Below are 288,358 nucleotides of genomic sequence, written 5' to 3'. Positions count from 1 at the left end.
CTCGTACCCGTGAGAAAAAAATCGCAAAAAAATCTGTTTCGAATGCCATGATTTTGCGGAGTCATTTTTTTAAGGGAGGGTACTGTGGATTTTCGAGGAAAAAAAATTTCAAGCTAAAAGGAAACCATTAGGTGCCTTTTATAGAGAATCTGATTTCGAATGAGAAAAAGTCAACCGCAACCGCGTAACTCGTACCCGTGAGAAAAAAATCGCAAAAATCTGTTTCGAATGCCATGATTTTTCGGAGTCATTTTTCCAAGGGAGGGTACTGTGGATTTTCGAGAAAAAAAATTTCAAGCTAAAAGGAAACCATTAGGTGCATTTTATAGAGAATCTGATTTCGAATAAGAAAAAGTCAACCGCAACCGCGTAACTCGTACCCGTCAGAAAAAAATCGAAAAAATCTGTTTCGAATGCCATGAATTTTTCGGAGTCATTTTTCCAAGGGAGGGTACTGTGGATTTTCGAGAAAAAAAAATTTCAAGCTAAAAGGAAACCATTAGGTGCATTTTATAGAGAATCTGATTTCGAATAAGAAAAAGTCAACCGCAACCGCGTAACTCGTACCCGTCAGAAAAAAATCGAAAAAATCTGTTTCGAATGCCATGATTTTTCGGAGTCATTTTTCCAAGGGAGGGTACTGTGGATTTTCGAGAAAAAAAAATTTCAAGCTAAAAGGAAACCATTAGGTGCATTTTATAGAGAATCTGATTTCGAATAAGAAAAAGTCAGCCGCAACCACGTAACTCGTACCCGTGAGAAAAAAATCGCAAAAAAATCTGTTTCGAATGCCATGATTTTGCGGAGTCATTTTTTTAAGGGAGGGTACTGTGGATTTTCGAGGAAAAAAAATTTCAAGCTAAAAGGAAACCATTAGGTGCCTTTTATAGAGAATCTGATTTCGAATGAGAAAAAGTCAACCGCAACCGCGTAACTCGTACCCGTGAGAAAAAAATCGCAAAAATCTGTTTCGAATGCCATGATTTTTCGGAGTCATTTTTCCAAGGGAGGGTACTGTGGATTTTCGAGAAAAAAAATTTCAAGCTAAAAGGAAACCATTAGGTGCATTTTATAGAGAATCTGATTTCGAATAAGAAAAAGTCAACCGCAACCGCGTAACTCGTACCCGTGAGAAAAAAATCGAAAAAATCTGTTTCGAATGCCATGATTTTTCGGAGTCATTTTTCCAAGGGAGGGTACTGTGGATTTTCGAGAAAAAAAAATTTCAAGCTAAAAAGAAACCATTTGGTGCATTTTATAGAGAATCTGATTTCGAATAAGAAAAAGTCAACCGCAACCGCGTAACTCGTACCCGTCAGAAAAAAATCGAAAAAATCTGTTTCGAATGCCATGATTTTTCGGAGTCATTTTTCCAAGGGAGGGTACTGTGGATTTTCGAGAAAAAAAAATTTCAAGCTAAAAGGAAACCATTAGGTGCATTTTATAGAGAATCTGATTTCGAATAAGAAAAAGTCAACCGCAACCGCGTAACTCGTACCGTACCCGTCAGAAAAAAATCGAAAAAATCTGTTTCGAATGCCATGATTTTTCGGAGTCATTTTTCCAAGGGAGGGTACTGTGGATTTTCGAGAAAAAAAATTTCAAGCTAAAAGGAAGCCATTAGGTGCATTTTATAGAGAATCTGATTTCGAATAAGAAAAAGTCAACCACAACCGCGTAACTCGTACCCGTGAGAAAAAAATCGAAAAAATCTGTTTCGAATGCCATGATTTTTCGGAGTCATTTTTCCAAGGGAGGGTACTGTGGATTTTCGAGAAAAAAAAATTTCAAGCTAAAAGGAAACCATTAGGTGCATTTTATAGAGAATCTGATTTGGAATAAGAAAAAGTCAACCGCAACCGCGTAACTCGTACCCGTCAGAAAAAAATCGAAAAAATCTGTTTCGAATGCCATGATTTTTCGGAGTCATTTTTCCAAGGGAGGGTACTGTGGATTTTCGAGAAAAAAAAATTTCAAGCTAAAAGGAAACCATTAGGTGCATTTTATAGAGAATCTGATTTCGAATAAGAAAAAGTCAACCGCAACCGCGTAACTCGTACCGTACCCGTCAGAAAAAAATCGAAAAAATCTGTTTCGAATGCCATGATTTTTCGGAGTCATTTTTCCAAGGGAGGGTACTGTGGATTTTCGAGAAAAAAAAATTTCAAGCTAAAAGGTCCATTAGGTGCATTTTATAGAGAATCTGATTTCGAATAAGAAAAAGTCAACCGCAACCGCGTAACTCGTACCCGTGAGAAAAAAATCGAAAAAATCTGTTTCGAATGCCATGATTTTTCGGAGTCATTTTTCCAAGTGAGGGTACTGTGGATTTTCGAGAAAAAAAAATTTCAAGCTAAAAGGAAACCATTAGGTGCATTTTATAGAGAATCTGATTTCGAATAAGAAAAAGTCAACCGCAACCGCGTAACTCGTACCCGTCAGAAAAAAATCGAAAAAATCTGTTTCGAATGCCATGATTTTTCGGAGTCATTTTTCCAAGGGAGGGTACTGTGGATTTTCGAGAAAAAAAAATTTCAAGCTAAAAGGAAACCATTAGGTGCATTTTATAGAGAATCTGATTTCGAATAAGAAAAAGTCAACCGCAACCGCGTAACTCGTACCCGTCAGAAAAAAATCGAAAAAATCTGTTTCGAATGCCATGATTTTTCGGAGTCATTTTTCCAAGGGAGGGTACTGTGGATTTTTGAGAAAAAAAAATTTCAAGCTAAAAGGAAACCATTAGGTGCATTTTATAGAGAATCTGATTTCGAATAAGAAAAAGTCAACCGCAACCGCGTAACTCGTACCGGTCAGAGAAAAATCGAAAAAAATCTGTTTCGAATGCCATGATTTTTCGGAGTCATTTTTCCAAGGGAGGGTACTGTGGATTTTCGAGAAAAAAAAATTTCAAGCTAAAAGGAAACCATTAGGTGCATTTTATAGAGAATCTGATTTCGAATAAGAAAAAGTCAACCGCAACCGCGTAACTCGTACCCGTCAGAAAAAAATCGAAAAAATCTGTTTCGAATGCCATGATTTTTCGGAGTCATTTTTCCAAGGGAGGGTACTGTGGATTTTCGAGAAAAAAAAATTTCAAGCTAAAAGGAAACCATTAGGTGCATTTTATAGAGAATCTGATTTCGAATAAGAAAAAGTCAACCGCAACCGCGTAACTCGTACCCGTCAGAAAAAAATCGAAAAAATCTGTTTCGAATGCCATGATTTTTCGGAGTCATTTTTCCAAGGGAGGGTACTGTGGATTTTTGAGAAAAAAAAATTTCAAGCTAAAAGGAAACCATTAGGTGCATTTTATAGAGAATCTGATTTCGAATAAGAAAAAGTCAACCGCAACCGCGTAACTCGTACCGGTCAGAGAAAAATCGAAAAAAATCTGTTTCGAATGCCATGATTTTTCGGAGTCATTTTTCCAAGGGAGGGTACTGTGGATTTTCGAGAAAAAAAAATTTCAAGCTAAAAGGAAACCCCATTAGGTGCATTTTATAGAGAATCTGATTTCGAATAAGAAAAAGTCAACCGCAACCGCGTAACTCGTACCCGTCAGAAAAAAATCGAAAAAATCTGTTTCGAATGCCATGATTTTTCGGAGTCATTTTTCCAAGGGAGGGTACTGTGGATTTTCGAGAAAAAAAAATTTCAAGCTAAAAGGAAACCATTAGGTGCATTTTATAGAGAATCTGATTTCGAATAAGAAAAAGTCAACCGCAACCGCGTAACTCGTACCCGTCAGAAAAAAAATCGAAAAAATCTGTTTCGAATGCCATGATTTTTTGGAGTCATTTTTCCAAGGGAGGGTACTGTGGATTTTCGAGAAAAAAAAATTTCAAGCTAAAAGGAAACCATTAGGTGCATTTTATAGAGAATCTGATTTCGAATAAGAAAAAGTCAACCGCAACCGCGTAACTCGTACCCGTCAGAAAAAAATCGAAAAAATCTGTTTCGAATGCCATGATTTTTCGGAGTCATTTTTCCAAGGGAGGGTACTGTGGATTTTCGAGAAGAAAAAATTTCAAGCTAAAAGGAAACCATTAGGTGCATTTTATAGAGAATCTGATTTCGAATAAGAAAAAGTCAACCGCAACCGCGTAACTCGTACCCGTGAGAAAAAAATCGAAAAAATCTGTTTCGAATGCCATGATTTTTCGGAGTCATTTTTCCAAGGGAGGGTACTGTGGATTTTCGAGAAAAAAAAATTTCAAGCTAAAAGGTCCATTAGGTGCATTTTATAGAGAATCTGATTTCGAATAAGAAAAAGTCAACCGCAACCGCGTAACTCGTACCCGTGAGAAAAAAATCGAAAAAATCTGTTTCGAATGCCATGATTTTTCGGAGTCATTTTTCCAAGTGAGGGTACTGTGGATTTTCGAGAAAAAAAAATTTCAAGCTAAAAGGAAACCATTAGGTGCATTTTATAGAGAATCTGATTTCGAATAAGAAAAAGTCAACCGCAACCGCGTAACTCGTACCCGTCAGAAAAAAATCGAAAAAATCTGTTTCGAATGCCATGATTTTTCGGAGTCATTTTTCCAAGGGAGGGTACTGTGGATTTTCGAGAAAAAAAAATTTCAAGCTAAAAGGAAACCATTAGGTGCATTTTATAGAGAATCTGATTTCGAATAAGAAAAAGTCAACCGCAACCGCGTAACTCGTACCCGTCAGAAAAAAATCGAAAAAATCTTTTTCGAATGCCATGATTTTTCGGAGTCATTTTTCCAAGGGAGGGTACTGTGGATTTTTGAGAAAAAAAAATTTCAAGCTAAAAGGAAACCATTAGGTGCATTTTATAGAGAATCTGATTTCGAATAAGAAAAAGTCAACCGCAACCGCGTAACTCGTACCGGTCAGAGAAAAATCGAAAAAAATCTGTTTCGAATGCCATGATTTTTCGGAGTCATTTTTCCAAGGGAGGGTACTGTGGATTTTCGAGAAAAAAAAATTTCAAGCTAAAAGGAAACCATTAGGTGCATTTTATAGAGAATCTGATTTCGAATAAGAAAAAGTCAACCGCAACCGCGTAACTCGTACCCGTCAGAAAAAAATCGAAAAAATCTGTTTCGAATGCCATGATTTTTCGGAGTCATTTTTCCAAGGGAGGGTACTGTGGATTTTCGAGAAAAAAAAATTTCAAGCTAAAAGGAAACCATTAGGTGCATTTTATAGAGAATCTGATTTCGAATAAGAAAAAGTCAACCGCAACCGCGTAACTCGTACCCGTGAGAAAAAAATCGAAAAAATCGGTTTCGAATGCCATGATTTTTCGGAGTCATTTTTCCAAGGGAGGGTACTGTGGATTTTCGAGAAAAAAAAATTTCAAGCTAAAAGGAAACCATTAGGTGCATTTTATAGAGAATCTGATTTCGAATAAGAAAAAGTCAACCGCAACCGCGTAACTCGTACCCGTCAGAAAAAAATCGAAAAAATCTGTTTCGAATGCCATGATTTTTCGGAGTCATTTTTCCAAGGGAGGGTACTGTGGATTTTCGAGAAAAAAAAATTTCAAGCTAAAAGGAAACCATTAGGTGCATTTTATAGAGAATCTGATTTCGAATAAGAAAAAGTCAACCGCAACCGCGTAACTCGTACCCGTGAGAAAAAAATCGAAAAAATCTGTTTCGAATGCCATGATTTTTCGGAGTCATTTTTCCAATTAAGGGTACTGTGGATTTTCGAGAAAAAAAAATTTCAAGCTAAAAGGAAACCATTAGGTGCATTTTATAGAGAATCTGATTTCGAATAAGAAAAAGTCAACCGCAACCGCGTAACTCGTACCCGTCAGAAAAAAATCGAAAAAATCTGTTTCGAATGCCATGATTTTTCGGAGTCATTTTTCCAAGGGAGGGTACTGTGGATTTTCGAGAAAAAAAAATTTCAAGCTAAAAGGAAACCATTAGGTGCATTTTATAGAGAATCTGATTTCGAATAAGAAAAAGTCAACCGCAACCGCGTAACTCGTACCCGTGAGAAAAAAATCGAAAAAATCTGTTTCGAATGCCATGATTTTTCGGAGTCATTTTTCCAAGGAAGGGTACTGTGGATTTTCGAGAAAAAAAAATTTCAAGCTAAAAGGAAACCATTAGGTGCATTTTATAGAGAATCTGATTTCGAATAAGAAAAAGTCAACCGCAACCGCGTAACTCGTACCCGTGAGAAAAAAATCGAAAAAATCTGTTTCGAATGCCATGATTTTTCGGAGTCATTTTTCCAAGGAAGGGTACTGTGGATTTTCGAGAAAAAAAAATTTCAAGCTAAAAGGAAACCATTAGGTGCATTTTATAGAGAATCTGATTTCGAATAAGAAAAAGTCAACCGCAACCGCGTAACTCGTACCCGTCAGAAAAAAATCGAAAAAATCTGTTTCGAATGCCATGAATTTTTCGGAGTCATTTTTCCAAGGGAGGGTACTGTGGATTTTCGAGAATAAAAAAATTTCAAGCTAAAAGGAAACCATTAGGTGCATTTTATAGAGAATCTGATTTCGAATAAGAAAAAGTCAACCGCAACCGCGTAACTCGTACCCGTCAGAAAAAAATCGAAAAAATCTGTTTCGAATGCCATGATTTTTCGGAGTCATTTTTCCAAGGGAGGGTACTGTGGATTTTCGAGAAAAAAAAATTTCAAGCTAAAAGGAAACCATTAGGTGCATTTTATAGAGAATCTGATTTCGAATAAGAAAAAGTCAACCGCAACCGCGTAACTCGTACCCGTGAGAAAAAAATCGAAAAAATCTGTTTCGAATGCCATGATTTTTCGGAGTCATTTTTCCAAGGAAGGGTACTGTGGATTTTCGAGAAAAAAAAATTTCAAGCTAAAAGGAAACCATTAGGTGCATTTTATAGAGAATCTGATTTCGAATAAGAAAAAGTCAACCGCAACCGCGTAACTCGTACCCGTCAGAAAAAAATCGAAAAAATCTGTTTCGAATGCCTTGAATTTTTCGGAGTCATTTTTCCAAGGGAGGGTACTGTGGATTTTCGAGAAAAAAAAATTTCAAGCTAAAAGGAAACCATTAGGTGCATTTTATAGAGAATCTGATTTCGAATAAGAAAAAGTCAACCGCAACCGCGTAACTCGTACCCGTCAGAAAAAAATCGAAAAAAATCTGTTTCGAATGCCATGATTTTTCGGAGTCATTTTTCCAAGGAAGGGTACTGTGGATTTTCGAGAAAAAAAAATTTCAAGCTAAAAGGAAACCATTAGGTGCATTTTATAGAGAATCTGATTTCGAATAAGAAAAAGTCAACCGCAACCGCGTAACTCGTACCCGTGAGAAAAAAATCGAAAAAATCTGTTTCGAATGCCATGATTTTTCGGAGTCATTTTTCCAAGGAAGGGTACTGTGGATTTTCGAGAAAAAAAAATTTCAAGCTAAAAGGAAACCATTAGGTGCATTTTATAGAGAATCTGATTTCGAATAAGAAAAAGTCAACCGCAACCGCGTAACTCGTACCCGTCAGAAAAAAATCGAAAAAATCTGTTTCGAATGCCATGAATTTTTCGGAGTCATTTTTCCAAGGGAGGGTACTGTGGATTTTCGAGAATAAAAAAATTTCAAGCTAAAAGGAAACCATTAGGTGCATTTTATAGAGAATCTGATTTCGAATAAGAAAAAGTCAACCGCAACCGCGTAACTCGTACCCGTCAGAAAAAAATCGAAAAAATCTGTTTCGAATGCCATGATTTTTCGGAGTCATTTTTCCAAGGGAGGGTACTGTGGATTTTCGAGAAAAAAAAATTTCAAGCTAAAAGGAAACCATTAGGTGCATTTTATAGAGAATCTGATTTCGAATAAGAAAAAGTCAACCGCAACCGCGTAACTCGTACCCGTGAGAAAAAAATCGAAAAAATCTGTTTCGAATGCCATGATTTTTCGGAGTCATTTTTCCAAGGAAGGGTACTGTGGATTTTCGAGAAAAAAAAATTTCAAGCTAAAAGGAAACCATTAGGTGCATTTTATAGAGAATCTGATTTCGAATAAGAAAAAGTCAACCGCAACCGCGTAACTCGTACCCGTCAGAAAAAAATCGAAAAAATCTGTTTCGAATGCCTTGAATTTTTCGGAGTCATTTTTCCAAGGGAGGGTACTGTGGATTTTCGAGAAAAAAAAATTTCAAGCTAAAAGGAAACCATTAGGTGCATTTTATAGAGAATCTGATTTCGAATAAGAAAAAGTCAACCGCAACCGCGTAACTCGTACCCGTCAGAAAAAAATCGAAAAAAATCTGTTTCGAATGCCATGATTTTTCGGAGTCATTTTTCCAAGGGAGGGTACTGTGGATTTTCGAGAAAAAAAAATTTCAAGCTAAAAGGAAACCATTAGGTGCATTTTATAGAGAATCTGATTTCGAATAAGAAAAAGTCAACCGCAACCGCGTAACTCGTACCCGTCAGAAAAAAATCGAAAAAATCTGTTTCGAATGCCATGATTTTTCGGAGTCATTTTTCCAAGGGAGGGTACTGTGGATTTTCGAGAAAAAAAAATTTCAAGCTAAAAGGAAACCATTAGGTGCATTTTATAGAGAATCTGATTTCGAATAAGAAAAAGTCAACCGCAACCGCGTAACTCGTACCCGTGAGAAAAAAATCGAAAAAATCTGTTTCGAATGCCATGATTTTTCGGAGTCATTTTTCCAAGGGAGGGTACTGTGGATTTTCGAGAAAAAAAAATTTCAAGCTAAAAGGTCCATTAGGTGCATTTTATAGAGAATCTGATTTCGAATAAGAAAAAGTCAACCGCAACCGCGTAACTCGTACCCGTGAGAAAAAAATCGAAAAAATCTGTTTCGAATGCCATGATTTTTCGGAGTCATTTTTCCAAGTGAGGGTACTGTGGATTTTCGAGAAAAAAAAATTTCAAGCTAAAAGGAAACCATTAGGTGCATTTTATAGAGAATCTGATTTCGAATAAGAAAAAGTCAACCGCAACCGCGTAACTCGTACCCGTCAGAAAAAAATCGAAAAAATCTGTTTCGAATGCCATGATTTTTCGGAGTCATTTTTCCAAGGGAGGGTACTGTGGATTTTCGAGAAAAAAAAATTTCAAGCTAAAAGGAAACCATTAGGTGCATTTTATAGAGAATCTGATTTCGAATAAGAAAAAGTCAACCGCAACCGCGTAACTCGTACCCGTCAGAAAAAAATCGAAAAAATCTGTTTCGAATGCCATGATTTTTCGGAGTCATTTTTCCAAGGGAGGGTACTGTGGATTTTTGAGAAAAAAAAATTTCAAGCTAAAAGGAAACCATTAGGTGCATTTTATAGAGAATCTGATTTCGAATAAGAAAAAGTCAACCGCAACCGCGTAACTCGTACCGGTCAGAGAAAAATCGAAAAAAATCTGTTTCGAATGCCATGATTTTTCGGAGTCATTTTTCCAAGGGAGGGTACTGTGGATTTTCGAGAAAAAAAAATTTCAAGCTAAAAGGAAACCATTAGGTGCATTTTATAGAGAATCTGATTTCGAATAAGAAAAAGTCAACCGCAACCGCGTAACTCGTACCCGTCAGAAAAAAATCGAAAAAATCTGTTTCGAATGCCATGATTTTTCGGAGTCATTTTTCCAAGGGAGGGTACTGTGGATTTTCGAGAAAAAAAAATTTCAAGCTAAAAGGAAACCATTAGGTGCATTTTATAGAGAATCTGATTTCGAATAAGAAAAAGTCAACCGCAACCGCGTAACTCGTACCCGTCAGAAAAAAAATCGAAAAAATCTGTTTCGAATGCCATGATTTTTCGGAGTCATTTTTCCAAGGGAGGGTACTGTGGATTTTCGAGAAAAAAAAATTTCAAGCTAAAAGGAAACCATTAGGTGCATTTTATAGAGAATCTGATTTCGAATAAGAAAAAGTCAACCGCAACCGCGTAACTCGTACCCGTGAGAAAAAAATCGAAAAAATCGGTTTCGAATGCCATGATTTTTCGGAGTCATTTTTCCAAGGGAGGGTACTGTGGATTTTCGAGAAAAAAAAATTTCAAGCTAAAAGGAAACCATTAGGTGCATTTTATAGAGAATCTGATTTCGAATAAGAAAAAGTCAACCGCAACCGCGTAACTCGTACCCGTCAGAAAAAAATCGAAAAAATCTGTTTCGAATGCCATGATTTTTCGGAGTCATTTTTCCAAGGGAGGGTACTGTGGATTTTCGACAAAAAAAAATTTCAAGCTAAAAGGAAACCATTAGGTGCATTTTATAGAGAATCTGATTTCGAATAAGAAAAAGTCAACCGCAACCGCGTAACTCGTACCCGTCAGAAAAAAATCGAAAAAATCTGTTTCGAATGCCATGATTTTTCGGAGTCATTTTTCCAAGGGAGGGTACTGTGGATTTTTGAGAAAAAAAAATTTCAAGCTAAAAGGAAACCATTAGGTGTATTTTATAGAGAATCTGATTTCGAATAAGAAAAAGTCAACCGCAACCGCGTAACTCGTACCCGTCAGAAAAAAATCGAAAAAATCTGTTTCGAATGCCATGATTTTTCGGAGTCATTTTTCCAAGGGAGGGTACTGTGGATTTTCGAGAAAAAAAAATTTCAAGCTAAAAGGAAACCATTAGGTGCATTTTATAGAGAATCTGATTTCGAATAAGAAAAAGTCAACCGCAACCGCGTAACTCGTACCCGTCAGAAAAAAATCGAAAAAATCTGTTTCGAATGCCATGATTTTTCGGAGTCATTTTTCCAAGGGAGGGTACTGTGGATTTTCGAGAAAAAAAAATTTCAAGCTAAAAGGAAACCATTAGGTGCATTTTATAGAGAATCTGATTTCGAATAAGAAAAAGTCAACCGCAACCGCGTAACTCGTACCCGTCAGAAAAAAATCGAAAAAATCTGTTTCGAATGCCATGATTTTTCGGAGTCATTTTTCCAAGGGAGGGTACTGTGGATTTTCGAGAAAAAAAAATTTCAAGCTAAAAGGAAACCATTAGGTGCATTTTATAGAGAATCTGATTTCGAATAAGAAAAAGTCAACCGCAACCGCGTAACTCGTACCCGTGAGAAAAAAATCGAAAAAATCGGTTTCGAATGCCATGATTTTTCGGAGTCATTTTTCCAAGGGAGGGTACTGTGGATTTTCGAGAAAAAAAAATTTCAAGCTAAAAGGAAACCATTAGGTGCATTTTATAGAGAATCTGATTTCGAATAAGAAAAAGTCAACCGCAACCGCGTAACTCGTACCCGTCAGAAAAAAATCGAAAAAATCTGTTTCGAATGCCATGATTTTTCGGAGTCATTTTTCCAAGGGAGGGTACTGTGGATTTTCGAGAAAAAAAAATTTCAAGCTAAAAGGAAACCATTAGGTGCATTTTATAGAGAATCTGATTTCGAATAAGAAAAAGTCAACCGCAACCGCGTAACTCGTACCCGTGAGAAAAAAATCGAAAAAATCTGTTTCGAATGCCATGATTTTTCGGAGTCATTTTTCCAAGGAAGGGTACTGTGGATTTTCGAGAAAAAAAAATTTCAAGCTAAAAGGAAACCATTAGGTGCATTTTATAGAGAATCTGATTTCGAATAAGAAAAAGTCAACCGCAACCGCGTAACTCGTACCCGTCAGAAAAAAATCGAAAAAATCTGTTTCGAATGCCATGATTTTTCGGAGTCATTTTTCCAAGGGAGGGTACTGTGGATTTTCGAGAAAAAAAAATTTCAAGCTAAAAGGAAACCATTAGGTGCATTTTATAGAGAATCTGATTTCGAATAAGAAAAAGTCAACCGCAACCGCGTAACTCGTACCCGTGAGAAAAAAATCGAAAAAATCTGTTTCGAATGCCATGATTTTTCGGAGTCATTTTTCCAAGGAAGGGTACTGTGGATTTTCGAGAAAAAAAAATTTCAAGCTAAAAGGAAACCATTAGGTGCATTTTATAGAGAATCTGATTTCGAATAAGAAAAAGTCAACCGCAACCGCGTAACTCGTACCCGTCAGAAAAAAATCGAAAAAATCTGTTTCGAATGCCATGAATTTTTCGGAGTCATTTTTCCAAGGGAGGGTACTGTGGATTTTCGAGAAAAAAAAATTTCAAGCTAAAAGGAAACCATTAGGTGCATTTTATAGAGAATCTGATTTCGAATAAGAAAAAGTCAACCGCAACCGCGTAACTCGTACCCGTCAGAAAAAAATCGAAAAAAATCTGTTTCGAATGCCATGATTTTTCGGAGTCATTTTTCCAAGGGAGGGTACTGTGGATTTTCGAGAAAAAAAAATTTCAAGCTAAAAGGAAACCATTAGGTGCATTTTATAGAGAATCTGATTTCGAATAAGAAAAAGTCAACCGCAACCGCGTAACTCGTACCCGTGAGAAAAAAATCGAAAAAATCTGTTTCGAATGCCATGATTTTTCGGAGTCATTTTTCCAAGGGAGGGTACTGTGGATTTTCGAGAAAAAATAATTTCAAGCTAAAAGGAAACCATTAGGTGCATTTTATAGAGAATCTGATTTCGAATAAGAAAAAGTCAACCGCAACCGCGTAACTCGTACCCGTGAGAAAAAAATCGAAAAAATCTGTTTCGAATGCCATGATTTTTCGGAGTCATTTTTCCAAGGGAGGGTACTGTGGATTTTCGAGAAAAAATAATTTCAAGCTAAAAGGAAACCATTAGGTGCATTTTATAGAGAATCTGATTTCGAATAAGAAAAAGTCAACCGCAACCGCGTAACTCGTACCTGTCAGAAAAAAATCGAGAAAAATCTGTTTCGAATGCCATGATTTTTCGGAGTCATTTTTCCAAGGGAGGGTACTGTGGATTTTCGAGAAAAAAAAATTTCAAGCTAAAAGGAAACCATTAGGTGCATTTTATAGAGAATCTGATTTCGAATAAGAAAAAGTCAACCGCAACCGCGTAACTCGTACCCGTCAGAAAAAAATCGAAAAAAATCTGTTTCGAATGCCATGATTTTTCGGAGTCATTTTTCCAAGGGAGGGTACTGTGGATTTTCGAGAAAAAAAAATTTCAAGCTAAAAGGAAACCATTAGGTGCATTTTATAGAGAATCTGATTTCGAATAAGAAAAAGTCAACCGCAACCGCGTAACTCGTACCTGTCAGAAAAAAATCGAGAAAAATCTGTTTCGAATGCCATGATTTTTCGGAGTCATTTTTCCAAGGGAGGGTACTGTGGATTTTCGAGAAAAAAAAATTTCAAGCTAAAAGGAAACCATTAGGTGCATTTTATAGAGAATCTGATTTCGAATAAGAAAAAGTCAACCGCAACCGCGTAACTCGTACCCGTCAGAAAAAAATCGAGAAAAATCTGTTTCGAATGCCATGATTTTTCGGAGTCATTTTTCCAAGGGAGGGTACTGTGGATTTTCGAGAAAAAAAAATTTCAAGCTAAAAGGAAACCATTAGGTGCATTTTATAGAGAATCTGATTTCGAATAAGAAAAAGTCAACCGCAACCGCGTAACTCGTACCCGTCAGAAAAAAATCGAAAAAAATCTGTTTCGAATGCCATGATTTTTTGGAGTCATTTTTCCAAGGGAGGGTACTGTGGATTTTCGAGAAAAAAAAATTTCAAGCTAAAAGGAAACCATTAGGTGCATTTTATAGAGAATCTGATTTCGAATAAGAAAAAGTCAACCGCAACCGCGTAACTCGTACCCGTGAGAAAAAAATCGAAAAAATCTGTTTCGAATGCCATGATTTTTCGGAGTCATTTTTCCAAGGGAGGGTACTGTGGATTTTCGAGAAAAAATAATTTCAAGCTAAAAGGAAACCATTAGGTGCATTTTATAGAGAATCTGATTTCGAATAAGAAAAAGTCAACCGCAACCGCGTAACTCGTACCTGTGAGAAAAAAATCGAGAAAAATCTGTTTCGAATGCCATGATTTTTCGGAGTCATTTTTCCAAGGGAGGGTACTGTGGATTTTCGAGAAAAAAAAATTTCAAGCTAAAAGGAAACCATTAGGTGCATTTTATAGAGAATCTGATTTCGAATAAGAAAAAGTCAACCGCAACCGCGTAACTCGTACCCGTCAGAAAAAAATCGAAAAAAATCTGTTTCGAATGCCATGATTTTTCGGAGTCATTTTTCCAAGGGAGGGTACTGTGGATTTTCGAGAAAAAAAAATTTCAAGCTAAAAGGAAACCATTAGGTGCATTTTATAGAGAATCTGATTTCGAATAAGAAAAAGTCAACCGCAACCGCGTAACTCGTACCTGTCAGAAAAAAATCGAGAAAAATCTGTTTCGAATGCCATGATTTTTCGGAGTCATTTTTCCAAGGGAGGGTACTGTGGATTTTCGAGAAAAAAAAATTTCAAGCTAAAAGGAAACCATTAGGTGCATTTTATAGAGAATCTGATTTCGAATAAGAAAAAGTCAACCGCAACCGCGTAACTCGTACCCGTGAGAAAAAAATCGAAAAAATCTGTTTCGAATGCCATGATTTTTCGGAGTCATTTTTCCAAGGGAGGGTACTGTGGATTTTCGAGAAAAAATAATTTCAAGCTAAAAGGAAACCATTAGGTGCATTTTATAGAGAATCTGATTTCGAATAAGAAAAAGTCAACCGCAACCGCGTAACTCGTACCCGTCAGAAAAAAATCGAGAAAAATCTGTTTCGAATGCCATGATTTTTCGGAGTCATTTTTCCAAGGGAGGGTACTGTGGATTTTCGAGAAAAAAAAATTTCAAGCTAAAAGGAAACCATTAGGTGCATTTTATAGAGAATCTGATTTCGAATAAGAAAAAGTCAACCGCAACCGCGTAACTCGTACCCGTCAGAAAAAAATCGAAAAAAATCTGTTTCGAATGCCATGATTTTTTGGAGTCATTTTTCCAAGGGAGGGTACTGTGGATTTTCGAGAAAAAAAAATTTCAAGCTAAAAGGAAACCATTAGGTGCATTTTATAGAGAATCTGATTTCGAATAAGAAAAAGTCAACCGCAACCGCGTAACTCGTACCCGTGAGAAAAAAATCGAAAAAATCTGTTTCGAATGCCATGATTTTTCGGAGTCATTTTTCCAAGGGAGGGTACTGTGGATTTTCGAGAAAAAATAATTTCAAGCTAAAAGGAAACCATTAGGTGCATTTTATAGAGAATCTGATTTCGAATAAGAAAAAGTCAACCGCAACCGCGTAACTCGTACCCGTGAGAAAAAAATCGAAAAAATCTGTTTCGAATGCCATGATTTTTCGGAGTCATTTTTCCAAGGGAGGGTACTGTGGATTTTCGAGAAAAAAAAATTTCAAGCTAAAAGGAAACCATTAGGTGCATTTTATAGAGAATCTGATTTCGAATAAGAAAAAGTCAACCGCAACCGCGTAACTCGTACCTGTCAGAAAAAAATCGAGAAAAATCTGTTTCGAATGCCATGATTTTTCGGAGTCATTTTTCCAAGGGAGGGTACTGTGGATTTTCGAGAAAAAAAAATTTCAAGCTAAAAGGAAACCATTAGGTGCATTTTATAGAGAATCTGATTTCGAATAAGAAAAAGTCAACCGCAACCGCGTAACTCGTACCCGTCAGAAAAAAATCGAAAAAAATCTGTTTCGAATGCCATGATTTTTCGGAGTCATTTTTCCAAGGGAGGGTACTGTGGATTTTCGAGAAAAAAAAATTTCAAGCTAAAAGGAAACCATTAGGTGCATTTTATAGAGAATCTGATTTCGAATAAGAAAAAGTCAACCGCAACCGCGTAACTCGTACCTGTCAGAAAAAAATCGAGAAAAATCTGTTTCGAATGCCATGATTTTTCGGAGTCATTTTTCCAAGGGAGGGTACTGTGGATTTTCGAGAAAAAAAAATTTCAAGCTAAAAGGAAACCATTAGGTGCATTTTATAGAGAATCTGATTTCGAATAAGAAAAAGTCAACCGCAACCGCGTAACTCGTACCCGTGAGAAAAAAATCGAAAAAATCTGTTTCGAATGCCATGATTTTTCGGAGTCATTTTTCCAAGGGAGGGTACTGTGGATTTTCGAGAAAAAATAATTTCAAGCTAAATGGAAACCATTAGGTGCATTTTATAGAGAATCTGATTTCGAATAAGAAAAAGTCAACCGCAACCGCGTAACTCGTACCCGTCAGAAAAAAATCGAAAAAATCTGTTTCGAATGCCATGATTTTTCGGAGTCATTTTTCCAAGGGAGGGTACTGTGGATTTTCGAGAAAAAAAAATTTCAAGCTAAAAGGTCCATTAGGTGCATTTTATAGAGAATCTGATTTCGAATAAGAAAAAGTCAACCGCAACCGCGTAACTCGTACCCGTCAGAAAAAAATCGAGAAAAATCTGTTTCGAATGCCATGATTTTTCGGAGTCATTTTTCCAAGGGAGGGTACTGTGGATTTTCGAGAAAAAAAAATTTCAAGCTAAAAGGAAACCATTAGGTGCATTTTATAGAGAATCTGATTTCGAATAAGAAAAAGTCAACCGCAACCGCGTAACTCGTACCCGTCAGAAAAAAATCGAAAAAAATCTGTTTCGAATGCCATGATTTTTCGGAGTCATTTTTCCAAGGGAGGGTACTGTGGATTTTCGAGAAAAAAAAATTTCAAGCTAAAAGGTCCATTAGGTGCATTTTATAGAGAATCTGATTTCGAATAAGAAAAAGTCAACCGCAACCGCGTAACTCGTACCTGTCAGAAAAAAATCGAGAAAAATCTGTTTCGAATGCCATGATTTTTCGGAGTCATTTTTCCAAGGGAGGGTACTGTGGATTTTCGAGAAAAAAAAATTTCAAGCTAAAAGGAAACCATTAGGTGCATTTTATAGAGAATCTGATTTCGAATAAGAAAAAGTCAACCCCAACCGCGTAACTCGTACCCGTCAGAAAAAAATCGAAAAAAATCTGTTTCGAATGCCATGATTTTTCGGAGTCATTTTTCCAAGGGAGGGTACTGTGGATTTTCGAGAAAAAATAATTTCAAGCTAAAAGGAAACCATTAGGTGCATTTTATAGAGAATCTGATTTCGAATAAGAAAAAGTCAACCGCAACCGCGTAACTCGTACCTGTCAGAAAAAAATCGAGAAAAATCTGTTTCGAATGCCATGATTTTTCGGAGTCATTTTTCCAAGGGAGGGTACTGTGGATTTTCGAGAAAAAAAAATTTCAAGCTAAAAGGAAACCATTAGGTGCATTTTATAGAGAATCTGATTTCGAATAAGAAAAAGTCAACCGCAACCGCGTAACTCGTACCCGTGAGAAAAAAATCGAAAAAATCTGTTTCGAATGCCATGATTTTTCGGAGTCATTTTTCCAAGGGAGGGTACTGTGGATTTTCGATAAAAAAAAATTTCAAGCTAAAAGGAAACCATTAGGTGCATTTTATAGAGAATCTGATTTCGAATAAGAAAAAGTCAACCGCAACCGCGTAACTCGTACCTGTCAGAAAAAAATCGAGAAAAATCTGTTTCGAATGCCATGATTTTTCGGAGTCATTTTTCCAAGGGAGGGTACTGTGGATTTTCGAGAAAAAAAAATTTCAAGCTAAAAGGAAACCATTAGGTGCATTTTATAGAGAATCTGATTTCGAATAAGAAAAAGTCAACCGCAACCGCGTAACTCGTACCCGTCAGAAAAAAATCGAGAAAAATCTGTTTCGAATGCCATGATTTTTCGGAGTCATTTTTCCAAGGGAGGGTACTGTGGATTTTCGAGAAAAAAAAATTTCAAGCTAAAAGGAAACCATTAGGTGCATTTTATAGAGAATCTGATTTCGAATAAGAAAAAGTCAACCGCAACCGCGTAACTCGTACCTGTCAGAAAAAAATCGAAAAAAATCTGTTTCGAATGCCATGATTTTTCGGAGTCATTTTTCCAAGGGAGGGTACTGTGGATTTTCGAGAAAAAAAAATTTCAAGCTAAAAGGTCCATTAGGTGCATTTTATAGAGAATCTGATTTCGAATAAGAAAAAGTCAACCGCAACCGCGTAACTCGTACCTGTCAGAAAAAAATCGAGAAAAATCTGTTTCGAATGCCATGATTTTTCGGAGTCATTTTTCCAAGGGAGGGTACTGTGGATTTTCGAGAAAAAAAAATTTCAAGCTAAAAGGAAACCATTAGGTGCATTTTATAGAGAATCTGATTTCGAATAAGAAAAAGTCAACCGCAACCGCGTAACTCGTACCCGTCAGAAAAAAATCGAAAAAAATCTGTTTCGAATGCCATGATTTTTCGGAGTCATTTTTCCAAGGGAGGGTACTGTGGATTTTCGAGAAAAAAAAATTTCAAGCTAAAAGGAAACCATTAGGTGCATTTTATAGAGAATCTGATTTCGAATAAGAAAAAGTCAACCGCAACCGCGTAACTCGTACCTGTCAGAAAAAAATCGAGAAAAATCTGTTTCGAATGCCATGATTTTTCGGAGTCATTTTTCCAAGGGAGGGTACTGTGGATTTTCGAGAAAAAAAAATTTCAAGCTAAAAGGAAACCATTAGGTGCATTTTATAGAGAATCTGATTTCGAATAAGAAAAAGTCAACCGCAACCGCGTAACTCGTACCCGTGAGAAAAAAATCGAAAAAATCTGTTTCGAATGCCATGATTTTTCGGAGTCATTTTTCCAAGGGAGGGTACTGTGGATTTTCGAGAAAAAATAATTTCAAGCTAAAAGGAAACCATTAGGTGCATTTTATAGAGAATCTGATTTCGAATAAGAAAAAGTCAACCGCAACCGCGTAACTCGTACCCGTGAGAAAAAAATCGAAAAAATCTGTTTCGAATGCCATGATTTTTCGGAGTCATTTTTCCAAGGGAGGGTACTGTGGATTTTCGAGAAAAAATAATTTCAAGCTAAAAGGAAACCATTAGGTGCATTTTATAGAGAATCTGATTTCGAATAAGAAAAAGTCAACCGCAACCGCGTAACTCGTACCTGTCAGAAAAAAATCGAGAAAAATCTGTTTCGAATGCCATGATTTTTCGGAGTCATTTTTCCAAGGGAGGGTACTGTGGATTTTCGAGAAAAAAAAATTTCAAGCTAAAAGGAAACCATTAGGTGCATTTTATAGAGAATCTGATTTCGAATAAGAAAAAGTCAACCGCAACCGCGTAACTCGTACCCGTCAGAAAAAAATCGAAAAAAATCTGTTTCGAATGCCATGATTTTTCGGAGTCATTTTTCCAAGGGAGGGTACTGTGGATTTTCGAGAAAAAAAAATTTCAAGCTAAAAGGAAACCATTAGGTGCATTTTATAGAGAATCTGATTTCGAATAAGAAAAAGTCAACCGCAACCGCGTAACTCGTACCTGTCAGAAAAAAATCGAAAAAATCTGTTTCGAATGCCATGATTTTTCGGAGTCATTTTTCCAAGGGAGGGTACTGTGGATTTTCGAGAAAAAATAATTTCAAGCTAAAAGGAAACCATTAGGTGCATTTTATAGAGAATCTGATTTCGAATAAGAAAAAGTCAACCGCAACCGCGTAACTCGTACCCGTCAGAAAAAAATCGAAAAAATCTGTTTCGAATGCCATGATTTTTCGGAGTCATTTTTCCAAGGGAGGGTACTGTGGATTTTCGAGAAAAAAAAATTTCAAGCTAAAAGGTCCATTAGGTGCATTTTATAGAGAATCTGATTTCGAATAAGAAAAAGTCAACCGCAACCGCGTAACTCGTACCCGTCAGAAAAAAATCGAGAAAAATCTGTTTCGAATGCCATGATTTTTCGGAGTCATTTTTCCAAGGGAGGGTACTGTGGATTTTCGAGAAAAAAAAATTTCAAGCTAAAAGGAAACCATTAGGTGCATTTTATAGAGAATCTGATTTCGAATAAGAAAAAGTCAACCGCAACCGCGTAACTCGTACCCGTCAGAAAAAAATCGAAAAAAATCTGTTTCGAATGCCATGATTTTTCGGAGTCATTTTTCCAAGGGAGGGTACTGTGGATTTTCGAGAAAAAAAAATTTCAAGCTAAAAGGTCCATTAGGTGCATTTTATAGAGAATCTGATTTCGAATAAGAAAAAGTCAACCGCAACCGCGTAACTCGTACCTGTCAGAAAAAAATCGAGAAAAATCTGTTTCGAATGCCATGATTTTTCGGAGTCATTTTTCCAAGGGAGGGTACTGTGGATTTTTGAGAAAAAAAAATTTCAAGCTAAAAGGAAACCATTAGGTGCATTTTATAGAGAATCTGATTTCGAATAAGAAAAAGTCAACCGCAACCGCGTAACTCGTACCCGTCAGAAAAAAATCGAAAAAAATCTGTTTCGAATGCCATGATTTTTCGGAGTCATTTTTCCAAGGGAGGGTACTGTGGATTTTCGAGAAAAAAAAATTTCAAGCTAAAAGGAAACCATTAGGTGCATTTTATAGAGAATCTGATTTCGAATAAGGAAAAGTCAACCGCAACCGCGTAACTCGTACCTGTCAGAAAAAAATCGAGAAAAATCTGTTTCGAATGCCATGATTTTTCGGAGTCATTTTTCCAAGGGAGGGTACTGTGGATTTTCGAGAAAAAAAAATTTCAAGCTAAAAGGAAACCATTAGGTGCATTTTATAGAGAATCTGATTTCGAATAAGAAAAAGTCAACCGCAACCGCGTAACTCGTACCCGTGAGAAAAAAATCGAAAAAATCTGTTTCGAATGCCATGATTTTTCGGAGTCATTTTTCCAAGGGAGGGTACTGTGGATTTTCGAGAAAAAATAATTTCAAGCTAAAAGGAAACCATTAGGTGCATTTTATAGAGAATCTGATTTCGAATAAGAAAAAGTCAACCGCAACCGCGTAACTCGTACCTGTCAGAAAAAAATCGAGAAAAATCTGTTTCGAATGCCATGATTTTTCGGAGTCATTTTTCCAAGGGAGGGTACTGTGGATTTTCGAGAAAAAAAAATTTCAAGCTAAAAGGAAACCATTAGGTGCATTTTATAGAGAATCTGATTTCGAATAAGAAAAAGTCAACCGCAACCGCGTAACTCGTACCCGTCAGAAAAAAATCGAGAAAAATCTGTTTCGAATGCCATGATTTTTCGGAGTCATTTTTCCAAGGGAGGGTACTGTGGATTTTCGAGAAAAAAAAATTTCAAGCTAAAAGGAAACCATTAGGTGCATTTTATAGAGAATCTGATTTCGAATAAGAAAAAGTCAACCGCAACCGCGTAACTCGTACCTGTCAGAAAAAAATCGAAAAAAATCTGTTTCGAATGCCATGATTTTTCGGAGTCATTTTTCCAAGGGAGGGTACTGTGGATTTTCGAGAAAAAAAAATTTCAAGCTAAAAGGTCCATTAGGTGCATTTTATAGAGAATCTGATTTCGAATAAGAAAAAGTCAACCGCAACCGCGTAACTCGTACCTGTCAGAAAAAAATCGAGAAAAATCTGTTTCGAATGCCATGATTTTTCGGAGTCATTTTTCCAAGGGAGGGTACTGTGGATTTTCGAGAAAAAAAAATTTCAAGCTAAAAGGAAACCATTAGGTGCATTTTATAGAGAATCTGATTTCGAATAAGAAAAAGTCAACCGCAACCGCGTAACTCGTACCCGTCAGAAAAAAATCGAAAAAAATCTGTTTCGAATGCCATGATTTTTCGGAGTCATTTTTCCAAGGGAGGGTACTGTGGATTTTCGAGAAAAAAAAATTTCAAGCTAAAAGGAAACCATTAGGTGCATTTTATAGAGAATCTGATTTCGAATAAGAAAAAGTCAACCGCAACCGCGTAACTCGTACCTGTCAGAAAAAAATCGAGAAAAATCTGTTTCGAATGCCATGATTTTTCGGAGTCATTTTTCCAAGGGAGGGTACTGTGGATTTTCGAGAAAAAAAAATTTCAAGCTAAAAGGAAACCATTAGGTGCATTTTATAGAGAATCTGATTTCGAATAAGAAAAAGTCAACCGCAACCGCGTAACTCGTACCCGTGAGAAAAAAATCGAAAAAATCTGTTTCGAATGCCATGATTTTTCGGAGTCATTTTTCCAAGGGAGGGTACTGTGGATTTTCGAGAAAAAATAATTTCAAGCTAAAAGGAAACCATTAGGTGCATTTTATAGAGAATCTGATTTCGAATAAGAAAAAGTCAACCGCAACCGCGTAACTCGTACCCGTGAGAAAAAAATCGAAAAAATCTGTTTCGAATGCCATGATTTTTCGGAGTCATTTTTCCAAGGGAGGGTACTGTGGATTTTCGAGAAAAAATAATTTCAAGCTAAAAGGAAACCATTAGGTGCATTTTATAGAGAATCTGATTTCGAATAAGAAAAAGTCAACCGCAACCGCGTAACTCGTACCTGTCAGAAAAAAATCGAGAAAAATCTGTTTCGAATGCCATGATTTTTCGGAGTCATTTTTCCAAGGGAGGGTACTGTGGATTTTCGAGAAAAAAAAATTTCAAGCTAAAAGGAAACCATTAGGTGCATTTTATAGAGAATCTGATTTCGAATAAGAAAAAGTCAACCGCAACCGCGTAACTCGTACCCGTCAGAAAAAAATCGAAAAAAATCTGTTTCGAATGCCATGATTTTTCGGAGTCATTTTTCCAAGGGAGGGTACTGTGGATTTTCGAGAAAAAAAAATTTCAAGCTAAAAGGAAACCATTAGGTGCATTTTATAGAGAATCTGATTTCGAATAAGAAAAAGTCAACCGCAACCGCGTAACTCGTACCTGTCAGAAAAAAATCGAAAAAATCTGTTTCGAATGCCATGATTTTTCGGAGTCATTTTTCCAAGGGAGGGTACTGTGGATTTTCGAGAAAAAATAATTTCAAGCTAAAAGGAAACCATTAGGTGCATTTTATAGAGAATCTGATTTCGAATAAGAAAAAGTCAACCGCAACCGCGTAACTCGTACCCGTCAGAAAAAAATCGAAAAAATCTGTTTCGAATGCCATGATTTTTCGGAGTCATTTTTCCAAGGGAGGGTACTGTGGATTTTCGAGAAAAAATAATTTCAAGCTAAAAGGAAACCATTAGGTGCATTTTATAGAGAATCTGATTTCGAATAAGAAAAAGTCAACCGCAACCGCGTAACTCGTACCTGTCAGAAAAAAATCGAGAAAAATCTGTTTCGAATGCCATGATTTTTCGGAGTCATTTTTCCAAGGGAGGGTACTGTGGATTTTCGAGAAAAAAAAATTTCAAGCTAAAAGGAAACCATTAGGTGCATTTTATAGAGAATCTGATTTCGAATAAGAAAAAGTCAACCGCAACCGCGTAACTCGTACCCGTCAGAAAAAAATCGAAAAAAATCTGTTTCGAATGCCATGATTTTTCGGAGTCATTTTTCCAAGGGAGGGTACTGTGGATTTTCGAGAAAAAAAAATTTCAAGCTAAAAGGAAACCATTAGGTGCATTTTATAGAGAATCTGATTTCGAATAAGAAAAAGTCAACCGCAACCGCGTAACTCGTACCTGTCAGAAAAAAATCGAAAAAATCTGTTTCGAATGCCATGATTTTTCGGAGTCATTTTTCCAAGGGAGGGTACTGTGGATTTTCGAGAAAAAATAATTTCAAGCTAAAAGGAAACCATTAGGTGCATTTTATAGAGAATCTGATTTCGAATAAGAAAAAGTCAACCGCAACCGCGTAACTCGTACCCGTCAGAAAAAAATCGAAAAAATCTGTTTCGAATGCCATGATTTTTCGGAGTCATTTTTCCAAGGGAGGGTACTGTGGATTTTCGAGAAAAAAAAATTTCAAGCTAAAAGGTCCATTAGGTGCATTTTATAGAGAATCTGATTTCGAATAAGAAAAAGTCAACCGCAACCGCGTAACTCGTACCCGTCAGAAAAAAATCGAGAAAAATCTGTTTCGAATGCCATGATTTTTCGGAGTCATTTTTCCAAGGGAGGGTACTGTGGATTTTCGAGAAAAAAAAATTTCAAGCTAAAAGGAAACCATTAGGTGCATTTTATAGAGAATCTGATTTCGAATAAGAAAAAGTCAACCGCAACCGCGTAACTCGTACCCGTCAGAAAAAAATCGAAAAAAATCTGTTTCGAATGCCATGATTTTTCGGAGTCATTTTTCCAAGGGAGGGTACTGTGGATTTTCGAGAAAAAAAAATTTCAAGCTAAAAGGTCCATTAGGTGCATTTTATAGAGAATCTGATTTCGAATAAGAAAAAGTCAACCGCAACCGCGTAACTCGTACCTGTCAGAAAAAAATCGAGAAAAATCTGTTTCGAATGCCATGATTTTTCGGAGTCATTTTTCCAAGGGAGGGTACTGTGGATTTTTGAGAAAAAAAAATTTCAAGCTAAAAGGAAACCATTAGGTGCATTTTATAGAGAATCTGATTTCGAATAAGAAAAAGTCAACCGCAACCGCGTAACTCGTACCCGTCAGAAAAAAATCGAAAAAAATCTGTTTCGAATGCCATGATTTTTCGGAGTCATTTTTCCAAGGGAGGGTACTGTGGATTTTCGAGAAAAAAAAATTTCAAGCTAAAAGGAAACCATTAGGTGCATTTTATAGAGAATCTGATTTCGAATAAGGAAAAGTCAACCGCAACCGCGTAACTCGTACCTGTCAGAAAAAAATCGAGAAAAATCTGTTTCGAATGCCATGATTTTTCGGAGTCATTTTTCCAAGGGAGGGTACTGTGGATTTTCGAGAAAAAAAAATTTCAAGCTAAAAGGAAACCATTAGGTGCATTTTATAGAGAATCTGATTTCGAATAAGAAAAAGTCAACCGCAACCGCGTAACTCGTACCCGTGAGAAAAAAATCGAAAAAATCTGTTTCGAATGCCATGATTTTTCGGAGTCATTTTTCCAAGGGAGGGTACTGTGGATTTTCGAGAAAAAATAATTTCAAGCTAAAAGGAAACCATTAGGTGCATTTTATAGAGAATCTGATTTCGAATAAGAAAAAGTCAACCGCAACCGCGTAACTCGTACCTGTCAGAAAAAAATCGAGAAAAATCTGTTTCGAATGCCATGATTTTTCGGAGTCATTTTTCCAAGGGAGGGTACTGTGGATTTTCGAGAAAAAAAAATTTCAAGCTAAAAGGAAACCATTAGGTGCATTTTATAGAGAATCTGATTTCGAATAAGAAAAAGTCAACCGCAACCGCGTAACTCGTACCCGTCAGAAAAAAATCGAAAAAAATCTGTTTCGAATGCCATGATTTTTCGGAGTCATTTTTCCAAGGGAGGGTACTGTGGATTTTCGAGAAAAAAAAATTTCAAGCTAAAAGGAAACCATTAGGTGCATTTTATAGAGAATCTGATTTCGAATAAGAAAAAGTCAACCGCAACCGCGTAACTCGTACCTGTCAGAAAAAAATCGAAAAAAATCTGTTTCGAATGCCATGATTTTTCGGAGTCATTTTTCCAAGGGAGGGTACTGTGGATTTTCGAGAAAAAAAAATTTCAAGCTAAAAGGTCCATTAGGTGCATTTTATAGAGAATCTGATTTCGAATAAGAAAAAGTCAACCGCAACCGCGTAACTCGTACCTGTCAGAAAAAAATCGAGAAAAATCTGTTTCGAATGCCATGATTTTTCGGAGTCATTTTTCCAAGGGAGGGTACTGTGGATTTTCGAGAAAAAAAAATTTCAAGCTAAAAGGAAACCATTAGGTGCATTTTATAGAGAATCTGATTTCGAATAAGAAAAAGTCAACCGCAACCGCGTAACTCGTACCCGTCAGAAAAAAATCGAAAAAAATCTGTTTCGAATGCCATGATTTTTCGGAGTCATTTTTCCAAGGGAGGGTACTGTGGATTTTCGAGAAAAAAAAATTTCAAGCTAAAAGGAAACCATTAGGTGCATTTTATAGAGAATCTGATTTCGAATAAGAAAAAGTCAACCGCAACCGCGTAACTCGTACCTGTCAGAAAAAAATCGAGAAAAATCTGTTTCGAATGCCATGATTTTTCGGAGTCATTTTTCCAAGGGAGGGTACTGTGGATTTTCGAGAAAAAAAAATTTCAAGCTAAAAGGAAACCATTAGGTGCATTTTATAGAGAATCTGATTTCGAATAAGAAAAAGTCAACCGCAACCGCGTAACTCGTACCCGTGAGAAAAAAATCGAAAAAATCTGTTTCGAATGCCATGATTTTTCGGAGTCATTTTTCCAAGGGAGGGTACTGTGGATTTTCGAGAAAAAAAAATTTCAAGCTAAAAGGAAACCATTAGGTGCATTTTATAGAGAATCTGATTTCGAATAAGAAAAAGTCAACCGCAACCGCGTAACTCGTACCCGTGAGAAAAAAATCGAAAAAATCGGTTTCGAATGCCATGATTTTTCGGAGTCATTTTTCCAAGGGAGGGTACTGTGGATTTTCGAGAAAAAAAAATTTCAAGCTAAAAGGAAACCATTAGGTGCATTTTATAGAGAATCTGATTTCGAATAAGAAAAAGTCAACCGCAACCGCGTAACTCGTACCCGTCAGAAAAAAATCGAAAAAATCTGTTTCGAATGCCATGATTTTTCGGAGTCATTTTTCCAAGGGAGGGTACTGTGGATTTTCGAGAAAAAATAATTTCAAGCTAAAAGGAAACCATTAGGTGCATTTTATAGAGAATCTGATTTCGAATAAGAAAAAGTCAACCGCAACCGCGTAACTCGTACCCGTCAGAAAAAAATCGAAAAAAATCTGTTTCGAATGCCATGATTTTTCGGAGTCATTTTTTCAAGGGAGGGTACTGCGGATTTTCGAGAAAAAATAATTTCAAGCTAAAAGGAAACCATTAGGTGCATTTTATAGAGAATCTGATTTCGAATAAGAAAAAGTCAACCGCAACCGCGTAACTCGTACCTGTCAGAAAAAAATCGAAAAAAATCTGTTTCGAATGCCATGATTTTTCGGAGTCATTTTTCCAAGGGAGGGTACTGTGGATTTTCGAGAAAAAAAAATTTCAAGCTAAAAGGAAACCATTAGGTGCATTTTATAGAGAATCTGATTTCGAATAAGAAAAAGTCAACCGCAACCGCGTAACTCGTACCCGTGAGAAAAAAATCGAAAAAATCTGTTTCGAATGCCATGATTTTTCGGAGTCATTTTTCCAAGGGAGGGTACTGTGGATTTTCGAGAAAAAATAATTTCAAGCTAAAAGGAAACCATTAGGTGCATTTTATAGAGAATCTGATTTCGAATAAGAAAAAGTCAACCGCAACCGCGTAACTCGTGCCTGTCAGAAAAAAATCGAGAAAAATCTGTTTCGAATGCCATGATTTTTCGGAGTCATTTTTCCAAGGGAGGGTACTGTGGATTTTCGAGAAAAAAAAATTTCAAGCTAAAAGGAAACCATTAGGTGCATTTTATAGAGAATCTGATTTCGAATAAGAAAAAGTCAACCGCAACCGCGTAACTCGTACCCGTCAGAAAAAAATCGAAAAAAATCTGTTTCGAATGCCATGATTTTTCGGAGTCATTTTTCCAAGGGAGGGTACTGTGGATTTTCGAGAAAAAAAAATTTCAAGCTAAAAGGAAACCATTAGGTGCATTTTATAGAGAATCTGATTTCGAATAAGAAAAAGTCAACCGCAACCGCGTAACTCGTACCTGTCAGAAAAAAATCGAAAAAAATCTGTTTCGAATGCCATGATTTTTCGGAGTCATTTTTCCAAGGGAGGGTACTGTGGATTTTCGAGAAAAAAAAATTTCAAGCTAAAAGGTCCATTAGGTGCATTTTATAGAGAATCTGATTTCGAATAAGAAAAAGTCAACCGCAACCGCGTAACTCGTACCTGTCAGAAAAAAATCGAGAAAAATCTGTTTCGAATGCCATGATTTTTCGGAGTCATTTTTCCAAGGGAGGGTACTGTGGATTTTCGAGAAAAAAAAATTTCAAGCTAAAAGGAAACCATTAGGTGCATTTTATAGAGAATCTGATTTCGAATAAGAAAAAGTCAACCGCAACCGCGTAACTCGTACCCGTCAGAAAAAAATCGAAAAAAATCTGTTTCGAATGCCATGATTTTTCGGAGTCATTTTTCCAAGGGAGGGTACTGTGGATTTTCGAGAAAAAAAAATTTCAAGCTAAAAGGAAACCATTAGGTGCATTTTATAGAGAATCTGATTTCGAATAAGAAAAAGTCAACCGCAACCGCGTAACTCGTACCTGTCAGAAAAAAATCGAGAAAAATCTGTTTCGAATGCCATGATTTTTCGGAGTCATTTTTCCAAGGGAGGGTACTGTGGATTTTCGAGAAAAAAAAATTTCAAGCTAAAAGGAAACCATTAGGTGCATTTTATAGAGAATCTGATTTCGAATAAGAAAAAGTCAACCGCAACCGCGTAACTCGTACCCGTGAGAAAAAAATCGAAAAAATCTGTTTCGAATGCCATGATTTTTCGGAGTCATTTTTCCAAGGGAGGGTACTGTGGATTTTCGAGAAAAAAAAATTTCAAGCTAAAAGGAAACCATTAGGTGCATTTTATAGAGAATCTGATTTCGAATAAGAAAAAGTCAACCGCAACCGCGTAACTCGTACCCGTGAGAAAAAAATCGAAAAAATCGGTTTCGAATGCCATGATTTTTCGGAGTCATTTTTCCAAGGGAGGGTACTGTGGATTTTCGAGAAAAAAAAATTTCAAGCTAAAAGGAAACCATTAGGTGCATTTTATAGAGAATCTGATTTCGAATAAGAAAAAGTCAACCGCAACCGCGTAACTCGTACCCGTCAGAAAAAAATCGAAAAAATCTGTTTCGAATGCCATGATTTTTCGGAGTCATTTTTCCAAGGGAGGGTACTGTGGATTTTCGAGAAAAAATAATTTCAAGCTAAAAGGAAACCATTAGGTGCATTTTATAGAGAATCTGATTTCGAATAAGAAAAAGTCAACCGCAACCGCGTAACTCGTACCTGTCAGAAAAAAATCGAGAAAAATCTGTTTCGAATGCCATGATTTTTCGGAGTCATTTTTCCAAGGGAGGGTACTGTGGATTTTCGAGAAAAAAAAATTTCAAGCTAAAAGGAAACCATTAGGTGCATTTTATAGAGAATCTGATTTCGAATAAGAAAAAGTCAACCGCAACCGCGTAACTCGTACCCGTCAGAAAAAAATCGAAAAAAATCTGTTTCGAATGCCATGATTTTTCGGAGTCATTTTTCCAAGGGAGGGTACTGTGGATTTTCGAGAAAAAAAAATTTCAAGCTAAAAGGAAACCATTAGGTGCATTTTATAGAGAATCTGATTTCGAATAAGAAAAAGTCAACCGCAACCGCGTAACTCGTACCTGTCAGAAAAAAATCGAAAAAAATCTGTTTCGAATGCCATGATTTTTCGGAGTCATTTTTCCAAGGGAGGGTACTGTGGATTTTCGAGAAAAAAAAATTTCAAGCTAAAAGGTCCATTAGGTGCATTTTATAGAGAATCTGATTTCGAATAAGAAAAAGTCAACCGCAACCGCGTAACTCGTACCTGTCAGAAAAAAATCGAGAAAAATCTGTTTCGAATGCCATGATTTTTCGGAGTCATTTTTCCAAGGGAGGGTACTGTGGATTTTCGAGAAAAAAAAATTTCAAGCTAAAAGGAAACCATTAGGTGCATTTTATAGAGAATCTGATTTCGAATAAGAAAAAGTCAACCGCAACCGCGTAACTCGTACCCGTCAGAAAAAAATCGAAAAAAATCTGTTTCGAATGCCATGATTTTTCGGAGTCATTTTTCCAAGGGAGGGTACTGTGGATTTTCGAGAAAAAAAAATTTCAAGCTAAAAGGAAACCATTAGGTGCATTTTATAGAGAATCTGATTTCGAATAAGAAAAAGTCAACCGCAACCGCGTAACTCGTACCTGTCAGAAAAAAATCGAGAAAAATCTGTTTCGAATGCCATGATTTTTCGGAGTCATTTTTCCAAGGGAGGGTACTGTGGATTTTCGAGAAAAAAAAATTTCAAGCTAAAAGGAAACCATTAGGTGCATTTTATAGAGAATCTGATTTCGAATAAGAAAAAGTCAACCGCAACCGCGTAACTCGTACCCGTGAGAAAAAAATCGAAAAAATCTGTTTCGAATGCCATGATTTTTCGGAGTCATTTTTCCAAGGGAGGGTACTGTGGATTTTCGAGAAAAAAAAATTTCAAGCTAAAAGGAAACCATTAGGTGCATTTTATAGAGAATCTGATTTCGAATAAGAAAAAGTCAACCGCAACCGCGTAACTCGTACCCGTCAGAAAAAAATCGAAAAAATCTGTTTCGAATGCCATGATTTTTCGGAGTCATTTTTCCAAGGGAGGGTACTGTGGATTTTCGAGAAAAAAAAATTTCAAGCTAAAAGGAAACCATTAGGTGCATTTTATAGAGAATCTGATTTCGAATAAGAAAAAGTCAACCGCAACCGCGTAACTCGTACCCGTGAGAAAAAAATCGAAAAAATCGGTTTCGAATGCCATGATTTTTCGGAGTCATTTTTCCAAGGGAGGGTACTGTGGATTTTCGAGAAAAAAAAATTTCAAGCTAAAAGGAAACCATTAGGTGCATTTTATAGAGAATCTGATTTCGAATAAGAAAAAGTCAACCGCAACCGCGTAACTCGTACCCGTCAGAAAAAAATCGAAAAAATCTGTTTCGAATGCCATGATTTTTCGGAGTCATTTTTCCAAGGGAGGGTACTGTGGATTTTCGAGAAAAAAAAATTTCAAGCTAAAAGGAAACCATTAGGTGCATTTTATAGAGAATCTGATTTCGAATAAGAAAAAGTCAACCGCAACCGCGTAACTCGTACCCGTGAGAAAAAAATCGAAAAAATCTGTTTCGAATGCCATGATTTTTCGGAGTCATTTTTCCAAGGAAGGGTACTGTGGATTTTCGAGAAAAAAAAATTTCAAGCTAAAAGGAAACCATTAGGTGCATTTTATAGAGAATCTGATTTCGAATAAGAAAAAGTCAACCGCAACCGCGTAACTCGTACCCGTCAGAAAAAAATCGAAAAAATCTGTTTCGAATGCCATGATTTTTCGGAGTCATTTTTCCAAGGGAGGGTACTGTGGATTTTCGAGAAAAAAAATTTCAAGCTAAAAGGAAACCATTAGGTGCATTTTATAGAGAATCTGATTTCGAATAAGAAAAAGTCAACCGCAACCGCGTAACTCGTACCCGTGAGAAAAAAATCGAAAAAATCTGTTTCGAATGCCATGATTTTTCGGAGTCATTTTTCCAAGGAAGGGTACTGTGGATTTTCGAGAAAAAAAAATTTCAAGCTAAAAGGAAACCATTAGGTGCATTTTATAGAGAATCTGATTTCGAATAAGAAAAAGTCAACCGCAACCGCGTAACTCGTACCCGTCAGAAAAAAATCGAAAAAATCTGTTTCGAATGCCATGAATTTTTCGGAGTCATTTTTCCAAGGGAGGGTACTGTGGATTTTCGAGAAAAAAAAATTTCAAGCTAAAAGGAAACCATTAGGTGCATTTTATAGAGAATCTGATTTCGAATAAGAAAAAGTCAACCGCAACCGCGTAACTCGTACCCGTCAGAAAAAAATCGAAAAAAATCTGTTTCGAATGCCATGATTTTTCGGAGTCATTTTTCCAAGGGAGGGTACTGTGGATTTTCGAGAAAAAAAAATTTCAAGCTAAAAGGAAACCATTAGGTGCATTTTATAGAGAATCTGATTTCGAATAAGAAAAAGTCAACCGCAACCGCGTAACTCGTACCCGTGAGAAAAAAATCGAAAAAATCTGTTTCGAATGCCATGATTTTTCGGAGTCATTTTTCCAAGGGAGGGTACTGTGGATTTTCGAGAAAAAATAATTTCAAGCTAAAAGGAAACCATTAGGTGCATTTTATAGAGAATCTGATTTCGAATAAGAAAAAGTCAACCGCAACCGCGTAACTCGTACCCGTGAGAAAAAAATCGAAAAAATCTGTTTCGAATGCCATGATTTTTCGGAGTCATTTTTCCAAGGGAGGGTACTGTGGATTTTCGAGAAAAAATAATTTCAAGCTAAAAGGAAACCATTAGGTGCATTTTATAGAGAATCTGATTTCGAATAAGAAAAAGTCAACCGCAACCGCGTAACTCGTACCTGTCAGAAAAAAATCGAGAAAAATCTGTTTCGAATGCCATGATTTTTCGGAGTCATTTTTCCAAGGGAGGGTACTGTGGATTTTCGAGAAAAAAAAATTTCAAGCTAAAAGGAAACCATTAGGTGCATTTTATAGAGAATCTGATTTCGAATAAGAAAAAGTCAACCGCAACCGCGTAACTCGTACCCGTCAGAAAAAAATCGAAAAAAATCTGTTTCGAATGCCATGATTTTTCGGAGTCATTTTTCCAAGGGAGGGTACTGTGGATTTTCGAGAAAAAAAAATTTCAAGCTAAAAGGAAACCATTAGGTGCATTTTATAGAGAATCTGATTTCGAATAAGAAAAAGTCAACCGCAACCGCGTAACTCGTACCTGTCAGAAAAAAATCGAGAAAAATCTGTTTCGAATGCCATGATTTTTCGGAGTCATTTTTCCAAGGGAGGGTACTGTGGATTTTCGAGAAAAAAAAATTTCAAGCTAAAAGGAAACCATTAGGTGCATTTTATAGAGAATCTGATTTCGAATAAGAAAAAGTCAACCGCAACCGCGTAACTCGTACCCGTCAGAAAAAAATCGAGAAAAATCTGTTTCGAATGCCATGATTTTTCGGAGTCATTTTTCCAAGGGAGGGTACTGTGGATTTTCGAGAAAAAAAAATTTCAAGCTAAAAGGAAACCATTAGGTGCATTTTATAGAGAATCTGATTTCGAATAAGAAAAAGTCAACCGCAACCGCGTAACTCGTACCCGTCAGAAAAAAATCGAAAAAAATCTGTTTCGAATGCCATGATTTTTTGGAGTCATTTTTCCAAGGGAGGGTACTGTGGATTTTCGAGAAAAAAAAATTTCAAGCTAAAAGGAAACCATTAGGTGCATTTTATAGAGAATCTGATTTCGAATAAGAAAAAGTCAACCGCAACCGCGTAACTCGTACCCGTGAGAAAAAAATCGAAAAAATCTGTTTCGAATGCCATGATTTTTCGGAGTCATTTTTCCAAGGGAGGGTACTGTGGATTTTCGAGAAAAAATAATTTCAAGCTAAAAGGAAACCATTAGGTGCATTTTATAGAGAATCTGATTTCGAATAAGAAAAAGTCAACCGCAACCGCGTAACTCGTACCTGTCAGAAAAAAATCGAGAAAAATCTGTTTCGAATGCCATGATTTTTCGGAGTCATTTTTCCAAGGGAGGGTACTGTGGATTTTCGAGAAAAAAAAATTTCAAGCTAAAAGGAAACCATTAGGTGCATTTTATAGAGAATCTGATTTCGAATAAGAAAAAGTCAACCGCAACCGCGTAACTCGTACCCGTCAGAAAAAAATCGAAAAAAATCTGTTTCGAATGCCATGATTTTTCGGAGTCATTTTTCCAAGGGAGGGTACTGTGGATTTTCGAGAAAAAAAAATTTCAAGCTAAAAGGAAACCATTAGGTGCATTTTATAGAGAATCTGATTTCGAATAAGAAAAAGTCAACCGCAACCGCGTAACTCGTACCTGTCAGAAAAAAATCGAGAAAAATCTGTTTCGAATGCCATGATTTTTCGGAGTCATTTTTCCAAGGGAGGGTACTGTGGATTTTCGAGAAAAAAAAATTTCAAGCTAAAAGGAAACCATTAGGTGCATTTTATAGAGAATCTGATTTCGAATAAGAAAAAGTCAACCGCAACCGCGTAACTCGTACCCGTGAGAAAAAAATCGAAAAAATCTGTTTCGAATGCCATGATTTTTCGGAGTCATTTTTCCAAGGGAGGGTACTGTGGATTTTCGAGAAAAAATAATTTCAAGCTAAAAGGAAACCATTAGGTGCATTTTATAGAGAATCTGATTTCGAATAAGAAAAAGTCAACCGCAACCGCGTAACTCGTACCCGTCAGAAAAAAATCGAGAAAAATCTGTTTCGAATGCCATGATTTTTCGGAGTCATTTTTCCAAGGGAGGGTACTGTGGATTTTCGAGAAAAAAAAATTTCAAGCTAAAAGGAAACCATTAGGTGCATTTTATAGAGAATCTGATTTCGAATAAGAAAAAGTCAACCGCAACCGCGTAACTCGTACCCGTCAGAAAAAAATCGAAAAAAATCTGTTTCGAATGCCATGATTTTTTGGAGTCATTTTTCCAAGGGAGGGTACTGTGGATTTTCGAGAAAAAAAAATTTCAAGCTAAAAGGAAACCATTAGGTGCATTTTATAGAGAATCTGATTTCGAATAAGAAAAAGTCAACCGCAACCGCGTAACTCGTACCCGTCAGAAAAAAATCGAAAAAAATCTGTTTCGAATGCCATGATTTTTCGGAGTCATTTTTCCAAGGGAGGGTACTGTGGATTTTCGAGAAAAAAAAATTTCAAGCTAAAAGGAAACCATTAGGTGCATTTTATAGAGAATCTGATTTCGAATAAGAAAAAGTCAACCGCAACCGCGTAACTCGTACCCGTGAGAAAAAAATCGAAAAAATCTGTTTCGAATGCCATGATTTTTCGGAGTCATTTTTCCAAGGGAGGGTACTGTGGATTTTCGAGAAAAAATAATTTCAAGCTAAAAGGAAACCATTAGGTGCATTTTATAGAGAATCTGATTTCGAATAAGAAAAAGTCAACCGCAACCGCGTAACTCGTACCCGTGAGAAAAAAATCGAAAAAATCTGTTTCGAATGCCATGATTTTTCGGAGTCATTTTTCCAAGGGAGGGTACTGTGGATTTTCGAGAAAAAATAATTTCAAGCTAAAAGGAAACCATTAGGTGCATTTTATAGAGAATCTGATTTCGAATAAGAAAAAGTCAACCGCAACCGCGTAACTCGTACCTGTCAGAAAAAAATCGAGAAAAATCTGTTTCGAATGCCATGATTTTTCGGAGTCATTTTTCCAAGGGAGGGTACTGTGGATTTTCGAGAAAAAAAAATTTCAAGCTAAAAGGAAACCATTAGGTGCATTTTATAGAGAATCTGATTTCGAATAAGAAAAAGTCAACCGCAACCGCGTAACTCGTACCCGTCAGAAAAAAATCGAAAAAAATCTGTTTCGAATGCCATGATTTTTCGGAGTCATTTTTCCAAGGAAGGGTACTGTGGATTTTCGAGAAAAAAAAATTTCAAGCTAAAAGGAAACCATTAGGTGCATTTTATAGAGAATCTGATTTCGAATAAGAAAAAGTCAACCGCAACCGCGTAACTCGTACCCGTCAGAAAAAAATCGAAAAAATCTGTTTCGAATGCCATGAATTTTTCGGAGTCATTTTTCCAAGGGAGGGTACTGTGGATTTTCGAGAAAAAAAAATTTCAAGCTAAAAGGAAACCATTAGGTGCATTTTATAGAGAATCTGATTTCGAATAAGAAAAAGTCAACCGCAACCGCGTAACTCGTACCCGTCAGAAAAAAATCGAAAAAAATCTGTTTCGAATGCCATGATTTTTCGGAGTCATTTTTCCAAGGGAGGGTACTGTGGATTTTCGAGAAAAAAAAATTTCAAGCTAAAAGGAAACCATTAGGTGCATTTTATAGAGAATCTGATTTCGAATAAGAAAAAGTCAACCGCAACCGCGTAACTCGTACCCGTGAGAAAAAAATCGAAAAAATCTGTTTCGAATGCCATGATTTTTCGGAGTCATTTTTCCAAGGGAGGGTACTGTGGATTTTCGAGAAAAAATAATTTCAAGCTAAAAGGAAACCATTAGGTGCATTTTATAGAGAATCTGATTTCGAATAAGAAAAAGTCAACCGCAACCGCGTAACTCGTACCCGTGAGAAAAAAATCGAAAAAATCTGTTTCGAATGCCATGATTTTTCGGAGTCATTTTTCCAAGGGAGGGTACTGTGGATTTTCGAGAAAAAATAATTTCAAGCTAAAAGGAAACCATTAGGTGCATTTTATAGAGAATCTGATTTCGAATAAGAAAAAGTCAACCGCAACCGCGTAACTCGTACCTGTCAGAAAAAAATCGAGAAAAATCTGTTTCGAATGCCATGATTTTTCGGAGTCATTTTTCCAAGGGAGGGTACTGTGGATTTTCGAGAAAAAAAAATTTCAAGCTAAAAGGAAACCATTAGGTGCATTTTATAGAGAATCTGATTTCGAATAAGAAAAAGTCAACCGCAACCGCGTAACTCGTACCCGTCAGAAAAAAATCGAAAAAAATCTGTTTCGAATGCCATGATTTTTCGGAGTCATTTTTCCAAGGGAGGGTACTGTGGATTTTCGAGAAAAAAAAATTTCAAGCTAAAAGGAAACCATTAGGTGCATTTTATAGAGAATCTGATTTCGAATAAGAAAAAGTCAACCGCAACCGCGTAACTCGTACCTGTCAGAAAAAAATCGAGAAAAATCTGTTTCGAATGCCATGATTTTTCGGAGTCATTTTTCCAAGGGAGGGTACTGTGGATTTTCGAGAAAAAAAAATTTCAAGCTAAAAGGAAACCATTAGGTGCATTTTATAGAGAATCTGATTTCGAATAAGAAAAAGTCAACCGCAACCGCGTAACTCGTACCCGTCAGAAAAAAATCGAGAAAAATCTGTTTCGAATGCCATGATTTTTCGGAGTCATTTTTCCAAGGGAGGGTACTGTGGATTTTCGAGAAAAAAAAATTTCAAGCTAAAAGGAAACCATTAGGTGCATTTTATAGAGAATCTGATTTCGAATAAGAAAAAGTCAACCGCAACCGCGTAACTCGTACCCGTCAGAAAAAAATCGAAAAAAATCTGTTTCGAATGCCATGATTTTTTGGAGTCATTTTTCCAAGGGAGGGTACTGTGGATTTTCGAGAAAAAAAAATTTCAAGCTAAAAGGAAACCATTAGGTGCATTTTATAGAGAATCTGATTTCGAATAAGAAAAAGTCAACCGCAACCGCGTAACTCGTACCCGTGAGAAAAAAATCGAAAAAATCTGTTTCGAATGCCATGATTTTTCGGAGTCATTTTTCCAAGGGAGGGTACTGTGGATTTTCGAGAAAAAATAATTTCAAGCTAAAAGGAAACCATTAGGTGCATTTTATAGAGAATCTGATTTCGAATAAGAAAAAGTCAACCGCAACCGCGTAACTCGTACCTGTCAGAAAAAAATCGAGAAAAATCTGTTTCGAATGCCATGATTTTTCGGAGTCATTTTTCCAAGGGAGGGTACTGTGGATTTTCGAGAAAAAAAAATTTCAAGCTAAAAGGAAACCATTAGGTGCATTTTATAGAGAATCTGATTTCGAATAAGAAAAAGTCAACCGCAACCGCGTAACTCGTACCCGTCAGAAAAAAATCGAAAAAAATCTGTTTCGAATGCCATGATTTTTCGGAGTCATTTTTCCAAGGGAGGGTACTGTGGATTTTCGAGAAAAAAAAATTTCAAGCTAAAAGGAAACCATTAGGTGCATTTTATAGAGAATCTGATTTCGAATAAGAAAAAGTCAACCGCAACCGCGTAACTCGTACCTGTCAGAAAAAAATCGAGAAAAATCTGTTTCGAATGCCATGATTTTTCGGAGTCATTTTTCCAAGGGAGGGTACTGTGGATTTTCGAGAAAAAAAAATTTCAAGCTAAAAGGAAACCATTAGGTGCATTTTATAGAGAATCTGATTTCGAATAAGAAAAAGTCAACCGCAACCGCGTAACTCGTACCCGTGAGAAAAAAATCGAAAAAATCTGTTTCGAATGCCATGATTTTTCGGAGTCATTTTTCCAAGGGAGGGTACTGTGGATTTTCGAGAAAAAATAATTTCAAGCTAAAAGGAAACCATTAGGTGCATTTTATAGAGAATCTGATTTCGAATAAGAAAAAGTCAACCGCAACCGCGTAACTCGTACCCGTCAGAAAAAAATCGAGAAAAATCTGTTTCGAATGCCATGATTTTTCGGAGTCATTTTTCCAAGGGAGGGTACTGTGGATTTTCGAGAAAAAAAAATTTCAAGCTAAAAGGAAACCATTAGGTGCATTTTATAGAGAATCTGATTTCGAATAAGAAAAAGTCAACCGCAACCGCGTAACTCGTACCCGTCAGAAAAAAATCGAAAAAAATCTGTTTCGAATGCCATGATTTTTTGGAGTCATTTTTCCAAGGGAGGGTACTGTGGATTTTCGAGAAAAAAAAATTTCAAGCTAAAAGGAAACCATTAGGTGCATTTTATAGAGAATCTGATTTCGAATAAGAAAAAGTCAACCGCAACCGCGTAACTCGTACCCGTCAGAAAAAAATCGAAAAAAATCTGTTTCGAATGCCATGATTTTTCGGAGTCATTTTTCCAAGGGAGGGTACTGTGGATTTTCGAGAAAAAAAAATTTCAAGCTAAAAGGAAACCATTAGGTGCATTTTATAGAGAATCTGATTTCGAATAAGAAAAAGTCAACCGCAACCGCGTAACTCGTACCCGTGAGAAAAAAATCGAAAAAATCTGTTTCGAATGCCATGATTTTTCGGAGTCATTTTTCCAAGGGAGGGTACTGTGGATTTTCGAGAAAAAATAATTTCAAGCTAAAAGGAAACCATTAGGTGCATTTTATAGAGAATCTGATTTCGAATAAGAAAAAGTCAACCGCAACCGCGTAACTCGTACCCGTGAGAAAAAAATCGAAAAAATCTGTTTCGAATGCCATGATTTTTCGGAGTCATTTTTCCAAGGGAGGGTACTGTGGATTTTCGAGAAAAAATAATTTCAAGCTAAAAGGAAACCATTAGGTGCATTTTATAGAGAATCTGATTTCGAATAAGAAAAAGTCAACCGCAACCGCGTAACTCGTACCTGTCAGAAAAAAATCGAGAAAAATCTGTTTCGAATGCCATGATTTTTCGGAGTCATTTTTCCAAGGGAGGGTACTGTGGATTTTCGAGAAAAAAAAATTTCAAGCTAAAAGGAAACCATTAGGTGCATTTTATAGAGAATCTGATTTCGAATAAGAAAAAGTCAACCGCAACCGCGTAACTCGTACCCGTCAGAAAAAAATCGAAAAAAATCTGTTTCGAATGCCATGATTTTTCGGAGTCATTTTTCCAAGGGAGGGTACTGTGGATTTTCGAGAAAAAAAAATTTCAAGCTAAAAGGAAACCATTAGGTGCATTTTATAGAGAATCTGATTTCGAATAAGAAAAAGTCAACCGCAACCGCGTAACTCGTACCTGTCAGAAAAAAATCGAGAAAAATCTGTTTCGAATGCCATGATTTTTCGGAGTCATTTTTCCAAGGGAGGGTACTGTGGATTTTCGAGAAAAAAAAATTTCAAGCTAAAAGGAAACCATTAGGTGCATTTTATAGAGAATCTGATTTCGAATAAGAAAAAGTCAACCGCAACCGCGTAACTCGTACCCGTGAGAAAAAAATCGAAAAAATCTGTTTCGAATGCCATGATTTTTCGGAGTCATTTTTCCAAGGGAGGGTACTGTGGATTTTCGAGAAAAAATAATTTCAAGCTAAATGGAAACCATTAGGTGCATTTTATAGAGAATCTGATTTCGAATAAGAAAAAGTCAACCGCAACCGCGTAACTCGTACCCGTCAGAAAAAAATCGAAAAAATCTGTTTCGAATGCCATGATTTTTCGGAGTCATTTTTCCAAGGGAGGGTACTGTGGATTTTCGAGAAAAAAAAATTTCAAGCTAAAAGGTCCATTAGGTGCATTTTATAGAGAATCTGATTTCGAATAAGAAAAAGTCAACCGCAACCGCGTAACTCGTACCCGTCAGAAAAAAATCGAGAAAAATCTGTTTCGAATGCCATGATTTTTCGGAGTCATTTTTCCAAGGGAGGGTACTGTGGATTTTCGAGAAAAAAAAATTTCAAGCTAAAAGGAAACCATTAGGTGCATTTTATAGAGAATCTGATTTCGAATAAGAAAAAGTCAACCGCAACCGCGTAACTCGTACCCGTCAGAAAAAAATCGAAAAAAATCTGTTTCGAATGCCATGATTTTTCGGAGTCATTTTTCCAAGGGAGGGTACTGTGGATTTTCGAGAAAAAAAAATTTCAAGCTAAAAGGTCCATTAGGTGCATTTTATAGAGAATCTGATTTCGAATAAGAAAAAGTCAACCGCAACCGCGTAACTCGTACCTGTCAGAAAAAAATCGAGAAAAATCTGTTTCGAATGCCATGATTTTTCGGAGTCATTTTTCCAAGGGAGGGTACTGTGGATTTTCGAGAAAAAAAAATTTCAAGCTAAAAGGAAACCATTAGGTGCATTTTATAGAGAATCTGATTTCGAATAAGAAAAAGTCAACCGCAACCGCGTAACTCGTACCCGTCAGAAAAAAATCGAAAAAAATCTGTTTCGAATGCCATGATTTTTCGGAGTCATTTTTCCAAGGGAGGGTACTGTGGATTTTCGAGAAAAAAAAATTTCAAGCTAAAAGGAAACCATTAGGTGCATTTTATAGAGAATCTGATTTCGAATAAGAAAAAGTCAACCGCAACCGCGTAACTCGTACCTGTCAGAAAAAAATCGAGAAAAATCTGTTTCGAATGCCATGATTTTTCGGAGTCATTTTTCCAAGGGAGGGTACTGTGGATTTTCGAGAAAAAAAAATTTCAAGCTAAAAGGAAACCATTAGGTGCATTTTATAGAGAATCTGATTTCGAATAAGAAAAAGTCAACCGCAACCGCGTAACTCGTACCCGTGAGAAAAAAATCGAAAAAATCTGTTTCGAATGCCATGATTTTTCGGAGTCATTTTTCCAAGGGAGGGTACTGTGGATTTTCGAGAAAAAAAAATTTCAAGCTAAAAGGAAACCATTAGGTGCATTTTATAGAGAATCTGATTTCGAATAAGAAAAAGTCAACCGCAACCGCGTAACTCGTACCTGTCAGAAAAAAATCGAGAAAAATCTGTTTCGAATGCCATGATTTTTCGGAGTCATTTTTCCAAGGGAGGGTACTGTGGATTTTCGAGAAAAAAAAATTTCAAGCTAAAAGGAAACCATTAGGTGCATTTTATAGAGAATCTGATTTCGAATAAGAAAAAGTCAACCGCAACCGCGTAACTCGTACCCGTCAGAAAAAAATCGAGAAAAATCTGTTTCGAATGCCATGATTTTTCGGAGTCATTTTTCCAAGGGAGGGTACTGTGGATTTTCGAGAAAAAAAAATTTCAAGCTAAAAGGAAACCATTAGGTGCATTTTATAGAGAATCTGATTTCGAATAAGAAAAAGTCAACCGCAACCGCGTAACTCGTACCTGTCAGAAAAAAATCGAAAAAAATCTGTTTCGAATGCCATGATTTTTCGGAGTCATTTTTCCAAGGGAGGGTACTGTGGATTTTCGAGAAAAAAAAATTTCAAGCTAAAAGGTCCATTAGGTGCATTTTATAGAGAATCTGATTTCGAATAAGAAAAAGTCAACCGCAACCGCGTAACTCGTACCTGTCAGAAAAAAATCGAAAAAAATCTGTTTCGAATGCCATGATTTTTCGGAGTCATTTTTCCAAGGGAGGGTACTGTGGATTTTCGAGAAAAAAAAATTTCAAGCTAAAAGGTCCATTAGGTGCATTTTATAGAGAATCTGATTTCGAATAAGAAAAAGTCAACCGCAACCGCGTAACTCGTACCTGTCAGAAAAAAATCGAGAAAAATCTGTTTCGAATGCCATGATTTTTCGGAGTCATTTTTCCAAGGGAGGGTACTGTGGATTTTCGAGAAAAAAAAATTTCAAGCTAAAAGGAAACCATTAGGTGCATTTTATAGAGAATCTGATTTCGAATAAGAAAAAGTCAACCGCAACCGCGTAACTCGTACCCGTCAGAAAAAAATCGAAAAAAATCTGTTTCGAATGCCATGATTTTTCGGAGTCATTTTTCCAAGGGAGGGTACTGTGGATTTTCGAGAAAAAAAAATTTCAAGCTAAAAGGAAACCATTAGGTGCATTTTATAGAGAATCTGATTTCGAATAAGAAAAAGTCAACCGCAACCGCGTAACTCGTACCTGTCAGAAAAAAATCGAGAAAAATCTGTTTCGAATGCCATGATTTTTCGGAGTCATTTTTCCAAGGGAGGGTACTGTGGATTTTCGAGAAAAAAAAATTTCAAGCTAAAAGGAAACCATTAGGTGCATTTTATAGAGAATCTGATTTCGAATAAGAAAAAGTCAACCGCAACCGCGTAACTCGTACCCGTGAGAAAAAAATCGAAAAAATCTGTTTCGAATGCCATGATTTTTCGGAGTCATTTTTCCAAGGGAGGGTACTGTGGATTTTCGAGAAAAAATAATTTCAAGCTAAAAGGAAACCATTAGGTGCATTTTATAGAGAATCTGATTTCGAATAAGAAAAAGTCAACCGCAACCGCGTAACTCGTACCCGTGAGAAAAAAATCGAAAAAATCTGTTTCGAATGCCATGATTTTTCGGAGTCATTTTTCCAAGGGAGGGTACTGTGGATTTTCGAGAAAAAATAATTTCAAGCTAAAAGGAAACCATTAGGTGCATTTTATAGAGAATCTGATTTCGAATAAGAAAAAGTCAACCGCAACCGCGTAACTCGTACCTGTCAGAAAAAAATCGAGAAAAATCTGTTTCGAATGCCATGATTTTTCGGAGTCATTTTTCCAAGGGAGGGTACTGTGGATTTTCGAGAAAAAAAAATTTCAAGCTAAAAGGAAACCATTAGGTGCATTTTATAGAGAATCTGATTTCGAATAAGAAAAAGTCAACCGCAACCGCGTAACTCGTACCCGTCAGAAAAAAATCGAAAAAAATCTGTTTCGAATGCCATGATTTTTCGGAGTCATTTTTCCAAGGGAGGGTACTGTGGATTTTCGAGAAAAAAAAATTTCAAGCTAAAAGGAAACCATTAGGTGCATTTTATAGAGAATCTGATTTCGAATAAGAAAAAGTCAACCGCAACCGCGTAACTCGTACCTGTCAGAAAAAAATCGAAAAAATCTGTTTCGAATGCCATGATTTTTCGGAGTCATTTTTCCAAGGGAGGGTACTGTGGATTTTCGAGAAAAAATAATTTCAAGCTAAAAGGAAACCATTAGGTGCATTTTATAGAGAATCTGATTTCGAATAAGAAAAAGTCAACCGCAACCGCGTAACTCGTACCCGTCAGAAAAAAATCGAAAAAATCTGTTTCGAATGCCATGATTTTTCGGAGTCATTTTTCCAAGGGAGGGTACTGTGGATTTTCGAGAAAAAAAAATTTCAAGCTAAAAGGAAACCATTAGGTGCATTTTATAGAGAATCTGATTTCGAATAAGAAAAAGTCAACCGCAACCGCGTAACTCGTACCTGTCAGAAAAAAATCGAGAAAAATCTGTTTCGAATGCCATGATTTTTCGGAGTCATTTTTCCAAGGGAGGGTACTGTGGATTTTCGAGAAAAAAAAACTTCAAGCTAAAAGGAAACCATTAGGTGCATTTTATAGAGAATCTGATTTCGAATAAGAAAAAGTCAACCGCAACCGCGTAACTCGTACCCGTGAGAAAAAAATCGAAAAAATCTGTTTCGAATGCCATGATTTTTCGGAGTCATTTTTCCAAGGGAGGGTACTGTGGATTTTCGAGAAAAAATAATTTCAAGCTAAAAGGAAACCATTAGGTGCATTTTATAGAGAATCTGATTTCGAATAAGAAAAAGTCAACCGCAACCGCGTAACTCGTACCCGTGAGAAAAAAATCGAAAAAATCTGTTTCGAATGCCATGATTTTTCGGAGTCATTTTTCCAAGGGAGGGTACTGTGGATTTTCGAGAAAAAATAATTTCAAGCTAAAAGGAAACCATTAGGTGCATTTTATAGAGAATCTGATTTCGAATAAGAAAAAGTCAACCGCAACCGCGTAACTCGTACCTGTCAGAAAAAAATCGAGAAAAATCTGTTTCGAATGCCATGATTTTTCGGAGTCATTTTTCCAAGGGAGGGTACTGTGGATTTTCGAGAAAAAAAAATTTCAAGCTAAAAGGAAACCATTAGGTGCATTTTATAGAGAATCTGATTTCGAATAAGAAAAAGTCAACCGCAACCGCGTAACTCGTACCTGTCAGAAAAAAATCGAAAAAATCTGTTTCGAATGCCATGATTTTTCGGAGTCATTTTTCCAAGGGAGGGTACTGTGGATTTTCGAGAAAAAATAATTTCAAGCTAAAAGGAAACCATTAGGTGCATTTTATAGAGAATCTGATTTCGAATAAGAAAAAGTCAACCGCAACCGCGTAACTCGTACCCGTCAGAAAAAAATCGAAAAAATCTGTTTCGAATGCCATGATTTTTCGGAGTCATTTTTCCAAGGGAGGGTACTGTGGATTTTCGAGAAAAAAAAATTTCAAGCTAAAAGGTCCATTAGGTGCATTTTATAGAGAATCTGATTTCGAATAAGAAAAAGTCAACCGCAACCGCGTAACTCGTACCCGTCAGAAAAAAATCGAGAAAAATCTGTTTCGAATGCCATGATTTTTCGGAGTCATTTTTCCAAGGGAGGGTACTGTGGATTTTCGAGAAAAAAAAATTTCAAGCTAAAAGGAAACCATTAGGTGCATTTTATAGAGAATCTGATTTCGAATAAGAAAAAGTCAACCGCAACCGCGTAACTCGTACCCGTCAGAAAAAAATCGAAAAAAATCTGTTTCGAATGCCATGATTTTTCGGAGTCATTTTTCCAAGGGAGGGTACTGTGGATTTTCGAGAAAAAAAAATTTCAAGCTAAAAGGTCCATTAGGTGCATTTTATAGAGAATCTGATTTCGAATAAGAAAAAGTCAACCGCAACCGCGTAACTCGTACCTGTCAGAAAAAAATCGAGAAAAATCTGTTTCGAATGCCATGATTTTTCGGAGTCATTTTTCCAAGGGAGGGTACTGTGGATTTTCGAGAAAAAAAAATTTCAAGCTAAAAGGAAACCATTAGGTGCATTTTATAGAGAATCTGATTTCGAATAAGAAAAAGTCAACCGCAACCGCGTAACTCGTACCCGTCAGAAAAAAATCGAAAAAAATCTGTTTCGAATGCCATGATTTTTCGGAGTCATTTTTCCAAGGGAGGGTACTGTGGATTTTCGAGAAAAAAAAATTTCAAGCTAAAAGGAAACCATTAGGTGCATTTTATAGAGAATCTGATTTCGAATAAGGAAAAGTCAACCGCAACCGCGTAACTCGTACCTGTCAGAAAAAAATCGAGAAAAATCTGTTTCGAATGCCATGATTTTTCGGAGTCATTTTTCCAAGGGAGGGTACTGTGGATTTTCGAGAAAAAAAAATTTCAAGCTAAAAGGAAACCATTAGGTGCATTTTATAGAGAATCTGATTTCGAATAAGAAAAAGTCAACCGCAACCGCGTAACTCGTACCCGTGAGAAAAAAATCGAAAAAATCTGTTTCGAATGCCATGATTTTTCGGAGTCATTTTTCCAAGGGAGGGTACTGTGGATTTTCGAGAAAAAATAATTTCAAGCTAAAAGGAAACCATTAGGTGCATTTTATAGAGAATCTGATTTCGAATAAGAAAAAGTCAACCGCAACCGCGTAACTCGTACCTGTCAGAAAAAAATCGAGAAAAATCTGTTTCGAATGCCATGATTTTTCGGAGTCATTTTTCCAAGGGAGGGTACTGTGGATTTTCGAGAAAAAAAAATTTCAAGCTAAAAGGAAACCATTAGGTGCATTTTATAGAGAATCTGATTTCGAATAAGAAAAAGTCAACCGCAACCGCGTAACTCGTACCCGTCAGAAAAAAATCGAAAAAAATCTGTTTCGAATGCCATGATTTTTCGGAGTCATTTTTCCAAGGGAGGGTACTGTGGATTTTCGAGAAAAAAAAATTTCAAGCTAAAAGGAAACCATTAGGTGCATTTTATAGAGAATCTGATTTCGAATAAGAAAAAGTCAACCGCAACCGCGTAACTCGTACCTGTCAGAAAAAAATCGAAAAAAATCTGTTTCGAATGCCATGATTTTTCGGAGTCATTTTTCCAAGGGAGGGTACTGTGGATTTTCGAGAAAAAAAAATTTCAAGCTAAAAGGTCCATTAGGTGCATTTTATAGAGAATCTGATTTCGAATAAGAAAAAGTCAACCGCAACCGCGTAACTCGTACCTGTCAGAAAAAAATCGAGAAAAATCTGTTTCGAATGCCATGATTTTTCGGAGTCATTTTTCCAAGGGAGGGTACTGTGGATTTTCGAGAAAAAAAAATTTCAAGCTAAAAGGAAACCATTAGGTGCATTTTATAGAGAATCTGATTTCGAATAAGAAAAAGTCAACCGCAACCGCGTAACTCGTACCCGTCAGAAAAAAATCGAAAAAAATCTGTTTCGAATGCCATGATTTTTCGGAGTCATTTTTCCAAGGGAGGGTACTGTGGATTTTCGAGAAAAAAAAATTTCAAGCTAAAAGGAAACCATTAGGTGCATTTTATAGAGAATCTGATTTCGAATAAGAAAAAGTCAACCGCAACCGCGTAACTCGTACCTGTCAGAAAAAAATCGAGAAAAATCTGTTTCGAATGCCATGATTTTTCGGAGTCATTTTTCCAAGGGAGGGTACTGTGGATTTTCGAGAAAAAAAAATTTCAAGCTAAAAGGAAACCATTAGGTGCATTTTATAGAGAATCTGATTTCGAATAAGAAAAAGTCAACCGCAACCGCGTAACTCGTACCCGTGAGAAAAAAATCGAAAAAATCTGTTTCGAATGCCATGATTTTTCGGAGTCATTTTTCCAAGGGAGGGTACTGTGGATTTTCGAGAAAAAAAAATTTCAAGCTAAAAGGTCCATTAGGTGCATTTTATAGAGAATCTGATTTCGAATAAGAAAAAGTCAACCGCAACCGCGTAACTCGTACCTGTCAGAAAAAAATCGAGAAAAATCTGTTTCGAATGCCATGATTTTTCGGAGTCATTTTTCCAAGGGAGGGTACTGTGGATTTTCGAGAAAAAAAAATTTCAAGCTAAAAGGAAACCATTAGGTGCATTTTATAGAGAATCTGATTTCGAATAAGAAAAAGTCAACCGCAACCGCGTAACTCGTACCCGTCAGAAAAAAATCGAAAAAAATCTGTTTCGAATGCCATGATTTTTCGGAGTCATTTTTCCAAGGGAGGGTACTGTGGATTTTCGAGAAAAAAAAATTTCAAGCTAAAAGGAAACCATTAGGTGCATTTTATAGAGAATCTGATTTCGAATAAGAAAAAGTCAACCGCAACCGCGTAACTCGTACCTGTCAGAAAAAAATCGAGAAAAATCTGTTTCGAATGCCATGATTTTTCGGAGTCATTTTTCCAAGGGAGGGTACTGTGGATTTTCGAGAAAAAAAAATTTCAAGCTAAAAGGAAACCATTAGGTGCATTTTATAGAGAATCTGATTTCGAATAAGAAAAAGTCAACCGCAACCGCGTAACTCGTACCCGTGAGAAAAAAATCGAAAAAATCTGTTTCGAATGCCATGATTTTTCGGAGTCATTTTTCCAAGGGAGGGTACTGTGGATTTTCGAGAAAAAATAATTTCAAGCTAAAAGGAAACCATTAGGTGCATTTTATAGAGAATCTGATTTCGAATAAGAAAAAGTCAACCGCAACCGCGTAACTCGTACCCGTGAGAAAAAAATCGAAAAAATCTGTTTCGAATGCCATGATTTTTCGGAGTCATTTTTCCAAGGGAGGGTACTGTGGATTTTCGAGAAAAAATAATTTCAAGCTAAAAGGAAACCATTAGGTGCATTTTATAGAGAATCTGATTTCGAATAAGAAAAAGTCAACCGCAACCGCGTAACTCGTACCTGTCAGAAAAAAATCGAGAAAAATCTGTTTCGAATGCCATGATTTTTCGGAGTCATTTTTCCAAGGGAGGGTACTGTGGATTTTCGAGAAAAAAAAATTTCAAGCTAAAAGGAAACCATTAGGTGCATTTTATAGAGAATCTGATTTCGAATAAGAAAAAGTCAACCGCAACCGCGTAACTCGTACCCGTCAGAAAAAAATCGAAAAAAATCTGTTTCGAATGCCATGATTTTTCGGAGTCATTTTTCCAAGGGAGGGTACTGTGGATTTTCGAGAAAAAAAAATTTCAAGCTAAAAGGAAACCATTAGGTGCATTTTATAGAGAATCTGATTTCGAATAAGAAAAAGTCAACCGCAACCGCGTAACTCGTACCTGTCAGAAAAAAATCGAAAAAATCTGTTTCGAATGCCATGATTTTTCGGAGTCATTTTTCCAAGGGAGGGTACTGTGGATTTTCGAGAAAAAATAATTTCAAGCTAAAAGGAAACCATTAGGTGCATTTTATAGAGAATCTGATTTCGAATAAGAAAAAGTCAACCGCAACCGCGTAACTCGTACCCGTCAGAAAAAAATCGAAAAAATCTGTTTCGAATGCCATGATTTTTCGGAGTCATTTTTCCAAGGGAGGGTACTGTGGATTTTCGAGAAAAAAAAATTTCAAGCTAAAAGGAAACCATTAGGTGCATTTTATAGAGAATCTGATTTCGAATAAGAAAAAGTCAACCGCAACCGCGTAACTCGTACCTGTCAGAAAAAAATCGAGAAAAATCTGTTTCGAATGCCATGATTTTTCGGAGTCATTTTTCCAAGGGAGGGTACTGTGGATTTTCGAGAAAAAAAAACTTCAAGCTAAAAGGAAACCATTAGGTGCATTTTATAGAGAATCTGATTTCGAATAAGAAAAAGTCAACCGCAACCGCGTAACTCGTACCCGTGAGAAAAAAATCGAAAAAATCTGTTTCGAATGCCATGATTTTTCGGAGTCATTTTTCCAAGGGAGGGTACTGTGGATTTTCGAGAAAAAATAATTTCAAGCTAAAAGGAAACCATTAGGTGCATTTTATAGAGAATCTGATTTCGAATAAGAAAAAGTCAACCGCAACCGCGTAACTCGTACCCGTGAGAAAAAAATCGAAAAAATCTGTTTCGAATGCCATGATTTTTCGGAGTCATTTTTCCAAGGGAGGGTACTGTGGATTTTCGAGAAAAAATAATTTCAAGCTAAAAGGAAACCATTAGGTGCATTTTATAGAGAATCTGATTTCGAATAAGAAAAAGTCAACCGCAACCGCGTAACTCGTACCTGTCAGAAAAAAATCGAGAAAAATCTGTTTCGAATGCCATGATTTTTCGGAGTCATTTTTCCAAGGGAGGGTACTGTGGATTTTCGAGAAAAAAAAATTTCAAGCTAAAAGGAAACCATTAGGTGCATTTTATAGAGAATCTGATTTCGAATAAGAAAAAGTCAACCGCAACCGCGTAACTCGTACCTGTCAGAAAAAAATCGAAAAAATCTGTTTCGAATGCCATGATTTTTCGGAGTCATTTTTCCAAGGGAGGGTACTGTGGATTTTCGAGAAAAAATAATTTCAAGCTAAAAGGAAACCATTAGGTGCATTTTATAGAGAATCTGATTTCGAATAAGAAAAAGTCAACCGCAACCGCGTAACTCGTACCCGTCAGAAAAAAATCGAAAAAATCTGTTTCGAATGCCATGATTTTTCGGAGTCATTTTTCCAAGGGAGGGTACTGTGGATTTTCGAGAAAAAAAAATTTCAAGCTAAAAGGTCCATTAGGTGCATTTTATAGAGAATCTGATTTCGAATAAGAAAAAGTCAACCGCAACCGCGTAACTCGTACCCGTCAGAAAAAAATCGAGAAAAATCTGTTTCGAATGCCATGATTTTTCGGAGTCATTTTTCCAAGGGAGGGTACTGTGGATTTTCGAGAAAAAAAAATTTCAAGCTAAAAGGAAACCATTAGGTGCATTTTATAGAGAATCTGATTTCGAATAAGAAAAAGTCAACCGCAACCGCGTAACTCGTACCCGTCAGAAAAAAATCGAAAAAAATCTGTTTCGAATGCCATGATTTTTCGGAGTCATTTTTCCAAGGGAGGGTACTGTGGATTTTCGAGAAAAAAAAATTTCAAGCTAAAAGGTCCATTAGGTGCATTTTATAGAGAATCTGATTTCGAATAAGAAAAAGTCAACCGCAACCGCGTAACTCGTACCTGTCAGAAAAAAATCGAGAAAAATCTGTTTCGAATGCCATGATTTTTCGGAGTCATTTTTCCAAGGGAGGGTACTGTGGATTTTCGAGAAAAAAAAATTTCAAGCTAAAAGGAAACCATTAGGTGCATTTTATAGAGAATCTGATTTCGAATAAGAAAAAGTCAACCGCAACCGCGTAACTCGTACCCGTCAGAAAAAAATCGAAAAAAATCTGTTTCGAATGCCATGATTTTTCGGAGTCATTTTTCCAAGGGAGGGTACTGTGGATTTTCGAGAAAAAAAAATTTCAAGCTAAAAGGAAACCATTAGGTGCATTTTATAGAGAATCTGATTTCGAATAAGGAAAAGTCAACCGCAACCGCGTAACTCGTACCTGTCAGAAAAAAATCGAGAAAAATCTGTTTCGAATGCCATGATTTTTCGGAGTCATTTTTCCAAGGGAGGGTACTGTGGATTTTCGAGAAAAAAAAATTTCAAGCTAAAAGGAAACCATTAGGTGCATTTTATAGAGAATCTGATTTCGAATAAGAAAAAGTCAACCGCAACCGCGTAACTCGTACCCGTGAGAAAAAAATCGAAAAAATCTGTTTCGAATGCCATGATTTTTCGGAGTCATTTTTCCAAGGGAGGGTACTGTGGATTTTCGAGAAAAAATAATTTCAAGCTAAAAGGAAACCATTAGGTGCATTTTATAGAGAATCTGATTTCGAATAAGAAAAAGTCAACCGCAACCGCGTAACTCGTACCTGTCAGAAAAAAATCGAGAAAAATCTGTTTCGAATGCCATGATTTTTCGGAGTCATTTTTCCAAGGGAGGGTACTGTGGATTTTCGAGAAAAAAAAATTTCAAGCTAAAAGGAAACCATTAGGTGCATTTTATAGAGAATCTGATTTCGAATAAGAAAAAGTCAACCGCAACCGCGTAACTCGTACCCGTCAGAAAAAAATCGAAAAAAATCTGTTTCGAATGCCATGATTTTTCGGAGTCATTTTTCCAAGGGAGGGTACTGTGGATTTTCGAGAAAAAAAAATTTCAAGCTAAAAGGAAACCATTAGGTGCATTTTATAGAGAATCTGATTTCGAATAAGAAAAAGTCAACCGCAACCGCGTAACTCGTACCTGTCAGAAAAAAATCGAAAAAAATCTGTTTCGAATGCCATGATTTTTCGGAGTCATTTTTCCAAGGGAGGGTACTGTGGATTTTCGAGAAAAAAAAATTTCAAGCTAAAAGGTCCATTAGGTGCATTTTATAGAGAATCTGATTTCGAATAAGAAAAAGTCAACCGCAACCGCGTAACTCGTACCTGTCAGAAAAAAATCGAGAAAAATCTGTTTCGAATGCCATGATTTTTCGGAGTCATTTTTCCAAGGGAGGGTACTGTGGATTTTCGAGAAAAAAAAATTTCAAGCTAAAAGGAAACCATTAGGTGCATTTTATAGAGAATCTGATTTCGAATAAGAAAAAGTCAACCGCAACCGCGTAACTCGTACCCGTCAGAAAAAAATCGAAAAAAATCTGTTTCGAATGCCATGATTTTTCGGAGTCATTTTTCCAAGGGAGGGTACTGTGGATTTTCGAGAAAAAAAAATTTCAAGCTAAAAGGAAACCATTAGGTGCATTTTATAGAGAATCTGATTTCGAATAAGAAAAAGTCAACCGCAACCGCGTAACTCGTACCTGTCAGAAAAAAATCGAGAAAAATCTGTTTCGAATGCCATGATTTTTCGGAGTCATTTTTCCAAGGGAGGGTACTGTGGATTTTCGAGAAAAAAAAATTTCAAGCTAAAAGGAAACCATTAGGTGCATTTTATAGAGAATCTGATTTCGAATAAGAAAAAGTCAACCGCAACCGCGTAACTCGTACCCGTGAGAAAAAAATCGAAAAAATCTGTTTCGAATGCCATGATTTTTCGGAGTCATTTTTCCAAGGGAGGGTACTGTGGATTTTCGAGAAAAAAAAATTTCAAGCTAAAAGGAAACCATTAGGTGCATTTTATAGAGAATCTGATTTCGAATAAGAAAAAGTCAACCGCAACCGCGTAACTCGTACCCGTGAGAAAAAAATCTGTTTCGAATGCCATGATTTTTCGGAGTCATTTTTCCAAGGAAGGGTACTGTGGATTTTCGAGAAAAAAAAATTTCAAGCTAAAAGGAAACCATTAGGTGCATTTTATAGAGAATCTGATTTCGAATAAGAAAAAGTCAACCGCAACCGCGTAACTCGTACCCGTCAGAAAAAAATCGAGAAAAATCTGTTTCGAATGCCATGATTTTTCGGAGTCATTTTTCCAAGGGAGGGTACTGTGGATTTTCGAGAAAAAAAAATTTCAAGCTAAAAGGAAACCATTAGGTGCATTTTATAGAGAATCTGATTTCGAATAAGAAAAAGTCAACCGCAACCGCGTAACTCGTACCTGTCAGAAAAAAATCGAAAAAAATCTGTTTCGAATGCCATGATTTTTCGGAGTCATTTTTCCAAGGGAGGGTACTGTGGATTTTCGAGAAAAAATAATTTCAAGCTAAAAGGAAACCATTAGGTGCATTTTATAGAGAATCTGATTTCGAATAAGAAAAAGTCAACCGCAACCGCGTAACTCGTACCTGTCAGAAAAAAATCGAAAAAAATCTGTTTCGAATGCCATGATTTTTCGGAGTCATTTTTTCAAGGGAGGGTACTGTGGATTTTCGAGAAAAAATAATTTCAAGCTAAAAGGAAACCATTAGGTGCATTTTATAGAGAATCTGATTTCGAATAAGAAAAAGTCAACCGCAACCGCGTAACTCGTACCTGTCAGAAAAAAATCGAAAAAAATCTGTTTCGAATGCCATGATTTTTCGGAGTCATTTTTCCAAGGGAGGGTACTGTGGATTTTCGAGAAAAAAAAATTTCAAGCTAAAAGGAAACCATTAGGTGCATTTTATAGAGAATCTGATTTCGAATAAGAAAAAGTCAACCGCAACCGCGTAACTCGTACCCGTCAGAAAAAAATCGAAAAAAATCTGTTTCGAATGCCATGATTTTTCGGAGTCATTTTTCCAAGGGAGGGTACTGTGGATTTTCGAGAAAAAAAAATTTCAAGCTAAAAGGAAACCATTAGGTGCATTTTATAGAGAATCTGATTTCGAATAAGGAAAAGTCAACCGCAACCGCGTAACTCGTACCTGTCAGAAAAAAATCGAGAAAAATCTGTTTCGAATGCCATGATTTTTCGGAGTCATTTTTCCAAGGGAGGGTACTGTGGATTTTCGAGAAAAAAAAATTTCAAGCTAAAAGGAAACCATTAGGTGCATTTTATAGAGAATCTGATTTCGAATAAGAAAAAGTCAACCGCAACCGCGTAACTCGTACCCGTGAGAAAAAAATCGAAAAAATCTGTTTCGAATGCCATGATTTTTCGGAGTCATTTTTCCAAGGGAGGGTACTGTGGATTTTCGAGAAAAAATAATTTCAAGCTAAAAGGAAACCATTAGGTGCATTTTATAGAGAATCTGATTTCGAATAAGAAAAAGTCAACCGCAACCGCGTAACTCGTACCTGTCAGAAAAAAATCGAGAAAAATCTGTTTCGAATGCCATGATTTTTCGGAGTCATTTTTCCAAGGGAGGGTACTGTGGATTTTCGAGAAAAAAAAATTTCAAGCTAAAAGGAAACCATTAGGTGCATTTTATAGAGAATCTGATTTCGAATAAGAAAAAGTCAACCGCAACCGCGTAACTCGTACCCGTCAGAAAAAAATCGAAAAAAATCTGTTTCGAATGCCATGATTTTTCGGAGTCATTTTTCCAAGGGAGGGTACTGTGGATTTTCGAGAAAAAAAAATTTCAAGCTAAAAGGAAACCATTAGGTGCATTTTATAGAGAATCTGATTTCGAATAAGAAAAAGTCAACCGCAACCGCGTAACTCGTACCTGTCAGAAAAAAATCGAAAAAAATCTGTTTCGAATGCCATGATTTTTCGGAGTCATTTTTCCAAGGGAGGGTACTGTGGATTTTCGAGAAAAAAAAATTTCAAGCTAAAAGGTCCATTAGGTGCATTTTATAGAGAATCTGATTTCGAATAAGAAAAAGTCAACCGCAACCGCGTAACTCGTACCTGTCAGAAAAAAATCGAGAAAAATCTGTTTCGAATGCCATGATTTTTCGGAGTCATTTTTCCAAGGGAGGGTACTGTGGATTTTCGAGAAAAAAAAATTTCAAGCTAAAAGGAAACCATTAGGTGCATTTTATAGAGAATCTGATTTCGAATAAGAAAAAGTCAACCGCAACCGCGTAACTCGTACCCGTCAGAAAAAAATCGAAAAAAATCTGTTTCGAATGCCATGATTTTTCGGAGTCATTTTTCCAAGGGAGGGTACTGTGGATTTTCGAGAAAAAAAAATTTCAAGCTAAAAGGAAACCATTAGGTGCATTTTATAGAGAATCTGATTTCGAATAAGAAAAAGTCAACCGCAACCGCGTAACTCGTACCCGTGAGAAAAAAATCTGTTTCGAATGCCATGATTTTTCGGAGTCATTTTTCCAAGGAAGGGTACTGTGGATTTTCGAGAAAAAAAAATTTCAAGCTAAAAGGAAACCATTAGGTGCATTTTATAGAGAATCTGATTTCGAATAAGAAAAAGTCAACCGCAACCGCGTAACTCGTACCCGTCAGAAAAAAATCGAGAAAAATCTGTTTCGAATGCCATGATTTTTCGGAGTCATTTTTCCAAGGGAGGGTACTGTGGATTTTCGAGAAAAAAAAATTTCAAGCTAAAAGGAAACCATTAGGTGCATTTTATAGAGAATCTGATTTCGAATAAGAAAAAGTCAACCGCAACCGCGTAACTCGTACCTGTCAGAAAAAAATCGAAAAAAATCTGTTTCGAATGCCATGATTTTTCGGAGTCATTTTTCCAAGGGAGGGTACTGTGGATTTTCGAGAAAAAATAATTTCAAGCTAAAAGGAAACCATTAGGTGCATTTTATAGAGAATCTGATTTCGAATAAGAAAAAGTCAACCGCAACCGCGTAACTCGTACCTGTCAGAAAAAAATCGAAAAAAATCTGTTTCGAATGCCATGATTTTTCGGAGTCATTTTTTCAAGGGAGGGTACTGTGGATTTTCGAGAAAAAATAATTTCAAGCTAAAAGGAAACCATTAGGTGCATTTTATAGAGAATCTGATTTCGAATAAGAAAAAGTCAACCGCAACCGCGTAACTCGTACCTGTCAGAAAAAAATCGAAAAAAATCTGTTTCGAATGCCATGATTTTTCGGAGTCATTTTTCCAAGGGAGGGTACTGTGGATTTTCGAGAAAAAAAAATTTCAAGCTAAAAGGTCCATTAGGTGCATTTTATAGAGAATCTGATTTCGAATAAGAAAAAGTCAACCGCAACCGCGTAACTCGTACCTGTCAGAAAAAAATCGAGAAAAATCTGTTTCGAATGCCATGATTTTTCGGAGTCATTTTTCCAAGGGAGGGTACTGTGGATTTTCGAGAAAAAAAAATTTCAAGCTAAAAGGAAACCATTAGGTGCATTTTATAGAGAATCTGATTTCGAATAAGAAAAAGTCAACCGCAACCGCGTAACTCGTACCCGTCAGAAAAAAATCGAAAAAAATCTGTTTCGAATGCCATGATTTTTCGGAGTCATTTTTCCAAGGGAGGGTACTGTGGATTTTCGAGAAAAAAAAATTTCAAGCTAAAAGGAAACCATTAGGTGCATTTTATAGAGAATCTGATTTCGAATAAGAAAAAGTCAACCGCAACCGCGTAACTCGTACCCGTGAGAAAAAAATCTGTTTCGAATGCCATGATTTTTCGGAGTCATTTTTCCAAGGAAGGGTACTGTGGATTTTCGAGAAAAAAAAATTTCAAGCTAAAAGGAAACCATTAGGTGCATTTTATAGAGAATCTGATTTCGAATAAGAAAAAGTCAACCGCAACCGCGTAACTCGTACCCGTCAGAAAAAAATCGAGAAAAATCTGTTTCGAATGCCATGATTTTTCGGAGTCATTTTTCCAAGGGAGGGTACTGTGGATTTTCGAGAAAAAAAAATTTCAAGCTAAAAGGAAACCATTAGGTGCATTTTATAGAGAATCTGATTTCGAATAAGAAAAAGTCAACCGCAACCGCGTAACTCGTACCTGTCAGAAAAAAATCGAAAAAAATCTGTTTCGAATGCCATGATTTTTCGGAGTCATTTTTCCAAGGGAGGGTACTGTGGATTTTCGAGAAAAAATAATTTCAAGCTAAAAGGAAACCATTAGGTGCATTTTATAGAGAATCTGATTTCGAATAAGAAAAAGTCAACCGCAACCGCGTAACTCGTACCTGTCAGAAAAAAATCGAAAAAAATCTGTTTCGAATGCCATGATTTTTCGGAGTCATTTTTTCAAGGGAGGGTACTGTGGATTTTCGAGAAAAAATAATTTCAAGCTAAAAGGAAACCATTAGGTGCATTTTATAGAGAATCTGATTTCGAATAAGAAAAAGTCAACCGCAACCGCGTAACTCGTACCTGTCAGAAAAAAATCGAAAAAAATCTGTTTCGAATGCCATGATTTTTCGGAGTCATTTTTCCAAGGGAGGGTACTGTGGATTTTCGAGAAAAAAAAATTTCAAGCTAAAAGGAAACCATTAGGTGCATTTTATAGAGAATCTGATTTCGAATAAGAAAAAGTCAACCGCAACCGCGTAACTCGTACCCGTGAGAAAAAAATCGAAAAAATCTGTTTCGAATGCCATGATTTTTCGGAGTCATTTTTCCAAGGGAGGGTACTGTGGATTTTCGAGAAAAAATAATTTCAAGCTAAAAGGAAACCATTAGGTGCATTTTATAGAGAATCTGATTTCGAATAAGAAAAAGTCAACCGCAACCGCGTAACTCGTACCTGTCAGAAAAAAATCGAGAAAAATCTGTTTCGAATGCCATGATTTTTCGGAGTCATTTTTCCAAGGGAGGGTACTGTGGATTTTCGAGAAAAAAAAATTTCAAGCTAAAAGGAAACCATTAGGTGCATTTTATAGAGAATCTGATTTCGAATAAGAAAAAGTCAACCGCAACCGCGTAACTCGTACCCGTCAGAAAAAAATCGAAAAAAATCTGTTTCGAATGCCATGATTTTTCGGAGTCATTTTTTCAAGGGAGGGTACTGCGGATTTTCGAGAAAAAATAATTTCAAGCTAAAAGGAAACCATTAGGTGCATTTTATAGAGAATCTGATTTCGAATAAGAAAAAGTCAACCGCAACCGCGTAACTCGTACCTGTCAGAAAAAAATCGAAAAAAATCTGTTTCGAATGCCATGATTTTTCGGAGTCATTTTTCCAAGGGAGGGTACTGTGGATTTTCGAGAAAAAAAAATTTCAAGCTAAAAGGAAACCATTAGGTGCATTTTATAGAGAATCTGATTTCGAATAAGAAAAAGTCAACCGCAACCGCGTAACTCGTACCTGTCAGAAAAAAATCGAGAAAAATCTGTTTCGAATGCCATGATTTTTCGGAGTCATTTTTCCAAGGGAGGGTACTGTGGATTTTCGAGAAAAAAAAATTTCAAGCTAAAAGGAAACCATTAGGTGCATTTTATAGAGAATCTGATTTCGAATAAGAAAAAGTCAACCGCAACCGCGTAACTCGTACCCGTGAGAAAAAAATCGAAAAAATCTGTTTCGAATGCCATGATTTTTCGGAGTCATTTTTCCAAGGGAGGGTACTGTGGATTTTCGAGAAAAAAAAATTTCAAGCTAAAAGGAAACCATTAGGTGCATTTTATAGAGAATCTGATTTCGAATAAGAAAAAGTCAACCGCAACCGCGTAACTCGTACCCGTGAGAAAAAAATCTGTTTCGAATGCCATGATTTTTCGGAGTCATTTTTCCAAGGAAGGGTACTGTGGATTTTCGAGAAAAAAAAATTTCAAGCTAAAAGGAAACCATTAGGTGCATTTTATAGAGAATCTGATTTCGAATAAGAAAAAGTCAACCGCAACCGCGTAACTCGTACCCGTCAGAAAAAAATCGAGAAATATCTGTTTCGAATGCCATGATTTTTCGGAGTCATTTTTCCAAGGGAGGGTACTGTGGATTTTCGAGAAAAAAAAATTTCAAGCTAAAAGGAAACCATTAGGTGCATTTTATAGAGAATCTGATTTCGAATAAGAAAAAGTCAACCGCAACCGCGTAACTCGTACCTGTCAGAAAAAAATCGAAAAAAATCTGTTTCGAATGCCATGATTTTTCGGAGTCATTTTTCCAAGGGAGGGTACTGTGGATTTTCGAGAAAAAAAAATTTCAAGCTAAAAGGAAACCATTAGGTGCATTTTATAGAGAATCTGATTTCGAATAAGAAAAAGTCAACCGCAACCGCGTAACTCGTACCCGTGAGAAAAAAATCTGTTTCGAATGCCATGATTTTTCGGAGTCATTTTTCCAAGGAAGGGTACTGTGGATTTTCGAGAAAAAAAAATTTCAAGCTAAAAGGAAACCATTAGGTGCATTTTATAGAGAATCTGATTTCGAATAAGAAAAAGTCAACCGCAACCGCGTAACTCGTACCCGTCAGAAAAAAATCGAGAAAAATCTGTTTCGAATGCCATGATTTTTCGGAGTCATTTTTCCAAGGGAGGGTACTGTGGATTTTCGAGAAAAAAAAATTTCAAGCTAAAAGGAAACCATTAGGTGCATTTTATAGAGAATCTGATTTCGAATAAGAAAAAGTCAACCGCAACCGCGTAACTCGTACCTGTCAGAAAAAAATCGAAAAAAATCTGTTTCGAATGCCATGATTTTTCGGAGTCATTTTTCCAAGGGAGGGTACTGTGGATTTTCGAGAAAAAATAATTTCAAGCTAAAAGGAAACCATTAGGTGCATTTTATAGAGAATCTGATTTCGAATAAGAAAAAGTCAACCGCAACCGCGTAACTCGTACCTGTCAGAAAAAAATCGAAAAAAATCTGTTTCGAATGCCATGATTTTTCGGAGTCATTTTTTCAAGGGAGGGTACTGTGGATTTTCGAGAAAAAATAATTTCAAGCTAAAAGGAAACCATTAGGTGCATTTTATAGAGAATCTGATTTCGAATAAGAAAAAGTCAACCGCAACCGCGTAACTCGTACCTGTCAGAAAAAAATCGAAAAAAATCTGTTTCGAATGCCATGATTTTTCGGAGTCATTTTTCCAAGGGAGGGTACTGTGGATTTTCGAGAAAAAAAAATTTCAAGCTAAAAGGTCCATTAGGTGCATTTTATAGAGAATCTGATTTCGAATAAGAAAAAGTCAACCGCAACCGCGTAACTCGTACCTGTCAGAAAAAAATCGAGAAAAATCTGTTTCGAATGCCATGATTTTTCGGAGTCATTTTTCCAAGGGAGGGTACTGTGGATTTTCGAGAAAAAAAAATTTCAAGCTAAAAGGAAACCATTAGGTGCATTTTATAGAGAATCTGATTTCGAATAAGAAAAAGTCAACCGCAACCGCGTAACTCGTACCCGTCAGAAAAAAATCGAAAAAAATCTGTTTCGAATGCCATGATTTTTCGGAGTCATTTTTCCAAGGGAGGGTACTGTGGATTTTCGAGAAAAAAAAATTTCAAGCTAAAAGGAAACCATTAGGTGCATTTTATAGAGAATCTGATTTCGAATAAGAAAAAGTCAACCGCAACCGCGTAACTCGTACCCGTGAGAAAAAAATCTGTTTCGAATGCCATGATTTTTCGGAGTCATTTTTCCAAGGAAGGGTACTGTGGATTTTCGAGAAAAAAAAATTTCAAGCTAAAAGGAAACCATTAGGTGCATTTTATAGAGAATCTGATTTCGAATAAGAAAAAGTCAACCGCAACCGCGTAACTCGTACCCGTCAGAAAAAAATCGAGAAAAATCTGTTTCGAATGCCATGATTTTTCGGAGTCATTTTTCCAAGGGAGGGTACTGTGGATTTTCGAGAAAAAAAAATTTCAAGCTAAAAGGAAACCATTAGGTGCATTTTATAGAGAATCTGATTTCGAATAAGAAAAAGTCAACCGCAACCGCGTAACTCGTACCTGTCAGAAAAAAATCGAAAAAAATCTGTTTCGAATGCCATGATTTTTCGGAGTCATTTTTCCAAGGGAGGGTACTGTGGATTTTCGAGAAAAAATAATTTCAAGCTAAAAGGAAACCATTAGGTGCATTTTATAGAGAATCTGATTTCGAATAAGAAAAAGTCAACCGCAACCGCGTAACTCGTACCTGTCAGAAAAAAATCGAAAAAAATCTGTTTCGAATGCCATGATTTTTCGGAGTCATTTTTTCAAGGGAGGGTACTGTGGATTTTCGAGAAAAAATAATTTCAAGCTAAAAGGAAACCATTAGGTGCATTTTATAGAGAATCTGATTTCGAATAAGAAAAAGTCAACCGCAACCGCGTAACTCGTACCTGTCAGAAAAAAATCGAAAAAAATCTGTTTCGAATGCCATGATTTTTCGGAGTCATTTTTCCAAGGGAGGGTACTGTGGATTTTCGAGAAAAAAAAATTTCAAGCTAAAAGGAAACCATTAGGTGCATTTTATAGAGAATCTGATTTCGAATAAGAAAAAGTCAACCGCAACCGCGTAACTCGTACCTGTCAGAAAAAAATCGAAAAAAATCTGTTTCGAATGCCATGATTTTTCGGAGTCATTTTTCCAAGGGAGGGTACTGTGGATTTTCGAGAAAAAAAAATTTCAAGCTAAAAGGAAACCATTAGGTGCATTTTATAGAGAATCTGATTTCGAATAAGAAAAAGTCAACCGCAACCGCGTAACTCGTACCTGTCAGAAAAAAATCGAAAAAAATCTGTTTCGAATGCCATGATTTTTCGGAGTCATTTTTCCAAGGGAGGGTACTGTGGATTTTCGAGAAAAAATAATTTCAAGCTAAAAGGAAACCATTAGGTGCATTTTATAGAGAATCTGATTTCGAATAAGAAAAAGTCAACCGCAACCGCGTAACTCGTACCTGTCAGAAAAAAATCGAAAAAAATCTGTTTCGAATGCCATGATTTTTCGGAGTCATTTTTTCAAGGGAGGGTACTGTGGATTTTCGAGAAAAAATAATTTCAAGCTAAAAGGAAACCATTAGGTGCATTTTATAGAGAATCTGATTTCGAATAAGAAAAAGTCAACCGCAACCGCGTAACTCGTACCTGTCAGAAAAAAATCGAAAAAAATCTGTTTCGAATGCCATGATTTTTCGGAGTCATTTTTCCAAGGGAGGGTACTGTGGATTTTCGAGAAAAAAAAATTTCAAGCTAAAAGGTCCATTAGGTGCATTTTATAGAGAATCTGATTTCGAATAAGAAAAAGTCAACCGCAACCGCGTAACTCGTACCTGTCAGAAAAAAATCGAGAAAAATCTGTTTCGAATGCCATGATTTTTCGGAGTCATTTTTCCAAGGGAGGGTACTGTGGATTTTCGAGAAAAAAAAATTTCAAGCTAAAAGGAAACCATTAGGTGCATTTTATAGAGAATCTGATTTCGAATAAGAAAAAGTCAACCGCAACCGCGTAACTCGTACCCGTCAGAAAAAAATCGAAAAAAATCTGTTTCGAATGCCATGATTTTTCGGAGTCATTTTTCCAAGGGAGGGTACTGTGGATTTTCGAGAAAAAAAAATTTCAAGCTAAAAGGAAACCATTAGGTGCATTTTATAGAGAATCTGATTTCGAATAAGAAAAAGTCAACCGCAACCGCGTAACTCGTACCCGTGAGAAAAAAATCTGTTTCGAATGCCATGATTTTTCGGAGTCATTTTTCCAAGGAAGGGTACTGTGGATTTTCGAGAAAAAAAAATTTCAAGCTAAAAGGAAACCATTAGGTGCATTTTATAGAGAATCTGATTTCGAATAAGAAAAAGTCAACCGCAACCGCGTAACTCGTACCCGTCAGAAAAAAATCGAGAAAAATCTGTTTCGAATGCCATGATTTTTCGGAGTCATTTTTCCAAGGGAGGGTACTGTGGATTTTCGAGAAAAAAAAATTTCAAGCTAAAAGGAAACCATTAGGTGCATTTTATAGAGAATCTGATTTCGAATAAGAAAAAGTCAACCGCAACCGCGTAACTCGTACCTGTCAGAAAAAAATCGAAAAAAATCTGTTTCGAATGCCATGATTTTTCGGAGTCATTTTTCCAAGGGAGGGTACTGTGGATTTTCGAGAAAAAATAATTTCAAGCTAAAAGGAAACCATTAGGTGCATTTTATAGAGAATCTGATTTCGAATAAGAAAAAGTCAACCGCAACCGCGTAACTCGTACCTGTCAGAAAAAAATCGAAAAAAATCTGTTTCGAATGCCATGATTTTTCGGAGTCATTTTTTCAAGGGAGGGTACTGTGGATTTTCGAGAAAAAATAATTTCAAGCTAAAAGGAAACCATTAGGTGCATTTTATAGAGAATCTGATTTCGAATAAGAAAAAGTCAACCGCAACCGCGTAACTCGTACCTGTCAGAAAAAAATCGAAAAAAATCTGTTTCGAATGCCATGATTTTTCGGAGTCATTTTTCCAAGGGAGGGTACTGTGGATTTTCGAGAAAAAAAAATTTCAAGCTAAAAGGAAACCATTAGGTGCATTTTATAGAGAATCTGATTTCGAATAAGAAAAAGTCAACCGCAACCGCGTAACTCGTACCTGTCAGAAAAAAATCGAAAAAAATCTGTTTCGAATGCCATGATTTTTCGGAGTCATTTTTCCAAGGGAGGGTACTGTGGATTTTCGAGAAAAAAAAATTTCAAGCTAAAAGGAAACCATTAGGTGCATTTTATAGAGAATCTGATTTCGAATAAGAAAAAGTCAACCGCAACCGCGTAACTCGTACCTGTCAGAAAAAAATCGAAAAAAATCTGTTTCGAATGCCATGATTTTTCGGAGTCATTTTTCCAAGGGAGGGTACTGTGGATTTTCGAGAAAAAATAATTTCAAGCTAAAAGGAAACCATTAGGTGCATTTTATAGAGAATCTGATTTCGAATAAGAAAAAGTCAACCGCAACCGCGTAACTCGTACCTGTCAGAAAAAAATCGAAAAAAATCTGTTTCGAATGCCATGATTTTTCGGAGTCATTTTTTCAAGGGAGGGTACTGTGGATTTTCGAGAAAAAATAATTTCAAGCTAAAAGGAAACCATTAGGTGCATTTTATAGAGAATCTGATTTCGAATAAGAAAAAGTCAACCGCAACCGCGTAACTCGTACCTGTCAGAAAAAAATCGAAAAAAATCTGTTTCGAATGCCATGATTTTTCGGAGTCATTTTTCCAAGGGAGGGTACTGTGGATTTTCGAGAAAAAAAAATTTCAAGCTAAAAGGTCCATTAGGTGCATTTTATAGAGAATCTGATTTCGAATAAGAAAAAGTCAACCGCAACCGCGTAACTCGTACCTGTCAGAAAAAAATCGAGAAAAATCTGTTTCGAATGCCATGATTTTTCGGAGTCATTTTTCCAAGGGAGGGTACTGTGGATTTTCGAGAAAAAAAAATTTCAAGCTAAAAGGAAACCATTAGGTGCATTTTATAGAGAATCTGATTTCGAATAAGAAAAAGTCAACCGCAACCGCGTAACTCGTACCCGTCAGAAAAAAATCGAAAAAAATCTGTTTCGAATGCCATGATTTTTCGGAGTCATTTTTCCAAGGGAGGGTACTGTGGATTTTCGAGAAAAAAAAATTTCAAGCTAAAAGGAAACCATTAGGTGCATTTTATAGAGAATCTGATTTCGAATAAGAAAAAGTCAACCGCAACCGCGTAACTCGTACCCGTGAGAAAAAAATCTGTTTCGAATGCCATGATTTTTCGGAGTCATTTTTCCAAGGAAGGGTACTGTGGATTTTCGAGAAAAAAAAATTTCAAGCTAAAAGGAAACCATTAGGTGCATTTTATAGAGAATCTGATTTCGAATAAGAAAAAGTCAACCGCAACCGCGTAACTCGTACCCGTCAGAAAAAAATCGAGAAAAATCTGTTTCGAATGCCATGATTTTTCGGAGTCATTTTTCCAAGGGAGGGTACTGTGGATTTTCGAGAAAAAAAAATTTCAAGCTAAAAGGAAACCATTAGGTGCATTTTATAGAGAATCTGATTTCGAATAAGAAAAAGTCAACCGCAACCGCGTAACTCGTACCTGTCAGAAAAAAATCGAAAAAAATCTGTTTCGAATGCCATGATTTTTCGGAGTCATTTTTCCAAGGGAGGGTACTGTGGATTTTCGAGAAAAAATAATTTCAAGCTAAAAGGAAACCATTAGGTGCATTTTATAGAGAATCTGATTTCGAATAAGAAAAAGTCAACCGCAACCGCGTAACTCGTACCTGTCAGAAAAAAATCGAAAAAAATCTGTTTCGAATGCCATGATTTTTCGGAGTCATTTTTTCAAGGGAGGGTACTGTGGATTTTCGAGAAAAAATAATTTCAAGCTAAAAGGAAACCATTAGGTGCATTTTATAGAGAATCTGATTTCGAATAAGAAAAAGTCAACCGCAACCGCGTAACTCGTACCTGTCAGAAAAAAATCGAAAAAAATCTGTTTCGAATGCCATGATTTTTCGGAGTCATTTTTCCAAGGGAGGGTACTGTGGATTTTCGAGAAAAAAAAATTTCAAGCTAAAAGGAAACCATTAGGTGCATTTTATAGAGAATCTGATTTCGAATAAGAAAAAGTCAACCGCAACCGCGTAACTCGTACCCGTGAGAAAAAAATCGAAAAAATCTGTTTCGAATGCCATGATTTTTCGGAGTCATTTTTCCAAGGGAGGGTACTGTGGATTTTCGAGAAAAAATAATTTCAAGCTAAAAGGAAACCATTAGGTGCATTTTATAGAGAATCTGATTTCGAATAAGAAAAAGTCAACCGCAACCGCGTAACTCGTACCTGTCAGAAAAAAATCGAGAAAAATCTGTTTCGAATGCCATGATTTTTCGGAGTCATTTTTCCAAGGGAGGGTACTGTGGATTTTCGAGAAAAAAAAATTTCAAGCTAAAAGGAAACCATTAGGTGCATTTTATAGAGAATCTGATTTCGAATAAGAAAAAGTCAACCGCAACCGCGTAACTCGTACCCGTCAGAAAAAAATCGAAAAAAATCTGTTTCGAATGCCATGATTTTTCGGAGTCATTTTTTCAAGGGAGGGTACTGCGGATTTTCGAGAAAAAATAATTTCAAGCTAAAAGGAAACCATTAGGTGCATTTTATAGAGAATCTGATTTCGAATAAGAAAAAGTCAACCGCAACCGCGTAACTCGTACCTGTCAGAAAAAAATCGAAAAAAATCTGTTTCGAATGCCATGATTTTTCGGAGTCATTTTTCCAAGGGAGGGTACTGTGGATTTTCGAGAAAAAAAAATTTCAAGCTAAAAGGAAACCATTAGGTGCATTTTATAGAGAATCTGATTTCGAATAAGAAAAAGTCAACCGCAACCGCGTAACTCGTACCTGTCAGAAAAAAATCGAGAAAAATCTGTTTCGAATGCCATGATTTTTCGGAGTCATTTTTCCAAGGGAGGGTACTGTGGATTTTCGAGAAAAAAAAATTTCAAGCTAAAAGGAAACCATTAGGTGCATTTTATAGAGAATCTGATTTCGAATAAGAAAAAGTCAACCGCAACCGCGTAACTCGTACCCGTGAGAAAAAAATCGAAAAAATCTGTTTCGAATGCCATGATTTTTCGGAGTCATTTTTCCAAGGGAGGGTACTGTGGATTTTCGAGAAAAAAAAATTTCAAGCTAAAAGGAAACCATTAGGTGCATTTTATAGAGAATCTGATTTCGAATAAGAAAAAGTCAACCGCAACCGCGTAACTCGTACCCGTGAGAAAAAAATCTGTTTCGAATGCCATGATTTTTCGGAGTCATTTTTCCAAGGAAGGGTACTGTGGATTTTCGAGAAAAAAAAATTTCAAGCTAAAAGGAAACCATTAGGTGCATTTTATAGAGAATCTGATTTCGAATAAGAAAAAGTCAACCGCAACCGCGTAACTCGTACCCGTCAGAAAAAAATCGAGAAATATCTGTTTCGAATGCCATGATTTTTCGGAGTCATTTTTCCAAGGGAGGGTACTGTGGATTTTCGAGAAAAAAAAATTTCAAGCTAAAAGGAAACCATTAGGTGCATTTTATAGAGAATCTGATTTCGAATAAGAAAAAGTCAACCGCAACCGCGTAACTCGTACCTGTCAGAAAAAAATCGAAAAAAATCTGTTTCGAATGCCATGATTTTTCGGAGTCATTTTTCCAAGGGAGGGTACTGTGGATTTTCGAGAAAAAATAATTTCAAGCTAAAAGGAAACCATTAGGTGCATTTTATAGAGAATCTGATTTCGAATAAGAAAAAGTCAACCGCAACCGCGTAACTCGTACCTGTCAGAAAAAAATCGAAAAAAATCTGTTTCGAATGCCATGATTTTTCGGAGTCATTTTTTCAAGGGAGGGTACTGTGGATTTTCGAGAAAAAATAATTTCAAGCTAAAAGGAAACCATTAGGTGCATTTTATAGAGAATCTGATTTCGAATAAGAAAAAGTCAACCGCAACCGCGTAACTCGTACCTGTCAGAAAAAAATCGAAAAAAATCTGTTTCGAATGCCATGATTTTTCGGAGTCATTTTTCCAAGGGAGGGTACTGTGGATTTTCGAGAAAAAAAAATTTCAAGCTAAAAGGAAACCATTAGGTGCATTTTATAGAGAATCTGATTTCGAATAAGAAAAAGTCAACCGCAACCGCGTAACTCGTACCCGTCAGAAAAAAATCGAAAAAAATCTGTTTCGAATGCCATGATTTTTCGGAGTCATTTTTCCAAGGGAGGGTACTGTGGATTTTCGAGAAAAAAAAATTTCAAGCTAAAAGGAAACCATTAGGTGCATTTTATAGAGAATCTGATTTCGAATAAGGAAAAGTCAACCGCAACCGCGTAACTCGTACCTGTCAGAAAAAAATCGAGAAAAATCTGTTTCGAATGCCATGATTTTTCGGAGTCATTTTTCCAAGGGAGGGTACTGTGGATTTTCGAGAAAAAAAAATTTCAAGCTAAAAGGAAACCATTAGGTGCATTTTATAGAGAATCTGATTTCGAATAAGAAAAAGTCAACCGCAACCGCGTAACTCGTACCCGTGAGAAAAAAATCGAAAAAATCTGTTTCGAATGCCATGATTTTTCGGAGTCATTTTTCCAAGGGAGGGTACTGTGGATTTTCGAGAAAAAATAATTTCAAGCTAAAAGGAAACCATTAGGTGCATTTTATAGAGAATCTGATTTCGAATAAGAAAAAGTCAACCGCAACCGCGTAACTCGTACCTGTCAGAAAAAAATCGAGAAAAATCTGTTTCGAATGCCATGATTTTTCGGAGTCATTTTTCCAAGGGAGGGTACTGTGGATTTTCGAGAAAAAAAAATTTCAAGCTAAAAGGAAACCATTAGGTGCATTTTATAGAGAATCTGATTTCGAATAAGAAAAAGTCAACCGCAACCGCGTAACTCGTACCTGTCAGAAAAAAATCGAAAAAAATCTGTTTCGAATGCCATGATTTTTCGGAGTCATTTTTCCAAGGGAGGGTACTGTGGATTTTCGAGAAAAAAAAATTTCAAGCTAAAAGGAAACCATTAGGTGCATTTTATAGAGAATCTGATTTCGAATAAGAAAAAGTCAACCGCAACCGCGTAACTCGTACCTGTCAGAAAAAAATCGAGAAAAATCTGTTTCGAATGCCATGATTTTTCGGAGTCATTTTTCCAAGGGAGGGTACTGTGGATTTTCGAGAAAAAAAAATTTCAAGCTAAAAGGAAACCATTAGGTGCATTTTATAGAGAATCTGATTTCGAATAAGAAAAAGTCAACCGCAACCGCGTAACTCGTACCCGTGAGAAAAAAATCGAAAAAATCTGTTTCGAATGCCATGATTTTTCGGAGTCATTTTTCCAAGGGAGGGTGCTGTGGATTTTCGAGAAAAAAAAATTTCAAGCTAAAAGGAAACCATTAGGTGCATTTTATAGAGAATCTGATTTCGAATAAGAAAAAGTCAACCGCAACCGCGTAACTCGTACCCGTGAGAAAAAAATCTGTTTCGAATGCCATGATTTTTCGGAGTCATTTTTCCAAGGAAGGGTACTGTGGATTTTCGAGAAAAAAAAATTTCAAGCTAAAAGGAAACCATTAGGTGCATTTTATAGAGAATCTGATTTCGAATAAGAAAAAGTCAACCGCAACCGCGTAACTCGTACCCGTCAGAAAAAAATCGAGAAAAATCTGTTTCGAATGCCATGATTTTTCGGAGTCATTTTTCCAAGGGAGGGTACTGTGGATTTTCGAGAAAAAAAAATTTCAAGCTAAAAGGAAACCATTAGGTGCATTTTATAGAGAATCTGATTTCGAATAAGAAAAAGTCAACCGCAACCGCGTAACTCGTACCTGTCAGAAAAAAATCGAAAAAAATCTGTTTCGAATGCCATGATTTTTCGGAGTCATTTTTCCAAGGGAGGGTACTGTGGATTTTCGAGAAAAAATAATTTCAAGCTAAAAGGAAACCATTAGGTGCATTTTATAGAGAATCTGATTTCGAATAAGAAAAAGTCAACCGCAACCGCGTAACTCGTACCTGTCAGAAAAAAATCGAAAAAAATCTGTTTCGAATGCCATGATTTTTCGGAGTCATTTTTTCAAGGGAGGGTACTGTGGATTTTCGAGAAAAAATAATTTCAAGCTAAAAGGAAACCATTAGGTGCATTTTATAGAGAATCTGATTTCGAATAAGAAAAAGTCAACCGCAACCGCGTAACTCGTACCTGTCAGAAAAAAATCGAAAAAAATCTGTTTCGAATGCCATGATTTTTCGGAGTCATTTTTCCAAGGGAGGGTACTGTGGATTTTCGAGAAAAAAAAATTTCAAGCTAAAAGGAAACCATTAGGTGCATTTTATAGAGAATCTGATTTCGAATAAGAAAAAGTCAACCGCAACCGCGTAACTCGTACCCGTGAGAAAAAAATCGAAAAAATCTGTTTCGAATGCCATGATTTTTCGGAGTCATTTTTCCAAGGGAGGGTACTGTGGATTTTCGAGAAAAAATAATTTCAAGCTAAAAGGAAACCATTAGGTGCATTTTATAGAGAATCTGATTTCGAATAAGAAAAAGTCAACCGCAACCGCGTAACTCGTACCTGTCAGAAAAAAATCGAGAAAAATCTGTTTCGAATGCCATGATTTTTCGGAGTCATTTTTCCAAGGGAGGGTACTGTGGATTTTCGAGAAAAAATAATTTCAAGCTAAAAGGAAACCATTAGGTGCATTTTATAGAGAATCTGATTTCGAATAAGAAAAAGTCAACCGCAACCGCGTAACTCGTACCTGTCAGAAAAAAATCGAGAAAAATCTGTTTCGAATGCCATGATTTTTCGGAGTCATTTTTCCAAGGGAGGGTACTGTGGATTTTCGAGAAAAAAAAATTTCAAGCTAAAAGGAAACCATTAGGTGCATTTTATAGAGAATCTGATTTCGAATAAGAAAAAGTCAACCGCAACCGCGTAACTCGTACCCGTCAGAAAAAAATCGAAAAAAATCTGTTTCGAATGCCATGATTTTTCGGAGTCATTTTTTCAAGGGAGGGTACTGCGGATTTTCGAGAAAAAATAATTTCAAGCTGAAAGGAAACCATTAGGTGCATTTTATAGAGAATCTGATTTCGAATAAGAAAAAGTCAACCGCAACCGCGTAACTCGTACCTGTCAGAAAAAAATCGAAAAAAATCTGTTTCGAATGCCATGATTTTTCGGAGTCATTTTTCCAAGGGAGGGTACTGTGGATTTTCGAGAAAAAAAAATTTCAAGCTAAAAGGAAACCATTAGGTGCATTTTATAGAGAATCTGATTTCGAATAAGAAAAAGTCAACCGCAACCGCGTAACTCGTACCCGTGAGAAAAAAATCGAAAAAATCTGTTTCGAATGCCATGATTTTTCGGAGTCATTTTTCCAAGGGAGGGTACTGTGGATTTTCGAGAAAAAATAATTTCAAGCTAAAAGGAAACCATTAGGTGCATTTTATAGAGAATCTGATTTCGAATAAGAAAAAGTCAACCGCAACCGCGTAACTCGTACCTGTCAGAAAAAAATCGAGAAAAATCTGTTTCGAATGCCATGATTTTTCGGAGTCATTTTTCCAAGGGAGGGTACTGTGGATTTTCGAGAAAAAAAAATTTCAAGCTAAAAGGAAACCATTAGGTGCATTTTATAGAGAATCTGATTTCGAATAAGAAAAAGTCAACCGCAACCGCGTAACTCGTACCCGTCAGAAAAAAATCGAAAAAAATCTGTTTCGAATGCCATGATTTTTCGGAGTCATTTTTCCAAGGGAGGGTACTGTGGATTTTCGAGAAAAAAAAATTTCAAGCTAAAAGGAAACCATTAGGTGCATTTTATAGAGAATCTGATTTCGAATAAGAAAAAGTCAACCGCAACCGCGTAACTCGTACCTGTCAGAAAAAAATCGAAAAAAATCTGTTTCGAATGCCATGATTTTTCGGAGTCATTTTTCCAAGGGAGGGTACTGTGGATTTTCGAGAAAAAAAAATTTCAAGCTAAAAGGTCCATTAGGTGCATTTTATAGAGAATCTGATTTCGAATAAGAAAAAGTCAACCGCAACCGCGTAACTCGTACCTGTCAGAAAAAAATCGAGAAAAATCTGTTTCGAATGCCATGATTTTTCGGAGTCATTTTTCCAAGGGAGGGTACTGTGGATTTTCGAGAAAAAAAAATTTCAAGCTAAAAGGAAACCATTAGGTGCATTTTATAGAGAATCTGATTTCGAATAAGAAAAAGTCAACCGCAACCGCGTAACTCGTACCCGTCAGAAAAAAATCGAAAAAAATCTGTTTCGAATGCCATGATTTTTCGGAGTCATTTTTCCAAGGGAGGGTACTGTGGATTTTCGAGAAAAAAAAATTTCAAGCTAAAAGGAAACCATTAGGTGCATTTTATAGAGAATCTGATTTCGAATAAGAAAAAGTCAACCGCAACCGCGTAACTCGTACCTGTCAGAAAAAAATCGAGAAAAATCTGTTTCGAATGCCATGATTTTTCGGAGTCATTTTTCCAAGGGAGGGTACTGTGGATTTTCGAGAAAAAAAAATTTCAAGCTAAAAGGAAACCATTAGGTGCATTTTATAGAGAATCTGATTTCGAATAAGAAAAAGTCAACCGCAACCGCGTAACTCGTACCCGTGAGAAAAAAATCGAAAAAATCTGTTTCGAATGCCATGATTTTTCGGAGTCATTTTTCCAAGGGAGGGTACTGTGAATTTTCGAGAAAAAAAAATTTCAAGCTAAAAGGAAACCATTAGGTGCATTTTATAGAGAATCTGATTTCGAATAAGAAAAAGTCAACCGCAACCGCGTAACTCGTACCTGTCAGAAAAAAATCGAAAAAAATCTGTTTCGAATGCCATGATTTTTCGGAGTCATTTTTCCAAGGGAGGGTACTGTGGATTTTCGAGAAAAAATAATTTCAAGCTAAAAGGAAACCATTAGGTGCATTTTATAGAGAATCTGATTTCGAATAAGAAAAAGTCAACCGCAACCGCGTAACTCGTACCCGTGAGAAAAAAATCGAAAAAATCTGTTTCGAATGCCATGATTTTTCGGAGTCATTTTTCCAAGGGAGGGTACTGTGGATTTTCGAGAAAAAATAATTTCAAGCTAAAAGGAAACCATTAGGTGCATTTTATAGAGAATCTGATTTCGAATAAGAAAAAGTCAACCGCAACCGCGTAACTCGTACCCGTGAGAAAAAAATCGAAAAAATCTGTTTCGAATGCCATGATTTTTCGGAGTCATTTTTCCAAGGGAGGGTACTGTGGATTTTCGAGAAAAAATAATTTCAAGCTAAAAGGAAACCATTAGGTGCATTTTATAGAGAATCTGATTTCGAATAAGAAAAAGTCAACCGCAACCGCGTAACTCGTACCTGTCAGAAAAAAATCGAGAAAAATCTGTTTCGAATGCCATGATTTTTCGGAGTCATTTTTCCAAGGGAGGGTACTGTGGATTTTCGAGAAAAAAAAATTTCAAGCTAAAAGGAAACCATTAGGTGCATTTTATAGAGAATCTGATTTCGAATAAGAAAAAGTCAACCGCAACCGCGTAACTCGTACCCGTCAGAAAAAAATCGAAAAAAATCTGTTTCGAATGCCATGATTTTTCGGAGTCATTTTTCCAAGGGAGGGTACTGTGGATTTTCGAGAAAAAAAAATTTCAAGCTAAAAGGAAACCATTAGGTGCATTTTATAGAGAATCTGATTTCGAATAAGAAAAAGTCAACCGCAACCGCGTAACTCGTACCTGTCAGAAAAAAATCGAGAAAAATCTGTTTCGAATGCCATGATTTTTCGGAGTCATTTTTCCAAGGGAGGGTACTGTGGATTTTCGAGAAAAAAAAATTTCAAGCTAAAAGGAAACCATTAGGTGCATTTTATAGAGAATCTGATTTCGAATAAGAAAAAGTCAACCGCAACCGCGTAACTCGTACCCGTCAGAAAAAAATCGAGAAAAATCTGTTTCGAATGCCATGATTTTTCGGAGTCATTTTTCCAAGGGAGGGTACTGTGGATTTTCGAGAAAAAAAAATTTCAAGCTAAAAGGAAACCATTAGGTGCATTTTATAGAGAATCTGATTTCGAATAAGAAAAAGTCAACCGCAACCGCGTAACTCGTACCCGTCAGAAAAAAATCGAAAAAAATCTGTTTCGAATGCCATGATTTTTTGGAGTCATTTTTCCAAGGGAGGGTACTGTGGATTTTCGAGAAAAAAAAATTTCAAGCTAAAAGGAAACCATTAGGTGCATTTTATAGAGAATCTGATTTCGAATAAGAAAAAGTCAACCGCAACCGCGTAACTCGTACCCGTGAGAAAAAAATCGAAAAAATCTGTTTCGAATGCCATGATTTTTCGGAGTCATTTTTCCAAGGGAGGGTACTGTGGATTTTCGAGAAAAAATAATTTCAAGCTAAAAGGAAACCATTAGGTGCATTTTATAGAGAATCTGATTTCGAATAAGAAAAAGTCAACCGCAACCGCGTAACTCGTACCTGTCAGAAAAAAATCGAGAAAAATCTGTTTCGAATGCCATGATTTTTCGGAGTCATTTTTCCAAGGGAGGGTACTGTGGATTTTCGAGAAAAAAAAATTTCAAGCTAAAAGGAAACCATTAGGTGCATTTTATAGAGAATCTGATTTCGAATAAGAAAAAGTCAACCGCAACCGCGTAACTCGTACCCGTCAGAAAAAAATCGAAAAAAATCTGTTTCGAATGCCATGATTTTTCGGAGTCATTTTTCCAAGGGAGGGTACTGTGGATTTTCGAGAAAAAAAAATTTCAAGCTAAAAGGAAACCATTAGGTGCATTTTATAGAGAATCTGATTTCGAATAAGAAAAAGTCAACCGCAACCGCGTAACTCGTACCTGTCAGAAAAAAATCGAGAAAAATCTGTTTCGAATGCCATGATTTTTCGGAGTCATTTTTCCAAGGGAGGGTACTGTGGATTTTCGAGAAAAAAAAATTTCAAGCTAAAAGGAAACCATTAGGTGCATTTTATAGAGAATCTGATTTCGAATAAGAAAAAGTCAACCGCAACCGCGTAACTCGTACCCGTGAGAAAAAAATCGAAAAAATCTGTTTCGAATGCCATGATTTTTCGGAGTCATTTTTCCAAGGGAGGGTACTGTGGATTTTCGAGAAAAAATAATTTCAAGCTAAAAGGAAACCATTAGGTGCATTTTATAGAGAATCTGATTTCGAATAAGAAAAAGTCAACCGCAACCGCGTAACTCGTACCCGTCAGAAAAAAATCGAGAAAAATCTGTTTCGAATGCCATGATTTTTCGGAGTCATTTTTCCAAGGGAGGGTACTGTGGATTTTCGAGAAAAAAAAATTTCAAGCTAAAAGGAAACCATTAGGTGCATTTTATAGAGAATCTGATTTCGAATAAGAAAAAGTCAACCGCAACCGCGTAACTCGTACCCGTCAGAAAAAAATCGAAAAAAATCTGTTTCGAATGCCATGATTTTTTGGAGTCATTTTTCCAAGGGAGGGTACTGTGGATTTTCGGGAAAAAAAAATTTCAAGCTAAAAGGAAACCATTAGGTGCATTTTATAGAGAATCTGATTTCGAATAAGAAAAAGTCAACCGCAACCGCGTAACTCGTACCCGTCAGAAAAAAATCGAAAAAAATCTGTTTCGAATGCCATGATTTTTCGGAGTCATTTTTCCAAGGGAGGGTACTGTGGATTTTCGAGAAAAAAAAATTTCAAGCTAAAAGGAAACCATTAGGTGCATTTTATAGAGAATCTGATTTCGAATAAGAAAAAGTCAACCGCAACCGCGTAACTCGTACCCGTGAGAAAAAAATCGAAAAAATCTGTTTCGAATGCCATGATTTTTCGGAGTCATTTTTCCAAGGGAGGGTACTGTGGATTTTCGAGAAAAAATAATTTCAAGCTAAAAGGAAACCATTAGGTGCATTTTATAGAGAATCTGATTTCGAATAAGAAAAAGTCAACCGCAACCGCGTAACTCGTACCCGTGAGAAAAAAATCGAAAAAATCTGTTTCGAATGCCATGATTTTTCGGAGTCATTTTTCCAAGGGAGGGTACTGTGGATTTTCGAGAAAAAATAATTTCAAGCTAAAAGGAAACCATTAGGTGCATTTTATAGAGAATCTGATTTCGAATAAGAAAAAGTCAACCGCAACCGCGTAACTCGTACCTGTCAGAAAAAAATCGAGAAAAATCTGTTTCGAATGCCATGATTTTTCGGAGTCATTTTTCCAAGGGAGGGTACTGTGGATTTTCGAGAAAAAAAAATTTCAAGCTAAAAGGAAACCATTAGGTGCATTTTATAGAGAATCTGATTTCGAATAAGAAAAAGTCAACCGCAACCGCGTAACTCGTACCCGTCAGAAAAAAATCGAAAAAAATCTGTTTCGAATGCCATGATTTTTCGGAGTCATTTTTCCAAGGGAGGGTACTGTGGATTTTCGAGAAAAAAAAATTTCAAGCTAAAAGGAAACCATTAGGTGCATTTTATAGAGAATCTGATTTCGAATAAGAAAAAGTCAACCGCAACCGCGTAACTCGTACCTGTCAGAAAAAAATCGAGAAAAATCTGTTTCGAATGCCATGATTTTTCGGAGTCATTTTTCCAAGGGAGGGTACTGTGGATTTTCGAGAAAAAAAAATTTCAAGCTAAAAGGAAACCATTAGGTGCATTTTATAGAGAATCTGATTTCGAATAAGAAAAAGTCAACCGCAACCGCGTAACTCGTACCCGTGAGAAAAAAATCGAAAAAATCTGTTTCGAATGCCATGATTTTTCGGAGTCATTTTTCCAAGGGAGGGTACTGTGGATTTTCGAGAAAAAATAATTTCAAGCTAAATGGAAACCATTAGGTGCATTTTATAGAGAATCTGATTTCGAATAAGAAAAAGTCAACCGCAACCGCGTAACTCGTACCCGTCAGAAAAAAATCGAAAAAATCTGTTTCGAATGCCATGATTTTTCGGAGTCATTTTTCCAAGGGAGGGTACTGTGGATTTTCGAGAAAAAAAAATTTCAAGCTAAAAGGTCCATTAGGTGCATTTTATAGAGAATCTGATTTCGAATAAGAAAAAGTCAACCGCAACCGCGTAACTCGTACCCGTCAGAAAAAAATCGAGAAAAATCTGTTTCGAATGCCATGATTTTTCGGAGTCATTTTTCCAAGGGAGGGTACTGTGGATTTTCGAGAAAAAAAAATTTCAAGCTAAAAGGAAACCATTAGGTGCATTTTATAGAGAATCTGATTTCGAATAAGAAAAAGTCAACCGCAACCGCGTAACTCGTACCCGTCAGAAAAAAATCGAAAAAAATCTGTTTCGAATGCCATGATTTTTCGGAGTCATTTTTCCAAGGGAGGGTACTGTGGATTTTCGAGAAAAAAAAATTTCAAGCTAAAAGGTCCATTAGGTGCATTTTATAGAGAATCTGATTTCGAATAAGAAAAAGTCAACCGCAACCGCGTAACTCGTACCTGTCAGAAAAAAATCGAGAAAAATCTGTTTCGAATGCCATGATTTTTCGGAGTCATTTTTCCAAGGGAGGGTACTGTGGATTTTCGAGAAAAAAAAATTTCAAGCTAAAAGGAAACCATTAGGTGCATTTTATAGAGAATCTGATTTCGAATAAGAAAAAGTCAACCCCAACCGCGTAACTCGTACCCGTCAGAAAAAAATCGAAAAAAATCTGTTTCGAATGCCATGATTTTTCGGAGTCATTTTTCCAAGGGAGGGTACTGTGGATTTTCGAGAAAAAAAAATTTCAAGCTAAAAGGAAACCATTAGGTGCATTTTATAGAGAATCTGATTTCGAATAAGAAAAAGTCAACCGCAACCGCGTAACTCGTACCTGTCAGAAAAAAATCGAGAAAAATCTGTTTCGAATGCCATGATTTTTCGGAGTCATTTTTCCAAGGGAGGGTACTGTGGATTTTCGAGAAAAAAAAATTTCAAGCTAAAAGGAAACCATTAGGTGCATTTTATAGAGAATCTGATTTCGAATAAGAAAAAGTCAACCGCAACCGCGTAACTCGTACCCGTGAGAAAAAAATCGAAAAAATCTGTTTCGAATGCCATGATTTTTCGGAGTCATTTTTCCAAGGGAGGGTACTGTGGATTTTCGAGAAAAAAAAATTTCAAGCTAAAAGGAAACCATTAGGTGCATTTTATAGAGAATCTGATTTCGAATAAGAAAAAGTCAACCGCAACCGCGTAACTCGTACCTGTCAGAAAAAAATCGAGAAAAATCTGTTTCGAATGCCATGATTTTTCGGAGTCATTTTTCCAAGGGAGGGTACTGTGGATTTTCGAGAAAAAAAAATTTCAAGCTAAAAGGAAACCATTAGGTGCATTTTATAGAGAATCTGATTTCGAATAAGAAAAAGTCAACCGCAACCGCGTAACTCGTACCCGTCAGAAAAAAATCGAGAAAAATCTGTTTCGAATGCCATGATTTTTCGGAGTCATTTTTCCAAGGGAGGGTACTGTGGATTTTCGAGAAAAAAAAATTTCAAGCTAAAAGGAAACCATTAGGTGCATTTTATAGAGAATCTGATTTCGAATAAGAAAAAGTCAACCGCAACCGCGTAACTCGTACCTGTCAGAAAAAAATCGAAAAAAATCTGTTTCGAATGCCATGATTTTTCGGAGTCATTTTTCCAAGGGAGGGTACTGTGGATTTTCGAGAAAAAAAAATTTCAAGCTAAAAGGTCCATTAGGTGCATTTTATAGAGAATCTGATTTCGAATAAGAAAAAGTCAACCGCAACCGCGTAACTCGTACCTGTCAGAAAAAAATCGAGAAAAATCTGTTTCGAATGCCATGATTTTTCGGAGTCATTTTTCCAAGGGAGGGTACTGTGGATTTTCGAGAAAAAAAAATTTCAAGCTAAAAGGAAACCATTAGGTGCATTTTATAGAGAATCTGATTTCGAATAAGAAAAAGTCAACCGCAACCGCGTAACTCGTACCCGTCAGAAAAAAATCGAAAAAAATCTGTTTCGAATGCCATGATTTTTCGGAGTCATTTTTCCAAGGGAGGGTACTGTGGATTTTCGAGAAAAAAAAATTTCAAGCTAAAAGGAAACCATTAGGTGCATTTTATAGAGAATCTGATTTCGAATAAGAAAAAGTCAACCGCAACCGCGTAACTCGTACCTGTCAGAAAAAAATCGAGAAAAATCTGTTTCGAATGCCATGATTTTTCGGAGTCATTTTTCCAAGGGAGGGTACTGTGGATTTTCGAGAAAAAAAAATTTCAAGCTAAAAGGAAACCATTAGGTGCATTTTATAGAGAATCTGATTTCGAATAAGAAAAAGTCAACCGCAACCGCGTAACTCGTACCCGTGAGAAAAAAATCGAAAAAATCTGTTTCGAATGCCATGATTTTTCGGAGTCATTTTTCCAAGGGAGGGTACTGTGGATTTTCGAGAAAAAATAATTTCAAGCTAAAAGGAAACCATTAGGTGCATTTTATAGAGAATCTGATTTCGAATAAGAAAAAGTCAACCGCAACCGCGTAACTCGTACCCGTGAGAAAAAAATCGAAAAAATCTGTTTCGAATGCCATGATTTTTCGGAGTCATTTTTCCAAGGGAGGGTACTGTGGATTTTCGAGAAAAAATAATTTCAAGCTAAAAGGAAACCATTAGGTGCATTTTATAGAGAATCTGATTTCGAATAAGAAAAAGTCAACCGCAACCGCGTAACTCGTACCTGTCAGAAAAAAATCGAGAAAAATCTGTTTCGAATGCCATGATTTTTCGGAGTCATTTTTCCAAGGGAGGGTACTGTGGATTTTCGAGAAAAAAAAATTTCAAGCTAAAAGGAAACCATTAGGTGCATTTTATAGAGAATCTGATTTCGAATAAGAAAAAGTCAACCGCAACCGCGTAACTCGTACCCGTCAGAAAAAAATCGAAAAAAATCTGTTTCGAATGCCATGATTTTTCGGAGTCATTTTTCCAAGGGAGGGTACTGTGGATTTTCGAGAAAAAAAAATTTCAAGCTAAAAGGAAACCATTAGGTGCATTTTATAGAGAATCTGATTTCGAATAAGAAAAAGTCAACCGCAACCGCGTAACTCGTACCTGTCAGAAAAAAATCGAAAAAATCTGTTTCGAATGCCATGATTTTTCGGAGTCATTTTTCCAAGGGAGGGTACTGTGGATTTTCGAGAAAAAATAATTTCAAGCTAAAAGGAAACCATTAGGTGCATTTTATAGAGAATCTGATTTCGAATAAGAAAAAGTCAACCGCAACCGCGTAACTCGTACCCGTCAGAAAAAAATCGAAAAAATCTGTTTCGAATGCCATGATTTTTCGGAGTCATTTTTCCAAGGGAGGGTACTGTGGATTTTCGAGAAAAAAAAATTTCAAGCTAAAAGGTCCATTAGGTGCATTTTATAGAGAATCTGATTTCGAATAAGAAAAAGTCAACCGCAACCGCGTAACTCGTACCCGTCAGAAAAAAATCGAGAAAAATCTGTTTCGAATGCCATGATTTTTCGGAGTCATTTTTCCAAGGGAGGGTACTGTGGATTTTCGAGAAAAAAAAATTTCAAGCTAAAAGGAAACCATTAGGTGCATTTTATAGAGAATCTGATTTCGAATAAGAAAAAGTCAACCGCAACCGCGTAACTCGTACCCGTCAGAAAAAAATCGAAAAAAATCTGTTTCGAATGCCATGATTTTTCGGAGTCATTTTTCCAAGGGAGGGTACTGTGGATTTTCGAGAAAAAAAAATTTCAAGCTAAAAGGTCCATTAGGTGCATTTTATAGAGAATCTGATTTCGAATAAGAAAAAGTCAACCGCAACCGCGTAACTCGTACCTGTCAGAAAAAAATCGAGAAAAATCTGTTTCGAATGCCATGATTTTTCGGAGTCATTTTTCCAAGGGAGGGTACTGTGGATTTTCGAGAAAAAAAAATTTCAAGCTAAAAGGAAACCATTAGGTGCATTTTATAGAGAATCTGATTTCGAATAAGAAAAAGTCAACCGCAACCGCGTAACTCGTACCCGTCAGAAAAAAATCGAAAAAAATCTGTTTCGAATGCCATGATTTTTCGGAGTCATTTTTCCAAGGGAGGGTACTGTGGATTTTCGAGAAAAAAAAATTTCAAGCTAAAAGGAAACCATTAGGTGCATTTTATAGAGAATCTGATTTCGAATAAGGAAAAGTCAACCGCAACCGCGTAACTCGTACCTGTCAGAAAAAAATCGAGAAAAATCTGTTTCGAATGCCATGATTTTTCGGAGTCATTTTTCCAAGGGAGGGTACTGTGGATTTTCGAGAAAAAAAAATTTCAAGCTAAAAGGAAACCATTAGGTGCATTTTATAGAGAATCTGATTTCGAATAAGAAAAAGTCAACCGCAACCGCGTAACTCGTACCCGTGAGAAAAAAATCGAAAAAATCTGTTTCGAATGCCATGATTTTTCGGAGTCATTTTTCCAAGGGAGGGTACTGTGGATTTTCGAGAAAAAATAATTTCAAGCTAAAAGGAAACCATTAGGTGCATTTTATAGAGAATCTGATTTCGAATAAGAAAAAGTCAACCGCAACCGCGTAACTCGTACCTGTCAGAAAAAAATCGAGAAAAATCTGTTTCGAATGCCATGATTTTTCGGAGTCATTTTTCCAAGGGAGGGTACTGTGGATTTTCGAGAAAAAAAAATTTCAAGCTAAAAGGAAACCATTAGGTGCATTTTATAGAGAATCTGATTTCGAATAAGAAAAAGTCAACCGCAACCGCGTAACTCGTACCCGTCAGAAAAAAATCGAAAAAAATCTGTTTCGAATGCCATGATTTTTCGGAGTCATTTTTCCAAGGGAGGGTACTGTGGATTTTCGAGAAAAAAAAATTTCAAGCTAAAAGGAAACCATTAGGTGCATTTTATAGAGAATCTGATTTCGAATAAGAAAAAGTCAACCGCAACCGCGTAACTCGTACCTGTCAGAAAAAAATCGAAAAAAATCTGTTTCGAATGCCATGATTTTTCGGAGTCATTTTTCCAAGGGAGGGTACTGTGGATTTTCGAGAAAAAAAAATTTCAAGCTAAAAGGTCCATTAGGTGCATTTTATAGAGAATCTGATTTCGAATAAGAAAAAGTCAACCGCAACCGCGTAACTCGTACCTGTCAGAAAAAAATCGAGAAAAATCTGTTTCGAATGCCATGATTTTTCGGAGTCATTTTTCCAAGGGAGGGTACTGTGGATTTTCGAGAAAAAAAATTTCAAGCTAAAAGGAAACCATTAGGTGCATTTTATAGAGAATCTGATTTCGAATAAGAAAAAGTCAACCGCAACCGCGTAACTCGTACCCGTCAGAAAAAAATCGAAAAAAATCTGTTTCGAATGCCATGATTTTTCGGAGTCATTTTTCCAAGGGAGGGTACTGTGGATTTTCGAGAAAAAAAAATTTCAAGCTAAAAGGAAACCATTAGGTGCATTTTATAGAGAATCTGATTTCGAATAAGAAAAAGTCAACCGCAACCGCGTAACTCGTACCTGTCAGAAAAAAATCGAGAAAAATCTGTTTCGAATGCCATGATTTTTCGGAGTCATTTTTCCAAGGGAGGGTACTGTGGATTTTCGAGAAAAAAAAATTTCAAGCTAAAAGGAAACCATTAGGTGCATTTTATAGAGAATCTGATTTCGAATAAGAAAAAGTCAACCGCAACCGCGTAACTCGTACCCGTGAGAAAAAAATCGAAAAAATCTGTTTCGAATGCCATGATTTTTCGGAGTCATTTTTCCAAGGGAGGGTACTGTGGATTTTCGAGAAAAAAAAATTTCAAGCTAAAAGGAAACCATTAGGTGCATTTTATAGAGAATCTGATTTCGAATAAGAAAAAGTCAACCGCAACCGCGTAACTCGTACCCGTCAGAAAAAAATCGAAAAAAATCTGTTTCGAATGCCATGATTTTTCGGAGTCATTTTTCCAAGGGAGGGTACTGTGGATTTTCGAGAAAAAAAAATTTCAAGCTAAAAGGAAACCATTAGGTGCATTTTATAGAGAATCTGATTTCGAATAAGAAAAAGTCAACCGCAACCGCGTAACTCGTACCTGTCAGAAAAAAATCGAAAAAATCTGTTTCGAATGCCATGATTTTTCGGAGTCATTTTTCCAAGGAAGGGTACTGTGGATTTTCGAGAAAAAAAAATTTCAAGCTAAAAGGAAACCATTAGGTGCATTTTATAGAGAATCTGATTTCGAATAAGAAAAAGTCAACCGCAACCGCGTAACTCGTACCCGTCAGAAAAAAATCGAGAAAAATCTGTTTCGAATGCCATGATTTTTCGGAGTCATTTTTCCAAGGGAGGGTACTGTGGATTTTCGAGAAAAAAAAATTTCAAGCTAAAAGGAAACCATTAGGTGCATTTTATAGAGAATCTGATTTCGAATAAGAAAAAGTCAACCGCAACCGCGTAACTCGTACCTGTCAGAAAAAAATCGAAAAAAATCTGTTTCGAATGCCATGATTTTTCGGAGTCATTTTTCCAAGGGAGGGTACTGTGGATTTTCGAGAAAAAATAATTTCAAGCTAAAAGGAAACCATTAGGTGCATTTTATAGAGAATCTGATTTCGAATAAGAAAAAGTCAACCGCAACCGCGTAACTCGTACCTGTCAGAAAAAAATCGAAAAAAATCTGTTTCGAATGCCATGATTTTTCGGAGTCATTTTTTCAAGGGAGGGTACTGTGGATTTTCGAGAAAAAATAATTTCAAGCTAAAAGGAAACCATTAGGTGCATTTTATAGAGAATCTGATTTCGAATAAGAAAAAGTCAACCGCAACCGCGTAACTCGTACCTGTCAGAAAAAAATCGAAAAAAATCTGTTTCGAATGCCATGATTTTTCGGAGTCATTTTTCCAAGGGAGGGTACTGTGGATTTTCGAGAAAAAAAAATTTCAAGCTAAAAGGAAACCATTAGGTGCATTTTATAGAGAATCTGATTTCGAATAAGAAAAAGTCAACCGCAACCGCGTAACTCGTACCCGTGAGAAAAAAATCGAAAAAATCTGTTTCGAATGCCATAATTTTTCGGAGTCATTTTTCCAAGGGAGGGTACTGTGGATTTTCGAGAAAAAAAAATTTCAAGCTAAAAGGAAACCATTAGGTGCATTTTATAGAGAATCTGATTTCGAATAAGAAAAAGTCAACCGCAACCGCGTAACTCGTACCCGTCAGAAAAAAATCGAAAAAAATCTGTTTCGAATGCCATGATTTTTCGGAGTCATTTTTTCAAGGGAGGGTACTGCGGATTTTCGAGAAAAAATAATTTCAAGCTAAAAGGAAACCATTAGGTGCATTTTATATAGAATCTGATTTCGAATAAGAAAAAGTCAACCGCAACCGCGTAACTCGTACCTGTCAGAAAAAAATCGAAAAAAATCTGTTTCGAATGCCATGATTTTTCGGAGTCATTTTTCCAAGGGAGGGTACTGTGGATTTTCGAGAAAAAAAAATTTCAAGCTAAAAGGAAACCATTAGGTGCATTTTATAGAGAATCTGATTTCGAATAAGAAAAAGTCAACCGCAACCGCGTAACTCGTACCCGTGAGAAAAAAATCGAAAAAAATCTGTTTCGAATGCCATGATTTTTCGGAGTCATTTTTCCAAGGGAGGGTACTGTGGATTTTCGAGAAAAAATAATTTCAAGCTAAAAGGAAACCATTAGGTGCATTTTATAGAGAATCTGATTTCGAATAAGAAAAAGTCAACCGCAACCGCGTAACTCGTACCTGTCAGAAAAAAATCGAGAAAAATCTGTTTCGAATGCCATGATTTTTCGGAGTCATTTTTCCAAGGGAGGGTACTGTGGATTTTCGAGAAAAAAAAATTTCAAGCTAAAAGGAAACCATTAGGTGCATTTTATAGAGAATCTGATTTCGAATAAGAAAAAGTCAACCGCAACCGCGTAACTCGTACCCGTCAGAAAAAAATCGAAAAAAATCTGTTTCGAATGCCATGATTTTTCGGAGTCATTTTTCCAAGGGAGGGTACTGTGGATTTTCGAGAAAAAAAAATTTCAAGCTAAAAGGAAACCATTAGGTGCATTTTATAGAGAATCTGATTTCGAATAAGAAAAAGTCAACCGCAACCGCGTAACTCGTACCTGTCAGAAAAAAATCGAAAAAAATCTGTTTCGAATGCCATGATTTTTCGGAGTCATTTTTCCAAGGGAGGGTACTGTGGATTTTCGAGAAAAAAAAATTTCAAGCTAAAAGGTCCATTAGGTGCATTTTATAGAGAATCTGATTTCGAATAAGAAAAAGTCAACCGCAACCGCGTAACTCGTACCTGTCAGAAAAAAATCGAGAAAAATCTGTTTCGAATGCCATGATTTTTCGGAGTCATTTTTCCAAGGGAGGGTACTGTGGATTTTCGAGAAAAAAAAATTTCAAGCTAAAAGGAAACCATTAGGTGCATTTTATAGAGAATCTGATTTCGAATAAGAAAAAGTCAACCGCAACCGCGTAACTCGTACCCGTCAGAAAAAAATCGAAAAAAATCTGTTTCGAATGCCATGATTTTTCGGAGTCATTTTTCCAAGGGAGGGTACTGTGGATTTTCGAGAAAAAAAAATTTCAAGCTAAAAGGAAACCATTAGGTGCATTTTATAGAGAATCTGATTTCGAATAAGAAAAAGTCAACCGCAACCGCGTAACTCGTACCCGTGAGAAAAAAATCGAAAAAATCTGTTTCGAATGCCATGATTTTTCGGAGTCATTTTTCCAAGGGAGGGTACTGTGGATTTTCGAGAAAAAATAATTTCAAGCTAAAAGGAAACCATTAGGTGCATTTTATAGAGAATCTGATTTCGAATAAGAAAAAGTCAACCGCAACCGCGTAACTCGTACCTGTCAGAAAAAAATCGAGAAAAATCTGTTTCGAATGCCATGATTTTTCGGAGTCATTTTTCCAAGGGAGGGTACTGTGGATTTTCGAGAAAAAAAAATTTCAAGCTAAAAGGAAACCATTAGGTGCATTTTATAGAGAATCTGATTTCGAATAAGAAAAAGTCAACCGCAACCGCGTAACTCGTACCCGTCAGAAAAAAATCGAAAAAAATCTGTTTCGAATGCCATGATTTTTCGGAGTCATTTTTCCAAGGGAGGGTACTGTGGATTTTCGAGAAAAAAAAATTTCAAGCTAAAAGGAAACCATTAGGTGCATTTTATAGAGAATCTGATTTCGAATAAGAAAAAGTCAACCGCAACCGCGTAACTCGTACCTGTCAGAAAAAAATCGAAAAAAATCTGTTTCGAATGCCATGATTTTTCGGAGTCATTTTTCCAAGGGAGGGTACTGTGGATTTTCGAGAAAAAAAAATTTCAAGCTAAAAGGTCCATTAGGTGCATTTTATAGAGAATCTGATTTCGAATAAGAAAAAGTCAACCGCAACCGCGTAACTCGTACCTGTCAGAAAAAAATCGAGAAAAATCTGTTTCGAATGCCATGATTTTTCGGAGTCATTTTTCCAAGGGAGGGTACTGTGGATTTTCGAGAAAAAAAAATTTCAAGCTAAAAGGAAACCATTAGGTGCATTTTATAGAGAATCTGATTTCGAATAAGAAAAAGTCAACCGCAACCGCGTAACTCGTACCCGTCAGAAAAAAATCGAAAAAAATCTGTTTCGAATGCCATGATTTTTCGGAGTCATTTTTCCAAGGGAGGGTACTGTGGATTTTCGAGAAAAAAAAATTTCAAGCTAAAAGGAAACCATTAGGTGCATTTTATAGAGAATCTGATTTCGAATAAGAAAAAGTCAACCGCAACCGCGTAACTCGTACCTGTCAGAAAAAAATCGAGAAAAATCTGTTTCGAATGCCATGATTTTTCGGAGTCATTTTTCCAAGGGAGGGTACTGTGGATTTTCGAGAAAAAAAAATTTCAAGCTAAAAGGAAACCATTAGGTGCGTTTTATAGAGAATCTGATTTCGAATAAGAAAAAGTCAACCGCAACCGCGTAACTCGTACCCGTGAGAAAAAAATCGAAAAAATCTGTTTCGAATGCCATGATTTTTCGGAGTCATTTTTCCAAGGGAGGGTACTGTGGATTTTCGAGAAAAAAAAATTTCAAGCTAAAAGGAAACCATTAGGTGCATTTTATAGAGAATCTGATTTCGAATAAGAAAAAGTCAACCGCAACCGCGTAACTCGTACCCGTGAGAAAAAAATCTGTTTCGAATGCCATGATTTTTCGGAGTCATTTTTCCAAGGAAGGGTACTGTGGATTTTCGAGAAAAAAAAATTTCAAGCTAAAAGGAAACCATTAGGTGCATTTTATAGAGAATCTGATTTCGAATAAGAAAAAGTCAACCGCAACCGCGTAACTCGTACCCGTCAGAAAAAAATCGAGAAAAATCTGTTTCGAATGCCATGATTTTTCGGAGTCATTTTTCCAAGGGAGGGTACTGTGGATTTTCGAGAAAAAAAAATTTCAAGCTAAAAGGAAACCATTAGGTGCATTTTATAGAGAATCTGATTTCGAATAAGAAAAAGTCAACCGCAACCGCGTAACTCGTACCTGTCAGAAAAAAATCGAAAAAAATCTGTTTCGAATGCCATGATTTTTCGGAGTCATTTTTCCAAGGGAGGGTACTGTGGATTTTCGAGAAAAAATAATTTCAAGCTAAAAGGAAACCATTAGGTGCATTTTATAGAGAATCTGATTTCGAATAAGAAAAAGTCAACCGCAACCGCGTAACTCGTACCTGTCAGAAAAAAATCGAAAAAAATCTGTTTCGAATGCCATGATTTTTCGGAGTCATTTTTTCAAGGGAGGGTACTGTGGATTTTCGAGAAAAAATAATTTCAAGCTAAAAGGAAACCATTAGGTGCATTTTATAGAGAATCTGATTTCGAATAAGAAAAAGTCAACCGCAACCGCGTAACTCGTACCTGTCAGAAAAAAATCGAAAAAAATCTGTTTCGAATGCCATGATTTTTCGGAGTCATTTTTCCAAGGGAGGGTACTGTGGATTTTCGAGAAAAAAAAATTTCAAGCTAAAAGGAAACCATTAGGTGCATTTTATAGAGAATCTGATTTCGAATAAGAAAAAGTCAACCGCAACCGCGTAACTCGTACCCGTGAGAAAAAAATCGAAAAAATCTGTTTCGAATGCCATGATTTTTCGGAGTCATTTTTCCAAGGGAGGGTACTGTGGATTTTCGAGAAAAAAATATTTCAAGCTAAAAGGAAACCATTAGGTGCATTTTATAGAGAATCTGATTTCGAATAAGAAAAAGTCAACCGCAACCGCGTAACTCGTACCCGTCAGAAAAAAATCGAAAAAAATCTGTTTCGAATGCCATGATTTTTCGGAGTCATTTTTTCAAGGGAGGGTACTGCGGATTTTCGAGAAAAAATAATTTCAAGCTAAAAGGAAACCATTAGGTGCATTTTATAGAGAATCTGATTTCGAATAAGAAAAAGTCAACCGCAACCGCGTAACTCGTACCTGTCAGAAAAAAATCGAAAAAAATCTGTTTCGAATGCCATGATTTTTCGGAGTCATTTTTCCAAGGGAGGGTACTGTGGATTTTCGAGAAAAAAAAATTTCAAGCTAAAAGGAAACCATTAGGTGCATTTTATAGAGAATCTGATTTCGAATAAGAAAAAGTCAACCGCAACCGCGTAACTCGTACCCGTGAGAAAAAAATCGAAAAAATCTGTTTCGAATGCCATGATTTTTCGGAGTCATTTTTCCAAGGGAGGGTACTGTGGATTTTCGAGAAAAAATAATTTCAAGCTAAAAGGAAACCATTAGGTGCATTTTATAGAGAATCTGATTTCGAATAAGAAAAAGTCAACCGCAACCGCGTAACTCGTACCTGTCAGAAAAAAATCGAGAAAAATCTGTTTCGAATGCCATGATTTTTCGGAGTCATTTTTCCAAGGGAGGGTACTGTGGATTTTCGAGAAAAAAAAATTTCAAGCTAAAAGGAAACCATTAGGTGCATTTTATAGAGAATCTGATTTCGAATAAGAAAAAGTCAACCGCAACCGCGTAACTCGTACCCGTCAGAAAAAAATCGAAAAAAATCTGTTTCGAATGCCATGATTTTTCGGAGTCATTTTTCCAAGGGAGGGTACTGTGGATTTTCGAGAAAAAAAAATTTCAAGCTAAAAGGAAACCATTAGGTGCATTTTATAGAGAATCTGATTTCGAATAAGAAAAAGTCAACCGCAACCGCGTAACTCGTACCTGTCAGAAAAAAATCGAGAAAAATCTGTTTCGAATGCCATGATTTTTCGGAGTCATTTTTCCAAGGGAGGGTACTGTGGATTTTCGAGAAAAAAAAATTTCAAGCTAAAAGGAAACCATTAGGTGCATTTTATAGAGAATCTGATTTCGAATAAGAAAAAGTCAACCGCAACCGCGTAACTCGTACCTGTCAGAAAAAAATCGAAAAAAATCTGTTTCGAATGCCATGATTTTTCGGAGTCATTTTTTCAAGGGAGGGTACTGTGGATTTTCGAGAAAAAATAATTTCAAGCTAAAAGGAAACCATTAGGTGCATTTTATAGAGAATCTGATTTCGAATAAGAAAAAGTCAACCGCAACCGCGTAACTCGTACCTGTCAGAAAAAAATCGAAAAAAATCTGTTTCGAATGCCATGATTTTTCGGAGTCATTTTTTCAAGGGAGGGTACTGTGGATTTTCGAGAAAAAATAATTTCAAGCTAAAAGGAAACCATTAGGTGCATTTTATAGAGAATCTGATTTCGAATAAGAAAAAGTCAACCGCAACCGCGTAACTCGTACCTGTCAGAAAAAAATCGAAAAAAATCTGTTTCGAATGCCATGATTTTTCGGAGTCATTTTTCCAAGGGAGGGTACTGTGGATTTTCGAGAAAAAAAAATTTCAAGCTAAAAGGAAACCATTAGGTGCATTTTATAGAGAATCTGATTTCGAATAAGAAAAAGTCAACCGCAACCGCGTAACTCGTACCTGTCAGAAAAAAATCGAGAAAAATCTGTTTCGAATGCCATGATTTTTCGGAGTCATTTTTCCAAGGGAGGGTACTGTGGATTTTCGAGAAAAAAAAATTTCAAGCTAAAAGGAAACCATTAGGTGCATTTTATAGAGAATCTGATTTCGAATAAGAAAAAGTCAACCGCAACCGCGTAACTCGTACCTGTCAGAAAAAAATCGAAAAAAATCTGTTTCGAATGCCATGATTTTTCGGAGTCATTTTTCCAAGGGAGGGTACTGCGGATTTTCGAGAAAAAATAATTTCAAGCTAAAAGGAAACCATTAGGTGCATTTTATAGAGAATCTGATTTCGAATAAGAAAAAGTCAACCGCAACCGCGTAACTCGTACCTGTCAGAAAAAAATCGAAAAAAATCTGTTTCGAATGCCATGATTTTTCGGAGTCATTTTTCCAAGGGAGGGTACTGTGGATTTTCGAGAAAAAAAAATTTCAAGCTAAAAGGAAACCATTAGGTGCATTTTATAGAGAATCTGATTTCGAATAAGAAAAAGTCAACCGCAACCGCGTAACTCGTACCTGTCAGAAAAAAATCGAGAAAAATCTGTTTCGAATGCCATGATTTTTCGGAGTCATTTTTCCAAGGGAGGGTACTGTGGATTTTCGAGAAAAAAAAATTTCAAGCTAAAAGGAAACCATTAGGTGCATTTTATAGAGAATCTGATTTCGAATAAGAAAAAGTCAACCGCAACCGCGTAACTCGTACCTGTCAGAAAAAAATCGAAAAAAATCTGTTTCGAATGCCATGATTTTTCGGAGTCATTTTTCCAAGGGAGGGTACTGCGGATTTTCGAGAAAAAATAATTTCAAGCTAAAAGGAAACCATTAGGTGCATTTTATAGAGAATCTGATTTCGAATAAGAAAAAGTCAACCGCAACCGCGTAACTCGTACCTGTCAGAAAAAAATCGAAAAAAATCTGTTTCGAATGCCATGATTTTTCGGAGTCATTTTTTCAAGGGAGGGTACTGTGGATTTTCGAGAAAAAATAATTTCAAGCTAAAACGAAACCATTAGGTGCATTTTATAGAGAATCTGATTTCGAATAAGAAAAAGTCAACCGCAACCGCGTAACTCGTACCTGTCAGAAAAAAATCGAAAAAAATCTGTTTCGAATGCCATGATTTTTCGGAGTCATTTTTCCAAGGGAGGGTACTGTGGATTTTCGAGAAAAAAAAATTTCAAGCTAAAAGGAAACCATTAGGTGCATTTTATAGAGAATCTGATTTCGAATAAGAAAAAGTCAACCGCAACCGCGTAACTCGTACCCGTGAGAAAAAAATCGAAAAAATCTGTTTCGAATGCCATGATTTTTCGGAGTCATTTTTCCAAGGGAGGGTACTGTGGATTTTCGAGAAAAAATAATTTCAAGCTAAAAGGAAACCATTAGGTGCATTTTATAGAGAATCTGATTTCGAATAAGAAAAAGTCAACCGCAACCGCGTAACTCGTACCTGTCAGAAAAAAATCGAGAAAAATCTGTTTCGAATGCCATGATTTTTCGGAGTCATTTTTCCAAGGGAGGGTACTGTGGATTTTCGAGAAAAAAAAATTTCAAGCTAAAAGGAAACCATTAGGTGCATTTTATAGAGAATCTGATTTCGAATAAGAAAAAGTCAACCGCAACCGCGTAACTCGTACCTGTCAGAAAAAAATCGAGAAAAATCTGTTTCGAATGCCATGATTTTTCGGAGTCATTTTTCCAAGGGAGGGTACTGTGGATTTTCGAGAAAAAAAAATTTCAAGCTAAAAGGAAACCATTAGGTGCATTTTATAGAGAATCTGATTTCGAATAAGAAAAAGTCAACCGCAACCGCGTAACTCGTACCCGTCAGAAAAAAATCGAGAAAAATCTGTTTCGAATGCCATGATTTTTCGGAGTCATTTTTCCAAGGGAGGGTACTGTGGATTTTCGAGAAAAAAAAATTTCAAGCTAAAAGGAAACCATTAGGTGCATTTTATAGAGAATCTGATTTCGAATAAGAAAAAGTCAACCGCAACCGCGTAACTCGTACCTGTCAGAAAAAAATCGAAAAAAATCTGTTTCGAATGCCATGATTTTTCGGAGTCATTTTTCCAAGGGAGGGTACTGTGGATTTTCGAGAAAAAATAATTTCAAGCTAAAAGGAAACCATTAGGTGCATTTTATAGAGAATCTGATTTCGAATAAGAAAAAGTCAACCGCAACCGCGTAACTCGTACCTGTCAGAAAAAAATCGAAAAAAATCTGTTTCGAATGCCATGATTTTTCGGAGTCATTTTTTCAAGGGAGGGTACTGTGGATTTTCGAGAAAAAAAAATTTCAAGCTAAAAGGAAACCATTAGGTGCATTTTATAGAGAATCTGATTTCGAATAAGAAAAAGTCAACCGCAACCGCGTAACTCGTACCCGTGAGAAAAAAATCGAAAAAATCTGTTTCGAATGCCATGATTTTTCGGAGTCATTTTTCCAAGGGAGGGTACTGTGGATTTTCGAGAAAAAATAATTTCAAGCTAAAAGGAAACCATTAGGTGCATTTTATAGAGAATCTGATTTCGAATAAGAAAAAGTCAACCGCAACCGCGTAACTCGTACCTGTCAGAAAAAAATCGAGAAAAATCTGTTTCGAATGCCATGATTTTTCGGAGTCATTTTTCCAAGGGAGGGTACTGTGGATTTTCGAGAAAAAAAAATTTCAAGCTAAAAGGAAACCATTAGGTGCATTTTATAGAGAATCTGATTTCGAATAAGAAAAAGTCAACCGCAACCGCGTAACTCGTACCCGTCAGAAAAAAATCGAGAAAAATCTGTTTCGAATGCCATGATTTTTCGGAGTCATTTTTCCAAGGGAGGGTACTGTGGATTTTCGAGAAAAAAAAATTTCAAGCTAAAAGGAAACCATTAGGTGCATTTTATAGAGAATCTGATTTCGAATAAGAAAAAGTCAACCGCAACCGCGTAACTCGTACCTGTCAGAAAAAAATCGAAAAAAATCTGTTTCGAATGCCATGATTTTTCGGAGTCATTTTTCCAAGGGAGGGTACTGCGGATTTTCGAGAAAAAATAATTTCAATCTAAAAGGAAACCATTAGGTGCATTTTATAGAGAATCTGATTTCGAATAAGAAAAAGTCAACCGCAACCGCGTAACTCGTACCTGTCAGAAAAAAATCGAAAAAAATCTGTTTCGAATGCCATGATTTTTCGGAGTCATTTTTCCAAGGGAGGGTACTGTGGATTTTCGAGAAAAAAAAATTTCAAGCTAAAAGGAAACCATTAGGTGCATTTTATAGAGAATCTGATTTCGAATAAGAAAAAGTCAACCGCAACCGCGTAACTCGTACCCGTCAGAAAAAAATCGAGAAAAATCTGTTTCGAATGCCATGATTTTTCGGAGTCATTTTTCCAAGGGAGGGTACTGTGGATTTTCGAGAAAAAATAATTTCAAGCTAAAAGGAAACCATTAGGTGCATTTTATAGAGAATCTGATTTCGAATAAGAAAAAGTCAACCGCAACCGCGTAACTCGTACCTGTCAGAAAAAAATCGAAAAAAATCTGTTTCGAATGCCATGATTTTTCGGAGTCATTTTTCCAAGGGAGGGTACTGTGGATTTTCGAGAAAAAATAATTTCAAGCTAAAAGGAAACCATTAGGTGCATTTTATAGAGAATCTGATTTCGAATAAGAAAAAGTCAACCGCAACCGCGTAACTCGTACCTGTCAGAAAAAAATCGAAAAAAATCTGTTTCGAATGCCATGATTTTTCGGAGTCATTTTTTCAAGGGAGGGTACTGTGGATTTTCGAGAAAAAAAAATTTCAAGCTAAAAGGAAACCATTAGGTGCATTTTATAGAGAATCTGATTTCGAATAAGAAAAAGTCAACCGCAACCGCGTAACTCGTACCCGTGAGAAAAAAATCGAAAAAATCTGTTTCGAATGCCATGATTTTTCGGAGTCATTTTTCCAAGGGAGGGTACTGTGGATTTTCGAGAAAAAATAATTTCAAGCTAAAAGGAAACCATTAGGTGCATTTTATAGAGAATCTGATTTCGAATAAGAAAAAGTCAACCGCAACCGCGTAACTCGTACCTGTCAGAAAAAAATCGAGAAAAATCTGTTTCGAATGCCATGATTTTTCGGAGTCATTTTTCCAAGGGAGGGTACTGTGGATTTTCGAGAAAAAAAAATTTCAAGCTAAAAGGAAACCATTAGGTGCATTTTATAGAGAATCTGATTTCGAATAAGAAAAAGTCAACCGCAACCGCGTAACTCGTACCCGTCAGAAAAAAATCGAGAAAAATCTGTTTCGAATGCCATGATTTTTCGGAGTCATTTTTCCAAGGGAGGGTACTGTGGATTTTCGAGAAAAAAAAATTTCAAGCTAAAAGGAAACCATTAGGTGCATTTTATAGAGAATCTGATTTCGAATAAGAAAAAGTCAACCGCAACCGCGTAACTCGTACCTGTCAGAAAAAAATCGAAAAAAATCTGTTTCGAATGCCATGATTTTTCGGAGTCATTTTTCCAAGGGAGGGTACTGTGGATTTTCGAGAAAAAAAAATTTCAAGCTAAAAGGAAACCATTAGGTGCATTTTATAGAGAATCTGATTTCGAATAAGAAAAAGTCAACCGCAACCGCGTAACTCGTACCCGTGAGAAAAAAATCGAAAAAATCTGTTTCGAATGCCATGATTTTTCGGAGTCATTTTTCCAAGGGAGGGTACTGTGGATTTTCGAGAAAAAATAATTTCAAGCTAAAAGGAAACCATTAGGTGCATTTTATAGAGAATCTGATTTCGAATAAGAAAAAGTCAACCGCAACCGCGTAACTCGTACCTGTCAGAAAAAAATCGAGAAAAATCTGTTTCGAATGCCATGATTTTTCGGAGTCATTTTTCCAAGGGAGGGTACTGTGGATTTTCGAGAAAAAAAAATTTCAAGCTAAAAGGAAACCATTAGGTGCATTTTATAGAGAATCTGATTTCGAATAAGAAAAAGTCAACCGCAACCGCGTAACTCGTACCTGTCAGAAAAAAATCGAGAAAAATCTGTTTCGAATGCCATGATTTTTCGGAGTCATTTTTCCAAGGGAGGGTACTGTGGATTTTCGAGAAAAAAAAATTTCAAGCTAAAAGGAAACCATTAGGTGCATTTTATAGAGAATCTGATTTCGAATAAGAAAAAGTCAACCGCAACCGCGTAACTCGTACCCGTCAGAAAAAAATCGAGAAAAATCTGTTTCGAATGCCATGATTTTTCGGAGTCATTTTTCCAAGGGAGGGTACTGTGGATTTTCGAGAAAAAAAAATTTCAAGCTAAAAGGAAACCATTAGGTGCATTTTATAGAGAATCTGATTTCGAATAAGAAAAAGTCAACCGCAACCGCGTAACTCGTACCTGTCAGAAAAAAATCGAAAAAAATCTGTTTCGAATGCCATGATTTTTCGGAGTCATTTTTCCAAGGGAGGGTACTGTGGATTTTCGAGAAAAAATAATTTCAAGCTAAAAGGAAACCATTAGGTGCATTTTATAGAGAATCTGATTTCGAATAAGAAAAAGTCAACCGCAACCGCGTAACTCGTACCTGTCAGAAAAAAATCGAAAAAAATCTGTTTCGAATGCCATGATTTTTCGGAGTCATTTTTTCAAGGGAGGGTACTGTGGATTTTCGAGAAAAAAAAATTTCAAGCTAAAAGGAAACCATTAGGTGCATTTTATAGAGAATCTGATTTCGAATAAGAAAAAGTCAACCGCAACCGCGTAACTCGTACCCGTGAGAAAAAAATCGAAAAAATCTGTTTCGAATGCCATGATTTTTCGGAGTCATTTTTCCAAGGGAGGGTACTGTGGATTTTCGAGAAAAAATAATTTCAAGCTAAAAGGAAACCATTAGGTGCATTTTATAGAGAATCTGATTTCGAATAAGAAAAAGTCAACCGCAACCGCGTAACTCGTACCTGTCAGAAAAAAATCGAGAAAAATCTGTTTCGAATGCCATGATTTTTCGGAGTCATTTTTCCAAGGGAGGGTACTGTGGATTTTCGAGAAAAAAAAATTTCAAGCTAAAAGGAAACCATTAGGTGCATTTTATAGAGAATCTGATTTCGAATAAGAAAAAGTCAACCGCAACCGCGTAACTCGTACCCGTCAGAAAAAAATCGAGAAAAATCTGTTTCGAATGCCATGATTTTTCGGAGTCATTTTTCCAAGGGAGGGTACTGTGGATTTTCGAGAAAAAAAAATTTCAAGCTAAAAGGAAACCATTAGGTGCATTTTATAGAGAATCTGATTTCGAATAAGAAAAAGTCAACCGCAACCGCGTAACTCGTACCTGTCAGAAAAAAATCGAAAAAAATCTGTTTCGAATGCCATGATTTTTCGGAGTCATTTTTCCAAGGGAGGGTACTGCGGATTTTCGAGAAAAAATAATTTCAAGCTAAAAGGAAACCATTAGGTGCATTTTATAGAGAATCTGATTTCGAATAAGAAAAAGTCAACCGCAACCGCGTAACTCGTACCTGTCAGAAAAAAATCGAAAAAAATCTGTTTCGAATGCCATGATTTTTCAGAGTCATTTTTCCAAGGGAGGGTACTGTGGATTTTCGAGAAAAAAAAATTTCAAGCTAAAAGGAAACCATTAGGTGCATTTTATAGAGAATCTGATTTCGAATAAGAAAAAGTCAACCGCAACCGCGTAACTCGTACCCGTGAGAAAAAAATCGAAAAAATCTGTTTCGAATGCCATGATTTTTCGGAGTCATTTTTCCAAGGGAGGGTACTGTGGATTTTCGAGAAAAAATAATTTCAAGCTAAAAGGAAACCATTAGGTGCATTTTATAGAGAATCTGATTTCGAATAAGAAAAAGTCAACCGCAACCGCGAAACTCGTACCTGTCAGAAAAAAATCGAGAAAAATCTGTTTCGAATGCCATGATTTTTCGGAGTCATTTTTCCAAGGGAGGGTACTGTGGATTTTCGAGAAAAAAAAATTTCAAGCTAAAAGGAAACCATTAGGTGCATTTTATAGAGAATCTGATTTCGAATAAGAAAAAGTCAACCGCAACCGCGTAACTCGTACCTGTCAGAAAAAAATCGAGAAAAATCTGTTTCGAATGCCATGATTTTTCGGAGTCATTTTTCCAAGGGAGGGTACTGTGGATTTTCGAGAAAAAAAAATTTCAAGCTAAAAGGAAACCATTAGGTGCATTTTATAGAGAATCTGATTTCGAATCAGAAAAAGTCAACCGCAACCGCGTAACTCGTACCCGTCAGAAAAAAATCGAAAAAAATCTGTTTCGAATGCCATGATTTTTCGGAGTCATTTTTCCAAGGGAGGGTACTGTGGATTTTCGAGAAAAAAAAATTTCAAGCTAAAAGGAAACCATTAGGTGCATTTTATAGAGAATCTGATTTCGAATAAGAAAAAGTCAACCGCAACCGCGTAACTCGTACCTGTCAGAAAAAAATCGAGAAAAATCTGTTTCGAATGCCATGATTTTTCGGAGTCATTTTTCCAAGGGAGGGTACTGTGGATTTTCGAGAAAAAAAAATTTCAAGCTAAAAGGAAACCATTAGGTGCATTTTATAGAGAATCTGATTTCGAATAAGAAAAAGTCAACCGCAACCGCGTAACTCGTACCCGTGAGAAAAAAATCGAAAAAATCTGTTTCGAATGCCATGATTTTTCGGAGTCATTTTTCCAAGGGAGGGTACTGTGAATTTTCGAGAAAAAAAAATTTCAAGCTAAAAGGAAACCATTAGGTGCATTTTATAGAGAATCTGATTTCGAATAAGAAAAAGTCAACCGCAACCGCGTAACTCGTACCTGTCAGAAAAAAATCGAAAAAAATCTGTTTCGAATGCCATGATTTTTCGGAGTCATTTTTCCAAGGGAGGGTACTGTGGATTTTCGAGAAAAAATAATTTCAAGCTAAAAGGAAACCATTAGGTGCATTTTATAGAGAATCTGATTTCGAATAAGAAAAAGTCAACCGCAACCGCGTAACTCGTACCTGTCAGAAAAAAATTGAAAAAAATCTGTTTCGAATGCCATGATTTTTCGGAGTCATTTTTTCAAGGGAGGGTACTGTGGATTTTCGAGAAAAAATAATTTCAAGCTAAAAGGAAACCATTAGGTGCATTTTATAGAGAATCTGATTTCGAATAAGAAAAAGTCAACCGCAACCGCGTAACTCGTACCTGTCAGAAAAAAATCGAAAAAAATCTGTTTCGAATGCCATGATTTTTCGGAGTCATTTTTCCAAGGGAGGGTACTGTGGATTTTCGAGAAAAAAAAATTTCAAGCTAAAAGGAAACCATTAGGTGCATTTTATAGAGAATCTGATTTCGAATAAGAAAAAGTCAACCGCAACCGCGTAACTCGTACCCGTGAGAAAAAAATCGAAAAAATCTGTTTCGAATGCCATGATTTTTCGGAGTCATTTTTCCAAGGGAGGGTACTGTGGATTTTCGAGAAAAAATAATTTCAAGCTAAAAGGAAACCATTAGGTGCATTTTATAGAGAATCTGATTTCGAATAAGAAAAAGTCAACCGCAACCGCGTAACTCGTACCTGTCAGAAAAAAATCGAAAAAAATCTGTTTCGAATGCCATGATTTTTCGGAGTCATTTTTTCAAGGGAGGGTACTGTGGATTTTCGAGAAAAAATAATTTCAAGCTAAAAGGAAACCATTAGGTGCATTTTATAGAGAATCTGATTTCGAATAAGAAAAAGTCAACCGCAACCGCGTAACTCGTACCTGTCAGAAAAAAATCGAAACAAATCTGTTTCGAATGCCATGATTTTTCGGAGTCATTTTTCCAAGGGAGGGTACTGTGGATTTTCGAGAAAAAAAAATTTCAAGCTAAAAGGAAACCATTAGGTGCATTTTATAGAGAATCTGATTTCGAATAAGAAAAAGTCAACCGCAACCGCGTAACTCGTACCTGTCAGAAAAAAATCGAGAAAAATCTGTTTCGAATGCCATGATTTTTCGGAGTCATTTTTCCAAGGGAGGGTACTGTGGATTTTCGAGAAAAAAAAATTTCAAGCTAAAAGGAAACCATTAGGTGCATTTTATAGAGAATCTGATTTCGAATAAGAAAAAGTCAACCGCAACCGCGTAACTCGTACCTGTCAGAAAAAAATCTGTTTCGAATGCCATGATTTTTCGGAGTCATTTTTCCAAGGGAGGGTACTGTGGATTTTCGAGAAAAAAAAATTTCAAGCTAAAAGGTCCATTAGGTGCATTTTATAGAGAATCTGATTTCGAATAAGAAAAAGTCAACCGCAACCGCGTAACTCGTACCTGTCAGAAAAAAATCGAGAAAAATCTGTTTCGAATGCCATGATTTTTCGGAGTCATTTTTCCAAGGGAGGGTACTGTGGATTTTCGAGAAAAAAAAATTTCAAGCTAAAAGGAAACCATTAGGTGCATTTTATAGAGAATCTGATTTCGAATAAGAAAAAGTCAACCGCAACCGCGTAACTCGTACCTGTCAGAAAAAAATCGAAAAAAATCTGTTTCGAATGCCATGATTTTTCGGAGTCATTTTTTCAAGGGAGGGTACTGTGGATTTTCGAGAAAAAAAAATTTCAAGCTAAAAGGAAACCATTAGGTGCATTTTATAGAGAATCTGATTTCGAATAAGAAAAAGTCAACCGCAACCGCGTAACTCGTACCCGTGAGAAAAAAATCGAAAAAATCTGTTTCGAATGCCATGATTTTTCGGAGTCATTTTTCCAAGGGAGGGTACTGTGGATTTTCGAGAAAAAATAATTTCAAGCTAAAAGGAAACCATTAGGTGCATTTTATAGAGAATCTGATTTCGAATAAGAAAAAGTCAACCGCAACCGCGTAACTCGTACCTGTCAGAAAAAAATCGAGAAAAATCTGTTTCGAATGCCATGATTTTTCGGAGTCATTTTTCCAAGGGAGGGTACTGTGGATTTTCGAGAAAAAATAATTTCAAGCTAAAAGGAAACCATTAGGTGCATTTTATAGAGAATCTGATTTCGAATAAGAAAAAGTCAACCGCAACCGCGTAACTCGTACCTGTCAGAAAAAAATCGAAAAAAATCTGTTTCGAATGCCATGATTTTTCGGAGTCATTTTTCCAAGGGAGGGTACTGTGGATTTTCGAGAAAAAAAAATTTCAAGCTAAAAGGAAACCATTAGGTGCATTTTATAGAGAATCTGATTTCGAATAAGAAAAAGTCAACCGCAACCGCGTAACTCGTACCTGTCAGAAAAAAATCGAAAAAAATCTGTTTCGAATGCCATGATTTTTCGGAGTCATTTTTCCAAGGGAGGGTACTGCGGATTTTCGAGAAAAAATAATTTCAAGCTAAAAGGAAACCATTAGGTGCATTTTATAGAGAATCTGATTTCGAATAAGAAAAAGTCAACCGCAACCGCGTAACTCGTACCTGTCAGAAAAAAATCGAGAAAAATCTGTTTCGAATGCCATGATTTTTCGGAGTCATTTTTCCAAGGGAGGGTACTGTGGATTTTCGAGAAAAAAAAATTTCAAGCTAAAAGGAAACCATTAGGTGCATTTTATAGAGAATCTGATTTCGAATAAGAAAAAGTCAACCGCAACCGCGTAACTCGTACCTGTCAGAAAAAAATCGAAAAAAATCTGTTTCGAATGCCATGATTTTTCGGAGTCATTTTTTCAAGGGAGGGTACTGTGGATTTTCGAGAAAAAAAAATTTCAAGCTAAAAGGAAACCATTAGGTGCATTTTATAGAGAATCTGATTTCGAATAAGAAAAAGTCAACCGCAACCGCGTAACTCGTACCCGTGAGAAAAAAATCGAAAAAATCTGTTTCGAATGCCATGATTTTTCGGAGTCATTTTTCCAAGGGAGGGTACTGTGGATTTTCGAGAAAAAATAATTTCAAGCTAAAAGGAAACCATTAGGTGCATTTTATAGAGAATCTGATTTCGAATAAGAAAAAGTCAACCGCAACCGCGTAACTCGTACCTGTCAGAAAAAAATCGAGAAAAATCTGTTTCGAATGCCATGATTTTTCGGAGTCATTTTTCCAAGGGAGGGTACTGTGGATTTTCGAGAAAAAATAATTTCAAGCTAAAAGGAAACCATTAGGTGCATTTTATAGAGAATCTGATTTCGAATAAGAAAAAGTCAACCGCAACCGCGTAACTCGTACCTGTCAGAAAAAAATCGAAAAAAATCTGTTTCGAATGCCATGATTTTTCGGAGTCATTTTTCCAAGGGAGGGTACTGTGGATTTTCGAGAAAAAAAAATTTCAAGCTAAAAGGAAACCATTAGGTGCATTTTATAGAGAATCTGATTTCGAATAAGAAAAAGTCAACCGCAACCGCGTAACTCGTACCTGTCAGAAAAAAATCGAAAAAAATCTGTTTCGAATGCCATGATTTTTCGGAGTCATTTTTCCAAGGGAGGGTACTGCGGATTTTCGAGAAAAAATAATTTCAAGCTAAAAGGAAACCATTAGGTGCATTTTATAGAGAATCTGATTTCGAATAAGAAAAAGTCAACCGCAACCGCGTAACTCGTACCTGTCAGAAAAAAATCGAAAAAAATCTGTTTCGAATGCCATGATTTTTCGGAGTCATTTTTTCAAGGGAGGGTACTGTGGATTTTCGAGAAAAAATAATTTCAAGCTAAAAGGAAACCATTAGGTGCATTTTATAGAGAATCTGATTTCGAATAAGAAAAAGTCAACCGCAACCGCGTAACTCGTACCTGTCAGAAAAAAATCGAAAAAAATCTGTTTCGAATGCCATGATTTTTCGGAGTCATTTTTCCAAGGGAGGGTACTGTGGATTTTCGAGAAAAAATAATTTCAAGCTAAAAGGAAACCATTAGGTGCATTTTATAGAGAATCTGATTTCGAATAAGAAAAAGTCAACCGCAACCGCGTAACTCGTACCTGTCAGAAAAAAATCGAAAAAAATCTGTTTCGAATGCCATGATTTTTCGGAGTCATTTTTCCAAGGGAGGGTACTGCGGATTTTCGAGAAAAAATAATTTCAAGCTAAAAGGAAACCATTAGGTGCATTTTATAGAGAATCTGATTTCGAATAAGAAAAAGTCAACCGCAACCGCGTAACTCGTACCTGTCAGAAAAAAATCGAAAAAAATCTGTTTCGAATGCCATGATTTTTCGGAGTCATTTTTTCAAGGGAGGGTACTGTGGATTTTCGAGAAAAAAAAATTTCAAGCTAAAAGGAAACCATTAGGTGCATTTTATAGAGAATCTGATTTCGAATAAGAAAAAGTCAACCGCAACCGCGTAACTCGTACCCGTGAGAAAAAAATCGAAAAAATCTGTTTCGAATGCCATGATTTTTCGGAGTCATTTTTCCAAGGGAGGGTACTGTGGATTTTCGAGAAAAAATAATTTCAAGCTAAAAGGAAACCATTAGGTACATTTTATAGAGAATCTGATTTCGAATAAGAAAAAGTCAACCGCAACCGCGTAACTCGTACCTGTCAGAAAAAAATCGAGAAAAATCTGTTTCGAATGCCATGATTTTTCGGAGTCATTTTTCCAAGGGAGGGTACTGTGGATTTTCGAGAAAAAATAATTTCAAGCTAAAAGGAAACCATTAGGTGCATTTTATAGAGAATCTGATTTCGAATAAGAAAAAGTCAACCGCAACCGCGTAACTCGTACCTGTCAGAAAAAAATCGAAAAAAATCTGTTTCGAATGCCATGATTTTTCGGAGTCATTTTTCCAAGGGAGGGTACTGTGGATTTTCGAGAAAAAAAAATTTCAAGCTAAAAGGAAACCATTAGGTGCATTTTATAGAGAATCTGATTTCGAATAAGAAAAAGTCAACCGCAACCGCGTAACTCGTACCTGTCAGAAAAAAATCGAAAAAAATCTGTTTCGAATGCCATGATTTTTCGGAGTCATTTTTCCAAGGGAGGGTACTGCGGATTTTCGAGAAAAAATAATTTCAAGCTAAAAGGAAACCATTAGGTGCATTTTATAGAGAATCTGATTTCGAATAAGAAAAAGTCAACCGCAACCGCGTAACTCGTACCTGTCAGAAAAAAATCGAAAAAAATCTGTTTCGAATGCCATGATTTTTCGGAGTCATTTTTTCAAGGGAGGGTACTGTGGATTTTCGAGAAAAAATAATTTCAAGCTAAAAGGAAACCATTAGGTGCATTTTATAGAGAATCTGATTTCGAATAAGAAAAAGTCAACCGCAACCGCGTAACTCGTACCTGTCAGAAAAAAATCGAAAAAAATCTGTTTCGAATGCCATGATTTTTCGGAGTCATTTTTCCAAGGGAGGGTACTGTGGATTTTCGAGAAAAAATAATTTCAAGCTAAAAGGAAACCATTAGGTGCATTTTATAGAGAATCTGATTTCGAATAAGAAAAAGTCAACCGCAACCGCGTAACTCGTACCCGTGAGAAAAAAATCGAAAAAATCTGTTTCGAATGCCATGATTTTTCGGAGTCATTTTTCCAAGGGAGGGTACTGTGGATTTTCGAGAAAAAAAAATTTCAAGCTAAAAGGAAACCATTAGGTGCATTTTATAGAGAATCTGATTTCGAATAAGAAAAAGTCAACCGCAACCGCGTAACTCGTACCTGTCAGAAAAAAATCGAAAAAAATCTGTTTCGAATGCCATGATTTTTCGGAGTCATTTTTCCAAGGGAGGGTACTGCGGATTTTCGAGAAAAAATAATTTCAAGCTAAAAGGAAACCATTAGGTGCATTTTATAGAGAATCTGATTTCGAATAAGAAAAAGTCAACCGCAACCGCGTAACTCGTACCTGTCAGAAAAAAATCGAAAAAAATCTGTTTCGAATGCCATGATTTTTCGGAGTCATTTTTTCAAGGGAGGGTACTGTGGATTTTCGAGAAAAAATAATTTCAAGCTAAAACGAAACCATTAGGTGCATTTTATAGAGAATCTGATTTCGAATAAGAAAAAGTCAACCGCAACCGCGTAACTCGTACCTGTCAGAAAAAAATCGAAAAAAATCTGTTTCGAATGCCATGATTTTTCGGAGTCATTTTTCCAAGGGAGGGTACTGTGGATTTTCGAGAAAAAATAATTTCAAGCTAAAAGGAAACCATTAGGTGCATTTTATAGAGAATCTGATTTCGAATAAGAAAAAGTCAACCGCAACCGCGTAACTCGTACCCGTGAGAAAAAAATCGAAAAAATCTGTTTCGAATGCCATGATTTTTCGGAGTCATTTTTCCAAGGGAGGGTACTGTGGATTTTCGAGAAAAAATAATTTCAAGCTAAAAGGAAACCATTAGGTGCATTTTATAGAGAATCTGATTTCGAATAAGAAAAAGTCAACCGCAACCGCGTAACTCGTACCTGTCAGAAAAAAATCGAGAAAAATCTGTTTCGAATGCCATGATTTTTCGGAGTCATTTTTCCAAGGGAGGGTACTGTGGATTTTCGAGAAAAAATAATTTCAAGCTAAAAGGAAACCATTAGGTGCATTTTATAGAGAATCTGATTTCGAATAAGAAAAAGTCAACCGCAACCGCGTAACTCGTACCTGTCAGAAAAAAATCGAAAAAAATCTGTTTCGAATGCCATGATTTTTCGGAGTCATTTTTCCAAGGGAGGGTACTGTGGATTTTCGAGAAAAAAAAATTTCAAGCTAAAAGGAAACCATTAGGTGCATTTTATAGAGAATCTGATTTCGAATAAGAAAAAGTCAACCGCAACCGCGTAACTCGTACCTGTCAGAAAAAAATCGAAAAAAATCTGTTTCGAATGCCATGATTTTTCGGAGTCATTTTTCCAAGGGAGGGTACTGCGGATTTTCGAGAAAAAATAATTTCAAGCTAAAAGGAAACCATTAGGTGCATTTTATAGAGAATCTGATTTCGAATAAGAAAAAGTCAACCGCAACCGCGTAACTCGTACCTGTCAGAAAAAAATCGAAAAAAATCTGTTTCGAATGCCATGATTTTTCGGAGTCATTTTTTCAAGGGAGGGTACTGTGGATTTTCGAGAAAAAATAATTTCAAGCTAAAAGGAAACCATTAGGTGCATTTTATAGAGAATCTGATTTCGAATAAGAAAAAGTCAACCGCAACCGCGTAACTCGTACCTGTCAGAAAAAAATCGAAAAAAATCTGTTTCGAATGCCATGATTTTTCGGAGTCATTTTTCCAAGGGAGGGTACTGTGGATTTTCGAGAAAAAATAATTTCAAGCTAAAAGGAAACCATTAGGTGCATTTTATAGAGAATCTGATTTCGAATAAGAAAAAGTCAACCGCAACCGCGTAACTCGTACCCGTGAGAAAAAAATCGAAAAAATCTGTTTCGAATGCCATGATTTTTCGGAGTCATTTTTCCAAGGGAGGGTACTGTGGATTTTCGAGAAAAAAAAATTTCAAGCTAAAAGGAAACCATTAGGTGCATTTTATAGAGAATCTGATTTCGAATAAGAAAAAGTCAACCGCAACCGCGTAACTCGTACCCGTGAGAAAAAAATCGAAAAAATCTGTTTCGAATGCCATGATTTTTCGGAGTCATTTTTCCAAGGGAGGGTACTGTGGATTTTCGAGAAAAAATAATTTCAAGCTAAAAGGAAACCATTAGGTGCATTTTATAGAGAATCTGATTTCGAATAAGAAAAAGTCAACCGCAACCGCGTAACTCGTACCTGTCAGAAAAAAATCGAGAAAAATCTGTTTCGAATGCCATGATTTTTCGGAGTCATTTTTCCAAGGGAGGGTACTGTGGATTTTCGAGAAAAAATAATTTCAAGCTAAAAGGAAACCATTAGGTGCATTTTATAGAGAATCTGATTTCGAATAAGAAAAAGTCAACCGCAACCGCGTAACTCGTACCTGTCAGAAAAAAATCGAAAAAAATCTGTTTCGAATGCCATGATTTTTCGGAGTCATTTTTCCAAGGGAGGGTACTGTGGATTTTCGAGAAAAAAAAATTTCAAGCTAAAAGGAAACCATTAGGTGCATTTTATAGAGAATCTGATTTCGAATAAGAAAAAGTCAACCGCAACCGCGTAACTCGTACCTGTCAGAAAAAAATCGAAAAAAATCTGTTTCGAATGCCATGATTTTTCGGAGTCATTTTTCCAAGGGAGGGTACTGCGGATTTTCGAGAAAAAATAATTTCAAGCTAAAAGGAAACCATTAGGTGCATTTTATAGAGAATCTGATTTCGAATAAGAAAAAGTCAACCGCAACCGCGTAACTCGTACCTGTCAGAAAAAAATCGAAAAAAATCTGTTTCGAATGCCATGATTTTTCGGAGTCATTTTTTCAAGGGAGGGTACTGTGGATTTTCGAGAAAAAATAATTTCAAGCTAAAAGGAAACCATTAGGTGCATTTTATAGAGAATCTGATTTCGAATAAGAAAAAGTCAACCGCAACCGCGTAACTCGTACCTGTCAGAAAAAAATCGAAAAAAATCTGTTTCGAATGCCATGATTTTTCGGAGTCATTTTTCCAAGGGAGGGTACTGTGGATTTTCGAGAAAAAATAATTTCAAGCTAAAAGGAAACCATTAGGTGCATTTTATAGAGAATCTGATTTCGAATAAGAAAAAGTCAACCGCAACCGCGTAACTCGTACCCGTGAGAAAAAAATCGAAAAAATCTGTTTCGAATGCCATGATTTTTCGGAGTCATTTTTCCAAGGGAGGGTACTGTGGATTTTCGAGAAAAAAAAATTTCAAGCTAAAAGGAAACCATTAGGTGCATTTTATAGAGAATCTGATTTCGAATAAGAAAAAGTCAACCGCAACCGCGTAACTCGTACCTGTCAGAAAAAAATCGAAAAAAATCTGTTTCGAATGCCATGATTTTTCGGAGTCATTTTTCCAAGGGAGGGTACTGCGGATTTTCGAGAAAAAATAATTTCAAGCTAAAAGGAAACCATTAGGTGCATTTTATAGAGAATCTGATTTCGAATAAGAAAAAGTCAACCGCAACCGCGTAACTCGTACCTGTCAGAAAAAAATCGAAAAAAATCTGTTTCGAATGCCATGATTTTTCGGAGTCATTTTTTCAAGGGAGGGTACTGTGGATTTTCGAGAAAAAAAAATTTCAAGCTAAAAGGAAACCATCAGGTGCATTTTATAGAGAATCTGATTTCGAATAAGAAAAAGTCAACCGCAACCGCGTAACTCGTACCCGTGAGAAAAAAATCGAAAAAATCTGTTTCGAATGCCATGATTTTTCGGAGTCATTTTTCCAAGGGAGGGTACTGTGGATTTTCGAGAAAAAATAATTTCAAGCTAAAAGGAAACCATTAGGTGCATTTTATAGAGAATCTGATTTCGAATAAGAAAAAGTCAACCGCAACCGCGTAACTCGTACCTGTCAGAAAAAAATCGAGAAAAATCTGTTTCGAATGCCATGATTTTTCGGAGTCATTTTTCCAAGGGAGGGTACTGTGGATTTTCGAGAAAAAATAATTTCAAGCTAAAAGGAAACCATTAGGTGCATTTTATAGAGAATCTGATTTCGAATAAGAAAAAGTCAACCGCAACCGCGTAACTCGTACCTGTCAGAAAAAAATCGAAAAAAATCTGTTTCGAATGCCATGATTTTTCGGAGTCATTTTTCCAAGGGAGGGTACTGCGGATTTTCGAGAAAAAATAATTTCAAGCTAAAAGGAAACCATTAGGTGCATTTTATAGAGAATCTGATTTCGAATAAGAAAAAGTCAACCGCAACCGCGTAACTCGTACCTGTCAGAAAAAAATCGAAAAAAATCTGTTTCGAATGCCATGATTTTTCGGAGTCATTTTTTCAAGGGAGGGTACTGTGGATTTTCGAGAAAAAATAATTTCAAGCTAAAAGGAAACCATTAGGTGCATTTTATAGAGAATCTGATTTCGAATAAGAAAAAGTCAACCGCAACCGCGTAACTCGTACCTGTCAGAAAAAAATCGAAAAAAATCTGTTTCGAATGCCATGATTTTTCGGAGTCATTTTTCCAAGGGAGGGTACTGTGGATTTTCGAGAAAAAATAATTTCAAGCTAAAAGGAAACCATTAGGTGCATTTTATAGAGAATCTGATTTCGAATAAGAAAAAGTCAACCGCAACCGCGTAACTCGTACCCGTGAGAAAAAAATCGAAAAAATCTGTTTCGAATGCCATGATTTTTCGGAGTCATTTTTCCAAGGGAGGGTACTGTGGATTTTCGAGAAAAAAAAATTTCAAGCTAAAAGGAAACCATTAGGTGCATTTTATAGAGAATCTGATTTCGAATAAGAAAAAGTCAACCGCAACCGCGTAACTCGTACCTGTCAGAAAAAAATCGAAAAAAATCTGTTTCGAATGCCATGATTTTTCGGAGTCATTTTTCCAAGGGAGGGTACTGCGGATTTTCGAGAAAAAATAATTTCAAGCTAAAAGGAAACCATTAGGTGCATTTTATAGAGAATCTGATTTCGAATAAGAAAAAGTCAACCGCAACCGCGTAACTCGTACCTGTCAGAAAAAAATCGAAAAAAATCTGTTTCGAATGCCATGATTTTTCGGAGTCATTTTTTCACGGGAGGGTACTGTGGATTTTCGAGAAAAAATAATTTCAAGCTAAAACGAAACCATTAGGTGCATTTTATAGAGAATCTGATTTCGAATAAGAAAAAGTCAACCGCAACCGCGTAACTCGTACCTGTCAGAAAAAAATCGAAAAAAATCTGTTTCGAATGCCATGATTTTTCGGAGTCATTTTTCCAAGGGAGGGTACTGTGGATTTTCGAGAAAAAATAATTTCAAGCTAAAAGGAAACCATTAGGTGCATTTTATAGAGAATCTGATTTCGAATAAGAAAAAGTCAACCGCAACCGCGTAACTCGTACCCGTGAGAAAAAAATCGAAAAAATCTGTTTCGAATGCCATGATTTTTCGGAGTCATTTTTCCAAGGGAGGGTACTGTGGATTTTCGAGAAAAAATAATTTCAAGCTAAAAGGAAACCATTAGGTGCATTTTATAGAGAATCTGATTTCGAATAAGAAAAAGTCAACCGCAACCGCGTAACTCGTACCTGTCAGAAAAAAATCGAAAAAAATCTGTTTCGAATGCCATGATTTTTCGGAGTCATTTTTCCAAGGGAGGGTACTGTGGATTTTCGAGAAAAAATAATTTCAAGCTAAAAGGAAACCATTAGGTGCATTTTATAGAGAATCTGATTTCGAATAAGAAAAAGTCAACCGCAACCGCGTAACTCGTACCCGTGAGAAAAAAATCGAAAAAATCTGTTTCGAATGCCATGATTTTTCGGAGTCATTTTTCCAAGGGAGGGTACTGTGGATTTTCGAGAAAAAATAATTTCAAGCTAAAAGGAAACCATTAGGTGCATTTTATAGAGAATCTGATTTCGAATAAGAAAAAGTCAACCGCAACCGCGTAACTCGTACCCGTGAGAAAAAAATCGAAAAAATCTGTTTCGAATGCCATGATTTTTCGGAGTCATTTTTCCAAGGGAGGGTACTGTGGATTTTCGAGAAAAAAAAATTTCAAGCTAAAAGGAAACCATTAGGTGCATTTTATAGAGAATCTGATTTCGAATAAGAAAAAGTCAACCGCAACCGCGTAACTCGTACCTGTCAGAAAAAAATCGAAAAAAATCTGTTTCGAATGCCATGATTTTTCGGAGTCATTTTTCCAAGGGAGGGTACTGCGGATTTTCGAGAAAAAATAATTTCAAGCTAAAAGGAAACCATTAGGTGCATTTTATAGAGAATCTGATTTCGAATAAGAAAAAGTCAACCGCAACCGCGTAACTCGTACCTGTCAGAAAAAAATCGAAAAAAATCTGTTTCGAATGCCATGATTTTTCGGAGTCATTTTTTCAAGGGAGGGTACTGTGGATTTTCGAGAAAAAATAATTTCAAGCTAAAACGAAACCATTAGGTGCATTTTATAGAGAATCTGATTTCGAATAAGAAAAAGTCAACCGCAACCGCGTAACTCGTACCTGTCAGAAAAAAATCGAAAAAAATCTGTTTCGAATGCCATGATTTTTCGGAGTCATTTTTCCAAGGGAGGGTACTGTGGATTTTCGAGAAAAAATAATTTCAAGCTAAAAGGAAACCATTAGGTGCATTTTATAGAGAATCTGATTTCGAATAAGAAAAAGTCAACCGCAACCGCGTAACTCGTACCCGTGAGAAAAAAATCGAAAAAATCTGTTTCGAATGCCATGATTTTTCGGAGTCATTTTTCCAAGGGAGGGTACTGTGGATTTTCGAGAAAAAAAAATTTCAAGCTAAAAGGAAACCATTAGGTGCATTTTATAGAGAATCTGATTTCGAATAAGAAAAAGTCAACCGCAACCGCGTAACTCGTACCTGTCAGAAAAAAATCGAAAAAAATCTGTTTCGAATGCCATGATTTTTCGGAGTCATTTTTTCAAGGGAGGGTACTGTGGATTTTCGAGAAAAAAAAATTTCAAGCTAAAAGGAAACCATTAGGTGCATTTTATAGAGAATCTGATTTCGAATAAGAAAAAGTCAACCGCAACCGCGTAACTCGTACCCGTGAGAAAAAAATCGAAAAAATCTGTTTCGAATGCCATGATTTTTCGGAGTCATTTTTCCAAGGGAGGGTACTGTGGATTTTCGAGAAAAAATAATTTCAAGCTAAAAGGAAACCATTAGGTGCATTTTATAGAGAATCTGATTTCGAATAAGAAAAAGTCAACCGCAACCGCGTAACTCGTACCTGTCAGAAAAAAATCGAGAAAAATCTGTTTCGAATGCCATGATTTTTCGGAGTCATTTTTCCAAGGGAGGGTACTGTGGATTTTCGAGAAAAAATAATTTCAAGCTAAAAGGAAACCATTAGGTGCATTTTATAGAGAATCTGATTTCGAATAAGAAAAAGTCAACCGCAACCGCGTAACTCGTACCTGTCAGAAAAAAATCGAAAAAAATCTGTTTCGAATGCCATGATTTTTCGGAGTCATTTTTCCAAGGGAGGGTACTGTGGATTTTCGAGAAAAAATAATTTCAAGCTAAAAGGAAACCATTAGGTGCATTTTATAGAGAATCTGATTTCGAATAAGAAAAAGTCAACCGCAACCGCGTAACTCGTACCCGTGAGAAAAAAATCGAAAAAATCTGTTTCGAATGCCATGATTTTTCGGAGTCATTTTTCCAAGGGAGGGTACTGTGGATTTTCGAGAAAAAAAAATTTCAAGCTAAAAGGAAACCATTAGGTGCATTTTATAGAGAATCTGATTTCGAATAAGAAAAAGTCAACCGCAACCGCGTAACTCGTACCTGTCAGAAAAAAATCGAAAAAAATCTGTTTCGAATGCCATGATTTTTCGGAGTCATTTTTCCAAGGGAGGGTACTGCGGATTTTCGAGAAAAAATAATTTCAAGCTAAAAGGAAACCATTAGGTGCATTTTATAGAGAATCTGATTTCGAATAAGAAAAAGTCAACCGCAACCGCGTAACTCGTACCTGTCAGAAAAAAATCGAAAAAAATCTGTTTCGAATGCCATGATTTTTCGGAGTCATTTTTTCAAGGGAGGGTACTGTGGATTTTCGAGAAAAAATAATTTCAAGCTAAAACGAAACCATTAGGTGCATTTTATAGAGAATCTGATTTCGAATAAGAAAAAGTCAACCGCAACCGCGTAACTCGTACCTGTCAGAAAAAAATCGAAAAAAATCTGTTTCGAATGCCATGATTTTTCGGAGTCATTTTTCCAAGGGAGGGTACTGTGGATTTTCGAGAAAAAATAATTTCAAGCTAAAAGGAAACCATTAGGTGCATTTTATAGAGAATCTGATTTCGAATAAGAAAAAGTCAACCGCAACCGCGTAACTCGTACCCGTGAGAAAAAAATCGAAAAAATCTGTTTCGAATGCCATGATTTTTCGGAGTCATTTTTCCAAGGGAGGGTACTGTGGATTTTCGAGAAAAAAAAATTTCAAGCTAAAAGGAAACCATTAGGTGCATTTTATAGAGAATCTGATTTCGAATAAGAAAAAGTCAACCGCAACCGCGTAACTCGTACCTGTCAGAAAAAAATCGAAAAAAATCTGTTTCGAATGCCATGATTTTTCGGAGTCATTTTTTCAAGGGAGGGTACTGTGGATTTTCGAGAAAAAAAAATTTCAAGCTAAAAGGAAACCATTAGGTGCATTTTATAGAGAATCTGATTTCGAATAAGAAAAAGTCAACCGCAACCGCGTAACTCGTACCCGTCAGAAAAAAATCGAAAAAATCTGTTTCGAATGCCATGATTTTTCGGAGTCATTTTTCCAAGGGAGGGTACTGTGGATTTTCGAGAAAAAATAATTTCAAGCTAAAAGGAAACCATTAGGTGCATTTTATAGAGAATCTGATTTCGAATAAGAAAAAGTCAACCGCAACCGCGTAACTCGTACCCGTGAGAAAAAAATCGAAAAAATCTGTTTCGAATGCCATGATTTTTCGGAGTCATTTTTCCAAGGGAGGGTACTGTGGATTTTCGAGAAAAAAAAATTTCAAGCTAAAAGGAAACCATTAGGTGCATTTTATAGAGAATCTGATTTCGAATAAGAAAAAGTCAACCGCAACCGCGTAACTCGTACCTGTCAGAAAAAAATCGAAAAAAATCTGTTTCGAATGCCATGATTTTTCGGAGTCATTTTTCCAAGGGAGGGTACTGCGGATTTTCGAGAAAAAATAATTTCAAGCTAAAAGGAAACCATTAGGTGCATTTTATAGAGAATCTGATTTCGAATAAGAAAAAGTCAACCGCAACCGCGTAACTCGTACCTGTCAGAAAAAAATCGAAAAAAATCTGTTTCGAATGCCATGATTTTTCGGAGTCATTTTTTCAAGGGAGGGTACTGTGGATTTTCGAGAAAAAATAATTTCAAGCTAAAACGAAACCATTAGGTGCATTTTATAGAGAATCTGATTTCGAATAAGAAAAAGTCAACCGCAACCGCGTAACTCGTACCTGTCAGAAAAAAATCGAAAAAAATCTGTTTCGAATGCCATGATTTTTCGGAGTCATTTTTCCAAGGGAGGGTACTGTGGATTTTCGAGAAAAAATAATTTCAAGCTAAAAGGAAACCATTAGGTGCATTTTATAGAGAATCTGATTTCGAATAAGAAAAAGTCAACCGCAACCGCGTAACTCGTACCTGTCAGAAAAAAATCGAAAAAAATCTGTTTCGAATGCCATGATTTTTCGGAGTCATTTTTCCAAGGGAGGGTACTGTGGATTTTCGAGAAAAAATAATTTCAAGCTAAAAGGAAACCATTAGGTGCATTTTATAGAGAATCTGATTTCGAATAAGAAAAAGTCAACCGCAACCGCGTAACTCGTACCCGTGAGAAAAAAATCGAAAAAATCTGTTTCGAATGCCATGATTTTTCGGAGTCATTTTTCCAAGGGAGGGTACTGTGGATTTTCGAGAAAAAAAAATTTCAAGCTAAAAGGAAACCATTAGGTGCATTTTATAGAGAATCTGATTTCGAATAAGAAAAAGTCAACCGCAACCGCGTAACTCGTACCTGTCAGAAAAAAATCGAAAAAAATCTGTTTCGAATGCCATGATTTTTCGGAGTCATTTTTCCAAGGGAGGGTACTGCGGATTTTCGAGAAAAAATAATTTCAAGCTAAAAGGAAACCATTAGGTGCATTTTATAGAGAATCTGATTTCGAATAAGAAAAAGTCAACCGCAACCGCGTAACTCGTACCCGTCAGAAAAAAATCGAAAAAATCTGTTTCGAATGCCATGATTTTTCGGAGTCATTTTTCCAAGGGAGGGTACTGTGGATTTTCGAGAAAAAAAAATTTCAAGCTAAAAGGAAACCATTAGGTGCATTTTATAGAGAATCTGATTTCGAATAAGAAAAAGTCAACCGCAACCGCGTAACTCGTACCCGTGAGAAAAAAATCGAAAAAATCTGTTTCGAATGCCATGATTTTTCGGAGTCATTTTTCCAAGGGAGGGTACTGTGGATTTTCGAGAAAAAAAAATTTCAAGCTAAAAGGAAACCATTAGGTGCATTTTATAGAGAATCTGATTTCGAATAAGAAAAAGTCAACCGCAACCGCGTAACTCGTACCTGTCAGAAAAAAATCGAAAAAAATCTGTTTCGAATGCCATGATTTTTCGGAGTCATTTTTTCAAGGGAGGGTACTGTGGATTTTCGAGAAAAAAAAATTTCAAGCTAAAAGGAAACCATTAGGTGCATTTTATAGAGAATCTGATTTCGAATAAGAAAAAGTCAACCGCAACCGCGTAACTCGTACCCGTGAGAAAAAAATCGAAAAAATCTGTTTCGAATGCCATGATTTTTCGGAGTCATTTTTCCAAGGGAGGGTACTGTGGATTTTCGAGAAAAAATAATTTCAAGCTAAAAGGAAACCATTAGGTGCATTTTATAGAGAATCTGATTTCGAATAAGAAAAAGTCAACCGCAACCGCGTAACTCGTACCTGTCAGAAAAAAATCGAGAAAAATCTGTTTCGAATGCCATGATTTTTCGGAGTCATTTTTCCAAGGGAGGGTACTGTGGATTTTCGAGAAAAAATAATTTCAAGCTAAAAGGAAACCATTAGGTGCATTTTATAGAGAATCTGATTTCGAATAAGAAAAAGTCAACCGCAACCGCGTAACTCGTACCTGTCAGAAAAAAATCGAAAAAAATCTGTTTCGAATGCCATGATTTTTCGGAGTCATTTTTCCAAGGGAGGGTACTGTGGATTTTCGAGAAAAAATAATTTCAAGCTAAAAGGAAACCATTAGGTGCATTTTATAGAGAATCTGATTTCGAATAAGAAAAAGTCAACCGCAACCGCGTAACTCGTACCCGTGAGAAAAAAATCGAAAAAATCTGTTTCGAATGCCATGATTTTTCGGAGTCATTTTTCCAAGGGAGGGTACTGTGGATTTTCGAGAAAAAAAAATTTCAAGCTAAAAGGAAACCATTAGGTGCATTTTATAGAGAATCTGATTTCGAATAAGAAAAAGTCAACCGCAACCGCGTAACTCGTACCTGTCAGAAAAAAATCGAAAAAAATCTGTTTCGAATGCCATGATTTTTCGGAGTCATTTTTCCAAGGGAGGGTACTGCGGATTTTCGAGAAAAAATAATTTCAAGCTAAAAGGAAACCATTAGGTGCATTTTATAGAGAATCTGATTTCGAATAAGAAAAAGTCAACCGCAACCGCGTAACTCGTACCTGTCAGAAAAAAATCGAAAAAAATCTGTTTCGAATGCCATGATTTTTCGGAGTCATTTTTTCAAGGGAGGGTACTGTGGATTTTCGAGAAAAAATAATTTCAAGCTAAAACGAAACCATTAGGTGCATTTTATAGAGAATCTGATTTCGAATAAGAAAAAGTCAACCGCAACCGCGTAACTCGTACCTGTCAGAAAAAAATCGAAAAAAATCTGTTTCGAATGCCATGATTTTTCGGAGTCATTTTTCCAAGGGAGGGTACTGTGGATTTTCGAGAAAAAATAATTTCAAGCTAAAAGGAAACCATTAGGTGCATTTTATAGAGAATCTGATTTCGAATAAGAAAAAGTCAACCGCAACCGCGTAACTCGTACCCGTGAGAAAAAAATCGAAAAAATCTGTTTCGAATGCCATGATTTTTCGGAGTCATTTTTCCAAGGGAGGGTACTGTGGATTTTCGAGAAAAAAAAATTTCAAGCTAAAAGGAAACCATTAGGTGCATTTTATAGAGAATCTGATTTCGAATAAGAAAAAGTCAACCGCAACCGCGTAACTCGTACCTGTCAGAAAAAAATCGAAAAAAATCTGTTTCGAATGCCATGATTTTTCGGAGTCATTTTTTCAAGGGAGGGTACTGTGGATTTTCGAGAAAAAAAAATTTCAAGCTAAAAGGAAACCATTAGGTGCATTTTATAGAGAATCTGATTTCGAATAAGAAAAAGTCAACCGCAACCGCGTAACTCGTACCCGTCAGAAAAAAATCGAAAAAATCTGTTTCGAATGCCATGATTTTTCGGAGTCATTTTTCCAAGGGAGGGTACTGTGGATTTTCGAGAAAAAATAATTTCAAGCTAAAAGGAAACCATTAGGTGCATTTTATAGAGAATCTGATTTCGAATAAGAAAAAGTCAACCGCAACCGCGTAACTCGTACCCGTGAGAAAAAAATCGAAAAAATCTGTTTCGAATGCCATGATTTTTCGGAGTCATTTTTCCAAGGGAGGGTACTGTGGATTTTCGAGAAAAAAAAATTTCAAGCTAAAAGGAAACCATTAGGTGCATTTTATAGAGAATCTGATTTCGAATAAGAAAAAGTCAACCGCAACCGCGTAACTCGTACCTGTCAGAAAAAAATCGAAAAAAATCTGTTTCGAATGCCATGATTTTTCGGAGTCATTTTTCCAAGGGAGGGTACTGCGGATTTTCGAGAAAAAATAATTTCAAGCTAAAAGGAAACCATTAGGTGCATTTTATAGAGAATCTGATTTCGAATAAGAAAAAGTCAACCGCAACCGCGTAACTCGTACCTGTCAGAAAAAAATCGAAAAAAATCTGTTTCGAATGCCATGATTTTTCGGAGTCATTTTTTCAAGGGAGGGTACTGTGGATTTTCGAGAAAAAATAATTTCAAGCTAAAACGAAACCATTAGGTGCATTTTATAGAGAATCTGATTTCGAATAAGAAAAAGTCAACCGCAACCGCGTAACTCGTACCTGTCAGAAAAAAATCGAAAAAAATCTGTTTCGAATGCCATGATTTTTCGGAGTCATTTTTCCAAGGGAGGGTACTGTGGATTTTCGAGAAAAAATAATTTCAAGCTAAAAGGAAACCATTAGGTGCATTTTATAGAGAATCTGATTTCGAATAAGAAAAAGTCAACCGCAACCGCGTAACTCGTACCTGTCAGAAAAAAATCGAAAAAAATCTGTTTCGAATGCCATGATTTTTCGGAGTCATTTTTCCAAGGGAGGGTACTGTGGATTTTCGAGAAAAAATAATTTCAAGCTAAAAGGAAACCATTAGGTGCATTTTATAGAGAATCTGATTTCGAATAAGAAAAAGTCAACCGCAACCGCGTAACTCGTACCCGTGAGAAAAAAATCGAAAAAATCTGTTTCGAATGCCATGATTTTTCGGAGTCATTTTTCCAAGGGAGGGTACTGTGGATTTTCGAGAAAAAAAAATTTCAAGCTAAAAGGAAACCATTAGGTGCATTTTATAGAGAATCTGATTTCGAATAAGAAAAAGTCAACCGCAACCGCGTAACTCGTACCTGTCAGAAAAAAATCGAAAAAAATCTGTTTCGAATGCCATGATTTTTCGGAGTCATTTTTCCAAGGGAGGGTACTGCGGATTTTCGAGAAAAAATAATTTCAAGCTAAAAGGAAACCATTAGGTGCATTTTATAGAGAATCTGATTTCGAATAAGAAAAAGTCAACCGCAACCGCGTAACTCGTACCTGTCAGAAAAAAATCGAAAAAAATCTGTTTCGAATGCCATGATTTTTCGGAGTCATTTTTTCAAGGGAGGGTACTGTGGATTTTCGAGAAAAAATAATTTCAAGCTAAAACGAAACCATTAGGTGCATTTTATAGAGAATCTGATTTCGAATAAGAAAAAGTCAACCGCAACCGCGTAACTCGTACCTGTCAGAAAAAAATCGAAAAAAATCTGTTTCGAATGCCATGATTTTTCGGAGTCATTTTTCCAAGGGAGGGTACTGTGGATTTTCGAGAAAAAATAATTTCAAGCTAAAAGGAAACCATTAGGTGCATTTTATAGAGAATCTGATTTCGAATAAGAAAAAGTCAACCGCAACCGCGTAACTCGTACCCGTGAGAAAAAAATCGAAAAAATCTGTTTCGAATGCCATGATTTTTCGGAGTCATTTTTCCAAGGGAGGGTACTGTGGATTTTCGAGAAAAAAAAATTTCAAGCTAAAAGGAAACCATTAGGTGCATTTTATAGAGAATCTGATTTCGAATAAGAAAAAGTCAACCGCAACCGCGTAACTCGTACCTGTCAGAAAAAAATCGAAAAAAATCTGTTTCGAATGCCATGATTTTTCGGAGTCATTTTTTCAAGGGAGGGTACTGTGGATTTTCGAGAAAAAAAAATTTCAAGCTAAAAGGAAACCATTAGGTGCATTTTATAGAGAATCTGATTTCGAATAAGAAAAAGTCAACCGCAACCGCGTAACTCGTACCCGTCAGAAAAAAATCGAAAAAATCTGTTTCGAATGCCATGATTTTTCGGAGTCATTTTTCCAAGGGAGGGTACTGTGGATTTTCGAGAAAAAATAATTTCAAGCTAAAAGGAAACCATTAGGTGCATTTTATAGAGAATCTGATTTCGAATAAGAAAAAGTCAACCGCAACCGCGTAACTCGTACCCGTGAGAAAAAAATCGAAAAAATCTGTTTCGAATGCCATGATTTTTCGGAGTCATTTTTCCAAGGGAGGGTACTGTGGATTTTCGAGAAAAAAAAATTTCAAGCTAAAAGGAAACCATTAGGTGCATTTTATAGAGAATCTGATTTCGAATAAGAAAAAGTCAACCGCAACCGCGTAACTCGTACCTGTCAGAAAAAAATCGAAAAAAATCTGTTTCGAATGCCATGATTTTTCGGAGTCATTTTTCCAAGGGAGGGTACTGCGGATTTTCGAGAAAAAATAATTTCAAGCTAAAAGGAAACCATTAGGTGCATTTTATAGAGAATCTGATTTCGAATAAGAAAAAGTCAACCGCAACCGCGTAACTCGTACCTGTCAGAAAAAAATCGAAAAAAATCTGTTTCGAATGCCATGATTTTTCGGAGTCATTTTTTCAAGGGAGGGTACTGTGGATTTTCGAGAAAAAATAATTTCAAGCTAAAACGAAACCATTAGGTGCATTTTATAGAGAATCTGATTTCGAATAAGAAAAAGTCAACCGCAACCGCGTAACTCGTACCTGTCAGAAAAAAATCGAAAAAAATCTGTTTCGAATGCCATGATTTTTCGGAGTCATTTTTCCAAGGGAGGGTACTGTGGATTTTCGAGAAAAAATAATTTCAAGCTAAAAGGAAACCATTAGGTGCATTTTATAGAGAATCTGATTTCGAATAAGAAAAAGTCAACCGCAACCGCGTAACTCGTACCCGTGAGAAAAAAATCGAAAAAATCTGTTTCGAATGCCATGATTTTTCGGAGTCATTTTTCCAAGGGAGGGTACTGTGGATTTTCGAGAAAAAATAATTTCAAGCTAAAAGGAAACCATTAGGTGCATTTTATAGAGAATCTGATTTCGAATAAGAAAAAGTCAACCGCAACCGCGTAACTCGTACCTGTCAGAAAAAAATCGAAAAAAATCTGTTTCGAATGCCATGATTTTTCGGAGTCATTTTTCCAAGGGAGGGTACTGTGGATTTTCGAGAAAAAATAATTTCAAGCTAAAAGGAAACCATTAGGTGCATTTTATAGAGAATCTGATTTCGAATAAGAAAAAGTCAACCGCAACCGCGTAACTCGTACCCGTGAGAAAAAAATCGAAAAAATCTGTTTCGAATGCCATGATTTTTCGGAGTCATTTTTCCAAGGGAGGGTACTGTGGATTTTCGAGAAAAAATAATTTCAAGCTAAAAGGAAACCATTAGGTGCATTTTATAGAGAATCTGATTTCGAATAAGAAAAAGTCAACCGCAACCGCGTAACTCGTACCCGTGAGAAAAAAATCGAAAAAATCTGTTTCGAATGCCATGATTTTTCGGAGTCATTTTTCCAAGGGAGGGTACTGTGGATTTTCGAGAAAAAAAAATTTCAAGCTAAAAGGAAACCATTAGGTGCATTTTATAGAGAATCTGATTTCGAATAAGAAAAAGTCAACCGCAACCGCGTAACTCGTACCTGTCAGAAAAAAATCGAAAAAAATCTGTTTCGAATGCCATGATTTTTCGGAGTCATTTTTCCAAGGGAGGGTACTGCGGATTTTCGAGAAAAAATAATTTCAAGCTAAAAGGAAACCATTAGGTGCATTTTATAGAGAATCTGATTTCGAATAAGAAAAAGTCAACCGCAACCGCGTAACTCGTACCTGTCAGAAAAAAATCGAAAAAAATCTGTTTCGAATGCCATGATTTTTCGGAGTCATTTTTTCAAGGGAGGGTACTGTGGATTTTCGAGAAAAAATAATTTCAAGCTAAAACGAAACCATTAGGTGCATTTTATAGAGAATCTGATTTCGAATAAGAAAAAGTCAACCGCAACCGCGTAACTCGTACCTGTCAGAAAAAAATCGAAAAAAATCTGTTTCGAATGCCATGATTTTTCGGAGTCATTTTTCCAAGGGAGGGTACTGTGGATTTTCGAGAAAAAATAATTTCAAGCTAAAAGGAAACCATTAGGTGCATTTTATAGAGAATCTGATTTCGAATAAGAAAAAGTCAACCGCAACCGCGTAACTCGTACCCGTGAGAAAAAAATCGAAAAAATCTGTTTCGAATGCCATGATTTTTCGGAGTCATTTTTCCAAGGGAGGGTACTGTGGATTTTCGAGAAAAAAAAATTTCAAGCTAAAAGGAAACCATTAGGTGCATTTTATAGAGAATCTGATTTCGAATAAGAAAAAGTCAACCGCAACCGCGTAACTCGTACCTGTCAGAAAAAAATCGAAAAAAATCTGTTTCGAATGCCATGATTTTTCGGAGTCATTTTTTCAAGGGAGGGTACTGTGGATTTTCGAGAAAAAAAAATTTCAAGCTAAAAGGAAACCATTAGGTGCATTTTATAGAGAATCTGATTTCGAATAAGAAAAAGTCAACCGCAACCGCGTAACTCGTACCCGTGAGAAAAAAATCGAAAAAATCTGTTTCGAATGCCATGATTTTTCGGAGTCATTTTTCCAAGGGAGGGTACTGTGGATTTTCGAGAAAAAATAATTTCAAGCTAAAAGGAAACCATTAGGTGCATTTTATAGAGAATCTGATTTCGAATAAGAAAAAGTCAACCGCAACCGCGTAACTCGTACCTGTCAGAAAAAAATCGAGAAAAATCTGTTTCGAATGCCATGATTTTTCGGAGTCATTTTTCCAAGGGAGGGTACTGTGGATTTTCGAGAAAAAATAATTTCAAGCTAAAAGGAAACCATTAGGTGCATTTTATAGAGAATCTGATTTCGAATAAGAAAAAGTCAACCGCAACCGCGTAACTCGTACCTGTCAGAAAAAAATCGAAAAAAATCTGTTTCGAATGCCATGATTTTTCGGAGTCATTTTTCCAAGGGAGGGTACTGTGGATTTTCGAGAAAAAATAATTTCAAGCTAAAAGGAAACCATTAGGTGCATTTTATAGAGAATCTGATTTCGAATAAGAAAAAGTCAACCGCAACCGCGTAACTCGTACCCGTGAGAAAAAAATCGAAAAAATCTGTTTCGAATGCCATGATTTTTCGGAGTCATTTTTCCAAGGGAGGGTACTGTGGATTTTCGAGAAAAAAAAATTTCAAGCTAAAAGGAAACCATTAGGTGCATTTTATAGAGAATCTGATTTCGAATAAGAAAAAGTCAACCGCAACCGCGTAACTCGTACCTGTCAGAAAAAAATCGAAAAAAATCTGTTTCGAATGCCATGATTTTTCGGAGTCATTTTTCCAAGGGAGGGTACTGCGGATTTTCGAGAAAAAATAATTTCAAGCTAAAAGGAAACCATTAGGTGCATTTTATAGAGAATCTGATTTCGAATAAGAAAAAGTCAACCGCAACCGCGTAACTCGTACCTGTCAGAAAAAAATCGAAAAAAATCTGTTTCGAATGCCATGATTTTTCGGAGTCATTTTTTCAAGGGAGGGTACTGTGGATTTTCGAGAAAAAATAATTTCAAGCTAAAACGAAACCATTAGGTGCATTTTATAGAGAATCTGATTTCGAATAAGAAAAAGTCAACCGCAACCGCGTAACTCGTACCTGTCAGAAAAAAATCGAAAAAAATCTGTTTCGAATGCCATGATTTTTCGGAGTCATTTTTCCAAGGGAGGGTACTGTGGATTTTCGAGAAAAAATAATTTCAAGCTAAAAGGAAACCATTAGGTGCATTTTATAGAGAATCTGATTTCGAATAAGAAAAAGTCAACCGCAACCGCGTAACTCGTACCCGTGAGAAAAAAATCGAAAAAATCTGTTTCGAATGCCATGATTTTTCGGAGTCATTTTTCCAAGGGAGGGTACTGTGGATTTTCGAGAAAAAAAAATTTCAAGCTAAAAGGAAACCATTAGGTGCATTTTATAGAGAATCTGATTTCGAATAAGAAAAAGTCAACCGCAACCGCGTAACTCGTACCTGTCAGAAAAAAATCGAAAAAAATCTGTTTCGAATGCCATGATTTTTCGGAGTCATTTTTTCAAGGGAGGGTACTGTGGATTTTCGAGAAAAAAAAATTTCAAGCTAAAAGGAAACCATTAGGTGCATTTTATAGAGAATCTGATTTCGAATAAGAAAAAGTCAACCGCAACCGCGTAACTCGTACCCGTCAGAAAAAAATCGAAAAAATCTGTTTCGAATGCCATGATTTTTCGGAGTCATTTTTCCAAGGGAGGGTACTGTGGATTTTCGAGAAAAAATAATTTCAAGCTAAAAGGAAACCATTAGGTGCATTTTATAGAGAATCTGATTTCGAATAAGAAAAAGTCAACCGCAACCGCGTAACTCGTACCCGTGAGAAAAAAATCGAAAAAATCTGTTTCGAATGCCATGATTTTTCGGAGTCATTTTTCCAAGGGAGGGTACTGTGGATTTTCGAGAAAAAAAAATTTCAAGCTAAAAGGAAACCATTAGGTGCATTTTATAGAGAATCTGATTTCGAATAAGAAAAAGTCAACCGCAACCGCGTAACTCGTACCTGTCAGAAAAAAATCGAAAAAAATCTGTTTCGAATGCCATGATTTTTCGGAGTCATTTTTCCAAGGGAGGGTACTGCGGATTTTCGAGAAAAAATAATTTCAAGCTAAAAGGAAACCATTAGGTGCATTTTATAGAGAATCTGATTTCGAATAAGAAAAAGTCAACCGCAACCGCGTAACTCGTACCTGTCAGAAAAAAATCGAAAAAAATCTGTTTCGAATGCCATGATTTTTCGGAGTCATTTTTTCAAGGGAGGGTACTGTGGATTTTCGAGAAAAAATAATTTCAAGCTAAAACGAAACCATTAGGTGCATTTTATAGAGAATCTGATTTCGAATAAGAAAAAGTCAACCGCAACCGCGTAACTCGTACCTGTCAGAAAAAAATCGAAAAAAATCTGTTTCGAATGCCATGATTTTTCGGAGTCATTTTTCCAAGGGAGGGTACTGTGGATTTTCGAGAAAAAATAATTTCAAGCTAAAAGGAAACCATTAGGTGCATTTTATAGAGAATCTGATTTCGAATAAGAAAAAGTCAACCGCAACCGCGTAACTCGTACCCGTGAGAAAAAAATCGAAAAAATCTGTTTCGAATGCCATGATTTTTCGGAGTCATTTTTCCAAGGGAGGGTACTGTGGATTTTCGAGAAAAAAAAATTTCAAGCTAAAAGGAAACCATTAGGTGCATTTTATAGAGAATCTGATTTCGAATAAGAAAAAGTCAACCGCAACCGCGTAACTCGTACCTGTCAGAAAAAAATCGAAAAAAATCTGTTTCGAATGCCATGATTTTTCGGAGTCATTTTTTCAAGGGAGGGTACTGTGGATTTTCGAGAAAAAAAAATTTCAAGCTAAAAGGAAACCATTAGGTGCATTTTATAGAGAATCTGATTTCGAATAAGAAAAAGTCAACCGCAACCGCGTAACTCGTACCCGTGAGAAAAAAATCGAAAAAATCTGTTTCGAATGCCATGATTTTTCGGAGTCATTTTTCCAAGGGAGGGTACTGTGGATTTTCGAGAAAAAATAATTTCAAGCTAAAAGGAAACCATTAGGTGCATTTTATAGAGAATCTGATTTCGAATAAGAAAAAGTCAACCGCAACCGCGTAACTCGTACCTGTCAGAAAAAAATCGAGAAAAATCTGTTTCGAATGCCATGATTTTTCGGAGTCATTTTTCCAAGGGAGGGTACTGTGGATTTTCGAGAAAAAATAATTTCAAGCTAAAAGGAAACCATTAGGTGCATTTTATAGAGAATCTGATTTCGAATAAGAAAAAGTCAACCGCAACCGCGTAACTCGTACCTGTCAGAAAAAAATCGAAAAAAATCTGTTTCGAATGCCATGATTTTTCGGAGTCATTTTTCCAAGGGAGGGTACTGTGGATTTTCGAGAAAAAAAAATTTCAAGCTAAAAGGAAACCATTAGGTGCATTTTATAGAGAATCTGATTTCGAATAAGAAAAAGTCAACCGCAACCGCGTAACTCCTACCTGTCAGAAAAAAATCGAAAAAAATCTGTTTCGAATGCCATGATTTTTCGGAGTCATTTTTCCAAGGGAGGGTACTGCGGATTTTCGAGAAAAAATAATTTCAAGCTAAAAGGAAACCATTAGGTGCATTTTATAGAGAATCTGATTTCGAATAAGAAAAAGTCAACCGCAACCGCGTAACTCGTACCTGTCAGAAAAAAATCGAAAAAAATCTGTTTCGAATGCCATGATTTTTCGGAGTCATTTTTTCAAGGGAGGGTACTGTGGATTTTCGAGAAAAAATAATTTCAAGCTAAAAGGAAACCATTAGGTGCATTTTATAGAGAATCTGATTTCGAATAAGAAAAAGTCAACCGCAACCGCGTAACTCGTACCTGTCAGAAAAAAATCGAAAAAAATCTGTTTCGAATGCCATGATTTTTCGGAGTCATTTTTCCAAGGGAGGGTACTGTGGATTTTCGAGAAAAAAAAATTTCAAGCTAAAAGGAAACCATTAGGTGCATTTTATAGAGAATCTGATTTCGAATAAGAAAAAGTCAACCGCAACCGCGTAACTCGTACCTGTCAGAAAAAAATCGAAAAAAATCTGTTTCGAATGCCATGATTTTTCGGAGTCATTTTTTCAAGGGAGGGTACTGTGGATTTTCGAGAAAAAAAAATTTCAAGCTAAAAGGAAACCATTAGGTGCATTTTATAGAGAATCTGATTTCGAATAAGAAAAAGTCAACCGCAACCGCGTAACTCGTACCTGTCAGAAAAAAATCGAAAAAAATCTGTTTCGAATGCCATGATTTTTCGGAGTCATTTTTCCAAGGGAGGGTACTGCGGATTTTCGAGAAAAAATAATTTCAAGCTAAAAGGAAACCATTAGGTGCATTTTATAGAGAATCTGATTTCGAATAAGAAAAAGTCAACCGCAACCGCGTAACTCGTACCTGTCAGAAAAAAATCGAAAAAAATCTGTTTCGAATGCCATGATTTTTCGGAGTCATTTTTTCAAGGGAGGGTACTGTGGATTTTCGAGAAAAAATAATTTCAAGCTAAAACGAAACCATTAGGTGCATTTTATAGAGAATCTGATTTCGAATAAGAAAAAGTCAACCGCAACCGCGTAACTCGTACCTGTCAGAAAAAAATCGAAAAAAATCTGTTTCGAATGCCATGATTTTTCGGAGTCATTTTTCCAAGGGAGGGTACTGTGGATTTTCGAGAAAAAATAATTTCAAGCTAAAAGGAAACCATTAGGTGCATTTTATAGAGAATCTGATTTCGAATAAGAAAAAGTCAACCGCAACCGCGTAACTCGTACCCGTGAGAAAAAAATCGAAAAAATCTGTTTCGAATGCCATGATTTTTCGGAGTCATTTTTCCAAGGGAGGGTACTGTGGATTTTCGAGAAAAAATAATTTCAAGCTAAAAGGAAACCATTAGGTGCATTTTATAGAGAATCTGATTTCGAATAAGAAAAAGTCAACCGCAACCGCGTAACTCGTACCTGTCAGAAAAAAATCGAGAAAAATCTGTTTCGAATGCCATGATTTTTCGGAGTCATTTTTCCAAGGGAGGGTACTGTGGATTTTCGAGAAAAAAAAATTTCAAGCTAAAAGGAAACCATTAGGTGCATTTTATAGAGAATCTGATTTCGAATAAGAAAAAGTCAACCGCAACCGCGTAACTCGTACCTGTCAGAAAAAAATCGAAAAAAATCTGTTTCGAATGCCATGATTTTTCGGAGTCATTTTTTCAAGGGAGGGTACTGTGGATTTTCGAGAAAAAAAAATTTCAAGCTAAAAGGAAACCATTAGGTGCATTTTATAGAGATTCTGATTTCGAATAAGAAAAAGTCAACCGCAACCGCGTAACTCGTACCCGTGAGAAAAAAATCGAAAAAATCTGTTTCGAATGCCATGATTTTTCGGAGTCATTTTTCCAAGGGAGGGTACTGTGGATTTTCGAGAAAAAATAATTTCAAGCTAAAAGGAAACCATTAGGTGCATTTTATAGAGAATCTGATTTCGAATAAGAAAAAGTCAACCGCAACCGCGTAACTCGTACCTGTCAGAAAAAAATCGAGAAAAATCTGTTTCGAATGCCATGATTTTTCGGAGTCATTTTTCCAAGGGAGGGTACTGTGGATTTTCGAGAAAAAAAAATTTCAAGCTAAAAGGAAACCATTAGGTGCATTTTATAGAGAATCTGATTTCGAATAAGATAAAGTCAACCGCAACCGCGTAACTCGTACCTGTCAGAAAAAAATCGAAAAAAATCTGTTTCGAATGCCATGATTTTTCGGAGTCATTTTTCCAAGGGAGGGTACTGCGGATTTTCGAGAAAAAATAATTTCAAGCTAAAAGGAAACCATTAGGTGCATTTTATAGAGAATCTGATTTCGAATAAGAAAAAGTCAACCGCAACCGCGTAACTCGTACCTGTCAGAAAAAAATCGAAAAAAATCTGTTTCGAATGCCATGATTTTTCGGAGTCATTTTTTCAAGGGAGGGTACTGTGGATTTTCGAGAAAAAATAATTTCAAGCTAAAACGAAACCATTAGGTGCATTTTATAGAGAATCTGATTTCGAATAAGAAAAAGTCAACCGCAACCGCGTAACTCGTACCTGTCAGAAAAAAATCGAAAAAAATCTGTTTCGAATGCCATGATTTTTCGGAGTCATTTTTCCAAGGGAGGGTACTGTGGATTTTCGAGAAAAAATAATTTCAAGCTAAAAGGAAACCATTAGGTGCATTTTATAGAGAATCTGATTTCGAATAAGAAAAAGTCAACCGCAACCGCGTAACTCGTACCCGTGAGAAAAAAATCGAAAAAATCTGTTTCGAATGCCATGATTTTTCGGAGTCATTTTTCCAAGGGAGGGTACTGTGGATTTTCGAGAAAAAATAATTTCAAGCTAAAAGGAAACCATTAGGTGCATTTTATAGAGAATCTGATTTCGAATAAGAAAAAGTCAACCGCAACCGCGTAACTCGTACCTGTCAGAAAAAAATCGAGAAAAATCTGTTTCGAATGCCATGATTTTTCGGAGTCATTTTTCCAAGGGAGGGTACTGTGGATTTTCGAGAAAAAAAAATTTCAAGCTAAAAGGAAACCATTAGGTGCATTTTATAGAGAATCTGATTTCGAATAAGAAAAAGTCAACCGCAACCGCGTAACTCGTACCTGTCAGAAAAAAATCGAAAAAAATCTGTTTCGAATGCCATGATTTTTCGGAGTCATTTTTTCAAGGGAGGGTACTGTGGATTTTCGAGAAAAAAAAATTTCAAGCTAAAAGGAAACCATTAGGTGCATTTTATAGAGAATCTGATTTCGAATAAGAAAAAGTCAACCGCAACCGCGTAACTCGTACCTGTCAGAAAAAAATCGAAAAAAATCTGTTTCGAATGCCATGATTTTTCGGAGTCATTTTTTCAAGGGAGGGTACTGTGGATTTTCGAGAAAAAAAAATTTCAAGCTAAAAGGAAACCATTAGGTGCATTTTATAGAGATTCTGATTTCGAATAAGAAAAAGTCAACCGCAACCGCGTAACTCGTACCCGTGAGAAAAAAATCGAAAAAATCTGTTTCGAATGCCATGATTTTTCGGAGTCATTTTTCCAAGGGAGGGTACTGTGGATTTTCGAGAAAAAATAATTTCAAGCTAAAAGGAAACCATTAGGTGCATTTTATAGAGAATCTGATTTCGAATAAGAAAAAGTCAACCGCAACCGCGTAACTCGTACCTGTCAGAAAAAAATCGAGAAAAATCTGTTTCGAATGCCATGATTTTTCGGAGTCATTTTTCCAAGGGAGGGTACTGTGGATTTTCGAGAAAAAATAATTTCAAGCTAAAAGGAAACCATTAGGTGCATTTTATAGAGAATCTGATTTCGAATAAGAAAAAGTCAACCGCAACCGCGTAACTCGTACCTGTCAGAAAAAAATCGAAAAAAATCTGTTTCGAATGCCATGATTTTTCGGAGTCATTTTTCCAAGGGAGGGTACTGCGGATTTTCGAGAAAAAATAATTTCAAGCTAAAAGGAAACCATTAGGTGCATTTTATAGAGAATCTGATTTCGAATAAGAAAAAGTCAACCGCAACCGCGTAACTCGTACCTGTCAGAAAAAAATCGAAAAAAATCTGTTTCGAATGCCATGATTTTTCGGAGTCATTTTTTCAAGGGAGGGTACTGTGGATTTTCGAGAAAAAATAATTTCAAGCTAAAACGAAACCATTAGGTGCATTTTATAGAGAATCTGATTTCGAATAAGAAAAAGTCAACCGCAACCGCGTAACTCGTACCTGTCAGAAAAAAATCGAAAAAAATCTGTTTCGAATGCCATGATTTTTCGGAGTCATTTTTCCAAGGGAGGGTACTGTGGATTTTCGAGAAAAAATAATTTCAAGCTAAAAGGAAACCATTAGGTGCATTTTATAGAGAATCTGATTTCGAATAAGAAAAAGTCAACCGCAACCGCGTAACTCGTACCCGTGAGAAAAAAATCGAAAAAATCTGTTTCGAATGCCATGATTTTTCGGAGTCATTTTTCCAAGGGAGGGTACTGTGGATTTTCGAGAAAAAAAAATTTCAAGCTAAAAGGAAACCATTAGGTGCATTTTATAGAGAATCTGATTTCGAATAAGAAAAAGTCAACCGCAACCGCGTAACTCGTACCCGTGAGAAAAAAATCGAAAAAATCTGTTTCGAATGCCATGATTTTTCGGAGTCATTTTTCCAAGGGAGGGTACTGTGGATTTTCGAGAAAAAAAAATTTCAAACTAAAAGGAAACCATTAGGTGCATTTTATAGAGAATCTGATTTCGAATAAGAAAAAGTCAACCGCAACCGCGTAACTCGTACCCGTGAGAAAAAAATCGAAAAAATCTGTTTCGAATGCCATGATTTTTCGGAGTCATTTTTCCAAGGGAGGGTACTGTGGATTTTCGAGAAAAAAAAATTTCAAGCTAAAAGGAAACCATTAGGTGCATTTTATAGAGAATCTGATTTCGAATAAGAAAAAGTCAACCGCAACCGCGTAACTCGTACCCGTGAGAAAAAAATCGAAAAAATCTGTTTCGAATGCCATGATTTTTCGGAGTCATTTTTCCAAGGGAGGGTACTGTGGATTTTCGAGAAAAAAAAATTTCAAACTAAAAGGAAACCATTAGGTGCATTTTATAGAGAATCTGATTTCGAATAAGAAAAAGTCAACCGCAACCGCGTAACTCGTACCCGTGAGAAAAAAATCGAAAAAATCTGTTTCGAATGCCATGATTTTTCGGAGTCATTTTTCCAAGGGAGGGTACTGTGGATTTTCGAGAAAAAAAAATTTCAAACTAAAAGGAAACCATTTTGTGCATTTTATAGAGAATCTGATTTCGAATAAGAAAAAGTCAACCGCAACCGCGTAACTCGTACCCGTGAGAAAAAAATCGAAAAAATCTGTTTCGAATGCCATGATTTTTCGGAGTCATTTTTCCAAGGGAGGGTACTGTGGATTTTCGAGAAAAAAAAATTTCAAGCTAAAAGGAAACCATTAGGTGCATTTTATAGAGAATCTGATTTCGAATAAGAAAAAGTCAACCGCAACCGCGTAACTCGTACCCGTGAGAAAAAAATCGAAAAAATCTGTTTCGAATGCCATGATTTTTCGGAGTCATTTTTCCAAGGGAGGGTACTGTGGATTTTCGAGAAAAAAAAATTTCAAACTAAAAGGAAACCATTTTGTGCATTTTATAGAGAATCTGATTTCGAATAAGAAAAAGTCAACCGCAACCGCGTAACTCGTACCCGTGAGAAAAAAATCGAAAAAATCTGTTTCGAATGCCATGATTTTTCGGAGTCATTTTTCCAAGGGAGGGTACTGTGGATTTTCGAGAAAAAAAAATTTCAAGCTAAAAGGAAACCATTAGGTGCATTTTATAGAGAATCTGATTTCGAATAAGAAAAAGTCAACCGCAACCGCGTAACTCGTACCCGTCAGAAAAAAATCGAAAAAATCTGTTTCGAATGCCATGATTTTTCGGAGTCATTTTTCCAAGGGTACTGTGGATTTTCGAGAAAAAAAAATTTCAAGCTAAAAGGAAACCATTAGGTGCATTTTATAGAGAATCTGATTTCGAATAAGAAAAAGTCAACCGCAACCGCGTAACTCGTACCCGTGAGAAAAAAATCGAAAAAATCTGTTTCGAATGCCATGATTTTTCGGAGTCATTTTTCCAAGGGAGGGTACTGTGGATTTTCGAGAAAAAAAAATTTCAAGCTAAAAGGAAACCATTAGGTGCATTTTATAGAGAATCTGATTTCGAATAAGAAAAAGTCAACCGCAACCGCGTAACTCGTACCCGTGAGAAAAAAATCGAAAAAATCTGTTTCGAATGCCATGATTTTTCGGAGTCATTTTTCCAAGGGAGGGTACTGTGGATTTTCGAGAAAAAAAAATTTCAAGCTAAAAGGAAACCATTAGGTGCATTTTATAGAGAATCTGATTTCGAATAAGAAAAAGTCAACCGCAACCGCGTAACTCGTACCCGTCAGAAAAAAATCGAAAAAATCTGTTTCGAATGCCATGATTTTTCGGAGTCATTTTTCCAAGGGTACTGTGGATTTTCGAGAAAAAAAAATTTCAAGCTAAAAGGAAACCATTAGGTGCATTTTATAGAGAATCTGATTTCGCATAAGAAAAAGTCAACCGCAACCGCGTAACTCGTACCCGTCAGAAAAAAATCGAAAAAATCTGTTTCGAATGCCATGATTTTTCGGAGTCATTTTTCCAAGGGTACTGTGGATTTTCGAGAAAAAAAAATTTCAAGCTAAAAGGAAACCATTAGGTGCATTTTATAGAGAATCTGATTTCGAATAAGAAAAAGTCAACCGCAACCGCGTAACTCGTACCCGTGAGAAAAAAATCGAAAAAATCTGTTTCGAATGCCATGATTTTTCGGAGTCATTTTTCCAAGGGAGGGTACTGTGGATTTTCGAGAAAAAAAAATTTCAAGCTAAAAGGAAACCATTAGGTGCATTTTATAGAGAATCTGATTTCGAATAAGAAAAAGTCAACCGCAACCGCGTAACTCGTACCCGTCAGAAAAAAATCGAAAAAATCTGTTTCGAATGCCATGATTTTTCGGAGTCATTTTTCCAAGGGAGGGTACTGTGGATTTTCGAGAAAAAAAAATTTCAAGCTAAAAGGAAACCATTAGGTGCATTTTATAGAGAATCTGATTTCGAATAAGAAAAAGTCAACCGCAACCGCGTAACTCGTACCCGTCAGAAAAAAATCGAAAAAATCTGTTTCGAATGCCATGATTTTTCGGAGTCATTTTTCCAAGGGAGGGTACTGTGGATTTTCGAGAAAAAAAAATTTCAAGCTAAAAGGAAACCATTAGGTGCATTTTATAGAGAATCTGATTTCGAATAAGAAAAAGTCAACCGCAACCGCGTAACTCGTACCTGTCAGAAAAAAATCGAGAAAAATCTGTTTCGAATGCCATGATTTTTCGGAGTCATTTTTCCAAGGGAGGGTACTGTGGATTTTCGAGAAAAAATAATTTCAAGCTAAAAGGAAACCATTAGGTGCATTTTATAGAGAATCTGATTTCGAATAAGAAAAAGTCAACCGCAACCGCGTAACTCGTACCTGTCAGAAAAAAATCGAAAAAAATCTGTTTCGAATGCCATGATTTTTCGGAGTCATTTTTCCAAGGGAGGGTACTGCGGATTTTCGAGAAAAAATAATTTCAAGCTAAAAGGAAACCATTAGGTGCATTTTATAGAGAATCTGATTTCGAATAAGAAAAAGTCAACCGCAACCGCGTAACTCGTACCTGTCAGAAAAAAATCGAAAAAAATCTGTTTCGAATGCCATGATTTTTCGGAGTCATTTTTTCAAGGGAGGGTACTGTGGATTTTCGAGAAAAAATAATTTCAAGCTAAAACGAAACCATTAGGTGCATTTTATAGAGAATCTGATTTCGAATAAGAAAAAGTCAACCGCAACCGCGTAACTCGTACCTGTCAGAAAAAAATCGAAAAAAATCTGTTTCGAATGCCATGATTTTTCGGAGTCATTTTTCCAAGGGAGGGTACTGTGGATTTTCGAGAAAAAATAATTTCAAGCTAAAAGGAAACCATTAGGTGCATTTTATAGAGAATCTGATTTCGAATAAGAAAAAGTCAACCGCAACCGCGTAACTCGTACCCGTGAGAAAAAAATCGAAAAAATCTGTTTCGAATGCCATGATTTTTCGGAGTCATTTTTCCAAGGGAGGGTACTGTGGATTTTCGAGAAAAAAAAATTTCAAGCTAAAAGGAAACCATTAGGTGCATTTTATAGAGAATCTGATTTCGAATAAGAAAAAGTCAACCGCAACCGCGTAACTCGTACCCGTGAGAAAAAAATCGAAAAAATCTGTTTCGAATGCCATGATTTTTCGGAGTCATTTTTCCAAGGGAGGGTACTGTGGATTTTCGAGAAAAAAAAATTTCAAACTAAAAGGAAACCATTAGGTGCATTTTATAGAGAATCTGATTTCGAATAAGAAAAAGTCAACCGCAACCGCGTAACTCGTACCCGTGAGAAAAAAATCGAAAAAATCTGTTTCGAATGCCATGATTTTTCGGAGTCATTTTTCCAAGGGAGGGTACTGTGGATTTTCGAGAAAAAAAAATTTCAAGCTAAAAGGAAACCATTAGGTGCATTTTATAGAGAATCTGATTTCGAATAAGAAAAAGTCAACCGCAACCGCGTAACTCGTACCCGTGAGAAAAAAATCGAAAAAATCTGTTTCGAATGCCATGATTTTTCGGAGTCATTTTTCCAAGGGAGGGTACTGTGGATTTTCGAGAAAAAAAAATTTCAAACTAAAAGGAAACCATTAGGTGCATTTTATAGAGAATCTGATTTCGAATAAGAAAAAGTCAACCGCAACCGCGTAACTCGTACCCGTGAGAAAAAAATCGAAAAAATCTGTTTCGAATGCCATGATTTTTCGGAGTCATTTTTCCAAGGGAGGGTACTGTGGATTTTCGAGAAAAAAAAATTTCAAACTAAAAGGAAACCATTTTGTGCATTTTATAGAGAATCTGATTTCGAATAAGAAAAAGTCAACCGCAACCGCGTAACTCGTACCCGTGAGAAAAAAATCGAAAAAATCTGTTTCGAATGCCATGATTTTTCGGAGTCATTTTTTCAAGGGAGGGTACTGTGGATTTTCGAGAAAAAATAATTTCAAGCTAAAACGAAACCATTAGGTGCATTTTATAGAGAATCTGATTTCGAATAAGAAAAAGTCAACCGCAACCGCGTAACTCGTACCTGTCAGAAAAAAATCGAAAAAAATCTGTTTCGAATGCCATGATTTTTCGGAGTCATTTTTCCAAGGGAGGGTACTGTGGATTTTCGAGAAAAAATAATTTCAAGCTAAAAGGAAACCATTAGGTGCATTTTATAGAGAATCTGATTTCGAATAAGAAAAAGTCAACCGCAACCGCGTAACTCGTACCCGTGAGAAAAAAATCGAAAAAATCTGTTTCGAATGCCATGATTTTTCGGAGTCATTTTTCCAAGGGAGGGTACTGTGGATTTTCGAGAAAAAATAATTTCAAGCTAAAAGGAAACCATTAGGTGCATTTTATAGAGAATCTGATTTCGAATAAGAAAAAGTCAACCGCAACCGCGTAACTCGTACCTGTCAGAAAAAAATCGAGAAAAATCTGTTTCGAATGCCATGATTTTTCGGAGTCATTTTTCCAAGGGAGGGTACTGTGGATTTTCGAGAAAAAAAAATTTCAAGCTAAAAGGAAACCATTAGGTGCATTTTATAGAGAATCTGATTTCGAATAAGAAAAAGTCAACCGCAACCGCGTAACTCGTACCTGTCAGAAAAAAATCGAAAAAAATCTGTTTCGAATGCCATGATTTTTCGGAGTCATTTTTTCAAGGGAGGGTACTGTGGATTTTCGAGAAAAAAAAATTTCAAGCTAAAAGGAAACCATTAGGTGCATTTTATAGAGAATCTGATTTCGAATAAGAAAAAGTCAACCGCAACCGCGTAACTCGTACCTGTCAGAAAAAAATCGAAAAAAATCTGTTTCGAATGCCATGATTTTTCGGAGTCATTTTTTCAAGGGAGGGTACTGTGGATTTTCGAGAAAAAAAAATTTCAAGCTAAAAGGAAACCATTAGGTGCATTTTATAGAGATTCTGATTTCGAATAAGAAAAAGTCAACCGCAACCGCGTAACTCGTACCCGTGAGAAAAAAATCGAAAAAATCTGTTTCGAATGCCATGATTTTTCGGAGTCATTTTTCCAAGGGAGGGTACTGTGGATTTTCGAGAAAAAATAATTTCAAGCTAAAAGGAAACCATTAGGTGCATTTTATAGAGAATCTGATTTCGAATAAGAAAAAGTCAACCGCAACCGCGTAACTCGTACCTGTCAGAAAAAAATCGAGAAAAATCTGTTTCGAATGCCATGATTTTTCGGAGTCATTTTTCCAAGGGAGGGTACTGTGGATTTTCGAGAAAAAATAATTTCAAGCTAAAAGGAAACCATTAGGTGCATTTTATAGAGAATCTGATTTCGAATAAGAAAAAGTCAACCGCAACCGCGTAACTCGTACCCGTCAGAAAAAAATCGAAAAAATCTGTTTCGAATGCCATGATTTTTCGGAGTCATTTTTCCAAGGGTACTGTGGATTTTCGAGAAAAAAAAATTTCAAGCTAAAAGGAAACCATTAGGTGCATTTTATAGAGAATCTGATTTCGCATAAGAAAAAGTCAACCGCAACCGCGTAACTCGTACCCGTCAGAAAAAAATCGAAAAAATCTGTTTCGAATGCCATGATTTTTCGGAGTCATTTTTCCAAGGGTACTGTGGATTTTCGAGAAAAAAAAATTTCAAGCTAAAAGGAAACCATTAGGTGCATTTTATAGAGAATCTGATTTCGAATAAGAAAAAGTCAACCGCAACCGCGTAACTCGTACCCGTGAGAAAAAAATCGAAAAAATCTGTTTCGAATGCCATGATTTTTCGGAGTCATTTTTCCAAGGGAGGGTACTGTGGATTTTCGAGAAAAAAAAATTTCAAGCTAAAAGGAAACCATTAGGTGCATTTTATAGAGAATCTGATTTCGAATAAGAAAAAGTCAACCGCAACCGCGTAACTCGTACCCGTCAGAAAAAAATCGAAAAAATCTGTTTCGAATGCCATGATTTTTCGGAGTCATTTTTCCAAGGGAGGGTACTGTGGATTTTCGAGAAAAAAAAATTTCAAGCTAAAAGGAAACCATTAGGTGCATTTTATAGAGAATCTGATTTCGAATAAGAAAAAGTCAACCGCAACCGCGTAACTCGTACCCGTCAGAAAAAAATCGAAAAAATCTGTTTCGAATGCCATGATTTTTCGGAGTCATTTTTCCAAGGGAGGGTACTGTGGATTTTCGAGAAAAAAAAATTTCAAGCTAAAAGGAAACCATTAGGTGCATTTTATAGAGAATCTGATTTCGAATAAGAAAAAGTCAACCGCAACCGCGTAACTCGTACCTGTCAGAAAAAAATCGAGAAAAATCTGTTTCGAATGCCATGATTTTTCGGAGTCATTTTTCCAAGGGAGGGTACTGTGGATTTTCGAGAAAAAATAATTTCAAGCTAAAAGGAAACCATTAGGTGCATTTTATAGAGAATCTGATTTCGAATAAGAAAAAGTCAACCGCAACCGCGTAACTCGTACCTGTCAGAAAAAAATCGAAAAAAATCTGTTTCGAATGCCATGATTTTTCGGAGTCATTTTTCCAAGGGAGGGTACTGCGGATTTTCGAGAAAAAATAATTTCAAGCTAAAAGGAAACCATTAGGTGCATTTTATAGAGAATCTGATTTCGAATAAGAAAAAGTCAACCGCAACCGCGTAACTCGTACCTGTCAGAAAAAAATCGAAAAAAATCTGTTTCGAATGCCATGATTTTTCGGAGTCATTTTTTCAAGGGAGGGTACTGTGGATTTTCGAGAAAAAATAATTTCAAGCTAAAACGAAACCATTAGGTGCATTTTATAGAGAATCTGATTTCGAATAAGAAAAAGTCAACCGCAACCGCGTAACTCGTACCTGTCAGAAAAAAATCGAAAAAATCTGTTTCGAATGCCATGATTTTTCGGAGTCATTTTTCCAAGGGAGGGTACTGTGGATTTTCGAGAAAAAAAAATTTCAAACTAAAAGGAAACCATTAGGTGCATTTTATAGAGAATCTGATTTCGAATAAGAAAAAGTCAACCGCAACCGCGTAACTCGTACCCGTGAGAAAAAAATCGAAAAAATCTGTTTCGAATGCCATGATTTTTCGGAGTCATTTTTCCAAGGGAGGGTACTGTGGATTTTCGAGAAAAAAAAATTTCAAACTAAAAGGAAACCATTTTGTGCATTTTATAGAGAATCTGATTTCGAATAAGAAAAAGTCAACCGCAACCGCGTAACTCGTACCCGTGAGAAAAAAATCGAAAAAATCTGTTTCGAATGCCATGATTTTTCGGAGTCATTTTTTCAAGGGAGGGTACTGTGGATTTTCGAGAAAAAATAATTTCAAGCTAAAACGAAACCATTAGGTGCATTTTATAGAGAATCTGATTTCGAATAAGAAAAAGTCAACCGCAACCGCGTAACTCGTACCTGTCAGAAAAAAATCGAAAAAAATCTGTTTCGAATGCCATGATTTTTCGGAGTCATTTTTCCAAGGGAGGGTACTGTGGATTTTCGAGAAAAAATAATTTCAAGCTAAAAGGAAACCATTAGGTGCATTTTATAGAGAATCTGATTTCGAATAAGAAAAAGTCAACCGCAACCGCGTAACTCGTACCCGTGAGAAAAAAATCGAAAAAATCTGTTTCGAATGCCATGATTTTTCGGAGTCATTTTTCCAAGGGAGGGTACTGTGGATTTTCGAGAAAAAATAATTTCAAGCTAAAAGGAAACCATTAGGTGCATTTTATAGAGAATCTGATTTCGAATAAGAAAAAGTCAACCGCAACCGCGTAACTCGTACCTGTCAGAAAAAAATCGAGAAAAATCTGTTTCGAATGCCATGATTTTTCGGAGTCATTTTTCCAAGGGAGGGTACTGTGGATTTTCGAGAAAAAAAAATTTCAAGCTAAAAGGAAACCATTAGGTGCATTTTATAGAGAATCTGATTTCGAATAAGAAAAAGTCAACCGCAACCGCGTAACTCGTACCTGTCAGAAAAAAATCGAAAAAAATCTGTTTCGAATGCCATGATTTTTCGGAGTCATTTTTTCAAGGGAGGGTACTGTGGATTTTCGAGAAAAAAAAATTTCAAGCTAAAAGGAAACCATTAGGTGCATTTTATAGAGAATCTGATTTCGAATAAGAAAAAGTCAACCGCAACCGCGTAACTCGTACCTGTCAGAAAAAAATCGAAAAAAATCTGTTTCGAATGCCATGATTTTTCGGAGTCATTTTTTCAAGGGAGGGTACTGTGGATTTTCGAGAAAAAAAAATTTCAAGCTAAAAGGAAACCATTAGGTGCATTTTATAGAGATTCTGATTTCGAATAAGAAAAAGTCAACCGCAACCGCGTAACTCGTACCCGTGAGAAAAAAATCGAAAAAATCTGTTTCGAATGCCATGATTTTTCGGAGTCATTTTTCCAAGGGAGGGTACTGTGGATTTTCGAGAAAAAATAATTTCAAGCTAAAAGGAAACCATTAGGTGCATTTTATAGAGAATCTGATTTCGAATAAGAAAAAGTCAACCGCAACCGCGTAACTCGTACCTGTCAGAAAAAAATCGAGAAAAATCTGTTTCGAATGCCATGATTTTTCGGAGTCATTTTTCCAAGGGAGGGTACTGTGGATTTTCGAGAAAAAATAATTTCAAGCTAAAAGGAAACCATTAGGTGCATTTTATAGAGAATCTGATTTCGAATAAGAAAAAGTCAACCGCAACCGCGTAACTCGTACCCGTCAGAAAAAAATCGAAAAAATCTGTTTCGAATGCCATGATTTTTCGGAGTCATTTTTCCAAGGGTACTGTGGATTTTCGAGAAAAAAAAATTTCAAGCTAAAAGGAAACCATTAGGTGCATTTTATAGAGAATCTGATTTCGAATAAGAAAAAGTCAACCGCAACCGCGTAACTCGTACCCGTCAGAAAAAAATCGAAAAAATCTGTTTCGAATGCCATGATTTTTCGGAGTCATTTTTCCAAGGGAGGGTACTGTGGATTTTCGAGAAAAAAAAATTTCAAGCTAAAAGGAAACCATTAGGTGCATTTTATAGAGAATCTGATTTCGAATAAGAAAAAGTCAACCGCAACCGCGTAACTCGTACCTGTCAGAAAAAAATCGAGAAAAATCTGTTTCGAATGCCATGATTTTTCGGAGTCATTTTTCCAAGGGAGGGTACTGTGGATTTTCGAGAAAAAATAATTTCAAGCTAAAAGGAAACCATTAGGTGCATTTTATAGAGAATCTGATTTCGAATAAGAAAAAGTCAACCGCAACCGCGTAACTCGTACCTGTCAGAAAAAAATCGAAAAAAATCTGTTTCGAATGCCATGATTTTTCGGAGTCATTTTTCCAAGGGAGGGTACTGCGGATTTTCGAGAAAAAATAATTTCAAGCTAAAAGGAAACCATTAGGTGCATTTTATAGAGAATCTGATTTCGAATAAGAAAAAGTCAACCGCAACCGCGTAACTCGTACCTGTCAGAAAAAAATCGAAAAAAATCTGTTTCGAATGCCATGATTTTTCGGAGTCATTTTTTCAAGGGAGGGTACTGTGGATTTTCGAGAAAAAATAATTTCAAGCTAAAACGAAACCATTAGGTGCATTTTATAGAGAATCTGATTTCGAATAAGAAAAAGTCAACCGCAACCGCGTAACTCGTACCTGTCAGAAAAAAATCGAAAAAATCTGTTTCGAATGCCATGATTTTTCGGAGTCATTTTTCCAAGGGAGGGTACTGTGGATTTTCGAGAAAAAAAAATTTCAAACTAAAAGGAAACCATTAGGTGCATTTTATAGAGAATCTGATTTCGAATAAGAAAAAGTCAACCGCAACCGCGTAACTCGTACCCGTGAGAAAAAAATCGAAAAAATCTGTTTCGAATGCCATGATTTTTCGGAGTCATTTTTCCAAGGGAGGGTACTGTGGATTTTCGAGAAAAAAAAATTTCAAACTAAAAGGAAACCATTTTGTGCATTTTATAGAGAATCTGATTTCGAATAAGAAAAAGTCAACCGCAACCGCGTAACTCGTACCCGTGAGAAAAAAATCGAAAAAATCTGTTTCGAATGCCATGATTTTTCGGAGTCATTTTTTCAAGGGAGGGTACTGTGGATTTTCGAGAAAAAATAATTTCAAGCTAAAACGAAACCATTAGGTGCATTTTATAGAGAATCTGATTTCGAATAAGAAAAAGTCAACCGCAACCGCGTAACTCGTACCTGTCAGAAAAAAATCGAAAAAAATCTGTTTCGAATGCCATGATTTTTCGGAGTCATTTTTCCAAGGGAGGGTACTGTGGATTTTCGAGAAAAAATAATTTCAAGCTAAAAGGAAACCATTAGGTGCATTTTATAGAGAATCTGATTTCGAATAAGAAAAAGTCAACCGCAACCGCGTAACTCGTACCCGTGAGAAAAAAATCGAAAAAATCTGTTTCGAATGCCATGATTTTTCGGAGTCATTTTTCCAAGGGAGGGTACTGTGGATTTTCGAGAAAAAATAATTTCAAGCTAAAAGGAAACCATTAGGTGCATTTTATAGAGAATCTGATTTCGAATAAGAAAAAGTCAACCGCAACCGCGTAACTCGTACCTGTCAGAAAAAAATCGAGAAAAATCTGTTTCGAATGCCATGATTTTTCGGAGTCATTTTTCCAAGGGAGGGTACTGTGGATTTTCGAGAAAAAAAAATTTCAAGCTAAAAGGAAACCATTAGGTGCATTTTATAGAGAATCTGATTTCGAATAAGAAAAAGTCAACCGCAACCGCGTAACTCGTACCTGTCAGAAAAAAATCGAAAAAAATCTGTTTCGAATGCCATGATTTTTCGGAGTCATTTTTTCAAGGGAGGGTACTGTGGATTTTCGAGAAAAAAAAATTTCAAGCTAAAAGGAAACCATTAGGTGCATTTTATAGAGAATCTGATTTCGAATAAGAAAAAGTCAACCGCAACCGCGTAACTCGTACCTGTCAGAAAAAAATCGAAAAAAATCTGTTTCGAATGCCATGATTTTTCGGAGTCATTTTTTCAAGGGAGGGTACTGTGGATTTTCGAGAAAAAAAAATTTCAAGCTAAAAGGAAACCATTAGGTGCATTTTATAGAGATTCTGATTTCGAATAAGAAAAAGTCAACCGCAACCGCGTAACTCGTACCCGTGAGAAAAAAATCGAAAAAATCTGTTTCGAATGCCATGATTTTTCGGAGTCATTTTTCCAAGGGAGGGTACTGTGGATTTTCGAGAAAAAATAATTTCAAGCTAAAAGGAAACCATTAGGTGCATTTTATAGAGAATCTGATTTCGAATAAGAAAAAGTCAACCGCAACCGCGTAACTCGTACCTGTCAGAAAAAAATCGAGAAAAATCTGTTTCGAATGCCATGATTTTTCGGAGTCATTTTTCCAAGGGAGGGTACTGTGGATTTTCGAGAAAAAATAATTTCAAGCTAAAAGGAAACCATTAGGTGCATTTTATAGAGAATCTGATTTCGAATAAGAAAAAGTCAACCGCAACCGCGTAACTCGTACCCGTCAGAAAAAAATCGAAAAAATCTGTTTCGAATGCCATGATTTTTCGGAGTCATTTTTCCAAGGGTACTGTGGATTTTCGAGAAAAAAAAATTTCAAGCTAAAAGGAAACCATTAGGTGCATTTTATAGAGAATCTGATTTCGCATAAGAAAAAGTCAACCGCAACCGCGTAACTCGTACCCGTCAGAAAAAAATCGAAAAAATCTGTTTCGAATGCCATGATTTTTCGGAGTCATTTTTCCAAGGGTACTGTGGATTTTCGAGAAAAAAAAATTTCAAGCTAAAAGGAAACCATTAGGTGCATTTTATAGAGAATCTGATTTCGAATAAGAAAAAGTCAACCGCAACCGCGTAACTCGTACCCGTGAGAAAAAAATCGAAAAAATCTGTTTCGAATGCCATGATTTTTCGGAGTCATTTTTCCAAGGGAGGGTACTGTGGATTTTCGAGAAAAAAAAATTTCAAGCTAAAAGGAAACCATTAGGTGCATTTTATAGAGAATCTGATTTCGAATAAGAAAAAGTCAACCGCAACCGCGTAACTCGTACCCGTCAGAAAAAAATCGAAAAAATCTGTTTCGAATGCCATGATTTTTCGGAGTCATTTTTCCAAGGGAGGGTACTGTGGATTTTCGAGAAAAAAAAATTTCAAGCTAAAAGGAAACCATTAGGTGCATTTTATAGAGAATCTGATTTCGAATAAGAAAAAGTCAACCGCAACCGCGTAACTCGTACCCGTCAGAAAAAAATCGAAAAAATCTGTTTCGAATGCCATGATTTTTCGGAGTCATTTTTCCAAGGGAGGGTACTGTGGATTTTCGAGAAAAAAAAATTTCAAGCTAAAAGGAAACCATTAGGTGCATTTTATAGAGAATCTGATTTCGAATAAGAAAAAGTCAACCGCAACCGCGTAACTCGTACCTGTCAGAAAAAAATCGAGAAAAATCTGTTTCGAATGCCATGATTTTTCGGAGTCATTTTTCCAAGGGAGGGTACTGTGGATTTTCGAGAAAAAATAATTTCAAGCTAAAAGGAAACCATTAGGTGCATTTTATAGAGAATCTGATTTCGAATAAGAAAAAGTCAACCGCAACCGCGTAACTCGTACCTGTCAGAAAAAAATCGAAAAAAATCTGTTTCGAATGCCATGATTTTTCGGAGTCATTTTTCCAAGGGAGGGTACTGCGGATTTTCGAGAAAAAATAATTTCAAGCTAAAAGGAAACCATTAGGTGCATTTTATAGAGAATCTGATTTCGAATAAGAAAAAGTCAACCGCAACCGCGTAACTCGTACCTGTCAGAAAAAAATCGAAAAAAATCTGTTTCGAATGCCATGATTTTTCGGAGTCATTTTTTCAAGGGAGGGTACTGTGGATTTTCGAGAAAAAATAATTTCAAGCTAAAACGAAACCATTAGGTGCATTTTATAGAGAATCTGATTTCGAATAAGAAAAAGTCAACCGCAACCGCGTAACTCGTACCTGTCAGAAAAAAATCGAAAAAAATCTGTTTCGAATGCCATGATTTTTCGGAGTCATTTTTCCAAGGGAGGGTACTGTGGATTTTCGAGAAAAAATAATTTCAAGCTAAAAGGAAACCATTAGGTGCATTTTATAGAGAATCTGATTTCGAATAAGAAAAAGTCAACCGCAACCGCGTAACTCGTACCCGTGAGAAAAAAATCGAAAAAATCTGTTTCGAATGCCATGATTTTTCGGAGTCATTTTTCCAAGGGAGGGTACTGTGGATTTTCGAGAAAAAAAAATTTCAAGCTAAAAGGAAACCATTAGGTGCATTTTATAGAGAATCTGATTTCGAATAAGAAAAAGTCAACCGCAACCGCGTAACTCGTACCCGTGAGAAAAAAATCGAAAAAATCTGTTTCGAATGCCATGATTTTTCGGAGTCATTTTTCCAAGGGAGGGTACTGTGGATTTTCGAGAAAAAAAAATTTCAAACTAAAAGGAAACCATTAGGTGCATTTTATAGAGAATCTGATTTCGAATAAGAAAAAGTCAACCGCAACCGCGTAACTCGTACCCGTGAGAAAAAAATCGAAAAAATCTGTTTCGAATGCCATGATTTTTCGGAGTCATTTTTCCAAGGGAGGGTACTGTGGATTTTCGAGAAAAAAAAATTTCAAGCTAAAAGGAAACCATTAGGTGCATTTTATAGAGAATCTGATTTCGAATAAGAAAAAGTCAACCGCAACCGCGTAACTCGTACCCGTGAGAAAAAAATCGAAAAAATCTGTTTCGAATGCCATGATTTTTCGGAGTCATTTTTCCAAGGGAGGGTACTGTGGATTTTCGAGAAAAAAAAATTTCAAACTAAAAGGAAACCATTAGGTGCATTTTATAGAGAATCTGATTTCGAATAAGAAAAAGTCAACCGCAACCGCGTAACTCGTACCCGTGAGAAAAAAATCGAAAAAATCTGTTTCGAATGCCATGATTTTTCGGAGTCATTTTTCCAAGGGAGGGTACTGTGGATTTTCGAGAAAAAAAAATTTCAAACTAAAAGGAAACCATTTTGTGCATTTTATAGAGAATCTGATTTCGAATAAGAAAAAGTCAACCGCAACCGCGTAACTCGTACCCGTGAGAAAAAAATCGAAAAAATCTGTTTCGAATGCCATGATTTTTCGGAGTCATTTTTTCAAGGGAGGGTACTGTGGATTTTCGAGAAAAAATAATTTCAAGCTAAAACGAAACCATTAGGTGCATTTTATAGAGAATCTGATTTCGAATAAGAAAAAGTCAACCGCAACCGCGTAACTCGTACCTGTCAGAAAAAAATCGAAAAAAATCTGTTTCGAATGCCATGATTTTTCGGAGTCATTTTTCCAAGGGAGGGTACTGTGGATTTTCGAGAAAAAATAATTTCAAGCTAAAAGGAAACCATTAGGTGCATTTTATAGAGAATCTGATTTCGAATAAGAAAAAGTCAACCGCAACCGCGTAACTCGTACCCGTGAGAAAAAAATCGAAAAAATCTGTTTCGAATGCCATGATTTTTCGGAGTCATTTTTCCAAGGGAGGGTACTGTGGATTTTCGAGAAAAAATAATTTCAAGCTAAAAGGAAACCATTAGGTGCATTTTATAGAGAATCTGATTTCGAATAAGAAAAAGTCAACCGCAACCGCGTAACTCGTACCTGTCAGAAAAAAATCGAGAAAAATCTGTTTCGAATGCCATGATTTTTCGGAGTCATTTTTCCAAGGGAGGGTACTGTGGATTTTCGAGAAAAAAAAATTTCAAGCTAAAAGGAAACCATTAGGTGCATTTTATAGAGAATCTGATTTCGAATAAGAAAAAGTCAACCGCAACCGCGTAACTCGTACCTGTCAGAAAAAAATCGAAAAAAATCTGTTTCGAATGCCATGATTTTTCGGAGTCATTTTTTCAAGGGAGGGTACTGTGGATTTTCGAGAAAAAAAAATTTCAAGCTAAAAGGAAACCATTAGGTGCATTTTATAGAGATTCTGATTTCGAATAAGAAAAAGTCAACCGCAACCGCGTAACTCGTACCCGTGAGAAAAAAATCGAAAAAATCTGTTTCGAATGCCATGATTTTTCGGAGTCATTTTTCCAAGGGAGGGTACTGTGGATTTTCGAGAAAAAATAATTTCAAGCTAAAAGGAAACCATTAGGTGCATTTTATAGAGAATCTGATTTCGAATAAGAAAAAGTCAACCGCAACCGCGTAACTCGTACCTGTCAGAAAAAAATCGAGAAAAATCTGTTTCGAATGCCATGATTTTTCGGAGTCATTTTTCCAAGGGAGGGTACTGTGGATTTTCGAGAAAAAATAATTTCAAGCTAAAAGGAAACCATTAGGTGCATTTTATAGAGAATCTGATTTCGAATAAGAAAAAGTCAACCGCAACCGCGTAACTCGTACCTGTCAGAAAAAAATCGAAAAAAATCTGTTTCGAATGCCATGATTTTTCGGAGTCATTTTTTCAAGGGAGGGTACTGTGGATTTTCGAGAAAAAAAAATTTCAAGCTAAAAGGAAACCATTAGGTGCATTTTATAGAGAATCTGATTTCGAATAAGAAAAAGTCAACCGCAACCGCGTAACTCGTACCTGTCAGAAAAAAATCGAAAAAAATCTGTTTCGAATGCCATGATTTTTCGGAGTCATTTTTCCAAGGGAGGGTACTGCGGATTTTCGAGAAAAAATAATTTCAAGCTAAAAGGAAACCATTAGGTGCATTTTATAGAGAATCTGATTTCGAATAAGAAAAAGTCAACCGCAACCGCGTAACTCGTACCTGTCAGAAAAAAATCGAAAAAAATCTGTTTCGAATGCCATGATTTTTCGGAGTCATTTTTTCAAGGGAGGGTACTGTGGATTTTCGAGAAAAAATAATTTCAAGCTAAAACGAAACCATTAGGTGCATTTTATAGAGAATCTGATTTCGAATAAGAAAAAGTCAACCGCAACCGCGTAACTCGTACCTGTCAGAAAAAAATCGAAAAAAATCTGTTTCGAATGCCATGATTTTTCGGAGTCATTTTTCCAAGGGAGGGTACTGTGGATTTTCGAGAAAAAATAATTTCAAGCTAAAAGGAAACCATTAGGTGCATTTTATAGAGAATCTGATTTCGAATAAGAAAAAGTCAACCGCAACCGCGTAACTCGTACCCGTGAGAAAAAAATCGAAAAAATCTGTTTCGAATGCCATGATTTTTCGGAGTCATTTTTCCAAGGGAGGGTACTGTGGATTTTCGAGAAAAAATAATTTCAAGCTAAAAGGAAACCATTAGGTGCATTTTATAGAGAATCTGATTTCGAATAAGAAAAAGTCAACCGCAACCGCGTAACTCGTACCTGTCAGAAAAAAATCGAGAAAAATCTGTTTCGAATGCCATGATTTTTCGGAGTCATTTTTCCAAGGGAGGGTACTGTGGATTTTCGAGAAAAAATAATTTCAAGCTAAAAGGAAACCATTAGGTGCATTTTATAGAGAATCTGATTTCGAATAAGAAAAAGTCAACCGCAACCGCGTAACTCGTACCTGTCAGAAAAAAATCGAAAAAAATCTGTTTCGAATGCCATGATTTTTCGGAGTCATTTTTTCAAGGGAGGGTACTGTGGATTTTCGAGAAAAAAAAATTTCAAGCTAAAAGGAAACCATTAGGTGCATTTTATAGAGAATCTGATTTCGAATAAGAAAAAGTCAACCGCAACCGCGTAACTCGTACCTGTCAGAAAAAAATCGAAAAAAATCTGTTTCGAATGCCATGATTTTTCGGAGTCATTTTTTCAAGGGAGGGTACTGTGGATTTTCGAGAAAAAATAATTTCAAGCTAAAACGAAACCATTAGGTGCATTTTATAGAGAATCTGATTTCGAATAAGAAAAAGTCAACCGCAACCGCGTAACTCGTACCTGTCAGAAAAAAATCGAAAAAAATCTGTTTCGAATGCCATGATTTTTCGGAGTCATTTTTCCAAGGGAGGGTACTGTGGATTTTCGAGAAAAAATAATTTCAAGCTAAAAGGAAACCATTAGGTGCATTTTATAGAGAATCTGATTTCGAATAAGAAAAAGTCAACCGCAACCGCGTAACTCGTACCCGTGAGAAAAAAATCGAAAAAATCTGTTTCGAATGCCATGATTTTTCGGAGTCATTTTTCCAAGGGAGGGTACTGTGGATTTTCGAGAAAAAATAATTTCAAGCTAAAAGGAAACCATTAGGTGCATTTTATAGAGAATCTGATTTCGAATAAGAAAAAGTCAACCGCAACCGCGTAACTCGTACCTGTCAGAAAAAAATCGAGAAAAATCTGTTTCGAATGCCATGATTTTTCGGAGTCATTTTTCCAAGGGAGGGTACTGTGGATTTTCGAGAAAAAAAAATTTCAAGCTAAAAGGAAACCATTAGGTGCATTTTATAGAGAATCTGATTTCGAATAAGAAAAAGTCAACCGCAACCGCGTAACTCGTACCTGTCAGAAAAAAATCGAAAAAAATCTGTTTCGAATGCCATGATTTTTCGGAGTCATTTTTTCAAGGGAGGGTACTGTGGATTTTCGAGAAAAAAAAATTTCAAGCTAAAAGGAAACCATTAGGTGCATTTTATAGAGATTCTGATTTCGAATAAGAAAAAGTCAACCGCAACCGCGTAACTCGTACCCGTGAGAAAAAAATCGAAAAAATCTGTTTCGAATGCCATGATTTTTCGGAGTCATTTTTCCAAGGGAGGGTACTGTGGATTTTCGAGAAAAAATAATTTCAAGCTAAAAGGAAACCATTAGGTGCATTTTATAGAGAATCTGATTTCGAATAAGAAAAAGTCAACCGCAACCGCGTAACTCGTACCTGTCAGAAAAAAATCGAGAAAAATCTGTTTCGAATGCCATGATTTTTCGGAGTCATTTTTCCAAGGGAGGGTACTGTGGATTTTCGAGAAAAAATAATTTCAAGCTAAAAGGAAACCATTAGGTGCATTTTATAGAGAATCTGATTTCGAATAAGAAAAAGTCAACCGCAACCGCGTAACTCGTACCTGTCAGAAAAAAATCGAAAAAAATCTGTTTCGAATGCCATGATTTTTCGGAGTCATTTTTCCAAGGGAGGGTACTGTGGATTTTCGAGAAAAAAAAATTTCAAGCTAAAAGGAAACCATTAGGTGCATTTTATAGAGAATCTGATTTCGAATAAGATAAAGTCAACCGCAACCGCGTAACTCGTACCTGTCAGAAAAAAATCGAAAAAAATCTGTTTCGAATGCCATGATTTTTCGGAGTCATTTTTCCAAGGGAGGGTACTGCGGATTTTCGAGAAAAAATAATTTCAAGCTAAAAGGAAACCATTAGGTGCATTTTATAGAGAATCTGATTTCGAATAAGAAAAAGTCAACCGCAACCGCGTAACTCGTACCTGTCAGAAAAAAATCGAAAAAAATCTGTTTCGAATGCCATGATTTTTCGGAGTCATTTTTTCAAGGGAGGGTACTGTGGATTTTCGAGAAAAAATAATTTCAAGCTAAAAGGAAACCATTAGGTGCATTTTATAGAGAATCTGATTTCGAATAAGAAAAAGTCAACCGCAACCGCGTAACTCGTACCTGTCAGAAAAAAATCGAAAAAAATCTGTTTCGAATGCCATGATTTTTCGGAGTCATTTTTCCAAGGGAGGGTACTGTGGATTTTCGAGAAAAAATAATTTCAAGCTAAAAGGAAACCATTAGGTGCATTTTATAGAGAATCTGATTTCGAATAAGAAAAAGTCAACCGCAACCGCGTAACTCGTACCCGTGAGAAAAAAATCGAAAAAATCTGTTTCGAATGCCATGATTTTTCGGAGTCATTTTTCCAAGGGAGGGTACTGTGGATTTTCGAGAAAAAAAAATTTCAAGCTAAAAGGAAACCATTAGGTGCATTTTATAGAGAATCTGATTTCGAATAAGAAAAAGTCAACCGCAACCGCGTAACTCGTACCTGTCAGAAAAAAATCGAAAAAAATCTGTTTCGAATGCCATGATTTTTCGGAGTCATTTTTTCAAGGGAGGGTACTGTGGATTTTCGAGAAAAAAAAATTTCAAGCTAAAAGGAAACCATTAGGTGCATTTTATAGAGAATCTGATTTCGAATAAGAAAAAGTCAACCGCAACCGCGTAACTCGTACCCGTGAGAAAAAAATCGAAAAAATCTGTTTCGAATGCCATGATTTTTCGGAGTCATTTTTCCAAGGGAGGGTACTGTGGATTTTCGAGAAAAAATAATTTCAAGCTAAAAGGAAACCATTAGGTGCATTTTATAGAGAATCTGATTTCGAATAAGAAAAAGTCAACCGCAACCGCGTAACTCGTACCCGTGAGAAAAAAATCGAAAAAATCTGTTTCGAATGCCATGATTTTTCGGAGTCATTTTTCCAAGGGAGGGTACTGTGGATTTTCGAGAAAAAAAAATTTCAAGCTAAAAGGAAACCATTAGGTGCATTTTATAGAGAATCTGATTTCGAATAAGAAAAAGTCAACCGCAACCGCGTAACTCGTACCTGTCAGAAAAAAATCGAAAAAAATCTGTTTCGAATGCCATGATTTTTCGGAGTCATTTTTCCAAGGGAGGGTACTGCGGATTTTCGAGAAAAAATAATTTCAAGCTAAAAGGAAACCATTAGGTGCATTTTATAGAGAATCTGATTTCGAATAAGAAAAAGTCAACCGCAACCGCGTAACTCGTACCTGTCAGAAAAAAATCGAAAAAAATCTGTTTCGAATGCCATGATTTTTCGGAGTCATTTTTTCAAGGGAGGGTACTGTGGATTTTCGAGAAAAAATAATTTCAAGCTAAAACGAAACCATTAGGTGCATTTTATAGAGAATCTGATTTCGAATAAGAAAAAGTCAACCGCAACCGCGTAACTCGTACCTGTCAGAAAAAAATCGAAAAAAATCTGTTTCGAATGCCATGATTTTTCGGAGTCATTTTTCCAAGGGAGGGTACTGTGGATTTTCGAGAAAAAATAATTTCAAGCTAAAAGGAAACCATTAGGTGCATTTTATAGAGAATCTGATTTCGAATAAGAAAAAGTCAACCGCAACCGCGTAACTCGTACCCGTGAGAAAAAAATCGAAAAAATCTGTTTCGAATGCCATGATTTTTCGGAGTCATTTTTCCAAGGGAGGGTACTGTGGATTTTCGAGAAAAAATAATTTCAAGCTAAAAGGAAACCATTAGGTGCATTTTATAGAGAATCTGATTTCGAATAAGAAAAAGTCAACCGCAACCGCGTAACTCGTACCTGTCAGAAAAAAATCGAGAAAAATCTGTTTCGAATGCCATGATTTTTCGGAGTCATTTTTCCAAGGGAGGGTACTGTGGATTTTCGAGAAAAAAAAATTTCAAGCTAAAAGGAAACCATTAGGTGCATTTTATAGAGAATCTGATTTCGAATAAGAAAAAGTCAACCGCAACCGCGTAACTCGTACCCGTGAGAAAAAAATCGAAAAAATCTGTTTCGAATGCCATGATTTTTCGGAGTCATTTTTCCAAGGGAGGGTACTGTGGATTTTCGAGAAAAAATAATTTCAAGCTAAAAGGAAACCATTAGGTGCATTTTATAGAGAATCTGATTTCGAATAAGAAAAAGTCAACCGCAACCGCGTAACTCGTACCTGTCAGAAAAAAATCGAGAAAAATCTGTTTCGAATGCCATGATTTTTCGGAGTCATTTTTCCAAGGGAGGGTACTGTGGATTTTCGAGAAAAAATAATTTCAAGCTAAAAGGAAACCATTAGGTGCATTTTATAGAGAATCTGATTTCGAATAAGAAAAAGTCAACCGCAACCGCGTAACTCGTACCTGTCAGAAAAAAATCGAAAAAAATCTGTTTCGAATGCCATGATTTTTCGGAGTCATTTTTCCAAGGGAGGGTACTGTGGATTTTCGAGAAAAAAAAATTTCAAGCTAAAAGGAAACCATTAGGTGCATTTTATAGAGAATCTGATTTCGAATAAGAAAAAGTCAACCGCAACCGCGTAACTCGTACCTGTCAGAAAAAAATCGAAAAAAATCTGTTTCGAATGCCATGATTTTTCGGAGTCATTTTTCCAAGGGAGGGTACTGTGGATTTTCGAGAAAAAATAATTTCAAGCTAAAAGGAAACCATTAGGTGCATTTTATAGAGAATCTGATTTCGAATAAGAAAAAGTCAACCGCAACCGCGTAACTCGTACCTGTCAGAAAAAAATCGAGAAAAATCTGTTTCGAATGCCATGATTTTTCGGAGTCATTTTTCCAAGGGAGGGTACTGTGGATTTTCGAGAAAAAATAATTTCAAGCTAAAAGGAAACCATTAGGTGCATTTTATAGAGAATCTGATTTCGAATAAGAAAAAGTCAACCGCAACCGCGTAACTCGTACCTGTCAGAAAAAAATCGAAAAAAATCTGTTTCGAATGCCATGATTTTTCGGAGTCATTTTTCCAAGGGAGGGTACTGTGGATTTTCGAGAAAAAAAAATTTCAAGCTAAAAGGAAACCATTAGGTGCATTTTATAGAGAATCTGATTTCGAATAAGAAAAAGTCAACCGCAACCGCGTAACTCGTACCTGTCAGAAAAAAATCGAAAAAAATCTGTTTCGAATGCCATGATTTTTCGGAGTCATTTTTCCAAGGGAGGGTACTGCGGATTTTCGAGAAAAAATAATTTCAAGCTAAAAGGAAACCATTAGGTGCATTTTATAGAGAATCTGATTTCGAATAAGAAAAAGTCAACCGCAACCGCGTAACTCGTACCTGTCAGAAAAAAATCGAGAAAAATCTGTTTCGAATGCCATGATTTTTCGGAGTCATTTTTCCAAGGGAGGGTACTGTGGATTTTCGAGAAAAAATAATTTCAAGCTAAAAGGAAACCATTAGGTGCATTTTATAGAGAATCTGATTTCGAATAAGAAAAAGTCAACCGCAACCGCGTAACTCGTACCTGTCAGAAAAAAATCGAAAAAAATCTGTTTCGAATGCCATGATTTTTCGGAGTCATTTTTCCAAGGGAGGGTACTGTGGATTTTCGAGAAAAAAAAATTTCAAGCTAAAAGGAAACCATTAGGTGCATTTTATAGAGAATCTGATTTCGAATAAGAAAAAGTCAACCGCAACCGCGTAACTCGTACCCGTGAGAAAAAAATCGAAAAAATCTGTTTCGAATGCCATGATTTTTCGGAGTCATTTTTCCAAGGGAGGGTACTGTGGATTTTCGAGAAAAAATAATTTCAAGCTAAAAGGAAACCATTAGGTGCATTTTATAGAGAATCTGATTTCGAATAAGAAAAAGTCAACCGCAACCGCGTAACTCGTACCTGTCAGAAAAAAATCGAGAAAAATCTGTTTCGAATGCCATGATTTTTCGGAGTCATTTTTCCAAGGGAGGGTACTGTGGATTTTCGAGAAAAAATAATTTCAAGCTAAAAGGAAACCATTAGGTGCATTTTATAGAGAATCTGATTTCGAATAAGAAAAAGTCAACCGCAACCGCGTAACTCGTACCTGTCAGAAAAAAATCGAAAAAAATCTGTTTCGAATGCCATGATTTTTCGGAGTCATTTTTCCAAGGGAGGGTACTGTGGATTTTCGAGAAAAAAAAATTTCAAGCTAAAAGGAAACCATTAGGTGCATTTTATAGAGAATCTGATTTCGAATAAGAAAAAGTCAACCGCAACCGCGTAACTCGTACCTGTCAGAAAAAAATCGAAAAAAATCTGTTTCGAATGCCATGATTTTTCGGAGTCATTTTTCCAAGGGAGGGTACTGCGGATTTTCGAGAAAAAATAATTTCAAGCTAAAAGGAAACCATTAGGTGCATTTTATAGAGAATCTGATTTCGAATAAGAAAAAGTCAACCGCAACCGCGTAACTCGTACCTGTCAGAGAAAAATCGAAAAAAATCTGTTTCGAATGCCATGATTTTTCGGAGTCATTTTTTCAAGGGAGGGTACTGTGGATTTTCGAGAAAAAATAATTTCAAGCTAAAAGGAAACCATTAGGTGCATTTTATAGAGAATCTGATTTCGAATAAGAAAAAGTCAACCGCAACCGCGTAACTCGTACCTGTCAGAAAAAAATCGAAAAAAATCTGTTTCGAATGCCATGATTTTTCGGAGTCATTTTTCCAAGGGAGGGTACTGTGGATTTTCGAGAAAAAATAATTTCAAGCTAAAAGGAAACCATTAGGTGCATTTTATAGAGAATCTGATTTCGAATAAGAAAAAGTCAACCGCAACCGCGTAACTCGTACCCGTGAGAAAAAAATCGAAAAAATCTGTTTCGAATGCCATGATTTTTCGGAGTCATTTTTCCAAGGGAGGGTACTGTGGATTTTCGAGAAAAAAAAATTTCAAGCTAAAAGGAAACCATTAGGTGCATTTTATAGAGAATCTGATTTCGAATAAGAAAAAGTCAACCGCAACCGCGTAACTCGTACCTGTCAGAAAAAAATCGAAAAAAATCTGTTTCGAATGCCATGATTTTTCGGAGTCATTTTTCCAAGGGAGGGTACTGCGGATTTTCGAGAAAAAAAAATTTCAAGCTAAAAGGAAACCATTAGGTGCATTTTATAGAGAATCTGATTTCGAATAAGAAAAAGTCAACCGCAACCGCGTAACTCGTACCCGTGAGAAAAAAATCGAAAAAATCTGTTTCGAATGCCATGATTTTTCGGAGTCATTTTTGCAAGGGAGGGTACTGTGGATTTTCGAGAAAAAAGAATTTCAAGCTAAAACAAAACCATTAGGTGCATTTTATAGAGAATTAGATTTCGAATAAGAAAAAGTCAACCGCAACCGCGTAACTCGTACCCGTCAGAAAAAAATCGAAAAAATCTGTTTCGAATGCCATGATTTTTCGGAGTCATTTTTCCAAGGGAGGGTACTCTGGATTTTCGAGAAAAAAAAATTTCAAGCTAAATGGAAACCATTAGGTGCATTTTATAGAGAATCTGATTTCGAATAAGAAAAAGTCAACCGCAACCGCGTAACTCGTACCCGTCAGAAAAAAATCGAAAAAATCTGTTTCGAATGCCATGATTTTTCGGAGTCATTTTTCCAAGGGAGGGTACTGTGGATTTTCGAGAAAAAAGAATTTCAAGCTAAAACAAAACCATTAGGTGCATTTTATAGAGAATCTGATTTCGAATAAGAAAAAGTCAACCGCAACCGCGTAACTCGTACCCGTGAGAAAAAAATCGAAAAAATCTGTTTCGAATGCCATGATTTTTCGGAGTCATTTTTCCAAGGAAGGGTACTGTGGATTTTCGAGAAAAAAAAATTTCAAGCTAAATGGAAACCATTAGGTGCATTTTATAGAGAATCTGATTTCGAATAAGAAAAAGTCAACCGCAACCGCGTAACTCGTACCCGTCAGAAAAAAATCGAAAAAATCTGTTTCGAATGCCATGATTTTTCGGAGTCATTTTTCCAAGGGAGGGTACTCTGGATTTTCGAGAAAAAAAAATTTCAAGCTAAATGGAAACCATTAGGTGCATTTTATAGAGAATCTGATTTCGAATAAGAAAAAGTCAACCGCAACCGCGTAACTCGTACCCGTCAGAAAAAAATCGAAAAAATCTGTTTCGAATGCCATGATTTTTCGGAGTCATTTTTCCAAGGGAGGGTACTGTGGATTTTCGAGAAAAAAGAATTTCAAGCTAAAACAAAACCATTAGGTGCATTTTATAGAGAATCTGATTTCGAATAAGAAAAAGTCAACCGCAACCGCGTAACTCGTACCCGTGAGAAAAAAATCGAAAAAATCTGTTTCGAATGCCATGATTTTTCGGAGTCATTTTTCCAAGGAAGGGTACTGTGGATTTTCGAGAAAAAAAAATTTCAAGCTAAATGGAAACCATTAGGTGCATTTTATAGAGAATCTGATTTCGAATAAGAAAAAGTCAACCGCAACCGCGTAACTCGTACCCGTGAGAAAAAAATCGAAAAAATCTGTTTCGAATGCCATGATTTTTCGGAGTCATTTTTCCAAGGGAGGGTACTGTGGATTTTCGAGAAAAAAAAATTTCAAGCTAAATGGAAACCATTAGGTGCATTTTATAGAGAATCTGATTTCGAATAAGAAAAAGTCAACCGCAACCGCCTAACTCGTACCCGTCAGAAAAAAATCGAAAAAATCTGTTTCGAATGCCATGATTTTTCGGAGTCATTTTTCCAAGGGAGGGTACTGTGGAATTTCGAGGAAAAAAAATTTCAAGCTAAAAGGAAACCATTAGGTGCATTTTATAGAGAATCTGATTTCGAATAAGAAAAAGTCAACCGCAACCGCGTAACTCGTACCCGTGAGAAAAAAATCGAAAAAATCTGTTTTGAATGCCATGATTTTTCGGAGTCATTTTTCCAAGGGAGGGTACTGTGGATTTTCGAGAAAAAAAAATTTCAAGCTAAAAGGAAACCATTAGGTGCATTTTATAGAGAATCTGATTTCGAATAAGAAAAAGTCAACCGCAACCGCGTAACTCGTACCCGTGAGAAAAAAATCGAAAAAATCTGTTTCGAATGCCATGATTTTTCGGAGTCATTTTTCCAAGGGAGGGTACTGTGGATTTTCGAGAAAAAAAAATTTCAAGCTAAAACAAAACCATTAGGTGCATTTAATAGAGAATTAGATTTCGAATAAGAAAAATTCAACCGCAACCGCGTAACTCGTACCCGTCAGAAAAAAATCGAAAAAATCTGTTTCGAATGCCATGATTTTTCGGAGTCATTTTTCCAAGGGAGGGTACTGTGGATTTTCGAGAAAAAAAAATTTCAAGCTAAAAGGAAACCATTAGGTGCATTTTATAGAGAATCTGATTTCGAATAAGAAAAAGTCAACCGCAACCGCGTAACTCGTACCCGTCAGAAAAAAATCGAAAAAATCTGTTTCGAATGCCATGATTTTTCGGAGTCATTTTTCCAAGGGTACTGTGGATTTTCGAGAAAAAAAAATTTCAAGCTAAAAGGAAACCATTAGGTGCATTTTATAGAGAATCTGATTTCGAATAAGAAAAAGTCAACCGCAACCGCGTAACTCGTACCCGTCAGAAAAAAATCGAAAAAATCTGTTTCGAATGCCATGATTTTTCGGAGTCATTTTTCCAAGGGAGGGTACTGTGGATTTTCGAGAAAAAAGAATTTCAAGCTAAAACAAAACCATTAGGTGCATTTTATAGAGAATCTGATTTCGAATAAGAAAAAGTCAACCGCAACCGCGTAACTCGTACCCGTGAGAAAAAAATCGAAAAAATCTGTTTCGAATGCCATGATTTTTCGGAGTCATTTTTCCAAGGAAGGGTACTGTGGATTTTCGAGAAAAAAAAATTTCAAGCTAAATGGAAACCATTAGGTGCATTTTATAGAGAATCTGATTTCGAATAAGAAAAAGTCAACCGCAACCGCGTAACTCGTACCCGTCAGAAAAAAATCGAAAAAATCTGTTTCGAATGCCATGATTTTTCGGAGTCATTTTTCCAAGGGAGGGTACTCTGGATTTTCGAGAAAAAAAAATTTCAAGCTAAATGGAAACCATTAGGTGCATTTTATAGAGAATCTGATTTCGAATAAGAAAAAGTCAACCGCAACCGCGTAACTCGTACCCGTCAGAAAAAAATCGAAAAAATCTGTTTCGAATGCCATGATTTTTCGGAGTCATTTTTCCAAGGGAGGGTACTGTGGATTTTCGAGAAAAAAGAATTTCAAGCTAAAACAAAACCATTAGGTGCATTTTATAGAGAATCTGATTTCGAATAAGAAAAAGTCAACCGCAACCGCGTAACTCGTACCCGTGAGAAAAAAATCGAAAAAATCTGTTTCGAATGCCATGATTTTTCGGAGTCATTTTTCCAAGGAAGGGTACTGTGGATTTTCGAGAAAAAAAAATTTCAAGCTAAATGGAAACCATTAGGTGCATTTTATAGAGAATCTGATTTCGAATAAGAAAAAGTCAACCGCAACCGCGTAACTCGTACCCGTGAGAAAAAAATCGAAAAAATCTGTTTCGAATGCCATGATTTTTCGGAGTCATTTTTCCAAGGGAGGGTACTGTGGATTTTCGAGAAAAAAAAATTTCAAGCTAAAAGGAAACCATTAGGTGCATTTTATAGAGAATCAGATTTCGAATAAGAAAAAGTCAACCGCAACCGCGTAACTCGTACCCGTCAGAAAAAAATCGAAAAAATCTGTTTCGAATGCCATGATTTTTCGGAGTCATTTTTCCAAGGGAGGGTACTGTGGATTTTCGAGAAAAAAGAATTTCAAGCTAAAACAAAACCATTAGGTGCATTTTATAGAGAATCTGATTTCGAATAAGAAAAAGTCAACCGCAACCGCGTAACTCGTACCCGTGAGAAAAAAATCGAAAAAATCTGTTTCGAATGCCATGATTTTTCGGAGTCATTTTTCCAAGGAAGGGTACTGTGGATTTTCGAGAAAAAAAAATTTCAAGCTAAATGGAAACCATTAGGTGCATTTTATAGAGAATCTGATTTCGAATAAGAAAAAGTCAACCGCAACCGCGTAACTCGTACCCGTCAGAAAAAAATCGAAAAAATCTGTTTCGAATGCCATGATTTTTCGGAGTCATTTTTCCAAGGGAGGGTACTCTGGATTTTCGAGAAAAAAAAATTTCAAGCTAAATGGAAACCATTAGGTGCATTTTATAGAGAATCTGATTTCGAATAAGAAAAAGTCAACCGCAACCGCGTAACTCGTACCCGTCAGAAAAAAATCGAAAAAATCTGTTTCGAATGCCATGATTTTTCGGAGTCATTTTTCCAAGGGAGGGTACTGTGGATTTTCGAGAAAAAAGAATTTCAAGCTAAAACAAAACCATTAGGTGCATTTTATAGAGAATCTGATTTCGAATAAGAAAAAGTCAACCGCAACCGCGTAACTCGTACCCGTGAGAAAAAAATCGAAAAAATCTGTTTCGAATGCCATGATTTTTCGGAGTCATTTTTCCAAGGAAGGGTACTGTGGATTTTCGAGAAAAAAAAATTTCAAGCTAAATGGAAACCATTAGGTGCATTTTATAGAGAATCTGATTTCGAATAAGAAAAAGTCAACCGCAACCGCGTAACTCGTACCCGTGAGAAAAAAATCGAAAAAATCTGTTTCGAATGCCATGATTTTTCGGAGTCATTTTTCCAAGGGAGGGTACTGTGGATTTTCGAGAAAAAAAAATTTCAAGCTAAATGGAAACCATTAGGTGCATTTTATAGAGAATCTGATTTCGAATAAGAAAAAGTCAACCGCAACCGCCTAACTCGTACCCGTCAGAAAAAAATCGAAAAAATCTGTTTCGAATGCCATGATTTTTCGGAGTCATTTTTCCAAGGGAGGGTACTGTGGAATTTCGAGGAAAAAAAATTTCAAGCTAAAAGGAAACCATTAGGTGCATTTTATAGAGAATCTGATTTCGAATAAGAAAAAGTCAACCGCAACCGCGTAACTCGTACCCGTGAGAAAAAAATCGAAAAAATCTGTTTTGAATGCCATGATTTTTCGGAGTCATTTTTCCAAGGGAGGGTACTGTGGATTTTCGAGAAAAAAAAATTTCAAGCTAAAAGGAAACCATTAGGTGCATTTTATAGAGAATCTGATTTCGAATAAGAAAAAGTCAACCGCAACCGCGTAACTCGTACCCGTGAGAAAAAAATCGAAAAAATCTGTTTCGAATGCCATGATTTTTCGGAGTCATTTTTCCAAGGGAGGGTACTGTGGATTTTCGAGAAAAAAAAATTTCAAGCTAAAACAAAACCATTAGGTGCATTTAATAGAGAATTAGATTTCGAATAAGAAAAATTCAACCGCAACCGCGTAACTCGTACCCGTCAGAAAAAAATCGAAAAAATCTGTTTCGAATGCCATGATTTTTCGGAGTCATTTTTCCAAGGGAGGGTACTGTGGATTTTCGAGAAAAAAAAATTTCAAGCTAAAAGGAAACCATTAGGTGCATTTTATAGAGAATCTGATTTCGAATAAGAAAAAGTCAACCGCAACCGCGTAACTCGTACCCGTCAGAAAAAAATCGAAAAAATCTGTTTCGAATGCCATGATTTTTCGGAGTCATTTTTCCAAGGGTACTGTGGATTTTCGAGAAAAAAAAATTTCAAGCTAAAAGGAAACCATTAGGTGCATTTTATAGAGAATCTGATTTCGAATAAGAAAAAGTCAACCGCAACCGCGTAACTCGTACCCGTGAGAAAAAAATCGAAAAAATCTGTTTCGAATGCCATGATTTTTCGGAGTCATTTTTCCAAGGGAGGGTACTGTGGATTTTCGAGAAAAAAAAATTTCAAGCTAAAAGGAAACCATTAGGTGCATTTTATAGAGAATCTGATTTCGAATAAGAAAAAGTCAACCGCAACCGCGTAACTCGTACCCGTGAGAAAAAAATCGAAAAAATCTGTTTCGAATGCCATGATTTTTCGGAGTCATTTTTCCAAGGGAGGGTACTGTGGATTTTCGAGAAAAAAAAATTTCAAGCTAAAACAAAACCATTAGGTGCATTTAATAGAGAATTAGATTTCGAATAAGAAAAATTCAACCGCAACCGCGTAACTCGTACCCGTCAGAAAAAAATCGAAAAAATCTGTTTCGAATGCCATGATTTTTCGGAGTCATTTTTCCAAGGGAGGGTACTGTGGATTTTCGAGAAAAAAAAATTTCAAGCTAAAAGGAAACCATTAGGTGCATTTTATAGAGAATCTGATTTCGAATAAGAAAAAGTCAACCGCAACCGCGTAACTCGTACCCGTCAGAAAAAAATCGAAAAAATCTGTTTCGAATGCCATGATTTTTCGGAGTCATTTTTCCAAGGGTACTGTGGATTTTCGAGAAAAAAAAATTTCAAGCTAAAAGGAAACCATTAGGTGCATTTTATAGAGAATCTGATTTCGAATAAGAAAAAGTCAACCGCAACCGCGTAACTCGTACCCGTGAGAAAAAAATCGAAAAAATCTGTTTCGAATGCCATGATTTTTCGGAGTCATTTTTCCAAGGGAGGGTACTGTGGATTTTCGAGAAAAAAAAATTTCAAGCTAAAACAAAACCATTAGGTGCATTTAATAGAGAATTAGATTTCGAATAAGAAAAATTCAACCGCAACCGCGTAACTCGTACCCGTCAGAAAAAAATCGAAAAAATCTGTTTCGAATGCCATGATTTTTCGGAGTCATTTTTCCAAGGGAGGGTACTGTGGATTTTCGAGAAAAAAAAATTTCAAGCTAAAAGGAAACCATTAGGTGCATTTTATAGAGAATCTGATTTCGAATAAGAAAAAGTCAACCGCAACCGCGTAACTCGTACCCGTCAGAAAAAAATCGAAAAAATCTGTTTCGAATGCCATGATTTTTCGGAGTCATTTTTCCAAGGGTACTGTGGATTTTCGAGAAAAAAAAATTTCAAGCTAAAAGGAAACCATTAGGTGCATTTTATAGAGAATCTGATTTCGAATAAGAAAAAGTCAACCGCAACCGCGTAACTCGTACCCGTGAGAAAAAAATCGAAAAAATCTGTTTCGAATGCCATGATTTTTCGGAGTCATTTTTCCAAGGGAGGGTACTGTGGATTTTCGAGAAAAAAAAATTTCAAGCTAAAAGGAAACCATTAGGTGCATTTTATAGAGAATCTGATTTCGAATAAGAAAAAGTCAACCGCAACCGCGTAACTCGTACCCGTGAGAAAAAAATCGAAAAAATCTGTTTCGAATGCCATGATTTTTCGGAGTCATTTTTCCAAGGGAGGGTACTGTGGATTTTCGAGAAAAAAAAATTTCAAACTAAAAGGAAACCATTTTGTGCATTTTATAGAGAATCTGATTTCGAATAAGAAAAAGTCAACCGCAACCGCGTAACTCGTACCCGTGAGAAAAAAATCGAAAAAATCTGTTTCGAATGCCATGATTTTTCGGAGTCATTTTTCCAAGGGAGGGTACTGTGGATTTTCGAGAAAAAAAAATTTCAAGCTAAAACAAAACCATTAGGTGCATTTTATAGAGAATTAGATTTCGAATAAGAAAAATTCAACCGCAACCGCGTAACTCGTACCCGTCAGAAAAAAATCGAAAAAATCTGTTTCGAATGCCATGATTTTTCGGAGTCATTTTTCCAAGGGAGGGTACTGTGGATTTTCGAGAAAAAAAAATTTCAAGCTAAAAGGAAACCATTAGGTGCATTTTATAGAGAATCTGATTTCGAATAAGAAAAAGTCAACCGCAACCGCGTAACTCGTACCCGTCAGAAAAAAATCGAAAAAATCTGTTTCGAATGCCATGATTTTTCGGAGTCATTTTTCCAAGGGTACTGTGGATTTTCGAGAAAAAAAAATTTCAAGCTAAAAGGAAACCATTAGGTGCATTTTATAGAGAATCTGATTTCGAATAAGAAAAAGTCAACCGCAACCGCGTAACTCGTACCCGTGAGAAAAAAATCGAAAAAATCTGTTTCGAATGCCATGATTTTTCGGAGTCATTTTTCCAAGGGAGGGTACTGTGGATTTTCGAGAAAAAAAAATTTCAAACTAAAAGGAAACCATTTTGTGCATTTTATAGAGAATCTGATTTCGAATAAGAAAAAGTCAACCGCAACCGCGTAACTCGTACCCGTGAGAAAAAAATCGAAAAAATCTGTTTCGAATGCCATGATTTTTCGGAGTCATTTTTCCAAGGGTACTGTGGATTTTCGAGAAAAAAAAATTTCAAGCTAAAAGGAAACCATTAGGTGCATTTTATAGAGAATCTGATTTCGAATAAGAAAAAGTCAACCGCAACCGCGTAACTCGTACCCGTGAGAAAAAAATCGAAAAAATCTGTTTCGAATGCCATGATTTTTCGGAGTCATTTTTCCAAGGGTACTGTGGATTTTCGAGAAAAAAAAATTTCAAGCTAAAAGGAAACCATTAGGTGCATTTTATAGAGAATCTGATTTCGAATAAGAAAAAGTCAACCGCAACCGCGTAACTCGTACCCGTGAGAAAAAAATCGAAAAAATCTGTTTCGAATGCCATGATTTTTCGGAGTCATTTTTCCAAGGGAGGGTACTGTGGATTTTCGAGAAAAAAAAATTTCAAACTAAAAGGAAACCATTTTGTGCATTTTATAGAGAATCTGATTTCGAATAAGAAAAAGTCATCCGCAACCGCGTAACTCGTACCCGTGAGAAAAAAATCGAAAAAATCTGTTTCGAATGCCATGATTTTTCGGAGTCATTTTTCCAAGGGAGGGTACTGTGGATTTTCGAGAAAAAAAAATTTCAAGCTAAAAGGAAACCATTAGGTGCATTTTATAGAGAATCTGATTTCGAATAAGAAAAAGTCAACCGCAACCGCGTAACTCGTACCCGTCAGAAAAAAATCGAAAAAATCTGTTTCGAATGCCATGATTTTTCGGAGTCATTTTTCCAAGGGTACTGTGGATTTTCGAGAAAAAAAAATTTCAAGCTAAAAGGAAACCATTAGGTGCATTTTATAGAGAATCTGATTTCGAATAAGAAAAAGTCAACCGCAACCGCGTAACTCGTACCCGTGAGAAAAAAATCGAAAAAATCTGTTTCGAATGCCATGATTTTTCGGAGTCATTTTTCCAAGGGAGGGTACTGTGGATTTTCGAAAAAAAAAAATTTCAAGCTAAAAGGAAACCATTAGGTGCATTTTATAGAGAATCTGATTTCGAATAAGAAAAAGTCAACCGCAACCGCGTAACTCGTACCCGTGAGAAAAAAATCGAAAAAATCTGTTTCGAATGCCATGATTTTTCGGAGTCATTTTTCCAAGGGAGGGTACTGTGGATTTTCGAGAAAAAAAAATTTCAAGCTAAAAGGAAACCATTAGGTGCATTTTATAGAGAATCTGATTTCGAATAAGAAAAAGTCAACCGCAACCGCGTAACTCGTACCCGTCAGAAAAAAATCGAAAAAATCTGTTTCGAATGCCATGATTTTTCGGAGTCATTTTTCCAAGGGTACTGTGGATTTTCGAGAAAAAAAAATTTCAAGCTAAAAGGAAACCATTAGGTGCATTTTATAGAGAATCTGATTTCGCATAAGAAAAAGTCAACCGCAACCGCGTAACTCGTACCCGTCAGAAAAAAATCGAAAAAATCTGTTTCGAATGCCATGATTTTTCGGAGTCATTTTTCCAAGGGTACTGTGGATTTTCGAGAAAAAAAAATTTCAAGCTAAAAGGAAACCATTAGGTGCATTTTATAGAGAATCTGATTTCGAATAAGAAAAAGTCAACCGCAACCGCGTAACTCGTACCCGTGAGAAAAAAATCGAAAAAATCTGTTTCGAATGCCATGATTTTTCGGAGTCATTTTTCCAAGGGAGGGTACTGTGGATTTTCGAGAAAAAAAAATTTCAAGCTAAAAGGAAACCATTAGGTGCATTTTATAGAGAATCTGATTTCGAATAAGAAAAAGTCAACCGCAACCGCGTAACTCGTACCCGTCAGAAAAAAATCGAAAAAATCTGTTTCGAATGCCATGATTTTTCGGAGTCATTTTTCCAAGGGTACTGTGGATTTTCGAGAAAAAAAAATTTCAAGCTAAAAGGAAACCATTAGGTGCATTTTATAGAGAATCTGATTTCGCATAAGAAAAAGTCAACCGCAACCGCGTAACTCGTACCCGTCAGAAAAAAATCGAAAAAATCTGTTTCGAATGCCATGATTTTTCGGAGTCATTTTTCCAAGGGTACTGTGGATTTTCGAGAAAAAAAAATTTCAAGCTAAAAGGAAACCATTAGGTGCATTTTATAGAGAATCTGATTTCGAATAAGAAAAAGTCAACCGCAACCGCGTAACTCGTACCCGTGAGAAAAAAATCGAAAAAATCTGTTTCGAATGCCATGATTTTTCGGAGTCATTTTTCCAAGGGAGGGTACTGTGGATTTTCGAGAAAAAAAAATTTCAAGCTAAAAGGAAACCATTAGGTGCATTTTATAGAGAATCTGATTTCGAATAAGAAAAAGTCAACCGCAACCGCGTAACTCGTACCCGTGAGAAAAAAATCGAAAAAATCTGTTTCGAATGCCATGATTTTTCGGAGTCATTTTTCCAAGGGAGGGTACTGTGGATTTTCGAGAAAAAAAAATTTCAAACTAAAAGGAAACCATTAGGTGCATTTTATAGAGAATCTGATTTCGAATAAGAAAAAGTCAACCGCAACCGCGTAACTCGTACCCGTGAGAAAAAAATCGAAAAAATCTGTTTCGAATGCCATGATTTTTCGGAGTCATTTTTCCAAGGGAGGGTACTGTGGATTTTCGAGAAAAAAAAATTTCAAGCTAAAAGGAAACCATTAGGTGCATTTTATAGAGAATCTGATTTCGAATAAGAAAAAGTCAACCGCAACCGCGTAACTCGTACCCGTGAGAAAAAAATCGAAAAAATCTGTTTCGAATGCCATGATTTTTCGGAGTCATTTTTCCAAGGGAGGGTACTGTGGATTTTCGAGAAAAAAAAATTTCAAACTAAAAGGAAACCATTAGGTGCATTTTATAGAGAATCTGATTTCGAATAAGAAAAAGTCAACCGCAACCGCGTAACTCGTACCCGTGAGAAAAAAATCGAAAAAATCTGTTTCGAATGCCATGATTTTTCGGAGTCATTTTTCCAAGGGAGGGTACTGTGGATTTTCGAGAAAAAAAAATTTCAAACTAAAAGGAAACCATTTTGTGCATTTTATAGAGAATCTGATTTCGAATAAGAAAAAGTCAACCGCAACCGCGTAACTCGTACCCGTGAGAAAAAAATCGAAAAAATCTGTTTCGAATGCCATGATTTTTCGGAGTCATTTTTCCAAGGGAGGGTACTGTGGATTTTCGAGAAAAAAAAATTTCAAGCTAAAAGGAAACCATTAGGTGCATTTTATAGAGAATCTGATTTCGAATAAGAAAAAGTCAACCGCAACCGCGTAACTCGTACCCGTGAGAAAAAAATCGAAAAAATCTGTTTCGAATGCCATGATTTTTCGGAGTCATTTTTCCAAGGGAGGGTACTGTGGATTTTCGAGAAAAAAAAATTTCAAACTAAAAGGAAACCATTTTGTGCATTTTATAGAGAATCTGATTTCGAATAAGAAAAAGTCAACCGCAACCGCGTAACTCGTACCCGTGAGAAAAAAATCGAAAAAATCTGTTTCGAATGCCATGATTTTTCGGAGTCATTTTTCCAAGGGAGGGTACTGTGGATTTTCGAGAAAAAAAAATTTCAAGCTAAAAGGAAACCATTAGGTGCATTTTATAGAGAATCTGATTTCGAATAAGAAAAAGTCAACCGCAACCGCGTAACTCGTACCCGTCAGAAAAAAATCGAAAAAATCTGTTTCGAATGCCATGATTTTTCGGAGTCATTTTTCCAAGGGTACTGTGGATTTTCGAGAAAAAAAAATTTCAAGCTAAAAGGAAACCATTAGGTGCATTTTATAGAGAATCTGATTTCGAATAAGAAAAAGTCAACCGCAACCGCGTAACTCGTACCCGTGAGAAAAAAATCGAAAAAATCTGTTTTGAATGCCATGATTTTTCGGAGTCATTTTTCCAAGGGAGGGTACTGTGGATTTTCGAGAAAAAAAAATTTCAAGCTAAAAGGAAACCATTAGGTGCATTTTATAGAGAATCTGATTTCGAATAAGAAAAAGTCAACCGCAACCGCGTAACTCGTACCCGTGAGAAAAAAATCGAAAAAATCTGTTTCGAATGCCATGATTTTTCGGAGTCATTTTTCCAAGGGAGGGTACTGTGGATTTTCGAGAAAAAAAAATTTCAAGCTAAAACAAAACCATTAGGTGCATTTAATAGAGAATTAGATTTCGAATAAGAAAAATTCAACCGCAACCGCGTAACTCGTACCCGTCAGAAAAAAATCGAAAAAATCTGTTTCGAATGCCATGATTTTTCGGAGTCATTTTTCCAAGGGAGGGTACTGTGGATTTTCGAGAAAAAAAAATTTCAAGCTAAAAGGAAACCATTAGGTGCATTTTATAGAGAATCTGATTTCGAATAAGAAAAAGTCAACCGCAACCGCGTAACTCGTACCCGTCAGAAAAAAATCGAAAAAATCTGTTTCGAATGCCATGATTTTTCGGAGTCATTTTTCCAAGGGTACTGTGGATTTTCGAGAAAAAAAAATTTCAAGCTAAAAGGAAACCATTAGGTGCATTTTATAGAGAATCTGATTTCGAATAAGAAAAAGTCAACCGCAACCGCGTAACTCGTACCCGTGAGAAAAAAATCGAAAAAATCTGTTTCGAATGCCATGATTTTTCGGAGTCATTTTTCCAAGGGAGGGTACTGTGGATTTTCGAGAAAAAAAAATTTCAAGCTAAAAGGAAACCATTAGGTGCATTTTATAGAGAATCTGATTTCGAATAAGAAAAAGTCAACCGCAACCGCGTAACTCGTACCCGTGAGAAAAAAATCGAAAAAATCTGTTTCGAATGCCATGATTTTTCGGAGTCATTTTTCCAAGGGAGGGTACTGTGGATTTTCGAGAAAAAAAAATTTCAAGCTAAAACAAAACCATTAGGTGCATTTAATAGAGAATTAGATTTCGAATAAGAAAAATTCAACCGCAACCGCGTAACTCGTACCCGTCAGAAAAAAATCGAAAAAATCTGTTTCGAATGCCATGATTTTTCGGAGTCATTTTTCCAAGGGAGGGTACTGTGGATTTTCGAGAAAAAAAAATTTCAAGCTAAAAGGAAACCATTAGGTGCATTTTATAGAGAATCTGATTTCGAATAAGAAAAAGTCAACCGCAACCGCGTAACTCGTACCCGTCAGAAAAAAATCGAAAAAATCTGTTTCGAATGCCATGATTTTTCGGAGTCATTTTTCCAAGGGTACTGTGGATTTTCGAGAAAAAAAAATTTCAAGCTAAAAGGAAACCATTAGGTGCATTTTATAGAGAATCTGATTTCGAATAAGAAAAAGTCAACCGCAACCGCGTAACTCGTACCCGTGAGAAAAAAATCGAAAAAATCTGTTTCGAATGCCATGATTTTTCGGAGTCATTTTTCCAAGGGAGGGTACTGTGGATTTTCGAGAAAAAAAAATTTCAAGCTAAAACAAAACCATTAGGTGCATTTAATAGAGAATTAGATTTCGAATAAGAAAAATTCAACCGCAACCGCGTAACTCGTACCCGTCAGAAAAAAATCGAAAAAATCTGTTTCGAATGCCATGATTTTTCGGAGTCATTTTTCCAAGGGAGGGTACTGTGGATTTTCGAGAAAAAAAAATTTCAAGCTAAAAGGAAACCATTAGGTGCATTTTATAGAGAATCTGATTTCGAATAAGAAAAAGTCAACCGCAACCGCGTAACTCGTACCCGTCAGAAAAAAATCGAAAAAATCTGTTTCGAATGCCATGATTTTTCGGAGTCATTTTTCCAAGGGTACTGTGGATTTTCGAGAAAAAAAAATTTCAAGCTAAAAGGAAACCATTAGGTGCATTTTATAGAGAATCTGATTTCGAATAAGAAAAAGTCAACCGCAACCGCGTAACTCGTACCCGTGAGAAAAAAATCGAAAAAATCTGTTTCGAATGCCATGATTTTTCGGAGTCATTTTTCCAAGGGAGGGTACTGTGGATTTTCGAGAAAAAAAAATTTCAAGCTAAAAGGAAACCATTAGGTGCATTTTATAGAGAATCTGATTTCGAATAAGAAAAAGTCAACCGCAACCGCGTAACTCGTACCCGTGAGAAAAAAATCGAAAAAATCTGTTTCGAATGCCATGATTTTTCGGAGTCATTTTTCCAAGGGAGGGTACTGTGGATTTTCGAGAAAAAAAAATTTCAAACTAAAAGGAAACCATTTTGTGCATTTTATAGAGAATCTGATTTCGAATAAGAAAAAGTCAACCGCAACCGCGTAACTCGTACCCGTGAGAAAAAAATCGAAAAAATCTGTTTCGAATGCCATGATTTTTCGGAGTCATTTTTCCAAGGGAGGGTACTGTGGATTTTCGAGAAAAAAAAATTTCAAGCTAAAACAAAACCATTAGGTGCATTTTATAGAGAATTAGATTTCGAATAAGAAAAATTCAACCGCAACCGCGTAACTCGTACCCGTCAGAAAAAAATCGAAAAAATCTGTTTCGAATGCCATGATTTTTCGGAGTCATTTTTCCAAGGGAGGGTACTGTGGATTTTCGAGAAAAAAAAATTTCAAGCTAAAAGGAAACCATTAGGTGCATTTTATAGAGAATCTGATTTCGAATAAGAAAAAGTCAACCGCAACCGCGTAACTCGTACCCGTCAGAAAAAAATCGAAAAAATCTGTTTCGAATGCCATGATTTTTCGGAGTCATTTTTCCAAGGGTACTGTGGATTTTCGAGAAAAAAAAATTTCAAGCTAAAAGGAAACCATTAGGTGCATTTTATAGAGAATCTGATTTCGAATAAGAAAAAGTCAACCGCAACCGCGTAACTCGTACCCGTGAGAAAAAAATCGAAAAAATCTGTTTCGAATGCCATGATTTTTCGGAGTCATTTTTCCAAGGGAGGGTACTGTGGATTTTCGAGAAAAAAAAATTTCAAACTAAAAGGAAACCATTTTGTGCATTTTATAGAGAATCTGATTTCGAATAAGAAAAAGTCAACCGCAACCGCGTAACTCGTACCCGTGAGAAAAAAATCGAAAAAATCTGTTTCGAATGCCATGATTTTTCGGAGTCATTTTTCCAAGGGTACTGTGGATTTTCGAGAAAAAAAAATTTCAAGCTAAAAGGAAACCATTAGGTGCATTTTATAGAGAATCTGATTTCGAATAAGAAAAAGTCAACCGCAACCGCGTAACTCGTACCCGTGAGAAAAAAATCGAAAAAATCTGTTTCGAATGCCATGATTTTTCGGAGTCATTTTTCCAAGGGTACTGTGGATTTTCGAGAAAAAAAAATTTCAAGCTAAAAGGAAACCATTAGGTGCATTTTATAGAGAATCTGATTTCGAATAAGAAAAAGTCAACCGCAACCGCGTAACTCGTACCCGTGAGAAAAAAATCGAAAAAATCTGTTTCGAATGCCATGATTTTTCGGAGTCATTTTTCCAAGGGAGGGTACTGTGGATTTTCGAGAAAAAAAAATTTCAAACTAAAAGGAAACCATTTTGTGCATTTTATAGAGAATCTGATTTCGAATAAGAAAAAGTCATCCGCAACCGCGTAACTCGTACCCGTGAGAAAAAAATCGAAAAAATCTGTTTCGAATGCCATGATTTTTCGGAGTCATTTTTCCAAGGGAGGGTACTGTGGATTTTCGAGAAAAAAAAATTTCAAGCTAAAAGGAAACCATTAGGTGCATTTTATAGAGAATCTGATTTCGAATAAGAAAAAGTCAACCGCAACCGCGTAACTCGTACCCGTCAGAAAAAAATCGAAAAAATCTGTTTCGAATGCCATGATTTTTCGGAGTCATTTTTCCAAGGGTACTGTGGATTTTCGAGAAAAAAAAATTTCAAGCTAAAAGGAAACCATTAGGTGCATTTTATAGAGAATCTGATTTCGAATAAGAAAAAGTCAACCGCAACCGCGTAACTCGTACCCGTGAGAAAAAAATCGAAAAAATCTGTTTCGAATGCCATGATTTTTCGGAGTCATTTTTCCAAGGGAGGGTACTGTGGATTTTCGAAAAAAAAAAATTTCAAGCTAAAAGGAAACCATTAGGTGCATTTTATAGAGAATCTGATTTCGAATAAGAAAAAGTCAACCGCAACCGCGTAACTCGTACCCGTGAGAAAAAAATCGAAAAAATCTGTTTCGAATGCCATGATTTTTCGGAGTCATTTTTCCAAGGGAGGGTACTGTGGATTTTCGAGAAAAAAAAATTTCAAGCTAAAAGGAAACCATTAGGTGCATTTTATAGAGAATCTGATTTCGAATAAGAAAAAGTCAACCGCAACCGCGTAACTCGTACCCGTCAGAAAAAAATCGAAAAAATCTGTTTCGAATGCCATGATTTTTCGGAGTCATTTTTCCAAGGGTACTGTGGATTTTCGAGAAAAAAAAATTTCAAGCTAAAAGGAAACCATTAGGTGCATTTTATAGAGAATCTGATTTCGCATAAGAAAAAGTCAACCGCAACCGCGTAACTCGTACCCGTCAGAAAAAAATCGAAAAAATCTGTTTCGAATGCCATGATTTTTCGGAGTCATTTTTCCAAGGGTACTGTGGATTTTCGAGAAAAAAAAATTTCAAGCTAAAAGGAAACCATTAGGTGCATTTTATAGAGAATCTGATTTCGAATAAGAAAAAGTCAACCGCAACCGCGTAACTCGTACCCGTGAGAAAAAAATCGAAAAAATCTGTTTCGAATGCCATGATTTTTCGGAGTCATTTTTCCAAGGGAGGGTACTGTGGATTTTCGAGAAAAAAAAATTTCAAGCTAAAAGGAAACCATTAGGTGCATTTTATAGAGAATCTGATTTCGAATAAGAAAAAGTCAACCGCAACCGCGTAACTCGTACCCGTCAGAAAAAAATCGAAAAAATCTGTTTCGAATGCCATGATTTTTCGGAGTCATTTTTCCAAGGGTACTGTGGATTTTCGAGAAAAAAAAATTTCAAGCTAAAAGGAAACCATTAGGTGCATTTTATAGAGAATCTGATTTCGCATAAGAAAAAGTCAACCGCAACCGCGTAACTCGTACCCGTCAGAAAAAAATCGAAAAAATCTGTTTCGAATGCCATGATTTTTCGGAGTCATTTTTCCAAGGGTACTGTGGATTTTCGAGAAAAAAAAATTTCAAGCTAAAAGGAAACCATTAGGTGCATTTTATAGAGAATCTGATTTCGAATAAGAAAAAGTCAACCGCAACCGCGTAACTCGTACCCGTGAGAAAAAAATCGAAAAAATCTGTTTCGAATGCCATGATTTTTCGGAGTCATTTTTCCAAGGGAGGGTACTGTGGATTTTCGAGAAAAAAAAATTTCAAGCTAAAAGGAAACCATTAGGTGCATTTTATAGAGAATCTGATTTCGAATAAGAAAAAGTCAACCGCAACCGCGTAACTCGTACCCGTGAGAAAAAAATCGAAAAAATCTGTTTCGAATGCCATGATTTTTCGGAGTCATTTTTCCAAGGGAGGGTACTGTGGATTTTCGAGAAAAAAAAATTTCAAACTAAAAGGAAACCATTAGGTGCATTTTATAGAGAATCTGATTTCGAATAAGAAAAAGTCAACCGCAACCGCGTAACTCGTACCCGTGAGAAAAAAATCGAAAAAATCTGTTTCGAATGCCATGATTTTTCGGAGTCATTTTTCCAAGGGAGGGTACTGTGGATTTTCGAGAAAAAAAAATTTCAAGCTAAAAGGAAACCATTAGGTGCATTTTATAGAGAATCTGATTTCGAATAAGAAAAAGTCAACCGCAACCGCGTAACTCGTACCCGTGAGAAAAAAATCGAAAAAATCTGTTTCGAATGCCATGATTTTTCGGAGTCATTTTTCCAAGGGAGGGTACTGTGGATTTTCGAGAAAAAAAAATTTCAAACTAAAAGGAAACCATTAGGTGCATTTTATAGAGAATCTGATTTCGAATAAGAAAAAGTCAACCGCAACCGCGTAACTCGTACCCGTGAGAAAAAAATCGAAAAAATCTGTTTCGAATGCCATGATTTTTCGGAGTCATTTTTCCAAGGGAGGGTACTGTGGATTTTCGAGAAAAAAAAATTTCAAACTAAAAGGAAACCATTTTGTGCATTTTATAGAGAATCTGATTTCGAATAAGAAAAAGTCAACCGCAACCGCGTAACTCGTACCCGTGAGAAAAAAATCGAAAAAATCTGTTTCGAATGCCATGATTTTTCGGAGTCATTTTTCCAAGGGAGGGTACTGTGGATTTTCGAGAAAAAAAAATTTCAAGCTAAAAGGAAACCATTAGGTGCATTTTATAGAGAATCTGATTTCGAATAAGAAAAAGTCAACCGCAACCGCGTAACTCGTACCCGTGAGAAAAAAATCGAAAAAATCTGTTTCGAATGCCATGATTTTTCGGAGTCATTTTTCCAAGGGAGGGTACTGTGGATTTTCGAGAAAAAAAAATTTCAAACTAAAAGGAAACCATTTTGTGCATTTTATAGAGAATCTGATTTCGAATAAGAAAAAGTCAACCGCAACCGCGTAACTCGTACCCGTGAGAAAAAAATCGAAAAAATCTGTTTCGAATGCCATGATTTTTCGGAGTCATTTTTCCAAGGGAGGGTACTGTGGATTTTCGAGAAAAAAAAATTTCAAGCTAAAAGGAAACCATTAGGTGCATTTTATAGAGAATCTGATTTCGAATAAGAAAAAGTCAACCGCAACCGCGTAACTCGTACCCGTCAGAAAAAAATCGAAAAAATCTGTTTCGAATGCCATGATTTTTCGGAGTCATTTTTCCAAGGGTACTGTGGATTTTCGAGAAAAAAAAATTTCAAGCTAAAAGGAAACCATTAGGTGCATTTTATAGAGAATCTGATTTCGAATAAGAAAAAGTCAACCGCAACCGCGTAACTCGTACCCGTGAGAAAAAAATCGAAAAAATCTGTTTCGAATGCCATGATTTTTCGGAGTCATTTTTCCAAGGGAGGGTACTGTGGATTTTCGAGAAAAAAAAATTTCAAGCTAAAAGGAAACCATTAGGTGCATTTTATAGAGAATCTGATTTCGAATAAGAAAAAGTCAACCGCAACCGCGTAACTCGTACCCGTGAGAAAAAAATCGAAAAAATCTGTTTCGAATGCCATGATTTTTCGGAGTCATTTTTCCAAGGGAGGGTACTGTGGATTTTCGAGAAAAAAAAATTTCAAGCTAAAAGGAAACCATTAGGTGCATTTTATAGAGAATCTGATTTCGAATAAGAAAAAGTCAACCGCAACCGCGTAACTCGTACCCGTCAGAAAAAAATCGAAAAAATCTGTTTCGAATGCCATGATTTTTCGGAGTCATTTTTCCAAGGGTACTGTGGATTTTCGAGAAAAAAAAATTTCAAGCTAAAAGGAAACCATTAGGTGCATTTTATAGAGAATCTGATTTCGCATAAGAAAAAGTCAACCGCAACCGCGTAACTCGTACCCGTCAGAAAAAAATCGAAAAAATCTGTTTCGAATGCCATGATTTTTCGGAGTCATTTTTCCAAGGGTACTGTGGATTTTCGAGAAAAAAAAATTTCAAGCTAAAAGGAAACCATTAGGTGCATTTTATAGAGAATCTGATTTCGAATAAGAAAAAGTCAACCGCAACCGCGTAACTCGTACCCGTGAGAAAAAAATCGAAAAAATCTGTTTCGAATGCCATGATTTTTCGGAGTCATTTTTCCAAGGGAGGGTACTGTGGATTTTCGAGAAAAAAAAATTTCAAGCTAAAAGGAAACCATTAGGTGCATTTTATAGAGAATCTGATTTCGAATAAGAAAAAGTCAACCGCAACCGCGTAACTCGTACCCGTCAGAAAAAAATCGAAAAAATCTGTTTCGAATGCCATGATTTTTCGGAGTCATTTTTCCAAGGGAGGGTACTGTGGATTTTCGAGAAAAAAAAATTTCAAGCTAAAAGGAAACCATTAGGTGCATTTTATAGAGAATCTGATTTCGAATAAGAAAAAGTCAACCGCAACCGCGTAACTCGTACCTGTCAGAAAAAAATCGAGAAAAATCTGTTTCGAATGCCATGATTTTTCGGAGTCATTTTTCTAAGGGAGGGTACTGTGGATTTTCGAGAAAAAAAAATTTCAAGCTAAAAGGAAACCATTAGGTGCATTTTATGGAGAATCTGATTTCGAATAAGAAAAAGTCAACCGCAACCGCGTAACTCGTACCCGTCAGAAAAAAATCGAAAAAATCTGTTTCGAATGCCATGATTTTTCGGAGTCATTTTTCCAAGGGAGGGTACTGTGGATTTTCGAGAAAAAAAAATTTCAAGCTAAAAGGAAACCATTAGGTGCATTTTATAGAGAATCTGATTTCGAATAAGAAAAAGTCAACCGCAACCGCGTAACTTGTACCCGTGAGAAAAAAATCGAAAAAATCTGTTTCGAATGCCATGATTTTTCGGAGTCATTTTTCCAAGGGAGGGTACTGTGGATTTTCGAGAAAAAAAAATTTCAAACTAAAAGGAAACCATTAGGTGCATTTTATAGAGAATCTGATTTCGAATAAGAAAAAGTCAACAGCAACCGCGTAACTCGTACCCGTCAGAAAAAAATCGAAAAAATCTGTTTCGAATGCCATGATTTTTCGGAGTCATTTTTCCAAGGGAGAGTACTGTGGATTTTCGAGAAAAAAAAATTTCAAGCTAAAAGGAAACCATTAGGTGCATTTTATAGAGAATCTGATTTCGAATAAGAAAACTCGAAACTCGAGTCCGCAGTGTGATATCGTGTCAGTGCGTGAGATTTGTATGGTATGTTTCATTGAACGTACGCAGTCGCCATCTATAGAAATTATGATCAACACAAAATATTCAAACCTCGTTGTGTGTTGTGTATAGCCTCCTAATAGGTAGTGTAAGCATGCAACGTCGTTGTCCGAATGGAACAGTTGGAATAGGGCTCGACTGTATATCCAAGGTTCTTGGGTTCGAAACCTGAAGCAGCGGTAATAGTTCGAGACAATGTCTCACCATCTAGAAACCGTTATCGATAATACACATTGTGGGTGCAGAACCTTAATGTGAAATACAAATTTCAAGCATCTAACACCGTTGTCCGAATGGAACAGTTGGTAGCGCGCTTGACTGTGAATCGAACGGTCTTGGGTTCGAAACCAAAATCCGCAGTATGATATCGTGTTAGTGCGTCAGATTTGAATGGTTCGTTTGTATGAACGTACGCAGTCGCCATCTAGCAAATATGATCGATGATACTCATTGTGTTCACACTCCAAATGTACAAGTTCGAAGCAACTAACACCGTCGTCCGAATGGAACAGTTGGTAGCGGGATTGATTGTGAATCGAACGGTCTCGGGTTCGAAACTCGAGTCCGCAGTGTGATATCGTGTCAGTGCGTGAGATTTGTTTCATTGAACGTACGAAGTCGCCATCTATCGAAATCATGATCAACACACCATATTCAAACATCGTTGTGTGTTGTGTATTGTCTCCTAACAGGTAGTACAAGCATGCGAAATCAGATTCTCTATAAAATGCACCTAATGGTTTCCTTTTAGCTTGAAATTTTTTTTTCTCGAAAATCCACAGTACCCTCCCTTGGAAAAATGACTCCGAAAAATCATGGCATTCGAAACAGATTTTTTCGATTTTTTTCTCACGGGTACGAGTTACGCGGTTGCGGTTGACTTTTTCTTATTCGAAATCAGATTCTCTATAAAATGCACCTAATGGTTTCCTTTTAGCTTGAAATTTTTTTTTCTCGAAAATCCACAGTACCCTCCCTTGGAAAAATGACTCCGAAAAATCATGGCATTCGAAACAGATTTTTCTCGATTTTTTTCTGACAGGTACGAGTTACGCGGTTGCGGTTGACTTTTTCTTATTCGAAATCAGATTATAAAATGCACCTAATGGTTTCCTTTTAGCTTGAAATTTTTTTTTCTCGAAAATCCACAGTACCCTCCCTTGGAAAAATGACTCCGAAAAATCATGGCATTCGAAACAGATTTTTCTCGATTTTTTTCTGACAGGTACGAGTTACGCGGTTGCGGTTGACTTTTTCTTATTCGAAATCAGATTCTCTATAAAATGCACCTAATGGTTTCCTTTTAGCTTGAAATTTTTTTTTCTCGAAAATCCACAGTACCCTCCCTTGAGAAAATGACTCCGAAAAATCATGGCATTCGAAACAGATTTTTTTCGATTTTTTTCTGACAGGTACGAGTTACGCGGTTGCGGTTGACTTTTTCTTATTCGAAATCAGATTCTCTATAAAATGCACCTAATGGTTTCCTTTTAGCTTGAAATTTTTTTTTCTCGAAAATCCACAGTACCCTCCCTTGGAAAAATGACTCCGAAAAATCATGGCATTCGAAACAGATTTTTTCGATTTTTTTCTCACGGGTACGAGTTACGCGGTTGCGGTTGACTTTTTCTTATGCGAAATCAGATTCTCTATAAAATGCACCTAATGGTTTCCTTTTAGCTTGAAATTTTTTTTTCTCGAAAATCCACAGTACCCTTGGAAAAATGACTCCGAAAAATCATGGCATTCGAAACAGATTTTTTCGATTTTTTTCTGACGGGTACGAGTTACGCGGTTGCGGTTGACTTTTTCTTATTCGAAATCAGATTCTCTATAAAATGCACCTAATGGTTTCCTTTTAGCTTGAAATTTTTTTTTCTCGAAAATCCACAGTACCCTCCCTTGGAAAAATGACTCCGAAAAATCATGGCATTCGAAACAGATTTTTTCGATTTTTTTCTGACGGGTACGAGTTACGCGGTTGCGGTTGACTTTTTCTTATTCGAAATCAGATTCTCTATAAAATGCACCTAATGGTTTCCTTTTAGCTTGAAATTTTTTTTTCTCGAAAATCCACAGTACCCTCCCTTGGAAAAATGACTCCGAAAAATCATGGCATTCGAAACAGATTTTTTCGATTTTTTTCTGACGGGTACGAGTTACGCGGTTGCGGTTGACTTTTTCTTATTCGAAATCAGATTCTCTATAAAATGCACCTAATGGTTTCCTTTTAGCTTGAAATTTTTTTTTCTCGAAAATCCACAGTACCCTCCCTTGGAAAAATGACTCCGAAAAATCATGGCATTCGAAACAGATTTTTTCGATTTTTTTCTCACGGGTACGAGTTACGCGGTTGCGGTTGACTTTTTCTTATTCGAAATCAGATTCTCTATAAAATGCACCTAATGGTTTCCTTTTAGCTTGAAATTTTTTTTTCTCGAAAATCCACAGTACCCTTGGAAAAATGACTCCGAAAAATCATGGCATTCGAAACAGATTTTTTCGATTTTTTTCTGACGGGTACGAGTTACGCGGTTGCGGTTGACTTTTTCTTATGCGAAATCAGATTCTCTATAAAATGCACCTAATGGTTTCCTTTTAGCTTGAAATTTTTTTTTCTCGAAAATCCACAGTACCCTTGGAAAAATGACTCCGAAAAATCATGGCATTCGAAACAGATTTTTTCGATTTTTTTCTGACGGGTACGAGTTACGCGGTTGCGGTTGACTTTTTCTTATGCGAAATCAGATTCTCTATAAAATGCACCTAATGGTTTCCTTTTAGCTTGAAATTTTTTTTTCTCGAAAATCCACAGTACCCTCCCTTGGAAAAATGACTCCGAAAAATCATGGCATTCGAAACAGATTTTTCTCGATTTTTTTCTGACAGGTACGAGTTACGCGGTTGCGGTTGACTTTTTCTTATTCGAAATCAGATTCTCTATAAAATGCACCTAATGGTTTCCTTTTAGCTTGAAATTTTTTTTTCTCGAAAATCCACAGTACCCTCCCTTGGAAAAATGACTCCGAAAAATCATGGCATTCGAAACAGATTTTTTCGATTTTTTTCTCACGGGTACGAGTTACGCGGTTGCGGTTGACTTTTTCTTATTCGAAATCAGATTCTCCATAAAATGCACCTAATGGTTTCCTTTTAGCTTGAAATTTTTTTTTCTCGAAAATCCACAGTACCCTCCCTTAGAAAAATGACTCCGAAAAATCATGGCATTCGAAACAGATTTTTCTCGATTTTTTTCTGACAGGTACGAGTTACGCGGTTGCGGTTGACTTTTTCTTATTCGAAATCAGATTCTCTATAAAATGCACCTAATGGTTTCCTTTTAGCTTGAAATTTTTTTTTCTCGAAAATCCACAGTACCCTCCCTTGGAAAAATGACTCCGAAAAATCATGGCATTCGAAACAGATTTTTCTCGATTTTTTTCTGACAGGTACGAGTTACGCGGTTGCGGTTGACTTTTTCTTATTCGAAATCAGATTCTCTATAAAATGCACCTAATGGTTTCCTTTTAGCTTGAAATTTTTTTTTCTCGTAAATCCACAGTACCCTCCCTTGGAAAAATGACTCCGAAAAATCATGGCATTCGAAACAGATTTTTCTCGATTTTTTTCTGACAGGTACGAGTTACGCGGTTGCGGTTGACTTTTTCTTATTCGAAATCAGATTCTCTATAAAATGCACCTAATGGTTTCATTTTAACTTGAAATTTTTTTTTCTCGAAAATCCACAGTACCCTCCCTTGGAAAAATGACTCCGAAAAATCATGGCATTCGAAACAGATTTTTCTCGATTTTTTTCTGACAGGTACGAGTTACGCGGTTGCGGTTGACTTTTTCTTATTCGAAATCAGATTCTCTATAAAATGCACCTAATGGTTTCCTTTTAGCTTGAAATTTTTTTTTCTCGAAAATCCACAGTACCCTCCCTTGGAAAAATGACTCCGAAAAATCATGGCATTCGAAACAGATTTTTCTCGATTTTTTTCTGACAGGTACGAGTTACGCGGTTGCGGTTGACTTTTTCTTATTCGAAATCAGATTCTCTATAAAATGCACCTAATGGTTTCCTTTTAGCTTGAAATTTTTTTTTCTCGAAAATCCACAGTACCCTCCCTTGGAAAAATGACTCCGAAAAATCATGGCATTCGAAACAGATTTTTCTCGATTTTTTTCTGACGGGTACGAGTTACGCGGTTGCGGTTGACTTTTTCTTATTCGAAATCAGATTCTCTATAAAATGCACCTAATGGTTTCCTTTTAGCTTGAAATTTTTTTTTCTCGAAAATCCACAGTACCCTCCCTTGGAAAAATGACTCCGAAAAATCATGGCATTCGAAACAGATTTTTTCGATTTTTTTCTCACGGGTACGAGTTACGCGGTTGCGGTTGACTTTTTCTTATTCGAAATCAGATTCTCTATAAAATGCACCTAATGGTTTCCTTTTAGCTTGAAATTTTTTTTTCTCGAAAATCCACAGTACCCTTGGAAAAATGACTCCGAAAAATCATGGCATTCGAAACAGATTTTTTCGATTTTTTTCTGACGGGTACGAGTTACGCGGTTGCGGTTGACTTTTTCTTATGCGAAATCAGATTCTCTATAAAATGCACCTAATGGTTTCCTTTTAGCTTGAAATTTTTTTTTCTCGAAAATCCACAGTACCCTTGGAAAAATGACTCCGAAAAATCATGGCATTCGAAACAGATTTTTTCGATTTTTTTCTGACGGGTACGAGTTACGCGGTTGCGGTTGACTTTTTCTTATGCGAAATCAGATTCTCTATAAAATGCACCTAATGGTTTCCTTTTAGCTTGAAATTTTTTTTTCTCGAAAATCCACAGTACCCTCCCTTGGAAAAATGACTCCGAAAAATCATGGCATTCGAAACAGATTTTTCTCGATTTTTTTCTGACAGGTACGAGTTACGCGGTTGCGGTTGACTTTTTCTTATTCGAAATCAGATTCTCTATAAAATGCACCTAATGGTTTCCTTTTAGCTTGAAATTTTTTTTTCTCGAAAATCCACAGTACCCTCCCTTGGAAAAATGACTCCGAAAAATCATGGCATTCGAAACAGATTTTTTCGATTTTTTTCTCACGGGTACGAGTTACGCGGTTGCGGTTGACTTTTTCTTATTCGAAATCAGATTCTCCATAAAATGCACCTAATGGTTTCCTTTTAGCTTGAAATTTTTTTTTCTCGAAAATCCACAGTACCCTCCCTTAGAAAAATGACTCCGAAAAATCATGGCATTCGAAACAGATTTTTCTCGATTTTTTTCTGACAGGTACGAGTTACGCGGTTGCGGTTGACTTTTTCTTATTCGAAATCAGATTCTCTATAAAATGCACCTAATGGTTTCCTTTTAGCTTGAAATTTTTTTTTCTCGAAAATCCACAGTACCCTCCCTTGGAAAAATGACTCCGAAAAATCATGGCATTCGAAACAGATTTTTCTCGATTTTTTTCTGACAGGTACGAGTTACGCGGTTGCGGTTGACTTTTTCTTATTCGAAATCAGATTCTCTATAAAATGCACCTAATGGTTTCCTTTTAGCTTGAAATTTTTTTTTCTCGAAAATCCACAGTACCCTCCCTTGGAAAAATGACTCCGAAAAATCATGGCATTCGAAACAGATTTTTCTCGATTTTTTTCTGACAGGTACGAGTTACGCGGTTGCGGTTGACTTTTTCTTATTCGAAATCAGATTCTCTATAAAATGCACCTAATGGTTTCATTTTAACTTGAAATTTTTTTTTCTCGAAAATCCACAGTACCCTCCCTTGGAAAAATGACTCCGAAAAATCATGGCATTCGAAACAGATTTTTCTCGATTTTTTTCTGACAGGTACGAGTTACGCGGTTGCGGTTGACTTTTTCTTATTCGAAATCAGATTCTCTATAAAATGCACCTAATGGTTTCCTTTTAGCTTGAAATTTTTTTTTCTCGAAAATCCACAGTACCCTCCCTTGGAAAAATGACTCCGAAAAATCATGGCATTCGAAACAGATTTTTCTCGATTTTTTTCTGACAGGTACGAGTTACGCGGTTGCGGTTGACTTTTTCTTATTCGAAATCAGATTCTCTATAAAATGCACCTAATGGTTTCCTTTTAGCTTGAAATTTTTTTTTCTCGAAAATCCACAGTACCCTCCCTTGGAAAAATGACTCCGAAAAATCATGGCATTCGAAACAGATTTTTCTCGATTTTTTTCTGACAGGTACGAGTTACGCGGTTGCGGTTGACTTTTTCTTATTCGAAATCAGATTCTCTATAAAATGCACCTAATGGTTTCCTTTTAGCTTGAAATTTTTTTTTCTCGAAAATCCACAGTACCCTCCCTTGAGAAAATGACTCCGAAAAATCATGGCATTCGAAACAGATTTTTTTCGATTTTTTTCTGACAGGTACGAGTTACGCGGTTGCGGTTGACTTTTTCTTATTCGAAATCAGATTCTCTATAAAATGCACCTAATGGTTTCCTTTTAGCTTGAAATTTTTTTTTCTCGAAAATCCACAGTACCCTCCCTTGGAAAAATGACTCCGAAAAATCATGGCATTCGAAACAGATTTTTTCGATTTTTTTCTCACGGGTACGAGTTACGCGGTTGCGGTTGACTTTTTCTTATGCGAAATCAGATTCTCTATAAAATGCACCTAATGGTTTCCTTTTAGCTTGAAATTTTTTTTTCTCGAAAATCCACAGTACCCTTGGAAAAATGACTCCGAAAAATCATGGCATTCGAAACAGATTTTTTCGATTTTTTTCTGACGGGTACGAGTTACGCGGTTGCGGTTGACTTTTTCTTATTCGAAATCAGATTCTCTATAAAATGCACCTAATGGTTTCCTTTTAGCTTGAAATTTTTTTTTCTCGAAAATCCACAGTACCCTCCCTTGGAAAAATGACTCCGAAAAATCATGGCATTCGAAACAGATTTTTTCGATTTTTTTCTGACGGGTACGAGTTACGCGGTTGCGGTTGACTTTTTCTTATTCGAAATCAGATTCTCTATAAAATGCACCTAATGGTTTCCTTTTAGCTTGAAATTTTTTTTTCTCGAAAATCCACAGTACCCTCCCTTGGAAAAATGACTCCGAAAAATCATGGCATTCGAAACAGATTTTTTCGATTTTTTTCTCACGGGTACGAGTTACGCGGTTGCGGTTGACTTTTTCTTATTCGAAATCAGATTCTCTATAAAATGCACCTAATGGTTTCCTTTTAGCTTGAAATTTTTTTTTCTCGAAAATCCACAGTACCCTTGGAAAAATGACTCCGAAAAATCATGGCATTCGAAACAGATTTTTTCGATTTTTTTCTGACGGGTACGAGTTACGCGGTTGCGGTTGACTTTTTCTTATGCGAAATCAGATTCTCTATAAAATGCACCTAATGGTTTCCTTTTAGCTTGAAATTTTTTTTTCTCGAAAATCCACAGTACCCTCCCTTGGAAAAATGACTCCGAAAAATCATGGCATTCGAAACAGATTTTTCTCGATTTTTTTCTGACAGGTACGAGTTACGCGGTTGCGGTTGACTTTTTCTTATTCGAAATCAGATTCTCTATAAAATGCACCTAATGGTTTCCTTTTAGCTTGAAATTTTTTTTTCTCGAAAATCCACAGTACCCTCCCTTGGAAAAATGACTCCGAAAAATCATGGCATTCGAAACAGATTTTTTCGATTTTTTTCTCACGGGTACGAGTTACGCGGTTGCGGTTGACTTTTTCTTATTCGAAATCAGATTCTCTATAAAATGCACCTAATGGTTTCCTTTTAGCTTGAAATTTTTTTTTCTCGAAAATCCACAGTACCCTCCCTTGGAAAAATGACTCCGAAAAATCATGGCATTCGAAACAGATTTTTCTCGATTTTTTTCTGACAGGTACGAGTTACGCGGTTGCGGTTGACTTTTTCTTATTCGAAATCAGATTATAAAATGCACCTAATGGTTTCCTTTTAGCTTGAAATTTTTTTTTCTCGAAAATCCACAGTACCCTCCCTTGGAAAAATGACTCCGAAAAATCATGGCATTCGAAACAGATTTTTCTCGATTTTTTTCTGACAGGTACGAGTTACGCGGTTGCGGTTGACTTTTTCTTATTCGAAATCAGATTCTCTATAAAATGCACCTAATGGTTTCCTTTTAGCTTGAAATTTTTTTTTCTCGAAAATCCACAGTACCCTCCCTTGAGAAAATGACTCCGAAAAATCATGGCATTCGAAACAGATTTTTTTCGATTTTTTTCTGACAGGTACGAGTTACGCGGTTGCGGTTGACTTTTTCTTATTCGAAATCAGATTCTCTATAAAATGCACCTAATGGTTTCCTTTTAGCTTGAAATTTTTTTTTCTCGAAAATCCACAGTACCCTCCCTTGGAAAAATGACTCCGAAAAATCATGGCATTCGAAACAGATTTTTTCGATTTTTTTCTCACGGGTACGAGTTACGCGGTTGCGGTTGACTTTTTCTTATTCGAAATCAGATTCTCCATAAAATGCACCTAATGGTTTCCTTTTAGCTTGAAATTTTTTTTTCTCGAAAATCCACAGTACCCTCCCTTAGAAAAATGACTCCGAAAAATCATGGCATTCGAAACAGATTTTTCTCGATTTTTTTCTGACAGGTACGAGTTACGCGGTTGCGGTTGACTTTTTCTTATTCGAAATCAGATTCTCTATAAAATGCACCTAATGGTTTCCTTTTAGCTTGAAATTTTTTTTTCTCGAAAATCCACAGTACCCTCCCTTGGAAAAATGACTCCGAAAAATCATGGCATTCGAAACAGATTTTTCTCGATTTTTTTCTGACAGGTACGAGTTACGCGGTTGCGGTTGACTTTTTCTTATTCGAAATCAGATTCTCTATAAAATGCACCTAATGGTTTCCTTTTAGCTTGAAATTTTTTTTTCTCGAAAATCCACAGTACCCTCCCTTGGAAAAATGACTCCGAAAAATCATGGCATTCGAAACAGATTTTTCTCGATTTTTTTCTGACAGGTACGAGTTACGCGGTTGCGGTTGACTTTTTCTTATTCGAAATCAGATTCTCTATAAAATGCACCTAATGGTTTCCTTTTAGCTTGAAATTTTTTTTTCTCGAAAATCCACAGTACCCTCCCTTGGAAAAATGACTCCGAAAAATCATGGCATTCGAAACAGATTTTTCTCGATTTTTTTCTGACAGGTACGAGTTACGCGGTTGCGGTTGACTTTTTCTTATTCGAAATCAGATTCTCCATAAAATGCACCTAATGGTTTCCTTTTAGCTTGAAATTTTTTTTTCTCGAAAATCCACAGTACCCTCCCTTAGAAAAATGACTCCGAAAAATCATGGCATTCGAAACAGATTTTTCTCGATTTTTTTCTGACAGGTACGAGTTACGCGGTTGCGGTTGACTTTTTCTTATTCGAAATCAGATTCTCTATAAAATGCACCTAATGGTTTCCTTTTAGCTTGAAATTTTTTTTTCTCGAAAATCCACAGTACCCTCCCTTGAGAAAATGACTCCGAAAAATCATGGCATTCGAAACAGATTTTTTTCGATTTTTTTCTGACAGGTACGAGTTACGCGGTTGCGGTTGACTTTTTCTTATTCGAAATCAGATTCTCTATAAAATGCACCTAATGGTTTCCTTTTAGCTTGAAATTTTTTTTTCTCGAAAATCCACAGTACCCTCCCTTGGAAAAATGACTCCGAAAAATCATGGCATTCGAAACAGATTTTTTCGATTTTTTTCTCACGGGTACGAGTTACGCGGTTGCGGTTGACTTTTTCTTATTCGAAATCAGATTCTCCATAAAATGCACCTAATGATTTCCTTTTAGCTTGAAATTTTTTTTTCTCGAAAATCCACAGTACCCTCCCTTAGAAAAATGACTCCGAAAAATCATGGCATTCGAAACAGATTTTTCTCGATTTTTTTCTGACAGGTACGAGTTACGCGGTTGCGGTTGACTTTTTCTTATTCGAAATCAGATTCTCTATAAAATGCACCTAATGGTTTCCTTTTAGCTTGAAATTTTTTTTTCTCGAAAATCCACAGTACCCTCCCTTGGAAAAATGACTCCGAAAAATCATGGCATTCGAAACAGATTTTTCTCGATTTTTTTCTGACAGGTACGAGTTACGCGGTTGCGGTTGACTTTTTCTTATTCGAAATCAGATTCTCTATAAAATGCACCTAATGGTTTCCTTTTAGCTTGAAATTTTTTTTTCTCGAAAATCCACAGTACCCTCCCTTGGAAAAATGACTCCGAAAAATCATGGCATTCGAAACAGATTTTTCTCGATTTTTTTCTGACAGGTACGAGTTACGCGGTTGCGGTTGACTTTTTCTTATTCGAAATCAGATTCTCTATAAAATGCACCTAATGGTTTCCTTTTAGCTTGAAATTTTTTTTTCTCGAAAATCCACAGTACCCTCCCTTGGAAAAATGACTCCGAAAAATCATGGCATTCGAAACAGATTTTTTCGATTTTTTTCTCACGGGTACGAGTTACGCGGTTGCGGTTGACTTTTTCTTATTCGAAATCAGATTCTCCATAAAATGCACCTAATGGTTTCCTTTTAGCTTGAAATTTTTTTTTCTCGAAAATCCACAGTACCCTCCCTTAGAAAAATGACTCCGAAAAATCATGGCATTCGAAACAGATTTTTCTCGATTTTTTTCTGACAGGTACGAGTTACGCGGTTGCGGTTGACTTTTTCTTATTCGAAATCAGATTCTCTATAAAATGCACCTAATGGTTTCCTTTTAGCTTGAATTTTTTTTTTCTCGAAAATCCACAGTACCCTCCCTTGAGAAAATGACTCCGAAAAATCATGGCATTCGAAACAGATTTTTTTCTGACAGGTACGAGTTACGCGGTTGCGGTTGACTTTTTCTTATTCGAAATCAGATTCTCTATAAAATGCACCTAATGGTTTCCTTTTAGCTTGAAATTTTTTTTTCTCGAAAATCCACAGTACCCTCCCTTGGAAAAATGACTCCGAAAAATCATGGCATTCGAAACAGATTTTTTCGATTTTTTTCTCACGGGTACGAGTTACGCGGTTGCGGTTGACTTTTTCTTATTCGAAATCAGATTCTCCATAAAATGCACCTAATGGTTTCCTTTTAGCTTGAAATTTTTTTTTCTCGAAAATCCACAGTACCCTCCCTTAGAAAAATGACTCCGAAAAATCATGGCATTCGAAACAGATTTTTCTCGATTTTTTTCTGACAGGTACGAGTTACGCGGTTGCGGTTGACTTTTTCTTATTCGAAATCAGATTCTCTATAAAATGCACCTAATGGTTTCCTTTTAGCTTGAAATTTTTTTTTCTCGAAAATCCACAGTACCCTCCCTTGGAAAAATGACTCCGAAAAATCATGGCATTCGAAACAGATTTTTTCGATTTTTTTCTCACGGGTACGAGTTACGCGGTTGCGGTTGACTTTTTCTTATTCGAAATCAGATTCTCCATAAAATGCACCTAATGGTTTCCTTTTAGCTTGAAATTTTTTTTTCTCGAAAATCCACAGTACCCTCCCTTAGAAAAATGACTCCGAAAAATCATGGCATTCGAAACAGATTTTTCTCGATTTTTTTCTGACAGGTACGAGTTACGCGGTTGCGGTTGACTTTTTCTTATTCGAAATCAGATTCTCTATAAAATGCACCTAATGGTTTCCTTTTAGCTTGAAATTTTTTTTTCTCGAAAATCCACAGTACCCTCCCTTGGAAAAATGACTCCGAAAAATCATGGCATTCGAAACAGATTTTTCTCGATTTTTTTCTGACAGGTACGAGTTACGCGGTTGCGGTTGACTTTTTCTTATTCGAAATCAGATTCTCTATAAAATGCACCTAATGGTTTCCTTTTAGCTTGAAATTTTTTTTTCTCGAAAATCCACAGTACCCTCCCTTGGAAAAATGACTCCGAAAAATCATGGCATTCGAAACAGATTTTTCTCGATTTTTTTCTGACAGGTACGAGTTACGCGGTTGCGGTTGACTTTTTCTTATTCGAAATCAGATTCTCTATAAAATGCACCTAATGGTTTCATTTTAACTTGAAATTTTTTTTTCTCGAAAATCCACAGTACCCTCCCTTGGAAAAATGACTCCGAAAAATCATGGCATTCGAAACAGATTTTTCTCGATTTTTTTCTGACAGGTACGAGTTACGCGGTTGCGGTTGACTTTTTCTTATTCGAAATCAGATTCTCTATAAAATGCACCTAATGGTTTCCTTTTAGCTTGAAATTTTTTTTTCTCGAAAATCCACAGTACCCTCCCTTGGAAAAATGACTCCGAAAAATCATGGCATTCGAAACAGATTTTTCTCGATTTTTTTCTGACAGGTACGAGTTACGCGGTTGCGGTTGACTTTTTCTTATTCGAAATCAGATTATAAAATGCACCTAATGGTTTCCTTTTAGCTTGAAATTTTTTTTTCTCGAAAATCCACAGTACCCTCCCTTGGAAAAATGACTCCGAAAAATCATGGCATTCGAAACAGATTTTTCTCGATTTTTTTCTGACAGGTACGAGTTACGCGGTTGCGGTTGACTTTTTCTTATTCGAAATCAGATTCTCTATAAAATGCACCTAATGGTTTCCTTTTAGCTTGAAATTTTTTTTTCTCGAAAATCCACAGTACCCTCCCTTGAGAAAATGACTCCGAAAAATCATGGCATTCGAAACAGATTTTTTTCGATTTTTTTCTGACAGGTACGAGTTACGCGGTTGCGGTTGACTTTTTCTTATTCGAAATCAGATTCTCTATAAAATGCACCTAATGGTTTCCTTTTAGCTTGAAATTTTTTTTTCTCGAAAATCCACAGTACCCTCCCTTGGAAAAATGACTCCGAAAAATCATGGCATTCGAAACAGATTTTTTCGATTTTTTTCTCACGGGTACGAGTTACGCGGTTGCGGTTGACTTTTTCTTATTCGAAATCAGATTCTCCATAAAATGCACCTAATGGTTTCCTTTTAGCTTGAAATTTTTTTTTCTCGAAAATCCACAGTACCCTCCCTTAGAAAAATGACTCCGAAAAATCATGGCATTCGAAACAGATTTTTCTCGATTTTTTTCTGACAGGTACGAGTTACGCGGTTGAGGTTGACTTTTTCTTATTCGAAATCAGATTCTCTATAAAATGCACCTAATGGTTTCCTTTTAGCTTGAAATTTTTTTTTCTCGAAAATCCACAGTACCCTCCCTTGGAAAAATGACTCCGAAAAATCATGGCATTCGAAACAGATTTTTCTCGATTTTTTTCTGACAGGTACGAGTTACGCGGTTGCGGTTGACTTTTTCTTATTCGAAATCAGATTCTCTATAAAATGCACCTAATGGTTTCCTTTTAGCTTGAAATTTTTTTTTCTCGAAAATCCACAGTACCCTCCCTTGGAAAAATGACTCCGAAAAATCATGGCATTCGAAACAGATTTTTCTCGATTTTTTTCTGACAGGTACGAGTTACGCGGTTGCGGTTGACTTTTTCTTATTCGAAATCAGATTCTCTATAAAATGCACCTAATGGTTTCCTTTTAGCTTGAAATTTTTTTTTCTCGAAAATCCACAGTACCCTCCCTTGGAAAAATGACTCCGAAAAATCATGGCATTCGAAACAGATTTTTTTCTGACAGGTACGAGTTACGCGGTTGCGGTTGACTTTTTCTTATTCGAAATCAGATTCTCTATAAAATGCACCTAATGGTTTCCTTTTAGCTTGAAATTTTTTTTTCTCGAAAATCCACAGTACCCTCCCTTGGAAAAATGACTCCGAAAAATCATGGCATTCGAAACAGATTTTTTCGATTTTTTTCTCACGGGTACGAGTTACGCGGTTGCGGTTGACTTTTTCTTATTCGAAATCAGATTCTCCATAAAATGCACCTAATGGTTTCCTTTTAGCTTGAAATTTTTTTTTCTCGAAAATCCACAGTACCCTCCCTTAGAAAAATGACTCCGAAAAATCATGGCATTCGAAACAGATTTTTCTCGATTTTTTTCTGACAGGTACGAGTTACGCGGTTGCGGTTGACTTTTTCTTATTCGAAATCAGATTCTCTATAAAATGCACCTAATGGTTTCCTTTTAGCTTGAAATTTTTTTTTCTCGAAAATCCACAGTACCCTCCCTTGGAAAAATGACTCCGAAAAATCATGGCATTCGAAACAGATTTTTCTCGATTTTTTTCTGACAGGTACGAGTTACGCGGTTGCGGTTGACTTTTTCTTATTCGAAATCAGATTCTCTATAAAATGCACCTAATGGTTTCCTTTTAGCTTGAAATTTTTTTTTCTCGAAAATCCACAGTACCCTCCCTTGGAAAAATGACTCCGAAAAATCATGGCATTCGAAACAGATTTTTTCGATTTTTTTCTCACGGGTACGAGTTACGCGGTTGCGGTTGACTTTTTCTTATTCGAAATCAGATTCTCCATAAAATGCACCTAATGGTTTCCTTTTAGCTTGAAATTTTTTTTTCTCGAAAATCCACAGTACCCTCCCTTAGAAAAATGACTCCGAAAAATCATGGCATTCGAAACAGATTTTTCTCGATTTTTTTCTGACAGGTACGAGTTACGCGGTTGCGGTTGACTTTTTCTTATTCGAAATCAGATTCTCTATAAAATGCACCTAATGGTTTCCTTTTAGCTTGAAATTTTTTTTTCTCGAAAATCCACAGTACCCTCCCTTGGAAAAATGACTCCGAAAAATCATGGCATTCGAAACAGATTTTTCTCGATTTTTTTCTGACAGGTACGAGTTACGCGGTTGCGGTTGACTTTTTCTTATTCGAAATCAGATTATAAAATGCACCTAATGGTTTCCTTTTAGCTTGAAATTTTTTTTTCTCGAAAATCCACAGTACCCTCCCTTGGAAAAATGACTCCGAAAAATCATGGCATTCGAAACAGATTTTTCTCGATTTTTTTCTGACAGGTACGAGTTACGCGGTTGCGGTTGACTTTTTCTTATTCGAAATCAGATTCTCTATAAAATGCACCTAATGGTTTCCTTTTAGCTTGAAATTTTTTTTTCTCGAAAATCCACAGTACCCTCCCTTGAGAAAATGACTCCGAAAAATCATGGCATTCGAAACAGATTTTTTTCGATTTTTTTCTGACAGGTACGAGTTACGCGGTTGCGGTTGACTTTTTCTTATTCGAAATCAGATTCTCTATAAAATGCACCTAATGGTTTCCTTTTAGCTTGAAATTTTTTTTTCTCGAAAATCCACAGTACCCTCCCTTGGAAAAATGACTCCGAAAAATCATGGCATTCGAAACAGATTTTTTCGATTTTTTTCTCACGGGTACGAGTTACGCGGTTGCGGTTGACTTTTTCTTATTCGAAATCAGATTCTCCATAAAATGCACCTAATGGTTTCCTTTTAGCTTGAAATTTTTTTTTCTCGAAAATCCACAGTACCCTCCCTTAGAAAAATGACTCCGAAAAATCATGGCATTCGAAACAGATTTTTCTCGATTTTTTTCTGACAGGTACGAGTTACGCGGTTGAGGTTGACTTTTTCTTATTCGAAATCAGATTCTCTATAAAATGCACCTAATGGTTTCCTTTTAGCTTGAAATTTTTTTTTCTCGAAAATCCACAGTACCCTCCCTTGGAAAAATGACTCCGAAAAATCATGGCATTCGAAACAGATTTTTCTCGATTTTTTTCTGACAGGTACGAGTTACGCGGTTGCGGTTGACTTTTTCTTATTCGAAATCAGATTCTCTATAAAATGCACCTAATGGTTTCCTTTTAGCTTGAAATTTTTTTTTCTCGAAAATCCACAGTACCCTCCCTTGAGAAAATGACTCCGAAAAATCATGGCATTCGAAACAGATTTTTTTCGATTTTTTTCTGACAGGTACGAGTTACGCGGTTGCGGTTGACTTTTTCTTATTCGAAATCAGATTCTCTATAAAATGCACCTAATGGTTTCCTTTTAGCTTGAAATTTTTTTTTCTCGAAAATCCACAGTACCCTCCCTTGGAAAAATGACTCCGAAAAATCATGGCATTCGAAACAGATTTTTTCGATTTTTTTCTCACGGGTACGAGTTACGCGGTTGCGGTTGACTTTTTCTTATTCGAAATCAGATTCTCCATAAAATGCACCTAATGGTTTCCTTTTAGCTTGAAATTTTTTTTTCTCGAAAATCCACAGTACCCTCCCTTAGAAAAATGACTCCGAAAAATCATGGCATTCGAAACAGATTTTTCTCGATTTTTTTCTGACAGGTACGAGTTACGCGGTTGAGGTTGACTTTTTCTTATTCGAAATCAGATTCTCTATAAAATGCACCTAATGGTTTCCTTTTAGCTTGAAATTTTTTTTTCTCGAAAATCCACAGTACCCTCCCTTGGAAAAATGACTCCGAAAAATCATGGCATTCGAAACAGATTTTTCTCGATTTTTTTCTGACAGGTACGAGTTACGCGGTTGCGGTTGACTTTTTCTTATTCGAAATCAGATTCTCTATAAAATGCACCTAATGGTTTCCTTTTAGCTTGAAATTTTTTTTTCTCGAAAATCCACAGTACCCTCCCTTGGAAAAATGACTCCGAAAAATCATGGCATTCGAAACAGATTTTTCTCGATTTTTTTCTGACAGGTACGAGTTACGCGGTTGCGGTTGACTTTTTCTTATTCGAAATCAGATTCTCTATAAAATGCACCTAATGGTTTCCTTTTAGCTTGAAATTTTTTTTTCTCGAAAATCCACAGTACCCTCCCTTGGAAAAATGACTCCGAAAAATCATGGCATTCGAAACAGATTTTTTTCTGACAGGTACGAGTTACGCGGTTGCGGTTGACTTTTTCTTATTCGAAATCAGATTCTCTATAAAATGCACCTAATGGTTTCCTTTTAGCTTGAAATTTTTTTTTCTCGAAAATCCACAGTACCCTCCCTTGGAAAAATGACTCCGAAAAATCATGGCATTCGAAACAGATTTTTTCGATTTTTTTCTCACGGGTACGAGTTACGCGGTTGCGGTTGACTTTTTCTTATTCGAAATCAGATTCTCCATAAAATGCACCTAATGGTTTCCTTTTAGCTTGAAATTTTTTTTTCTCGAAAATCCACAGTACCCTCCCTTAGAAAAATGACTCCGAAAAATCATGGCATTCGAAACAGATTTTTCTCGATTTTTTTCTGACAGGTACGAGTTACGCGGTTGCGGTTGACTTTTTCTTATTCGAAATCAGATTCTCTATAAAATGCACCTAATGGTTTCCTTTTAGCTTGAAATTTTTTTTTCTCGAAAATCCACAGTACCCTCCCTTGGAAAAATGACTCCGAAAAATCATGGCATTCGAAACAGATTTTTCTCGATTTTTTTCTGACAGGTACGAGTTACGCGGTTGCGGTTGACTTTTTCTTATTCGAAATCAGATTCTCTATAAAATGCACCTAATGGTTTCCTTTTAGCTTGAAATTTTTTTTTCTCGAAAATCCACAGTACCCTCCCTTGGAAAAATGACTCCGAAAAATCATGGCATTCGAAACAGATTTTTTCGATTTTTTTCTCACGGGTACGAGTTACGCGGTTGCGGTTGACTTTTTCTTATTCGAAATCAGATTCTCCATAAAATGCACCTAATGGTTTCCTTTTAGCTTGAAATTTTTTTTTCTCGAAAATCCACAGTACCCTCCCTTAGAAAAATGACTCCGAAAAATCATGGCATTCGAAACAGATTTTTCTCGATTTTTTTCTGACAGGTACGAGTTACGCGGTTGCGGTTGACTTTTTCTTATTCGAAATCAGATTCTCTATAAAATGCACCTAATGGTTTCCTTTTAGCTTGAAATTTTTTTTTCTCGAAAATCCACAGTACCCTCCCTTGGAAAAATGACTCCGAAAAATCATGGCATTCGAAACAGATTTTTCTCGATTTTTTTCTGACAGGTACGAGTTACGCGGTTGCGGTTGACTTTTTCTTATTCGAAATCAGATTATAAAATGCACCTAATGGTTTCCTTTTAGCTTGAAATTTTTTTTTCTCGAAAATCCACAGTACCCTCCCTTGGAAAAATGACTCCGAAAAATCATGGCATTCGAAACAGATTTTTCTCGATTTTTTTCTGACAGGTACGAGTTACGCGGTTGCGGTTGACTTTTTCTTATTCGAAATCAGATTCTCTATAAAATGCACCTAATGGTTTCCTTTTAGCTTGAAATTTTTTTTTCTCGAAAATCCACAGTACCCTCCCTTGAGAAAATGACTCCGAAAAATCATGGCATTCGAAACAGATTTTTTTCGATTTTTTTCTGACAGGTACGAGTTACGCGGTTGCGGTTGACTTTTTCTTATTCGAAATCAGATTCTCTATAAAATGCACCTAATGGTTTCCTTTTAGCTTGAAATTTTTTTTTCTCGAAAATCCACAGTACCCTCCCTTGGAAAAATGACTCCGAAAAATCATGGCATTCGAAACAGATTTTTTCGATTTTTTTCTCACGGGTACGAGTTACGCGGTTGCGGTTGACTTTTTCTTATTCGAAATCAGATTCTCCATAAAATGCACCTAATGGTTTCCTTTTAGCTTGAAATTTTTTTTTCTCGAAAATCCACAGTACCCTCCCTTAGAAAAATGACTCCGAAAAATCATGGCATTCGAAACAGATTTTTCTCGATTTTTTTCTGACAGGTACGAGTTACGCGGTTGAGGTTGACTTTTTCTTATTCGAAATCAGATTCTCTATAAAATGCACCTAATGGTTTCCTTTTAGCTTGAAATTTTTTTTTCTCGAAAATCCACAGTACCCTCCCTTGGAAAAATGACTCCGAAAAATCATGGCATTCGAAACAGATTTTTCTCGATTTTTTTCTGACAGGTACGAGTTACGCGGTTGCGGTTGACTTTTTCTTATTCGAAATCAGATTCTCTATAAAATGCACCTAATGGTTTCCTTTTAGCTTGAAATTTTTTTTTCTCGAAAATCCACAGTACCCTCCCTTGGAAAAATGACTCCGAAAAATCATGGCATTCGAAACAGATTTTTCTCGATTTTTTTCTGACAGGTACGAGTTACGCGGTTGCGGTTGACTTTTTCTTATTCGAAATCAGATTCTCTATAAAATGCACCTAATGGTTTCCTTTTAGCTTGAAATTTTTTTTTCTCGAAAATCCACAGTACCCTCCCTTGGAAAAATGACTCCGAAAAATCATGGCATTCGAAACAGATTTTTTTCTGACAGGTACGAGTTACGCGGTTGCGGTTGACTTTTTCTTATTCGAAATCAGATTCTCTATAAAATGCACCTAATGGTTTCCTTTTAGCTTGAAATTTTTTTTTCTCGAAAATCCACAGTACCCTCCCTTGGAAAAATGACTCCGAAAAATCATGGCATTCGAAACAGATTTTTTCGATTTTTTTCTCACGGGTACGAGTTACGCGGTTGCGGTTGACTTTTTCTTATTCGAAATCAGATTCTCCATAAAATGCACCTAATGGTTTCCTTTTAGCTTGAAATTTTTTTTTCTCGAAAATCCACAGTACCCTCCCTTAGAAAAATGACTCCGAAAAATCATGGCATTCGAAACAGATTTTTCTCGATTTTTTTCTGACAGGTACGAGTTACGCGGTTGCGGTTGACTTTTTCTTATTCGAAATCAGATTCTCTATAAAATGCACCTAATGGTTTCCTTTTAGCTTGAAATTTTTTTTTCTCGAAAATCCACAGTACCCTCCCTTGGAAAAATGACTCCGAAAAATCATGGCATTCGAAACAGATTTTTCTCGATTTTTTTCTGACAGGTACGAGTTACGCGGTTGCGGTTGACTTTTTCTTATTCGAAATCAGATTCTCTATAAAATGCACCTAATGGTTTCCTTTTAGCTTGAAATTTTTTTTTCTCGAAAATCCACAGTACCCTCCCTTGGAAAAATGACTCCGAAAAATCATGGCATTCGAAACAGATTTTTTCGATTTTTTTCTCACGGGTACGAGTTACGCGGTTGCGGTTGACTTTTTCTTATTCGAAATCAGATTCTCCATAAAATGCACCTAATGGTTTCCTTTTAGCTTGAAATTTTTTTTTCTCGAAAATCCACAGTACCCTCCCTTAGAAAAATGACTCCGAAAAATCATGGCATTCGAAACAGATTTTTCTCGATTTTTTTCTGACAGGTACGAGTTACGCGGTTGCGGTTGACTTTTTCTTATTCGAAATCAGATTCTCTATAAAATGCACCTAATGGTTTCCTTTTAGCTTGAAATTTTTTTTTCTCGAAAATCCACAGTACCCTCCCTTGGAAAAATGACTCCGAAAAATCATGGCATTCGAAACAGATTTTTCTCGATTTTTTTCTGACAGGTACGAGTTACGCGGTTGCGGTTGACTTTTTCTTATTCGAAATCAGATTCTCTATAAAATGCACCTAATGGTTTCCTTTTAGCTTGAAATTTTTTTTTCTCGAAAATCCACAGTACCCTCCCTTGGAAAAATGACTCCGAAAAATCATGGCATTCGAAACAGATTTTTCTCGATTTTTTTCTGACAGGTACGAGTTACGCGGTTGCGGTTGACTTTTTCTTATTCGAAATCAGATTCTCTATAAAATGCACCTAATGGTTTCCTTTTAGCTTGAAATTTTTTTTTCTCGAAAATCCACAGTACCCTCCCTTGGAAAAATGACTCCGAAAAATCATGGCATTCGAAACAGATTTTTTTCGATTTTTTTCTGACAGGTACGAGTTACGCGGTTGCGGTTGACTTTTTCTTATTCGAAATCAGATTCTCCATAAAATGCACCTAATGGTTTCCTTTTAGCTTGAAATTTTTTTTTCTCGAAAATCCACAGTACCCTCCCTTGGAAAAATGACTCCGAAAAATCATGGCATTCGAAACAGATTTTTCTCGATTTTTTTCTGACAGGTACGAGTTACGCGGTTGCGGTTGACTTTTTCTTATTCGAAATCAGATTCTCTATAAAATGCACCTAATGGTTTCCTTTTAGCTTGAAATTTTTTTTTCTCGAAAATCCACAGTACCCTCCCTTGGAAAAATGACTCCGAAAAATCATGGCATTCGAAACAGATTTTTTTCGATTTTTTTCTGACAGGTACGAGTTACGCGGTTGCGGTTGACTTTTTCTTATTCGAAATCAGATTCTCCATAAAATGCACCTAATGGTTTCCTTTTAGCTTGAAATTTTTTTTTCTCGAAAATCCACAGTACCCTCCCTTGGAAAAATGACTCCGAAAAATCATGGCATTCGAAACAGATTTTTTTCGATTTTTTTCTGACAGGTACGAGTTACGCGGTTGCGGTTGACTTTTTCTTATTCGAAATCAGATTCTCTATAAAATGCACCTAATGGTTTCCTTTTAGCTTGAAATTTTTTTTTCTCGAAAATCCATTGGAAAAATGACTCCGAAAAATCATGGCATTCGAAACAGATTTTTTCGATTTTTTTCTCACGGGTACGAGTTACGCGGTTGACTTTTTCTTATTCGAAATCAGATTCTCTATAAAATGCACCTAATGGTTTCCTTTTAGCTTGAAATTTTTTTTCTCGAAAATCCATTGGAAAAATGACTCCGAAAAATCATGGCATTCGAAACAGATTTTTTCGATTTTTTTCTCACGGGTACGAGTTACGCGGTTGCGGTTGACTTTTTCTTATTCGAAATCAGATTCTCCATAAAATGCACCTAATGGTTTCCTTTTAGCTTGAAATTTTTTTTTCTCGAAAATCCACAGTACCCTCCCTTAGAAAAATGACTCCGAAAAATCATGGCATTCGAAACAGATTTTTCTCGATTTTTTTCTGACAGGTACGAGTTACGCGGTTGCGGTTGACTTTTTCTTATTCGAAATCAGATTCTCTATAAAATGCACCTAATGGTTTCCTTTTAGCTTGAAATTTTTTTTTCTCGAAAATCCACAGTACCCTCCCTTGGAAAAATGACTCCGAAAAATCATGGCATTCGAAACAGATTTTTTCGATTTTTTTCTCACGGGTACGAGTTACGCGGTTGCGGTTGACTTTTTCTTATTCGAAATCAGATTCTCTATAAAATGCACCTAATGGTTTCCTTTTAGCTTGAAATTTTTTTTTCTCGAAAATCCACAGTACCCTCCCTTGGAAAAATGACTCCGAAAAATCATGGCATTCGAAACAGATTTTTCTCGATTTTTTTCTGACAGGTACGAGTTACGCGGTTGCGGTTGACTTTTTCTTATTCGAAATCAGATTCTCTATAAAATGCACCTAATGGTTTCCTTTTAGCTTGAAATTTTTTTTTCTCGAAAATCCACAGTACCCTCCCTTGGAAAAATGACTCCGAAAAATCATGGCATTCGAAACAGATTTTTTTCGATTTTTTTCTGACAGGTACGAGTTACGCGGTTGCGGTTGACTTTTTCTTATTCGAAATCAGATTCTCCATAAAATGCACCTAATGGTTTCCTTTTAGCTTGAAATTTTTTTTTCTCGAAAATCCACAGTACCCTCCCTTGGAAAAATGACTCCGAAAAATCATGGCATTCGAAACAGATTTTTCTCGATTTTTTTCTGACAGGTACGAGTTACGCGGTTGCGGTTGACTTTTTCTTATTCGAAATCAGATTCTCTATAAAATGCACCTAATGGTTTCCTTTTAGCTTGAAATTTTTTTTTCTCGAAAATCCACAGTACCCTCCCTTGAGAAAATGACTCCGAAAAATCATGGCATTCGAAACAGATTTTTTTCGACTTTTTTCTGACAGGTACGAGTTACGCGGTTGCGGTTGACTTTTTCTTATTCGAAATCAGATTCTCTATAAAATGCACCTAATGGTTTCCTTTTAGCTTGAAATTTTTTTTTCTCGAAAATCCACAGTACCCTCCCTTGGAAAAATGACTCCGAAAAATCATGGCATTCGAAACAGATTTTTTCGATTTTTTTCTCACGGGTACGAGTTACGCGGTTGCGGTTGACTTTTTCTTATTCGAAATCAGATTCTCTATAAAATGCACCTAATGGTTTCCTTTTAGCTTGAAATTTTTTTTTCTCGAAAATCCACAGTACCCTCCCTTGGAAAAATGACTCCGAAAAATCATGGCATTCGAAACAGATTTTTTCGATTTTTTTCTGACGGGTACGAGTTACGCGGTTGCTGTTGACTTTTTCTTATTCGAAATCAGATTCTCTATAAAATGCACCTAATGGTTTCCTTTTAGCTTGAAATTTTTTTTTCTCGAAAATCCACAGTACCCTCCCTTGGAAAAATGACTCCGAAAAATCATGGCATTCGAAACAGATTTTTTCGATTTTTTTCTCACGGGTACGAGTTACGCGGTTGCGGTTGACTTTTTCTTATTCGAAATCAGATTCTCTATAAAATGCACCTAATGGTTTCCTTTTAGCTTGAAATTTTTTTTTCTCGAAAATCCACAGTACCCTCCCTTGGAAAAATGACTCCGAAAAATCATGGCATTCGAAACAGATTTTTCTCGATTTTTTTCTGACAGGTACGAGTTACGCGGTTGCGGTTGACTTTTTCTTATTCGAAATCAGATTCTCTATAAAATGCACCTAATGGTTTCCTTTTAGCTTGAAATTTTTTTTTCTCGAAAATCCACAGTACCCTCCCTTGGAAAAATGACTCCGAAAAATCATGGCATTCGAAACAGATTTTTCTCGATTTTTTTCTGACAGGTACGAGTTACGCGGTTGCGGTTGACTTTTTCTTATTCGAAATCAGATTCTCTATAAAATGCACCTAATGGTTTCCTTTTAGCTTGAAATTTTTTTTTCTCGAAAATCCACAGTACCCTCCCTTGGAAAAATGACTCCGAAAAATCATGGCATTCGAAACAGATTTTTTTCTGACAGGTACGAGTTACGCGGTTGCGGTTGACTTTTTCTTATTCGAAATCAGATTCTCTATAAAATGCACCTAATGGTTTCCTTTTAGCTTGAAATTTTTTTTTCTCGAAAATCCACAGTACCCTCCCTTGGAAAAATGACTCCGAAAAATCATGGCATTCGAAACAGATTTTTTCGATTTTTTTCTCACGGGTACGAGTTACGCGGTTGCGGTTGACTTTTTCTTATTCGAAATCAGATTCTCCATAAAATGCACCTAATGGTTTCCTTTTAGCTTGAAATTTTTTTTTCTCGAAAATCCACAGTACCCTCCCTTAGAAAAATGACTCCGAAAAATCATGGCATTCGAAACAGATTTTTCTCGATTTTTTTCTGACAGGTACGAGTTACGCGGTTGCGGTTGACTTTTTCTTATTCGAAATCAGATTCTCTATAAAATGCACCTAATGGTTTCCTTTTAGCTTGAAATTTTTTTTTCTCGAAAATCCACAGTACCCTCCCTTGGAAAAATGACTCCGAAAAATCATGGCATTCGAAACAGATTTTTCTCGATTTTTTTCTGACAGGTACGAGTTACGCGGTTGCGGTTGACTTTTTCTTATTCGAAATCAGATTCTCTATAAAATGCACCTAATGGTTTCCTTTTAGCTTGAAATTTTTTTTTCTCGAAAATCCACAGTACCCTCCCTTGGAAAAATGACTCCGAAAAATCATGGCATTCGAAACAGATTTTTTCGATTTTTTTCTCACGGGTACGAGTTACGCGGTTGCGGTTGACTTTTTCTTATTCGAAATCAGATTCTCCATAAAATGCACCTAATGGTTTCCTTTTAGCTTGAAATTTTTTTTTCTCGAAAATCCACAGTACCCTCCCTTAGAAAAATGACTCCGAAAAATCATGGCATTCGAAACAGATTTTTCTCGATTTTTTTCTGACAGGTACGAGTTACGCGGTTGCGGTTGACTTTTTCTTATTCGAAATCAGATTCTCTATAAAATGCACCTAATGGTTTCCTTTTAGCTTGAAATTTTTTTTTCTCGAAAATCCACAGTACCCTCCCTTGGAAAAATGACTCCGAAAAATCATGGCATTCGAAACAGATTTTTCTCGATTTTTTTCTGACAGGTACGAGTTACGCGGTTGCGGTTGACTTTTTCTTATTCGAAATCAGATTATAAAATGCACCTAATGGTTTCCTTTTAGCTTGAAATTTTTTTTTCTCGAAAATCCACAGTACCCTCCCTTGGAAAAATGACTCCGAAAAATCATGGCATTCGAAACAGATTTTTCTCGATTTTTTTCTGACAGGTACGAGTTACGCGGTTGCGGTTGACTTTTTCTTATTCGAAATCAGATTCTCTATAAAATGCACCTAATGGTTTCCTTTTAGCTTGAAATTTTTTTTTCTCGAAAATCCACAGTACCCTCCCTTGAGAAAATGACTCCGAAAAATCATGGCATTCGAAACAGATTTTTTTCGATTTTTTTCTGACAGGTACGAGTTACGCGGTTGCGGTTGACTTTTTCTTATTCGAAATCAGATTCTCTATAAAATGCACCTAATGGTTTCCTTTTAGCTTGAAATTTTTTTTTCTCGAAAATCCACAGTACCCTCCCTTGGAAAAATGACTCCGAAAAATCATGGCATTCGAAACAGATTTTTTCGATTTTTTTCTCACGGGTACGAGTTACGCGGTTGCGGTTGACTTTTTCTTATTCGAAATCAGATTCTCCATAAAATGCACCTAATGGTTTCCTTTTAGCTTGAAATTTTTTTTTCTCGAAAATCCACAGTACCCTCCCTTAGAAAAATGACTCCGAAAAATCATGGCATTCGAAACAGATTTTTCTCGATTTTTTTCTGACAGGTACGAGTTACGCGGTTGAGGTTGACTTTTTCTTATTCGAAATCAGATTCTCTATAAAATGCACCTAATGGTTTCCTTTTAGCTTGAAATTTTTTTTTCTCGAAAATCCACAGTACCCTCCCTTGGAAAAATGACTCCGAAAAATCATGGCATTCGAAACAGATTTTTCTCGATTTTTTTCTGACAGGTACGAGTTACGCGGTTGCGGTTGACTTTTTCTTATTCGAAATCAGATTCTCTATAAAATGCACCTAATGGTTTCCTTTTAGCTTGAAATTTTTTTTTCTCGAAAATCCACAGTACCCTCCCTTGGAAAAATGACTCCGAAAAATCATGGCATTCGAAACAGATTTTTCTCGATTTTTTTCTGACAGGTACGAGTTACGCGGTTGCGGTTGACTTTTTCTTATTCGAAATCAGATTCTCTATAAAATGCACCTAATGGTTTCCTTTTAGCTTGAAATTTTTTTTTCTCGAAAATCCACAGTACCCTCCCTTGGAAAAATGACTCCGAAAAATCATGGCATTCGAAACAGATTTTTTTCTGACAGGTACGAGTTACGCGGTTGCGGTTGACTTTTTCTTATTCGAAATCAGATTCTCTATAAAATGCACCTAATGGTTTCCTTTTAGCTTGAAATTTTTTTTTCTCGAAAATCCACAGTACCCTCCCTTGGAAAAATGACTCCGAAAAATCATGGCATTCGAAACAGATTTTTTCGATTTTTTTCTCACGGGTACGAGTTACGCGGTTGCGGTTGACTTTTTCTTATTCGAAATCAGATTCTCCATAAAATGCACCTAATGGTTTCCTTTTAGCTTGAAATTTTTTTTTCTCGAAAATCCACAGTACCCTCCCTTAGAAAAATGACTCCGAAAAATCATGGCATTCGAAACAGATTTTTCTCGATTTTTTTCTGACAGGTACGAGTTACGCGGTTGCGGTTGACTTTTTCTTATTCGAAATCAGATTCTCTATAAAATGCACCTAATGGTTTCCTTTTAGCTTGAAATTTTTTTTTCTCGAAAATCCACAGTACCCTCCCTTGGAAAAATGACTCCGAAAAATCATGGCATTCGAAACAGATTTTTCTCGATTTTTTTCTGACAGGTACGAGTTACGCGGTTGCGGTTGACTTTTTCTTATTCGAAATCAGATTCTCTATAAAATGCACCTAATGGTTTCCTTTTAGCTTGAAATTTTTTTTTCTCGAAAATCCACAGTACCCTCCCTTGGAAAAATGACTCCGAAAAATCATGGCATTCGAAACAGATTTTTTCGATTTTTTTCTCACGGGTACGAGTTACGCGGTTGCGGTTGACTTTTTCTTATTCGAAATCAGATTCTCCATAAAATGCACCTAATGGTTTCCTTTTAGCTTGAAATTTTTTTTTCTCGAAAATCCACAGTACCCTCCCTTAGAAAAATGACTCCGAAAAATCATGGCATTCGAAACAGATTTTTCTCGATTTTTTTCTGACAGGTACGAGTTACGCGGTTGCGGTTGACTTTTTCTTATTCGAAATCAGATTCTCTATAAAATGCACCTAATGGTTTCCTTTTAGCTTGAAATTTTTTTTTCTCGAAAATCCACAGTACCCTCCCTTGGAAAAATGACTCCGAAAAATCATGGCATTCGAAACAGATTTTTCTCGATTTTTTTCTGACAGGTACGAGTTACGCGGTTGCGGTTGACTTTTTCTTATTCGAAATCAGATTCTCTATAAAATGCACCTAATGGTTTCCTTTTAGCTTGAAATTTTTTTTTCTCGAAAATCCACAGTACCCTCCCTTGGAAAAATGACTCCGAAAAATCATGGCATTCGAAACAGATTTTTCTCGATTTTTTTCTGACAGGTACGAGTTACGCGGTTGCGGTTGACTTTTTCTTATTCGAAATCAGATTCTCTATAAAATGCACCTAATGGTTTCCTTTTAGCTTGAAATTTTTTTTTCTCGAAAATCCACAGTACCCTCCCTTGGAAAAATGACTCCGAAAAATCATGGCATTCGAAACAGATTTTTTTCGATTTTTTTCTGACAGGTACGAGTTACGCGGTTGCGGTTGACTTTTTCTTATTCGAAATCAGATTCTCCATAAAATGCACCTAATGGTTTCCTTTTAGCTTGAAATTTTTTTTTCTCGAAAATCCACAGTACCCTCCCTTGGAAAAATGACTCCGAAAAATCATGGCATTCGAAACAGATTTTTCTCGATTTTTTTCTGACAGGTACGAGTTACGCGGTTGCGGTTGACTTTTTCTTATTCGAAATCAGATTCTCTATAAAATGCACCTAATGGTTTCCTTTTAGCTTGAAATTTTTTTTTCTCGAAAATCCACAGTACCCTCCCTTGGAAAAATGACTCCGAAAAATCATGGCATTCGAAACAGATTTTTTTCGATTTTTTTCTGACAGGTACGAGTTACGCGGTTGCGGTTGACTTTTTCTTATTCGAAATCAGATTCTCCATAAAATGCACCTAATGGTTTCCTTTTAGCTTGAAATTTTTTTTTCTCGAAAATCCACAGTACCCTCCCTTGGAAAAATGACTCCGAAAAATCATGGCATTCGAAACAGATTTTTTTCGATTTTTTTCTGACAGGTACGAGTTACGCGGTTGCGGTTGACTTTTTCTTATTCGAAATCAGATTCTCTATAAAATGCACCTAATGGTTTCCTTTTAGCTTGAAATTTTTTTTTCTCGAAAATCCATTGGAAAAATGACTCCGAAAAATCATGGCATTCGAAACAGATTTTTTCGATTTTTTTCTCACGGGTACGAGTTACGCGGTTGACTTTTTCTTATTCGAAATCAGATTCTCTATAAAATGCACCTAATGGTTTCCTTTTAGCTTGAAATTTTTTTTTCTCGAAAATCCATTGGAAAAATGACTCCGAAAAATCATGGCATTCGAAACAGATTTTTTCGATTTTTTTCTCACGGGTACGAGTTACGCGGTTGCGGTTGACTTTTTCTTATTCGAAATCAGATTCTCCATAAAATGCACCTAATGGTTTCCTTTTAGCTTGAAATTTTTTTTTCTCGAAAATCCACAGTACCCTCCCTTAGAAAAATGACTCCGAAAAATCATGGCATTCGAAACAGATTTTTCTCGATTTTTTTCTGACAGGTACGAGTTACGCGGTTGCGGTTGACTTTTTCTTATTCGAAATCAGATTCTCTATAAAATGCACCTAATGGTTTCCTTTTAGCTTGAAATTTTTTTTTCTCGAAAATCCACAGTACCCTCCCTTGGAAAAATGACTCCGAAAAATCATGGCATTCGAAACAGATTTTTTCGATTTTTTTCTCACGGGTACGAGTTACGCGGTTGCGGTTGACTTTTTCTTATTCGAAATCAGATTCTCTATAAAATGCACCTAATGGTTTCCTTTTAGCTTGAAATTTTTTTTTCTCGAAAATCCACAGTACCCTCCCTTGGAAAAATGACTCCGAAAAATCATGGCATTCGAAACAGATTTTTCTCGATTTTTTTCTGACAGGTACGAGTTACGCGGTTGCGGTTGACTTTTTCTTATTCGAAATCAGATTCTCTATAAAATGCACCTAATGGTTTCCTTTTAGCTTGAAATTTTTTTTTCTCGAAAATCCACAGTACCCTCCCTTGGAAAAATGACTCCGAAAAATCATGGCATTCGAAACAGATTTTTTTCGATTTTTTTCTGACAGGTACGAGTTACGCGGTTGCGGTTGACTTTTTCTTATTCGAAATCAGATTCTCCATAAAATGCACCTAATGGTTTCCTTTTAGCTTGAAATTTTTTTTTCTCGAAAATCCACAGTACCCTCCCTTGGAAAAATGACTCCGAAAAATCATGGCATTCGAAACAGATTTTTCTCGATTTTTTTCTGACAGGTACGAGTTACGCGGTTGCGGTTGACTTTTTCTTATTCGAAATCAGATTCTCTATAAAATGCACCTAATGGTTTCCTTTTAGCTTGAAATTTTTTTTTCTCGAAAATCCACAGTACCCTCCCTTGAGAAAATGACTCCGAAAAATCATGGCATTCGAAACAGATTTTTTTCGACTTTTTTCTGACAGGTACGAGTTACGCGGTTGCGGTTGACTTTTTCTTATTCGAAATCAGATTCTCTATAAAATGCACCTAATGGTTTCCTTTTAGCTTGAAATTTTTTTTTCTCGAAAATCCACAGTACCCTCCCTTGGAAAAATGACTCCGAAAAATCATGGCATTCGAAACAGATTTTTTCGATTTTTTTCTCACGGGTACGAGTTACGCGGTTGCGGTTGACTTTTTCTTATTCGAAATCAGATTCTCTATAAAATGCACCTAATGGTTTCCTTTTAGCTTGAAATTTTTTTTTCTCGAAAATCCACAGTACCCTCCCTTGGAAAAATGACTCCGAAAAATCATGGCATTCGAAACAGATTTTTTCGATTTTTTTCTGACGGGTACGAGTTACGCGGTTGCTGTTGACTTTTTCTTATTCGAAATCAGATTCTCTATAAAATGCACCTAATGGTTTCCTTTTAGCTTGAAATTTTTTTTTCTCGAAAATCCACAGTACCCTCCCTTGGAAAAATGACTCCGAAAAATCATGGCATTCGAAACAGATTTTTTCGATTTTTTTCTCACGGGTACGAGTTACGCGGTTGCGGTTGACTTTTTCTTATTCGAAATCAGATTCTCTATAAAATGCACCTAATGGTTTCCTTTTAGTTTGAAATTTTTTTTTCTCGAAAATCCACAGTACCCTCCCTTGGAAAAATGACTCCGAAAAATCATGGCATTCGAAACAGATTTTTCTCGATTTTTTTCTGACAGGTACGAGTTACGCGGTTGCGGTTGACTTTTTCTTATTCGAAATCAGATTCTCTATAAAATGCACCTAATGGTTTCCTTTTAGCTTGAAATTTTTTTTTCTCGAAAATCCACAGTACCCTCCCTTGAGAAAATGACTCCGAAAAATCATGGCATTCGAAACAGATTTTTTTCGACTTTTTTCTGACAGGTACGAGTTACGCGGTTGCGGTTGACTTTTTCTTATTCGAAATCAGATTCTCCATAAAATGCACCTAATGGTTTCCTTTTAGCTTGAAATTTTTTTTTCTCGAAAATCCACAGTACCCTCCCTTGGAAAAATGACTCCGAAAAATCATGGCATTCGAAACAGATTTTTCTCGATTTTTTTCTGACAGGTACGAGTTACGCGGTTGCGGTTGACTTTTTCTTATTCGAAATCAGATTCTCTATAAAATGCACCTAATGGTTTCCTTTTAGCTTGAAATTTTTTTTTCTCGAAAATCCACAGTACCCTCCCTTGGAAAAATGACTCCGAAAAATCATGGCATTCGAAACAGATTTTTTCGATTTTTTTCTCACGGGTACGAGTTACGCGGTTGCGGTTGACTTTTTCTTATTCGAAATCAGATTCTCTATAAAATGCACCTAATGGTTTCCTTTTAGCTTGAAATTTTTTTTTCTCGAAAATCCATTGGAAAAATGACTCCGAAAAATCATGGCATTCGAAACAGATTTTTTCGATTTTTTTCTCACGGGTACGAGTTACGCGGTTGACTTTTTCTTATTCGAAATCAGATTCTCTATAAAATGCACCTAATGGTTTCCTTTTAGCTTGAAATTTTTTTTTCTCGAAAATCCATTGGAAAAATGACTCCGAAAAATCATGGCATTCGAAACAGATTTTTTCGATTTTTTTCTCACGGGTACGAGTTACGCGGTTGCGGTTGACTTTTTCTTATTCGAAATCAGATTCTCCATAAAATGCACCTAATGGTTTCCTTTTAGCTTGAAATTTTTTTTTCTCGAAAATCCACAGTACCCTCCCTTAGAAAAATGACTCCGAAAAATCATGGCATTCGAAACAGATTTTTCTCGATTTTTTTTTGACAGGTACGAGTTACGCGGTTGCGGTTGACTTTTTCTTATTCGAAATCAGATTCTCTATAAAATGCACCTAATGGTTTCCTTTTAGCTTGAAATTTTTTTTTCTCGAAAATCCACAGTACCCTCCCTTGGAAAAATGACTCCGAAAAATCATGGCATTCGAAACAGATTTTTTCGATTTTTTTCTCACGGGTACGAGTTACGCGGTTGCGGTTGACTTTTTCTTATTCGAAATCAGATTCTCTATAAAATGCACCTAATGGTTTCCTTTTAGCTTGAAATTTTTTTTTCTCGAAAATCCACAGTACCCTCCCTTGGAAAAATGACTCCGAAAAATCATGGCATTCGAAACAGATTTTTCTCGATTTTTTTCTGACAGGTACGAGTTACGCGGTTGCGGTTGACTTTTTCTTATTCGAAATCAGATTCTCTATAAAATGCACCTAATGGTTTCCTTTTAGCTTGAAATTTTTTTTTCTCGAAAATCCACAGTACCCTCCCTTGGAAAAATGACTCCGAAAAATCATGGCATTCGAAACAGATTTTTTTCGATTTTTTTCTGACAGGTACGAGTTACGCGGTTGCGGTTGACTTTTTCTTATTCGAAATCAGATTCTCCATAAAATGCACCTAATGGTTTCCTTTTAGCTTGAAATTTTTTTTTCTCGAAAATCCACAGTACCCTCCCTTGGAAAAATGACTCCGAAAAATCATGGCATTCGAAACAGATTTTTCTCGATTTTTTTCTGACAGGTACGAGTTACGCGGTTGCGGTTGACTTTTTCTTATTCGAAATCAGATTCTCTATAAAATGCACCTAATGGTTTCCTTTTAGCTTGAAATTTTTTTTTCTCGAAAATCCACAGTACCCTCCCTTGAGAAAATGACTCCGAAAAATCATGGCATTCGAAACAGATTTTTTTCGACTTTTTTCTGACAGGTACGAGTTACGCGGTTGCGGTTGACTTTTTCTTATTCGAAATCAGATTCTCTATAAAATGCACCTAATGGTTTCCTTTTAGCTTGAAATTTTTTTTTCTCGAAAATCCACAGTACCCTCCCTTGGAAAAATGACTCCGAAAAATCATGGCATTCGAAACAGATTTTTTCGATTTTTTTCTCACGGGTACGAGTTACGCGGTTGCGGTTGACTTTTTCTTATTCGAAATCAGATTCTCTATAAAATGCACCTAATGGTTTCCTTTTAGCTTGAAATTTTTTTTTCTCGAAAATCCACAGTACCCTCCCTTGGAAAAATGACTCCGAAAAATCATGGCATTCGAAACAGATTTTTTCGATTTTTTTCTGACGGGTACGAGTTACGCGGTTGCTGTTGACTTTTTCTTATTCGAAATCAGATTCTCTATAAAATGCACCTAATGGTTTCCTTTTAGCTTGAAATTTTTTTTTCTCGAAAATCCACAGTACCCTCCCTTGGAAAAATGACTCCGAAAAATCATGGCATTCGAAACAGATTTTTTCGATTTTTTTCTGACGGGTACGAGTTACGCGGTTGCTGTTGACTTTTTCTTATTCGAAATCAGATTCTCTATAAAATGCACCTAATGGTTTCCTTTTAGTTTGAAATTTTTTTTTCTCGAAAATCCACAGTACCCTCCCTTGGAAAAATGACTCCGAAAAATCATGGCATTCGAAACAGATTTTTTCGATTTTTTTCTCACGGGTACGAGTTACGCGGTTGCGGTTGACTTTTTCTTATTCGAAATCAGATTCTCTATAAAATGCACCTAATGGTTTCCTTTTAGTTTGAAATTTTTTTTTCTCGAAAATCCACAGTACCCTCCCTTGGAAAAATGACTCCGAAAAATCATGGCATTCGAAACAGATTTTTTCGATTTTTTTCTCACGGGTACGAGTTACGCGGTTGCGGTTGACTTTTTCTTATTCGAAATCAGATTCTCTATAAAATGCACCTAATGGTTTCCTTTTAGCTTGAAATTTTTTTTTCTCGAAAATCCACAGTACCCTCCCTTGGAAAAATGACTCCGAAAAATCATGGCATTCGAAACAGATTTTTTCGATTTTTTTTCTCACGGGTACGAGTTACGCGGTTGCGGTTGACTTTTTCTTATTCGAAATCAGATTCTCCATAAAATGCACCTAATGGTTTCCTTTTAGCTTGAAATTTTTTTTTCTCGAAAATCCACAGTACCCTCCCTTAGAAAAATGACTCCGAAAAATCATGGCATTCGAAACAGATTTTTCTCGATTTTTTTCTGACAGGTACGAGTTACGCGGTTGCGGTTGACTTTTTCTTATTCGAAATCAGATTCTCTATAAAATGCACCTAATGGTTTCCTTTTAGCTTGAAATTTTTTTTTCTCGAAAATCCACAGTACCCTCCCTTGGAAAAATGACTCCGAAAAATCATGGCATTCGAAACAGATTTTTTCGATTTTTTTCTCACGGGTACGAGTTACGCGGTTGCGGTTGACTTTTTCTTATTCGAAATCAGATTCTCTATAAAATGCACCTAATGGTTTCCTTTTAGCTTGAAATTTTTTTTTCTCGAAAATCCACAGTACCCTCCCTTGGAAAAATGACTCCGAAAAATCATGGCATTCGAAACAGATTTTTCTCGATTTTTTTCTGACAGGTACGAGTTACGCGGTTGCGGTTGACTTTTTCTTATTCGAAATCAGATTCTCTATAAAATGCACCTAATGGTTTCCTTTTAGCTTGAAATTTTTTTTTCTCGAAAATCCACAGTACCCTCCCTTGGAAAAATGACTCCGAAAAATCATGGCATTCGAAACAGATTTTTCTCGATTTTTTTCTGACAGGTACGAGTTACGCGGTTGCGGTTGACTTTTTCTTATTCGAAATCAGATTCTCTATAAAATGCACCTAATGGTTTCCTTTTAGCTTGAAATTTTTTTTTCTCGAAAATCCACAGTACCTCCCTTGGAAAAATGACTCCGAAAAATCATGGCATTCGAAACAGATTTTTTCGATTTTTTTCTGACAGGTACGAGTTACGCGGTTGCGGTTGACTTTTTCTTATTCGAAATCAGATTCTCTATAAAATGCACCTAATGGTTTCCTTTTAGCTTGAAATTTTTTTTTCTCGAAAATCCACAGTACCCTCCCTTGGAAAAATGACTCCGAAAAATCATGGCATTCGAAACAGATTTTTTCGATTTTTTTCTGACAGGTACGAGTTACGCGGTTGCGGTTGACTTTTTCTTATTCGAAATCAGATTCTCTATAAAATGCACCTAATGGTTTCCTTTTAGCTTGAAATTTTTTTTTCTCGAAAATCCACAGTACCCTCCCTTGGAAAAATGACTCCGAAAAATCATGGCATTCGAAACAGATTTTTTCGATTTTTTTCTCACGGGTACGAGTTACGCGGTTGCGGTTGACTTTTTCTTATTCGAAATCAGATTCTCTATAAAATGCACCTAATGGTTTCCTTTTAGCTTGAAATTTTTTTTTCTCGAAAATCCACAGTACCCTCCCTTGGAAAAATGACTCCGAAAAATCATGGCATTCGAAACAGATTTTTCTCGATTTTTTTCTGACAGGTACGAGTTACGCGGTTGCGGTTGACTTTTTCTTATTCGAAATCAGATTCTCTATAAAATGCACCTAATGGTTTCCTTTTAGCTTGAAATTTTTTTTTCTCGAAAATCCACAGTACCTCCCTTGGAAAAATGACTCCGAAAAATCATGGCATTCGAAACAGATTTTTTCGATTTTTTTCTCACGGGTACGAGTTACGCGGTTGCGGTTGACTTTTTCTTATTCGAAATCAGATTCTCCATAAAATGCACCTAATGGTTTCCTTTTAGCTTGAAATTTTTTTTTCTCGAAAATCCACAGTACCCTCCCTTGGAAAAATGACTCCGAAAAATCATGGCATTCGAAACAGATTTTTCTCGATTTTTTTCTGACAGGTACGAGTTACGCGGTTGCGGTTGACTTTTTCTTATTCGAAATCAGATTCTCTATAAAATGCACCTAATGGTTTCCTTTTAGCTTGAAATTTTTTTTTCTCGAAAATCCACAGTACCCTCCCTTGGAAAAATGACTCCGAAAAATCATGGCATTCGAAACAGATTTTTTCGATTTTTTTCTGACGGGTACGAGTTACGCGGTTGCGGTTGACTTTTTCTTATTCGAAATCAGATTCTCTATAAAATGCACCTAATGGTTTCCTTTTAGCTTGAAATTTTTTTTTCTCGAAAATCCACAGTACCCTCCCTTGGAAAAATGACTCCGAAAAATCATGGCATTCGAAACAGATTTTTTCGATTTTTTTCTGACGGGTACGAGTTACGCGGTTGCGGTTGACTTTTTCTTATTCGAAATCAGATTCTCTATAAAATGCACCTAATGGTTTCCTTTTAGCTTGAAATTTTTTTTTCTCGAAAATCCACAGTACCCTCCCTTGGAAAAATGACTCCGAAAAATCATGGCATTCGAAACAGATTTTTTCGATTTTTTTCTGACGGGTACGAGTTACGCGGTTGCGGTTGACTTTTTCTTATTCGAAATCAGATTCTCTATAAAATGCACCTAATGGTTTCCTTTTAGCTTGAAATTTTTTTTTCTCGAAAATCCACAGTACCCTCCCTTGGAAAAATGACTCCGAAAAATCATGGCATTCGAAACAGATTTTTTCGATTTTTTTCTGACGGGTACGAGTTACGCGGTTGCGGTTGACTTTTTCTTATTCGAAATCAGATTCTCTATAAAATGCACCTAATGGTTTCCTTTTAGCTTGAAATTTTTTTTTCTCGAAAATCCACAGTACCCTCCCTTGGAAAAATGACTCCGAAAAATCATGGCATTCGAAACAGATTTTTTCGATTTTTTTCTGACGGGTACGAGTTACGCGGTTGCGGTTGACTTTTTCTTATTCGAAATCAGATTCTCTATAAAATGCACCTAATGGTTTCCTTTTAGCTTGAAATTTTTTTTTCTCGAAAATCCACAGTACCCTCCCTTAGAAAAATGACTCCGAAAAATCATGGCATTCGAAACAGATTTTTCTCGATTTTTTTCTGACAGGTACGAGTTACGCGGTTGCGGTTGACTTTTTCTTATTCGAAATCAGATTCTCTATAAAATGCACCTAATGGTTTCCTTTTAGCTTGAAATTTTTTTTTCTCGAAAATCCACAGTACCCTCCCTTGGAAAAATGACTCCGAAAAATCATGGCATTCGAAACAGATTTTTTCGATTTTTTTCTCACGGGTACGAGTTACGCGGTTGCGGTTGACTTTTTCTTATTCGAAATCAGATTCTCTATAAAATGCACCTAATGGTTTCCTTTTAGCTTGAAATTTTTTTTTCTCGAAAATCCACAGTACCCTCCCTTGGAAAAATGACTCCGAAAAATCATGGCATTCGAAACAGATTTTTCTCGATTTTTTTCTGACAGGTACGAGTTACGCGGTTGCGGTTGACTTTTTCTTATTCGAAATCAGATTCTCTATAAAATGCACCTAATGGTTTCCTTTTAGCTTGAAATTTTTTTTTCTCGAAAATCCACAGTACCTCCCTTGGAAAAATGACTCCGAAAAATCATGGCATTCGAAACAGATTTTTTCGATTTTTTTCTGACGGGTACGAGTTACGCGGTTGCGGTTGACTTTTTCTTATTCGAAATCAGATTCTCTATAAAATGCACCTAATGGTTTCCTTTTAGCTTGAAATTTTTTTTTCTCGAAAATCCACAGTACCCTCCCTTGGAAAAATGACTCCGAAAAATCATGGCATTCGAAACAGATTTTTCTCGATTTTTTTCTGACAGGTACGAGTTACGCGGTTGCGGTTGACTTTTTCTTATTCGAAATCAGATTCTCTATAAAATGCACCTAATGGTTTCCTTTTAGCTTGAAATTTTTTTTTCTCGAAAATCCACAGTACCTCCCTTGGAAAAATGACTCCGAAAAATCATGGCATTCGAAACAGATTTTTTCGATTTTTTTCTGACAGGTACGAGTTACGCGGTTGCGGTTGACTTTTTCTTATTCGAAATCAGATTCTCTATAAAATGCACCTAATGGTTTCCTTTTAGCTTGAAATTTTTTTTTCTCGAAAATCCACAGTACCCTCCCTTGGAAAAATGACTCCGAAAAATCATGGCATTCGAAACAGATTTTTTCGATTTTTTTCTGACAGGTACGAGTTACGCGGTTGCGGTTGACTTTTTCTTATTCGAAATCAGATTCTCTATAAAATGCACCTAATGGTTTCCTTTTAGCTTGAAATTTTTTTTTCTCGAAAATCCACAGTACCCTCCCTTGGAAAAATGACTCCGAAAAATCATGGCATTCGAAACAGATTTTTTCGATTTTTTTCTCACGGGTACGAGTTACGCGGTTGCGGTTGACTTTTTCTTATTCGAAATCAGATTCTCTATAAAATGCACCTAATGGTTTCCTTTTAGCTTGAAATTTTTTTTTCTCGAAAATCCACAGTACCCTCCCTTGGAAAAATGACTCCGAAAAATCATGGCATTCGAAACAGATTTTTCTCGATTTTTTTCTGACAGGTACGAGTTACGCGGTTGCGGTTGACTTTTTCTTATTCGAAATCAGATTCTCTATAAAATGCACCTAATGGTTTCCTTTTAGCTTGAAATTTTTTTTTCTCGAAAATCCACAGTACCTCCCTTGGAAAAATGACTCCGAAAAATCATGGCATTCGAAACAGATTTTTTCGATTTTTTTCTGACAGGTACGAGTTACGCGGTTGCGGTTGACTTTTTCTTATTCGAAATCAGATTCTCTATAAAATGCACCTAATGGTTTCCTTTTAGCTTGAAATTTTTTTTTCTCGAAAATCCACAGTACCCTCCCTTGGAAAAATGACTCCGAAAAATCATGGCATTCGAAACAGATTTTTTCGATTTTTTTCTGACAGGTACGAGTTACGCGGTTGCGGTTGACTTTTTCTTATTCGAAATCAGATTCTCTATAAAATGCACCTAATGGTTTCCTTTTAGCTTGAAATTTTTTTTTCTCGAAAATCCACAGTACCCTCCCTTGGAAAAATGACTCCGAAAAATCATGGCATTCGAAACAGATTTTTTCGATTTTTTTCTCACGGGTACGAGTTACGCGGTTGCGGTTGACTTTTTCTTATTCGAAATCAGATTCTCTATAAAATGCACCTAATGGTTTCCTTTTAGCTTGAAATTTTTTTTTCTCGAAAATCCACAGTACCCTCCCTTGGAAAAATGACTCCGAAAAATCATGGCATTCGAAACAGATTTTTCTCGATTTTTTTCTGACAGGTACGAGTTACGCGGTTGCGGTTGACTTTTTCTTATTCGAAATCAGATTCTCTATAAAATGCACCTAATGGTTTCCTTTTTGCTTGAAATTTTTTTTTCTCGAAAATCCACAGTACCTCCCTTGGAAAAATGACTCCGAAAAATCATGGCATTCGAAACAGATTTTTTCGATTTTTTTCTCACGGGTACGAGTTACGCGGTTGCGGTTGACTTTTTCTTATTCGAAATCAGATTCTCCATAAAATGCACCTAATGGTTTCCTTTTAGCTTGAAATTTTTTTTTCTCGAAAATCCACAGTACCCTCCCTTGGAAAAATGACTCCGAAAAATCATGGCATTCGAAACAGATTTTTCTCGATTTTTTTCTGACAGGTACGAGTTACGCGGTTGCGGTTGACTTTTTCTTATTCGAAATCAGATTCTCTATAAAATGCACCTAATGGTTTCCTTTTAGCTTGAAATTTTTTTTTCTCGAAAATCCACAGTACCCTCCCTTGGAAAAATGACTCCGAAAAATCATGGCATTCGAAACAGATTTTTTCGATTTTTTTCTGACGGGTACGAGTTACGCGGTTGCGGTTGACTTTTTCTTATTCGAAATCAGATTCTCTATAAAATGCACCTAATGGTTTCCTTTTAGCTTGAAATTTTTTTTTCTCGAAAATCCACAGTACCCTCCCTTGGAAAAATGACTCCGAAAAATCATGGCATTCGAAACAGATTTTTTCGATTTTTTTCTGACGGGTACGAGTTACGCGGTTGCGGTTGACTTTTTCTTATTCGAAATCAGATTCTCTATAAAATGCACCTAATGGTTTCCTTTTAGCTTGAAATTTTTTTTTCTCGAAAATCCACAGTACCCTCCCTTGGAAAAATGACTCCGAAAAATCATGGCATTCGAAACAGATTTTTTCGATTTTTTTCTGACGGGTACGAGTTACGCGGTTGCGGTTGACTTTTTCTTATTCGAAATCAGATTCTCTATAAAATGCACCTAATGGTTTCCTTTTAGCTTGAAATTTTTTTTTCTCGAAAATCCACAGTACCCTCCCTTGGAAAAATGACTCCGAAAAATCATGGCATTCGAAACAGATTTTTTCGATTTTTTTCTGACGGGTACGAGTTACGCGGTTGCGGTTGACTTTTTCTTATTCGAAATCAGATTCTCTATAAAATGCACCTAATGGTTTCCTTTTAGCTTGAAATTTTTTTTTCTCGAAAATCCACAGTACCCTCCCTTGGAAAAATGACTCCGAAAAATCATGGCATTCGAAACAGATTTTTTCGATTTTTTTCTGACGGGTACGAGTTACGCGGTTGCGGTTGACTTTTTCTTATTCGAAATCAGATTCTCTATAAAATGCACCTAATGGTTTCCTTTTAGCTTGAAATTTTTTTTTCTCGAAAATCCACAGTACCCTCCCTTAGAAAAATGACTCCGAAAAATCATGGCATTCGAAACAGATTTTTCTCGATTTTTTTCTGACAGGTACGAGTTACGCGGTTGCGGTTGACTTTTTCTTATTCGAAATCAGATTCTCTATAAAATGCACCTAATGGTTTCCTTTTAGCTTGAAATTTTTTTTTCTCGAAAATCCACAGTACCCTCCCTTGGAAAAATGACTCCGAAAAATCATGGCATTCGAAACAGATTTTTTCGATTTTTTTCTCACGGGTACGAGTTACGCGGTTGCGGTTGACTTTTTCTTATTCGAAATCAGATTCTCTATAAAATGCACCTAATGGTTTCCTTTTAGCTTGAAATTTTTTTTTCTCGAAAATCCACAGTACCCTCCCTTGGAAAAATGACTCCGAAAAATCATGGCATTCGAAACAGATTTTTCTCGATTTTTTTCTGACAGGTACGAGTTACGCGGTTGCGGTTGACTTTTTCTTATTCGAAATCAGATTCTCTATAAAATGCACCTAATGGTTTCCTTTTAGCTTGAAATTTTTTTTTCTCGAAAATCCACAGTACCTCCCTTGGAAAAATGACTCCGAAAAATCATGGCATTCGAAACAGATTTTTTCGATTTTTTTCTGACGGGTACGAGTTACGCGGTTGCGGTTGACTTTTTCTTATTCGAAATCAGATTCTCTATAAAATGCACCTAATGGTTTCCTTTTAGCTTGAAATTTTTTTTTCTCGAAAATCCACAGTACCCTCCCTTAGAAAAATGACTCCGAAAAATCATGGCATTCGAAACAGATTTTTCTCGATTTTTTTCTGACAGGTACGAGTTACGCGGTTGCGGTTGACTTTTTCTTATTCGAAATCAGATTCTCTATAAAATGCACCTAATGGTTTCCTTTTAGCTTGAAATTTTTTTTTCTCGAAAATCCACAGTACCCTCCCTTGGAAAAATGACTCCGAAAAATCATGGCATTCGAAACAGATTTTTTCGATTTTTTTCTCACGGGTACGAGTTACGCGGTTGCGGTTGACTTTTTCTTATTCGAAATCAGATTCTCTATAAAATGCACCTAATGGTTTCCTTTTAGCTTGAAATTTTTTTTTCTCGAAAATCCACAGTACCCTCCCTTGGAAAAATGACTCCGAAAAATCATGGCATTCGAAACAGATTTTTCTCGATTTTTTTCTGACAGGTACGAGTTACGCGGTTGCGGTTGACTTTTTCTTATTCGAAATCAGATTCTCTATAAAATGCACCTAATGGTTTCCTTTTAGCTTGAAATTTTTTTTTCTCGAAAATCCACAGTACCTCCCTTGGAAAAATGACTCCGAAAAATCATGGCATTCGAAACAGATTTTTTCGATTTTTTTCTGACAGGTACGAGTTACGCGGTTGCGGTTGACTTTTTCTTATTCGAAATCAGATTCTCTATAAAATGCACCTAATGGTTTCCTTTTAGCTTGAAATTTTTTTTTCTCGAAAATCCACAGTACCCTCCCTTGGAAAAATGACTCCGAAAAATCATGGCATTCGAAACAGATTTTTTCGATTTTTTTCTCACGGGTACGAGTTACGCGGTTGCGGTTGACTTTTTCTTATTCGAAATCAGATTCTCTATAAAATGCACCTAATGGTTTCCTTTTAGCTTGAAATTTTTTTTTCTCGAAAATCCACAGTACCCTCCCTTGGAAAAATGACTCCGAAAAATCATGGCATTCGAAACAGATTTTTCTCGATTTTTTTCTGACAGGTACGAGTTACGCGGTTGCGGTTGACTTTTTCTTATTCGAAATCAGATTCTCTATAAAATGCACCTAATGGTTTCCTTTTAGCTTGAAATTTTTTTTTCTCGAAAATCCACAGTACCTCCCTTGGAAAAATGACTCCGAAAAATCATGGCATTCGAAACAGATTTTTTCGATTTTTTTCTCACGGGTACGAGTTACGCGGTTGCGGTTGACTTTTTCTTATTCGAAATCAGATTCTCCATAAAATGCACCTAATGGTTTCCTTTTAGCTTGAAATTTTTTTTTCTCGAAAATCCACAGTACCCTCCCTTGGAAAAATGACTCCGAAAAATCATGGCATTCGAAACAGATTTTTCTCGATTTTTTTCTGACAGGTACGAGTTACGCGGTTGCGGTTGACTTTTTCTTATTCGAAATCAGATTCTCTATAAAATGCACCTAATGGTTTCCTTTTAGCTTGAAATTTTTTTTTCTCGAAAATCCACAGTACCCTCCCTTGGAAAAATGACTCCGAAAAATCATGGCATTCGAAACAGATTTTTTCGATTTTTTTCTGACGGGTACGAGTTACGCGGTTGCGGTTGACTTTTTCTTATTCGAAATCAGATTCTCTATAAAATGCACCTAATGGTTTCCTTTTAGCTTGAAATTTTTTTTTCTCGAAAATCCACAGTACCCTCCCTTGGAAAAATGACTCCGAAAAATCATGGCATTCGAAACAGATTTTTTCGATTTTTTTCTGACGGGTACGAGTTACGCGGTTGCGGTTGACTTTTTCTTATTCGAAATCAGATTCTCTATAAAATGCACCTAATGGTTTCCTTTTAGCTTGAAATTTTTTTTTCTCGAAAATCCACAGTACCCTCCCTTGGAAAAATGACTCCGAAAAATCATGGCATTCGAAACAGATTTTTTCGATTTTTTTCTGACGGGTACGAGTTACGCGGTTGCGGTTGACTTTTTCTTATTCGAAATCAGATTCTCTATAAAATGCACCTAATGGTTTCCTTTTAGCTTGAAATTTTTTTTTCTCGAAAATCCACAGTACCCTCCCTTGGAAAAATGACTCCGAAAAATCATGGCATTCGAAACAGATTTTTTCGATTTTTTTCTGACGGGTACGAGTTACGCGGTTGCGGTTGACTTTTTCTTATTCGAAATCAGATTCTCTATAAAATGCACCTAATGGTTTCCTTTTAGCTTGAAATTTTTTTTTCTCGAAAATCCACAGTACCCTCCCTTGGAAAAATGACTCCGAAAAATCATGGCATTCGAAACAGATTTTTTCGATTTTTTTCTGACGGGTACGAGTTACGCGGTTGCGGTTGACTTTTTCTTATTCGAAATCAGATTCTCTATAAAATGCACCTAATGGTTTCCTTTTAGCTTGAAATTTTTTTTTCTCGAAAATCCACAGTACCCTCCCTTGGAAAAATGACTCCGAAAAATCATGGCATTCGAAACAGATTTGTTCGATATTTTTCTGACGGGTACGAGTTACGCGGTTGCGGTTGACTTTTTCTTATTCGAAATCAGATTCTCTATAAAATGCACCTAATGGTTTCCTTTTAGCTTGAAATTTTTTTTTCTCGAAAATCCACAGTACCCTCCCTTGGAAAAATGACTCCGAAAAATCATGGCATTCGAAACAGATTTTTTTCGATTTTTTTCTGACAGGTACGAGTTCCGCGGTTGCGGTTGACTTTTTCTTATTCGAAATCAGATTCTCTATAAAATGCACCTAATGGTTTCCTTTTAGCTTGAAATTTTTTTTTCTCGAAAATCCACAGTACCCTCCCTTGGAAAAATGACTCCGAAAAATCATGGCATTCGAAACAGATTTTTCTCGATTTTTTTCTGACAGGTACGAGTTACGCGGTTGCGGTTGACTTTTTCTTATTCGAAATCAGATTCTCTATAAAATGCACCTAATGGTTTCCTTTTAGCTTGAAATTTTTTTTTCTCGAAAATCCACAGTACCTCCCTTGGAAAAATGACTCCGAAAAATCATGGCATTCGAAACAGATTTTTTCGATTTTTTTCTCACGGGTACGAGTTACGCGGTTGCGGTTGACTTTTTCTTATTCGAAATCAGATTCTCCATAAAATGCACCTAATGGTTTCCTTTTAGCTTGAAATTTTTTTTTCTCGAAAATCCACAGTACCCTCCCTTGGAAAAATGACTCCGAAAAATCATGGCATTCGAAACAGATTTTTCTCGATTTTTTTCTGACAGGTACGAGTTACGCGGTTGCGGTTGACTTTTTCTTATTCGAAATCAGATTCTCTATAAAATGCACCTAATGGTTTCCTTTTAGCTTGAAATTTTTTTTTCTCGAAAATCCACAGTACCCTCCCTTGGAAAAATGACTCCGAAAAATCATGGCATTCGAAACAGATTTTTTCGATTTTTTTCTGACGGGTACGAGTTACGCGGTTGCGGTTGACTTTTTCTTATTCGAAATCAGATTCTCTATAAAATGCACCTAATGGTTTCCTTTTAGCTTGAAATTTTTTTTTCTCGAAAATCCACAGTACCCTCCCTTGGAAAAATGACTCCGAAAAATCATGGCATTCGAAACAGATTTTTTCGATTTTTTTCTGACGGGTACGAGTTACGCGGTTGCGGTTGACTTTTTCTTATTCGAAATCAGATTCTCTATAAAATGCACCTAATGGTTTCCTTTTAGCTTGAAATTTTTTTTTCTCGAAAATCCACAGTACCCTCCCTTGGAAAAATGACTCCGAAAAATCATGGCATTCGAAACAGATTTTTTCGATTTTTTTCTGACGGGTACGAGTTACGCGGTTGCGGTTGACTTTTTCTTATTCGAAATCAGATTCTCTATAAAATGCACCTAATGGTTTCCTTTTAGCTTGAAATTTTTTTTTCTCGAAAATCCACAGTACCCTCCCTTGGAAAAATGACTCCGAAAAATCATGGCATTCGAAACAGATTTTTTCGATTTTTTTCTGACGGGTACGAGTTACGCGGTTGCGGTTGACTTTTTCTTATTCGAAATCAGATTCTCTATAAAATGCACCTAATGGTTTCCTTTTAGCTTGAAATTTTTTTTTCTCGAAAATCCACAGTACCCTCCCTTGGAAAAATGACTCCGAAAAATCATGGCATTCGAAACAGATTTTTTCGATTTTTTTCTGACGGGTACGAGTTACGCGGTTGCGGTTGACTTTTTCTTATTCGAAATCAGATTCTCTATAAAATGCACCTAATGGTTTCCTTTTAGCTTGAAATTTTTTTTTCTCGAAAATCCACAGTACCCTCCCTTAGAAAAATGACTCCGAAAAATCATGGCATTCGAAACAGATTTTTCTCGATTTTTTTCTGACAGGTACGAGTTACGCGGTTGCGGTTGACTTTTTCTTATTCGAAATCAGATTCTCTATAAAATGCACCTAATGGTTTCCTTTTAGCTTGAAATTTTTTTTTCTCGAAAATCCACAGTACCCTCCCTTGGAAAAATGACTCCGAAAAATCATGGCATTCGAAACAGATTTTTTCGATTTTTTTCTCACGGGTACGAGTTACGCGGTTGCGGTTGACTTTTTCTTATTCGAAATCAGATTCTCTATAAAATGCACCTAATGGTTTCCTTTTAGCTTGAAATTTTTTTTTCTCGAAAATCCACAGTACCCTCCCTTGGAAAAATGACTCCGAAAAATCATGGCATTCGAAACAGATTTTTCTCGATTTTTTTCTGACAGGTACGAGTTACGCGGTTGCGGTTGACTTTTTCTTATTCGAAATCAGATTCTCTATAAAATGCACCTAATGGTTTCCTTTTAGCTTGAAATTTTTTTTTCTCGAAAATCCACAGTACCTCCCTTGGAAAAATGACTCCGAAAAATCATGGCATTCGAAACAGATTTTTTCGATTTTTTTCTGACGGGTACGAGTTACGCGGTTGCGGTTGACTTTTTCTTATTCGAAATCAGATTCTCTATAAAATGCACCTAATGGTTTCCTTTTAGCTTGAAATTTTTTTTTCTCGAAAATCCACAGTACCCTCCCTTAGAAAAATGACTCCGAAAAATCATGGCATTCGAAACAGATTTTTCTCGATTTTTTTCTGACAGGTACGAGTTACGCGGTTGCGGTTGACTTTTTCTTATTCGAAATCAGATTCTCTATAAAATGCACCTAATGGTTTCCTTTTAGCTTGAAATTTTTTTTTCTCGAAAATCCACAGTACCCTCCCTTGGAAAAATGACTCCGAAAAATCATGGCATTCGAAACAGATTTTTTCGATTTTTTTCTCACGGGTACGAGTTACGCGGTTGCGGTTGACTTTTTCTTATTCGAAATCAGATTCTCTATAAAATGCACCTAATGGTTTCCTTTTAGCTTGAAATTTTTTTTTCTCGAAAATCCACAGTACCCTCCCTTGGAAAAATGACTCCGAAAAATCATGGCATTCGAAACAGATTTTTCTCGATTTTTTTCTGACAGGTACGAGTTACGCGGTTGCGGTTGACTTTTTCTTATTCGAAATCAGATTCTCTATAAAATGCACCTAATGGTTTCCTTTTAGCTTGAAATTTTTTTTTCTCGAAAATCCACAGTACCTCCCTTGGAAAAATGACTCCGAAAAATCATGGCATTCGAAACAGATTTTTTCGATTTTTTTCTGACAGGTACGAGTTACGCGGTTGCGGTTGACTTTTTCTTATTCGAAATCAGATTCTCTATAAAATGCACCTAATGGTTTCCTTTTAGCTTGAAATTTTTTTTTCTCGAAAATCCACAGTACCCTCCCTTGGAAAAATGACTCCGAAAAATCATGGCATTCGAAACAGATTTTTTCGATTTTTTTCTCACGGGTACGAGTTACGCGGTTGCGGTTGACTTTTTCTTATTCGAAATCAGATTCTCTATAAAATGCACCTAATGGTTTCCTTTTAGCTTGAAATTTTTTTTTCTCGAAAATCCACAGTACCCTCCCTTGGAAAAATGACTCCGAAAAATCATGGCATTCGAAACAGATTTTTCTCGATTTTTTTCTGACAGGTACGAGTTACGCGGTTGCGGTTGACTTTTTCTTATTCGAAATCAGATTCTCTATAAAATGCACCTAATGGTTTCCTTTTAGCTTGAAATTTTTTTTTCTCGAAAATCCACAGTACCTCCCTTGGAAAAATGACTCCGAAAAATCATGGCATTCGAAACAGATTTTTTCGATTTTTTTCTCACGGGTACGAGTTACGCGGTTGCGGTTGACTTTTTCTTATTCGAAATCAGATTCTCCATAAAATGCACCTAATGGTTTCCTTTTAGCTTGAAATTTTTTTTTCTCGAAAATCCACAGTACCCTCCCTTGGAAAAATGACTCCGAAAAATCATGGCATTCGAAACAGATTTTTCTCGATTTTTTTCTGACAGGTACGAGTTACGCGGTTGCGGTTGACTTTTTCTTATTCGAAATCAGATTCTCTATAAAATGCACCTAATGGTTTCCTTTTAGCTTGAAATTTTTTTTTCTCGAAAATCCACAGTACCCTCCCTTGGAAAAATGACTCCGAAAAATCATGGCATTCGAAACAGATTTTTTCGATTTTTTTCTGACGGGTACGAGTTACGCGGTTGCGGTTGACTTTTTCTTATTCGAAATCAGATTCTCTATAAAATGCACCTAATGGTTTCCTTTTAGCTTGAAATTTTTTTTTCTCGAAAATCCACAGTACCCTCCCTTGGAAAAATGACTCCGAAAAATCATGGCATTCGAAACAGATTTTTTCGATTTTTTTCTGACGGGTACGAGTTACGCGGTTGCGGTTGACTTTTTCTTATTCGAAATCAGATTCTCTATAAAATGCACCTAATGGTTTCCTTTTAGCTTGAAATTTTTTTTTCTCGAAAATCCACAGTACCCTCCCTTGGAAAAATGACTCCGAAAAATCATGGCATTCGAAACAGATTTTTTCGATTTTTTTCTGACGGGTACGAGTTACGCGGTTGCGGTTGACTTTTTCTTATTCGAAATCAGATTCTCTATAAAATGCACCTAATGGTTTCCTTTTAGCTTGAAATTTTTTTTTCTCGAAAATCCACAGTACCCTCCCTTGGAAAAATGACTCCGAAAAATCATGGCATTCGAAACAGATTTTTTCGATTTTTTTCTGACGGGTACGAGTTACGCGGTTGCGGTTGACTTTTTCTTATTCGAAATCAGATTCTCTATAAAATGCACCTAATGGTTTCCTTTTAGCTTGAAATTTTTTTTTCTCGAAAATCCACAGTACCCTCCCTTGGAAAAATGACTCCGAAAAATCATGGCATTCGAAACAGATTTTTTCGATTTTTTTCTGACGGGTACGAGTTACGCGGTTGCGGTTGACTTTTTCTTATTCGAAATCAGATTCTCTATAAAATGCACCTAATGGTTTCCTTTTAGCTTGAAATTTTTTTTTCTCGAAAATCCACAGTACCCTCCCTTGGAAAAATGACTCCGAAAAATCATGGCATTCGAAACAGATTTTTTCGATATTTTTCTGACGGGTACGAGTTACGCGGTTGCGGTTGACTTTTTCTTATTCGAAATCAGATTCTCTATAAAATGCACCTAATGGTTTCCTTTTAGCTTGAAATTTTTTTTTCTCGAAAATCCACAGTACCCTCCCTTGGAAAAATGACTCCGAAAAATCATGGCATTCGAAACAGATTTTTTTCGATTTTTTTCTGACAGGTACGAGTTCCGCGGTTGCGGTTGACTTTTTCTTATTCGAAATCAGATTCTCTATAAAATGCACCTAATGGTTTCCTTTTAGCTTGAAATTTTTTTTCTCGAAAATCCACAGTACCCTCCCTTGGAAAAATGACTCCAAAAAATCATGGCATTCGAAACAGATTTTTTCGATTTTTTTCTGACGGGTACGAGTTACGCGGTTGCGGTTGACTTTTTCTTATTCGAAATCAGATTCTCTATAAAATGCACCTAATGGTTTCCATTTAGCTTGAAATTTTTTTTTCTCGAAAATCCACAGTACCCTCCCTTGGAAAAATGACTCCGAAAAATCATGGCATTCGAAACAGATTTTTTCGATTTTTTTCTGACGGGTACGAGTTACGCGGTTGCGGTTGACTTTTTCTTATTCGAAATCAGATTCTCTATAAAATGCACCTAATGGTTTCCATTTAGCTTGAAATTTTTTTTTCTCGAAAATCCACAGTACCCTCCCTTGGAAAAATGACTCCGAAAAATCATGGCATTCGAAACAGATTTTTTCGATTTTTTTCTGACGGGTACGAGTTCCGCGGTTGCGGTTGACTTTTTCTTATTCGAAATCAGATTCTCTATAAAATGCACCTAATGGTTTCCTTTTAGCTTGAAATTTTTTTTTCTCGAAAATCCACAGTACCCTCCCTTGGAAAAATGACTCCGAAAAATCATGGCATTCGAAACAGATTTTTTTCGATTTTTTTCTGACAGCTACGAGTTCCGCGGTTGCGGTTGACTTTTTCTTATTCGAAATCAGATTCTCTATAAAATGCACCTAATGGTTTCCTTTTAGCTTGAAATTTTTTTTTCTCGAAAATCCACAGTACCCTCCCTTGGAAAAATGACTCCGAAAAATAATGGCATTCGAAACAGATTTTTTCGATTTTTTTCTCACGGGTACGAGTTACGCGGTTGCGGTTGACTTTTTCTTATTCGAAATCAGATTCTCTATAAAATGCACCTAATGGTTTCCTTTTAGCTTGAAATTTTTTTTTCTCGAAAATCCACAGTACCCTCCCTTGGAAAAATGACTCCGAAAAATCATGGCATTCGAAACAGATTTTTTCGATTTTTTTCTGACGGGTACGAGTTACGCGGTTGCGGTTGACTTTTTCTTATTCGAAATCAGATTCTCTATAAAATGCACCTAATGGTTTCCTTTTTGCTTGAAATTTTTTTTTCTCGAAAATCCACAGTACCCTCCCTTGGAAAAATGACTCCGAAAAATCATGGCATTCGAAACAGATTTTTTTCGATTTTTTTCTGACAGCTACGAGTTCCGCGGTTGCGGTTGACTTTTTCTTATTCGAAATCAGATTCTCTATAAAATGCACCTAATGGTTTCCTTTTAGCTTGAAATTTTTTTTCTCGAAAATCCACAGTACCCTCCCTTGGAAAAATGACTCCGAAAAATCATGGCATTCGAAACAGATTTTTTCGATTTTTTTCTCACGGGTACGAGTTACGCGGTTGCGGTTGACTTTTTCTTATTCGAAATCAGATTCTCTATAAAATGCACCTAATGGTTTCCTTTTAGCTTGAAATTTTTTTTTCTCGAAAATCCACAGTACCCTCCCTTGGAAAAATGACTCCGAAAAATTCATGGCATTCGAAACAGATTTTTTCGATTTTTTTCTGACGGGTACGAGTTACGCGGTTGCGGTTGACTTTTTCTTATTCGAAATCAGATTCTCTATAAAATGCACCTAATGGTTTCCTTTTAGCTTGAAATTTTTTTTTCTCGAAAATCCACAGTACCCTCCCTTGGAAAAAGGACTCCGAAAAATAATGGCATTCGAAACAGATTTTTTCGATTTTTTTCTCACGGGTACGAGTTACGCGGTTGCGGTTGACTTTTTCTTATTCGAAATCAGATTCTCTATAAAATGCACCTAATGGTTTCCTTTTAGCTTGAAATTTTTTTTTCTCGAAAATCCACAGTACCCTCCCTTGGAAAAATGACTCCGAAAAATCATGGCATTCGAAACAGATTTTTTCGATTTTTTTCTGACGGGTACGAGTTACGCGGTTGCGGTTGACTTTTTCTTATTCGAAATCAGATTCTCTATAAAATGCACCTAATGGTTTCCTTTTAGCTTGAAATTTTTTTTTCTCGAAAATCCACAGTACCCTCCCTTGGAAAAATGACTCCGAAAAATCATGGCATTCGAAACAGATTTTTTTCGATTTTTTTCTGACAGCTACGAGTTCCGCGGTTGCGGTTGACTTTTTCTTATTCGAAATCAGATTCTCTATAAAATGCACCTAATGGTTTCCTTTTAGCTTGAAATTTTTTTTCTCGAAAATCCACAGTACCCTCCCTTGGAAAAATGACTCCGAAAAATCATGGCATTCGAAACAGATTTTTTCGATTTTTTTCTCACGGGTACGAGTTACGCGGTTGCGGTTGACTTTTTCTTATTCGAAATCAGATTCTCTATAAAATGCACCTAATGGTTTCCTTTTAGCTTGAAATTTTTTTTTCTCGAAAATCCACAGTACCCTCCCTTGGAAAAATGACTCCGAAAAATCATGGCATTCGAAACAGATTTTTTCGATTTTTTTCTGACGGGTACGAGTTACGCGGTTGCGGTTCACTTTTTCTTATTCGAAATCAGATTCTCTATAAAATGCACCTAATGGTTTCCTTTTAGCTTGAAATTTTTTTTTCTCGAAAATCCACAGTACCCTCCCTTGGAAAAATGACTCCGAAAAATCATGGCATTCGAAACAGATTTTTTCGATTTTTTTCTCACGGGTACGAGTTACGCGGTTGCGGTTGACTTTTTCTTATTCGAAATCAGATTCTCTATAAAATGCACCTAATGGTTTCCTTTTAGCTTGAAATTTTTTTTTCTCGAAAATCCACAGTACCCTCCCTTGGAAAAATGACTCCGAAAAATCATGGCATTCGAAACAGATTTTTTCGATTTTTTTCTCACGGGTACGAGTTACGCGGTTGCGGTTGACTTTTTCTTATTCGAAATCAGATTCTCTATAAAATGCACCTAATGGTTTCCTTTTAGCTTGAAATTTTTTTTTCTCGAAAATCCACAGTACCCTCCCTTGGAAAAATGACTCCGAAAAATCATGGCATTCGAAACAGATTTTTTCGATTTTTTTCTGACGGGTACGAGTTACGCGGTTGCGGTTCACTTTTTCTTATTCGAAATCAGATTCTCTATAAAATGCACCTAATGGTTTCCTTTTAGCTTGAAATTTTTTTTTCTCGAAAATCCACAGTACCCTCCCTTGGAAAAATGACTCCGAAAAATCATGGCATTCGAAACAGATTTTTTCGATTTTTTTCTGACGGGTACGAGTTACGCGGTTGCGGTTGACTTTTTCTTATTCGAAATCAGATTCTCTATAAAATGCACCTAATGGTTTCCTTTTAGCTTGAAATTTTTTTTTCTCGAAAATCCACAGTACCCTCCCTTGGAAAAATGACTCCGAAAAATCATGGCATTCGAAACAGATTTTTTCGATTTTTTTCTGACGGGTACGAGTTACGCGGTTGCGGTTGACTTTTTCTTATTCGAAATCAGATTCTCTATAAAATGCACCTAATGGTTTCCTTTTAGCTTGAATTTTTTTTTTCTCGAAAATCCACAGTACCCTCCCTTGGAAAAATGACTCCGAAAAATCATGGCATTCGAAACAGATTTTTTCGATTTTTTTTCTGACGGGTACGAGTTACGCGGTTGCGGTTGACTTTTTCTTATTCGAAATCAGATTCTCTATAAAATGCACCTAATGGTTTCCTTTTAGCTTGAAATTTTTTTTTCTCGAAAATCCACAGTACCCCTCCCTTGGAAAAATGACTCCGAAAAATCATGGCATTCGAAACAGATTTTTTCGATATTTTTCTGACGGGTACGAGTTACGCGGTTGCGGTTGACTTTTTCTTATTCGAAATCAGATTCTCTATAAAATGCACTTAATGGTTTCCTTTTAGCTTGAAATTTTTTTTTCTCGAAAATCCACAGTACCCTCCCTTGGAAAAATGACTCCGAAAAATCATGGCATTCGAAACAGATTTTTTCGATTTTTTTCTCACGGGTACGAGTTACGCGGTTGCGGTTGACTTTTTCTTATTCGAAATCAGATTCTCTATAAAATGCACCTAATGGTTTCCTTTTAGCTTGAAATTTTTTTTTCTCGAAAATCCACAGTACCCTCCCTTGGAAAAATGACTCCGAAAAATCATGGCATTCGAAACAGATTTTTTCGATTTTTTTCTCACGGGTACGAGTTACGCGGTTGCGGTTGACTTTTTCTTATTCGAAATCAGATTCTCTATAAAATGCACCTAGTGGTTTCCTTTTAGCTTGAAATTTTTTTTTCTCGAAAATCCACAGTACCCTCCCTTGGAAAAATGACTCCGAAAAATTCATGGCATTCGAAACAGATTTTTTCGATTTTTTTCTGACGGGTACGAGTTACGCGGTTGCGGTTGACTTTTTCTTATTCGAAATCAGATTCTCTATAAAATGCACCTAATGGTTTCCTTTTAGCTTGAAATTTTTTTTTCTCGAAAATCCACAGTACCCTCCCTTGGAAAAATGACTCCGAAAAATAATGGCATTCGAAACAGATTTTTTCGATTTTTTTCTGACGGGTACGAGTTACGCGGTTGCGGTTGACTTTTTCTTATTCGAAATCAGATTCTCTATAAAATGCACCTAATGGTTTTCTTTTAGCTTGAAATTTTTTTTTCTCGAAAATCCACAGTACCCTCCCTTGGAAAAATGACTCCGAAAAATCATGGCATTCGAAACAGATTTTTTCGATTTTTTTCTGACGGGTACGAGTTACGCGGTTGCGGTTGACTTTTTCTTATTCGAAATCAGATTCTCTATAAAATGCACCTAATGGTTTCCTTTTAGCTTGAAATTTTTTTTTCTCGAAAATCCACAGTACCCTCCCTTGGAAAAATGACTCCGAAAAATCATGGCATTCGAAACAGATTTTTTTCGATTTTTTTCTGACAGCTACGAGTTCCGCGGTTGCGGTTGACTTTTTCTTATTCGAAATCAGATTCTCTATAAAATGCACCTAATGGTTTCCTTTTAGCTTGAAATTTTTTTTTCTCGAAAATCCACAGTACCCTCCCTTGGAAAAATGACTCCGAAAAATCATGGCATTCGAAACAGATTTTTTCGATTTTTTTCTCACGGGTACGAGTTACGCGGTTGCGGTTGACTTTTTCTTATTCGAAATCAGATTCTCTATAAAATGCACCTAATGGTTTCCTTTTAGCTTGAAATTTTTTTTTCTCGAAAATCCACAGTACCCTCCCTTGGAAAAATGACTCCGAAAAATCATGGCATTCGAAACAGATTTTTTCGATTTTTTTCTCACGGGTACGAGTTACGCGGTTGCGGTTGACTTTTTCTTATTCGAAATCAGATTCTCTATAAAATGCACCTAATGGTTTCCTTTTAGCTTGAAATTTTTTTTTCTCGAAAATCCACAGTACCCTCCCTTGGAAAAATGACTCCGAAAAATCATGGCATTCGAAACAGATTTTTTCGATTTTTTTCTGACGGGTACGAGTTACGCGGTTGCGGTTGACTTTTTCTTATTCGAAATCAGATTCTCTATAAAATGCACCTAATGGTTTCCTTTTAGCTTGAAATTTTTTTTTCTCGAAAATCCACAGTACCCTCCCTTGGAAAAATGACTCCGAAAAATCATGGCATTCGAAACAGATTTTTTCGATTTTTTTCTCACGGGTACGAGTTACGCGGTTGCGGTTGACTTTTTCTTATTCGAAATCAGATTCTCTATAAAATGCACCTAATGGTTTCCTTTTAGCTTGAAATTTTTTTTTCTCGAAAATCCACAGTACCCTCCCTTGGAAAAATGACTCCGAAAAATTCATGGCATTCGAAACAGATTTTTTCGATTTTTTTCTGACGGGTACGAGTTACGCGGTTGCGGTTGACTTTTTCTTATTCGAAATCAGATTCTCTATAAAATGCACCTAATGGTTTCCTTTTAGCTTGAAATTTTTTTTTCTCGAAAATCCACAGTACCCTCCCTTGGAAAAATGACTCCGAAAAATAATGGCATTCGAAACAGATTTTTTCGATTTTTTTCTCACGGGTACGAGTTACGCGGTTGCGGTTGACTTTTTCTTATTCGAAATCAGATTCTCCATAAAATGCACCTAATGGTTTCCTTTTAGCTTGAAATTTTTTTTTCTCGAAAATCCACAGTACCCTCCCTTGGAAAAATGACTCCGAAAAATCATGGCATTCGAAACAGATTTTTCTCGATTTTTTTCTGACAGGTACGAGTTACGCGGTTGCGGTTGACTTTTTCTTATTCGAAATCAGATTCTCTATAAAATGCACCTAATGGTTTCCTTTTAGCTTGAAATTTTTTTTTCTCGAAAATCCACAGTACCCTCCCTTGGAAAAATGACTCCGAAAAATCATGGCATTCGAAACAGATTTTTTCGATTTTTTTCTGACGGGTACGAGTTACGCGGTTGCGGTTGACTTTTTCTTATTCGAAATCAGATTCTCTATAAAATGCACCTAATGGTTTCCTTTTAGCTTGAAATTTTTTTTTCTCGAAAATCCACAGTACCCTCCCTTGGAAAAATGACTCCGAAAAATCATGGCATTCGAAACAGATTTTTTCGATTTTTTTCTGACGGGTACGAGTTACGCGGTTGCGGTTGACTTTTTCTTATTCGAAATCAGATTCTCTATAAAATGCACCTAATGGTTTCCTTTTAGCTTGAAATTTTTTTTTCTCGAAAATCCACAGTACCCTCCCTTGGAAAAATGACTCCGAAAAATCATGGCATTCGAAACAGATTTTTTCGATTTTTTTCTGACGGGTACGAGTTACGCGGTTGCGGTTGACTTTTTCTTATTCGAAATCAGATTCTCTATAAAATGCACCTAATGGTTTCCTTTTAGCTTGAAATTTTTTTTTCTCGAAAATCCACAGTACCCTCCCTTGGAAAAATGACTCCGAAAAATCATGGCATTCGAAACAGATTTTTTCGATTTTTTTCTGACGGGTACGAGTTACGCGGTTGCGGTTGACTTTTTCTTATTCGAAATCAGATTCTCTATAAAATGCACCTAATGGTTTCCTTTTAGCTTGAAATTTTTTTTTCTCGAAAATCCACAGTACCCTCCCTTGGAAAAATGACTCCGAAAAATCATGGCATTCGAAACAGATTTTTTCGATTTTTTTCTGACGGGTACGAGTTACGCGGTTGCGGTTGACTTTTTCTTATTCGAAATCAGATTCTCTATAAAATGCACCTAATGGTTTCCTTTTAGCTTGAAATTTTTTTTTCTCGAAAATCCACAGTACCCTCCCTTGGAAAAATGACTCCGAAAAATCATGGCATTCGAAACAGATTTTTTCGATTTTTTTCTGACGGGTACGAGTTACGCGGTTGCGGTTGACTTTTTCTTATTCGAAATCAGATTCTCTATAAAATGCACCTAATGGTTTCCTTTTAGCTTGAAATTTTTTTTTCTCGAAAATCCACAGTACCCTCCCTTGGAAAAATGACTCCGAAAAATCATGGCATTCGAAACAGATTTTTTTCGATTTTTTTCTGACAGGTACGAGTTCCGCGGTTGCGGTTGACTTTTTCTTATTCGAAATCAGATTCTCTATAAAATGCACCTAATGGTTTCCTTTTAGCTTGAAATTTTTTTTCTCGAAAATCCACAGTACCCTCCCTTGGAAAAATGACTCCGAAAAATCATGGCATTCGAAACAGATTTTTTTCGATTTTTTTCTGACAGCTACGAGTTCCGCGGTTGCGGTTGACTTTTTCTTATTCGAAATCAGATTCTCTATAAAATGCACCTAATGGTTTCCTTTTAGCTTGAAATTTTTTTTTCTCGAAAATCCACAGTACCCTCCCTTGGAAAAATGACTCCGAAAAATCATGGCATTCGAAACAGATTTTTTCGATTTTTTTCTCACGGGTACGAGTTACGCGGTTGCGGTTGACTTTTTCTTATTCGAAATCAGATTCTCTATAAAATGCACCTAATGGTTTCCTTTTAGCTTGAAATTTTTTTTTCTCGAAAATCCACAGTACCCTCCCTTGGAAAAATGACTCCGAAAAATTCATGGCATTCGAAACAGATTTTTTCGATTTTTTTCTGACGGGTACGAGTTACGCGGTTGCGGTTGACTTTTTCTTATTCGAAATCAGATTCTCTATAAAATGCACCTAATGGTTTCCTTTTAGCTTGAAATTTTTTTTTCTCGAAAATCCACAGTACCCTCCCTTGGAAAAATGACTCCGAAAAATAATGGCATTCGAAACAGATTTTTTCGATTTTTTTCTCACGGGTACGAGTTACGCGGTTGCGGTTGACTTTTTCTTATTCGAAATCAGATTCTCTATAAAATGCACCTAATGGTTTCCTTTTAGCTTGAAATTTTTTTTTCTCGAAAATCCACAGTACCCTCCCTTGGAAAAATGACTCCGAAAAATCATGGCATTCGAAACAGATTTTTTCGATTTTTTTCTGACGGGTACGAGTTACGCGGTTGCGGTTGACTTTTTCTTATTCGAAATCAGATTCTCTATAAAATGCACCTAATGGTTTCCTTTTTGCTTGAAATTTTTTTTTCTCGAAAATCCACAGTACCCTCCCTTGGAAAAATGACTCCGAAAAATCATGGCATTCGAAACAGATTTTTTTCGATTTTTTTCTGACAGCTACGAGTTCCGCGGTTGCGGTTGACTTTTTCTTATTCGAAATCAGATTCTCTATAAAATGCACCTAATGGTTTCCTTTTAGCTTGAAATTTTTTTTCTCGAAAATCCACAGTACCCTCCCTTGGAAAAATGACTCCGAAAAATCATGGCATTCGAAACAGATTTTTTCGATTTTTTTCTCACGGGTACGAGTTACGCGGTTGCGGTTGACTTTTTCTTATTCGAAATCAGATTCTCTATAAAATGCACCTAATGGTTTCCTTTTAGCTTGAAATTTTTTTTTCTCGAAAATCCACAGTACCCTCCCTTGGAAAAATGACTCCGAAAAATTCATGGCATTCGAAACAGATTTTTTCGATTTTTTTCTGACGGGTACGAGTTACGCGGTTGCGGTTGACTTTTTCTTATTCGAAATCAGATTCTCTATAAAATGCACCTAATGGTTTCCTTTTAGCTTGAAATTTTTTTTTCTCGAAAATCCACAGTACCCTCCCTTGGAAAAAGGACTCCGAAAAATAATGGCATTCGAAACAGATTTTTTCGATTTTTTTCTCACGGGTACGAGTTACGCGGTTGCGGTTGACTTTTTCTTATTCGAAATCAGATTCTCTATAAAATGCACCTAATGGTTTCCTTTTAGCTTGAAATTTTTTTTTCTCGAAAATCCACAGTACCCTCCCTTGGAAAAATGACTCCGAAAAATCATGGCATTCGAAACAGATTTTTTCGATTTTTTTCTCACGGGTACGAGTTACGCGGTTGCGGTTGACTTTTTCTTATTCGAAATCAGATTCTCTATAAAATGCACCTAATGGTTTCCTTTTAGCTTGAAATTTTTTTTTCTCGAAAATCCACAGTACCCTCCCTTGGAAAAATGACTCCGAAAAATCATGGCATTCGAAACAGATTTTTTTCGATTTTTTTCTGACAGCTACGAGTTCCGCGGTTGCGGTTGACTTTTTCTTATTCGAAATCAGATTCTCTATAAAATGCACCTAATGGTTTCCTTTTAGCTTGAAATTTTTTTTCTCGAAAATCCACAGTACCCTCCCTTGGAAAAATGACTCCGAAAAATCATGGCATTCGAAACAGATTTTTTCGATTTTTTTCTCACGGGTACGAGTTACGCGGTTGCGGTTGACTTTTTCTTATTCGAAATCAGATTCTCTATAAAATGCACCTAATGGTTTCCTTTTAGCTTGAAATTTTTTTTTCTCGAAAATCCACAGTACCCTCCCTTGGAAAAATGACTCCGAAAAATCATGGCATTCGAAACAGATTTTTTCGATTTTTTTCTGACGGGTACGAGTTACGCGGTTGCGGTTCACTTTTTCTTATTCGAAATCAGATTCTCTATAAAATGCACCTAATGGTTTCCTTTTAGCTTGAAAATTTTTTTTCTCGAAAATCCACAGTACCCTCCCTTGGAAAAATGACTCCGAAAAATCATGGCATTCGAAACAGATTTTTTCGATTTTTTTCTCACGGGTACGAGTTACGCGGTTGCGGTTGACTTTTTCTTATTCGAAATCAGATTCTCTATAAAATGCACCTAATGGTTTCCTTTTAGCTTGAAATTTTTTTTTCTCGAAAATCCACAGTACCCTCCCTTGGAAAAATGACTCCGAAAAATCATGGCATTCGAAACAGATTTTTTCGATTTTTTTCTCACGGGTACGAGTTACGCGGTTGCGGTTGACTTTTTCTTATTCGAAATCAGATTCTCTATAAAATGCACCTAATGGTTTCCTTTTAGCTTGAAATTTTTTTTTCTCGAAAATCCACAGTACCCTCCCTTGGAAAAATGACTCCGAAAAATCATGGCATTCGAAACAGATTTTTTCGATTTTTTTCTGACGGGTACGAGTTACGCGGTTGCGGTTCACTTTTTCTTATTCGAAATCAGATTCTCTATAAAATGCACCTAATGGTTTCCTTTTAGCTTGAAATTTTTTTTTCTCGAAAATCCACAGTACCCTCCCTTGGAAAAATGACTCCGAAAAATCATGGCATTCGAAACAGATTTTTTCGATTTTTTTCTGACGGGTACGAGTTACGCGGTTGCGGTTGACTTTTTCTTATTCGAAATCAGATTCTCTATAAAATGCACCTAATGGTTTCCTTTTAGCTTGAAATTTTTTTTTCTCGAAAATCCACAGTACCCTCCCTTGGAAAAATGACTCCGAAAAATCATGGCATTCGAAACAGATTTTTTCGATTTTTTTCTGACGGGTACGAGTTACGCGGTTGCGGTTGACTTTTTCTTATTCGAAATCAGATTCTCTATAAAATGCACCTAATGGTTTCCTTTTAGCTTGAATTTTTTTTTTCTCGAAAATCCACAGTACCCTCCCTTGGAAAAATGACTCCGAAAAATCATGGCATTCGAAACAGATTTTTTCGATTTTTTTCTGACGGGTACGAGTTACGCGGTTGCGGTTGACTTTTTCTTATTCGAAATCAGATTCTCTATAAAATGCACCTAATGGTTTCCTTTTAGCTTGAAATTTTTTTTTCTCGAAAATCCACAGTACCCCTCCCTTGGAAAAATGACTCCGAAAAATCATGGCATTCGAAACAGATTTTTTCGATATTTTTCTGACGGGTACGAGTTACGCGGTTGCGGTTGACTTTTTCTTATTCGAAATCAGATTCTCTATAAAATGCACTTAATGGTTTCCTTTTAGCTTGAAATTTTTTTTTCTCGAAAATCCACAGTACCCTCCCTTGGAAAAATGACTCCGAAAAATCATGGCATTCGAAACAGATTTTTTCGATTTTTTTCTCACGGGTACGAGTTACGCGGTTGCGGTTGACTTTTTCTTATTCGAAATCAGATTCTCTATAAAATGCACCTAATGGTTTCCTTTTAGCTTGAAATTTTTTTTTCTCGAAAATCCACAGTACCCTCCCTTGGAAAAATGACTCCGAAAAATCATGGCATTCGAAACAGATTTTTTCGATTTTTTTCTCACGGGTACGAGTTACGCGGTTGCGGTTGACTTTTTCTTATTCGAAATCAGATTCTCTATAAAATGCACCTAATGGTTTCCTTTTAGCTTGAAATTTTTTTTTCTCGAAAATCCACAGTACCCTCCCTTGGAAAAATGACTCCGAAAAATTCATGGCATTCGAAACAGATTTTTTCGATTTTTTTCTGACGGGTACGAGTTACGCGGTTGCGGTTGACTTTTTCTTATTCGAAATCAGATTCTCTATAAAATGCACCTAATGGTTTCCTTTTAGCTTGAAATTTTTTTTTCTCGAAAATCCACAGTACCCTCCCTTGGAAAAATGACTCCGAAAAATAATGGCATTCGAAACAGATTTTTTCGATTTTTTTCTGACGGGTACGAGTTACGCGGTTGCGGTTGACTTTTTCTTATTCGAAATCAGATTCTCTATAAAATGCACCTAATGGTTTCCTTTTAGCTTGAAATTTTTTTTTCTCGAAAATCCACAGTACCCTCCCTTGGAAAAATGACTCCGAAAAATCATGGCATTCGAAACAGATTTTTTCGATTTTTTTCTGACGGGTACGAGTTACGCGGTTGCGGTTGACTTTTTCTTATTCGAAATCAGATTCTCTATAAAATGCACCTAATGGTTTCCTTTTAGCTTGAAATTTTTTTTTCTCGAAAATCCACAGTACCCTCCCTTGGAAAAATGACTCCGAAAAATCATGGCATTCGAAACAGATTTTTTTCGATTTTTTTCTGACAGCTACGAGTTCCGCGGTTGCGGTTGACTTTTTCTTATTCGAAATCAGATTCTCTATAAAATGCACCTAATGGTTTCCTTTTAGCTTGAAATTTTTTTTTCTCGAAAATCCACAGTACCCTCCCTTGGAAAAATGACTCCGAAAAATCATGGCATTCGAAACAGATTTTTTCGATTTTTTTCTCACGGGTACGAGTTACGCGGTTGCGGTTGACTTTTTCTTATTCGAAATCAGATTCTCTATAAAATGCACCTAATGGTTTCCTTTTAGCTTGAAATTTTTTTTTCTCGAAAATCCACAGTACCCTCCCTTGGAAAAATGACTCCGAAAAATCATGGCATTCGAAACAGATTTTTTCGATTTTTTTCTGACGGGTACGAGTTACGCGGTTGCGGTTGACTTTTTCTTATTCGAAATCAGATTCTCTATAAAATGCACCTAATGGTTTCCTTTTAGCTTGAAATTTTTTTTTCTCGAAAATCCACAGTACCCTCCCTTGGAAAAATGACTCCGAAAAATCATGGCATTCGAAACAGATTTTTTCGATTTTTTTCTCACGGGTACGAGTTACGCGGTTGCGGTTGACTTTTTCTTATTCGAAATCAGATTCTCTATAAAATGCACCTAATGGTTTCCTTTTAGCTTGAAATTTTTTTTTCTCGAAAATCCACAGTACCCTCCCTTGGAAAAATGACTCCGAAAAATTCATGGCATTCGAAACAGATTTTTTCGATTTTTTTCTGACGGGTACGAGTTACGCGGTTGCGGTTGACTTTTTCTTATTCGAAATCAGATTCTCTATAAAATGCACCTAATGGTTTCCTTTTAGCTTGAAATTTTTTTTTCTCGAAAATCCACAGTACCCTCCCTTGGAAAAATGACTCCGAAAAATAATGGCATTCGAAACAGATTTTTTCGATTTTTTTCTCACGGGTACGAGTTACGCGGTTGCGGTTGACTTTTTCTTATTCGAAATCAGATTCTCTATAAAATGCACCTAATGGTTTCCTTTTAGCTTGAAATTTTTTTTTCTCGAAAATCCACAGTACCCTCCCTTGGAAAAATGACTCCGAAAAATCATGGCATTCGAAACAGATTTTTTCGATTTTTTTCTGACAGCTACGAGTTCCGCGGTTGCGGTTGACTTTTTCTTATTCGAAATCAGATTCTCTATAAAATGCACCTAATGGTTTCCTTTTAGCTTGAAATTTTTTTTTCTCGAAAATCCACAGTACCCTCCCTTGGAAAAATGACTCCGAAAAATCATGGCATTCGAAACAGATTTTTTCGATTTTTTTCTGACGGGTACGAGTTACGCGGTTGCGGTTGACTTTTTCTTATTCGAAATCAGATTCTCTATAAAATGAACCTAATGGTTTCCTTTTAGCTTGAAATTTTTTTTTCTCGAAAATCCACAGTACCCTCCCTTGGAAAAATGACTCCGAAAAATCATGGCATTCGAAACAGATTTTTTCGATTTTTTTCTGACGGGTACGAGTTACGCGGTTGCGGTTCACTTTTTCTTATTCGAAATCAGATTCTCTATAAAATGCACCTAATGGTTTCCTTTTAGCTTGAAATTTTTTTTTCTCGAAAATCCACAGTACCCTCCCTTGGAAAAATGACTCCGAAAAATCATGGCATTCGAAACAGATTTTTTCGATTTTTTTCTGACGGGTACGAGTTACGCGGTTGCGGTTCACTTTTTCTTATTCGAAATCAGATTCTCTATAAAATGCACCTAATGGTTTCCTTTTAGCTTGAAATTTTTTTTTCTCGAAAATCCACAGTACCCTCCCTTGGAAAAATGACTCCGAAAAATCATGGCATTCGAAACAGATTTTTTCGATTTTTTTCTGACGGGTACGAGTTACGCGGTTGCGGTTCACTTTTTCTTATTCGAAATCAGATTCTCTATAAAATGCACCTAATGGTTTCCTTTTAGCTTGAAATTTTTTTTTCTCGAAAATCCACAGTACCCTCCCTTGGAAAAATGACTCCGAAAAATCATGGCATTCGAAACAGATTTTTTCGATTTTTTTCTGACGGGTACGAGTTACGCGGTTGCGGTTGACTTTTTCTTATTCGAAATCAGATTCTCTATAAAATGCACCTAATGGTTTCCTTTTAGCTTGAAATTTTTTTTTCTCGAAAATCCACAGTACCCTCCCTTGGAAAAATGACTCCGAAAAATCATGGCATTCGAAACAGATTTTTTCGATTTTTTTCTGACGGGTACGAGTTACGCGGTTGCGGTTGACTTTTTCTTATTCGAAATCAGATTCTCTATAAAATGCACCTAATGGTTTCCTTTTAGCTTGAAATTTTTTTTTCTCGAAAATCCACAGTACCCTCCCTTGGAAAAATGACTCCGAAAAATCATGGCATTCGAAACAGATTTTTTCGATTTTTTTCTCACGGGTACGAGTTACGCGGTTGCGGTTGACTTTTTCTTATTCGAAATCAGATTCTCTATAAAATGCACCTAATGGTTTCCTTTTAGCTTGAAATTTTTTTTTCTCGAAAATCCACAGTACCCCTCCCTTGGAAAAATGACTCCGAAAAATCATGGCATTCGAAACAGATTTTTTCGATATTTTTCTGACGGGTACGAGTTACGCGGTTGCGGTTGACTTTTTCTTATTCGAAATCAGATTCTCTATAAAATGCACTTAATGGTTTCCTTTTAGCTTGAAATTTTTTTTTCTCGAAAATCCACAGTACCCTCCCTTGGAAAAATGACTCCGAAAAATCATGGCATTCGAAACAGATTTTTTCGATTTTTTTCTCACGGGTACGAGTTACGCGGTTGCGGTTGACTTTTTCTTATTCGAAATCAGATTCTCTATAAAATGCACCTAATGGTTTCCTTTTAGCTTGAAATTTTTTTTTCTCGAAAATCCACAGTACCCTCCCTTGGAAAAATGACTCCGAAAAATCATGGCATTCGAAACAGATTTTTTCGATTTTTTTCTCACGGGTACGAGTTACGCGGTTGCGGTTGACTTTTTCTTATTCGAAATCAGATTCTCTATAAAATGCACCTAATGGTTTCCTTTTAGCTTGAAATTTTTTTTTCTCGAAAATCCACAGTACCCTCCCTTGGAAAAATGACTCCGAAAAATTCATGGCATTCGAAACAGATTTTTTCGATTTTTTTCTGACGGGTACGAGTTACGCGGTTGCGGTTGACTTTTTCTTATTCGAAATCAGATTCTCTATAAAATGCACCTAATGGTTTCCTTTTAGCTTGAAATTTTTTTTTCTCGAAAATCCACAGTACCCTCCCTTGGAAAAATGACTCCGAAAAATAATGGCATTCGAAACAGATTTTTTCGATTTTTTTCTGACGGGTACGAGTTACGCGGTTGCGGTTGACTTTTTCTTATTCGAAATCAGATTCTCTATAAAATGCACCTAATGGTTTCCTTTTAGCTTGAAATTTTTTTTTCTCGAAAATCCACAGTACCCTCCCTTGGAAAAATGACTCCGAAAAATCATGGCATTCGAAACAGATTTTTTCGATTTTTTTCTGACGGGTACGAGTTACGCGGTTGCGGTTGACTTTTTCTTATTCGAAATCAGATTCTCTATAAAATGCACCTAATGGTTTCCTTTTAGCTTGAAATTTTTTTTTCTCGAAAATCCACAGTACCCTCCCTTGGAAAAATGACTCCGAAAAATCATGGCATTCGAAACAGATTTTTTTCGATTTTTTTCTGACAGCTACGAGTTCCGCGGTTGCGGTTGACTTTTTCTTATTCGAAATCAGATTCTCTATAAAATGCACCTAATGGTTTCCTTTTAGCTTGAAATTTTTTTTTCTCGAAAATCCACAGTACCCTCCCTTGGAAAAATGACTCCGAAAAATCATGGCATTCGAAACAGATTTTTTCGATTTTTTTCTCACGGGTACGAGTTACGCGGTTGCGGTTGACTTTTTCTTATTCGAAATCAGATTCTCTATAAAATGCACCTAATGGTTTCCTTTTAGCTTGAAATTTTTTTTTCTCGAAAATCCACAGTACCCTCCCTTGGAAAAATGACTCCGAAAAATCATGGCATTCGAAACAGATTTTTTCGATTTTTTTCTGACGGGTACGAGTTACGCGGTTGCGGTTGACTTTTTCTTATTCGAAATCAGATTCTCTATAAAATGCACCTAATGGTTTCCTTTTAGCTTGAAATTTTTTTTTCTCGAAAATCCACAGTACCCTCCCTTGGAAAAATGACTCCGAAAAATCATGGCATTCGAAACAGATTTTTTCGATTTTTTTCTCACGGGTACGAGTTACGCGGTTGCGGTTGACTTTTTCTTATTCGAAATCAGATTCTCTATAAAATGCACCTAATGGTTTCCTTTTAGCTTGAAATTTTTTTTTCTCGAAAATCCACAGTACCCTCCCTTGGAAAAATGACTCCGAAAAATTCATGGCATTCGAAACAGATTTTTTCGATTTTTTTCTGACGGGTACGAGTTACGCGGTTGCGGTTGACTTTTTCTTATTCGAAATCAGATTCTCTATAAAATGCACCTAATGGTTTCCTTTTAGCTTGAAATTTTTTTTTCTCGAAAATCCACAGTACCCTCCCTTGGAAAAATGACTCCGAAAAATAATGGCATTCGAAACAGATTTTTTCGATTTTTTTCTCACGGGTACGAGTTACGCGGTTGCGGTTGACTTTTTCTTATTCGAAATCAGATTCTCTATAAAATGCACCTAATGGTTTCCTTTTAGCTTGAAATTTTTTTTTCTCGAAAATCCACAGTACCCTCCCTTGGAAAAATGACTCCGAAAAATCATGGCATTCGAAACAGATTTTTTCGATTTTTTTCTGACAGCTACGAGTTCCGCGGTTGCGGTTGACTTTTTCTTATTCGAAATCAGATTCTCTATAAAATGCACCTAATGGTTTCCTTTTAGCTTGAAATTTTTTTTTCTCGAAAATCCACAGTACCCTCCCTTGGAAAAATGACTCCGAAAAATCATGGCATTCGAAACAGATTTTTTCGATTTTTTTCTGACGGGTACGAGTTACGCGGTTGCGGTTGACTTTTTCTTATTCGAAATCAGATTCTCTATAAAATGAACCTAATGGTTTCCTTTTAGCTTGAAATTTTTTTTTCTCGAAAATCCACAGTACCCTCCCTTGGAAAAATGACTCCGAAAAATCATGGCATTCGAAACAGATTTTTTCGATTTTTTTCTGACGGGTACGAGTTACGCGGTTGCGGTTCACTTTTTCTTATTCGAAATCAGATTCTCTATAAAATGCACCTAATGGTTTCCTTTTAGCTTGAAATTTTTTTTTCTCGAAAATCCACAGTACCCTCCCTTGGAAAAATGACTCCGAAAAATCATGGCATTCGAAACAGATTTTTTCGATTTTTTTCTGACGGGTACGAGTTACGCGGTTGCGGTTCACTTTTTCTTATTCGAAATCAGATTCTCTATAAAATGCACCTAATGGTTTCCTTTTAGCTTGAAATTTTTTTTTCTCGAAAATCCACAGTACCCTCCCTTGGAAAAATGACTCCGAAAAATCATGGCATTCGAAACAGATTTTTTCGATTTTTTTCTGACGGGTACGAGTTACGCGGTTGCGGTTCACTTTTTCTTATTCGAAATCAGATTCTCTATAAAATGCACCTAATGGTTTCCTTTTAGCTTGAAATTTTTTTTTCTCGAAAATCCACAGTACCCTCCCTTGGAAAAATGACTCCGAAAAATCATGGCATTCGAAACAGATTTTTTCGATTTTTTTCTGACGGGTACGAGTTACGCGGTTGCGGTTGACTTTTTCTTATTCGAAATCAGATTCTCTATAAAATGCACCTAATGGTTTCCTTTTAGCTTGAAATTTTTTTTTCTCGAAAATCCACAGTACCCTCCCTTGGAAAAATGACTCCGAAAAATCATGGCATTCGAAACAGATTTTTTCGATTTTTTTCTGACGGGTACGAGTTACGCGGTTGCGGTTGACTTTTTCTTATTCGAAATCAGATTCTCTATAAAATGCACCTAATGGTTTCCTTTTAGCTTGAAATTTTTTTTTCTCGAAAATCCACAGTACCCTCCCTTGGAAAAATGACTCCGAAAAATCATGGCATTCGAAACAGATTTTTTCGATTTTTTTCTGACGGGTACGAGTTACGCGGTTGCGGTTGACTTTTTCTTATTCGAAATCAGATTCTCTATAAAATGCACCTAATGGTTTCCTTTTAGCTTGAAATTTTTTTTTCTCGAAAATCCACAGTACCCTCCCTTGGAAAAATGACTCCGAAAAATCATGGCATTCGAAACAGATTTTTTCGATTTTTTTCTGACGGGTACGAGTTACGCGGTTGCGGTTGACTTTTTCTTATTCGAAATCAGATTCTCTATAAAATGCACCTAATGGTTTCCATTTAGCTTGAAATTTTTTTTTCTCGAAAATCCACAGTACCCTCCCTTGGAAAAATGACTCCGAAAAATCATGGCATTCGAAACAGATTTTTTCGATTTTTTTCTGACGGGTACGAGTTACGCGGTTGCGGTTGACTTTTTCTTATTCGAAATCAGATTCTCTATAAAATGCACCTAATGGTTTCCTTTTAGCTTGAAATTTTTTTTTCTCGAAAATCCACAGTACCCTCCCTTGGAAAAATGACTCCGAAAAATCATGGCATTCGAAACAGATTTTTTCGATTTTTTTCTGACGGGTACGAGTTACGCGGTTGCGGTTGACTTTTTCTTATTCGAAATCAGATTCTCTATAAAATGCACCTAATGGTTTCCTTTTAGCTTGAAATTTTTTTTTCTCGAAAATCCACAGTACCCTCCCTTGGAAAAATGACTCCGAAAAATCATGGCATTCGAAACAGATTTTTTCGATTTTTTTCTGACGGGTACGAGTTACGCGGTTGCGGTTGACTTTTTCTTATTCGAAATCAGATTCTCTATAAAATGCACCTAATGGTTTCCATTTAGCTTGAAATTTTTTTTTCTCGAAAATCCACAGTACCCTCCCTTGGAAAAATGACTCCGAAAAATCATGGCATTCGAAACAGATTTTTTCGATTTTTTTCTGACGGGTACGAGTTACGCGGTTGCGGTTGACTTTTTCTTATTCGAAATCAGATTCTCTATAAAATGCACCTAATGGTTTCCTTTTAGCTTGAAATTTTTTTTTCTCGAAAATCCACAGTACCCTCCCTTGGAAAAATGACTCCGAAAAATCATGGCATTCGAAACAGATTTTTTCGATTTTTTTCTGACGGGTACGAGTTACGCGGTTGCGGTTGACTTTTTCTTATTCGAAATCAGATTCTCTATAAAATGCACCGAATGGTTTCCTTTTAGCTTGAAATTTTTTTTTCTCGAAAATCCACAGTACCCTCCCTTGGAAAAATGACTCCGAAAAATCATGGCATTCGAAACAGATTTTTTCGATTTTTTTCTGACGGGTACGAGTTACGCGGTTGCGGTTGACTTTTTCTTATTCGAAATCAGATTCTCTATAAAATGCACCTAATGGTTTCCATTTAGCTTGAAATTTTTTTTTCTCGAAAATCCACAGTACCCTCCCTTGGAAAAATGACTCCGAAAAATCATGGCATTCGAAACAGATTTTTTCGATTTTTTTCTGACGGGTACGAGTTACGCGGTTGCGGTTGACTTTTTCTTATTCGAAATCAGATTCTCTATAAAATGCACCTAATGGTTTCCATTTAGCTTGAAATTTTTTTTTCTCGAAAATCCACAGTACCCTCCCTTGGAAAAATGACTCCGAAAAATCATGGCATTCGAAACAGATTTTTTCGATATTTTTCTGACGGGTACGAGTTACGCGGTTGCGGTTGACTTTTTCTTATTCGAAATCAGATTCTCTATAAAATGCACCTAATGGTTTCCTTTTAGCTTGAAATTCTTTTTTCTCGAAAATCCACAGTACCCTCCCTTGGAAAAATGACTCCGAAAAATCATGGCATTCGAAACAGATTTTTTCGATTTGTTTCTCACGGGTACGAGTTACGCGGTTGCGGTTCACTTTTTCTTATTCGAAATCAGATTCTCTATAAAATGCACCTAATGGTTTCCTTTTAGCTTGAAATTTTTTTTTCTCGAAAATCCACAGTACCCTCCCTTGGAAAAATGACTCCGAAAAATCATGGCATTCGAAACAGATTTTTTCGATTTTTTTCTGACGGGTACGAGTTACGCGGTTGCGGTTGACTTTTTCTTATTCGAAATCAGATTCTCTATAAAATGAACCTAATGGTTTCCTTTTAGCTTGAAATTTTTTTTTCTCGAAAATCCACAGTACCCTCCCTTGGAAAAATGACTCCGAAAAATCATGGCATTCGAAACAGATTTTTTCGATTTTTTTCTGACGGGTACGAGTTACGCGGTTGCGGTTCACTTTTTCTTATTCGAAATCAGATTCTCTATAAAATGCACCTAATGGTTTCCTTTTAGCTTGAAATTTTTTTTTCTCGAAAATCCACAGTACCCTCCCTTGGAAAAATGACTCCGAAAAATCATGGCATTCGAAACAGATTTTTTCGATTTTTTTCTGACGGGTACGAGTTACGCGGTTGCGGTTCACTTTTTCTTATTCGAAATCAGATTCTCTATAAAATGCACCTAATGGTTTCCTTTTAGCTTGAAATTTTTTTTTCTCGAAAATCCACAGTACCCTCCCTTGGAAAAATGACTCCGAAAAATCATGGCATTCGAAACAGATTTTTTCGATTTTTTTCTGACGGGTACGAGTTACGCGGTTGCGGTTGACTTTTTCTTATTCGAAATCAGATTCTCTATAAAATGCACCTAATGGTTTCCTTTTAGCTTGAAATTTTTTTTTCTCGAAAATCCACAGTACCCTCCCTTGGAAAAATGACTCCGAAAAATCATGGCATTCGAAACAGATTTTTTCGATTTTTTTCTGACGGGTACGAGTTACGCGGTTGCGGTTGACTTTTTCTTATTCGAAATCAGATTCTCTATAAAATGCACCTAATGGTTTCCTTTTAGCTTGAAATTTTTTTTTCTCGAAAATCCACAGTACCCTCCCTTGGAAAAATGACTCCGAAAAATCATGGCATTCGAAACAGATTTTTTCGATTTTTTTCTGACGGGTACGAGTTACGCGGTTGCGGTTGACTTTTTCTTATTCGAAATCAGATTCTCTATAAAATGCACCTAATGGTTTCCTTTTAGCTTGAAATTTTTTTTTCTCGAAAATCCACAGTACCCTCCCTTGGAAAAATGACTCCGAAAAATCATGGCATTCGAAACAGATTTTTTCGATTTTTTTCTGACGGGTACGAGTTACGCGGTTGCGGTTGACTTTTTCTTATTCGAAATCAGATTCTCTATAAAATGCACCTAATGGTTTCCATTTAGCTTGAAATTTTTTTTTCTCGAAAATCCACAGTACCCTCCCTTGGAAAAATGACTCCGAAAAATCATGGCATTCGAAACAGATTTTTTCGATTTTTTTCTGACGGGTACGAGTTACGCGGTTGCGGTTGACTTTTTCTTATTCGAAATCAGATTCTCTATAAAATGCACCTAATGGTTTCCTTTTAGCTTGAAATTTTTTTTTCTCGAAAATCCACAGTACCCTCCCTTGGAAAAATGACTCCGAAAAATCATGGCATTCGAAACAGATTTTTTCGATTTTTTTCTGACGGGTACGAGTTACGCGGTTGCGGTTGACTTTTTCTTATTCGAAATCAGATTCTCTATAAAATGCACCGAATGGTTTCCTTTTAGCTTGAAATTTTTTTTTCTCGAAAATCCACAGTACCCTCCCTTGGAAAAATGACTCCGAAAAATCATGGCATTCGAAACAGATTTTTTCGATTTTTTTCTGACGGGTACGAGTTACGCGGTTGCGGTTGACTTTTTCTTATTCGAAATCAGATTCTCTATAAAATGCACCTAATGGTTTCCTTTTAGCTTGAAATTTTTTTTTCTCGAAAATCCACAGTACCCTCCCTTGGAAAAATGACTCCGAAAAATCATGGCATTCGAAACAGATTTTTTCGATTTTTTTCTGACGGGTACGAGTTACGCGGTTGCGGTTGACTTTTTCTTATTCGAAATCAGATTCTCTATAAAATGCACCTAATGGTTTCCATTTAGCTTGAAATTTTTTTTTCTCGAAAATCCACAGTACCCTCCCTTGGAAAAATGACTCCGAAAAATCATGGCATTCGAAACAGATTTTTTCGATTTTTTTCTGACGGGTACGAGTTACGCGGTTGCGGTTGACTTTTTCTTATTCGAAATCAGATTCTCTATAAAATGCACCTAATGGTTTCCATTTAGCTTGAAATTTTTTTTTCTCGAAAATCCACAGTACCCTCCCTTGGAAAAATGACTCCGAAAAATCATGGCATTCGAAACAGATTTTTTCGATATTTTTCTGACGGGTACGAGTTACGCGGTTGCGGTTGACTTTTTCTTATTCGAAATCAGATTCTCTATAAAATGCACCTAATGGTTTCCTTTTAGCTTGAAATTCTTTTTTCTCGAAAATCCACAGTACCCTCCCTTGGAAAAATGACTCCGAAAAATCATGGCATTCGAAACAGATTTTTTCGATTTGTTTCTCACGGGTACGAGTTACGCGGTTGCGGTTCACTTTTTCTTATTCGAAATCAGATTCTCTATAAAATGCACCTAATGGTTTCCTTTTAGCTTGAAATTTTTTTTTCTCGAAAATCCACAGTACCCTCCCTTGGAAAAATGACTCCGAAAAATCATGGCATTCGAAACAGATTTTTTCGATTTTTTTCTGACGGGTACGAGTTACGCGGTTGCGGTTGACTTTTTCTTATTCGAAATCAGATTCTCTATAAAATGCACCTAATGGTTTCCTTTTAGCTTGAAATTTTTTTTTCTCGAAAATCCACAGTACCCTCCCTTGGAAAAATGACTCCGAAAAATCATGGCATTCGAAACAGATTTTTTCGATTTTTTTCTGACGGGTACGAGTTACGCGGTTGCGGTTCACTTTTTCTTATTCGAAATCAGATTCTCTATAAAATGCACCTAATGGTTTCCTTTTAGCTTGAAATTTTTTTTCTCGAAAATCCACAGTACCCTCCCTTGGAAAAATGACTCCGAAAAATCATGGCATTCGAAACAGATTTTTTCGATTTTTTTCTGACAGGTACGAGTTCCGCGGTTGCGGTTGACTTTTTCTTATTCGAAATCAGATTCTCTATAAAATGCACCTAATGGTTTCCTTTTAGCTTGAAATTTTTTTTTCTCGAAAATCCACAGTACCCTCCCTTGGAAAAATGACTCCAAAAAATCATGGCATTCGAAACAGATTTTTTCGATTTTTTTCTGACGGGTACGAGTTACGCGGTTGCGGTTGACTTTTTCTTATTCGAAATCAGATTCTCTATAAAATGCACCTAATGGTTTCCTTTTAGCTTGAAATTTTTTTTTCTCGAAAATCCACAGTACCCTCCCTTGGAAAAATGACTCCGAAAAATCATGGCATTCGAAACAGATTTTTTCGATTTTTTTCTGACGGGTACGAGTTACGCGGTTGCGGTTCACTTTTTCTTATTCGAAATCAGATTCTCTATAAAATGCACCTAATGGTTTCCATTTAGCTTGAAATTTTTTTTTCTCGAAAATCCACAGTACCCTCCCTTGGAAAAATGACTCCGAAAAATCATGGCATTCGAAACAGATTTTTTCGATTTTTTTCTGACGGGTACGAGTTACGCGGTTGCGGTTGACTTTTTCTTATTCGAAATCAGATTCTCTATAAAATGCACCTAATGGTTTCCATTTAGCTTGAAATTTTTTTTTCTCGAAAATCCACAGTACCCTCCCTTGGAAAAATGACTCCGAAAAATCATGGCATTCGAAACAGATTTTTTCGATATTTTTCTGACGGGTACGAGTTACGCGGTTGCGGTTGACTTTTTCTTATTCGAAATCAGATTCTCTATATAATGCACCTAATGGTTTCCTTTTAGCTTGAAATTCTTTTTTCTCGAAAATCCACAGTACCCTCCCTTGGAAAAATGACTCCGAAAAATCATGGCATTCGAAACAGATTTTTTCGATTTGTTTCTCACGGGTACGAGTTACGCGGTTGCGGTTCACTTTTTCTTATTCGAAATCAGATTCTCTATAAAATGCACCTAATGGTTTCCTTTTAGCTTGAAATTTTTTTTTCTCGAAAATCCACAGTACCCTCCCTTGGAAAAATGACTCCGAAAAATCATGGCATTCGAAACAGATTTTTTCGATTTTTTTCTGACGGGTACGAGTTACGCGGTTGCGGTTGACTTTTTCTTATTCGAAATCAGATTCTCTATAAAATGCACTTAATGGTTTCCTTTTAGCTTGAAATTTTTTTTTCTCGAAAATCCACAGTACCCTCCCTTGGAAAAATGACTCCGAAAAATCATGGCATTCGAAACAGATTTTTTCGATTTTTTTCTCACGGGTACGAGTTACGCGGTTGCGGTTGACTTTTTCTTATTCGAAATCAGATTCTCTATAAAATGCACCTAATGGTTTCCTTTTAGCTTGAAATTTTTTTTTCTCGAAAATCCACAGTACCCTCCCTTGGAAAAATGACTCCGAAAAATCATGGCATTCGAAACAGATTTTTTCGATTTTTTTCTCACGGGTACGAGTTACGCGGTTGCGGTTGACTTTTTCTTATTCGAAATCAGATTCTCTATAAAATGCACCTAATGGTTTCCTTTTAGCTTGAAATTTTTTTTTCTCGAAAATCCACAGTACCCTCCCTTGGAAAAATGACTCCGAAAAATTCATGGCATTCGAAACAGATTTTTTCGATTTTTTTCTGACGGGTACGAGTTACGCGGTTGCGGTTGACTTTTTCTTATTCGAAATCAGATTCTCTATAAAATGCACCTAATGGTTTCCTTTTAGCTTGAAATTTTTTTTTCTCGAAAATCCACAGTACCCTCCCTTGGAAAAATGACTCCGAAAAATAATGGCATTCGAAACAGATTTTTTCGATTTTTTTCTGACGGGTACGAGTTACGCGGTTGCGGTTGACTTTTTCTTATTCGAAATCAGATTCTCTATAAAATGCACCTAATGGTTTCCTTTTAGCTTGAAATTTTTTTTTCTCGAAAATCCACAGTACCCTCCCTTGGAAAAATGACTCCGAAAAATCATGGCATTCGAAACAGATTTTTTCGATTTTTTTCTGACGGGTACGAGTTACGCGGTTGCGGTTGACTTTTTCTTATTCGAAATCAGATTCTCTATAAAATGCACCTAATGGTTTCCTTTTAGCTTGAAATTTTTTTTTCTCGAAAATCCACAGTACCCTCCCTTGGAAAAATGACTCCGAAAAATCATGGCATTCGAAACAGATTTTTTTCGATTTTTTTCTGACAGCTACGAGTTCCGCGGTTGCGGTTGACTTTTTCTTATTCGAAATCAGATTCTCTATAAAATGCACCTAATGGTTTCCTTTTAGCTTGAAATTTTTTTTTCTCGAAAATCCACAGTACCCTCCCTTGGAAAAATGACTCCGAAAAATCATGGCATTCGAAACAGATTTTTTCGATTTTTTTCTCACGGGTACGAGTTACGCGGTTGCGGTTGACTTTTTCTTATTCGAAATCAGATTCTCTATAAAATGCACCTAATGGTTTCCTTTTAGCTTGAAATTTTTTTTTCTCGAAAATCCACAGTACCCTCCCTTGGAAAAATGACTCCGAAAAATCATGGCATTCGAAACAGATTTTTTCGATTTTTTTCTCACGGGTACGAGTTACGCGGTTGCGGTTGACTTTTTCTTATTCGAAATCAGATTCTCTATAAAATGCACCTAATGGTTTCCTTTTAGCTTGAAATTTTTTTTTCTCGAAAATCCACAGTACCCTCCCTTGGAAAAATGACTCCGAAAAATCATGGCATTCGAAACAGATTTTTTCGATTTTTTTCTGACGGGTACGAGTTACGCGGTTGCGGTTGACTTTTTCTTATTCGAAATCAGATTCTCTATAAAATGCACCTAATGGTTTCCTTTTAGCTTGAAATTTTTTTTTCTCGAAAATCCACAGTACCCTCCCTTGGAAAAATGACTCCGAAAAATCATGGCATTCGAAACAGATTTTTTCGATTTTTTTCTCACGGGTACGAGTTACGCGGTTGCGGTTGACTTTTTCTTATTCGAAATCAGATTCTCTATAAAATGCACCTAATGGTTTCCTTTTAGCTTGAAATTTTTTTTTCTCGAAAATCCACAGTACCCTCCCTTGGAAAAATGACTCCGAAAAATTCATGGCATTCGAAACAGATTTTTTCGATTTTTTTCTGACGGGTACGAGTTACGCGGTTGCGGTTGACTTTTTCTTATTCGAAATCAGATTCTCTATAAAATGCACCTAATGGTTTCCTTTTAGCTTGAAATTTTTTTTTCTCGAAAATCCACAGTACCCTCCCTTGGAAAAATGACTCCGAAAAATAATGGCATTCGAAACAGATTTTTTCGATTTTTTTCTCACGGGTACGAGTTACGCGGTTGCGGTTGACTTTTTCTTATTCGAAATCAGATTCTCTATAAAATGCACCTAATGGTTTCCTTTTAGCTTGAAATTTTTTTTCTCGAAAATCCACAGTACCCTCCCTTGGAAAAATGACTCCGAAAAATCATGGCATTCGAAACAGATTTTTTCGATTTTTTTCTGACAGCTACGAGTTCCGCGGTTGCGGTTGACTTTTTCTTATTCGAAATCAGATTCTCTATAAAATGCACCTAATGGTTTCCTTTTAGCTTGAAATTTTTTTTTCTCGAAAATCCACAGTACCCTCCCTTGGAAAAATGACTCCGAAAAATCATGGCATTCGAAACAGATTTTTTCGATTTTTTTCTCACGGGTACGAGTTACGCGGTTGCGGTTGACTTTTTCTTATTCGAAATCAGATTCTCTATAAAATGCACCTAATGGTTTCCTTTTAGCTTGAAATTTTTTTTTCTCGAAAATCCACAGTACCCTCCCTTGGAAAAATGACTCCGAAAAATCATGGCATTCGAAACAGATTTTTTCGATTTTTTTCTGACGGGTACGAGTTACGCGGTTGCGGTTCACTTTTTCTTATTCGAAATCAGATTCTCTATAAAATGCACCTAATGGTTTCCTTTTAGCTTGAAATTTTTTTTTCTCGAAAATCCACAGTACCCTCCCTTGGAAAAATGACTCCGAAAAATCATGGCATTCGAAACAGATTTTTTCGATTTTTTTCTGACGGGTACGAGTTACGCGGTTGCGGTTGACTTTTTCTTATTCGAAATCAGATTCTCTATAAAATGAACCTAATGGTTTCCTTTTAGCTTGAAATTTTTTTCTCTCGAAAATCCACAGTACCCTCCCTTGGAAAAATGACTCCGAAAAATCATGGCATTCGAAACAGATTTTTTCGATTTTTTTCTGACGGGTACGAGTTACGCGGTTGCGGTTCACTTTTTCTTATTCGAAATCAGATTCTCTATAAAATGCACCTAATGGTTTCCTTTTAGCTTGAAATTTTTTTTCTCGAAAATCCACAGTACCCTCCCTTGGAAAAATGACTCCGAAAAATCATGGCATTCGAAACAGATTTTTTCGATTTTTTTCTCACGGGTACGAGTTACGCGGTTGCGGTTGACTTTTTCTTATTCGAAATCAGATTCTCTATAAAATGCACCTAATGGTTTCCTTTTAGCTTGAAATTTTTTTTTCTCGAAAATCCACAGTACCCTCCCTTGGAAAAATGACTCCGAAAAATCATGGCATTCGAAACAGATTTTTTCGATTTTTTTCTGACGGGTACGAGTTACGCGGTTGCGGTTCACTTTTTCTTATTCGAAATCAGATTCTCTATAAAATGCACCTAATGGTTTCCTTTTAGCTTGAAATTTTTTTTTCTCGAAAATCCACAGTACCCTCCCTTGGAAAAATGACTCCGAAAAATCATGGCATTCGAAACAGATTTTTTCGATTTTTTTCTGACGGGTACGAGTTACGCGGTTGCGGTTGACTTTTTCTTATTCGAAATCAGATTCTCTATAAAATGCACCTAATGGTTTCCTTTTAGCTTGAAATTTTTTTTTCTCGAAAATCCACAGTACCCTCCCTTGGAAAAATGACTCCGAAAAATCATGGCATTCGAAACAGATTTTTTCGATTTTTTTCTGACGGGTACGAGTTACGCGGTTGCGGTTGACTTTTTCTTATTCGAAATCAGATTCTCTATAAAATGCACCTAATGGTTTCCTTTTAGCTTGAAATTTTTTTTTCTCGAAAATCCACAGTACCCTCCCTTGGAAAAATGACTCCGAAAAATCATGGCATTCGAAACAGATTTTTTTCGATTTTTTTCTGACAGCTACGAGTTCCGCGGTTGCGGTTGACTTTTTCTTATTCGAAATCAGATTCTCTATAAAATGCACCTAATGGTTTCCTTTTAGCTTGAAATTTTTTTTTCTCGAAAATCCACAGTACCCTCCCTTGGAAAAATGACTCCGAAAAATCATGGCATTCGAAACAGATTTTTTCGATTTTTTTCTCACGGGTACGAGTTACGCGGTTGCGGTTGACTTTTTCTTATTCGAAATCAGATTCTCTATAAAATGCACCTAATGGTTTCCTTTTAGCTTGAAATTTTTTTTTCTCGAAAATCCACAGTACCCTCCCTTGGAAAAATGACTCCGAAAAATCATGGCATTCGAAACAGATTTTTTCGATTTTTTTCTGACGGGTACGAGTTACGCGGTTGCGGTTCACTTTTTCTTATTCGAAATCAGATTCTCTATAAAATGCACCTAATGGTTTCCTTTTAGCTTGAAATTTTTTTTTCTCGAAAATCCACAGTACCCTCCCTTGGAAAAATGACTCCGAAAAATCATGGCATTCGAAACAGATTTTTTCGATTTTTTTCTGACGGGTACGAGTTACGCGGTTGCGGTTGACTTTTTCTTATTCGAAATCAGATTCTCTATAAAATGAACCTAATGGTTTCCTTTTAGCTTGAAATTTTTTTTTCTCGAAAATCCACAGTACCCTCCCTTGGAAAAATGACTCCGAAAAATCATGGCATTCGAAACAGATTTTTTCGATTTTTTTCTGACGGGTACGAGTTACGCGGTTGCGGTTCACTTTTTCTTATTCGAAATCAGATTCTCTATAAAATGCACCTAATGGTTTCCTTTTAGCTTGAAATTTTTTTTTCTCGAAAATCCACAGTACCCTCCCTTGGAAAAATGACTCCGAAAAATCATGGCATTCGAAACAGATTTTTTCGATTTTTTTCTGACGGGTACGAGTTACGCGGTTGCGGTTCACTTTTTCTTATTCGAAATCAGATTCTCTATAAAATGCACCTAATGGTTTCCTTTTAGCTTGAAATTTTTTTTTCTCGAAAATCCACAGTACCCTCCCTTGGAAAAATGACTCCGAAAAATCATGGCATTCGAAACAGATTTTTTCGATTTTTTTCTGACGGGTACGAGTTACGCGGTTGCGGTTGACTTTTTCTTATTCGAAATCAGATTCTCTATAAAATGCACCTAATGGTTTCCTTTTAGCTTGAAATTTTTTTTTCTCGAAAATCCACAGTACCCTCCCTTGGAAAAATGACTCCGAAAAATCATGGCATTCGAAACAGATTTTTTCGATTTTTTTCTGACGGGTACGAGTTACGCGGTTGCGGTTGACTTTTTCTTATTCGAAATCAGATTCTCTATAAAATGCACCTAATGGTTTCCTTTTAGCTTGAAATTTTTTTTTCTCGAAAATCCACAGTACCCTCCCTTGGAAAAATGACTCCGAAAAATCATGGCATTCGAAACAGATTTTTTCGATTTTTTTCTGACGGGTACGAGTTACGCGGTTGCGGTTGACTTTTTCTTATTCGAAATCAGATTCTCTATAAAATGCACCTAATGGTTTCCTTTTAGCTTGAAATTTTTTTTTCTCGAAAATCCACAGTACCCTCCCTTGGAAAAATGACTCCGAAAAATCATGGCATTCGAAACAGATTTTTTCGATTTTTTTCTGACGGGTACGAGTTACGCGGTTGCGGTTGACTTTTTCTTATTCGAAATCAGATTCTCTATAAAATGCACCTAATGGTTTCCATTTAGCTTGAAATTTTTTTTTCTCGAAAATCCACAGTACCCTCCCTTGGAAAAATGACTCCGAAAAATCATGGCATTCGAAACAGATTTTTTCGATTTTTTTCTGACGGGTACGAGTTACGCGGTTGCGGTTGACTTTTTCTTATTCGAAATCAGATTCTCTATAAAATGCACCTAATGGTTTCCTTTTAGCTTGAAATTTTTTTTTCTCGAAAATCCACAGTACCCTCCCTTGGAAAAATGACTCCGAAAAATCATGGCATTCGAAACAGATTTTTTCGATTTTTTTCTGACGGGTACGAGTTACGCGGTTGCGGTTGACTTTTTCTTATTCGAAATCAGATTCTCTATAAAATGCACCGAATGGTTTCCTTTTAGCTTGAAATTTTTTTTTCTCGAAAATCCACAGTACCCTCCCTTGGAAAAATGACTCCGAAAAATCATGGCATTCGAAACAGATTTTTTCGATTTTTTTCTGACGGGTACGAGTTACGCGGTTGCGGTTGACTTTTTCTTATTCGAAATCAGATTCTCTATAAAATGCACCTAATGGTTTCCTTTTAGCTTGAAATTTTTTTTTCTCGAAAATCCACAGTACCCTCCCTTGGAAAAATGACTCCGAAAAATCATGGCATTCGAAACAGATTTTTTCGATTTTTTTCTGACGGGTACGAGTTACGCGGTTGCGGTTGACTTTTTCTTATTCGAAATCAGATTCTCTATAAAATGCACCTAATGGTTTCCATTTAGCTTGAAATTTTTTTTTCTCGAAAATCCACAGTACCCTCCCTTGGAAAAATGACTCCGAAAAATCATGGCATTCGAAACAGATTTTTTCGATTTTTTTCTGACGGGTACGAGTTACGCGGTTGCGGTTGACTTTTTCTTATTCGAAATCAGATTCTCTATAAAATGCACCTAATGGTTTCCATTTAGCTTGAAATTTTTTTTTCTTGAAAATCCACAGTACCCTCCCTTGGAAAAATGACTCCGAAAAATCATGGCATTCGAAACAGATTTTTTCGATATTTTTCTGACGGGTACGAGTTACGCGGTTGCGGTTGACTTTTTCTTATTCGAAATCAGATTCTCTATAAAATGCACCTAATGGTTTCCTTTTAGCTTGAAATTCTTTTTTCTCGAAAATCCACAGTACCCTCCCTTGGAAAAATGACTCCGAAAAATCATGGCATTCGAAACAGATTTTTTCGATTTGTTTCTCACGGGTACGAGTTACGCGGTTGCGGTTCACTTTTTCTTATTCGAAATCAGATTCTCTATAAAATGCACCTAATGGTTTCCTTTTAGCTTGAAATTTTTTTTTCTCGAAAATCCACAGTACCCTCCCTTGGAAAAATGACTCCGAAAAATCATGGCATTCGAAACAGATTTTTTCGATTTTTTTCTGACGGGTACGAGTTACGCGGTTGCGGTTGACTTTTTCTTATTCGAAATCAGATTCTCTATAAAATGCACCTAATGGTTTCCTTTTAGCTTGAAATTTTTTTTTCTCGAAAATCCACAGTACCCTCCCTTGGAAAAATGACTCCGAAAAATCATGGCATTCGAAACAGATTTTTTCGATTTTTTTCTGACGGGTACGAGTTACGCGGTTGCGGTTCACTTTTTCTTATTCGAAATCAGATTCTCTATAAAATGCACCTAATGGTTTCCTTTTAGCTTGAAATTTTTTTTCTCGAAAATCCACAGTACCCTCCCTTGGAAAAATGACTCCGAAAAATCATGGCATTCGAAACAGATTTTTTCGATTTTTTTCTGACGGGTACGAGTTACGCGGTTGCGGTTGACTTTTTCTTATTCGAAATCAGATTCTCTATAAAATGCACCTAATGGTTTCCTTTTAGCTTGAAATTTTTTTTTCTCGAAAATCCACAGTACCCTCCCTTGGAAAAATGACTCCGAAAAATCATGGCATTCGAAACAGATTTTTTCGATTTTTTTCTGACGGGTACGAGTTACGCGGTTGCGGTTCACTTTTTCTTATTCGAAATCAGATTCTCTATAAAATGCACCTAATGGTTTCCTTTTAGCTTGAAATTTTTTTTTCTCGAAAATCCACAGTACCCTCCCTTGGAAAAATGACTCCGAAAAATCATGGCATTCGAAACAGATTTTTTCGATTTTTTTCTGACGGGTACGAGTTACGCGGTTGCGGTTGACTTTTTCTTATTCGAAATCAGATTCTCTATAAAATGCACCTAATGGTTTCCTTTTAGCTTGAAATTTTTTTTTCTCGAAAATCCACAGTACCCTCCCTTGGAAAAATGACTCCGAAAAATCATGGCATTCGAAACAGATTTTTTCGATTTTTTTCTGACAGGTACGAGTTCCGCGGTTGCGGTTGACTTTTTCTTATTCGAAATCAGATTCTCTATAAAATGCACCTAATGGTTTCCTTTTAGCTTGAAATTTTTTTTTCTCGAAAATCCACAGTACCCTCCCTTGGAAAAATGACTCCAAAAAATCATGGCATTCGAAACAGATTTTTTCGATTTTTTTCTGACGGGTACGAGTTACGCGGTTGCGGTTGACTTTTTCTTATTCGAAATCAGATTCTCTATAAAATGCACCTAATGGTTTCCTTTTAGCTTGAAATTTTTTTTTCTCGAAAATCCACAGTACCCTCCCTTGGAAAAATGACTCCGAAAAATCATGGCATTCGAAACAGATTTTTTCGATTTTTTTCTGACGGGTACGAGTTACGCGGTTGCGGTTCACTTTTTCTTATTCGAAATCAGATTCTCTATAAAATGCACCTAATGGTTTCCATTTAGCTTGAAATTTTTTTTTCTCGAAAATCCACAGTACCCTCCCTTGGAAAAATGACTCCGAAAAATCATGGCATTCGAAACAGATTTTTTCGATTTTTTTCTGACGGGTACGAGTTACGCGGTTGCGGTTGACTTTTTCTTATTCGAAATCAGATTCTCTATAAAATGCACCTAATGGTTTCCATTTAGCTTGAAATTTTTTTTTCTCGAAAATCCACAGTACCCTCCCTTGGAAAAATGACTCCGAAAAATCATGGCATTCGAAACAGATTTTTTCGATATTTTTCTGACGGGTACGAGTTACGCGGTTGCGGTTGACTTTTTCTTATTCGAAATCAGATTCTCTATATAATGCACCTAATGGTTTCCTTTTAGCTTGAAATTCTTTTTTCTCGAAAATCCACAGTACCCTCCCTTGGAAAAATGACTCCGAAAAATCATGGCATTCGAAACAGATTTTTTCGATTTGTTTCTCACGGGTACGAGTTACGCGGTTGCGGTTCACTTTTTCTTATTCGAAATCAGATTCTCTATAAAATGCACCTAATGGTTTCCTTTTAGCTTGAAATTTTTTTTTCTCGAAAATCCACAGTACCCTCCCTTGGAAAAATGACTCCGAAAAATCATGGCATTCGAAACAGATTTTTTCGATTTTTTTCTGACGGGTACGAGTTACGCGGTTGCGGTTGACTTTTTCTTATTCGAAATCAGATTCTCTATAAAATGCACCTAATGGTTTCCTTTTAGCTTGAAATTTTTTTTTCTCGAAAATCCACAGTACCCTCCCTTGGAAAAATGACTCCGAAAAATCATGGCATTCGAAACAGATTTTTTCGATTTTTTTCTGACGGGTACGAGTTACGCGGTTGCGGTTCACTTTTTCTTATTCGAAATCAGATTCTCTATAAAATGCACCTAATGGTTTCCATTTAGCTTGAAATTTTTTTTTCTCGAAAATCCACAGTACCCTCCCTTGGAAAAATGACTCCGAAAAATCATGGCATTCGAAACAGATTTTTTCGATATTTTTCTGACGGGTACGAGTTACGCGGTTGCGGTTGACTTTTTCTTATTCGAAATCAGATTCTCTATAAAATGCACCTAATGGTTTCCTTTTAGCTTGAAATTCTTTTTTCTCGAAAATCCACAGTACCCTCCCTTGGAAAAATGACTCCGAAAAATCATGGCATTCGAAACAGATTTTTTCGATTTGTTTCTCACGGGTACGAGTTACGCGGTTGCGGTTCACTTTTTCTTATTCGAAATCAGATTCTCTATAAAATGCACCTAATGGTTTCCTTTTAGCTTGAAATTTTTTTTTCTCGAAAATCCACAGTACCCTCCCTTGGAAAAATGACTCCGAAAAATCATGGCATTCGAAACAGATTTTTTCGATATTTTTCTGACGGGTACGAGTTACGCGGTTGCGGTTGACTTTTTCTTATTCGAAATCAGATTCTCTATAAAATGCACCTAATGGTTTCCTTTTAGCTTGAAATTTTTTTTTCTCGAAAATCCACAGTACCCTCCCTTGGAAAAATGACTCCGAAAAATCATGGCATTCGAAACAGATTTTTTTCGATTTTTTTCTGACAGGTACGAGTTCCGCGGTTGCGGTTGACTTTTTCTTATTCGAAATCAGATTCTCTATAAAATGCACCTAATGGTTTCCTTTTAGCTTGAAATTTTTTTTTCTCGAAAATCCACAGTACCCTCCCTTGGAAAAATGACTCCAAAAAATCATGGCATTCGAAACAGATTTTTTCGATTTTTTTCTGACGGGTACGAGTTACGCGGTTGCGGTTGACTTTTTCTTATTCGAAATCAGATTCTCTATAAAATGCACCTAATGGTTTCCTTTTAGCTTGAAATTTTTTTTTCTCGAAAATCCACAGTACCCTCCCTTGGAAAAATGACTCCGAAAAATCATGGCATTCGAAACAGATTTTTTCGATTTTTTTCTGACGGGTACGAGTTACGCGGTTGCGGTTCACTTTTTCTTATTCGAAATCAGATTCTCTATAAAATGCACCTAATGGTTTCCATTTAGCTTGAAATTTTTTTTTCTCGAAAATCCACAGTACCCTCCCTTGGAAAAATGACTCCGAAAAATCATGGCATTCGAAACAGATTTTTTCGATTTTTTTCTGACGGGTACGAGTTACGCGGTTGCGGTTGACTTTTTCTTATTCGAAATCAGATTCTCTATAAAATGCACCTAATGGTTTCCATTTAGCTTGAAATTTTTTTTTCTCGAAAATCCACAGTACCCTCCCTTGGAAAAATGACTCCGAAAAATCATGGCATTCGAAACAGATTTTTTCGATATTTTTCTGACGGGTACGAGTTACGCGGTTGCGGTTGACTTTTTCTTATTCGAAATCAGATTCTCTATAAAATGCACCTAATGGTTTCCTTTTAGCTTGAAATTCTTTTTTCTCGAAAATCCACAGTACCCTCCCTTGGAAAAATGACTCCGAAAAATCATGGCATTCGAAACAGATTTTTTCGATTTGTTTCTCACGGGTACGAGTTACGCGGTTGCGGTTCACTTTTTCTTATTCGAAATCAGATTCTCTATAAAATGCACCTAATGGTTTCCTTTTAGCTTGAAATTTTTTTTTCTCGAAAATCCACAGTACCCTCCCTTGGAAAAATGACTCCGAAAAATCATGGCATTCGAAACAGATTTTTTCGATTTTTTTCTGACGGGTACGAGTTACGCGGTTGCGGTTGACTTTTTCTTATTCGAAATCAGATTCTCTATAAAATGCACCTAATGGTTTCCTTTTAGCTTGAAATTTTTTATTCTCGAAAATCCACAGTACCCTCCCTTGGAAAAATGACTCCGAAAAATCATGGCATTCGAAACAGATTTTTTCGATTTTTTTCTGACGGGTACGAGTTACGCGGTTGCGGTTCACTTTTTCTTATTCGAAATCAGATTCTCTATAAAATGCACCTAATGGTTTCCATTTAGCTTGAAATTTTTTTTTCTCGAAAATCCACAGTACCCTCCCTTGGAAAAATGACTCCGAAAAATCATGGCATTCGAAACAGATTTTTTCGATATTTTTCTGACGGGTACGAGTTACGCGGTTGCGGTTGACTTTTTCTTATTCGAAATCAGATTCTCTATAAAATGCACCTAATGGTTTCCTTTTAGCTTGAAATTCTTTTTTCTCGAAAATCCACAGTACCCTCCCTTGGAAAAATGACTCCGAAAAATCATGGCATTCGAAACAGATTTTTTCGATTTGTTTCTCACGGGTACGAGTTACGCGGTTGCGGTTCACTTTTTCTTATTCGAAATCAGATTCTCTATAAAATGCACCTAATGGTTTCCTTTTAGCTTGAAATTTTTTTTTCTCGAAAATCCACAGTACCCTCCCTTGGAAAAATGACTCCGAAAAATCATGGCATTCGAAACAGATTTTTTCGATTTTTTTCTGACGGGTACGAGTTACGCGGTTGCGGTTGACTTTTTCTTATTCGAAATCAGATTCTCTATAAAATGCACCTAATGGTTTCCTTTTAGCTTGAAATTTTTTTTTCTCGAAAATCCACAGTACCCTCCCTTGGAAAAATGACTCCGAAAAATCATGGCATTCGAAACAGATTTTTTCGATTTTTTTCTGACGGGTACGAGTTACGCGGTTGCGGTTGACTTTTTCTTATTCGAAATCAGATTCTCTATAAAATGCACCGAATGGTTTCCTTTTAGCTTGAAATTTTTTTTTCTCGAAAATCCACAGTACCCTCCCTTGGAAAAATGACTCCGAAAAATCATGGCATTCGAAACAGATTTTTTCGATTTTTTTCTGACGGGTACGAGTTACGCGGTTGCGGTTGACTTTTTCTTATTCGAAATCAGATTCTCTATAAAATGCACCTAATGGTTTCCTTTTAGCTTGAAATTTTTTTTTCTCGAAAATCCACAGTACCCTCCCTTGGAAAAATGACTCCGAAAAATCATGGCATTCGAAACAGATTTTTTCGATTTTTTTCTGACGGGTACGAGTTACGCGGTTGCGGTTGACTTTTTCTTATTCGAAATCAGATTCTCTATAAAATGCACCTAATGGTTTCCATTTAGCTTGAAATTTTTTTTTCTCGAAAATCCACAGTACCCTCCCTTGGAAAAATGACTCCGAAAAATCATGGCATTCGAAACAGATTTTTTCGATTTTTTTCTGACGGGTACGAGTTACGCGGTTGCGGTTGACTTTTTCTTATTCGAAATCAGATTCTCTATAAAATGCACCTAATGGTTTCCATTTAGCTTGAAATTTTTTTTTCTCGAAAATCCACAGTACCCTCCCTTGGAAAAATGACTCCGAAAAATCATGGCATTCGAAACAGATTTTTTCGATATTTTTCTGACGGGTACGAGTTACGCGGTTGCGGTTGACTTTTTCTTATTCGAAATCAGATTCTCTATAAAATGCACCTAATGGTTTCCTTTTAGCTTGAAATTCTTTTTTCTCGAAAATCCACAGTACCCTCCCTTGGAAAAATGACTCCGAAAAATCATGGCATTCGAAACAGATTTTTTCGATTTGTTTCTCACGGGTACGAGTTACGCGGTTGCGGTTCACTTTTTCTTATTCGAAATCAGATTCTCTATAAAATGCACCTAATGGTTTCCTTTTAGCTTGAAATTTTTTTTTCTCGAAAATCCACAGTACCCTCCCTTGGAAAAATGACTCCGAAAAATCATGGCATTCGAAACAGATTTTTTCGATTTTTTTCTGACGGGTACGAGTTACGCGGTTGCGGTTGACTTTTTCTTATTCGAAATCAGATTCTCTATAAAATGCACCTAATGGTTTCCTTTTAGCTTGAAATTTTTTTTTCTCGAAAATCCACAGTACCCTCCCTTGGAAAAATGACTCCGAAAAATCATGGCATTCGAAACAGATTTTTTCGATTTTTTTCTGACGGGTACGAGTTACGCGGTTGCGGTTCACTTTTTCTTATTCGAAATCAGATTCTCTATAAAATGCACCTAATGGTTTCCTTTTAGCTTGAAATTTTTTTTCTCGAAAATCCACAGTACCCTCCCTTGGAAAAATGACTCCGAAAAATCATGGCATTCGAAACAGATTTTTTCGATTTTTTTCTGACGGGTACGAGTTACGCGGTTGCGGTTGACTTTTTCTTATTCGAAATCAGATTCTCTATAAAATGCACCTAATGGTTTCCTTTTAGCTTGAAATTTTTTTTTCTCGAAAATCCACAGTACCCTCCCTTGGAAAAATGACTCCGAAAAATCATGGCATTCGAAACAGATTTTTTCGATTTTTTTCTGACGGGTACGAGTTACGCGGTTGCGGTTCACTTTTTCTTATTCGAAATCAGATTCTCTATAAAATGCACCTAATGGTTTCCTTTTAGCTTGAAATTTTTTTTTCTCGAAAATCCACAGTACCCTCCCTTGGAAAAATGACTCCGAAAAATCATGGCATTCGAAACAGATTTTTTCGATTTTTTTCTGACGGGTACGAGTTACGCGGTTGCGGTTGACTTTTTCTTATTCGAAATCAGATTCTCTATAAAATGCACCTAATGGTTTCCTTTTAGCTTGAAATTTTTTTTTCTCGAAAATCCACAGTACCCTCCCTTGGAAAAATGACTCCGAAAAATCATGGCATTCGAAACAGATTTTTTCGATATTTTTCTGACGGGTACGAGTTACGCGGTTGCGGTTGACTTTTTCTTATTCGAAATCAGATTCTCTATAAAATGCACCTAATGGTTTCCTTTTAGCTTGAAATTTTTTTTTCTCGAAAATCCACAGTACCCTCCCTTGGAAAAATGACTCCGAAAAATCATGGCATTCGAAACAGATTTTTTTCGATTTTTTTCTGACAGGTACGAGTTCCGCGGTTGCGGTTGACTTTTTCTTATTCGAAATCAGATTCTCTATAAAATGCACCTAATGGTTTCCTTTTAGCTTGAAATTTTTTTTTCTCGAAAATCCACAGTACCCTCCCTTGGAAAAATGACTCCAAAAAATCATGGCATTCGAAACAGATTTTTTCGATTTTTTTCTGACGGGTACGAGTTACGCGGTTGCGGTTGACTTTTTCTTATTCGAAATCAGATTCTCTATAAAATGCACCTAATGGTTTCCTTTTAGCTTGAAATTTTTTTTTCTCGAAAATCCACAGTACCCTCCCTTGGAAAAATGACTCCGAAAAATCATGGCATTCGAAACAGATTTTTTCGATATTTTTCTGACGGGTACGAGTTACGCGGTTGCGGTTGACTTTTTCTTATTCGAAATCAGATTCTCTATAAAATGCACCTAATGGTTTCCTTTTAGCTTGAAATTTTTTTTTCTCGAAAATCCACAGTACCCTCCCTTGGAAAAATGACTCCGAAAAATCATGGCATTCGAAACAGATTTTTTTCGATTTTTTTCTGACAGGTACGAGTTCCGCGGTTGCGGTTGACTTTTTCTTATTCGAAATCAGATTCTCTATAAAATGCACCTAATGGTTTCCTTTTAGCTTGAAATTTTTTTTTCTCGAAAATCCACAGTACCCTCCCTTGGAAAAATGACTCCAAAAAATCATGGCATTCGAAACAGATTTTTTCGATTTTTTTCTGACGGGTACGAGTTACGCGGTTGCGGTTGACTTTTTCTTATTCGAAATCAGATTCTCTATAAAATGCACCTAATGGTTTCCTTTTAGCTTGAAATTTTTTTTTCTCGAAAATCCACAGTACCCTCCCTTGGAAAAATGACTCCGAAAAATCATGGCATTCGAAACAGATTTTTTCGATTTTTTTCTGACGGGTACGAGTTACGCGGTTGCGGTTCACTTTTTCTTATTCGAAATCAGATTCTCTATAAAATGCACCTAATGGTTTCCATTTAGCTTGAAATTTTTTTTTCTCGAAAATCCACAGTACCCTCCCTTGGAAAAATGACTCCGAAAAATCATGGCATTCGAAACAGATTTTTTCGATTTTTTTCTGACGGGTACGAGTTACGCGGTTGCGGTTGACTTTTTCTTATTCGAAATCAGATTCTCTATAAAATGCACCTAATGGTTTCCATTTAGCTTGAAATTTTTTTTTCTCGAAAATCCACAGTACCCTCCCTTGGAAAAATGACTCCGAAAAATCATGGCATTCGAAACAGATTTTTTCGATATTTTTCTGACGGGTACGAGTTACGCGGTTGCGGTTGACTTTTTCTTATTCGAAATCAGATTCTCTATAAAATGCACCTAATGGTTTCCTTTTAGCTTGAAATTCTTTTTTCTCGAAAATCCACAGTACCCTCCCTTGGAAAAATGACTCCGAAAAATCATGGCATTCGAAACAGATTTTTTCGATTTGTTTCTCACGGGTACGAGTTACGCGGTTGCGGTTCACTTTTTCTTATTCGAAATCAGATTCTCTATAAAATGCACCTAATGGTTTCCTTTTAGCTTGAAATTTTTTTTTCTCGAAAATCCACAGTACCCTCCCTTGGAAAAATGACTCCGAAAAATCATGGCATTCGAAACAGATTTTTTCGATTTTTTTCTGACGGGTACGAGTTACGCGGTTGCGGTTGACTTTTTCTTATTCGAAATCAGATTCTCTATAAAATGCACCTAATGGTTTCCATTTAGCTTGAAATTTTTTTTTCTCGAAAATCCACAGTACCCTCCCTTGGAAAAATGACTCCGAAAAATCATGGCATTCGAAACAGATTTTTTCGATATTTTTCTGACGGGTACGAGTTACGCGGTTGCGGTTGACTTTTTCTTATTCGAAATCAGATTCTCTATAAAATGCACCTAATGGTTTCCTTTTAGCTTGAAATTCTTTTTTCTCGAAAATCCACAGTACCCTCCCTTGGAAAAATGACTCCGAAAAATCATGGCATTCGAAACAGATTTTTTCGATTTGTTTCTCACGGGTACGAGTTACGCGGTTGCGGTTCACTTTTTCTTATTCGAAATCAGATTCTCTATAAAATGCACCTAATGGTTTCCTTTTAGCTTGAAATTTTTTTTTCTCGAAAATCCACAGTACCCTCCCTTGGAAAAATGACTCCGAAAAATCATGGCATTCGAAACAGATTTTTTCGATTTTTTTCTGACGGGTACGAGTTACGCGGTTGCGGTTGACTTTTTCTTATTCGAAATCAGATTCTCTATAAAATGCACCTAATGGTTTCCTTTTAGCTTGAAATTTTTTTTTCTCGAAAATCCACAGTACCCTCCCTTGGAAAAATGACTCCGAAAAATCATGGCATTCGAAACAGATTTTTTCGATTTTTTTCTGACGGGTACGAGTTACGCGGTTGCGGTTCACTTTTTCTTATTCGAAATCAGATTCTCTATAAAATGCACCTAATGGTTTCCTTTTAGCTTGAAATTTTTTTTCTCGAAAATCCACAGTACCCTCCCTTGGAAAAATGACTCCGAAAAATCATGGCATTCGAAACAGATTTTTTCGATTTTTTTCTGACGGGTACGAGTTACGCGGTTGCGGTTGACTTTTTCTTATTCGAAATCAGATTCTCTATAAAATGCACCTAATGGTTTCCTTTTAGCTTGAAATTTTTTTTTCTCGAAAATCCACAGTACCCTCCCTTGGAAAAATGACTCCGAAAAATCATGGCATTCGAAACAGATTTTTTTCGATTTTTTTCTGACAGGTACGAGTTCCGCGGTTGCGGTTGACTTTTTCTTATTCGAAATCAGATTCTCTATAAAATGCACCTAATGGTTTCCTTTTAGCTTGAAATTTTTTTTTCTCGAAAATCCACAGTACCCTCCCTTGGAAAAATGACTCCAAAAAATCATGGCATTCGAAACAGATTTTTTCGATTTTTTTCTGACGGGTACGAGTTACGCGGTTGCGGTTGACTTTTTCTTATTCGAAATCAGATTCTCTATAAAATGCACCTAATGGTTTCCTTTTAGCTTGAAATTTTTTTTTCTCGAAAATCCACAGTACCCTCCCTTGGAAAAATGACTCCGAAAAATCATGGCATTCGAAACAGATTTTTTCGATATTTTTCTGACGGGTACGAGTTACGCGGTTGCGGTTGACTTTTTCTTATTCGAAATCAGATTCTCTATAAAATGCACCTAATGGTTTCCTTTTAGCTTGAAATTTTTTTTTCTCGAAAATCCACAGTACCCTCCCTTGGAAAAATGACTCCGAAAAATCATGGCATTCGAAACAGATTTTTTTCGATTTTTTTCTGACAGGTACGAGTTCCGCGGTTGCGGTTGACTTTTTCTTATTCGAAATCAGATTCTCTATAAAATGCACCTAATGGTTTCCTTTTAGCTTGAAATTTTTTTTTCTCGAAAATCCACAGTACCCTCCCTTGGAAAAATGACTCCAAAAAATCATGGCATTCGAAACAGATTTTTTCGATTTTTTTCTGACGGGTACGAGTTACGCGGTTGCGGTTGACTTTTTCTTATTCGAAATCAGATTCTCTATAAAATGCACCTAATGGTTTCCTTTTAGCTTGAAATTTTTTTTTCTCGAAAATCCACAGTACCCTCCCTTGGAAAAATGACTCCGAAAAATCATGGCATTCGAAACAGATTTTTTCGATTTTTTTCTGACGGGTACGAGTTACGCGGTTGCGGTTCACTTTTTCTTATTCGAAATCAGATTCTCTATAAAATGCACCTAATGGTTTCCATTTAGCTTGAAATTTTTTTTTCTCGAAAATCCACAGTACCCTCCCTTGGAAAAATGACTCCGAAAAATCATGGCATTCGAAACAGATTTTTTCGATTTTTTTCTGACGGGTACGAGTTACGCGGTTGCGGTTGACTTTTTCTTATTCGAAATCAGATTCTCTATAAAATGCACCTAATGGTTTCCATTTAGCTTGAAATTTTTTTTTCTCGAAAATCCACAGTACCCTCCCTTGGAAAAATGACTCCGAAAAATCATGGCATTCGAAACAGATTTTTTCGATATTTTTCTGACGGGTACGAGTTACGCGGTTGCGGTTGACTTTTTCTTATTCGAAATCAGATTCTCTATAAAATGCACCTAATGGTTTCCTTTTAGCTTGAAATTCTTTTTTCTCGAAAATCCACAGTACCCTCCCTTGGAAAAATGACTCCGAAAAATCATGGCATTCGAAACAGATTTTTTCGATTTGTTTCTCACGGGTACGAGTTACGCGGTTGCGGTTCACTTTTTCTTATTCGAAATCAGATTCTCTATAAAATGCACCTAATGGTTTCCTTTTAGCTTGAAATTTTTTTTTCTCGAAAATCCACAGTACCCTCCCTTGGAAAAATGACTCCGAAAAATCATGGCATTCGAAACAGATTTTTTCGATTTTTTTCTGACGGGTACGAGTTACGCGGTTGCGGTTGACTTTTTCTTATTCGAAATCAGATTCTCTATAAAATGCACCTAATGGTTTCCATTTAGCTTGAAATTTTTTTTTCTCGAAAATCCACAGTACCCTCCCTTGGAAAAATGACTCCGAAAAATCATGGCATTCGAAACAGATTTTTTCGATATTTTTCTGACGGGTACGAGTTACGCGGTTGCGGTTGACTTTTTCTTATTCGAAATCAGATTCTCTATAAAATGCACCTAATGGTTTCCTTTTAGCTTGAAATTCTTTTTTCTCGAAAATCCACAGTACCCTCCCTTGGAAAAATGACTCCGAAAAATCATGGCATTCGAAACAGATTTTTTCGATTTGTTTCTCACGGGTACGAGTTACGCGGTTGCGGTTCACTTTTTCTTATTCGAAATCAGATTCTCTATAAAATGCACCTAATGGTTTCCTTTTAGCTTGAAATTTTTTTTTCTCGAAAATCCACAGTACCCTCCCTTGGAAAAATGACTCCGAAAAATCATGGCATTCGAAACAGATTTTTTCGATTTTTTTCTGACGGGTACGAGTTACGCGGTTGCGGTTGACTTTTTCTTATTCGAAATCAGATTCTCTATAAAATGCACCTAATGGTTTCCTTTTAGCTTGAAATTTTTTTTTCTCGAAAATCCACAGTACCCTCCCTTGGAAAAATGACTCCGAAAAATCATGGCATTCGAAACAGATTTTTTCGATTTTTTTCTGACGGGTACGAGTTACGCGGTTGCGGTTCACTTTTTCTTATTCGAAATCAGATTCTCTATAAAATGCACCTAATGGTTTCCTTTTAGCTTGAAATTTTTTTTCTCGAAAATCCACAGTACCCTCCCTTGGAAAAATGACTCCGAAAAATCATGGCATTCGAAACAGATTTTTTCGATTTTTTTCTGACGGGTACGAGTTACGCGGTTGCGGTTGACTTTTTCTTATTCGAAATCAGATTCTCTATAAAATGCACCTAATGGTTTCCTTTTAGCTTGAAATTTTTTTTTCTCGAAAATCCACAGTACCCTCCCTTGGAAAAATGACTCCGAAAAATCATGGCATTCGAAACAGATTTTTTCGATTTTTTTCTGACGGGTACGAGTTACGCGGTTGCGGTTCACTTTTTCTTATTCGAAATCAGATTCTCTATAAAATGCACCTAATGGTTTCCTTTTAGCTTGAAATTTTTTTTTCTCGAAAATCCACAGTACCCTCCCTTGGAAAAATGACTCCGAAAAATCATGGCATTCGAAACAGATTTTTTCGATTTTTTTCTGACGGGTACGAGTTACGCGGTTGCGGTTGACTTTTTCTTATTCGAAATCAGATTCTCTATAAAATGCACCTAATGGTTTCCTTTTAGCTTGAAATTTTTTTTTCTCGAAAATCCACAGTACCCTCCCTTGGAAAAATGACTCCGAAAAATCATGGCATTCGAAACAGATTTTTTCGATATTTTTCTGACGGGTACGAGTTACGCGGTTGCGGTTGACTTTTTCTTATTCGAAATCAGATTCTCTATAAAATGCACCTAATGGTTTCCTTTTAGCTTGAAATTTTTTTTTCTCGAAAATCCACAGTACCCTCCCTTGGAAAAATGACTCCGAAAAATCATGGCATTCGAAACAGATTTTTTTCAATTTTTTTCTGACAGGTACGAGTTCCGCGGTTGCGGTTGACTTTTTCTTATTCGAAATCAGATTCTCTATAAAATGCACCTAATGGTTTCCTTTTAGCTTGAAATTTTTTTTTCTCGAAAATCCACAGTACCCTCCCTTGGAAAAATGACTCCAAAAAATCATGGCATTCGAAACAGATTTTTTCGATTTTTTTCTGACGGGTACGAGTTACGCGGTTGCGGTTGACTTTTTCTTATTCGAAATCAGATTCTCTATAAAATGCACCTAATGGTTTCCTTTTAGCTTGAAATTTTTTTTTCTCGAAAATCCACAGTACCCTCCCTTGGAAAAATGACTCCGAAAAATCATGGCATTCGAAACAGATTTTTTCGATTTTTTTCTGACGGGTACGAGTTACGCGGTTGCGGTTCACTTTTTCTTATTCGAAATCAGATTCTCTATAAAATGCACCTAATGGTTTCCATTTAGCTTGAAATTTTTTTTTCTCGAAAATCCACAGTACCCTCCCTTGGAAAAATGACTCCGAAAAATCATGGCATTCGAAACAGATTTTTTCGATTTTTTTCTGACGGGTACGAGTTACGCGGTTGCGGTTGACTTTTTCTTATTCGAAATCAGATTCTCTATAAAATGCACCTAATGGTTTCCATTTAGCTTGAAATTTTTTTTTCTCGAAAATCCACAGTACCCTCCCTTGGAAAAATGACTCCGAAAAATCATGGCATTCGAAACAGATTTTTTCGATATTTTTCTGACGGGTACGAGTTACGCGGTTGCGGTTGACTTTTTCTTATTCGAAATCAGATTCTCTATAAAATGCACCTAATGGTTTCCTTTTAGCTTGAAATTCTTTTTTCTCGAAAATCCACAGTACCCTCCCTTGGAAAAATGACTCCGAAAAATCATGGCATTCGAAACAGATTTTTTCGATTTCTTTCTCACGGGTACGAGTTACGCGGTTGCGGTTCACTTTTTCTTATTCGAAATCAGATTCTCTATAAAATGCACCTAATGGTTTCCTTTTAGCTTGAAATTTTTTTTTCTCGAAAATCCACAGTACCCTCCCTTGGAAAAATGACTCCGAAAAATCATGGCATTCGAAACAGATTTTTTCGATTTTTTTCTGACGGGTACGAGTTACGCGGTTGCGGTTGACTTTTTCTTATTCGAAATCAGATTCTCTATAAAATGCACCTAATGGTTTCCTTTTAGCTTGAAATTTTTTTTTCTCGAAAATCCACAGTACCCTCCCTTGGAAAAATGACTCCGAAAAATCATGGCATTCGAAACAGATTTTTTCGATTTTTTTCTGACGGGTACGAGTTACGCGGTTGCGGTTCACTTTTTCTTATTCGAAATCAGATTCTCTATAAAATGCACCTAATGGTTTCCATTTAGCTTGAAATTTTTTTTTCTCGAAAATCCACAGTACCCTCCCTTGGAAAAATGACTCCGAAAAATCATGGCATTCGAAACAGATTTTTTCGATATTTTTCTGACGGGTACGAGTTACGCGGTTGCGGTTGACTTTTTCTTATTCGAAATCAGATTCTCTATAAAATGCACCTAATGGTTTCCTTTTAGCTTGAAATTCTTTTTTCTCGAAAATCCACAGTACCCTCCCTTGGAAAAATGACTCCGAAAAATCATGGCATTCGAAACAGATTTTTTCGATTTGTTTCTCACGGGTACGAGTTACGCGGTTGCGGTTCACTTTTTCTTATTCGAAATCAGATTCTCTATAAAATGCACCTAATGGTTTCCTTTTAGCTTGAAATTTTTTTTTCTCGAAAATCCACAGTACCCTCCCTTGGAAAAATGACTCCGAAAAATCATGGCATTCGAAACAGATTTTTTCGATTTTTTTCTGACGGGTACGAGTTACGCGGTTGCGGTTGACTTTTTCTTATTCGAAATCAGATTCTCTATAAAATGCACCTAATGGTTTCCTTTTAGCTTGAAATTTTTTTTTCTCGAAAATCCACAGTACCCTCCCTTGGAAAAATGACTCCGAAAAATCATGGCATTCGAAACAGATTTTTTCGATTTTTTTCTGACGGGTACGAGTTACGCGGTTGCGGTTGACTTTTTCTTATTCGAAATCAGATTCTCTATAAAATGCACCTAATGGTTTCCTTTTAGCTTGAAATTTTTTTTTCTCGAAAATCCACAGTACCCTCCCTTGGAAAAATGACTCCGAAAAATCATGGCATTCGAAACAGATTTTTTCGATTTTTTTCTGACGGGTACGAGTTACGCGGTTGCGGTTGACTTTTTCTTATTCGAAATCAGATTCTCTATAAAATGCACCTAATGGTTTCCTTTTAGCTTGAAATTTTTTTTTCTCGAAAATCCACAGTACCCTCCCTTGGAAAAATGACTCCGAAAAATCATGGCATTCGAAACAGATTTTTTCGATTTTTTTCTGACGGGTACGAGTTACGCGGTTGCGGTTGACTTTTTCTTATTCGAAATCAGATTCTCTATAAAATGCACCTAATGGTTTCCTTTTAGCTTGAAATTTTTTTTCTCGAAAATCCACAGTACCCTCCCTTGGAAAAATGACTCCGAAAAATCATGGCATTCGAAACAGATTTTTTCGATTTTTTTCTGACGGGTACGAGTTACGCGGTTGCGGTTGACTTTTTCTTATTCGAAATCAGATTCTCTATAAAATGCACCTAATGGTTTCCTTTTAGCTTGAAATTTTTTTTTCTCGAAAATCCACAGTACCCTCCCTTGGAAAAATGACTCCGAAAAATCATGGCATTCGAAACAGATTTTTTCGATTTTTTTCTGACGGGTACGAGTTACGCGGTTGCGGTTCACTTTTTCTTATTCGAAATCAGATTCTCTATAAAATGCACCTAATGGTTTCCTTTTAGCTTGAAATTTTTTTTTCTCGAAAATCCACAGTACCCTCCCTTGGAAAAATGACTCCGAAAAATCATGGCATTCGAAACAGATTTTTTCGATTTTTTTCTGACGGGTACGAGTTACGCGGTTGCGGTTGACTTTTTCTTATTCGAAATCAGATTCTCTATAAAATGCACCTAATGGTTTCCATTTAGCTTGAAATTTTTTTTTCTCGAAAATCCACAGTACCCTCCCTTGGAAAAATGACTCCGAAAAATCATGGCATTCGAAACAGATTTTTTCGATATTTTTCTGACGGGTACGAGTTACGCGGTTGCGGTTGACTTTTTCTTATTCGAAATCAGATTCTCTATAAAATGCACCTAATGGTTTCCTTTTAGCTTGAAATTCTTTTTTCTCGAAAATCCACAGTACCCTCCCTTGGAAAAATGACTCCGAAAAATCATGGCATTCGAAACAGATTTTTTCGATTTTTTTCTGACGGGTACGAGTTACGCGGTTGCGGTTGACTTTTTCTTATTCGAAATCAGATTCTCTATAAAATGCACCTAATGGTTTCCTTTTAGCTTGAAATTTTTTTTTCTCGAAAATCCACAGTAGCCTCCCTTGGAAAAATGACTCCGAAAAATCATGGCATTCGAAACAGATTTTTTCGATTTTTTTCTGACGGGTACGAGTTACGCGGTTGCGGTTGACTTTTTCTTATTCGAAATCAGATTCTCTATAAAATGCACCTAATGGTTTCCATTTAGCTTGAAATTTTTTTTTCTCGAAAATCCACAGTACCCTCCCTTGGAAAAATGACTCCGAAAAATCATGGCATTCGAAACAGATTTTTTCGATTTTTTTCTGACGGGTACGAGTTACGCGGTTGCGGTTGACTTTTTCTTATTCGAAATCAGATTCTCTATAAAATGCACCTAATGGTTTCCATTTAGCTTGAAATTTTTTTTTCTCGAAAATCCACAGTACCCTCCCTTGGAAAAATGACTCCGAAAAATCATGGCATTCGAAACAGATTTTTTCGATATTTTTCTGACGGGTACGAGTTACGCGGTTGCGGTTGACTTTTTCTTATTCGAAATCAGATTCTCTATAAAATGCACCTAATGGTTTCCTTTTAGCTTGAAATTCTTTTTTCTCGAAAATCCACAGTACCCTCCCTTGGAAAAATGACTTCGAAAAATCATGGCATTCGAAACAGATTTTTTCGATTTGTTTCTCACGGGTACGAGTTACGCGGTTGCGGTTGACTTTTTCTTATTCGAAATCAGATTCTCTATAAAATGCACCTAATGGTTTCCTTTTAGCTTGAAATTTTTTTTTCTCGAAAATCCACAGTACCCTCCCTTGGAAAAATGACTCCGAAAAATCATGGCATTCGAAACAGATTTTTTCGATTTTTTTCTGACGGGTACGAGTTACGCGGTTGCGGTTCACTTTTTCTTATTCGAAATCAGATTCTCTATAAAATGCACCTAATGGTTTCCTTTTAGCTTGAAATTTTTTTTTCTCGAAAATCCACAGTACCCTCCCGTGGAAAAATGACTCCGAAAAATCATGGCATTCGAAACAGATTTTTTCGATTTTTTTCTCACGGGTACGTGTTACGCGGTTGCGGTTGACTTTTTCTTATTCGAAATCAGATTCTCTATAAAATGCACCTAATGGTTTCCTTTTCGCTTGAAATTTTTTTTTCTCGAAAATCCACAGTACCCTCCCTTGGAAAAATGACTCCGGAAAATCATGGCATTCGAAACAGATTTTTTCGATTTTTTTCTGACGGGTACGAGTTACGCGGTTGCGGTTCACTTTTTCTTATTCGAAATCAGATTCTCTATAAAATGCACCTAATGGTTTCCTTTTAGCTTGAAATTTTTTTTTCTCGAAAATCCACAGTACCCTCCCTTGGAAAAATGACTCCGAAAAATCATGGCATTCGAAACAGATTTTTTCGATTTTTTTCTGACGGGTACGAGTTACGCGGTTGCGGTTGACTTTTTCTTATTCGAAATCAGATTCTCTATAAAATGCACCTAATGGTTTCCTTTTAGCTTGAAATTTTTTTTTCTCGAAAATCCACAGTACCCTCCCTTGGAAAAATGACTCCGAAAAATCATGGCATTCGAAACAGATTTTTTCGATTTTTTTCTGACGGGTACGAGTTACGCGGTTGCGGTTGACTTTTTCTTATTCGAAATCAGATTCTCTATAAAATGCACCTAATGGTTTCCTTTTAGCTTGAAATTTTTTTTTCTCGAAAATCCACAGTACCCTCCCTTGGAAAAATGACTCCGAAAAATCATGGCATTCGAAACAGATTTTTTCGATTTTTTTCTGACGGGTACGAGTTACGCGGTTGCGGTTGACTTTTTCTTATTCGAAATCAGATTCTCTATAAAATGCACCTAATGGTTTCCTTTTAGCTTGAAATTTTTTTTTCTCGAAAATCCACAGTACCCTCCCTTGGAAAAATGACTCCGAAAAATCATGGCATTCGAAACAGATTTTTTCGATTTTTTTGTCACGGGTACGAGTTACGCGGTTGCGGTTGACTTTTTCTTATTCGAAATCAGATTCTCTATAAAATGCACCTAATGGTTTCCTTTTAGCTTGAAATTTTTTTTTCTCGAAAATCCACAGTACCCTCCCTTGGAAAAATGACTCCGAAAAATCATGGCATTCGAAACAGATTTTTTCGATTTTTTTCTGACGGGTACGAGTTACGCGGTTGCGGTTCACTTTTTCTTATTCGAAATCAGATTCTCTATAAAATGCACCTAATGGTTTCCTTTTAGCTTGAAAATTTTTTTTCTCGAAAATCCACAGTACCCTCCCTTGGAAAAATGACTCCGAAAAATCATGGCATTCGAAACAGATTTTTTCGATTTTTTTCTGACGGGTACGAGTTACGCGGTTGCGGTTGACTTTTTCTTATTCGAAATCAGATTCTCTATAAAATGCACCTAATGGTTTCCTTTTAGCTTGAAATTTTTTTTTCTCGAAAATCCACAGTACCCTCCCTTGGAAAAATGACTCCGAAAAATCATGGCATTCGAAACAGATTTTTTCGATTTTTTTCTGACGGGTACGAGTTACGCGGTTGCGGTTGACTTTTTCTTATTCGAAATCAGATTCTCTATAAAATGCACCTAATGGTTTCCTTTTAGCTTGAAATTTTTTTTTCTCGAAAATCCACAGTACCCTCCCTTGGAAAAATGACTCCGAAAAATCATGGCATTCGAAACAGATTTTTTTCGATTTTTTTCTGACAGGTACGAGTTCCGCGGTTGCGGTTGACTTTTTCTTATTCGAAATCAGATTCTCTATAAAATGCACCTATTGGTTTCCTTTTAGCTTGAAATTTTTTTTTCTCGAAAATCCACAGTACCCTCCCTTGGAAAAATGACTCCAAAAAATCATGGCATTCGAAACAGATTTTTTCGATTTTTTTCTGACGGGTACGAGTTACGCGGTTGCGGTTGACTTTTTCTTATTCGAAATCAGATTCTCTATAAAATGCACCTAATGGTTTCCTTTTAGCTTGAAATTTTTTTTTCTCGAAAATCCACAGTACCCTCCCTTGGAAAAATGACTCCGAAAAATCATGGCATTCGAAACAGATTTTTTCGATTTTTTTCTCACGGGTACGTGTTACGCGGTTGCGGTTGACTTTTTCTTATTCGAAATGAGATTCTCTATAAAATGCACCTAATGGTTTCCTTTTAGCTTGAAATTTTTTTTTCTCGAAAATCCACAGTACCCTCCCTTGGAAAAATGACTCCGAAAAATCATGGCATTCGAAACAGATTTTTTCGATTTTTTTGTCACGGGTACGAGTTACGCGGTTGCGGTTGACTTTTTCTTATTCGAAATCAGATTCTCTATAAAATGCACCTAATGGTTTCCTTTTAGCTTGAAATTTTTTTTTCTCGAAAATCCACAGTACCCTCCCTTGGAAAAATGACTCCGAAAAATCATGGCATTCGAAACAGATTTTTTCGATTTTTTTCTGACGGGTACGAGTTACGCGGTTGCGGTTCACTTTTTCTTATTCGAAATCAGATTCTCTATAAAATGCACCTAATGGTTTCCTTTTAGCTTGAAATTTTTTTTTCTCGAAAATCCACAGTACCCTCCCTTGGAAAAATGACTCCGAAAAATCATGGCATTCGAAACAGATTTTTTCGATTTTTTTCTCACGGGTACGTGTTACGCGGTTGCGGTTGACTTTTTCTTATTCGAAATCAGATTCTCTATAAAATGCACCTAATGGTTTCCTTTTAGCTTGAAATTTTTTTTTCTCGAAAATCCACAGTACCCTCCCTTGGAAAAATGACTCCGGAAAATCATGGCATTCGAAACAGATTTTTTCGATTATTTTCTGACGGGTACGAGTTACGCGGTTGCGGTTCACTTTTTCTTATTCGAAATCAGATTCTCTATAAAATGCACCTAATGGTTTCCTTTTAGCTTGAAATTTTTTTTTCTCGAAAATCCACAGTACCCTCCCTTGGAAAAATGACTCCGAAAAATCATGGCATTCGAAACAGATTTTTTCGATTTTTTTCTGACGGGTACGAGTTACGCGGTTGCGGTTGACTTTTTCTTATTCGAAATCAGATTCTCTATAAAATGCACCTAATGGTTTCCTTTTAGCTTGAAATTTTTTTTTCTCGAAAATCCACAGTACCCTCCCTTGGAAAAATGACTCCGAAAAATCATGGCATTCGAAACAGATTTTTTCGATTTTTTTCTGACGGGTACGAGTTACGCGGTTGCGGTTGACTTTTTCTTATTCGAAATCAGATTCTCTATAAAATGCACCTAATGGTTTCCTTTTAGCTTGAAATTTTTTTTTCTCGAAAATCCACAGTACCCTCCCTTGGAAAAATGACTCCGAAAAATCATGGCATTCGAAACAGATTTTTTCGATTTTTTTCTGACGGGTACGAGTTACGCGGTTGCGGTTGACTTTTTCTTATTCGAAATCAGATTCTCTATAAAATGCACCTAATGGTTTCCTTTTAGCTTGAAATTTTTTTTTCTCGAAAATCCACAGTACCCTCCCTTGGAAAAATGACTCCGAAAAATCATGGCATTCGAAACAGATTTTTTCGATTTTTTTCTGACGGGTACGAGTTACGCGGTTGCGGTTCACTTTTTCTTATTCGAAATCAGATTCTCTATAAAATGCACCTAATGGTTTCCTTTTAGCTTGAAATTTTTTTTTCTCGAAAATCCACAGTACCCTCCCTTGGAAAAATGACTCCGAAAAATCATGGCATTCGAAACAGATTTTTTCGATTTTTTTCTCACGGGTACGTGTTACGCGGTTGCGGTTGACTTTTTCTTATTCGAAATCAGATTCTCTATAAAATGCACCTAATGGTTTCCTTTTAGCTTGAAATTTTTTTTTCTCGAAAATCCACAGTACCCTCCCTTGGAAAAATGACTCCGGAAAATCATGGCATTCGAAACAGATTTTTTCGATTATTTTCTGACGGGTACGAGTTACGCGGTTGCGGTTCACTTTTTCTTATTCGAAATCAGATTCTCTATAAAATGCACCTAATGGTTTCCTTTTAGCTTGAAATTTTTTTTTCTCGAAAATCCACAGTACCCTCCCTTGGAAAAATGACTCCGAAAAATCATGGCATTCGAAACAGATTTTTTCGATTTTTTTCTGACGGGTACGAGTTACGCGGTTGCGGTTGACTTTTTCTTATTCGAAATCAGATTCTCTATAAAATGCACCTAATGGTTTCCTTTTAGCTTGAAATTTTTTTTTCTCGAAAATCCACAGTACCCTCCCTTGGAAAAATGACTCCGAAAAATCATGGCATTCGAAACAGATTTTTTCGATTTTTTTCTGACGGGTACGAGTTACGCGGTTGCGGTTGACTTTTTCTTATTCGAAATCAGATTCTCTATAAAATGCACCTAATGGTTTCCTTTTAGCTTGAAATTTTTTTTTCTCGAAAATCCACAGTACCCTCCCTTGGAAAAATGACTCCGAAAAATCATGGCATTCGAAACAGATTTTTTCGATTTTTTTCTGACGGGTACGAGTTACGCGGTTGCGGTTGACTTTTTCTTATTCGAAATCAGATTCTCTATAAAATGCACCTAATGGTTTCCTTTTAGCTTGAAATTTTTTTTTCTCGAAAATCCACAGTACCCTCCCTTGGAAAAATGACTCCGAAAAATCATGGCATTCGAAACAGATTTTTTCGATTTTTTTCTCACGGGTACGAGTTACGCGGTTGCGGTTGACTTTTTCTTATTCGAAATCAGATTCTCTATAAAATGCACCTAATGGTTTCCTTTTAGCTTGAAATTTTTTTTTCTCGAAAATCCACAGTACCCTCCCTTGGAAAAATGACTCCGAAAAATCATGGCATTCGAAACAGATTTTTTCGATTTTTTTCTCACGGGTACGAGTTACGCGGTTGCGGTTGACTTTTTCTTATTCGAAATCAGATTCTCTATAAAATGCACCTAATGGTTTCCTTTTAGCTTGAAATTTTTTTTTCTCGAAAATCCACAGTACCCTCCCTTGGAAAAATGACTCCGAAAAATCATGGCATTCGAAACAGATTTTTTCGATTTTTTTCTGACGGGTACGAGTTACGCGGTTGCGGTTGACTTTTTCTTATTCGAAATCAGATTCTCTATAAAATGCACCTAATGGTTTCCTTTTAGCTTGAAATTTTTTTTTCTCGAAAATCCACAGTACCCTCCCTTGGAAAAATGACTCCGAAAAATCATGGCATTCGAAACAGATTTTTTCGATTTTTTTCTCACGGGTACGAGTTACGCGGTTGCGGTTGACTTTTTCTTATTCGAAATCAGATTCTCTATAAAATGCACCTAATGGTTTCCTTTTAGCTTGAAATTTTTTTTTCTCGAAAATCCACAGCACCCTCCCTTGGAAAAATGACTCCGAAAAATCATGGCATTCGAAACAGATTTTTTCGATTTTTTTGTCACGGGTACGAGTTACGCGGTTGCGGTTGACTTTTTCTTATTCGAAATCAGATTCTCTATAAAATGCACCTAATGGTTTCCTTTTAGCTTGAAATTTTTTTTTCTCGAAAATCCACAGTACCCTCCCTTGGAAAAATGACTCCGAAAAATCATGGCATTCGAAACAGATTTTTTCGATTTTTTTCTGACGGGTACGAGTTACGCGGTTGCGGTTCACTTTTTCTTATTCGAAATCAGATTCTCTATAAAATGCACCTAATGGTTTCCTTTTAGCTTGAAATTTTTTTTTCTCGAAAATCCACAGTACCCTCCCTTGGAAAAATGACTCCGAAAAATCATGGCATTCGAAACAGATTTTTTCGATTTTTTTCTCACGGGTACGTGTTACGCGGTTGCGGTTGACTTTTTCTTATTCGAAATCAGATTCTCTATAAAATGCACCTAATGGTTTCCTTTTAGCTTGAAATTTTTTTTTCTCGAAAATCCACAGTACCCTCCCTTGGAAAAATGACTCCGGAAAATCATGGCATTCGAAACAGATTTTTTCGATTTTTTTCTGACGGGTACGAGTTACGCGGTTGCGGTTCACTTTTTCTTATTCGAAATCAGATTCTCTATAAAATGCACCTAATGGTTTCCTTTTAGCTTGAAATTTTTTTTTCTCGAAAATCCACAGTACCCTCCCTTGGAAAAATGACTCCGAAAAATCATGGCATTCGAAACAGATTTTTTCGATTTTTTTCTGACGGGTACGAGTTACGCGGTTGCGGTTGACTTTTTCTTATTCGAAATCAGATTCTCTATAAAATGCACCTAATGGTTTCCTTTTAGCTTGAAATTTTTTTTTCTCGAAAATCCACAGTACCCTCCCTTGGAAAAATGACTCCGAAAAATCATGGCATTCGAAACAGATTTTTTCGATTTTTTTCTGACGGGTACGAGTTACGCGGTTGCGGTTGACTTTTTCTTATTCGAAATCAGATTCTCTATAAAATGCACCTAATGGTTTCCTTTTAGCTTGAAATTTTTTTTTCTCGAAAATCCACAGTACCCTCCCTTGGAAAAATGACTCCGAAAAATCATGGCATTCGAAACAGATTTTTTCGATTTTTTTCTGACGGGTACGAGTTACGCGGTTGCGGTTGACTTTTTCTTATTCGAAATCAGATTCTCTATAAAATGCACCTAATGGTTTCCTTTTAGCTTGAAATTTTTTTTTCTCGAAAATCCACAGTACCCTCCCTTGGAAAAATGACTCCGAAAAATCATGGCATTCGAAACAGATTTTTTCGATTTTTTTCTGACGGGTACGAGTTACGCGGTTGCGGTTCACTTTTTCTTATTCGAAATCAGATTCTCTATAAAATGCACCTAATGGTTTCCTTTTAGCTTGAAATTTTTTTTTCTCGAAAATCCACAGTACCCTCCCTTGGAAAAATGACTCCGAAAAATCATGGCATTCGAAACAGATTTTTTCGATTTTTTTCTGACGGGTACGAGTTACGCGGTTGCGGTTGACTTTTTCTTATTCGAAATCAGATTCTATATAAAATGCACCTAATGGTTTCCTTTTAGCTTGAAATTTTTTTTTCTCGAAAATCCACAGTACCCTCCCTTGGAAAAATGACTCCGAAAAATCATGGCATTCGAAACAGATTTTTTCGATTTTTTTCTGACGGGTACGAGTTACGCGGTTGCGGTTGACTTTTTCTTATTCGAAATCAGATTCTCTATAAAATGCACCTAATGGTTTCCTTTTAGCTTGAAATTTTTTTTTCTCGAAAATCCACAGTACCCTCCCTTGGAAAAATGACTCCGAAAAATCATGGCATTCGAAACAGATTTTTTCGATTTTTTTCTGACGGGTACGAGTTACGCGGTTGCGGTTGACTTTTTCTTATTCGAAATCAGATTCTCTATAAAATGCACCTAATGGTTTCCTTTTAGCTTGAAATTTTTTTTTCTCGAAAATCCACAGTACCCTCCCTTGGAAAAATGACTCCGAAAAATCATGGCATTCGAAACAGATTTTTTCGATATTTTTCTGACGGGTACGAGTTACGCGGTTGCGGTTGACTTTTTCTTATTCGAAATCAGATTCTCTATAAAATGCACCTAATGGTTTCTTTTAGATTGAAATTTTTTTTTCTCGAAAATCCACAGTACCCTCCCTTGGAAAAATGACTCCGAAAAATCATGGCATTCGAAACAGATTTTTTTCGATTTTTTTCTGACAGGTACGAGTTCCGCGGTTGCGGTTGACTTTTTCTTATTCGAAATCAGATTCTCTATAAAATGCACCTAATGGTTTCCTTTTAGCTTGAAATTTTTTTTTCTCGAAAATCCACAGTACCCTCCCTTGGAAAAATGACTCCAAAAAATCATGGCATTCGAAACAGATTTTTTCGATTTTTTTCTGACGGGTACGAGTTACGCGGTTGCGGTTGACTTTTTCTTATTCGAAATCAGATTCTCTATAAAATGCACCTAATGGTTTCCTTTTAGCTTGAAATTTTTTTTTCTCGAAAATCCACAGTACCCTCCCTTGGAAAAATGACTCCGAAAAATCATGGCATTCGAAACAGATTTTTTCGATTTTTTTCTGACGGGTACGAGTTACGCGGTTGCGGTTGACTTTTTCTTATTCGAAATCAGATTCTCTATAAAATGCACCTAATGGTTTCCTTTTAGCTTGAAATTTTTTTTTCTCGAAAATCCACAGTACCCTCCCTTGGAAAAATGACTCCGAAAAATCATGGCATTCGAAACAGATTTTTTCGATTTTTTTCTGACGGGTACGAGTTACGCGGTTGCGGTTGACTTTTTCTTATTCGAAATCAGATTCTCTATAAAATGCACCTAATGGTTTCCTTTTAGCTTGAAATTTTTTTTTCTCGAAAATCCACAGTACCCTCCCTTGGAAAAATGACTCCGAAAAATCATGGCATTCGAAACAGATTTTTTCGATTTTTTTGTCACGGGTACGAGTTACGCGGTTGCGGTTGACTTTTTCTTATTCGAAATCAGATTCTCTATAAAATGCACCTAATGGTTTCCTTTTAGCTTGAAATTTTTTTTTCTCGAAAATCCACAGTACCCTCCCTTGGAAAAATGACTCCGAAAAATCATGGCATTCGAAACAGATTTTTTCGATTTTTTTCTGACGGGTACGAGTTCCGCGGTTGCGGTTGACTTTTTCTTATTCGAAATCAGATTCTCTATAAAATGCACCTAATGGTTTCCTTTTAGCTTGAAATTTTTTTTTCTCGAAAATCCACAGTACCCTCCCTTGGAAAAATGACTCCAAAAAATCATGGCATTCGAAACAGATTTTTTCGATTTTTTTCTGACGGGTACGAGTTACGCGGTTGCGGTTGACTTTTTCTTATTCGAAATCAGATTCTCTATAAAATGCACCTAATGGTTTCCTTTTAGCTTGAAATTTTTTTTTCTCGAAAATCCACAGTACCCTCCCTTGGAAAAATGACTCCGAAAAATCATGGCATTCGAAACAGATTTTTTCGATTTTTTTCTGACGGGTACGAGTTACGCGGTTGCGGTTGACTTTTTCTTATTCGAAATCAGATTCTCTATAAAATGCACCTAATGGTTTCCTTTTAGCTTGAAATTTTTTTTTCTCGAAAATCCACAGTACCCTCCCTTGGAAAAATGACTCCGAAAAATCATGGCATTCGAAACAGATTTTTTCGATTTTTTTCTGACGGGTACGAGTTACGCGGTTGCGGTTGACTTTTTCTTATTCGAAATCAGATTCTCTATAAAATGCACCTAATGGTTTCCTTTTAGCTTGAAATTTTTTTTTCTCGAAAATCCACAGTACCCTCCCTTGGAAAAATGACTCCGAAAAATCATGGCATTCGAAACAGATTTTTTCGATTTTTTTCTCACGGGTACGAGTTACGCGGTTGCGGTTGACTTTTTCTTATTCGAAATCAGATTCTCTATAAAATGCACCTAATGGTTTCCTTTTAGCTTGAAATTTTTTTTTCTCGAAAATCCACAGTACCCTCCCTTGGAAAAATGACTCCGAAAAATCATGGCATTCGAAACAGATTTTTTTCGATTTTTTTCTCACGGGTACGAGTTACGCGGTTGCGGTTGACTTTTTCTTATTCGAAATCAGATTCTCTATAAAATGCACCTAATGGTTTCCTTTTAGCTTGAAATTTTTTTTTCTCGAAAATCCACAGTACCCTCCCTTGGAAAAATGACTCCGAAAAATCATGGCATTCGAAACAGATTTTTTTCGATTTTTTTCTGACAGCTACGAGTTCCGCGGTTGCGGTTGACTTTTTCTTATTCGAAATCAGATTCTCTATAAAATGCACCTAATGGTTTCCTTTTAGCTTGAAATTTTTTTTTCTCGAAAATCCACAGTACCCTCCCTTGGAAAAATGACTCCGAAAAATCATGGCATTCGAAACAGATTTTTTTCGATTTTTTTCTGACGGGTACGAGTTCCGCGGTTGCGGTTGACTTTTTCTTATTCGAAATCAGATTCTCTATAAAATGCACCTAATGGTTTCCTTTTAGCTTGAAATTTTTTTTTCTCGAAAATCCACAGTACCCTCCCTTGGAAAAATGACTCCGAAAAATCATGGCATTCGAAACAGATTTTTTCGATTTTTTTCTGACGGGTACGAGTTACGCGGTTGCGGTTGACTTTTTCTTATTCGAAATCAGATTCTCTATAAAATGCACCTAATGGTTTCCATTTAGCTTGAAATTTTTTTTTCTCGAAAATCCACAGTACCCTCCCTTGGAAAAATGACTCCGAAAAATCATGGCATTCGAAACAGATTTTTTCGATTTTTTTCTGACGGGTACGAGTTACGCGGTTGCGGTTGACTTTTTCTTATTCGAAATCTAATTCTCTATAAAATGCACCTAATGGTTTTGTTTTAGCTTGAAATTCTTTTTTCTCGAAAATCCACAGTACCCTCCCTTGGAAAAATGACTCCGAAAAATCATGGCATTCGAAACAGATTTTTTCGATTTGTTTCTCACGGGTACGAGTTACGCGGTTGCGGTTGACTTTTTCTTATTCGAAATCAGATTCTCTATAAAATGCACCTAATGGTTTCCTTTTAGCTTGAAATTTTTTTTTCTCGAAAATCCACAGTACCCTCCCTTGGAAAAATGACTCCGAAAAATCATGGCATTCGAAACAGATTTTTTCGATTTTTTTCTGACAGCTACGAGTTACGCGGTTGCGGTTGACTTTTTCTTATTCGAAATCAGATTCTCTATAAAATGCACCTAATGGTTTCCTTTTAGCTTGAAATTTTTTTTTCTCGAAAATCCACAGTACCCTCCCTTGCAAAAATGACTCCGAAAAATCATGGCATTCGAAACAGATTTTTTTCGATTTTTTTCTGACGGGTACGAGTTCCGCGGTTGCGGTTGACTTTTTCTTATTCGAAATCAGATTCTCTATAAAATGCACCTAATGGTTTCCTTTTAGCTTGAAATTTTTTTTTCTCGAAAATCCACAGTACCCTCCCTTGGAAAAATGACTCCGAAAAATCATGGCATTCGAAACAGATTTTTTCGATTTTTTTCTGACGGGTACGAGTTACGCGGTTGCGGTTGACTTTTTCTTATTCGAAATCAGATTCTCTATAAAATGCACCTAATGGTTTCCATTTAGCTTGAAATTTTTTTTTCTCGAAAATCCACAGTACCCTCCCTTGGAAAAATGACTCCGAAAAATCATGGCATTCGAAACAGATTTTTTCGATTTTTTTCTGACGGGTACGAGTTACGCGGTTGCGGTTGACTTTTTCTTATTCGAAATCTAATTCTCTATAAAATGCACCTAATGGTTTTGTTTTAGCTTGAAATTCTTTTTTCTCGAAAATCCACAGTACCCTCCCTTGGAAAAATGACTCCGAAAAATCATGGCATTCGAAACAGATTTTTTCGATTTGTTTCTCACGGGTACGAGTTACGCGGTTGCGGTTGACTTTTTCTTATTCGAAATCAGATTCTCTATAAAATGCACCTAATGGTTTCCTTTTAGCTTGAAATTTTTTTTTCTCGAAAATCCACAGTACCCTCCCTTGGAAAAATGACTCCGAAAAATCATGGCATTCGAAACAGATTTTTTCGATTTTTTTCTCACGGGTACGAGTTACGCGGTTGCGGTTGACTTTTTCTTATTCAAAATCAGATTCTCTATAAAATGCACCTAATGGTTTCCTTTTAGCTTGAAATTTTTTTTTCTCGAAAATCCACAGTACCCTCCCTTGGAAAAATGACTCCGAAAAATTCATGGCATTCGAAACAGATTTTTTCGATTTTTTTCTGACGGGTACGAGTTACGCGGTTGCGGTTGACTTTTTCTTATTCGAAATCAGATTCTCTATAAAATGCACCTAATGGTTTCCTTTTAGCTTGAAATTTTTTTTTCTCGAAAATCCACAGTACCCTCCCTTGGAAAAATGACTCCAAAAAATCATGGCATTCGAAACAGATTTTTTCGATTTTTTTCTGACGGGTACGAGTTACGCGGTTGCGGTTGACTTTTTCTTATTCGAAATCAGATTCTCTATAAAATGCACCTAATGGTTTCCTTTTAGCTTGAAATTTTTTTTTCTCGAAAATCCACAGTACCCTCCCTTGGAAAAATGACTCCGAAAAATCATGGCATTCGAAACAGATTTTTTCGATTTTTTTCTGACGGGTACGAGTTACGCGGTTGCGGTTGACTTTTTCTTATTCGAAATCAGATTCTCTATAAAATGCACCTAATGGTTTCCTTTTAGCTTGAAATTTTTTTTTTCTCGAAAATCCACAGTACCCTCCCTTGGAAAAATGACTCCGAAAAATCATGGCATTCGAAACAGATTTTTTCGATTTTTTTCTGACGGGTACGAGTTACGCGGTTGCGGTTGACTTTTTCTTATTCGAAATCAGATTCTCTATAAAATGCACCTAATGGTTTCCTTTTAGCTTGAAATTTTTTTTTCTCGAAAATCCACAGTACCCTCCCTTGGAAAAATGACTCCGAAAAATCATGGCATTCGAAACAGATTTTTTCGATTTTTTTGTCACGGGTACGAGTTACGCGGTTGCGGTTGACTTTTTCTTATTCGAAATCAGATTCTCTATAAAATGCACCTAATGGTTTCCTTTTAGCTTGAAATTTTTTTTTCTCGAAAATCCACAGTACCCTCCCTTGGAAAAATGACTCCGAAAAATCATGGCATTCGAAACAGATTTTTTCGATTTTTTTCTGACGGGTACGAGTTACGCGGTTGCGGTTCACTTTTTCTTATTCGAAATCAGATTCTCTATAAAATGCACCTAATGGTTTCCTTTTAGCTTGAAATTTTTTTTTCTCGAAAATCCACAGTACCCTCCCTTGGAAAAATGACTCCGAAAAATCATGGCATTCGAAACAGATTTTTTCGATTTTTTTCTCACGGGTACGTGTTACGCGGTTGCGGTTGACATTTTCTTATTCGAAATCAGATTCTCTATAAAATGCACCTAATGGTTTCCTTTTAGCTTGAAATTTTTTTTTCTCGAAAATCCACAGTACCCTCCCTTGGAAAAATGACTCCGAAAAATCATGGCATTCGAAACAGATTTTTTCGATTTTTTTCTGACGGGTACGAGTTACGCGGTTGCGGTTGACTTTTTCTTATTCGAAATCAGATTCTCTATAAAATGCACCTAATGGTTTCCTTTTAGCTTGAAATTTTTTTTTCTCGAAAATCCACAGTACCCTCCCTTGGAAAAATGACTCCGAAAAATCATGGCATTCGAAACAGATTTTTTCGATTTTTTTCTCACGGGTACGAGTTACGCGGTTGCGGTTGACTTTTTCTTATTCGAAATCAGATTCTCTATAAAATGCACCTAATGGTTTCCTTTTAGCTTGAAATTTTTTTTTCTCGAAAATCCACAGTACCCTCCCTTGGAAAAATGACTCCGAAAAATCATGGCATTCGAAACAGATTTTTTTCGATTTTTTTCTCACGGGTACGAGTTACGCGGTTGCGGTTGACTTTTTCTTATTCGAAATCAGATTCTCTATAAAATGCACCTAATGGTTTCCTTTTAGCTTGAAATTTTTTTTTCTCGAAAATCCACAGTACCCTCCCTTGGAAAAATGACTCCGAAAAATCATGGCATTCGAAACAGATTTTTTTCGATTTTTTTCTGACAGCTACGAGTTCCGCGGTTGCGGTTGACTTTTTCTTATTCGAAATCAGATTCTCTATAAAATGCACCTAATGGTTTCCTTTTAGCTTGAAATTTTTTTTTCTCGAAAATCCACAGTACCCTCCCTTGGAAAAATGACTCCGAAAAATCATGGCATTCGAAACAGATTTTTTTCGATTTTTTTCTGACGGGTACGAGTTCCGCGGTTGCGGTTGACTTTTTCTTATTCGAAATCAGATTCTCTATAAAATGCACCTAATGGTTTCCTTTTAGCTTGAAATTTTTTTTTCTCGAAAATCCACAGTACCCTCCCTTGGAAAAATGACTCCGAAAAATCATGGCATTCGAAACAGATTTTTTCGATTTTTTTCTGACGGGTACGAGTTACGCGGTTGCGGTTGACTTTTTCTTATTCGAAATCAGATTCTCTATAAAATGCACCTAATGGTTTCCATTTAGCTTGAAATTTTTTTTTCTCGAAAATCCACAGTACCCTCCCTTGGAAAAATGACTCCGAAAAATCATGGCATTCGAAACAGATTTTTTCGATTTTTTTCTGACGGGTACGAGTTACGCGGTTGCGGTTGACTTTTTCTTATTCGAAATCTAATTCTCTATAAAATGCACCTAATGGTTTTGTTTTAGCTTGAAATTCTTTTTTCTCGAAAATCCACAGTACCCTCCCTTGGAAAAATGACTCCGAAAAATCATGGCATTCGAAACAGATTTTTTCGATTTGTTTCTCACGGGTACGAGTTACGCGGTTGCGGTTGACTTTTTCTTATTCGAAATCAGATTCTCTATAAAATGCACCTAATGGTTTCCTTTTAGCTTGAAATTTTTTTTTCTCGAAAATCCACAGTACCCTCCCTTGGAAAAATGACTCCGAAAAATCATGGCATTCGAAACAGATTTTTTCGATTTTTTTCTCACGGGTACGAGTTACGCGGTTGCGGTTGACTTTTTCTTATTCGAAATCAGATTCTCTATAAAATGCACCTAATGGTTTCCTTTTAGCTTGAAATTTTTTTTTCTCGAAAATCCACAGTACCCTCCCTTGGAAAAATGACTCCGAAAAATTCATGGCATTCGAAACAGATTTTTTCGATTTTTTTCTGACGGGTACGTGTTACGCGGTTGCGGTTGACTTTTTCTTATTCGAAATCAGATTCTCTATAAAATGCACCTAATGGTTTCCTTTTAGCTTGAAATTTTTTTTTCTCGAAAATCCACAGTACCCTCCCTTGGAAAAATGACTCCGAAAAATAATGGCATTCGAAACAGATTTTTTCGATTTTTTTCTCACGGGTACGAGTTACGCGGTTGCGGTTGACTTTTTCTTATTCGAAATCAGATTCTCTATAAAATGCACCTAATGGTTTCCTTTTAGCTTGAAATTTTTTTTTCTCGAAAATCCACAGTACCCTCCCTTGGAAAAATGACTCCGAAAAATCATGGCATTCGAAACAGATTTTTTCGATTTTTTTCTGACGGGTACGAGTTACGCGGTTGCGGTTGACTTTTTCTTATTCGAAATCAGATTCTCTATAAAATGCACCTAATGGTTTCCTTTTAGCTTGAAATTTTTTTTTCTCGAAAATCCACAGTACCCTCCCTTGGAAAAATGACTCCGAAAAATCATGGCATTCGAAACAGATTTTTTCGATTTTTTTCTGACGGGTACGAGTTACGCGGTTGCGGTTGACTTTCTCTTATTCGAAATCAGATTCTCTATAAAATGCACCTAATGGTTTCCTTTTTGCTTGAAATTTTTTTTTCTCGAAAATCCACAGTACCCTCCCTTGGAAAAATGACTCCGAAAAATCATGGCATTCGAAACAGATTTTTTCGATTTTTTTCTGACGGGTACGAGTTACGCGGTTGCGGTTGACTTTTTCTTATTCGAAATCAGATTCTCTATAAAATGCACCTAATGGTTTCCTTTTAGCTTGAAATTTTTTTTTCTCGAAAATCCACAGTACCCTCCCTTGGAAAAATGACTCCGAAAAATTCATGGCATTCGAAACAGATTTTTTCGATTTTTTTCTGACGGGTACGAGTTACGCGGTTGCGGTTGACTTTTTCTTATTCGAAATCAGATTCTCTATAAAATGCACCTAATGGTTTCCTTTTAGCTTGAAATTTTTTTTTCTCGAAAATCCACAGTACCCTCCCTTGGAAAAATGACTCCGAAAAATAATGGCATTCGAAACAGATTTTTTCGATTTTTTTCTGACGGGTACGAGTTACGCGGTTGCGGTTGACTTTTTCTTATTCGAAATCAGATTCTCTATAAAATGCACCTAATGGTTTCCATTTAGCTTGAAATTTTTTTTTCTCGAAAATCCACAGTACCCTCCCTTGGAAAAATGACTCCGAAAAATCATGGCATTCGAAACAGATTTTTTCGATTTTTTTCTGACGGGTACGAGTTACGCGGTTGCGGTTGACTTTTTCTTATTCGAAATCTAATTCTCTATAAAATGCACCTAATGGTTTTGTTTTAGCTTGAAATTCTTTTTTCTCGAAAATCCACAGTACCCTCCCTTGGAAAAATGACTCCGAAAAATCATGGCATTCGAAACAGATTTTTTCGATTTGTTTCTCACGGGTACGAGTTACGCGGTTGCGGTTGACTTTTTCTTATTCGAAATCAGATTCTCTATAAAATGCACCTAATGGTTTCCTTTTAGCTTGAAATTTTTTTTTCTCGAAAATCCACAGTACCCTCCCTTGGAAAAATGACTCCGAAAAATCATGGCATTCGAAACAGATTTTTTCGATTTTTTTCTCACGGGTACGAGTTACGCGGTTGCGGTTGACTTTTTCTTATTCGAAATCAGATTCTCTATAAAATGCACCTAATGGTTTCCTTTTAGCTTGAAATTTTTTTTTCTCGAAAATCCACAGTACCCTCCCTTGGAAAAATGACTCCGAAAAATTCATGGCATTCGAAACAGATTTTTTCGATTTTTTTCTGACGGGTACGAGTTACGCGGTTGCGGTTGACTTTTTCTTATTCGAAATCAGATTCTCTATAAAATGCACCTAATGGTTTCCTTTTAGCTTGAAATTTTTTTTTCTCGAAAATCCACAGTACCCTCCCTTGGAAAAATGACTCCGAAAAATAATGGCATTCGAAACAGATTTTTTCGATTTTTTTCTCACGGGTACGAGTTACGCGGTTGCGGTTGACTTTTTCTTATTCGAAATCAGATTCTCTATAAAATGCACCTAATGGTTTCCTTTTAGCTTGAAATTTTTTTTTCTCGAAAATCCACAGTACCCTCCCTTGGAAAAATGACTCCGAAAAATCATGGCATTCGAAACAGATTTTTTCGATTTTTTTCTGACGGGTACGAGTTACGCGGTTGCGGTTGACTTTTTCTTATTCGAAATCAGATTCTCTATAAAATGCACCTAATGGTTTCCTTTTAGCTTGAAATTTTTTTTTCTCGAAAATCCACAGTACCCTCCCTTGGAAAAATGACTCCGAAAAATCATGGCATTCGAAACAGATTTTTTCGATTTTTTTCTGACGGGTACGAGTTACGCGGTTGCGGTTGACTTTTTCTTATTCGAAATCAGATTCTCTATAAAATGCACCTAATGGTTTCCTTTTTGCTTGAAATTTTTTTTTCTCGAAAATCCACAGTACCCTCCCTTGGAAAAATGACTCCGAAAAATCATGGCATTCGAAACAGATTTTTTCGATTTTTTTCTGACGGGTACGAGTTACGCGGTTGCGGTTGACTTTTTCTTATTCGAAATCAGATTCTCTATAAAATGCACCTAATGGTTTCCTTTTAGCTTGAAATTT

This window comes from Pholcus phalangioides, unplaced genomic scaffold (assembly GCF_987345545.1).
Source record: "Pholcus phalangioides strain wild (caught in Gottingen) unplaced genomic scaffold, Ppha-v1.0 ptg000049l_1, whole genome shotgun sequence".
Lineage (NCBI taxonomy): Eukaryota > Metazoa > Arthropoda > Arachnida > Araneae > Pholcidae > Pholcus > Pholcus phalangioides.
Note: the sequence above shows the minus strand (reverse complement) of the source record.